The sequence below is a fragment of the Anticarsia gemmatalis genome, chromosome 24 (assembly GCF_050436995.1).
Source record: "Anticarsia gemmatalis isolate Benzon Research Colony breed Stoneville strain chromosome 24, ilAntGemm2 primary, whole genome shotgun sequence".
In the NCBI taxonomy this organism is placed as follows: domain Eukaryota; kingdom Metazoa; phylum Arthropoda; class Insecta; order Lepidoptera; family Erebidae; genus Anticarsia; species Anticarsia gemmatalis.
In genome coordinates, this window is record NC_134768.1 from 6,884,490 (window position 1) to 7,135,715 (window position 251,226).

A 251,226-nucleotide genomic window follows, 5' to 3' on the forward strand; every position below is an offset into this window, starting at 1 on the left:
AGTTTCTTTCGGAATTTTTATTTTTTTACTGTATTATTGTTATGACAACACAACGACTTTATCTTAAAGCGTGTTAAAAGACAAACAAAATTATATCGCTGTTTTGTATAGATAGTACTAGGTCGAAATGCCGGGTAATAAATAAGATATTGTTACTTTTAAAATATACAACGCATACGACTAAGTATGTGTACGAGCTACGATAGTTTAAAATCTTTAACAAAATCGTAATAAAAATAAATTTCAAATAATCTTCATTTTTTTTAAGATAACTCCCGCACTAAGATTTCCTCTTGCGTCGCGGGGATTTTATCAAACAGACACAACCAGACACGAACCAATTATTTATAGCTCCCACAAATAATTGTTCCGTGTTCGAATCAAACCCACGACTTCCCGACGCAATGGTAGCGTGGCGACCTAAACCACTGCGGCACGGAGGCAGTCCATTACATAATACTTCTTTATCATAATACTCATTTAAATAGGCCTAACAGTAGTTAAAAGCAGTTGAAAAAACACACAAAGCGAAACGCATAAAGCAATCTCACTAATCAAATACAGATAGACGAACAAACATTGCTTTTATGTAGACACGAGAAGCTAAACAAAGTTTTTCAATTAAATTAATTTGTAGTAACGTGAATAAAGGCTTGTGTTGATTGGCTAGACAGTCGGTGATTTTACTTAACTGAAGAATGGTACAATCCATTTTCACAATAAATTCTTAAAAACGCAATAATTTGTAAGCAACGCGTAAAGCACATCACACAATTACTAAAAGGTATTATTAACAATGCTTATTACCTTACAAATATTTAAATGCAATTAGTTGGACGTTTGTCACTCAACCACTTCTAAACTAATTAACACATTTCAACATTTTTTAAATTTGACACAGAGATATATAGCTTATAGCTTAGAGATTTATAGCTTAGACTTTATTAAAAAAAAATGTTTTGATTACATGAAATCTTTTCCATTTAGTCGAAGGCAGAAGCTAGTTTTTTAATAAAATTACAAAACATAATAATAAGTGATAGAACATTGTTGGATTCATAATTAATAAAAGTACCATCAAATGAAACACAATTGGACGTAGTTATGAAAGAACGTTCCAATCCACACGCAGGTCAAAATGAGTAAATCGCGTTTTTGTAATTTTGTGGTACGCTTTTTTTTGGTAGCGAGTACAGCTAAGTAGTATGTATCACTGCAACTATATAAATAAACTTTATTTTTAAATATACTTGTCACTAAAATTTATTCATATTTCTCATACAAATTATGAAAAAAATGCACTTGGAACGTTTTTGAAAAAAGGCTTAATGTATGGAAGTAGATTTTAACTTAATTTGCAAAAACGTTCCAAAATGTTACAATTGCTATATTTTGGTAATTAATATATATATTTTCTAAAACATAAGTAAAACAATGAAACATTATTAAAACATATTTTTTAAGAAATATTCATACATAGCTGGACCCACGCAACTTCGCTTGCGTCATATAAGAGAGAATGGGTCAAAATTTTCCCCGTTTTAGTAACATTTTTTACTGGTACTCTGCTTCTACTAGTCGTAGCGTGATGATATATAGCTTACAGCCTTCCTCGATAAATGGGCTATCTTACACTGAATGATTTTTTCAAATCGGACCTGTAGTTGCTGAGATTAGCGCGTTCAAACAAACAAACAAACTCTTCAGTTTTGTAATATTAGTATAGATAACATTTTTTATTGCTACTCTGCTCCTATTAGTAGTAGCGTAATGATATATAGCCTATAGCCTTCCTCGATAAATTAACTATCTAACACTGAAATAATTTTTCAAATCGGACCAGTAGATCCTGAGATTTGCTCGTACAAACAAACTCTTCTTTTCATTCAGCTTTATAATATTAATATAGATAACATGTGATGTATGTGAAATATGTGAATGTAAATTTTATTGTGATGATTTTCCACAAGACGAAAATAAATTGAGGCACTCCGGGACGGGGGCTTCGGGGATCGGGGTACTCAGAGACTAACCCACAGCGTTTGGGGTCATAGGTAGACTAAGGTTTACCGTAAAACGGGGTGAATAGAAACGATTTTCAACTTTGTCCTAAAAATTTGTTGCGAATAACTTGTTATTTTTATTGTCGGGTTCTTTTATATCATGTCCGGCGCCATGAAGAAAGAGCTAAAACCATATTTGTCCAAAAATATGCATAATTTTACGATTTTTCCTTAAAAAATGGTCATTTTCTATTCACCCAGCGATAGGGGTAAATCGAAACGACCAAAGGGGTGAATGGAAAAACTGTTAGGGCTGCCAAAGACGACTTATCCAACATACTGAAAAGGGAGGTTGTGTGTTTAAAAATTTAAATAACCGTTGATAATTACTTTAACTGAAAAAATAAAGCAAGATAACCTAACTAACTTTCATACTATATGCAGTAGTTTGCCGTTATAACTTTGATACAATGATAATTGTGAAGTTCAGAAGATTAATGACTATTAATTTTTCATTGTTTATGTTAATTTTGTTTACAGTTTTTGACAACCCTATTTATTTATCTCTATTGACCCCTCACTCGTTTCTATTCACCTCTTACGCGTTTCTATTGAACCCTGCTATGTTTCCATTTGCCCCATACTGTAGTTCTATTCACCCTTCAAACGATTCTATTCACCCCGTTTATACAAAAAAAATACTATTTCCATGATTTAAACATATTTTTTAGATTTAAAAACGTTTCTTCAATTAACAATATTGTATCTTTATAAATTAATATACACCTAAAGACATAAACACTCCAAACAACTCATTAGAAAAGAAATCCCACTTTAAATCCAAAGTTTTGAGGGTCGATATTAAGGTATTCAAGGACGGTAGACTTTGAAGCAATTTTTTGGGTATAAATATCAATTTAAACAATTATAACACCGCAGAGAAGTAATATCGCCGTGTAATCATTTAAAATTTGAACAAAATTCTTCAACGAGAAGTACTCAAATATTAAAAAAAACTTGAAAACTTTCCTGATTTTTTTTCTATTCACCCCGCGAATTCTATTCACCCCGTTTTACGGTACTTTTACCAATATGAATTTATTATCGTCACGTTATATATAAAGTACCTACATGGAATGTTTTGAAGAAATAGATAGTAAGAAGAAGAAAAACAAACAAGATGATTGGATCATTATTTTTATGTTATTCAGTCCAACACGTATTGAAACAGTACGATCCAAATGAATTTTCATTTATAATTGTTATTTTTAAAAACGTTCCAAGTTGATTGAGTCATTATTCTTATTTTATTCAGTCCAAAATGTAATAAAATATAACGATCCAAATGGAATGTCACTTTTTAAGATTTAAAATTATTATAAAAATATTTATTTTAAAACGTTTCAAGATGGATTGGATCGTTATTTCTATTGCATTCAGTCCAAAACAAATAAAAATAGTACGATCCATATGTAATGTCACGTTATACGATTACAATTTAGATCTTTTGGTACGTTTTATCATTTAGACCGTGTAATTATTTCAGTAGTTATTGTCGTAAAAGAGTCAGTGTCTTCACCACTAGATAGGACGATCCAAAATACCTAGCTTGGGCTCAAAAACTCAATTTTGACCACCTTGTGGATTGGAACGTTCTTTCATAACTACGTCCAATTCTCAGTAACAAAGCGTAATAAAGTATTTTAATTAGATCATTTCCTAGAACATGTGGACAGTGCTTTACACAAACGACTGAAATAGAGAATGGAGGCTGCATTCTAAACGATTGTATAGAGTTATAGTTCAACAACTTAGTCGAGAGCCTTGCGTGTAATATTCACGGCTGCCGGAGGTGTACAATAGCTCAATTCTCTACTACTATCGACTACCGACAACCGACAACCGACCTGTCATATATAAATTTTGTATGAAAATCTGATCAGCCCCTCTGACGGGTGTCGTAGGAAACATTTTGGCAGTACATTCTAAATGTCAAAATTTCGATAGCTAGCCGGTTGTCGGTAGTCGATAGAGAATCGAGGCACAGTACAGTCAGATCTAGTTTGTGGCCTTTCTTGAGACCTTTGCCCATTCCATGGTCGCCATTCGGTTATTGCTTTACTTCTAGCCAAATGTCCTGCCAAAATTCGAAGCATCAGTGACCTGCAAGCTTCTGCAGCTAACAGTAGCCTGTTCGGTACAGCCATTTTATTTTAGAATTACATAGAATTGTACATTATAATCAAGATTACTCGTAACACGATCTTGTTTGACAAGGTGTGGATGCGAATGAGGCAAGGGAAGTTTGTAAGGATCGTATTAGGTGGCGTTCTTTGGTATCTGCCTAGTCCTATGGGAGAAAGGCGTTATATTATGTATGTGTCTATGTATTAACCGTGCATGATGAGGCCCTAATTTAAACCGTAACATACTTTTTCCATCAATTGTAAGCAAAGGTTATTTAATAGGTTTTGTAATTTTACATTAAGTTGTCGGAGTATAGTTGCAGCTTCGAATAAAAAAAGTTGTATAGATGTTGTATCAAACAGTAAGTAAATTCTAATTGGAAAATACTGTGAAGTTTGTTTGCTAAGTTATCTGTTATATAGCTCCGCGCTTCGTAGTCTTCATTTCAATTTGTTTGAACTAAATCGATTGGAAGTTTCCATTGGATAGTCAATGTTATTGTTGTTTGTAGTGTTTATATTCTTGTATTATATCATTTATTTATTTAGGTCAACTGTTGACAGTTATATGTTCAGAGATACATAGAAGAGTGAATTTACCGCCATTTTGGAAGATAGCGTCAATTACCTTACATGGTAAGAAACTCTCAGCCACTAATTTTCAAATAAACAATATTAATTTAAATCAGAATTTTGCCTATGGGATTATGACGTTTGTAAAGAAATCTTCCAAAAGGTTTGATCACCATTAACATGCAAGTTACTTTTTTAAACCGTAGCTGTCCAACTGCTGAGCAAGTGTCTCCTCGCAAACGAGGCAGAAATAGTCTCGTGTCTGCCACGCTGGCCAACTGCGGGTTTGGAAATTGTTGCATGCTTCTTGAAAAGTGGTAACATTATTTTTGGCAAGGTTTCATCACGACGGTTTTCTTTATGTAGCCCAAAATAAAATAAAAATTTCATAACAAGTTTCAATAGCAAATCAGTACAAAAAGAAATTATGTACCAAATATTTTTATTCCTAACCTTTACAAAAAACGGCGAATCAAAATTCCTAACATGAAATCCATAACAATGCCGTCTAATATTAGCCAAGTCTAACAAAATATCTTCGTACCGCTAACGAGGCAAACAATAAAGGTAGTTTTTCAAATAAAATATCATGAACGGCATAAAAGGGAGATACGCCTATACATTCTGTATTCACTGAACAACTACACGGTTAGTTAGCTTGAAGCTCGTACGAGAATTCTGAATCAATCGTTTAAAATTATTTTTCTATATTTATGATGGCCTTATGCGAGTGTTTTATAATGTGAGTTCGCTTTGAGAGGTAAATACAGGTTCTGTATTCAGAGATTTAAATATGCTTTCGTTTCTAGTACCTTTGATATTTATATGATTTTATGCTTCAATATTTATGAGACTTGTCTCATAGTCAATTATGTCACCAAAAGATCTTCTTTTTTTCTTTGCGAAAGTAAAACATAATATTTGGTAACAACAATCAAAATTGTAGTGTTAAAACATCTTGATCTACGCCAACAGCCGACCTTTGAATACGTGAAAAGCTCTCAGTTTGTGCTCTCAAGTTTGCCAGAATGTACCTCACAATTTAAGATCTTAAATTACTATAAAATATCAATAAATGTCAAGGTAAAAATGAGTAATTATAGTACAAAGAAAGCACAGTTAACTAGTAAAGTCAAAATGCTAAGCGGAATGAAATGGATAAGAAAATTCACATACTTCCACATTTTCAATTTATTTTAAAGACCCTATTAAGACATTGACTTCCCTTAATCTATAATCGACTTTCCATGATCTTATAAAAATAAACATCGAAAATTTCGAATCGATATAAATTACATCTTGCGTCTCCCTCCCTCCTTCCGAGGGAGAGCTTATCTTTATTCCGAGACATTAACTCGAGTTGAGATAAAAATTTGAGACTTCGGATATAAGAGAAAGAGCACATTAGCGAATAAAATGTGGTGGAAAAATGCTTGGCTTGTAGTTCTGACGTTTTACTTTGTTTGCACTTTTTTAATGGAAGAATCGCAAACAAATAGGTAGCAGAATCGTATAGAATAGTGGTAATAGTAAAACCCCGGGTTTATTTCTAATTTTTCGTAGTTTTGCAGTATAAAATATAGTACGTATATAATAATAATTGTAAGTGCTTTCAAAGCTCGCTTTTTATCATCAATCTGTCGATGGTAAAATAACAATTAATTTGAATCAACAAAAAAATACAACACGTTTGACGGATAATTAGAAAAAAATGTAGAACAGAAAATTGTTTCGTAAATAAAACGAATGGACGAAAATCTTTGATTGTAACATTGAATACTTGTTAATTCTGTTACTTAAGAAAATAATGCAGTTTTTCAAGGTGAATATAGATATAAATAATATTTAAAGTTTTACTTTTTGATATACTTAAAAGACTTTGCATTTAAGATAAGAAGTGTGGGAAAATGTATTCTTTACATAGTAAATATTTTTAGACCGCGCCATCTATGTTGGCTTTGTAAAACTAAATATGCGTAAGGTTAACGTGTAACCTAAGGCAGAACTTTTAGCAATCTACTTCCATCTGTTGAATGAAAGCACAAAGCATATTCAGTATATAAAAATATTTTTAGTCACTGTGTTTTACATTTATCATAGAAGTTACTAGAAAAGTTTAGTTATGGTTTTTTCTTGAGAAATGCATCTATTTTTTATTCAAGTAGTCCCCGCATTCTTTTAAATGAACCACTTTCCAATCTGGAATAAGAGAAAATAATATATTATTATACCTTCAAAACTGCTTCTACAAATCGTAATTTTACAGTGCGGTGGCTGAGGTGATCATCATCCAACTACACGCAAGGACAACTACTAACAAGAACAATTACGTGTGATTCACAAATATAGTATATTAATAAATATTTAAAAGTAAATTAATATTAATAAAACTAAATAATAATCGACACGCTCCCTATTACACCACGGGTATAAAGTGCGTGATGTCATGTTATGTATACGGTAGTAGGTAAATAGGCACCTTCAATTTCCAAACAGTCAGCTGACTTCATAGCGCAGTAATTTTCAAATGTTTTGTATTCGTAGTCTTTGTTTCGAGCACATATTTTACCAAAACTGAAAATTAAAAAAAAATGTATTTATGTTAGTTCATGACGACCTCTTTTTAAGAGTTTTATTTCAAATGTTTCAAAAACCCGAAGGCTGATTTTCTTCTTCTACATATTTTATATGAAAAATTGATCAGCGCCTCTAGCGGACGTTAAAGCAACTATCTTTTCTGAACATTTTAAACGTCAAACTCTCGATGCTCGACCATACCGACTATATAATATTGGACTACTGATCATTCTAACATCTTTATTTTGTTCAGTTTTAAAGCTAACTAACCTCGAAAATACAGGTGCACATTGAGCTCCACAATTTAATGTTCCTGGAGTGCTCTGTGATACATTTTGCGTCGTTGATACAGTAGCAGCCCAATAACCCTCATAGGCGTAGTTCGGTATGTAGGGGTACCCACGTGCCCTGTTAGAAAAAAATACATTTGATCCAAGATTAAATGATATGCTAAAACTTATACGAAAGACTCACTGTTTCTTTGACTTTTTATCTATCTATCTATCTAAGTTCAAATTTCCTAGAAGTAGAAAAATGTTTAAAACACTTCACTATATCTATCGAATAGGTAATCCAGCACTTATCCCAAGTTTTATTTCTTTATATTAATATAATAATATAGCAAATTAATCAAAATATAGCATTATTTATTTCAATAGGTTTTCCACCTTTGTAAGGGCTTATAATCCCGTCGTCCGCTTTCTGCTCTCCGTGATTGGTGGAGAACGTGCTCAACCCAATGATCAGGAAATGATTTTCGTGTACGTTTCTTTACTATTTTGTTCTTAGTGTCGCCAATTTGAAGGTAAAACACTGTGAAAAAAATATCTGTTTTCGGCAATAGGCTCACTCAATATTACCTACAAGGGACTATAAAACGAAGCACAGATGTATTTCATACACCCTGTGCCTACACCTTCAGATAGAAACAGGGTGCTGACATTAATAAATATAGAAATGTATTTAAGGTGATGAACGTAGCTAGAGACTATCAACGTTATCAATTGAACTAAGAAGGAATGTGTAGCACACGCCAGATTAGCATCATTAGGTTTAAATACTGACATTATGATTCTCAAAGTTAGAGTTCGAGAATATCCCATTAATTTTGTACGTAGAACTTAGATTGAATATGGAAAATATACAGAATATGAATAGGTTACATATAAAAATAACACAAGATGCATAATACTTACTCATCAGTAAAATTGTGAAACAATAATGATAATTCATGTCTCTATTAAAAGTAAATAGACGCAACTCATTTGATTATCCCATAATATTCTCATGCTACATTTTCACTATAAAATATCACTTTTAACCGCACCGTCGCGATCATCAGAAACAATTTTCAAGTTGACTGAGATTACTGAACAAATCTTACATTTAATTTCACGTGTTATTAATCTGCCAAATTGCTACTTCCTTGCAGAGTTTGTTGCACTTGAATGTAAGTATTCATTTGTGCTGGCAGGGATCTACATATATATTTATGAATATCTTACCGTAGTATTTTTAATATTATCTGTTAACTAGTTATAATTAAATATTTTATAACTATCTCAAGAAATAATACATTGATTAAGAAGCTTTTCAAAGAAAGGATTTTGCTTATAATGTATGTAAAAATTGAGAAATTATTTTCTTCGCACAATCGGTGGTTTTAATAAGTAGAGGATAAAACGGTGAACGTCATTGAAACACTTTCGTTAAATAATAAATTTATTCCTTAACTCTATTTTTAATTGCAATAGTCCCTTTTGCTTTTAACAAGATGTCTACACTCAATTGCAGGTTATCTTCTGAAGAGAGAATTTTATATCTTCTCACAAAATGGGCTACAGCTATTTTCATTGCAATAACGGCGTAGGTTTTGCCTGAAAATAACAAAATAAAAATTATGAAACGGCGAATCGGGAGTGCTTTCATTAACTATTTTAATTTTACTCTTGGTTTGAATTCAATAATTATTTGAATACTATGAAACATAGAGCTATAGACCATATACTTGTATGGAGTTAAAATCACTGAAATGGTTTTTCCAATTTTAGCGTAAGTGTAATTTATGAAAAGAGACAATATACCTCTTACTCAGAATATATAAAACAAAACATACTTATTTTTAACAAATTTACCTATACAATTTCTTTTACCGATGCTGAAGCCTGCAAACGAGTTCTTTGGTAAAGTTGCTAAATCTAGCCATCGTTCTGGCCTAAATCGGAAGCGATCGCCCCAACAATAGTCGTAATGCATTCCTGTTGCAAATATAGCACAGGAGCTTCCTTTGCGAAGAGTGTAGTTTTCTGTAAGAACAAAAAAGGTATGCTTTGATTACGTAGAGTCCCATTCATGCCAACTTGCACAAAACTAACAACAAGCTTTCTCTTGTCTCTTTTATTTTTTCGTTCTTTTTTTTGTCTCGTTTCGTCTTTGTCGCTGCTTTTACCAAAACGATGGACTACCAGTAAGAAGCATTAATCAGAATATTTTCACAAATAACTAGCACAGGCTTGCGAATTTGACACTTGAATGTTTTTTAATAAATATTGTAACGGTCACCTTATAACGGGTCATCAACTACCTCAAAACAAAATTTCACGAAAATTCGTTTTTTTCAATAATCATCATGTTCTTTGGTCAAAAACATACAGCTAGGTTTATGTTTAGATACACTTACTCAATTTTACATCCTTATCCACAGATCTAAGAAACAGAGGTGCAGACGGAAACATTCTCATTGTTTCCATTAACACAGCTTCCAAGTACACTAATTTCTTTACATCGTCTTTCTCTACATCTCGATCTTTACCAATCGTTTGAATTATTCTGCAAAAGTAAATAGAATATTTTATTAGTAAAGTTGTATTTCGTCAACATTAATTCTTCCACTTGGTGGCAGGGAAGTTAAATTGTAAACAAAAACTAGGTACTTTGAACTTGAAACATAGTTCTACAGTAAAATGCTAGGCGCTGATCAATATTTAAAACAAAGCTCTTTATTAGCGACTCAGACCTCGGATGACCATCCAGATGGTAACTGGGTGTGATTTTACACCACTGTCAATCGATAGTGGTGTAAAAGCACACCTAGTTACCTGGGCTTCATAAATTACAACCCAAATTCGAGCTGGGTCTTCAAAAAAGATCTGCTTTTTACTGAAAAAATGGTTGAAATAAAACTTACTCATCATAAACACGTTGCTGCACTTCAGGATAAGCGCCAAGCATTATAAGCACACTGACTAATGTGTTTGAAGTGGTATCAAAACCTGCAAATATAGCCGTGTCTAGTTCCTCCCCTATTTCTTTGTCTGTCAAAGATCCATCTGCTGATTGTTCTAGTAAAAGATCTAAAAATGCTTTGTATTTTACACCTACGAAAAATAAGGTATTTTTTATTTTATTATGAGTACATATAGTTAGTTTGTTTGCTTGCTTTTTTGTCATTTTCTTAAAAACTAGCTAACAAATTCTGATTATTGTCTCTCTATTATGGTTAACTAGATTATTTCTCAGAGAGAAAGCGTTATTTATTGTTTTGACTTAGCCTTCACATATTTTACAGGTTTCAATTATTTGTCGGCATTTATTAAAAAAAAAACTTACCATCTTCTGATGTTCCATTTAATTGATTCTTCTTAGTTCTCATGGCAATCTTTTTCCTTTGTATGACCTAAAATTACTAAGAGCTTAAATCAACTGTACAAGAAAATAAAACTATCGATTATGGGCATACTCACCTCATCAGACATCTTTCTTAACGTCTTTACTAGTTCTTTTTCCTTCTTCTTATGTCCTAGCAGCCAGCCTATTACGTCATTCTGTAGCCAAGGTCGGTGGAACGTTATCATCACATGACGCATCATGGAATCAGCAGCCGTCATGTACTTACTAACAAAATCTTTGTCTTCCACACCATTTACTCCAAAAGATGTTACTAGAAAAGAACAGATACCACTTTGACTGATATTTTGTGAAAGTCATGACAACATAATTTCTCCTCTCTCAATCAACGTATCAAACGTGTGTTTTATTTTTATTTAATTGATTAAGTTATTAAAATATCTCGATTTTAATTTGATGGAACACAAGACATATGGCATAACCACAATGCCCGTTTTTAAAATAAAACAATCTACCTAGCGGATTAATACAAATGAATACTTACAACAAAATGTCTCCAAAGCATTATTCCTCAAATAATTCACATGCTCAAATTGTCCATTTTCAACGTGTTCTTCTACTCTGCTAACCAATTTCTTAGCCTGTTCGTTCAATATGTCCAAGAAGGAATGCACCACTGGTAAACTGAATGTTGGTAGCAGTAACTTTCTATGGTGTTTCCAAATATTAACTAGAAATTAGAAATAAGTTGTCAAAAACTTTAATTATAAAGCAGTCGAAATAATCTCATTAGATTGTAGATAAAGTGCTTATTGATAGTTTTTGCTGGTTCACTATACAAAACACAATTGAAATATATTATTGCGAAATAAGAATAGTACGCGTAATTTAAAGCTTAATGCTGTTGTTTAAAACTATAGTATAGTATATTATCTTTTAGGATTGGACGGTAAAAATATCCTGGGTTAGTTTTGATGTACATAATATGTGTATTAGGTCGTATTTCAAAAATCTATACATTTTTTTTTACTTGAGCAACTCATATGTTTTTTTATTCCTCGAATTAGTAACAAAAATGATAAAATTAATGAATAATTGAAATCTATATTCTTTCTGTGTGTATTTAAAGCATTTCGTAGGTTTACTTATAATCGTACCTGGCGCTGTAACTAATCCGTTTCCAAGCCATGAGCTGGACAAGTGGTATACATAATGCTTTTCTAAACACGCATTTGCAGCTGTTAAAGCATCTTCGGGGTCTGTAATAACTGTAAGTAGTGTTGGCATGTATATATTTAGCAAAAACCAAGGATTTATATCTTATGCACTAAAATGTGTGTAAAAACTGTGTTGTAGCAATTCTTCGATGGCATTTTTTAAAGCATATTTGTCTATAAATTATATTATTATTATACCTACAGTCACATAGAAATATATACATATTTTTTAAACTTAATATAACAGAATGGAGTAAACTTACAATAATATATTTCTGATCCAAATTTGCCATGGAAGATACCACCATGGTCTATGCAGTATTGGGCCATTTCCTTTGTTTTTGGCCATAGACCTGTAGAAAGTACTTACTATGTACGAATGCTTCAGATGTATAATTATTATAAGATAATGGTATGAATACGCGTACATAATTATGTATGTCTTTTTTAGTGCAGTGGTTAAGGATTTCGCCACGCCACTACGATTGCGTTGACAGGTGCTGAATTCGATTCCCATACGGAAGAAATGTTAATGCGTCGTGCGGTCCGAAAACTATACCTATAGACGTTAGTGTATGGTGTTACTTTGTGTCCATTGTTTCTAAAGGTTTTTGCGATACAAGAGTCACTCTTATTACGGGAGTTGTACTTTTATTCAAAAAAATGTTTTGAATACATACTTGACAGCTTTCCAAATAAAAGATGCCCATGTCCAATGATAGGCCATTCGCCAGGATAAGCGGGAGGCAGCTTATGAATACCACTATTACACACATAATATCTGCGCCAAATAAACACAACATATACACACCACAAAACACAAAATATTAATGCACTCAACATGACTCCAGATTTTACGTATTGCGCAAATATTTGATTTTGTGCAAATATTAGATTTTGCGCAAACCGAGCTAATTTCGTATGATTTGGCAACAATTGTAACTGTCCGTATTTCACTTCAATAATTCTATTTCGTGTATTATCTTAAGATATGAACATGTTATTACAGAACTGTAAAGCAATTATTCCTTTTATAGGCAAGTTTATTACTTTGAGAAAAAAAAAACATTTGCATGACAATTCATAAATCAGTGACATAAATTAAAATATTAATATTCTGTTAAAAAAGGGTATTTAGTTTTTGTTCTTTTTGTTGTTCCAGCCTCAATTTATCGTAAATATCTGCCTCCGTGGCGCAGTAGTTTAGGTCGCCACGCCAATACCATTGCGTCGGGAGGTCACGGGTTCGATTCCCACACGGAACAACTTTGTGTCCGTTGTTTGTATGTTTGTAAAAGTCCCCGGGACACAAGAGCAAATCTCAGTGCGGAAGTAGTCTTTAAAAAAAGAAAAAAATATATTGACAGCTTTTAGATGTTTCTGAATATTTTGGTCTTAACTTGTTGATTCTTTACTAGTGTAAAAAAGAAAGAAAATATTTTTTTATCAAATAAAAGTTATTTTATGTACAGTAAAAACAGCTTCAAGATATTTTTTTAATTCAAAGATAACATGTAGTTTAGCTTTAGAGTAACTGACAGACAGACTACCTTATTTATAATATTAATACGCGGAAATATAAACGTAGACCTTTGACCAATCGTTAAATTCAGATTCATTTATTTGATATGACAAGTTAATAATAAAGTGAGTTTACAATAAAAACACTTGTTTCAGATTCATAACTTACAGAACAACATTTTTTTTTAAATCTGAGTACTAATAAGTTCGTTTATCACATGATCATGGTTATGAGTATAAAAACATGAATATAGTTATATTACCTACTCTTATCTTTTGTATGTTAAAAAGATAACTCCCACACAAAGAATTGCTCTTGTGTCGCGGGGACTTTTACAAACATACAAACAACGGACACAAAGCTCAACCAGACCCGATACAATTATTTGTGGATTGCACAAATAAATTGTTCTGTCTGGGAATCAAACCCACGACCTCCCGACGTAATGGTAGCGGCGTGGCGACCTAAACCACTGCGCCACGGTGGTAGATTATTGGAGTGGACACAAGGCCTAACCCTTCCCTTGTTTGGGAGGAGATTCTTGCCCTAAAGTAGGACAGAAATTATAACAAAAAATGTATAAGAAAAGAAAGGAGATTTGTTCTAATAATTTATTATATTTTTCTATATCGAATAGGCAATGAACGGAAATGTAAATAATATTTTTTGCAGTTCAATATCGTTAAAATAGCTTTATTTTTTTACAAATAAAAAATAATCGAATTATCTTTAGCATATTAATAAGAAAATCACATTAAAATTTGAATATTTTTTGAGCTTTAATTTGCCTACTTTGTCTAAATAAAACAATGGTTAGGATCACACATAAATAAAAAGCTTATACTACAAATATTTTTATTTCATTCTATTTTCAATTGCAATTGTTCCAGTTGCTTTTAACATAGCATGTAGTCTTAATTTTAGGTTATCTTCCGAAGCGGTAACTTTAAATCTTCTTAAAAAATGCGCCACAGAAATTTTCATTGCCGTCATGGCGTACGTTTTACCTAAATTAAAAAGAAAATTACAATTATTTTATAATTTTCGAACTCTTAAATTTAACTTTGTGTATTTATTCACGCATATTAAATTATCTAATATTTAACGGGAATTAGTTTAGACTGGCCATTGTTACATGTTCCAAAATGAAAAGCAATGCAAAGTAAAACATTTAACAAAAATCGATATAAAATGTTCTGAAAGTATTTTTGAAGACTTTAAGTCAACTCCAGTCAATAACTTTTATTAATAAATTTCGTTTACAAACATTGAGTTATTTTAATTACTTATGATATTATGCTTTTTAATTTCATAAACTGAAATTAAAAAGCACTTAATTAAAGTCTTATTAGCATATTTTTTTATTGTTTTTACGATCGGTAAGTATTAAAATATTATCATCACTTAAAATCTCATTGTTTAAAGTTATCATACAAACCTATACAATTCCTTTTTCCAATACCAAAACCTGCGAATGAGTTCTTTGGTACAGTCGTAGGATCCAACCATCGCTCTGGTCTGAATTTGAACCGGTCACCCCAGCAAAAGTCGAAGTGCATTCCCGCTGGTATAAGAACGCAAGATGTTCCGGCACGAAGAGTGTAGTTTTCTGCAAGCATAGTAAAGCGTAAGTACAAAACAGTCCCATCATGATTTTATTAAACAACCGCATCATAGTAGAAATAAATATACTGTAAAATCAAGGACACAAAAAATAAATTTTGTCAGCAATCGTGTAATGGAATGATGATACAAGGTTTGTAGACTTATTTTGTGTAATAATTTTAATAGTTACAAAAAATACTTTACCATATTTGTAGGTGAACTATTACTATGTAACTTACTTAATTTCACATCTTTAAGCACAGCTCTCGGCATCAAAGGTCCAGCCGGGAACATTCTCATCGTTTCCATAAGCACAGCTCCTAAGTATTCTAGTTTATTTATGTCATCTTTTTCTACATCTCTATCAGCACCGACTACTTGCATAATTCTAAAACATAATAGGAATGAGTTAATTGTCACGACGCATACGTCATACACCGTGCGAAATTGTAACGTATGATGCATTATAACTATTGCATTTCAATGTATAATAGAATACGGGAATTAACGCGACGCGACCACGGCGAGCGCAACCTGCGCCGAAACGTTAGGCATTTTAAGGTAAAATGCGTGTACGCATTAATTCCCGTATTCTATTATACATTAAACATGCAACGCGAGAGTTTAAAAGTTATATTGCATTTTAGTTTATTTGAAGGGATTAAAGTATAGTTAAAAGAGCATTAGAGGGATTTCAAACTTTCAATGTGTCGTAAGGAAATATATTTGCTACTTTTTGACTCACTCCTCATAAGCTCGTTGCTGAACTTCAGGATATGCACCAAGCATGACTAAAACACTGACTAGCGTGTTGGAAGTCGTGTCAAAACCAGCAAATACTACAGTATCCAACTCGTCGCCTATCTCTCTATCTGTCATTGCTCCACCTGAGGATAATTCTAGCACAAGATCCAAGAACGGTTTGTACTTCTTCCCTAAAAATATAATAAAGAAGTTTTAAATTAATATTTTAAGGTCTTAAACGCGATTGAAAAATAAATAAAGTTCAAATTGCAGCGAAGTTTCCGGTAAACCAAAATAAAGTATCATAATCTTCGATTTTCAATCGCGTTTAAGTCTCGTTACATTATAATATATATAATTGATATTCTATATCAGAAAGTATGGCCAAATAGTGCCTTCTACGGCCACTGAAGAAAGGCAGATAAACACTTGGGTGATGACTAAGTACATTTTATAGATGATTGGGAGCAAATGGCTGGATATCTTAGCTCAACAGCGGAACAGTACAGGTTAAGAAGAAAAGCCCACTGGACCTTACCTGTTGTTGTCGTCATTATATCATTGTCCATAGTTTTCAATGCCAGTTTCTTACTCTGAATTATCTAAAAATACACATTTTATTATATTATAACTACTTTAAATTAATATTGCAGTAAAGTACAGAAATAAATAGTTTATGTCAAACCTCATCAGACATCTTATTCAGTGTTTTTGTGAGTTCATTGTCTCTTTTTTTATATCCTAACAGCCAGTAAATGATGTCACTGTGAAGCCACAGGTATTGAAATCTAGCCATTACATTTCGCATCATTAAGTCGGCAGAAACCATATATTTGTTAACTAAGTCTTTGTCTTCGAGACCGTTTATACCAAAGGATGTCACTGAAAAAATAATAAAATTGAATCAACTAGTTATCGAAAGTATGTACATTGTACATATATTATATTTACTAAGGAAGAAAGTTCCAAAGACATGTTACTGTTTTATTCACACTCATCTAGCCTAGCCTTTCTCCCAACTATGCTATGGTAAAGTCGGCTTCCAGTCTTTTTTCAGACATTTTTTATCGTGGAAAAATTGTCATTTTTATTTTATTTTCCACAATTCTCATTCATAAAATTTGCATTTTATTGATTGATTGATTGAGGAACCATGAACATGCTTAAAAAGTTCGGAAAGTTATTTTTGTTTCAGTGTTAAAATTCTTACTTACTACAGAAAGTCTCCAAAGCATTATTCCTCAAGTCGGCGATATGGTCAAATTGTCCTTTTCCAACGTGACATTCAACATTATTCACTAACTTCCTCGCTTGGCGATTGAATATGTCCAGAAATGTGTGTACTACTGGCGATGTGAATGCAGGGATTAGTAGCTTACGATGGCGTTTCCATGGTTCTGCTGAAATTTATAAAAAGTTGTCTCATCACCAAGTCTAAGAAGCCAAGATCTCGTTCCATCATTCCCGAAAAAACGATTAGCAAGAAGATTTTTTTTTATTAGTAAGAGCAAATAGAATATGTTTTCTAACATTTGCTTTTACTGTATCTATCGAATGGCTATCTGAAACGTAACCATAAGCCGTGAAGCTCTTAAACTACGAGTCTGTTTTATTTTTCTCAAGGCTTTAAAATTGTCGACATCGTCCGGGCCGGATTAATTAAGGAACCACTGAGCACAGGGATTAAGAGTTTGATTCCCTCGGGAAAGAAAAGTTAATTTTGTGTGATCTGATCGTACATTGTGTCCGTTGTTTGTATGATTGCATAAGCCTATACCTAACAAAATTAGTCAGGTTTTGGTTATCTTTTTAAAAAAAGATCGTAAGTCATTCATTAAACTCGCACTAACGGACTGGTATAAAATTGTAGGGACAGTTTTAAAATCCCATTTCATATACCAAAGTAGGTAGATATTATATGGGAGATATTGATACGAGTTTATTTGAATGGACCTGACTGTAATTAAAAAGCGTAAGTAAATTTTTACCTGGTGCAGTGAATAGTCCAGTACCAAGCCAAGGCTTTAAGAAGGTGTACGAAAAATGTTTTTGTAAACAAGTATTTGCTACTGTCAGTGCATCGTCAGGATCTGTAATAACTGCAAAAGAACATAGAACATTTAGTAGAAATATGAGTCGCTGTTATTCACTCGTCCAAACTTTTCAGATTTCTGTAAGGTTATCCGAATATTTTATGTCAAAGTAAAGGTATAATTTTGATGGAAGTGCCATTTTATTTTGCAGTTTTTTTCGTAAGTGACAATTTTTGAGTAAACAATACTTACAGTAATATATTTGAGATCCAAGTTTAGTATAAACGACGCCGCCGTTTTCAACGCAAAACTGTCCAACGTCTTTAGTTTTCGGCCAAATGTCTAAAAATTAAACTAATTAAAGTCAATGACAGAGCTCTGCAACATCATTTCAATTTTATATTCTTCTATTTGCATCTGTACTATTTGAACAGATTACTGATTGTGCCGTAAAGTTGGAAAATTAATGTTATTTTACAACGTTATATGTTTTTATACATGTCATGTGTTCAATGTATTAAGGTCGGGGAAAAAGTCTTTTCGCATTATAGTATGTATACTATGAACTTGTAATAAAATCTCTTTGACTTCAAGAATCACAAATAAGTACACAATTCATTAGGTTTCTTTCAGTGAGCTCGTGAGGTAACCAAATATCGAGCTTTTTGTGTAGAGAAAAGATTTTGTTACGAGTTCATGCATACTATAATGCGAAAAGACTTTTTCCCTAACCGAATATATTATTTTTGACGATATTGCACTGCATTCCACTGTCGTCGGCACTAATGTAGGCGTATAGATCTTTGTCAAATTAAAAAAAACATTTTAATAATTTATAAAGGTAGTTAAATCAAATAAGATACATACTAGACAAACTTCCTACTATTTCATACGCATGTCCTATAAACGGTAACATGCCCGGGTAAACTGGCGGTAGCTTATGAGCACGACTTTCTTCAACGTGATTCCTCCATACCAATACAGCAAACACACACCATAATACACAAAACAGTAACACACTTAACATTGTTTCACAAATTAACAATTTGCGCAAGTAATAAATTTGCGCAAAAATAAGTATTTATAACAATTTGCGCAAAAAATATCTGAATGTTTAGATTGTTTTGTATGCTCTGTGTTATTTTTAAACGATATCTGCGGAAATATAACACTGACAGTTATAATTATACCTAAAATACGGTGTTGAAATTTAAACCTTTTCTTCACCCGTTTCAAGTAAAACAATGAAAACCCATTAAGGTTGACATCTGAGTTGAACTTATTTCTAAAAAACGCGGAATACTTTTCAAAACTTTGTAGAACATTCCTTGAGGCTATTATTGTGTATTATTAGGTAAGTATTATATAATTATTCAGACGATGATAAATTTGTTGTTGTCGAAAATAACTTTAAATGAAGCAATTTTTTACTTGTTTTGTTTTATTATATTTAGAATGATTTATCGACCAAACCTAGACAAATTTAGCGACCCATCCCGATATTATTTTTGCTTAACCAGCAGTCCAGTTTCCCAATGATATATGGCCCAAATAAAGAGTATATAACTCTGTTTCCTAAAATTGAAGAGGTTGCAGTTAGTTTAAGGGTGCTCCCACACAGCAGTTATATTACGTTAGAAACTGACTTATAACATTGGTTTTTAAGCAAATTTGTTCTAAAATTGTATTATTATCACAATGTTACACAATGTTGTATAACGCTATATAACTGCTGTGTCTCCCACACAGCAGTTATATAGCACTATACCCTAAAGGATTTTAAAAGGTGTAACTGTAACAAAAAATACAAGACATCGAGATTATTTGAACCTTATTCTAATATTTTGCAGGATTAAGGATAAGTAATAAAACAAATATAAAAAACGTTATTTAATCTGATATATTTAACAAAAATATAAATACAATTATCTACAGTATAAAGTTACAAAAATAACCATGTTAATTTCTAATTAGAAACTTATTGAGCAATTTTATTTTTAGTTAGTAATTACTAATAATTAATAAGTTAAATAAATAAATACTAATGTCCTAGTGACTCGGTGTTCTAAAACTAGAAAAATAAATTATTAAAATTATCGTTCAGATGCATTAAGACCAAAACTATTTGCAATTGTTTTAACTGTAATCTTATAATTATTATTTTACAAAAGTTTACGGTCTTTATGCAAAAAAAGTATTTTAAATATTATTATGACCAACCTCAAGAGATTCATAGAGATTTAGTAATAAACCATTTCCAATGTTTTATATAAACAGAACATTTTATATATTGTTTACCGGTTATTGTCAGTTACAGTTGAATAAATAATATGGAGACTTAAAATTCACTCAATTTTAGCATCGATTGCGGTACTTCAAAACAAGTATCACTTTTATCCATCGGATAGGTTATACAAGACTCATGCACAAGCTGTGAACCTGGCCGAAAATTTTCGAAGTCTGATATTATTTCTCATATGAATCGAATCAAAGTCAGTCTTTAAATAAATTAGGTTCTTAAAAATAAGAATAAATATAATTTTGCTACTAATCTATGTTTTGGACGTAGCTGTCATCTAACTCCATAGTAAATGCAAAACGTAGGAAAATATATCTAAATACAAAAGACAAACATGGCTTGTTAACAAATAAATAAATAATTTTACAATTTCAAAAACTTACAAAAACGCATTTTATATTACCATTTTAAACATTACTTACTTTACACATTTTTTCCATTCCAATAAAACATTAAAGTGTGTACGGGATACATAATAATAATTATATTAACCAGCCTCAAATATTATAAGAAATCAGATCTTCAAAGTTCAGTAACACAAATCCCCTTAAATCCAATCAATTTATGTTTTCAGAAAATTGTAGATAATATAAACTATTTTGCAGAGAGATTTCGGAACACTGGTAGGTATATTATGTAGATATTTCATACACCTTTCCCTACACCGATTTTTTCATAATTAGTTAGGTATCATTCCAGTCTAATAACTGGAAATATAATATTTATTGCAAACATGCCAGTATTCTTTAATTCTGGCAAACGACAAGTTGTTCAATCAATTTAATTGGACGGATTTAAATAATTACAAGTAAAACAAATTATAGAGTGCTTTGTAGAAGTCACAATTACATAAAATAATTTAATTAAAGTCTTCACCAGTGAACGTACAAGGTGGGCTACAGGATTTACAAAAATAATCTGCCATTAAAAAACGCAGGGCAGTCATCAAACTGTCTTTTTTTATTCTTCTTCTCAAAAAATATCGTTTTAGTGTTTAGTTCACTTTCTATTGAAATCTATATCGCAGTTTGGATATGAAGCGACGCAGTCCTTCTGTTCTTGACCGTCGCGAGCGGCTTGCACGTATCTGTAGTAATGTAGTGCTGCTTTACTGTCACCGGCTGGTAAGAGTTCGTTGGAGTCCCTGGAAAAAGAATAAAATAAATAATTTAGAAAAACGGGAAATAGATTTTAGTTCTGGATTAAAATTAAAATAAAATTCAATAAGAAAATTCGCGTCAGAATCTATTATGTTATCATCTTGGAAAAGGGCTATAGTAGATTGTAACTTGGTAACTGTAACTTTTCTTATGTATCGTGGTTAATGTCACCACATCGCTACCACTGCGCATCTCCAAACATATAATTAGGTTCCCACCTGCAACATACATTTTTATATCGCACCAAAATAATGTGTTTTGACCATAGGAAAATCCCTGTGTTTTAAGGGTAATGAAAGCGAGAGCTCGAAAGTTAATCACAAGTTATAAAAGGAAAAATTGGGTCAGTAGACTAACAAATAACATTCAATATTTATTTGAAATGCTAATGCAATAGCCATAATAAACCTGATTTGACTTAGAAAAGTGTGGAATTTGTAAACCAAGGCGTTTGGAATGAAAGTTGTTGTGTTAATAAGAAATGAGCAGACTGCTTATCGGAAATGCTGCTGATATTCGTAAAACATTTGTATTTGAACTTTTTTGTGAACTTGTAAAGTGTCGGAAAGCGGGACATTGATATTTCTATTATTGATTCAGTATTGCGTCGCTTTGCGATTTACAACCACATTGATTGTTAGTGTGATATGATTCTTGAAGTCTCTTTCACTTAGTTAATAGCCATAGAGGTAGAAGTTTATTTAGCACTTCTCACACATATAAGTCTGTGCCAAATACAGTTATTAAATAGATTTAAAAGCTCTAAAAAGAGCCCGCAGAATGCAGTTTTTTTCGTCAGGAAAATGCATTATTGCATGTAATCGCTCCAGGGAGGTAGCGGGGGTCTGTCGGGCTCTCCCGCCAGCTAGGCGTTTCGGCTTTTAAATTTGGGCATATCGACTAAAAACCTGACGGTGTTCCTTCAACAGTCACTATAAAGTGGCCAGGACGCGGTACCTCCAATTGGATACTCCGCGTCCCACGCAGTCTGCTCCTACTCATCTTAAACGTAAGAGTTATTTTTAACCTCCTTAAGCAATCGGTGACTGAGCAGCAAGTGATGAGCCCACAAAATGACAGTAATCATCGCAGCACGTGTTATTATTGTCGACACAGAGTCATTACTGTCACGGAGAGTGAACACTGAACACGGTAATATTATGTCTACAGAAATGTCCCTTGATGCTAGTGTTTTGTTTGAAATAGCAGTTCTAAACTAGTGCAAAGGTAAATGAGATAGATAGAAAGATCTAGAACTAAATTTATGTCTTCAAATGCTTGGAGATCCTTTGCAATAATCCTTATTTCGGGAGAAACAGGTCCAGAACGTAGGTATACCAAAATTTTCATTAGTTTTTAAAGTTTCCCTTGTACTTCTGGGCATTGATTTCGCTATAGTCCGGCTTTATTTAATAGGAATGCCTATGTATAAATTAAGTACGGTCTATTTCTCAATCTCAGTATTAGACGTTACCTTGACCAATGCATGTTTTCTTTTTAAATATTATTGAAGAACGATCTTTTTATATTCGGTGCAACGGAGCTTGACCACCAAAGTAGGCTCACATAAATATATAGATACTACTGCCGTCTTATTTTTTGACATAAAAACACGAACACTTATAATACTATTGCTGTATTTTTTCTTTGACATCAAAACGCGAACATTTAGTTGATAACCATTCATTAAAATTATAATTACTAGTAATTTTGTTATTACTCAGCAGTGTAAGAGGTAATTATAAGCCTATCTTAATGACCTTATGATAAATTATTGCTTAAGACAAGGAAATACGCACATACATAGATCATGTCAACGTTTTTTACGCTCATTATGTTCAAAATGTAGGTAATGATTCAAAGCTTTAAAATGCCTTTCCAAAACATTCCAGACGGTAATTGTTTTATGAACAATTAAACAGTCATAGCTACGCATAGAGTAGTGGGTAATGATCTGAGTGCCGTGAAATTGATTATACGCCTCTACTGGTAATAACAGCGTGACAACAAAGTTTATGATGCCTTTGAGTAAAAAAATCTTTGGGAGTGGAAACTTCCGTCCACAAATATGCGTTCGTACTATAATTAGTTATAAGCAAAGGTATTTGAGGTCGTAGTTGGGGTCTGAAGCATAATTTAATTGAGGAAGATATAAACGACTTTCCTTTTCGAAACCTAGAAACTTAATATGAGTTCATGTCACAAATTTTAAAATCAGATCTGACTCTGCAAGGGAGTATAAACAAAATACATAATGAATGTATAGTATGGATCCACAAAAATATAAGGTACTGATAGAGAACGGAATGTTTTTGGCTTTAAGATTAAGAGACGCCCTAATCAAAATAACCAAAACAATAATGATGATAACTCACTTGCTAAGATGTCCAGACACCAGATTGCTGTACGGCGTGTGCTTGAAGGGATCTCCATACAACGCACACACGGCTCTCTCGCGACAACCGAGCTCATTGGCACCCATCTGACTTAACAGTACGTCGATGGTCTCCACTAATGTACCGTAGAATTTCTCTGCTGCTATTGTTTCCTGAAATAAGAAAATTGAATTTGATTAATTTTAAAATTAATAAACTAGATACCATGTTCCACAAATGAAGTGAATTAACGAAAACGAACCGAGTGGTATAAGTTGACACCTCCCACGCAAGTGGTCGCAGGTTCGAACCCGAGGCAACACACCAATGACTTTTCGAAGTTATGTGTGTATTAGAAATAATTATCACATGCTCCAACGGTGAAGGAAAACATCGTGAGGAAACCTTGCATGCCTAAAATTTGTTTAATACATTTATTGAGGGCATGCAAAGTCCCCAACCCGCACTTGGCCAGCGTGGTGGACTCAAGGCCTAACCCCTCCCTTATTACGGGAGGAGACCCTTGCCCAGCAGTGGGACATTAATGGGTTAAATTTATTTATTTTTTATTTTATTTTTAACCACAAAAAGTTATGTTTACTTTAGCTTTTGCAATATTAGATTACACCACACCACCTTCAATGATCTTTTTCTAGTGTTATTTTTATAATATCATTTGAATGTATGACTTGACTTACCGGATCCTGTGCAGCTAATATCTGTTGCTGCTGTTTCACCAACTCAGTTTCCGTCTTTATCCTATTGTTTTCTTTTAACTTGACAGCTGATACCCTCAGGATTTCATCTCTTACTGGAGACGGTGGCGCTCGAGCTGCTATTGATGCTGCTCTTATCTGAAAAACCGCATTCATGATTATAATATTGTTAATTTTATACGTGATAGTCTTATAAATATTAAACACTGGGGATGAAAGGATTAACTGCCTTTAAAAGAATACATCAGCGCAGATAAGATGCTGTACCGCTGTATCGTAATAAATTATTAATTACAACGCGAATTGTAAGTTAAGCTACATATATTATGTGTATTCACACTTGACTTCGGAAGAGCAAAATCTGCGTTTAACTAAAAAAATATTTTAAATTTTGGAATAAAAAGAATCCTTCATTGAATCATATAGTTCCTCCTTTTTGTGGAACCAGCAAGATTTGAAACTCTAGTGTCACTAATGATGAAAATCAATAAGCAATTTACAAGCAATAAACATGGTGTTGATATTACAAAACTGGTATAGATCGAGGGCGTCCTACAAAATACTAAAGAAACCTGTTCTATCGAGTCCACGTGTAGGAGAAAGAAGTTAAGGGCAAGGAATACCAATACATAACAATTATGTTCAGAGATAGTAAAGCATCACAGCTGTTTATTACAAGTTAAGATTTGTGGTAGTGAGGTGAGGATCATTGGATTGGAGGTCTTTGAGACACACCAAATAAAACCATTTTTATAATGTATACGAGTAATTGTATAATATATAATAATGAGGAACGGAATCAAGGTTCTGACAGAGATTCTGCGCCAAAAAGATCAGAGGAATGACGTGACAATTAAGTAAATAGTTCATAGGTTAGTAAGTAGGTTAGGAATGGTGAAGTAATTTGCACGTTTGTAATATGTGGGATACCTACTACATACTGTGTGTACTTGTATTACTTAAGGGCAGATAGTCGTAATTTTGTTTATTGATTTATTTAAAGAAAATATTTTGAAACTTACCAGTGCTTCTTTTTCAGCTTGGTACGCGTCTTTGGGATTTGCTTTCTTGTTCCGGTAGTATGGATTAATTGGTGGTCCCACAGGTCTGAAAAGATAAATAAAATTACACTTTCTACTATACATGCATAAAATCACACATTATTTCCATAGGAAGAGACCAGAAAACTCCACTTGGTACGATTTTTACAAACTTCCTTTGTTTTATTCAGATATAATACATACATTTTGTATTAACTCTAAGGAAGGAAACAACTATTAGGAGATACGCAAAAAAAAACTTTTAAGTAACTTTCATATGTTTGACAATGTAAGTGGGACTGATATTATTAGCTCATTCAATAAGTATTATTTTATTACTTTAAAAAATGTTCATTTATTTAAAGCATTTTAATGCCATTTTCTTTCAGTGAACTGGATTTTTTCTTCAATATTTTCTATAATAAATTACTCCAATATTTAATTTAGTCATATTTTTTCACACTTAATTTTAAGGAGACACTCTTAAGTATACGTTAAATAACATAAGTGTCAATAACTACTCATCACTTTTACTAACAAGAGCGTGAAGATAACAAAGATAAATCTTGTAAAAGCAAAAGTACCGCCCGTTAAATAACTGTTATTTTGTAAAATAACCAACTATTAACATTATAATTGCTACCGTATTTTACCGAACATTTTTTGCAAAATACAACTCTATGTTAAATTCGCTATAGTAAGTATTTTTCACTAATAAATAGAGAGATTCTCAATAAGGGTTTTAGTGTATAATTTCTAACTGTTAACTACGACTAATCCAGACAGTGTGTTGTTAACAAAACACGTAACTCAGGCGAAGCCGGGGCGTGCCGCTAGTAAAGTCTTAGAGCCAAAAATACTTCTAATGTTGCAAATCAATAAATCAAAGTTATTAATGGACTAGGAACCGAAATAAATAGAATCAAGATCACTGAACATTGAATACGAATACACTATAATTATGCGTGCACGCACTGACTGTAATGAATAAAATTACTATAAATAGATACCAAGCGAAGTTCTTGTCACGAAATCGGGCCAATCAATCAATGATCTGTATTCTTCTTTATAATTTCCTATATTTCAACCGAAGCACATTTTGCACGCACACACGTATAAGCTTCGCCACGCACACGTAACACAAACGCATCTGTCGTATATTTCTCTACGCACCCATATCGCACACAAAACGCGCAAGCCCTTTTTACTTCATAAATTTCTCACATTCGTTCCCATACACCCACCGTTCAGACCACGCGCACGTAACGCACGTGCAATGCATTTGCAACGCATCCGCAACGCACTCGTCGCGCATCAGTCAAGCCTGTCACGCGTACGCAACGCAACTGTCTCGCCCCTACAACGCACACGTGACTCAACCGCGTAAATTTCCAAAAGTATTCAGTTCTTACCTTCCAGTATTAGCTTGTACTGCTATTCGTTGTGGTAAATTATTCGCTGCTACGTTTTGTTGAACATTATTGCTTGCGGCGTATTCACCTGCGTACTGCTGTTGTTCGTCTGAATGTCCATCAGGTCCTGGAAATATATTTTCGTAGTTGTTAATTTCTACTATAAATGGTTTTCGCACTATCTCATCAAAAAACTAAATGTTTACTGATTTCAGTAACATTTGCCAGCCTTAAAAAAATACTTTCGGGTTTGGTTCAATCAGAAACAGCGAGTATTAATACGTGGGCCACTACTTATATTTTGAGCCTAACTATGAAAAACGGTAAACATGTGAGTGAAAACTACTTTATCGTGTTCTCGGGTATTCTTATGCATGATCTAGATAGATTTTTATCCGATCGAAATATTTTTTTAATATTTTTTTTTTCTTTCCCGAAGACCCCTCAAAAACAAGGTGTTTAAAAGCATGACCTGTTTCTTGAGGCGATGAAAAATCAATGTTTACGGTATTTATTTTTGACGTTTTGGATCTAAATAAAGTCATTTGATGTCATACTGTAACGGCATTACGAGAAACTCATTAATTAGTTTTTTCCGTGCACATAATAGCCGGCTGCTTAGGGAGATGCGTTACGGCCGGCATTGTTCTTATTGAGCTCGACCTGTAGGATTTTGTGATTTTTCCATATTTTAAACCAGTCTTTAGGTAAATTTTTGGTTGTAAATATATAAGAATTAACCATTCTGCATTTTTATAAAGACACTTTGTGCCGTTATAAAGTTTTTATAAAAAATCAAGGGACCATTTGTTCCGAAGTGCTTCAAGCGCGAATATTTTTTTCTGGATTTGGTTCATCTTAAAGCTTCCATAAAGTCGATTGGTGTTTATTTTTGGGCTCATGCGCATCATATCCTAGATCCCTGTTATATCACAATTTGATACACGTATTTTGAAGCCAAACGATGGACTTTTCAAGCATTTGTTTGCACTAATCGGCGGGAGGGCCTTCTCGAATTATTGTAAAAACAAAATTGGTTCATTTAGAAAAAATCTTCTAATCGGAAATGTTGTTACCTAATATTTTGTATCTAAGAATGGAAATAATGTTTAGGATTGTGTCATTCTTTTCTTGTATCAGGAAACTAAAATGCATAATAAATTTTCGCACAGCATCATTTTTCCGGAGACAACTGGTGACCTTGGACGACCTTCAGGAATTTCATTGGTGATGGAAAAATAATCATGATAGAACTCTATTTATAGGCGTTTTAAATTTTCAAAGGATCAGACATTATCACCAAAATAATAAATAAGTCGATATAGACACGACTGTTTCTATAAGTCACGTCGAAAGTCGTAAAAAATATTTGCACGAAAATGTTAACATCCTAATGCCATTTTCCCGCACACTTACAATTTTCGATCGACGATATTGAAAATATTTTCAGCGCAGATTTCAAAACTTTCTTAGAAATGTAGTAGTCAAAAAGACCAAACTTTACGATGAAAACGCCAAATGGGGTCTAAAACAATCAGATTCGTCAAGGCATAGAATATAAATAGTGACCTAAGTATTACAGCACTAAAACTTTCATTAGCTCCTTATCCTTCGTAAAATATAGCACAAATTATTTGTCTGATTAATTTCGTTTTACCTGGTGGTAATCCAAGTCCCCAAGCGTTGATGTCCTGAGCGTCGTTCAAAGTCGGTTTGAAGTTTGTTATCGCATTGCGGTGAATATCGCCAATGTAACTGAAATCAAGCATAAAAAATGTTTTAGATAAATATATCGATTTTTGCATATAATTATGTAACAAAAAATTTACTACTAAATAGTAAAAGTGACCACAGTCCGTTCGTGACCAAAACTCAGTCAAAACAAGAAAAGCAAACCTTGTAAACCTTTACTTGAAATAATTTTGACTAAAAATAAAGCAAATAAAATCTACAAACACATAAAATATGAAAAATAACGTAAGTGAGATGGAGATAAACCTTGCGATAAAGTAACGTCAATAGACTTTCTTAAAAGACTACATAAAATAAAAAGGATTTTCGTACTCACTCAGTGCCAACTCCACCACCGGATAAAGCCCAATTCTCTCCACCGCTGTAGTGGTCTGAGATGGTCGGTGGTGGTCCAAGACTGTGTGGTCTCACAACAATGGCGCCGTGTCCGGGAGGATGACCGTATGGTTGATGATGAGGACCCTGGAAAGAGATATAATTCGGCTAGAATTACAATCTAGTACTACGATAAACTCATTCTGGTAAGTGTTTGATGCGTCCCATATAAAAACAATAAGTAATTTCCTGTGAGATAAAGAACTATTTTTATATTATTAGAAATAATGAGAAACCAACTAAGGCTACACTAAAGAAAACCATGCACCACGCTTTCCAAAAAAAATTTATTAAATTATTATGTTGTATTTTCATAGAAATCAAGAAGTTATTGCTGATGAATAACAACCGGAAAACTAACAATAATAATTATTTTGAACCTGGAAGAGATGTCTATATTTATGAAAATGTATTGAGTCATTATTTAACAGTACCACGAAAGGTAAATGAAGTCGTAAAATATAATAAACTCTACACATGAAAGACTGCAGTAATTAAAGCTATTAGTGGGCTATGACCGCTAAATTGTTGCATGACTGCCGACTTGGACGTTTGAAATGTCCGTCGTTGTCATGATTGATCTTGTATGTTCGTGTATTATTTGAATGATGTGCATGTTTCACAACATAAACTATAACTTAGAAAACTGATTTTTGTAATATCAATATTTCATTTTCACGAACTAATTTACTTTCATTACTGTGACGAATAAAAATCAAAGTTTGATTCAAACATCTGCGTGTTGGATGTAAAACAAATCAATTAGGAATATAATAAAGTCATTCAAATATCAAAGTTATAGAATCGTCGCTTTCAATTCGACAAAAGAAGTGACAGATAATGTCATAATACTCGAAAAGTGAAACTAAAATGTTTTACGCACGCAACACTGTAATTGGAATGGCAAAAAAATTACACGATTTTGAATAAAACTGTTGGTGCGTGTTCAATATTTTTAACTTACAATCTTAATTATAATTATAAGTAGCAATAATTTCACTTATAATAAATAATACGGTCAATTATGAAAGTAGGGAAACCATTAATTATATTTTTCAGGAACGATCGAGCGGTACAATCAACTTATACATAACATGACATGAACTAAAATTAATTGGGTCCAGGAAATTGTCTAAATTTATTGACAGGATCGAAATCGTAAGCAAAAACTCATTATTACCTATTTTTGCTGCCTCTTTGTGTCTTAAAACAACTGATGAAATTTCCATCAGTTTACTGTATTGCCCTATTAAACCAAGATTTTACTGAACCAAATTTAACCAATATCTTACAAAACCTAGTAATAATCGCAACAAAATGTCAATTACAAAAAAATCTACAAACCTTATGATGATGTGTGATTAAATGATGATGATGATGATACTTCGTCGTGTGATAATTCTGGTGATACCAGGAGCATAGCTTGAAGATATGGCTCAACGCAGGGAACAGGAACAGGAGAAGTTTGAGGAACATCTTCTTCGCAGTCGTGATGCCCATGATAAGAGGTAGTACGAAGACCAACTTCAGTGCTATGAGCTTCACGACTAAGATTATGGCTATAGCTGCCGATACTAGTTTCTTTTTTATATATTTTTCTGCAACAAATCATCAAAATCATATCATTTATCCATTTAGGTCAAATATTGACACTTATTATAGTCGTTGAATGAATATAAAGTTTAAGAACTAATAAGAAAAGTCAGGTGCAGTTTTGCAGTGCCGACTTCTGGGTGTCAAACGTCAAAGTAAATAAAGTACATTTGTAATGTATTGGAAAAGTAAAATGATAATTTGATCAAATATGCTTATAAGAATTAAATTAGGTAAATATTATCATGACAATATGCATGTAACCAATAGATTGATGAGTAATTATATATTTTTTGTTACTACCTGTTTGACCAACATCGAACTGAACATAGTCTAATTATTTTAAGCTTATTTAAAATATTTAGTGGAATTAAATCTAAAATGAAGGCAACATTTTTGGCACTTGTTAGTTAAAGCTAAAACGAAGGGTGAATATCATAACTAAAACTTACTTATTTTATGGAAGAACAACCTTCCATTTTCTTGCCGCTCCTGTGGCTCCAATTCTATATGGACTAACGCTCCAGTCTTCGTCAGTGCTCTCGGGGAGACTCTGACAGTAGCTCCATGGAAGTAGGTCTGAGGTAACGTGAGCTTCATATCATGGGTCACGAGGAACTTTACACTCTTGTCGTAGAGAGCATCTGTAATTTCTTCTAGAGGAGATTCTGGAACCAAAAAAAATAACATTTTTCGTGAACAAAATGAAAATGGGTGCCTGAGGGACGTCACCGTTGGGGCAAGTCCTAGAAACGCTGGCGTAAACGTTTCGACTTGGATGCCTTTGCTAATAATTGGATATTTAAAGCAGATGATGGGACGGTTAAAAATGAGGGAGATATTTACCCAGCAGCGGGCAGGATGGGGTAAAACAAAACAATGAAAGTATTCCGAAGGCAACGTTCGTTTCGTTTGGTCATAATGAAATGTATGTTTGTGAGTCAGCGATGACTATATTTGTTATTTGGTCTGCAAAGTTATATACACCCTAAATGTGTGATTCTTTAAAAGGAAGGAAAGTGTGTATATTTTCGAATGAGTACAAACAAATAACATAATTATTATTATTTGTCTAGTTTCCTTTGTGGGCTATTTTTGTCATTTTACGTCATTTTAATACACAATATAATAATTAAGGCACAAGAGTCACTGAACAAATAACTTGATTAATATTAGCTTTGTTCAGTCTTTATATAATTGTATTAGTCAATATTACCGCTCGAACGCGGGACAAATCCTAAATGCATCGCCTAACTATCAAGTTAGAGCATGCATACGGAAAAAAAACAGTATATTAGAAACCTATTTAAATACCTGGATCCCATACTTGATGAATATGGTAATCTAAGAGAGAATTGACTTTCAATAAAACCATAAAAGCTATTCAAAAAAGTAAAATTCTAACAACAATACAGTCAAGTAATCACATAAAGTGATCACCTTCTCGTAGACTTCCGCAAAAAAAAAATCGATTACGAAGAATTACTTATTACAATGCAAGGGAAAAGAATGCTGTAACAGTGAACTTTCCACCTTTCTTTCAATATGTCACAAAACATTTCCCCGTAAGAATTAATTTCTAATACGTTGTGTAATTTCTCTTGTATTGTTCCGAGTCGATACTTTCTTCCGCTCACGGTCTAGTTTTGCAAACATTTAGGAATTACTGCAGTGTCGCTTGCTGGTCGCACGGGGGTACATTAAAAATGCAATTTTATTAAGCATGTAATCTGATTAATATTATAAATAAATGCAAAATTTTGCGATTGATAAACAATTTATTAGTCTAATGCCGAATATATAGGGTACAATTATTATAATAGGGCTGTACTGGGATAACCTTCGCTATCAAATAGTGATCGCTGGTCATTTATGGTTGAAAAAAAAAATGTTGTTTGGCTAAAAAGCTTGCGGGAAAAGCTTACATACCTAGCAAATATTGAAATTTGACGACAGAGCAGATTTCATGAATTTTATGCAGTGATATGAAAGTCATTATGCTTAGCAGGATAGACCTAGAGTCAGAGTAATATTATGCATCTACTTTCACATTAACTTGCATTTATAATGAAACACGTGTTATTTGGATGCAGCTTTAAATAATAAACAATAGATTTAAAACGTGACCAAGTATAGAATGCATAAAATAATATACTTAACTAATAACTTATGCATCAAAATATGATAACGATCGTAGCACTTGTTTACTTGCCAACCAATGTTGAAGATGATCGATAATTTACAATAATAATTGTTTCTTAGGTGTTTGAGTTGAACATTCTTATGCTATAGTAACCTTGCGAAAAGCTCGCAGATGGTTTTAATAGCAGTCGATAGGCAAGCCCAAAATTCTTCGGGCGGCTTGATCATCTTTGTCACAAGATTGACCACTAACCATACGAAAATAAATAATATAACGAGAAATTAAACATGTTTGTTTTAATTATAAAGATGTCGGTATATTTTGATCTTAATCCATAATTATATCTTGTCTTAGCTTTCAATTTATTATCTAAATGAAACTTTCTATTATTTGCCCCATGTTTTACCTTAATCGATAAAGTGAAATCACATATACGAGGCCACTCATCTAAAACGGATTATGGTAATATTGTAAGCAATTTCTGAAATGCACTAAGTCACTATATTTTATTGCAAAATAATGTAGATTATATTATACCCTCCATGATAAACTATGGTTAAAGTCAATGACATTGTAAGTCTATGATCGTCTCGGGTATGTTTGCTCATGTTATAATACTTGGATAATAATATAAAGGCATTTACTAGAAGATAAACTCAAAACTAAAATTTTCTTGTTGAATACAGCTGCCGCCGAAAACAATGTTTATTCGCATTTAACATAGCAAATGAAGAAAGCTTACACAAGAAAATATTTTAACAAGGCTACAATATGTATATTTTGTAGAACAGATTAATGTTTGATTCGTACAGAAAACCGTAAGTTATCACGTTTAACACACGCATCATTATAAAAATAATCCACCATCACATAGACAAATAAAATTACCTACTAAATTCTAACCTTTACTTCAAGAATATACGAGCACGTATACTTCAAGCACGCAACCAATTTCCTTATTATTCAGACCAAATGTTACAACAACATGTAATTTCTTCAAACCATTTCTCTAGCAGAAAACCTTCTAATAAATAGCTAGAGGCGTAAAACAATTTACTTAAAAAAAGGTACAATTTGTACAAATTACACCAATTTCGTTGGAATTGTAAATTAAAATGACATTACTTTGCTTTGTCACGCATGTCTGTAATTTAACGAATAAAATAAATATTATTTTTTCAAGCTATGTTTAAATTAATTTATACTGCTAGAGATTTTACAAACGATTATGTCTTATACATATATTGACATCATAAAATATGAGTATTACTGAAATGAAATCAATGTTTAGTAGCTTTATTCAGATTTATATCTAATTAACTATTGTCCGAAACATCGTACGCCTGGTTTAGTGGCTTAAGACAGAATTTTCATACAAATATTCATCCTCATTTTTAACCAGTTCCCATCCTTTTTCGAGATAAAACGCTTGTTGTGTTGTTCTTTCTCAGGGTCTCAAATTTCAACCAACAATCCTATATTTTGGACTACCAAAAAAACGTTTGTTGAAATCGCTTCATTAACTACAGTACTGATTAACTTGAGTATACTCTCAATGCTGTCGACTGGAAATTCGTCATTAAATATAAATACTGTTTACAAAACTTAACCACTCCTTAATCAAAATGTCTCTTCGCGCGGAAAGTTACTACAGAATATTATCTCCGTTCTTTTTGTCTTGATGGTGTTGGCCAACTCAGTGTTGAATGATCTGAAAGCCTTGCTTTAATATATATATGACGTTGTGTAATGTTTTGATAAGAACTCCCATATTGTAGAGTCATACATTCAACTCCGTTTTTGCAGAATCAAACAGAATTTTATAATTGATCTATCATTTTTACCTTACTTATATTGGAAACATACCCTTACATCACAAATATTGTGTGAAACATGGCTCAAGTAACTATGAATAAGATAGCGCAGATGTCTTTAAAATAGATCAATAAAGCAAAACACATACCACAACAACTTGTCCACAACCGACCACCTCTGCATAAAAAGAAATCACCCAAAAAAAACAAACTCAATCACATGCCCCAGACATAGCTTACTTTACATAATATTCCCATGTACATATTGACCACATGCGGCGATATTCGTGTATCGCATAATAAATGAGTTATTATCTGCTATATGACCATACACTTTCACCTTGAGGCATCGCAGTTCGAGGCCAATTTTCACTGGTCAAAAATCATTGGTTACCCAGAATGCTGGCACTCCCAGCGATGTAACGAGTTGTGAAAAGCTCTGGTTAAAATGGTTGTAACATGCAATGGTAAATGTAAACAAATCTTGCAAAATTTGCGGATGTTTTTGTACAGCTTGTGTCCAAATAAATTTTAATGCGTCTTGTACACGTAACGTACTCTCGGTTCCGGTTAAAAGTAGTAGTAAATGAGGTATGTATTAATAAAATATTGTATGTGTTAAAGTTGTTAGTCTACCTGTCTTTCATAGTCCGCTTTGGATCCGAAAAATAGAGGATACGAGGAACTTTTAGCAATCGCAGATCGAAGCAGACATTCTTTGTTTATTTTGTTTTTCATTCCTACTACCGTACGGCGGAGCTTAAAATGCGGTGACTAGCATAAAATGCGTTTTCTTGAATGGCATTTACAATAAAATAAACTCCGACAAAATAACCATTTTCAAAAAAGTAAAAGAATCTAAAAATAGGCATTTTCGCAACAACAATAACTGCTTTCCTATAGACTGAATGATTAATGATGTTTGCTTTTTAAAATCAATACGTAATTTTAACAATGAAGAAAATTAAGGCCACCGTTCAACTACTGTTCACTTTTGTAACGATTTATTATTTGTCGAACTCACAAGACATTGATTCTTTTCTTTTTCTCACTGTTTGACGCTATTTGTAACTGTCAGTTTGTTCAAAGAATATGTAGACCATTTAAATGTAGGGCCAATCTCTCTAAAATAAATATACCTTTTGAAAATTGACATACCCAGACAAATGACAACAGTGACCCTAATTAGTATCTTCTGTTTGAGTTAAAAAGATTCGACGAAGGTTAGGGCTTTTTCAAAAAAAAAAAAATACTTGTAGCATGTCAGAATAGTTCTGTGTTGATTGAAAAAGGGTAAGTATTAATTTTTTTTAAAGAAGGTTTATAAATAACAACGCTTAAAAAAATATAGCAGTTGCATCCTATAGTATATTTTTGTAGATGATGATAACTTTGCTAAGAGATGGAGAGTTGTAAATTTTCGCTATAGAATTAACAAAAAAAAATTACAAAATAAAAAAGAAAAAAAATTAACAACAAAGGCTTTTTATATACTCTGTAAAGCCTAAATTATCATTAAACTGATGAACTTCCCAAGATTTTTTTTTCACAATCAAAACAAGTGATCACCCTGTATAAATTCTTCATTGTAACAAACCACAAAATAAATCAATGTGTACATTGAGTACAATAACCATTGATTCCAGTCCCTTGGCGGCTAACCGCGAACACTGATGGCCTAGTAAGTTCTTTATAGTAATAATAGACGTTTTATGTAGATCATAAACCTTGTAAGGTGTTACAGTCAGGTGGATTATGACAAGTCTTTGGGGAACGTGAACCAATTGCAAAGGTCTGATGAAAAACGTCACGATACTTTAGTAATGATAGTATTATGTTAATGTTATGTTGTTGAATATTCATTTGTCCTTATTTGAGAAAGTGTCTTCATGTAGCAGGATTTTCATTTAAGGCGAAACTAAAAAACCATATATGCTACGACAAATCCTACTTTTTGAATGGGCACCTGTAGCAGGTCTGAAATGTCACAAATTTTAAAAAAGCTCTTGAACAATAAAACATATGGCAACCATTACAGGTACTTTTATTTAAAAGTAAATCTCTTAATTGACTTTAAAAAAGTCTGCAGGTCTCAATATCCAATCCAGAAAAAATACAAATAAACTTGACTTATCTAATTCGTCAAAGCTGAGTTCCAGCAAAAAATCATAAATCAGAAAAGACAACAAAGATTTTCCTTCGTTCCTAGATCATAGAAACTGTATCCACTAAAAAGATCATTATAACATAGCCAACTTTTTGCCGGCCGTCAGACGTTGTAACAACATTATAAATGACATTATGCAATGCAATGTAATCCTTACCACATTAAAAATAAGAGCTATTGCACCTGCAGTAGTATTGTCGACGGTCAGCAAAACTCGATTCGACCGCCTACATTCAATTTTGAACCTTGATACGTTCACAATAAGTGTGACAATAGTATGTCTTCTTTATAGTTTATTTTGCTTTCACTGAGGAATGCAAAATGCTTTCGAAATCACGTTCGCAATGAATTAATTCACAGATGGTCGATGTTAAAAAAAATGAAAGTGTTAAATATAACTGTGAAAATTTTCGTGTATTGGTTAACAATGATTTTGCAATGTTTATTCGATAAATGTTACGTGAACGAACTTTTTTATGGACACTTTTTTATCGACTTTTAATTATTAAGATAGTCACGTTTTTATACTGATGTAGTTTGTTTTGAGCAGATAAATTGTTTTATTAACTCTCTTTTACGGTTTTGGCGACGTGACTTTACCAAGGTGTGCGCCGAAACGTCAAGCAATCTAGGGTGAAATAATAATAAAAATATTATATTTGAGTTCACCTCCGTATATATCTTAGTTTCAGTTAGTTTAAAATTTTATCAAAACCAACTTTTGTATTTTATGACGCTTAATTAATACGGTATAACTACATAATAATATTATTAGACAGTTAAAGCATAATATAGTTATAACATAAGTCATACATTTTAATGAATTTTGAAAATTAGTTAAAAAAATAACCGTATTAAATTAACTGAAAAAGTAACAGTTAAAAATAACAATTGTTTACGTTTTGACGTCATTTTGAATGACGTTGGTCAAAAATTCAGTTAAATTTCTTGCTAATTAAAACTAAAATAATGACACCTTACAATTAAAGTTCACATACATACAGATAAAAGAACAGGGACAGAAACAATAACCGTTTGTTTAAACTTCCGTTCACTAAATGACAGCACAATGATTATATCCTGATTAATTAGACAATTTAAATTAATGTATTCACACATTGTTTAAAAATCCTTTTTATAACAATTGTAAAAAGAGTCCTTAAAATTCACAAGATTTGCAAAAAAATATATGCATATTTTAAGAAAATCATAATTGACAGGCCTTTCAAACTAAACTCTTATGAGCTTTGCGAATGCGGATTAAGCACTGTAGACGATACACAAAGAATAACGCTTGAAATATAATTGTTCGAGAGATACTTATTTTATATTGTGAATCAGTAAAGCTATGATTAGGTTCTTGAATGTGAAGCAATATTAAAGAGCAAGAGCATTTTGACTTGAGAGGATTTCAGTAAACTTAACAAGACGATGCAGTAAAGAGCTCGAAAAACATTTAAAGGAGTAACGATTTAATATACGGCTTATAAGCTAAATAGGCATACTATTGATTTTATTCCCTACACGATCTTTGAAATCTACGTACATATTTATTCTCACTTTCTACCAGCCAAACCTTAACTCTACCTATACACATTCATGTGAATTATTACTCAAAAGTCCTCAGAAACTTTCCCCATTTAACGATATTAACTTAATTTTACTTTTCACGTTTATTTTCCTTCATATTGTTCTTATTGACCTTGTACTCGAGAGCTTTAACTTTCAATGGCACGATGTTTTGATAAAGATGGGTGTGGAGTAGGCGAACAGTTTGCTGCTAACTGAAGTTGGTCTTAACATCAGTTCAGAGCAGTTTATTTCAATAAAAGTCTTTAAATTTGTAAACACGCCTTAACAGACAATGTGCAAACATGTTTACCTACATCCCAATAGGGTCACGATGTCAAAAATGTACCTACAAAACTCGAAGAGATATTTGAAGCCTGTTTCTTCTGCTTACCTTATTACAGAACTATTTATTTTTAACGAGGTTTTTGTGTGGGCTGGAAAATATATTTTACTTTGAACCCAATTGAATGGATCATCTACCGTATTGTATTTTGTCTTAAAGAATAGTTACTGAGTCAAATATAATTATATCGAATACAATACAAATAAAACCGTATTAGTACCTATTTTATTCGATATAATATAAGTAATCAGTAAATAATCATTTTCGACACCAATTCTTACAACACAAACCTTTCTGTTAAAAAAACATATTGCAAAGCAAACTCTCAGCCTAGTCCAATCACAGCCTAACACATTTGTGTCATAGTGTGTTAAGTATAATAATTTATATGGTTAACCATTAAGTTCATGGTCGGTGAACAAGCTTAACCATATGGCACACTTAACCACTCATATTGTTTAATTTACACTACAATAGCATTCATTGTGAAAAATGTACGAGATGACGACACTTCTAACATAGTAGAGTAGAATTTGAAGAAATTATAATATTATATGCGGGGAAATGAGTACTGTATCTGATTCTATGTTGCTGCATATTATTATGAAGAAATTAAAAGAATTGGGATTGAAATACTGCATTGAAATTGCTTCAAAAGTTCATGTAAATTGTCATCGTATTGAATTTTCTAATATAATGTCAATTTACATGAAGACGAGAATATAAGATTGTGAAGGTTACTTTTGATAATGTATAGTTACAAAGTTTATAAAAATATTGTCTTTTTCAATACAAAAGAAACGCCCTGATCATAATTCTACAATAATTCGCGACGCAAACCGTGAGATAACATATTGTTATATTTTTGTTCTTCAAATGACTTACAACTCTTTGAAAAGTGCTCTTATCACAACAACTTTTATTGATTAACAACTAAAAATAGAAAACCCAAATCTTCTGATCACCTAAAAATAGCCACATTGATTCTAAAGATTGCGAGAGAAAATTAACCGACTATCACCGATACAAAATTCACGATGAAGGTGCAAGAATCACGTCATCTCAAGTCATTGACACCGCTGATTCAGACGGAAACAGAAAGTTTATGGTTCACTAACTGGTCAGTCGGCATCTTAGAATGTGCAACTGTTGTTGATATTCAAGGACGTAGAAAGAGAGAGTCTTGGTCTAATTTAGTGGATTAATTTCATTGATTTAATTTGGTTTAAAATGGTTTGAAACTCATTGCCTGAAGCGATTACTCAGCTGCCAAATTTTTAAATGGTAATAGTTGTTATTCCTTAAAATTTATCTAGTGGTACACAGCATACGTATGCATATGCACAGCGTATGAGTTTATTCTATTCGGAATGTGTTTTGCTAGTCTGTGACGCAAGGAAAGAGGCTTTCTCATTTGCAATGATTTGACTGAGTAGAATGACTGAATTGACATCAGCTATGTTCTTTTGTTCAAAAGCTAATATTACTACAGCTCATACTCTCATTTTCTCAAACAAACGGCCCACACCCGAAATACTTCAAATATCAGAACTCTTTAGAAACGTATAGTAAACAAATAACAAAGTATGAATCATTTTTAACGCTAAGTAGAAGATAATTGACTGCACGTGTAGCGAATTGGGAAAGTAGTTATCTTACCACATACCGATATATTATTGCGTGTACCGGATATGAATTCCGTCTAGAATATCTAGGATGAATTATTTCAAATATTTTTGAAATGATGGATAATATTTTTTGATAAACTAATATTACTAAGTCGGGAAAAAAGTCTTTTCGCATTATAGTATGTATGTAAACTCGTAATAAAATCTTTTCTCTGCACAAAAAAGCTCGATATTTGGGTACCTCACGAGCTCACTAAAGAAACCTAAAGAACCGTGTACTCATTTGGGATTCTTGAAGCCAAAGAAATTTTATTACAAGTTCATTGTAATAAAATATCTTCAATAAGCTTCAAGAATCCATACTATAATGCAAAAAGACTTTTTCCCTGACCTAATAGTTATGTCCAAGTTATGACGGAGAAACTATTATACTGTCAATGACAAAAGGAATCAAGAACGGTAGACATAGGTGGCGCTGCTTCGTGCTTCTGAGATACAGTGAAGAGATGACAAATGACAATAGTTTTCAATTAACATAGTCCTAATTAAGCTAAGACAATAGTAATTTTACACTGAAACAGCTTTTACCCTAGGTTGACCACAGCTAACCACACGATGAAAACACTAAGAAAGTTAGCAGTGAAATCCTAAAGCCCATCAAGACGACCAACTTAATAACATCAAACAGTAGCGCAATTCTGTGCAGTCTGTGCTATCGAGTATCGAAAGGTTGACATTTAAAATGTACTGCCGCTGATCAGATTTACATACAAATTTCTGATAGTTACCCGGTTGACACTGGTCGATAGTGGTAGAAAATCAAGCTACAGAACATTGTGTTCAAAAAACAGACCTACACTAGACCTAACACTAGACTACCAGTCTAACCTTAAAATATAAAAAGTTCTAGTACAGAGCTCAAGATAAACTGGTCGCTTAACAAACCATACGACATGAATTGCTTATTGTTTATGTATGCAAATGTGCTTTTCTCTGTGGACGTGGATTTCCTGAAGAAATGTCTTGATATATATTTGTGGGTTAGAGAAATCTTTGTTTATCTGACGTCTTGTCTACTGTTGAGTTAAATGCTTTTGTTGTAGTGCAAAGTTAATTAATCGTTTTGGTTTTAGGTCATGGTGTTGCAAAAGTAGTTGTTGATGGAAATGAATCTTCGGATATAATGTTTTTACGAACTTTCTTTTGCTTGTCCTTATCCTAGAACGTATGTTGGTATATCGTTTAGTAGAGTCAGCACTATACACATGTATTAGTTCACAAAGACAATATACTGTAAAGAGAAAAATTCACTAAGGGAAAAATTTAAGGAGATAAATATATTGACGGTGGCAGGTCAATATATACAGGGTGTCCCAAAACTCAACGATAATCCGAGACAGGATGAAAGGCCAAGTCATACCGGTTCTAGGAAAAATAAAAAAATTCAATTTTCTGGCAAAGTTCTGATAGATTTTGTATTGATTTCGAATACACTTTTTCTTTTATGCATTCCCAGTAAAAAATATCTACTGGATTTAGATCGGGGGAACGAGGAGGCCATACAATTGTACCACTGCGTCCGATCCATTTTCGAGGATACTCGTCGTTCAAATAAAAATAACATTTTTAATGGCAAGAAAAGTGGCAAGTGTTGCACCATTTTGAAATCTTGATTAAATGCGCCAACTTTTGAAATAACTTGCCAAGGGTAGTATAGTACATTTTTTTTTCAATATGAAGCGTCAAAGTTAACTAACGATATTTTTGTGAACCATGACTCACTAAAACTTAATTTTTTTTATTAAATTGACAATGTTTTGTGCATTAATTTGTTTTACGATTAATAGCATATTTAATGAAGATCACGAAATTCTAAAAAACACAGCGAAATTGTGACATTGGTGATCACAGGACTTGAAAATGCGACCAAGGGTGTGGAATTCCAACTTTTTTGAAAAGTGTCTATTATTGCTGAACTAAGTGACATGGATTTTTTTTTTTATTTTTCCTAGAACCGGTATGACTTGGCCTTTCATCCTGTCTCGGATTATCGTTGAGTTTTGGGACACCCTGTATATGAAAACCTAATTTATGTACACAAAAATATAACACATTTCAAGAAAAAGAGCGATATACATAGCATTAATACACGAAACAAAAATAAACTTGTTATTCCAGCCACTAGGCTCCAAAAAATAAACAAATCCTTCAGAGGTCAATGTGTGCGATTCTACAATAAAATCCCTAGTGAAATCAAAAATTTAAGCTTCAATAAATTTAAATTAGTTATTAAACGCAACTTATGTTTAAAAGGCTATTATACTGTTAAAGATTATTTGGACGATAATAAAGCTTGGGACTGTGCTGCTTATACCAAGTCTGTTTCAAATAATGTACTAATGTTTTAATGTACAATGTTTTACTGTGTCCTACCAATAAGTTTCCTTTTGAAGATTATTACTATTTTTATTAGCTTAAATTTTAAATTAGATTTTTTCAGCTTTTTTTTGAGTGTACACAGTAAATCATCAAATCATCTTGTATCAAGCAAATTGACATTTTAAAAGAGCAAGCCGTGAGTTTCTTGCCGTTTCTTCTCACGAGCAACCAGCTTTCCCGAAACGGACAAAAGAAATACAAATACGTGACTATTTCAAATACTTTGTAAAAAGTTTACGAAATAAAGGATATTTTGAATTTGAGATTTGGCTGATGTGTTTACTACGTGCTGGATGCCTGACGTAAACCCTCCTTAGGATTCCTTCGTTACTTTGTTAGTAATTCGTTACTTAATTCCTAATAAAAATAAATCTATTTGTAGATTACGAAGAAATACTGCACTATATTAAAATTTAATCTTTATCTTTATATGATATTTAATTTTTATTTGCATGCCACATTATTGGATCAAGTGGCACATAGCAATTTTTTAACACGTCTTCAATCATCGCAAAACTAGTATTGAATTCGTCTACTCTAATAGAGTAATGATTAAGTTTTTTTGGTGCATTCGTACTCAATTTTGATCAGTCATTGCCATCACATGCATTAGATTTATCGCTTGATTGACCTAGATTTTTTCTCCTAATCTTTACTTTTGATAATCTAGTAGTCAGATGACTTGTTAGGAATATGAAAATGAAAGTTCTTTTTTGTCTGCATTTCATTATAATTTTACTTCATTTATGATGAGAGTCAAAACCCGATTTGGATATAATTCGACGATGTTTTCACTTCAAGAAAAAAATATGATAAAGCACTGTCTGAAATTTCTCATTAATAATCGCGTCTGGCTTTACAAACCCCCAGTTTAACTACTTCTGATTATGTACTGGTTAGCCTATCACGTGTAAAATCAGCAGTAGTTTTCGTATTTTTGCTGTTAATTTATCAATAGGATAAGTTATCCGACACTTTCCTATAAGCTGTGAAACTGGCCATTAGAGGTATTGTATTATTGACCTAATTTTAGCTTTCGTGACTGGCTTACACTAGTAGCTAGATATGAACCCTTTATTATGTGCCAAGTTTGATTGAATCTTGTATTCTAGACTTGCGGCGTAAGAAAAAGAGAAATTCGACCGCAAGGAGTGTGGAACCTTAGAATGTTGCATTGATTTTTGTTTGTCAGTCCTCTTCATAAATGTAAGAGATTCAAAATCGTGCTTTGTAGCCAAGCCAATTCTCTTGTCAAATCAAATATACATACATAGCTTACAAGGACATTAGCTAAAAATATTTAAGATAAAACTCACCTGGTTCTTCATCCTCTATTTCATTCTCTTCGTCAAGATACCGTTCTTTCTCTTCTTCCTTCTTGCTCCCGGTGAGGTAGATAGTATTAGCTTCCTTGCTATACTTATGAACATCCACATTGTTCTTCTTGAAGCACACACCACTCGTCACTTCAACATCATCATTCATACCTAGTTTATCATCAAGGAACGAATACACATTCTTCTGTAAACAACTCACTGACGGAGATACAGTACACTTGTTTAATATATTGTCCCACAACGCATTACCAGTTCTAAACGTACCATTTTGGTAAACGTCACTGAAAAATCTACCAGAAACTTTTTCTATTATCTTCACTTTATCAGATATATCGTCATTGTCACTACACTGTACTTGTTTAACACTAAGTAGAACTAAAACTATACACGTTAATACGTTTTTCATTGTCATTTTGGTACTTCTGTCTTCATTTCGTTCGGCCATTGTCATATCATTACTGGTTTCTTAATCTTCAATAGTTATTTCGTTATAAGCAGGCGTATGAGCTCTTGCTATGACAAGATGCGTCTACACGAAATAATTCCATTCTCTTGAAGTTGAATTGTAATTTTTGGAAAGTTACTGTATAATGTTGACAAGTTATGTGATGTGTTGTTCCGAATGTTGATCTGTCATCTGCGAACAAAAGTAAATTTTATTAGTAATCGGTGTGTGACTGACTTTTTGATCACGATAATTATGACGACAATCTTTACCTCGCAGAAGATTTGCAATACGATATAGTAATACGTAATGATAACAAATAACTAACTGATCACAAGTTGATAAACAGGGACGAAGAAAGAAGGAACATAACAATAGTTGCTTAAGACCTTATGTTATTGATGTCGATAATCTCGAAAAATCACAAACTAATATACTAGCTACCGATTAACCTACACTCGCGGAAGTTCAAAATCAAAATGAACAACGGAAGTAATTCGAAATGAACGTGCTTCTTATCAGATCTCACCTAAGAAACTGTACTTATAATGTCCATGATATATTAAAACCATCAGTCGACCCACTTACATCTAAAATCAAAAGTCATGCAAGAAACATTACAAATTAATGTTTGCAATTAAAAATCATAAGCCGTTTTGAGTTTTGGGTTTTGGAAAGTAATTTTTTATTTAAAATCTCTTTGCGTCGATGTTTGGGAAACCTATTTTTGTAGTTTTTTTTATATCTTTTAATATGCCATATATATTCAAGCGTTGTATTCGAAAGCAGGTTCAGATCTTAAAGTGAAAGTGGTGATAAGTCACAGAAAATTTATTATATGTTTTTCTTTCTTTCAAGTAAATTGGTCATGGTTTGTTAGCCAGATTCTGATGTGTCGCTAACGATATTCTGATTATCTTGTGGTTTCTATAAGATTATGGTTATTGATTCATTGGAGCGATTACAGGTTCTGTATATTCTTACATTACATATTTTTTATTTATTTGTATATTGATCTTTAACTATGCTTCTTAGGATATAAGTGTCAATTGGTTTTGCCACCATTTTTACCTTCTTTGCGTCTGCATTGCTTACAAAAGCGACTCGTATTTACAGAAAAGTAAACATCGACTAACAATTGATATTATTATATTTTCAAATAATATTCTTCAAGTATTTTACTTTCTTATGAACCCAATTGTAGTTCAAAAACATAATCTTAAGTCCCTAATTGATTTGCTGCAGAAATCAATATAAAATCCACACCATAACAAAACTATGAAATTAACATTTTTGCTTATCTAATTGCGCCGTGAGTAAGAGTTAATTGATTGATCTCACTGGCTTTGTCTGTGAAATAAGATAAATCCGAATTTCAATGTTTCTATTAACCTTTTAGTCTGAACAATATGCGAAGAGAATTCAAGTATTCATTTCTGAAGTTCCTTTTTAATTGTCATGTGGAGCAGTATCGACGATTGCTACAGAATATAAATTAATTTGTAACTCGTTTGTTTGCCAAAGAGTAGTATAGTAGTTTTACAGGTCGAATTTTCGATCATGTCGTTTTCAGTGTCATATTCATCCACTGTTCACTTACAAAAAGCAAAGCATTATCTACCACTGTATCACTTCCTTTGGTAACGGTGTCCATTCATATACAGTAATTTCTACCGGATCATTTTGACGTGGTTATTTAAGATAGTAATCCATCTGTAATCATTTACAGGACATTTACAGAGGTTAAAGTACCCACGTTATCGCTACCAATACCTCGAAAATCTCTAACTAATTCGAAAAAAAATCAACTCAACAACATAGAGTCAATATTGAGAAAAATTAACATACATCTTGTTTAGCAAACGATGTGTGCATGATATTAATCCACATAGACGGAATTATGTCCGGGTTATAATTCCATAACCCTTTAGCCGTCCAGACTAGTTAAACTCGTTTCACTAAGGCACTGGTTGTGAGACATGAATGAGATAAATGATAAAACATCGAACAGTTATATTTGGATGCGGCTTTCTATTAAATTGGATGTTGCATTTTGACCGTTTTAAAATGTATGATTGATTTATGATAAATTATTTCCTTCTCCCGACTTTTGTGTTCCAAATTTCATCGAAATCGGTTCAGTCATTTTTGTTTGAAAGTGTAACAAACATATTATGTACATACATTCCTCATAAACTTTTCAAATGATAATAGTTATAAGTACAATTTTGAATACACGATCAAAGAAATTTTTATTTTTATTTCTTATTCAAAATCATTAAAAAACTTCTTTGTACTGTCGCTAGGCACAGATGCGGTATTTAGGATTTACGCTTGAAGTAAATATTATTATATAATGTTTTAGAATGTCTTAATTAGTTCTAGTTAGTGATTCAGTGAGATAATTAAAAGAACACTTACCGGATTAAATAAGACAAAATTATGTAATAATGAACACAATATTAAACTAGAAAATCTTATTAAACTTAATACTGCTAAGATTCTTATTAAATTTCGTCTCATCATCAAACAAGTATTAGGAAAAGCGGAACCCTACAAACGCTTGCTTGTTAAAATCGTGACGTCATAGTTCGTTAGTGAAACATAATAATATAATAATTTTAAGTAAACAACCCACGTTATCATCATCTTATACGGAAAATATACATAAATGCATAGGGGTAGGCAGAGACCAGAGAACGCGACTTGGACGATCCTTACAAACTTCCATAGCTTCATTCACATACATAATTATCAAGATAGCAGTGAAAAGGTCTCCAAAAGAAATGTTTACCCACCATATATCTACCACACCCAGTAACATAACGAGATCTACATTTCACTATAATTGAATACACAAATCAAACATCAATAACTGGTTCGACCTAGATCATGGAATATTACAAGCCCTTCATACACTTTCTTTTGATAATCAAATATCAATATAACAAATTAAAATAGATATGTTTTGACCCGGAACTAGCCATCAAACCTTGTCACGTTCGGCCTCTCACACTATGTCGGTTGCATGCTGATTAATAAATTGTTCCATGGGTATGGACACTTGTATGGTCCACTTTTGGTAGGAAAATTAACTAGTACTAGCTTAGTGTTGCGAGAATTTGCAGCCGGTATTTTTTATGTACTTGAATACACTGTGAAATAAAACAATTCGATATGTCTTTTGCTGCTGTCTCAAATAACTAAAAATACAATCCCGCAACCTGCAAAAGAAGAATAAGTGGAAGTTTTAGGTGTGTATAGTATAAAAAATCTTCATCTTAGTCGTCACCTACCATCAGATGCCTAATTTTTTTGGAGCAAATCTATTTAACCTATAGCTACCACTGGTATAACATTAGTTTTAAAAGTGTTGCACAATGATTTACAGATAATTGAAGCTAAAGTGCACGCAGTATCGTGCGTCATAACTAGCTTAAATTGAACATACCGCAAACATAATATATGTCGATCTGAAACTAGAATGTCGTAAGTACCATTAAGTTGCGTGTAATCTAAAGCATTTAACTATTACAAATAAGGCGTTAGAACCAGAATGACAGATCATAATCAAGACAAAGGCACATTATGGATATACTTAGATGGAGATGAAATATGGTGAATTACTGTCACAGCGAAAGTTTGAAATTAGGTAAATTTTAAAGTTGTATCCCTTATTCTTTTAACATAAATCGTATAAGGTCGAGATGACTTTGGGTTGAAAACAATAATGTTGACATGTTTGGTATGCTAGACAATAAAACTATAATTGGAAGGGTCTATGAGATACAAAATATGATAGGATAGGACTCAAAACAATAATAAATTTCCTTGTATGGAAATTTTAATGGCAATAAAAAGTTACGAACGTGCAGGAATAGGAATTTCTATCAGATAGTAAATTTATAAGCATACAAGCATACCATAAAATCACGTTTTTTCCCATATGCAAAGACCAGTAAAAAACAAAATAGACAACTTATAAAAGTAACCAAAAAATATTTTCACGATTTACGACCGTTAAAGTCTGAAGAGAAAAAAAAACAAAAGATCTGCTAAAAATATGTTACGTTGATAGTAATCCTCTTAGAAAAAATCACAGTTTCTAATATTTGCTACACACTTAACTAAGTAACATAAATAACAGTGACATGAAAATTAAGGCGATTAGAATTCTGTACGCAAATTTTGAAAAAGAGAAACTTTGTGAATATTTTATGATTTTTATCTTTTTATGTAGGTTGAAATTACATATTTTTTTACATACAAATAAAACTATTTACTCTTTTGCAAGAAACAGATGTGATTTTCAAAACTTCACAGTCTGATGGAGGACATTTACATAAAAAAATTGTTCATTTAATTTTATCTTGAAGTAATTTTACGATGGCTATCTACGAAGTAATTTATAGGTACTAACTTAAATTCTACAAAAATGTTATACATATTTATTAGTTAAACAACTAGCCAGCGACCGCACTGCTACGAAAAAAAACCGTTCCGCTTTGTTTTGAAACACACTTATTAACAAAATATAGAAATAATTTAAAAAGAACAAAAGCTTGGACGAAAATTTTCAAAGGTCTTCACATCATTGTGTTTGATACATGGGAAATATTGGTAGTTAAAGCGGTTGCAGTCTTGATGCAACTATTGCAATCACTGTTTGACGTTAAACTTGGAAATATGGATGCATAATTATGCATGCAATTGCATATCAGAAATACATCTATACTATAATATTATAAAGCGAAGAGTTTGTTTGTTTGATTGTTTGTTTGTTTGTTTGTTTGTTTGAACGCGCTAATCTCAGGAACTCCGGGTCTGATTTGAAAAATTCTTTCAGTGTTAGATAGTCCATTTATCGAGGAAGGTTATAGGCTATATATCATCCGGCTACTACCAATAGGAGCAGAGTACCAGTGAAAAATGTTACTAAAACGGGGAAAATTTTGACCCATTCCCTCTTACGTGACGCAAGCGAAGTTGCGCGGGTCAGCTAGTATACCATATTTTTGAAACACAATAGCTTATTGCTTTATCAAGAAAAGAATTTTGCCAGCGTGGATAGAAAATTTGAATTATTTGACAATTATTTAGGTAAAATAAATTGTTGCGGTCTTGAGTCTACTACGCTCACCAATTGCAGATTGGAAACTTCGCATACTTACCTTTTAAGAACTGTGACAAAAAACTTTCAATCATACAAGGTTGCATCACGATGTTTAGAAGAAAATATAGTAATAATAAAATGTAGAAAATATTTAAGATCATCCATTTTCCAAGTTTTATACGTGCATGTAATATAAACAGGTTGTACGCGACCAACAGACACACTTTTATAAAAGAATTGCACCAGTCTTGTCTTTATCAATGAAATGTTCAACATTTTTGTTCTTGTGTCTACATCGTTTGAAGGTATAACGTCGAAGAGTTTATTTAGTTCTTTATGTTGCTTTACACATTTATTTAAAATATAAGTGCTACCTATATAATGCAAATACATCTAATGGAGTGCCTCCAGTATTTAATGCCTTTGCATTATTTTGATGTATTTTATCAAATTGAGAGACAACAAAAGAATTAAAGAGATACAAAATTATATAAATTATACGAATTCATTAGTTTCTACCAATGAAACCAAAACCACAGATCTATTGCTCTCAGAAATAAAACGCTAGATTGGACAAAATAGCGATTCGCATCATCCGTTACGCTTTCGCAGCACGTGCGCAGACAAAGACTTAAATAGTCGCTAGATAAGTCACACTATTCTAGACGTAAAGCTGCTTAAGCGTACTCAAACACGATTAGGTATATCAAATCAATATAATGCCAATATGAGAAGTATCAAGCATTTTATTTTGACAAAAGTCATCATACACTTCGACATATTCATATATTAAAAATTTTAGAACAACAATTTACCGCGCTAATTTCTTCCTACAAATTGCACGGTTGATTTTTTTTTCCGAAAGCTCTTTTCTTTCCTGAGTCCCTTTTAAATAGTATTACTAATTGAAAGTTAGTTGCATTGCTGATCATATTAACTCTATCAAGTTCTATAATATAACAATTTTGGCTTACAAAAATCACTTCTACATTTCTAACACAGACGTCATCCACCACGCTACTTACATCTTAAATGATCTATGGATTGACAATGTTCCACTCTGATTGTTCCAGACGTTTATTGTGCATATAATGATTTTCTGTTATGTTTATAATTACAGCCTTCGTAATTAACCAAGAATAAAATTATTACAAAGTCTCCAACCTTTGTGCACTTTCGTTTTTTTATGAGTGAGATGATTACTATTTACGCAGACATGCTCGGTTTCATAAATTTCGTAATTTCAGAATGAATATTTAGCAAGTTATTCAAAGATTTATTTCACTTGGTGAAAGGCATTAGCGAAGTTACGTTTGAAATTAATGAGAAATTCTTACAAGAAGTAGCATTAAGTTTGATTGATATGAATCAAGATATAGTTATTGAACTTGACAATGGCTATCTCGGGGCTATCTCTCCTATATTTGGTACTGTAGTATTTCTATGGTTTCGAGCAGTTGACATTTAAAAGTAGCGTGAGTAAATTACTTAATTTCGAAAGGGCCGGGTTTATCAGTTTTTCATACAAAACTTTTTAGTACTTACTTGATATTTGACAGTGGAAGATAATATACCTCTGGCCGCATGAAGAGACATAACGGCATTGATGATGATGAGAAAATACTATAAGTTGGTGAAGTTTCAGCCTAATTACTTAAGCTTATGAATAATTTAGCCTTGACGTCAATGCTTTTCTGTGAGAAATTCTGACAAAGAACCTATTAGTAACTTTACTGCTAAGCCTATAAAGATTTTGTGCGAAATACCAAAAATATCCACATAAAAGAAACACACGCTAATAGACGTTGTAAATAAGTTCACAATGAACACAAAAGGTGACGACTGTCCATAGAAGAGTAGTGACGATTTAGCAAAGACTTTCACTGGGAAAGTCCGGTTTTATGCAAACATTAAACAGTGTGTTCTGGTGGAGTACCTTTAAGGTAGATCCGGGTGGTCTTAAATTGACCAGAATATAATAGCTAGTGATGAAATAGTTTATTATACTTAATGGCTGACTGCTGTTTGAAAATGAATTTCATTTGATGGAAGTATTTTGCCATTTCTTTTTTCGGACTTTGAGAAAGATGAGATTTTGTTGTGTTTCTATCAGTCCCTCATCTCGATGATAGTGCCAGGAATAAACCATTTGTTTTTAACACAATTTTTAATATTATTATGTATGTAAACACAAAATGTTCGTTTCGTCAATCACAAAAATAATTTAGTTTGACTAACTTATTAAAAAGGGTAGTATTAAAGAAATTTAATATATCGAAAGTATAATAACTTGACGATTCCAAAACGAGTTCGTCACTTGACCAAAGGAGACGGAACAAAAAAGTGAAACAACGCGTGAAATAGTGTTACGCATTTTTTATTGTCACGTCCGCGTCGGCGGCGTTGTTTGAAGTTTCACATTGTTGCTAGCAGATGGTATTGTTGATGAGTACCGTACCGTTTATTGATGTTAAGTTTCTTCTGACGGAAACATTCGATGAAGTATGTAAGCACATTTAAGGCGCTTACATGATACGCAGTGTCTAGATTAAGTTATATGTTCGATTGACGAGTAGCCGTTTAGTGATAGCTAAGGACAATGTTTAAAAATAAAACAAAAGAATATTGGCTGGCAAACCAAAGCCAAAGGCTCAAAGGTGGCTTGTAAAACTGTGATACTAGATTGACCACAAATGATGCGATAAAAATAGCATTATATTGTTATTTGCAATAACCCAGTAGACTTGGACTTTAGAATTTATGAACGGAAATAAACCGTAGAAGTAAATAGAAAACATAACCAGTCTAATGATAATCTGAAAACAAGTTTAAATAACCTAATCTCACAAGGTGCATAAGACAGAAGATTCTAGTTTGAATGCATAATTTATTAGTTTGCGGTGTTAACATAGAAGACAAAAATTGTAATTTCATGTTAAAGAAAGCCTTTTATAATTATCATTGAATAACGGCGGAATGCAGTAAGATCGTTCAAGTTGATGTGAAAAGTATTTCTTTGACTATGTTACACGTCAATGTGACCAAAAAGTTGAGGGACTTTCTTCTGCATTCGGCCGTAAGAGTAAATATTGTAAGAAGATCTAAGCAAATGTGTTGATTGAGCTGTTTAATTAAGAGTTGACAAAGTAAAATAAAGTGATGAATGAAACAAAAACTGCTAAAAGAACAATTATAGTATTAATAATTGCTTTCTCCAAATTGTTTCACTACTTCAGAAGATAACTAATTAATGTTTTTTTGGGATCACTTTCTTTAAAATTACATTTCTCTACTACTATAACAAAAAACACAATTTTTACTTTTCAAACGTAATATCAGATGATTCTCAAAAGAATGTGGCATACTTTTATCTCACACTCCCATTAAAAAATACTATAAAAACGCCGCAGTCACTAAAAACTACGTAGTAATTAGACTTAGATTAAACTACTATAAAAAACCAAAATCTACTTTTCACGATTCATGCACCGAAAAAATAAGGCCATATTTTTTCAAAAACCTGTCAATCAAAATATAAAACCTTGATACTGCAAGTCATAAATCAAAGTTTTTCAAAATGAACTTGACCTGATGAGTGAGGAAGTAATATTAGTAAAAGTATTAAAAGTAAGTCATTTTGAAGGTCAAAGTTTTTGTGAATATCAATCGGATGTGATATTTTTTGTTATTGTTTTTTGATGTATGAGTCTCCAAAAAAAAATTTAATCTGTGGTTGATGTGTTATTTTTTTGTGAATTACACGTTTGTAATCAAAAGTTTTCATACAAAGTTTTTGTGACATATTTTCTTAAATTAGTGGTTTTTACTGAGTACCACCGTGGAGTTTATAATGTACCTCAAAAGCTCTCAAAAAACGTATCAATGTTTCTCCATTTTATAAAGCTTGTTCTTTCTTTATACGAAGTGCTAACGAATTCCTCCGAAAGCTGTAATAAAGGTATTTTTTTAAAACACCGTCATTACAGTTTTATGGGCTTCAAATCATCATTATTACATTATTAATCATTCTAAGAATGTAAAGCCTAACTAGAACCAAAAGCAAACAGTAAGCATCTGAATGGAGAACGATATATCACTCTTAGAAATTGTTCACCTATTTAAAATTACTCAAAGACAAAAAAAGCAAAAATTGCGAAAGCCAGAAGAAAGTTTCCAAGCCTCTACAAAGTGTCGTAAGGTCCGAAAATAACTGTCAAAGGTGAAAATACTTTAAGCATTGAAACTGGTGAAAAACGAGACGCGACTGACATTTAAAATGTCCTAAGGTATTGAAGATGACCTTAAGAATACACAAAACCTGCTTTCGAAGTATTTTTTGCTTTCCATAGGCTTTTTGAAAGTCCAACAATTAATCAAAGAAATGATGTTGGTCATAGTTTTTTGGTCAGAAGTCAATGTGGGTTAAAGATATGCTCATATTTCATACCTACTTATGTATTTAGTAATGACGTGAGAAAAAGGCAGACATGATTTTTCTCAGACAATTAAATAAAGTAGATGGTCAATATATTAGAAACTAGAAAGTATGGTCGGTGGTCATAATTCATTTTAAATGATTTCAAATATGGTACTTTGTTTTATGAGGTCTATAATTTAATTGGTCTTTCTAAAAAAATTGCATGTTATAAGTTGCTATGGAAACTAATCTATTTATAAAAAAATATAACACGCAATAAAATTCTAAATACACTGCTTTCGCTCGTGCAAAATTATGTTTTCGTAAAATAATGATCTGATTCTATCAGCAACTAATGTTTTGAACAGATGATCGACTATGATAATGCTGTCAACCAATCGAAAGTCAATAACATCTAAGTACATTCATTTCCTTTTCAAAAACAAATTTATGGGTGCCTTACGGCAATATTTCCATTCATTTTAACATAAAACGAAATGTACTCATAAACTTTAACATTAATGAGCGTGTAAAAGTGTAAGCGACATTATGGCAATTGGCCTTCACCTTGCTTCAGTTTACCTTCATAGAATTTATAAGTGGTACTTGAAAGTTGACAGATAGGTGTCGTTTCTTCATTGTCAATATTGTTTTTATTGTAATGCTATTTCTGGTTTTATTTCTCCCCTAACTGTTTAAAAATAACAGCGCTTTTTTTTCTGTTTTGGTATTGGTTTGTATAAGGTCAGATATTTCTGTTTATGTTCCTACCTTAGAGGCTTAATTTAGAATGTATAAGTATATTATTATAGAAATACGACTCAAAATTCTCTAAGATTATCAAGTTCACATAATGTATCATAACATGAATGACTTTTCTCACCTCAGCAGTAGACTCAATAAATTCTAAGGCATCACAGTCCTTTCTGATTTAAAAATACATAAGACCGATATCCACCTTATAACACGTGTGAAAGTTCAATCCATTTCGAAGTTATGACCATTAAAATTAATTAAATAAAAGTCATAAAATATGAAGATTCATATCTAACCAATAGAGTGGTCGTTTTCAATCATTAATTATATGAAATAAATCTTAAAGAGAAAGTACATAAAAATATTTCCTGGGAAAAAACACTACAAGTGTCTTAAAGCTCTGGTTTTCATTCTATTTTAAAGCCCTTAGAACTATATATATTATAATCACTAGAAATGGAGTATAGGAAAATATTAACACAAACCCTGTACCTCGATTTTCTACCACTATCGACAACCGACAACCGGCTAGCTATCGAAATTTTGACATTCAGAATGTACTGCCAAAATATTACCTACGAAGCCCGTCAGAGGCGCTGATCAGATTTTCATACAAAATTTCTCGATGACAGGTCGGTGGTCGGGAGTCGATAGTAGTAGAGAATCGAGCTACAGTAGCGTGATTTTATACCACCATCGACAACCGGCTAGCTGTCGACACATTTTATTTGAAAACCTGATCAGCGCTACCAGTACCGACTGTAGGGAATCGCTCTACACATAAGTAAAATTGTCCTATCCATTGTCAAAGGTAATGTATTTTTCATATATGCACTAATTATTTATGTGTACATGAGTCCTTCAACAATATGAGATTCTACAGCACCAAACTAGTTGACTAAATACAAATATCGTGTTACGGGTTACGCCACAGAGGTGAAAGTGCTCCGATTTGGTTCACCAGATCACAGCGCCAATGAAAATAAAAGTAATCTTGTTGAATTGGACACTTCGTATCGACACATTCCGGGTGATTTAGAGATAAGTAGATCGATATAGTAGTTAATTTCTTGTGATTTATATAAAGATTAGAGTAAGCTGGAGAAGCTTCATACAGCCAATTGTTACTGTCGGTATATAAATAGAAGGTAATTCTACTAACGCAGTAATACTTGGTCTTGTGCCGCAGAGACTTTTAAACAAACAAGCAACGGGTACAAAGAAGAGTGTGTATTCAGACAGATACTATAAATATTTTTACCGTGTGATAATTAGAATCAAATGCACTGGCAGTGGCCTGTTGTAGTCGTATGCCATTATTCATTCTTCTTTGATTTTAAAAGTCATCATACTATTATATGATGGCTCTTCAATCAAGCTTTGTCAAATAGGACAGCAGTGGTCAAAGTTAAGTGAAGTTAAAGTTTTGCTGTCCTTAATCAAAGTAGCCGCTAAGCTAGCCGTTGACCCAAATTAATATCTGTGAGAATAGGAAGAAATAAACGAAACGAGGAAACCAGTATATTTTTGCAGTGTCAAGATACGATTGTTAATTTTAATTGGCAAAAGCATTACTTGTCTTGACCCACACCTTCAGAGAAATTCACAGGAAGAATTATATTGTTACTTTAATCGTCATCATTAACTGTTTTAATTATCATTGCTGAATCTCTAGAGATATTCTTATGAGAATTGGCAAATAACATTATTTCATACGCAATTTCTACAACGGCACATGTCTTACGTCTTTGTGACGTCCGATTCTTTTTTGAAATTGTATTTTTGATTAAAGTCACAAGAGCGATCAAAGCAGTTATTTACTCCCTTTATTGTCAGTGGAAAACCGAATACCTATCAACGAAATGTTGCGTGAAACCCTGATTAGCGGACTTAGAGTATTTCGACTGCATTCTCAAGATAAATTTGATGTCAAACACTCGCTACTCAATAGTACAGAGTGTAAAAAATTACGCTAGAAATCTTTAAAGCCAATGATAAATTACTGAAACCTGATTTTTGAAAATCCTTGTCAGTCGTTACTTCACAGTCAGAAGCTTGAAATTTTATTTGCGACTGGAAGCCGACTCCAACATCGTGAAAGAAATACTACGTTCATCGATCGACTACGAGACCTGTAGAAAAGTCAAAGGTGAGACAACCATCACACCATATGCGGCGTAAAAAACCAGGTCGACAAAACAGGTGAACGATGCTAATGACGAACCCTCAAAACCTATTGTTACCAGTCTTTAGCAAGAAAAAAAAAACATTATTTGTATAGATACACTAACGAGATATTTTGAGTTTCACAGTTCACGATTTAGTATGCCAATGTACATTTGCAATGGTAATTAGGAAAAAACTTTGTAAGCACTTATTGTGTACTTTTTCTTTTGTATGATTTGTTTGTTTTAACCTTTGGTTGTCACGCTCTTTGCACTTACATTGCCTTTTAGGAATTACAAAAGCTTGGAAATTTAAGTGACGTCATGACGCTTATGAATAAATAAGCATTGATAGCCAAGTGGTAAAGTTGGCACCTCCCACGCAAGTGGCTGACGGTTTGAATCAGAGGGAAAACGCCAATGACTTTTCAAAGTTACCTATGTGTGTATCAGAAATAATTATCACTTGCCTAATGGTGCAGGAAAATATCGTGAAGAAAGCTTGCACACCTATTTGTTTAGTTTAATAATAAAACAGCCCCAACTCACATTTGGCGAGGCCAATGACCCTGTAGAAAACCTTGCCCAGCAGTGGGACAGTATTAAAAAACAGTTTATAAATTATTTTACTTCCGGTATTCTGTCAATATAAATAGGTAAATTCTAAGGAACTGCTATAGAGGAACTGGATAATATAATTTATGATTTAGAACTGGTCGTATCAGAGTTATGCGACAAGAAATAGAAACTACATCGTGTTATAAATTACACGACCTAAAGTCTAGTTAGTGGTGGACATTTATTTAGGTCGTTTAGTCTCGAAAGGGTATCTTATACTGGGATTATTATGATTAATTCTTGCGATATGTTAAACTATCAAATTATGATTAAAATTATTTGTAACTACGAGTTTATTTAAGGGCTACAAGTAAATTATAAGACATCATTGTCAATATAGCAACGCAACATTTCATCTGCATAATAAATACAAAAGGCATCATGCATTTTTAAAGACGTTAAAGTTTGCAATATGTTTTATGAATTCGAACGCGTGGCCGGGCGTGGCAGTAAACAGAATACGAAACCTCAAAGTGCAGTAAATTTCCGATCAATGTCCAACAAAACATCAAAACCAGTTTGACCAAAACACATGCATCAAACATCCAAATTCCGATGTCCCGTAATTTTTCCATAGATTTCACTTATTTCCTGTTAAGGGCGCATATTCGGCGCACTTTCTCTCCAACCGGCTGTGACGCAAAACTGGAACCAAATAATGTATGACGGTGAAGACAAGGCGAGCCTTTCGATTTTCGGTGGAAAACCTGTTTCTCAATTTCTAACTGATCGTACGATAATAGATTGGTAGTTTTCTATTGAAAGATGCTAATAGCATTTCGAGATAGAATGCGTTTTTGGTGTCCGAAAGAAAGGCGACATCTAAATCGATACAGAGTTAATAAAAAATCCTTATTTTATTTTCTTGATTTCGAAAAATACTAGAAACTAACTTAACTGTCCTAGTTGTTGTCGGAGACAAACACCACGCCCTTTAGTGCAAACTAAATATGGAAATCCTGGGTCAAAACAGGCATAGTCTGCAAGCTTAAAGTCTGCATGCAGATGTTAATCACTTTTACAATAAATAGAATTTGACTAAATTGACCGGTGTCAAAGTAATGGTTTATTAACAGACCCCGCTCCCTATTAAACCTTTATTAACAGGGAGCGTTTTTACCTACTCTTCGTACTGGCCCATATTTATTTCGTATATATGGCTAGATGCAGCTAGAATAAACCCAGCCAAAGATGTGTGCCATGTGTCAATACTTCGCCTAGAACATCAAAGTTGACAAACAGACATCAGTGGCATACAGATGCGGAGCTTAACAGTGTCACGCACATTAACACACTTTTACCGTGTATTCGAGTTTGGTTTCCGTATTTATGTATATTCATTGACCTTGACTGGAATATGTAATGAGTCTTCGTCTTGGGATAAATATAGATACATAGTTCACCTCTAAGGGTCAGACTGTGCACTTTCATTTGAATGATGAGATCTTTAGTCATCGTAGCTTGTAAAATCAAAAGTTAGTTTAATTGCGTAAATATACTCTGCTGTATCAGATTGCTCGGTATGTGTATACCGAAAGGCTTTTTATGGATCTTTAACAATATTCTTGAATTCTAGAATGATCATTCCCGGAGTGTATACTGATCGGAACACTAGTCTCGTGTCTTGGTCAATATTTTAGAAGATAATAATAAATTAGGGCAGCCAAAGAGGCCTATAACCTCTCCCCCTCGTGGGAGGAGACCCTTGCCTTGCAGTGGGACAGTAATGGGTTAAAAAAAAGAGAGTCCAAAATGTTCTCATAGTTCGTAGTTTTGGCAGTCAATAAATTGTATCGCGTGTCCGTTTTTTGTATTAATAAGAGGTCATCAAGGTTCCATCTTCCTTTACGTTCAATATAATATATCTTAATATAACACGTGGTACCACAGAACATAATTTGTACGCTCACCTGTGCAATCTAGGTTACAATGCTTTGTCAGGTGGCTCCGCGGCTATGTGGTTTAAAGTTTATGACCCGAACTAATTTTACGACTCGTAGTTTGAGTTGGTACATTTATAGAAGGCAAGCAAAATTCTTTATTTTCTTTGCAAAAAAATTACAAATAAAGCCAATATTTGTTAGAATCTTTGCGTCTACCTAATACCTTTGTATGTTTTTCTTTTTGTTAGGGAGGAGCTAGGCCTTGCGTCCACCACGTCGGCCAATCGTCGGTTGGGAAATATGGAGACTTAGCGTGTTACCTGGGGATCGAACCATCGACCGATTCCGTGGGAGGTGCCAACTTTTACCACTCGGCTATCACTACCTAAGTGCTTATGCTTCCGCGTCGGAATATTGTTTTTAATAGAACACAACTTATAAAATAGCTGGAACCAGAAGCATTGGAATAAATTCTAATAAAACATAGTTAAGAAAGCAGATATTTGACACATCTATGTTTTTAGGCAAATAGGTCACAAAACCAATCATTTTAAGTAAGGCCTGACTCCCACTGACCGCCTCGCCGATGACGAATGTCAACTTTCTTGTCAAAACAATAGAGAAACCGAATTTATTTCCTTCAGAAGACTAATACATATTCATTTTTATGGTCTACACAATGGCTGTATAGACATGTCCGTTGACTGGCCTATTAGTAATAAAAAATAGGCCGTAAATCAAAGACTTAAGATTGAAAACAATTAGTTTCGTCGACACTGTTGACAAGAATTAATTGCTGTTTATATCAATCATTAGTAATTGGTTAATAAAGCTAATTTATTTGGAATCAAGTGCTTTTGTTTTATGAGTTTAGGTTGACTCACACCGTGTCGCGACCGAGCCAAAAGTATACCTTTTGTGTGAAGTAGTTCGTGCTTAACTATGGCTAGAGCTTTTATTGGCCGTGCGCCGCCGGGACTCGGGCAGGGCACGGCGTTGAAATGTCGGTGTGTACTGTTTTCCGGCCGGGACATGGCCCGATCGCGACACAGTGTAGCGTGAAACATCCTTATCTAATTAAGTGATCGTGTTATATCGTCACGCAACTTTGAAAATATAAGTAATTATTAAATGTAAATAGACATCACGGAACCTTTCACGCATGTCTTTGTTTCCGAGGTTTTCTTTCCTTATTCGACTAATTAATCATATTTTTTTTAAGACAAATTGGTTCAATGTAAAAAAATATAATTTTCTTTGACTAATACTACCAACTCTCTTTCGACCAAAAAAGGAAAATAGAAAAAAACTTCGTTATATTTTGATCTATTGATCATTTTACTATAAATAAATTATTACGGTAACGACAACAATAAACTACATACAATAATGAAAATTGAAGTTTAGTGAGGTTTTTCTTTATTCAGCCGGAAGACGGGAACTAAAAGTGCAAACTTAGCGACAATGATTATATTAGGAGTAGGCATGCTTTAAAAATTCTATTCTCCAACAATATATAATAAAATAAAAAATAAATTTAACCCATTAATGTCCCACTGCTGGGCAAGGGTCTCCTCCCGTAATGAGGGAGGGGTTAGGCCTTGAGTCCAACAATATAAATAAATATATTTAATTTGGTCAGTGGGTAAAACGTCATATTTTTAATATATTATTGTTCTGATGGATTGAATGAATTTTCTCAGGCTACACAATTATCTTCATTAATTTTTAATTTTCTGACGCCGGTGTGGTCTCTGTAATTACCTTGTGGTTTTGTTGAATTAGAAATTGCTTTATAATTTCTAAAGATGCTTTACTTGATAATGGCAATTTAAAATAATGTGTGACTATCATGTAGAAGTAATCCTTGTTTAAGGATTAACTATAATAATATACATATAGTAGCCAGTTTTAGCTATAGAAATAATCACTACTAATGAAAAAGTCGATATTATGCGATACATGGGTACCTACTTGTTTACACTTGGAAGTTGGCTGTGCAAGTGAACTTCCTAGGACTCAAAAATTTTATTTCTAATGATCATATTTGTTCAAAAAGTTTTAATGTTACCCATCAAGGCTAACCTTACTTCTAACCTATCTCTACTTCCTTATTAACATAAGATAATCTCGTTCAAGTCCAAGCAGTTTTCCTCTTGAAACTAACGTACGTGCGTAATATGTAGGAATGTAAGTCACGCCGAGGAAAGTTAGTTCGATAGAGAAACTGTAGTAACAAAACCGATGATGCCTTGCGTTAAGGTATGCAGTCTTATTACAGTGTGTTTGACAGATGTAGTTGTTACTAATGGCAGAAGAAACGACAGTTAAGGAAGAAGGATGTGATGAGAATTCTCGGAGAAATGTCGTACTCGCTACTTTTACATGCCATACATAATAATAGGGGAATGCTAGTTCGTAGCTTAGTATTTGTTCAAGGTAGGAAGTCATAGTAACCTTAAATCTAATAGAGACATATTTTGTTTGATACCTCAATATGTGCTCATTAGGTAGTGCAATAGGGTTCTTATAGATTTTACAAGGGGATACTTTAGGAATAATGTATAGTGATGGTTTTGGTTCTTTCTTGACATCATTGTCAAAACACGTCATCAAAATCAACAATTAAAGTACTTGCAGACATCATCATTCAGACTTGATATGATAATAATACTTGGCTCATATGAGAATGTATAGGGTTTATCTTTTGGAAAGCACGGTCTTAACTATTTCTACTACGATTTTTTTGAGCACACGCCGCACCTTAAATATAAAACACTGATAACAATCGTCATGCTTAGCCTTTCATCCTAGAAAGATGCAATGTATATGATGCATACTAATAGGTATTTAAGAGGACACGTGTTTATACGCACGTAATCCTTAAGAAATGTAGAGAAAGTGACTGGTTGTGAAAGAAGTTGCTGACTGTGTAGACAATGATGAATCACTTCTATGGCTAGCTTGTCGGTCTAGCAGTAGGCACTTGGCACCCATTATTATTAGTCCTTTTGTCGATGGTGTCGACAAGGAATTCGTTAAAAATTTGACTTTAACTCGAGTTTAACATTTGTGTTTCTGATTGGATCAATATTTATCAGCTAAGTAGTCTAATTAAAAAGAATAGGTTCTGAATCATGTTAGAAAAGGTAAACAAGTATGAATATTAATAATATTGGCTCTATTAGAAGTTCCGTCATTTCTCTTTGATCAAAAACGTCTTGTGCATGAGCGATATTTTACCCTCTCTGCTAGTCTTTTTCGCTGTGTGTCTTTCACATCATTATTAACGATTTAGCCACCCAAAGTACTCTGGATTAGTTGACAGATGACAGCAACCTAAACTTTTATTTTGATAGGCAACAAAGTTTGATTGACAGGTCACACATAGGAACACCTTACCCTTAAGAAGCTAGTTACCTCACTTATCAATTAGTTGCACTAACTGATTAGTGGAAAGAAGTAAGTCAGCTGGGACAAAGGGAGACCGAATTTTAACCAAAGACTGATCATATTAATAATAATTTATATTTTTTCACGACTTACATTGACATCTTTAACAGCTGTAACCAAACGCTTATAATATGTCGTGCAAGTCAAATAATTAGTTAAAAGTGACAGTTAGAATGTTGAGATCTTGATCTGTTCATCAGGCATTCTGCCAAGCGGAAAGTGAGTGACGTCATAGATTTCAATCTACCTGCATTCAACATTTTCTTCGCTACTTAGACACACCTAGATTTTAAGTAAAACTGGTGCTGTTTTGGTCTCGCTAGTTGTAGTGCGACATTGATCTACTCTTATTGAACCTGAAAAAGATATAGGTACTCCGTATGCCTAAAGGGGGAATTCATGCTAAACACGCTTTTACCGGACCGAAGCACTTCAGAGACGATCCTGTAAAAAACCATAGAAGGCTGGAGCTTAACCTGGGATCAAAACCCGGAACTTTATGGCAAACCAGTTGATTTTTGATCTGTGCATCAATAGTTGTCCAAATACAATTAAATTCTTTGTTATTCTCTTTCCGGTCATTCCAAAATATCTGGTACATTCATCATGATTGTTTTATGTACACTTTTCCCAAAAAGGACCTGATAAAGCTTTCACCAATCCATGTACAAACATACGATATCCAAGACCAACTAAAAACGAAACACTCCAACCAAACCATCAAACCGAAAACAAACAAAACATCTAAAAGCTTTGTAAACTTTCAAAAAACAAAACGCGCGAAAACACGAAACTCTAAAAAACAAAACAAAAAATTCGACAAAAATAAATAAATAAATAAAAATATGTCAAATTATATTTACCTGTGTCCCATCACTAGGTATCCTTTATCACAACACACACGTATGTTTAAACAGGTCATATGTATCGGAGCCGCACGCGCGATTCGTTGGCTATCACTTGACTTACTAAATTCATCTCGGCTAAACGGCGAGCGGGAGAATGTTTGGCTCTCTTTCGCACTGTGGTGTAGTGAGGGGCGTTATGTGTATCGATATGCGAATTTTTGGATCGTTATGAAACAATATTTGAATCTTGCATCTTCTGAAAAGGACTTGGTGATTTTTTGTGAAAGAAAATCATATGAAACTTTTAACCCATTTATTTACACAAAACTTTATAATAACGTCTTCCAAGATGATTTCTGAAACACTTACGTGATTTTATATTTAATTATGCAACTCAAAAGATCCAGTAACATTGCTTAAAAATGACTCTTTACATAAAATATGGCAATGTTTATTATGTAAGTTTTTCAAATTAGTGAAACAATTAATTTGAGTTCAAAACCCACACCACTTTGTAAACAAACTACCATTATCAATACTTTTTTTTAATCAATCACAATAATTATTATTAAAATTTGTTGCACACTCTGTTGTATAGGCTCTTCGGAATAGTAAAATAACGAGTAATAGTTAAATAAAACCAAGAGGTTTTTCTTTCTTATTAATTTGACTTATGTTTACCTGACATATCGATATCGACAACGCACAACACTATCAATGTCAATTCGCGTCCCAAGAGCAAGGTGAAGATCTGGGTCTTTGACCGTGTGTAGTGGCCGACGGAAAGCGGTAGGTAACACCAACGTACTAACTATGAACTAACTTTTAGTTACAGCTGCTATTTTATTACATCACAGACAGAAGGACAGATACTTTTGAAAATATATTATTATGAAAGATATTTATTAGTTGACAGGATTTAATTTTTTATTTAGCACCTGTCATTGGTTAAAAATCTATATATTTATGCTTTTCAGGCTCAATAGAGTTTATAAAAATTTTTTACCATTTTTCATATATATAATTTTGCCATTTTACAGACGTGAGTTGCACGTTAAGATTTTGTCAGTAAGACCCGAAGACCAGTGACACTGATCAGGTAAGATTGGCGTAAAATTATGGAATGTTTAGGCCTTACAGTGGGTAGAAAAAACTGGGTATGATGATGATGATTTATTTTATTACCTCCTTCTGTAGTAGAAGGTTTTTTCTAATAATTACAATAACTACAATTTATAATCTGTGTGCCACAATTATATTAAAATTAAGCTATTTGTGTGTGACTATTTTCTTATTTATTTCCACAGATTAGTTCCTACTACTAACGACAGTTAAGACAGTGCAACTCTACCTTTTGCTTTCGAAAGCGACAGGCCGTAGGTGCCGGCAACTTAATCGCTAATTGAATACAAATTACTTACTAACTAATATAAATAGTAACAATGTAGAGACTTCATTGTTTATTGATTGGTATATCGTGGTAAGAATTTGTAACACATTGATCGTAGCATATAGAATAGAATGTATTGACTGCCATATAGGTGGCGTATACAAGCTTATTCAGTTGAAATTTCATGGGTAAGATTGATACTTTCAGTGTACCAATAAAACACTCACGTCAAGTAGTTTGACATAGGTACTGTTGTACGAGCAGACAATGGGTTGGCAGATACATAGGTAAAGGGTTTGGAGGGCTAATTGTATTTAAGTATATTTTGAGATTGTTATAAAATTAAATAATTTTTGATCTATTTTAAAAGTTATATATACCTACTTATGTATTAATTTGAAGAGCATTTAGTAGACTTCGATTTTCTGTTAAGGAATATTTTAATTTTTAGTTGAAAGATATTTACAATGGTCTAATATCCAATTAACCTTTCATACACAGTTTTTATGCTTTCTTATTAATATTTTCTATTCTGATAAAGCAGTACTAATGACATCATAATTCCTAAAGCATAAATCGACTCCAAAAGTTATTTTCCGAGCTCCACGTAACAAATAGTAACTTTGTACAAAATATCAATATCTTAAACATAATTACAAAGTTATGCATTTTCAAATTTATCTTTACACTAGCTGACGCCCGCAACTTCACTTGCGTCACTGAAGAAAAAATGGGTCATATTCCCCGTTTTTGTAACATTTTTCGTTGCAACTCCGCTCCTTATTTAGTTAAGTATTTAGCCTATAGCCTTTCTGAATAAATGGACTATTTAAAACTGTTTTTTTTTTCAAATCGGACCCATAGTTCCTGAGATTAGCGCGTTCAAACAAACAAACAAACAATCTCTTCAACTTTATAATATTAGTATAGATTTAAACACTACTAGTCAGATCGAGACTAAATAAAAATGGGAACACAAATAAAAAATAAAGCTGTCTATCCAGTAAAAAGTCTTGGGGTAACAAACGTAAAAATAACAAAAAGACACAGCGCAAACTAAATGAGAACCTTTTCCTTTTTCTGAAGCTTTATACAAATTTAATAGCAACAAGTACTACAGCTACATTGTTGTCACAACAACAACGTATTTAGTGTAGTAACACTTTCAGCCTAGGTAATGTTACGATACTTATCAAATTGTGACAGTTAACCCCGCGGCTGTATTGACTAAGCCTCCGTCACACCTGTCTGTTCTATGACTAAGCTACAACTTAGATATAAACAATGAAATACTTGACCTACTAACTATATAACCAACTGGAATTTTGTTTGGTGAATTGTATGTAACTGTATGTACTTGTATTTGGCTAATAAGGCTTTTAAGGCTTTCTTTAAAAGCTGTTTAGATAAGCCCAGGTCTTTACCTTAAACCCTTTGACTTGCATAGCAGCTTTACAAAAGAAAACACACTATTTTTCCTTTGAACAGTGCTTCAACATACAGGTTAAGAATATGCTGATATAGGTACAACTTTTAATTACAAAAATACCTTGAAAATAAGTTTTTTAATGTATTTTTACGTCAACTATCGCGTAAAATAATTATACACAGCGACTTACAATTTCGGTGAGAATTATTATGTATGTAATTAAGTCCATTCATAGTAACACTTTAATAAGAAGGCTAATCACTCATAGTACCACTTATTTTAATGTCGTAGTAGCCAATCTGGTTGTACATTTTTGTTTTAACATTAATTTCTATTTCATCACTGAAACTTGATTAAATTGTCCCAGCTTTATCCGTCACCCACTAAACTAGACAGACGGACAAACTAACAGTAATCATACATTACAAACTAAGGATATCCTATACTCATTATCGTTGCGATCCGACCGTCTGGACCACTTAGGTGTAACAGATTCTTACAATTTAGTATTACACGTTAATTTGTATAACATATATGAATTTTTCATGAAGATAACACATAACACACGTGCGTGAAGTGGAATTTAATCAGTTAATTGTATGGTCAAGTGAGAATTGGACCACTCTATGTAGAGATCTGTAAGAGTTCTTAAAGTATGAAAGGCGCAGTGTTACTACTATCGAATGTTTCCAATAGAGTTGCTATCTAGAGAGTTTTATGAAAATCTGAACAAAGCATGTATCAGATCAAGAATAATATGGACTTCTTAAATTATGTATTTCCGTACTTTTACTCATAACTTTGTCCGAGTAGTAAGATTTGACTAGGTAGATACTACATACCTCCTTTTATACCCTACATTATGTTAATCCAGGTTATAAAACATCTGAGTGCAAGTTCAGACAGATTTACATTACAATGTCTCGCAAAAAAATAAGTACATTGAAATCCAACGATATAAATATCAAATACTAATAATAATATAATGTAACTAAAAATGTAAAAATTAAAGGTTTAAATACCTTATTAGTTTATCCGACGTTTTGATCGAATTGAACTCTCAACTCAAAATTCTTATTCTAAAGCATTTTCTTCAGTGTTGATTACTTCGTATGGAATCCTAAAAGTAAACTAATAAATAACAAAAGATTAACAGCCATAAAGTTCACGTGATGAATTAAAACCGGCAAGGAAATCAGACCGTATCCACAGTTTACAATCCCGTCGAGCAAAGTTTTTACGAGTTTCTTATGGTGTTCATGTTTTATAAGAATTATTCTAGGCAAACAATGTTAAATCTTTAATTATATCGTTTATAGCTGAGCGATTTCATTATTCTGCCTCAAATGTAAGTGCTCTAAAATATAGGCCTCAGATGAAATTTGGAAGCAAGCTTAGAGTTGTTGAAAATTTAAGAGTATTAAAATAACCATATCATCCTTCTCATTTGAAAAAAAAAAGTGAGTGTACGAGCGGGGAAACTGTTTGGACATTGCGACAGGAATTTACAAAAGAAAATGCACAAATATTTTAGAGTAGATACACACTCATTCTGTGTCCATAAATAAATCTATAGGCAAAATTCTATACATTTTTTTATTATCAATCATAAAATTTATAGAGCGTTATCTAGTCTACATATTTTGTACTTCTAAAGCTGGCTGTTCATTCTCAGTGTAAGATATGTACAAGAACCGGAAGTAGTACCGTGAAAAACGTAGGTGGCGCTGTCATAAGCAAGTATCTGTAATTTACGATAGATGGCGCTGTAATAAGAAATTTACTAGGAAAAGCACGTTCATTTTGTTGCTCTTTTCTATAATCTTCCATTTAACATTCTAACATTTTGTTCAAGTTAATAGTACTCATTACAATTTTATATGATTCTTTTTGAAGTAAGAACTCAGATTGAGTAAATTATATTTTGTGTGCCGCACAAACTTACAGACAGAGAAGTAATGTATTATAGTAGAATACAGATGCGCAGTTAGTACGCTTGCCCACTGATTGCGGAACTTATTTGAAAAGGCGCATTTGATGTGCGACTGCAGTGCAGACCACTTGTAGTAGCGGAACGTAAATTTGTGGTTCAATCATCAACCTAATAAGGTGCTACAAAGTTTTCGAGTTTCTAATAAAGTTTGGCCACATGCGCGGCTATTGACAATAGTTTTCCTTTGAAAAAACGGCAAAAATTGGGTATATGAATACTGGCAATAGGCTATCCGTTAAACTCGGTGTACCATTAACGGTATAGACAAATAATTATAATTACTTGTCTTACCCACATTTTATTAGATTAGTCATAAACTAAAAAACTTACTTGGGTATTTAATTCTTTACTTCCCAGGTTTTTAGGAACCTACTCGCATTAGTCTATAACGGCTTTATTCTACCAATAAAGAAATAAAATAAATCAACGGATCAAACATCTGACTAATATATTTATTTAATAAATCAGTTCAGTTACGTACAATAGATACAACATAACTTGTTTAAAAACAAGACGCACATTTCAACGTTAAACTTTGGAATCTTCTACAACTTAACTTAATAAATATTAATCACTTTATTAACTACAAATAAATAGCACTTCGAACTACATTAGTATGTAAGTTCTCAAGTCCGGCTCTACAATACTATCAAGCACATATAATTTCATTATATAATATAGTCATTGCCACGGTGTTTCATCCAACATTTCATTCACCTCGTCTTTCATCTTCATCAATTTCTTTCTATTCATTCTTCTTTCAACAGCCCCTTCGACTATCTCCCCTTTGTTGAAATCTTCTGCAGTAATAATAGCAGGTTCTGGGCTTTTTATCTTTGTACTCTGTAATTCTTTAGGCGCTTTGAACTTCTGCTGCCGATATGGATAGTAGACGTATTTCACTCCATTAATGATTTTGTATTTCGGAAAGTTTGATGTTCTTCTATTCGTGTTTATGCCTAGTAATCTATTCATCCAGTATAAATAAGAATTCTGCAACATATCAATGATACTTCTCTTCCTTCTAGACTTGATGGTAGCTCCATTTTTATCTACTTTGATGATGTCGTTTCTTTTGTAAATCTTGTTTGGATTATTATAAGTTACTACAGGAGCGACATACGATATTATAGGTTTGTTGTCGATGATGTCTTTTTTGTTTTCAAGAATTGATCTGCTCTGCCATTGTCCGTTTGCGTCGTAACCGCCACCGCCGCCGAAGTCTTGTCCACCTGGATTTGAAAGAGTATGTTGATTCATTGTTTGTTGGTCTATAAAGCAATGTTATAATAGGTATATACCTGCAGGCATCCAGGCTCCACCACCGCCGCCGCCTGCTGCCCATCCCTGTGAAAGTAGAAACAGTCATTAGTCTGGCAAGTTTTTATTCATTTTCTTTGTAGAGTAATTTTATTATTATATATAAAAATGTTTTGTATTTGAAATTATAAAAGGCCCCAGTCTTGGCCACCGTAGTGAACTTAATGCCTAAGAACCTTACCCTGCAGTGGGACAGTGGAGGAATAAAAAAACTGAAGATTACGTTTAAGCCTAAAACGTATACTATAAACTATAGCAACGATTTTTTCATTAGGCGCTGGTGAAAGTAAAAACCAGATGTAAATGTTAAAATTGCTACTATAACTTTGTAGGCGCTCTACTCCAAAGATCCCATTTTTAATAGTATACTCACGCATTTCTCACTTTGTCCTATGTTGCCAACATAGTGTCTGTGTAAAAATTTATTTATTTTTTAATTAAAAATGTGTTCAAAACTAATTTTCATATATTTACCCCATCACCGCCTCCTCCCCCGCCGCCGCCACCTCCGCCCCCGCCTTTCTTTTCCAGTAGTTTCATCAACAACATCATCTAAAACGTAAACAGTAATATTACAATCAATACGATCGTTTCAGTTTAATAATATACTATGCTTGTCAGAGCTCTTCATTCTGGCTGGTCTACTTTATAAAAACTTTAAAATATACCGAGCATTTCAAACGCTTATTGTTTTACTCGTTCTGTGATTTGTTTGAACTACACAGCATTTTTTACTTTTCAATATTCATTTCAGTAAAAAAACTAATGAATCGAACTGGCGGAAATGAGTTACCTTTGATAACATAAACGACATCATGCTGAACATCATTCCTTTAAAAGACATCATACCCATCATTCCCATCATTGCTGGAACCATCTGTAATCAGAATGACACTGTTAGCCCCTATAGTAAATACATAGCAATTTGCTCAGTCAAATGTGAAGAAGCAGAAACGTCACTATTCAGATAGGTACTTACGTCAGTAAAACACATAAAAAGGTTTAAATCGGTCTTTATTTTCTTTACATTATAACTAAGTAGTTCTAATACCCAGAAAACTCAAAAGCAATTTCTAACAGTTAGGCATAAACTTCGGGTTTCATCTGAAAAATGTTTTCTTTGAATGTTTTTATCATAGCGCCTATCAGAAATGGCATTTACTATACTCTATATTCGCTTACCCTGTGCTCCAAACTATGTTGGAGTTGGCTTCCAGTCTGACCGGATGCAGCTGGATACCAGTGTTTTACATGGAGCGACTGCCTATCTGACCTCCACAACCCAGCTACTTAGGTATTAACACTGGTACCCTTCGGTAAGACTGGTTGTCAGACTTTCAAGCTTCTGACTACTGTTAGCGACTGTCAAAGATCTTCGAAAATGACAGCCGGGACCTACAATTTAACGTGTCTTCCGAAACACGGAGGAACTCGATATGTATAAGATGGTCACCCATTCACGGGAAAACCTCGGCAAGCGTAGCTTAACCTCAAAGATCGATCCGTGCGGCTTTTGTAAACAAAGCCAACTAGGCATTTACTATACTAATATACGATAAAGAACTGTACTTTATAGTTTTAATAACATACACAAGTAATTTATTATTCTTGGTATTTAAGCAATAAGTACTAAATTATACAAACCATCATCAATTTCATCTTCATACACATCATAGCCATCATCATCATTTTCTTATTGCCAAAGTGTCCACCGTCATGACCACCCATCATCATTCCACCTCCCCCACCGCCGCCGCCTCCCTTGTTCTTCTTTCTACCGACAAATTCTTCTACTGTAATCATTCAGGTTTCTTTTATTAATATGTTATGTACAATTCAAACACTTTTGTATGTAAAGGGTCCAACATAATTTTGTAATAAGCATACTCTTAAAAAAAATATTTGCTATTTTATTTGAAAATTATTTCATATTACTTTATTCTATAGTTTGCCTATTGCTAGAGCTTAAGTTCTTAGCAAAGTTATATTATAACTTACCATTATTTGGAATTGAAATATCCTTTCCCAACGCACTGAACCTGATGATGTGGTTATCAAAAAACCTGTCAATTGCTTTATCAATCATGTGCGATAGTTTTTCTGAGTTATTCTCCGTTGTATGTTCTTCTTTATCATTGCTTTCTTCCATTTTACTAGAGTTTAGTTTAACTAGAAACAAATTAAAAATCATGTGTGTAAATACGAAATAAGGTAGGTATGTGCTTCAAAATCAACTTGTATTTTTAGATTTGTAGAACTTCTATGCAGTAGCAATACCTACATAAAATATAACCATAATTGTACCAGAGATACCTATGTATATGTACGTACGTACCGCTATGGGATAGCGACAAATCTCTAGACGAAGAAAAGGAAATGGAATAACTGACACTTTTCCGCTTATGTGTAGGTCAGTATACTCAGTATGTCTATTTGCTTTTACTACACTTTCAAAGAATTTATTTATTAACAGTATCTTTGATTTCCTTTGAATTTGCCCTTTTGGAATCAAAAATATTGAGACACTTACCGAATTTCACATAATCACCAACAACAGCAACTTCACTCAAATTATTCAACTGCTTCAAATACATTAACGTTTTTCTTTGGACACACGGAAATGAGAACCTAACGAAACATTCAGCGTATACTCCATTGAAAACATTATCTACACTTCTTTTATCTTCTTGTACTACTTCTTCTACCTCATTATGGTTTAAGTTAATATTTTTAGCATTGACTTGTAATATAATAATGAGTTTTACAATAACTCTATGGAGTTCCATAGCGAATAATCAAATGGAAATCGGTGTGATAGGCCCATAATATTTATTTTCTCTGTTTATAGGACATAAGGTCATGGTTCTGTGAAAACATACAATTTTGTAGTTAAATATTCATTTAAATAACTTTGTGGTTTAGGGATTAGAGAAAAGATCTTGGATGCCGAGAATGTTCTTGAAAATAATCTAATAGCTTTTATGTATTTTACGTTAAGGTTCATTTTTAATTGGCATATATTTTGCAAGTATTAGCTTTGAGTTGTCGTGTTTGTGACAAGGCAAGTTTTACGGCTTTGCTTGTTATATTAAAACAACAATTGTTTTTATAATATTAAGTATAATTGTAGTCATCGTTTTTTGGTATCGTCTCAATGTTACGACATTTCTTTTGTGTTCATAATAAAAACTTTGAAAGTGTAGCAAACGCAATAATGACAGATGTTTTTCTAACAGTGTTCATTAGAAAATACATCTGTTGTACTCATAAGAAAGTGATATGTATTAGAAAATCAATTATTGATGTTCACACATACACATTTACACACACATGCCTACAGACTCACAGGCACATTATAGCCAAAACTTTATTTTGCATGATATGGTTCCAATTTAGTATCTTTATAATTATCTTGTATACTAACTAGTAGCGTTAAACAGCATAAATGTATATTGAGTCCTATCTGGTAATCAAATGCATTGATTCCACGATACAAACAATGCCTAGTGTTGCTATCATTGTTTTAAAAATATTGTTAACATGGGCAGAAATAATTGTTTTTATCTTTAAATATTCTATTTATCCAAAGATACATCAACTTTTAGGTATTTAATAAAAATGTGTATCTTATCTTATGTTTATTAAGGCTCCCTTTCAACAAGATATCTAGATGCCATCAAAAACATTCTGTAAAAACCTCAAGTCTCGCCGTAAAAAGTTGTGAGATCTATATAATACCAAGTCGATTAATCTATTTAGTCTCTACTTAAAGGACCTTCTGTCTTAAGTTATTACGTATGTTATTATCATGCCAATCTAAAAAAATACCTTTAAAACAAATAGACCGACCTGGCCATCGCATGATTTGATTATTAGTATGTATCACACTACACAGCACGACAAGAAGTTAATGCTCCTGAAATGTTAATGGCGAATTTGTGTTTTCTTGCGATGACCAAGTCGATCTATTTGTTTTAAGGTATTTTTTTTTAATTGGCATGATAATAACATACGTAATAACTTAAGACAGAAGGTCCTTTAAGTAGAGACTAAATAGATTAATCGACTTGGTATTATATAGATCTCACAACTTTTTACGGCGAGACTTGAGGTTTTTACAGAATGTTTTTGATGGCATCTCACTTCTTTTTGTAGAGCGAACATAAGTCCAATTCGTGTGGAAAGACGTTTTCTTTTTTCATAATTCAACATATTTTCCTATGGGAATGTTGTTCAGTTTCATGGGCTAAACACCCTTACCCACCCTATACCCCCTCCCGTTATGTCTCATATAGTAGATACATATTTACACCTATTTATTTTATTTTCTACAGTAATAATAATTCATTAACTGCAAATGTAACCTTGTAATCTTATACATTTATATGGGATTACAAAGTTATTGTTGCAGTTAGTGTATTTAGAAAACTGGACCGAAATTAGAAAATATTGAATTTTTCCCATGATTAAGACACTAAACCCTATTTGTATTCTAAATTTTAAGCTTCTAAGTCTGCTAGAAGTACCTTATACTTTTGATGATCGGTGAGTCAGTGAGTCAGTGAGTCAGTGAATCAGTGAGTGACAAAATTCAAAATTTTAACAAGTTGTCATTCTTAAACTACTGGTTCAAATTGACTGAAATTTTAAATATACCGTGTTTATACAATGACTGATTAGTTGCTGAACATCCAGGCTTCTTGTTTTATCCACAACGAAATTATAGGGGTGTCAAAAATAGCCCGAATTGCTTCGAGAAAAGGATGTTACGGCCGTGCCGCTTTTTTTTGCTCGACTTGCGGGGGCACTTCCGTGCCCCCAGATAAATGTCGAATAGTTTATCAGCCGGTATTTTGGCAGTTTTCCTCAAATATTAGCTGTCATTTTATCAATCGAATAGGGTTAAAAATCATATTGTAAGTTTAATAGTACTAGTCTAAAAGTAAAGGTGAAACACAAATGAACTACTAATACAAATTCAACAATTTTATTTTTTCATATACATATTATTAATATAACATTTCACCCATGCATAAAATAAAAAATAATAAATAAATACAATACAGAAACAGATGAGGTAAAGAAGTTATAAAATAAATAAATAACATAACATATTTTTGGTATAAGAGGAAGCGTAGTACTATTAAATAAGCATAAAATACTATTAAATAAATATCACAGTTAAATATACTGCTATATATAAACGTATATTTACATAAATCGATATTAATAATAAAATAAATGAATAAATAAATGCAACATAAAAAATAATAATATGAAAAAAATATATATAAAGCATTATTAAACGGTGGGAAGAAAATATTATCGATGATGGTAAATAATAAATAAATATTTAAATATGCTACATACATAAATAAATGTATATAAGCAAATATTATTAAAAGCATATCCATTTTCTTCTTGCAAATAAATAAATAAATAATAATAAAATTGTTTTACTTAACTAAATGAATAAATTATCTTAAAAACTATTTCGTTGTTACATTTTAATAAATTAGAATAAATAATCGCCGTATTATTTCTGTTCCATGTAGTATTACGTAAATCATTATTAATAATATTATTATAATGCCATTATACACCTTGATGATAATAATAACAATTATTATCACATAATAACATCACCATCCTAATATTATTAATAATGAAATCAAAACACTATACAAATTATAAGTCAGAACAATAAATAAATTATTATTCTCAATTAACTACTAGTAGTATCATAAGGCATATAGCTATTATAATCATACGCTCGTCTATATCCTCCATGATGGCCATGTTCATGTTCATGGTGTTCTTCATGGCTGTGGGAGTGGTGATGGGATATCTCTGGTTTGGTGATGATCTCGTAAGTAGTAGACTTATGTTCACCATGTCCTTTGAGCCCGACGAGGGCAGAAAGGAGGAGAGACATAAGGGCAGTCATGAGAGCTTTTCCGGCGAGGAGAGCTAAGGCACCCAGAGCTGCTGCGGCAAGTGTACCTGTAATATAATAAAAAAATGATATCGTAAAATTTGTAGTAATCAGAAAACGTAAATGTTATTATATTATATTATACACAAAAATATATTATTATATGTACACAAAAATTAAACTTATAGAATTCGGATATAGGTATAAATTGTATCTAAATAAGAAACCCTTTAAACAGAGTGTACAAAGAATGTTCGGAAAAGATCACGCTCATTGAATTTCTGTTGAAATATGCACAATGTACTATACCTACTTAATAGTGTGTAAAATAAATTTATGCTTAAACTGTGTTAAACTTTACTGTAGCTTTATGTAGCATGATAAAGTACCATCACACGCTCTAGACTGCTTATTATCGGACGAAAATTATAGTAATATTTGAAAGCAAGTATGTTATTACATCTTACATCAAAGCTATTGAATAATTGTATACGATCAAAGTCGTAATGCATTACAGCGATTACATTATTTAACATAACAACAAACAAAACATAATATTTAATAAAATTTGATATGAATCGTGCAGGGACTAGTTATCAAATGAAATTACCTTTCATCATCAAAGCAGCGGCAAGAAGGGCACCACCGCCGCCTCCTTTACCAAGTCCACCCTTTTTCCTAGCAGTAGACTCTTCACCTTTAGCAGCATCTAAAGCCTCCTTTGTTGTCTGGGGATCCAGCAATTTGTATCTCAAGGAATGACCGTCCAGATAGTCTTGAAGACGGTACAAAAGGAAACGGTTTAATTTCTCTTCTGGCTTTCCAGGAAATTGACGGGAGAGCTCAGCAGCCATTTCTTCAGGACTTGGAGTATTTGAAGTACCATTCTCCTTCACAATACTCAGTCCAGGGAGAAGATGAAGCTCATCGCGAGAGCTCAGATCCTCCAAAAAGGACAACACGTGGATCTTCAGACATTTAGAACTCAGCAAACTGTTGCACTCCTTGTGCAAAGTTCTTCCAATCCTTTCAGTGTTATTTGGCACATTTTTAACGACGTCAACTATAGTATTCGGATCCGATCCTTCTATAGATCCTTGAGATCCCACACACAACACAAGAACGGCAACACAAACACTCTTAAGAACCATTTTAACCACGGCACTTTGAAATCACTGGATCATTTCTATGGAGAGTCGCAATGGACTGATAGATCTAATCTGATCGCAATTTATTTTATACCGTTCAAGTTGACAAAAAGTATAAGAAAAATGTTAAAAAGAACAAAGTTGGTTTGGAGCGTATTGTGCGCAACTTTCGTTCGGTAAATAAAAGGTAGATCGTAATGGAAAAGGTGGAAAGTGGATCGATTTTTGGTTTCCAATCGATAATCTGTTAACTGAATTGGATTATTGTTTTGACCATAAAATTGGATAATGAGGTATCATAAAATTTAAAGGAGAAAAATATTAAACGCCAAGTTTTATGATTAGGTGCTTTGAGGCAGAAATTGTGATTTCATGCAGATTAGGTATAGTCGAATTTAAGTAAAGGTGACGATGAAAGAGTTAGCTCGTCAACAAATTGATGGATATTAACGATTTGTGAAAAATATTATGACTTAAAAATGTAATCATAACATTAAAAGCATTTTCACTTTTCATAAAGATTTAATATTTTAATAGGAACCAAAGAAATCGATGCTGCTAATATGACGATTTCATATAAAGTAAATCATACATTTTAATATGGTTTTAGAAAGTTTTATTTGTGATTAAAAGTACCGTAGATAAAATTGAACATTCAGTTTACATTCAGTTCTCCTGAATTCGACAATTATTTTACATACGACAATAAGAGTGACAACAAGTGACTGAGCTTGACGAGTAAAAATAAAAATGTAAATAATACTTAGTGTTACAATATAATTAAAGAAAAAAAAAAACATTTTCCTTCATTCATTCCTGTTTTACATTTCAGTGTGTTTGGCTGCCACTCACATGCCGCGCAGAGCCGTCAAATTCCCGAATCAATCGCTCGAATGTTAGGAACAAATATCGTCAGTAAGCCGTGTAACCCATCCGCACATGGCGCCGGCACAGTGTGTAGGAGCCCTTAGGTATTTTTTTAGCTAATAGCTTTTTTTGTGAATTAACTTTAGCTTTTAACAGTTCATGTCATTCACTTTAATGTCGATTTTCATCAACATTGTTACTGGGTTACAGGAAAACCTTTTAGTTATTTATCTTGTATTCTGTCACTTTCATGTATAGACTCTATTCTATACATATGCCAGCGACTTTGCAGTAAGTGTCTTCTAAGCCCCAAACCCTTTAACTCAAGTACTTGTCTCAAAATAATGTAGTCAAAAGCTATTTAGTTTCTCATTATGAATGACTTGACTGAAACTTAATGAACAATTAAAATCAAGATCAATACTTAATGAAGTCCCAACAATAGCGAAGAAAGTAGGTGCCGTAATATTACATGTCGATCATCAAATCAGATAGTTGTAACAAAAATAATTCCACGGCTTTCACCACAGTTTGTATTGTGAAAAATAAAAATAATAAATAAAATAAAACTCAGCGAGGTCTATCAGTGAATGAAAGTCGAGCACTGGAACTATTTGTGAAAAAACAAATACAATCTTTTGTGTGTCTTGTAAAATGAGAAAAGTAAATAAATGTGCGTGTCTTATGTAAAGTAGTAAAAATATCTGTTATGTAAATTACGTAATACTTAATGGTTAATCGAAAACTTAATTTAACTACAAGTCCATTTTCACGCAACGGAAAAATTTAATGTTTTTTAAAATTAAAATAGTTAAGTCCATTATAGGAATATGTTCCGGGCATTTTTTTTCTATATTTCTATGGCCTTCTAGCTATTATCTTTTACATTTGTAGACATGTTCAGTGGTTTAGGCATTTAGTTTATTCGAGCTAAAGCTTAATGATTGCAAACGCAGGTAAGAATATAATATTTGGATCTTCTTCTTCTTAGGATTCACTCTAGAAAAGTTTACTGATCGAAAATGTTTTTTTTTGGAAAAGATCTCATACAAAATGAAGAGATTTTTTTCTCAAGCTTTATTTATTTATAAATTTTCATAATTTAATTTATTTTCAATCGATTTCATTTAATTTATTTTCAATCGATTTTTCCGGTAGTATGGATCCACAATAAGAATAAAATTTTATTGTAAGCTTGTACGTCAGGTTTAAATAAAAGTAAGATATATTCCAACAAACACTTTATTTTCTCTTGGTGCTGAAGTATAACAGAATATAGTACAGAAAATATATTATTATAATAACAATATCGATAAAATACTCATTATATTGACTACACATATTTACACAAATTATGTCAGTTATAAATACAATATAATATTATATTATTATCTGCTATTACTTATATAATATATAAAATTATAATGGCAAATATAATAATAGTAATATATAACAAAAATAAAGTTATGTTACATAATACTATGAGGTAAAAATATAACAAAAATAAAGTTATGTTACATAATACTATGAGGTAAAAATATCATCATTGCTAGATACCCGTATGATAATATAAAAATAATGTAATATAATAATAATAGTAACTAATAATCACAGTACATACAATTATAAAAGCAATAAATAAATACACAAAAATAAATAATAGCATTATATAAATAAAAAAAGATATAAAATAAATAACAAAAAATACATATTTAAAATAAATAAACAAAAATAAAAAAGAAAATGAAAACAGTGTTGCCTTAACCTAATAATAAATAGTTCAATAAATAGCGGTTTTTTCGTTCGTTTACGTCATACAGACTTTGGTGATTCTTACTGTAAATGACATTTATTTACAACTACTCTTAGAAAGTTAAATATTCATCAAAGTTCAGTCAGCATTGAAAAAAAACAAAAATATAAAAATAAATAAGAAAAAAAACAAATCTAAAATAAAAAAGAGAAAACTAAAAAACACATAAGACTTTTCTTTTATCATCGTGTCTGATTTTACTGACTTTTCACTAGACGAATATCAACTTCCCAATTCTAAAAAGGCTTTAACGCCTCCTGACTTTCAGGTTTCTTCCGTAACCTGAGTGTCCGTACCCACCAACATCCTCATGAGCTGTTGAGTGTGAATGGGAGTGGGTGTAAACAGGCTTAGAGACGATCTCATATGTGGTGGACTTTTGACCTCCAGAAAGAGATTTGATGCCGATGATTGCAGAGAGAAGGAGGGACATCATGGCGGTGACTAAGGCTTTGCCGGCAAGGAGAGCGAGGGCACCAAGCGCGATGGAGATGAGAGTACCTGGAAAGAAGAATTTGGTTTAAAAACATCCAACATGCAAACAGATTCGCCTGTAAGTTAACTGAAAATGAAAACTTGTGATGCATGAAAAACTCTAGACTATTTGAGAATTTTGTTGATGATATTCTATGCTACTAATATGCAACTAAAGGAAATGGCGCTGGCTAAAAGGTTAAGTTAAGACATGAACATAGCATAACCGGAAAACATCCTAAAAGCACATAAGATTTTGATAATAATCGCATTACACAAATAACTTTCGAAATTTTTGAAAATATCTCAAAAATCAGGCTGTTTTATCAATCGCAATATACGAAAACCTATTTAAATTAGTAAAATTAATATTGACAATGCAAATTCTCTACAAACTATCTCTGGAACTAAGTACAAACTTATCGTCAAGTTCTACATGCGTAAATCACTTAGATCTTAGCGTCGTTTTCTTGGCAAAGTAAAAGTTAAGAATTAGTATGTTTTAAATGACAACCAGTGTTTTCCTAGTACGATATGCTCTGTTTCCTATGACAGTACAATTTGAGTTTGTAGTATTTTTTTCTTGACAACGCTGTCGTGTAATTATTATCAGATTGATTGAAGATAATATTAATCTCTCTTTTTATCTTTTTAAGTCGTCGTGGAGGAAAATGGGGTTGATAATATACTAGGGCACGTTTGTAGGTCCATATCCATGTAAGTTTATAAGAATAATCAAGAATTGAAGAAGCTTCTATAGATCTTTTCGTTCGATCGTTAATTTGTGAACCTTTTTGTACGTGGAGAGTAGATAATATTTTAATGCAACGGGTCTTAAACCCGTTTAAGACACATAATATTATAATGCATCGGGTCTTAAACGGGTTTAAGACCCGTTGCAGTATAATATTATGTGTAATAGTCGTGAGAGTTTAAAGAAGTGGAGAGTAGAGTATAGTAACTTAATGCACTTAAAGTTTTTTTTTATATCACGCATTTTATATACTGCTTAAATTAAATTACTTGTAGCTATGAATTCCGAAATGTGTTTTTTAATTTATTCCGTTTATGATGCTTGTAGTTTGAATAAATTAAGTTATTGTATCATTTGAAATTTGTTAAAGTTAAATCAGACAATTCCCGTCATAGTAATAAGATCGTTTAGGTAAACTGTTAGTCTGGGTTGTTGGTTGAATATATTTGCTAGATTTGATTAATTTTATTCAAAGCTTTAAGTAAATCGGCTTTTACTAAATAAACAATGAAATATAAATAACAGTAGAGCTAAATTCATTATCTTTAAATCTAGATTGTTTCAGCAGTTAAATTAAACTTTCACTTCGTCTGCCTAACTTTGGATCACGATATTAGAATCTAACTTCAAAATAAATATTATTACAATATTTTAAATATTAACTTTTTCATGATTTTAGTCGTTTGTAAAGTTATTATTGATATGAATTTAAAATGCGATGAAACCTTTTCGATGATACCCAATTCACGTGTCAACACATTGACCTTTTAAAATTACTAACTGTTCCTTTTCTCAATCAGATCCTATACACTATCCATTATCCTACACATACCTTTCATCAGCAAACCAGCGGCCATCAGACCTCCTAATCCACCTTTCTTTCCTCCAAGACCTCCTTTACCCCTCGCTTCACCAACCAAAGCCCTGGCTTCTTCAGCAGCTCCCTCATCAAGCAATTTCAACTTCACAGTATGTGTGTCCAAGTAATTCCCAAGCCGATACAGCAAATATTTGTCCAATCGTTCGTCAGGTTTCGAAGGAAACGACCTCGCCAGTTCCGCAGCGAACTCATCAACTTTACTTCCATTTTCATTAGCAGGCTCCTTTACTATACTAATACCAGGTAGTAATTGAAGTTCTTCTTTAACACTTAATTTCTCAAGCATCGAAATGGCCTCTATTTTTAAGCACGTAGGGCTGAAGATCCCATTAGTGCAATCCTTGCCAAAAGCTCTTGCTGCAGTTTCGGCTGTAGGTTCCACTTGGTTTTTTACCGTGTCACTTATTTCTGGACTAGGCAGTGCGAATACTGCTGTCGTCATGAACAATATTGATATGAAATACATTGTCGTACGTCTGTATCGAACGAATGCGACTAGTGTTTGATAAGCAATTGTTTCGTTCACCTTATATATGTCTCACATAGATGTATGATTAGTACGGAGTACTCTAAGATCCATTATATTTTCATAGAAGACTGACTGCAGTAGGCTGAGTTTTCTTTACAGGAAAATATACCTTATATTCGTATTCGTAGGGTTGGTTTTGGTTTAACATTTCCGTCGTGGTAAGGTTTTCGTTTATTATCGCATGCAGTCATTGGAGTAGCCGACTGATGTAAATGTATAGTGATTTTATGGGTTTTTAATATGCTAACTACTGTATCACAGGTTTTGTTTGCTTTAAGTCTCATTAACGACGAGGCTAATTGATTTTGAAACCTTAGTCAGCTTTTGGTGTAAGTTTATAAAAACTATGTATTAGTAAATTGTGCCTGCATCAGAGTCGATGATAGTTTTTTGAATGGTTGGTAACTTCTATAAGATATCTTTAAAAAATGTAAATACATATTTTGAAGCCTTACCTCGGCAGTGCATCTTAACGAAGAGCTTAATAAATTGCTTCAACAAGCAAATAATACCAACAGTAATTTGAGGATATAAAACATATAAATTGTTATGATGGAGCAACTCATAAAATTGTCAAGTCCTACGATTAAAGCCTTTCCCATCTCCTATTAACAATTTGTTCCCCATTAAATTACGAGTAGAAACGAAGAAAGCAGACGAGAGTGATCTTAATGAAGATATATCTTTTGTACTTAGTTTTCCATTTTCATAAAGTTAAGTATCATTACTTTAGTAAATTCTCAATACTTTTTCTCTTACTATAAATCATAGTTAGGGACTACCCCAGAATACTAAATTGAAGTCAAATTTTCTGGTAATTTTCATCTCGATCTGAACGTGAGTATGGTTTTAAATATACCTATTTAAAGCCCTTTATCAAGATTGCCATTTTCCTCAAAAACTCGGCTCAGGGCTCACGAACTAGACCGAATAAGATTAAAAAGATACAAAACATCTAGATCATGTTCTTGATGCAAATAAAGCTCAATTATAAAAATTGGACCAGTCCAATTTAATTTCGAGCCGTTATACAAAACAATGGAAAAAACATTTCATCTGTTGTCTTTGAATACGTTTTGGTTGACAAGGTAATGTAATAATAATGATGTTAGAATGGGACACTTGAATTGGCCAAAAATAATTGATGTCGTAAATTGACAGCATTTTACCAATTTTCTCTGAAGACTACCTTAGGTGGGTGTTAAAAGGCTAGACAACTTGGAAGCATGGTTTTAAGGACTTCGTTTGATATTCAAAAAAATTCAAGTTCTAGATTCTCATAGCCTAAGATTCTAATAGTTCCTTTCCCATTTCCTAGTCAGGAATGAAAAGTTCTGAATGTGTATATTATGTTTACTTTTTTACTAGCTGTGCATTGCAATCTTAAATATTCTAAACTAAATTCATGTTTAAATATTTCCTTGCGAGTTACTTCTTTGTAATTAAAACTGTAAAAAGTTGTCTAACATGAATTTCGTCTTCTTCTTAGTTTTCATAATTTAGTCTACATAAATAAGTAAATCTTTTTTATTGTTATCCTAGACGTATTCACTCTTACTAGTTATGATCTAATGCCTTGAATTTGAAAGTACCTGTGAGTTTTATAAATGCTGTGCACCAAAAAGAAATTAATGAAAAAGTAACTGTATGCGTAGATACGATTTTTTATCAAGCCACCGTACAGAATTACTATTATATAATTACATTTCGGACTCGAACCGTTTTTATCATATTACTTTTTATTACAGCGTAATATAAGAACGATTGCTTTGATTTCACTGTATCAGTTAGGCGAATGACTATGAATTGTACATACCTTTCATCATTGCAGCCATAGCGAAGAGTCCTCCCATGCCTCCCTTCTTCTTCCTGCCACGGCCTTCTTCGATGGCGGTCTTGGCTTCTTCCACGGCAGAGTCGTCCAGGAGCCTCAACTTCACGGAATGACTGTCCAGGAAGCTTCCGACATGGTACAGCAAGGACTTGTCCAGCTTGTCGTCAGGATCACTTGACAAGGATCTCGCAAGATCAGTAGCAACTCCTTCATAGTTAGATTTTCCACCTTCCTTCACGAGACTAACACCAGAAATCAAAGCCACTTCATCCTTGTTGTTCAGCTTCTCCAGCAGGGTAATAGCTCCAAGTTTTAAACACGCAGGATTCAAAATTCCATTTGCACAATCCTTTTTGATAGCTTGAACTTTTTCCACTTTTCCCTCATCGGGATTTGGGAGAGCCACCACACTAGCGACGATAACTAAGAAGAATAATTTGTACATTTTTGGAAGGAACACGTCCACTTTGGTCAGTCCACACTAAAACTGTGTTTCATTTACTATATTGTCACCCTTTTATATTCCACGCTTGTGGTCAGTCAGATGATTGCTCCCAGTTTAAGCGTGCTTCTGTTTCTGAATCTTACAAACTTAATTTTGCTATTCTAAAATTTACTACGATACTATTATCAACCTTAACATTGTACACATAAAGTACATTTTCAATTGCCATCTATTTTGCTTCTAGTTTCTGGGCGGCAAAATTAAGTTGGTTTTTCTGTACGTTTTCGTAGGGTCGTTAGCTAAATAAATTCGTACGTGAACACGTGTTCAAGCAATTCATAAGTTATGTCAGTGTATGATGGTCGAATTTCGCTTGTCCGAAAAACTCATACGCATTGTTTTATTTTGACAGACATGCGAGAGAATGCAACAAAATAAGTGTAAGTGAGTAGTTCTGTGTGGGTAATTTTCTATTTTGTTTTGTTTTTATTAGAATCGGTCTAGATAACTTGTAATTTCTAACAAGTATATGCTATTAATAATACATTTACTTATTCTATCTTAGGTTTATGAAAGTGTTAAAGGTGCCTCGTCATTACTTAATTATCTGAGATTGCTTGAAGATGAATTTTGTAGTAAGACTTCTTGTATGAACTTGTATTATACATGATGATTAAAGTAACATTATACGCATGGGCTGGTGGAGAAAATACGGAGGAGTCTTGGCTGAGCAAAACCTTCGAGTCTAGTCAGTTAAGTAATGTTTGATATTCTTTGAAACAAGCCACCCAGTCGGTACGGCAGTGTTTTGAGTAAATAAATTATTTTATAAAGTGAATTTTCTGTGACAGAAATTAAAATGGGTTTTTTTAGCATTTAATTGAGAGCTTTCAGTTAAATTATGCTTCGGTAGCTCTCACTGCTTATGTAAGGGTAAAATTTATCCGAATCTACGAGAGCAATACGCAAAATTATTTAATATTTATTATCCTTATCTAAAGGCAATAGCCTCGCTCCCCATATCATTGGAGTAACATCGTATATGGTTAAACGCGAGTTCTTAACTCGGGTTCAAACCTACATTGCGGGGTATGACAGGCGTAATATTATATGTGGATGTATTAAACTACTTTTTCCTAGAGGCTTTTTCCTCTCCTGTCTCACTCTTTTGTTACACATTATATCAATTAATATATCAGATTTATTTTTATTTGTAATTTATCAGTAGGTATCGTCGACAAATTTGAAATCATAATAATGTCCCTTTACTGTTTTGTTAATATTTACATTATGTGGAATAAGAAAATACCGCTGAAATAGATACTCATCTTTGAATAAAAACAGACTGTGTCTTAAATCTCGGTTTTCCTTAAAATTTTGGAAAATATTCTTTGGTACAAGTCAGTAGCAAATAGTAAAAAAAATTTAATTACAATCGAAAGTAAAGTTCTCCTATGGGTGATGGTGTTAAAATATCTGATAATCCATAATTGACTTTCACAGCAGCGCCAAAGATGAGAGGTAAATAATGTTTTAGTCTTTTTTTGTTATGAAGACATTTCACCATATCGTATCAAGGAAAAAGGTTCAAAATAATTCTAACATAGGTATGTGGATGTAAAAGTATTGACATGTAAAAAATTACATGTTTGCATTATATCTAAGGGCTCCTACACATAAGGCTGACAGTTGGGTCGCCGGGCATGGCCGCTGACTTGCCGGTGTCATTTGTTTCTAGCATTCAAGCGGTAATGCTGGGTGCTGACAGCTCTGCAAAGCATGTGAGTAGTCATTAGGCAACTTGTCGTTTCAAATGGTTTAGTACAAAATACAAAATTTTAAATTACTTAAAAATTAAGAAAGAAATTACCGTCACACGACTATTGTCATCCTTTTATCTACATAATTCTTCTTCGTAGCACCATGCTGTTAGGTAAGGATTAAAATTTTGGAACTAAAGTAATGGAATGGTTTAATGCATGCATATTACTAATCATTGCGCCTTGGACGTCGTCAATTTAACTCCGTTTCTGGCCCAATAAAATTTTAACTCAAGGACAAAATACTCATAAAAACTAAGCTAGCTTTGTCCAACTATTTGTCTTGTTGGTTTCATTTCAATCAAGCACGTCAATGTTTCATAGACTTAATAATAGACTTACTGAAATTTGTTATGGCTACAATCGATGGATATTGATGGCAACATAGGATATCAACACATAATACATGAAACAGCTAAACGTTTGCCAATCACAGCATAGTAACAGGTTCCTACGCGTACGAGCCACTTATTTATAATCCATTCACATTTTAGACTCCTTAACGTCAAAGTTTTTACATCATAAAACCTGAACTCTAAATCGAAGGTTCAAAGCTCATCTCTTTAATAAGGATTTAAATGTCGGCTGTGTTGATCTTGGAGTGTTCCGCACGGATGACACGTCGCGTTCTATTAGAATAAAGACTGACTGAAGCATTAATACAAACTGCGAGTCAAATAAGCCGGTTCTTTAGGTGTCGGACTTGCAATCGATGTTCTGGGTCTGGTCCTGCATAATACTATACCAAGTAATTTTTAGGTAGTATAATAATTTCAATGTAGATTTAGGTAGGTACATCAATTGCTTTATGGCGTTTCAGAAAGTAAATTATGAATTATTTATTTTGTAAGCATTAAATCTATTTTCCATAAAAGAAGAAATACACTATTTTTGCCAGTTACGGCGGTGATCTGGTGCAGTGCAATAGGCGAAGATTTTTGAAACAACTAAACTTTATCTATAACAAAAAGCGTGCTTCAAATACATTGAATACGTCTTGCATAGTTAACTGAAACTGAACAACAAACGTTTTAATGTATAAAGTATCGGAGTCCTAACTACAGAATATAAGACTTAACATCAGGTTGTTTTGTGATGACACATTTTGACAAATAATTGTCTTAAATTGATACTTGCCTGAACTAAAATTACCTAATTTACCAAAAGCCCTCAAAACCTACATATCGATGGTTTCAATATTACTTTTTGACCATCCTATAATCAACTTTCGCTAACAATGATTTGGTCTAAAAGGTTTTGTTTTAACCAGAAAGTGCGCAGTGCGGTGTGTCTAATGACGGCCTGTCAGACTCCTCCTAGCCGTCGAGCGTGAACTTTTGATAAATGAAATACATGGTTCAGTTTCAGTATGGTTAGTGGAATAGACCCTTGCTTATTTAGTAAGAAGATTTGTGTGGTTAATAAATTGCCTGAAGATAGTTTAAGGCCTAACGAATATCGGAGATGACAATTTTGTTAATAAGAAGATTAAGAAAGAAGGAATAAGGGTATACGATCTACTATCAACTGAAGTACGTAAAACTAAGTGGATTGAAGTTAGGCAGGTTGACGTAATTAAATTTAAGTTATACAAAAAAAAAAATACGTTTTAATTGTTCTGCAATATTTAAAACCTGCCAAAAATTCGTGATTCATTTTATCAAAATGCTGTAAAAATCCAATTTTAGACAAGTATTTCTATCAAACAAACTCAACATAAAGCTGGTTGATTAGCACGTTTTGCGGTATTCTCTCGATAATCATTCAAACATTTTCGACCGCAAATTACAAATGTGTGCAATAAACAATCGCCTCTAGTGAAGTGAAATTGCGTATAAAATATTATAATTTTCAAGAAATTATAGCAATAAAATAGAGATCAACAGCAAATAGTTATAGAAACTAGGTAATGAGATACACTCCTATATCAATAGGACTGTCCATAATATCTCTAATCTTCCAACCTCGGAGGTCAATAAACAAAACTTCGACACCTCAAACGACTACTGAGAGTAGTTCCACTATGGAAAAGCTTAGGAATAACTTTTAAACACGAAACGGCTTCAAAAATCTGTGAAGTTGCTTTATCAACTTTGGCTGTGTCACTAACGAAATTGAATTTCAAATAACATAGTACTTTACTACAAGTTTATTTTTGTGATCTTAACAAGTGGCGTTCTTAGATCTGTGCCTATGAGAAAAATACGTGATTTTAAGTGTACATATGTATTTAGTGATGTACTGTGTGGCAAATGCAACAACAGTAACGCGAATTGCTTCGTGTCCGAGTAATCCACGATATCAAAGTAACGATCAGTTTACTTTAAAAATAGTTTTGGTAGTACATATACTATCTCTGTAATTGCTTAGTAAAGTCAGGAAAATAATTGCTCATACGAAAGTGTAGGAGAAATGAGTTTCAAGTGACAGTTACAGTTAACGAATTTTACTACAAAATACATGAGTAAAAAATAAGTTGAGTTACCATGATGTCTTTATTTTCTCTACAATGAATATAGCATTGTTAATTATTTGTAGATTTTAAGTATAGTAAGTAGAGTTTTGTTACGCTTAGCTTGAGTAGAAACAAATGTCGTAATGGTAATATTATATAGTCTATCTCTAACTTAGGTGCTTGTGCTAACGACTTAATCCGTTTTAAATGATTTCCTACTTGATAGGTGAAAAGCTTTCGGTATTAATCCAAGTAATAAAGTTTCTGTGTATTGCATTTTATAAAAATCCGCCCTGTTTTTTAGGTTTATTACTAGCAAACGCAATCAAAATAGCTCAGTCTACATCCATTTAATTTAAGATGATTTCTACTTATAAATCCAAGGTATGACTACAAAAACTAAATAAAAGAGACTCAAGATGATGCAAATTCTTTAAAGGTTAACTTTTGAGTATATTCTTCATGATCCTCAACCAGAGTTTCGTAATATTATATTGTTTTTTATGCCGCGACTGTTTCGGTGGTTGAACACAAGCGAGCGTGCGTCATGCAGTGGTCATGCATATTAGTGCCGTTCAATACGACCAGGCGTTGAATATTTTTAAAACACTATTACTAATTTATTGTTTTTATCGTACTTTAATATACATTTTTTTTGGTACATTAAACTATATATACTTTTGTGCAAAACTTACTTAAATCATTCAATATAAATAGAATGACAGACCACAAAATGTAGTCATCAATGAGTTGCGGTTTTTTGCGTCTATCCTTTTCTAATGAAATTAAATGACTGTAACCATTCACGAGGATATATAAGTTTGTAAAATTTCAGTTTGATATTTTTGGTTACTTATTTCTGCTGAAGCTGGTGACAACACCATTTCATAACTGTTAAACTCTCGCGTTGCATGTTTAATGTATAATAGAATACGGGAATTAACGCGAACACGCATTTTACCTTAAAATGCCTAACGTTTCGGCGCAGGTTGCACTCGCCGTGGTCCCAGGCTTAGGCGTGGACCCAGGCTATTTCATTAATGTATCGCTAGTATATACAGAAGGTTATTGACTCTTCTAACAAATTATATTGGTTCTTGAAATTACATAAAAGTCGTTATTAAACCTCAATTAAAGTTTTATAATAACCTTAACTTAGGATAGGAGCAAGTGTATTGTAGTAAAATTCTATAGAAACTTAACCTATCGTGTATAAATAGAAAAGTAATTTAGTAGAGCTACAAGCACTACAAAGCGATTTTACGTTGCTATTGACGTAACCGACTCGGCATAATAATACAATCAAAGTCTACATTGCTTTTTCTATCAAAAGTCTTTGCAAATAAAATAAAAACATAAAACAACTCTCTCTAGCGACCAACAACGATTGTGAGTTTTTTTACTCTTTGCCGTGAAAACCTTCATCATAGTTCATTACTTTCACCAAGAGATGGCGGTAGCAGGCGAATGATGTAAAGTTGTTTGTATGTCGCCAGTAGATGGCATTATATGTTTAGATTTGTAACAAAAAGAACAATAAGTTTTGTAAAGATAATTATGTCGTTTTGTATGCTTGGCTTGGTTTAGTTTAAATAAAATAGTTATGTACTCAAATGGTAATAACGATTGTTTTCGGTGTAGCGAGGAAGATAATATACATATTTTGTGAATATAGATAGTTACTTGCAAATGGAATTGTTATGGTTATATTAAGTTATTTTATGTTCTGATTTAAGAATACCTACGGCATTTTTTTGTTTTCAAAACCAAAATAATTCAATCATTCAACATTATAGTTTTCTTTGATTTAAATTTTGTTTTCTCTTACCTACTTATAACTATAGCAGTCTGGTATTTCGTAGACTAAAAGAAACAATTGTGTTTAGTTTCGGGAACAGTTAATAAATTGAACAAAAACATAATATATGTATTACCTTGTTAGAAGTAATTGTATTAAAAATCTTAGGTTATAGATTAATTTACAAGTACTATTATTACCATTAAATATTGGCTCGCTGTAGTGGTTAAATTTAAACTTATAATATTACACATTAAAATTGACGTAAATACCTATAGCTTATTAAAGATATTATAATTAAAAGATAATTATCGTTGATTATAGTTCTATTTTCTAACAAAACTTGTAAACTTTGTTTAACGATACATAAGTATCAATATTAATCGTTGAAAATACTTAGAATTTGTATTGAAATAGGATTAAATGAGAGTATATTTTTATGCGTGTACTGCAATACTAAAAGTTTTATCACTTAGGTACAGTTATTCTAACATTTTGGTATCGTTACAGATAATGTACTACGTTCACTGCTGGACATAGGTCTCTTTCAAATATTGTTTCATTTATTTTGGTAAAAGATAATAATCGCACATGAAAAGTTTTCTTGATGTACAAATTACGTTGCTTTAACAACTGAAGTTTCTACTGAACAAAGTAATTTAGAAATAGAGATCGTAGTTCTTTAGTGTTTCTTTACCTTAACATACCTTTATAAGAAAATAATATATCATATAATTCCATAATTCAATACATCAATAATTCAGAAGATTATTTTACTCTTATAAGATTATATTGAACATACATCGTTCTGCTTAAGCCTTCAAGGCGTAGGCGTGGTGTTATTATCTCTACCTCCCAAACTCACGTGAATAACTCTCATAAAAATCCATATTAATATAACTTTCTTCATTTTTAAAGTTCAATGTCCTCAAACGAAATGGTTATGCAACTGAAACGAAAAAATTGCAAACAAATTTCGACTCTACATCAAAGTGAAGATGGTAGAGTTTTGTTTGTAAATGAGTAGAAAAATGAAAGTTTTGTGAAAGTTACCACCTGTGTGAGTTATATAATTTGTATGTTTGAAAGATTTATTATTTGTGTGTATGTGTGTGTGGTCAAGTGGGCGAGGTTTTGTCAACCGTTTCGGTAATAATAGTAAGCTGTAGAGTCTGCAGGTTCTAGTCTGTTCTTTTCTGAGAAGTTAAGCCTCTGATTTAATCGTAAATTGATTTTAGGCATTACTTGTAGAATTGTTCATCTCAATAAGTAATTTTCTATTTCTGTCGCTAAGGAAACCGTTCTATTGTTTAAATATAATATATATTTACATTAAAAATATTGCTTAAATCTTCTCCAAAAAATACTTTTCATATAAAGGTTTGCTAAATCATTGCGAAATACCAAATGAACGTATGGTATATTTTAAAGTTAAATGATGAAGTTTATCCCGTATTCTATTACATATTGTTCATGCAATGCAACAGTTTAAAAGTCATAAAGGTATTGTGAAATATTATTAGTGTGAGTATATTATTACTGTGTAGTCACATCCATGAAAAACATTTTTACTATTTTATAGTAACTTCAGTAGTGTCATCAGTAACGATTTTGTGCTCAAGTATACTGTCAAATACTTCTGTTAATTTTAAAATTAATTCCTATTTGAATTTGATAATTGCAACCAGGAGACTATAGAACCAAAAGTGAATAACACTACCTAAAAAGTCGTACATCGGTTTCGTAGTGTAAAAGACATCAACGCGTTAAATATTATGGATTTCGAAGTCTTTTGAATATCCGACACTATTATTGTTAAGTTTACTACTGATTTGCTTGATTATTAAGCTCTAATAGTACTCTATAGAGTATTTTATATTAATTTAACAACTAAATAGTTATCAGATATAAATCATTTTACTTCCTAAATACTGTATAATAATATCATAGTTAATTTGTAATTAAATAAAAGTTCCTAAAGTCCTTCCATTCTGTGATTTAGTAACAAAATATTCAGGTTCTCAGAAATTAAGTAAGTACAACATTTTTAACTAACAATAAATTCTTCATAAAGCATTTTCACTTTATACCTTTAAACACAATATTCCCACCCCGCCCATACCACAAACAACCAGACGTACATCATTTTACATACAAACAAACAAGAACCTGCATACCTAGCCTACATACATATACTTATACACCGGGATGGAAAACGGGGCCGAGTATACGGATGTTTACTTGTTTCTATACATGTGTGTTTGTAGAGTCGGTAGAGTCTGTGTGAATGCCAATGCCACGCACACGTGTGCAGTGTGAAAGTATACACCTGTTGATTGAATGGATGAGTCTTGAAGATTGTGAAGTAATATACTTGGTTTGATTGGACTTGGTAGAGGTTTAGTTGATAAAATGTATGAAAATTATAGTATAGACTCTATTTTATAAGTTGTAGAGCTCGGCTGGAGTATATAAGCTATAATGTTAATTAACATTTTCCGTAAAAAAGAAAACATTTATTAAGGAAACGTGAAACATTAATTAAAATTAAAAAAAATCTATGTACAGTTAGTTTAAGTAACTTAGTCACAGCTATTTTTTTTGACCTTTTATGAACTCTAGCTAACATACACTTTTAAAAGTATATGTAATATAAATATTATCCTTATTTCTAGATCAAGAAAAAAAATCGTCTTTTTTGCTAGAATAAGCGAACCCAGTGAAATAAATCGAACTGTACAAATAGTCTTAACTAATTATTACTAAGTCACACAAACAGCACTATAAAATGTCCTATTATTGTAAAAATATTTCAAAAACACCAATTTCATCTGCTAACAACTAAATTATTTCTAACCAAAAAAAAAAAACAAACTAACCACTTCATCAAGTAAGAAACTCAAAAAAGCCTCAAACGCTATTACAGTACCTAACTCGTAAATTATTCTAACCACTCACTGAAAATTGTGTTACATAAGTCTCATAAGAAAAAAAGGCCTGAACTAAAAACTTTCATCTCGGGTGACATCACAGCATCCTTGTTATATCACGAGGCTGTAGAAAGTCGGGCGTTGAACTCGGCGACTGGTAGATTGTAGGTGTTAAGTCGAAGTATGTATGTGTTGTATGTATTTTAGTTATAGAGGCTTTACATTGACGTATTTATATAATAATAATGGTAATATTTTTATTTCAGAATAAAATTCCATATTAAATACATCAAACACATAAGAAAAAAAAATATATATATATGACTGAAGTGAAAAGTATGGGATTTGGGAGCGGCTTTCTTATTCATTACATTTTTTTTATCTAGCTTGTTCCTGTGTTCCACTGCTGAACAAAGACCTTTAGACTTAAAAAATATTAAAAATTATTAAATTAATAATAGGATAAGGAAGTCTTTATTGTAGTGTTTACTTTAATCCCTAATTGGTAATATTAATTTGTGGTAAATTAACAATCAATATTTGTCGTCTTATTCTTCGAGTCGAGTTGAGTCGAAGTATGTATGAGTAGTATATATATTATACGGCGTAAATTGTAAGTATGGAAGTGATGAAAATGAATAAGAGGATTTTTGGGGATCATAGCGACTATTAGTTACTTCCTAGCTTGGTGGAAAGGCGTGATTTTATATATGTACACAAACTAACGAGAATGAAACAATAATTTATCAGTCGTTTTTTAAATATTTTCACGTCGATATGGAATAGTTAATTTGGGAATTTAATCTGAAGCGAGTGGGAAACACTCTACACTAAAACTAACTTTTGTAAAAAGCATGCGTTTAAATTTAAGTCAAAAAATAATGCAGCTTGCAATAATATTCTCTATCCTGAACATTTCTTGGCTCGAAACATTAGTTTTTCTGTTCTTTGTATTGATTCTCCTAGTAATTCATTTGCCATGTAAACTGTAGACAGGACTTCTGGTGTAAATAAAATAAATATTTGGCTCATACTTTTTACCATTACTTTTGCGTTTTATATTTTGCGATTATAATTTTTTATTTAAGTTATTTTCGAATTTCAATGTAATAAGCGATTAGGCTGTCTGCTACGAGAAAATTATAACAAAAATAATGGCTCGTTCTAAGCCATTCGCAAATTACAATTGTCTAAAATGACAAAGTAGTAATTACTTTAGAAAATTGTTAGAAATTAAACTGTCATTGTCTTGAACTCACGAGAACTTTTTTATACATTTCAATATGAAGAAACTACGTACACTTGAATCTAATTCACGTATAATATATGTGTGTTTTGGAAATAAACCAATTTATTTTCTTGGTTTATATTTCATTAAAATCTCTTAAAATAAAGTAATAACTATAAAACTTAAACCAAAAGAAAAAAAATGCATAAAACTATTTTATGATCCTGCTTCATTTACAAATTCAAAGCGTATTGGTTTCGTAATAATTTTGAAATCAGCATGATAGCTAAAACTTATTTCTAATATTTTTAAGAGTTTGGGGACATCTGTGCCTTGTAATTAGTATACATATTATAGTAGCACAGGTAGACGAAACTGATGAATTTACATCGGCTTTTAGTGGTTTCTTGTGTGTATTCTAGTAGTTAAATGCATAACATTTGCGCAATTTTTAAGGCTTAAGTTACAGATTTATTATTATAATTCTATTTTGTCATATTTATGCCTAACCTATGTTTGTTTCCCAAAAAATAAATAAATAAAAATATCAATTTTAAGTTTCCTTTCATAGCCGCGTGCCGACCGCCACTAAAACAATATTCGTACTACCACACATGATACCTCCTACCACGCTTTCTCACACATAAATTACCAAAACATCCACTTCACTTTCGACTTTCGACTACGCGTGCCACTTCGAACACTTTCACCTTCAAGAGAAAAATGCCTACATCCGGTTGCGAATGACGATTGCAAAACACCTGATTCGAGAGGCTTTGGTAGACGTAATGTTTTTTTTTTCAGGTGGCTTTTTTGGTCTGTAGTATAACTGTAGTACTTGAATCATCTGTACTGCTGTACTGATTGACTCCAGCCAATGATGATAAATGCGTGGATCAATGCATGGATTGGAAAAGCGCGTAGTAATCTAGACATGAGGTAGTTTAGTGAAGTAGGTACCAATTCATATTTCATTCTATTGGTAATTACAGAATCATCTTAGCTTTTTGGTTAGTTAGCAGTAGATATTTTATAATCAGTACTCTTCTGTGGAATATGCTGAAGACACACAATAATTATCTAGAACCGAATTGAGCCCGAACTAAATTGAGTTAATAGTTGTTAAGAAAATGAATGCTCAAAAGAATAAGGAACTAAGTATATTGATAGGGGCGCTTACCGTACCTACTTTGGACCGAAAATAACTCCTTTTAAACTTCAAACTAAATAAATAAATAATTATTTATTTAGTTTGAAGTTTAAAAGGATTTAAGTAATAATCAGTGCGCACTTTTATTTGAAAACACATGAATTGTAATATATCTAATTTTTTTTAGGACATCTTTAACTATAAACTAAACCATCAGACCAAGTTCTGTTAACATTTTTGAGTATCAATGATGTAAATGTTGTAGAAAATAGTGTTTAATTCAAGGTATGCAGGAGGTATTTTAGTAGTATGCAATAGGTAATAACAGCAAAACATGTGTCTTTATGTTTTGCTGTTATCAGCTATACTTATTCTGAGAAAAGCATATAACAAGGACTTATTGAAACTTGTCTCTCTAACTTAGAACATTTGACTACAGTAACTTAACCAGGTCCGCTTAAGAAAACTCTTATATTTTACTGTTCATACATCAACCTTCCAAAAAACAATAAATTATTAGGTTATCACATGGGTGGGCGCCTAATCTCACAATGAAATAAAAAAGTGGAATTGACTGGCACACCTGTTTTTACTATGACACACCTGACTTAGACTAAACAACTCACAACTATCTCTTATTGAAATGTGAACTTTATAACTATGAGCTAAGATAGATTTTTGAATAGGAGGTGTCTGGAGTTATGGGGTTATAGTTTAAGGTAAATAAGACCATTGAGGGCACTGTGTTTACCCGATCTCTCGGTGTGAAAGCGAAGAGAAAGGTGTAAGCAACTACTAAGCCCCAAATTCCTTAGCCGGTGAAAGACATTTTTTTTTCTTTTTAATAGCCCACGAGACAGGTTGATTTTTCTCGTTTTAGTAATTGATGGTAATGATTTTTATATCCGATTGGTTAGAGATCTGTTTATGTTTCGATGGGTAGTTTCTTTAAGAGAAATATAGTAAGGCTATTTTATATGAAGCTTGAAGATGAAACTTAGAGTTAGGTACTGAAATGTGTGATTTGATAATACTGCTGTGGAAATCAAGACCTTATAGTGTATGAAATTTTAAACCAACTCCAAAAACAAAACCAGCAGAATAGCAGGATTAGTATGTTGGAAAAAAATCCATTTGCCTAACTTTTGTTGTACCAATAATTACTGGAATTCATATCGAAGATTGCTTCTGTTCATTACAAGTAGTTTCTAACTAGATGGTATGAATAGGATAACATTAGTTCCTAACGAAGGAAATGTTGGTGCTATGCCAAAATACAACAAAGGAGATGAAAAATTATAAAACAAATGCTTTAGCAATGCAAGGATTAAAGGATTAAAAGTCTACTAATATAGGTTGTTGGACCTTTACATAACTATCAAGTGTAGTTTTATGCTACAAATATTTGATACCTCTAAATAGGGTACACAAGTGGTTAGATAATTATAAACATTTTTCCTAACCTATGCTGTGCAATATGATTAAACGTATCCAATGTTTTGTAAAAGTCTCGACCAAACCATTCTGTCGATCGCAATCCTCGGCCATAGACTATAGGTTTTTATTTTATCTAATTGTTTAACATGAAGACCTAAACCAAAGGTGATCCTACAAACTGAGTGTAGTAAACCCTAAATCCTAATACCTATAAATATAAGCTTATGATGTCAGTTGCAGGATTTCGATACCAAAATATAGATTTTTTGATTACCAAATAATTATAAGTGTAATTGTGTTGGGTGGCTATCGTAAAATTGGTATTATGAAGTTACTAATTCTGATTTCATCTTTATATCCATACAATCATTCCTTATTACGTCAAATTTTAAAGAAAATGAATTTGACTATAAGCATAGACTAAATATATATATTTTTCATTCCAGGGATAAAAAATATGCACATTTTTTTAAGAAATAGCAAACATAATGACAATTTCACAAAGTAGTATCAAATTACTATTGATTTATTAAAATTATTAGAATACAATACATTGAATAATTAAACGACAGTAATTTGCAAACATATATGGTATATATTTTCACCTAATACAAAATATACATTTTTAAAACCCAAATATACAAAATAATTTTAAAATTCAATGTCTTTAAAGAAATCCATTATAACTACAAATAAGAAAATATAAAGACTACACAACAAAAATGTTTAAGTGAAAGTGTCACGCACACATACAAATATTGTCTGTGTAGTGGTAGAGAAAGTTAGCTGTCTACATAATAAGGCTAGGAGATGGTGTAGAGTCGTTTAACGTTGATAACTTTCAAGTTTGTTCTGTTGGTATACTATTTGTATTACTAAATAATTAAACATTTGTAGGAGCAAATGAATAAAAATGACAACAAGTATAACTTTAACTTTTTTTAAATGGGTCGGTTGTTTCAAAAAATCTTTTCAGAATTTCTTTCAGAAAGTCTTTGCAAATAAAATTTTACTAATGATATCGATACATGTAACCAATGCCAAGAAATACATCAACCAGAAGTCGTTTTTATATATTCTTTCGTTCAATAGCATCAACTTCAGCAAAGCAGTGTCTATAAAAGAAATATCTCTATTTATTTTGATATTAACTTAATTTAGAGAAAACCAATTTTATCACTACTGGGTACTATTAAGAAGGTGGCAGTTATAATATAATGTTTTAAGTTTCTAGATGACACTATATTCTTCTATATTCGGCTAGATATTTTAATCATCAACTGAGCACCAAAACTATTTTACAAAGGCTACTCCATTCCTCCACCTGTTCCGACACTTCTTCACCTGTGTGTGTGAGTGAAAGGCGTATACATACACAATAATGTTCACGAGATGCTTTCAATGTGTGCGTGAAGATGGCATGTTATTTTTTTTCACATTCTATCTATATTGAAAACTAGTATAAAAGTAGGCTTGTCCGTATATACGGCTTAGTTTCTAAACGACTACTGGCGACAATGTTACGATTATGTTTTTCAGGAATTATGAAAGGAGATTTTTTGGTTACAGTCTCTTGAAATAGATATTTTCAGGAGCAGGGACTTAATATCGTTTTTAGAAATTTATATTATTATGATTTACAGATTTTGTAATATCATGACGCTTGATTAAAAAAAAGATGAATAATAACGTGGCTAAATTTACTTTCTACATTTCTTATAGTTTTTAAAAGTAGAAACTTAAAAATGATACGTTGATTAATTCTAAGAAAAGTATTTTTATTATTTACTAGTCAACTATTTCATTGTTTAAACATGGTTATAAATATCTTTCTGCATAAAATATATGAATTATTTAAAGATAGCAAAACGTGAAATATTATTTAGATATACTACAATAGTTACACAGTTTCTAAAAATAATATAACACGAGGCAGAGACTGTCCATAAATAGCATACTGTGATTATGATTCCTTAAGAAGTTATTTTATTCTTTATTCTTGGAATAACTTATTATTGTTAATGTTATTGTTTTTCATCATATCATTCACGACTCTTCTTATTTCACCTTATTAATATTTAACACGCCTTTTGCAATCCTTAAGAAGTATTTTTTATTACAAATATAAGATAATGAATTTCATCATTCATATCACACTTATTCTAAAATACGTTGTCACTTAATTATGCCGTAATTTGAAAACCCTAAGTACTTTATAATAAGACCATATTTTATTGCAACTACATTACGTATAAACTATGAAATAAGTTTTACTACTCATACTTTTGCAAAATTATACTGAACTTATTTTATACTCCACTTCACTTCATTCACCAAGAGATGGCGTTACTAGTATTCTCAAATCATCAAATAGTGAATGTTCGCTCGGCTTCACAACACGGTAAACGGTCGAATACCGCTATAATTGTTCAATGATTTAGAGCCAAGTTCAAGTATTATGCTATTGGTAGTTAAAAATATGTTAGTATTGTATAGTAAAGTATAGTATGTATATATAAATTTCGGAGGGTCAAACTCCAATTAATATTTTATAGATTTTATTTAAGATTCTTATCTACAATTTGTTCTCAAGGAGAGATAATGTCAGGCAGGTTGAAAATAAAAAAGTATTTTTCAACATGTTTTTGAGAACACATGTTGCGTCGACCCAACGTAACATGGAATAAGAACAAGGACAAGAAGCCTTCAATTTAAATTTGTTTGCACTAAAAGGAGAAAGAATAATCTAAGAGATGTTATAAGACTAAATATAGTGTGATGAAATGAGATAAAAAAGGATAATGATCAGCACCAATAAGTATTAATTTATCAAGGTTCAAGCAATCGTAATAAAACCAATCAATTTATTATAATACTTTATTTATCTTAACACTAATTGTACAGTCTTATAAATGATTACAATAATTTTAGTAAAAAACGTTTGGTTATATGACACATAAACCCGTAGCATTAAATAATTTAAACTTATAGTAAAAACCTCTAGAATCTTTATACAAAATTATTTCAGAAAGAAAAAAATACTTGGCGGACTTACACACCGTGCGTCCTTTTCAAAAATGTGATTCTACCCTGCACTATCCAAACTCTTTTTATTATTTGTACATTTTTTAAATAAAATATGAAAATTTTAATAATAATTTACTAACAATTCATGCACCATTATATTCAGCTTTTCATAAATAATATTTAATTTAAAGCTTAAAAACGCACCTTTAAATAAACTTACAATATAATAGTGAAATATAAATCTGAAAATTTCTTAAAATTATTAAGATCATTGGAAATCTGTAATCATTTTCAATTATTACAAAAATACCTTATGAATTTATTTTAGTTAATAATTTAGGAATTTACTAAATTTAAATAATAATAAGACTGATAATACAAAAATGTGAACCCAAACTAATTAAAATATTTAAAATTGCAAAATAAATAATATTTTTAATTCGTCAAAAATATTCAAGGACAACATAAGATTCGAATTGCATTCCTCAGTAAATAAAGGATGACTAAAGAAAGCAACCCATTTCGGGGCCAGATTCCAGTTTAGTGACCGTATATAGTAAAATTTTAACTAAGCCCCCATGCTATATCGGTCTGAATTTAATAAAAATTATAATTTGAAATTTATAATTATGTGCATTTTTTTCCCTCACAATGACATTAAAAGCTTCCTGTCTTTGTTGCTGTGAAATAATCTCAAACTTCATATTGGTCCATCAAATATTTCCAACGAATTCTTCTGCTTTATACTATGTATGCAAGTGTCCTTTTTTATGAAGCTATTTGCGCTTTGTAGGCTAAGTCGTTGGCGTCGTTTGCGATGTTTGATGATCTGGCGTAAGGGTAGGACGCTGCTGATGCTGTAGGAGACGACCATTGCTGGGATGATTGGAAGCCGGCGAGCTGGTGAAGAATAATATGGTTATTTTTATTGCACAGTATTTGGTTGCATTAATTCAGCAATGTATTTATGAGAATTGGACTAAAATGTATCTTGAGTAGTTTCAAACTACACCAGAAACATGCTGAGTATCTCAAAGAAAATCTTTATTTAGGTTTTTATACGTTTTGGTTCCTACATAAATGAAAATAAAAAAGTGTGAATAAACGAATCTCTAGATTCTATCAGACATTATTTGTAGATGCAAATTTTTCCTAGTATACTTAAGACAGCTAAATGTCCTCGTTTAGTACGGGCCCTCCTAAGCCCATGTCCTGACGTGAAAACTTAATCCCAGTTTCTCGGTTCGAACGTCACAACAAGATTATTACATGTTCTCACTTCTCTGTAAGAATCTGACTGAAGAAAAATCTTACCTTCCCACTAATATTATTCAAGCCACCGCCACTCAACAGTTTCTGGATACCCAAGGCAGCAGCTACCACGAAGGCAAGCTTGGCAACAACCAGAGCCTTGGTGACCATCAACGTGAGACCTCCGAACAACAGACCAGCCACTGCCAGAACCTTCACTCCAATACCAGCTAGCAGAGGCGTGTACTTCTTGATCTTACCACGTGCTAAAAGTAAAAAGAAGATAAGGAAATTAGGTTAACACAATGAATAAAAGATAAAAAGGGATTTAAGTCCGTGTTTAACAAATCCAATATTTCATAATGTAATTAATGGTATTAAGAGTATTTTTGTATATTGCGTTGCATTATAATGTCACGTTTATAAGTCGCGGGAGCTTAAAATTGTATTTCACCTAATTTGAGGTTGGTCAAAATTGTTTTGCAGTCAATATTGATAGTAATAATATATTATTCTTTGACGCATTCTAATTGCTTGCAGATACAAAGTTTCTACTGTCGACTAATAAACTATCTAATCTTTCATCGATGACCAGAATTTATAGGTGCCTACTCTTTCAATAAACAAAGTCAAAGCTGCATATAGCAATTAATATTATAATATGTTTCTGGCGGTATCAGACTCATAGTATTTATAAATTGTTATAAAACGAAATAACATATGAGGTATTTTGTAAACCGCGTGCCAGCGCGTGTTAACATAACATAAGAATAAAAAATAAAATAAATCAACACCGCACTACAAAGTCATATCTACGCAACTGGCTACTGGCTACTACAGTCCGCACGACGTAACCTTGACCGAGCGTACACGTAACAGTTCATTGACTTGAAACTTTCACATTTATTACATGACACCTGGATTCAATTGGAGTTCCTGCTTTTAATCAATTTGTGAAGGTGATTGTAAAATACTGTCTAAGGGTAACGTGTTTTATTCATTTTAGTGACTTAAAAAAAGGAGAGATTCATAAACTGATTTATTATTTACAAAGAAAGTACATTTAAGCACAGCCGTGATAGAAAATCATTTTTTTTTTTATTAATAACAAGTTCAATAACCATAAATGAATGATAAAATAATAAAGAATTTACTGTGTGTATGTCGACTGGATAAATGTTTATTATATGGATTTATTTAATTCTCCAAATATGTGAGTTTATGTTTTTCAATATTATTTAAAAATTTATCAAAAAAATATTAATGAAAATGTAAGAAACTAATACTATCAATTACCATTTTCTTGCTGCTACTACATAAGAGCACACGTAACCTTGACCGAGAGCAGTTCTGACATAACAGTTCAATGACCCACTGCCGACTACTTTCATTCAACCACTGATATTCTCCCACATATAACTCGTGGTACACCGCAGATAATATAAATTTATATTATTATAGTCGTGGATTTATGATATATTGAAGAAAGTACGGCAATAATTAAACTTAAAAATTAATTTAAAAAAAATATTAAACAGAAATAAAAATCTAATTTTCCGATTTTACGTCGAAATGGCAGAAATAATTAAAATAAAATCTTAAAGGGTGATAGAATTACGTAAACTTAAAGCAATTCATCAGTAGGGTGTTAAAGATTTCCATTATGTGTGAGAAAATTTGGTTTTAACGGTCATGATTGCACTGGCGGTAAGCTTTTCCGAAAGAATTCTGTCAGACTCAAATTAAAGTAACTTTTGATGATAAGGCATGATATGAGTAAATACTTTAAATAATTCTAATTATTTTATAGACGCTAGCTAAAAAAAAATTAAATCTAAAAAAGCTAAAACTCTTTTGTATACGAGATAAGATAAAAAATAGTAAAGCAGAAGATACGCACCTTCTTCAAATGTTCTAGCAGCCTCTCTCAGTTCACCAGGTTCAAACTTCACGTTGAGTTTCTCTTCGCCAGTAGCGTCTCTGAAAACAAAATAAAAACAATCAAATAAAGAATTTAAAGCAAAATCCTACACTGTAATAAGAATACATTTATTAAATCATTAAAAGGACCTATTAAGTATTTATTTTAAAGTTACGGTAGTTGAAAAGATAAAAAGTTCTGTTTCTATGTGTATTTTGTTAGCTCGTGGTCAAACTAACTGTTTTTAGAATTTAGTAATTACTGTATAGCTCTAGTTACAAAGTTCAAACAGTCTATTAGACACATTAATTTAAACTAAAGTAATATCTTAAGCGAAAGCACTAGTTTTTAGTAACTGTAAATGTCTGGTCCAATGCTTAGATTATATTCTACACCATAAAATTCACAGTGGTCAATTAGTCTTTGTGATTGATGCATAACGAGCTAGATTAACACCAGTATCAAAACATTGACTAATTCTGTGCCTGGAGCTAAATGATCAAAAATCGAAAATTTATATACTAATTAATTATAGTACCGTATGACGACGGTTGTAGTAAAATAACTTCGTAGTACGGAATTAGGCATCCGAATTGTAGACCATTGCATAGATACCAAGCCCTTCCGTGGGAACACAACATGTTCTAACGCCGTAAAATTCTCTTTAGCATGTCAAAGTAATGACAAAGACCTTTTAACCGAAACATTTTTCTTCATTGAAAACAATAGAACAATTATTACACGAACTCTCACTTAAAATGACACAACATAGTTACATCAACATACATTTTAAAAGTATTGGAAAACAGAATACCTTTCAGTAACATTTCATAACAACACGTCCGTAACTGGACATTTTCTACGCAATTTCACTTAGTTTGCATGACAATATAGATGTTATTCGAAGTGTTTCATGAATAACAGCTAGTTTCCTGGTTTGCATAACATCATGCTACTATTTTTATAAAGGACTAGACAGTGGTATGCGATTATCGTTTGAGTTTAATTAAACTGATTGACTAAATAGAGCTATACGATTTTTTTAAAGAGGTATCTTTTAGGTTATTGAAATGATCGGTAAAATTGTGACATTATGATGACAGATATACATTTCCGATTAGGAAAATCGTTTTCCGAAAACCCAAGTATTTTTTGTACACACTAGTAATCAAATCACCATTGTATATAATTCACTTTTATAAAACTGATTTTACATATTCTATTTATAATTTTCATTTATTGGCTTTTATAAGATTTCCTCATCCCATTTCCAAAACCAAAAAGCATCTCGTTTTTTCTCTCAACATATTCATTAAAAACTTTAGTTATGTTACATTAATATCATAAGACAAAAATACATAACAGTACCAAACGAAATCATGGGTAAATCCCGCCACGCCCCTACGACCTACATCTAAGCCTGATTTATCATCATACAATATATCAAAGGATTTAAAACTACTCTGAATACAGAACTATCAATTGTACTTCAGAGAAAGTATGTTTTATATGTAAATCATTTTGTATAGGAGGCTTAACTTTGATTAGCATTTATTCTATTGATTCATATCCTTTTGTTTTGAGATGAAAGTGGGTTTAATCTGTATCTAATAGTGACGACATCGCGTTAGTCATGGGTTATGAAATGGTGAGATTTGTTAGCAGTAGGTCAATCTATTTGGTTGCTTATTGTTTGAAAATGCGTGTTTGGGTTAATCCCTATATTCTATTAAATATTAGATAATAATAATTAGGCTATTTTTTCCAGGTAGATTGAAAATGTTAGACTAAGTGTACTGCTGTGTAGCACTTTGAGAAATGTATTTTATTTGGTTTTAAAGAAAATAAGTATATATGTGACGTTACTGGTCACTTGTAAAATAAATGCCAGTGCAGAAACTGCACTTTTCTTTTTTAATACAGCCCAAGATGCGCTCTACTTAATTTTATCCTTATCAATCGGGTAATGAATAGTAATTAACTCTGTACTTTACATATAGATAGACTCTATAGTACAGGACCAGGACACACTATTCATCGCCACAGCCTATTGGACACCTAAACTGTAACCGTGCTACTTTAAAGCCGGTTTTTGTGAAGAAATTTGTTATTTATAATTTTAAATCACTACTGGTAAAAAATATTACATTTTCTATAAAATTCAAGCTTCTTTATCACAAAGGCTTTGTTAAATAAACATTCAAGAGCATAGAAAGGTGAACCTTTGTGCAAATAGAGATTTGAAGTAAATTAGTGTAGTCCTATTGTGTGAGGTTGTCTGCTTTAAATATGTAGGCTTTGGAAAGTCGTAAATTTGGTATAAAGTTATAAACCTTTTAGGTTAAAGTAATAGGGTCAAGATTTAGAAGAATAAAATAAATATAAATGAAAGAGAAGGTAGTAGTAGAGTGCTTATAATTTCAATTGCAGTGGATGCGTGAAATTGAATGTTACTATATCCAAAAATGTACTACCGTAAGTTGATGATGACACACACAAATATGATAATTAGAACACAAAAATTATGATCACAAAAAAAATGGTACAAAAAGATTTAATCTGTGAAGAAATAAAATGTCTATAGTTTTTAAATAAGCTGTAAGTCGTTATGAGTTTTTTTTTAATCCTATCAAATAGTACACTTTGATTTAGGGTGACCTACTTATTAATATAATGGTTTTATCATACATTAGTATTAAAAGATGATATAAAACGATATGATTAGATTTCCAAATATTAACATTGAACTTGACCCCCTTAAAAAAAACATTAAATTTAAACCAATAACCTCAAAAACAAAAGAGACTCACTTCTCAATAGCGACTCCAGAAAACAGTTCGATTCTTCCATCATCTTCATTAGAGGCGCCTGGAGCAGCACTGCAGGCTACCACAGCCAAAGCAAGAATAAAACACAGTACACGCATGTTGATATTATTCCCAAAATATTACAAGTACTTTGAAGGCTTGCTTCAGTTATAAGGCTTGCGTCCTTAAAGAAGTTTAAAGAGTAAGTGAGATGCGTTCGGGAGTGCGTTTGGCTTTATATTGAGTTCCGTCTTAAGGACGGCTGTAACGAAATTTTGTGAAGTGAGTGCGTGGTTTTGGTACTTTAGATTTTGGTTGGTTAGTCGTGGTTGAGTATTGAGATGATTTCTTAGTTGTTCTTAGACTACTTTTAATTTGGACGAGGATTGTCTGTATGGCCTAGTTCTGTACTTAGGAAATTAAATAATATCATCAATTGTTAGGTCCCAAATTATTTTATTTTGAGTTACTATTTAGGCCATTTTTAAAGGACAAATGAGGTTGAGACAGTATTTACATCAATAGATTAAAGTATAGTTGGACACAAAATTAAAGTCAGAAATAATTTATGAAATGAAAATAAAATGTTAGTAATGTAAGTAGAAATAAAATATGTTTTAGCTCATTATTAGGCTCGTAATGACACTGAAGAAAGTATAAAAAGTCAAAGAATTTTATCATAAATTCTTAAAATAAGTATCAAGAATTCTTTTCACACTAACTTTAACTCCCATTCATACATTAGGTTGCGCGTACGCCGCTCCTTCGAACAAAAGTACATTGTAGTAGTAAATCGAAACAGAATCATTCAAATAACTGTGCTGTTCGAAAATAAACTCTAATGCAACCAAATAAGAGCAAAAGAGTCGGAAAACGGAAGGTTGTTTTATGAAAATTCAGTGGATTATGGAAATTGAAAATCAGTTCTTAAATTGAACTATTTGATAGTGGGAGAAGGAAATATTACTTCAATTTAGTTTGTGTCCTACTTAAGAAATAAATATTAAACGTAAAAAAATAAGTGTCTCAAATATTGAAAGAAAAATAAATAGAACTTTATAAATGATTCTGCTTTATATCTGGTATTCCTTGACTTACGTATCAACGAGAGATTTTTCAAACCCATTTTTACCAACAGTAATTTATGTCTTTGATACGTTTCGTATCCTTCAAATGAACTCATTTATCGCTGAAAATTGATATCTGATAATGTTCAAAATGTGCTATTAGTTTCAATAAGTCATTACATAACAATCTGTCTAAAAATAGACCAGCATCTAAGAATAAACTCGGATTTATTTATACACCAATATTATAAAACAGATTGCAATAAATTCCAATACAATACACCCATAATAAGTGAAATTGAAGCCCAAATCCTGTATATTTGTGTTCCTTGGCACATGTTATGTTATTGTTGAATTCTTTTACGATTTGCTGTCATTTACACTTTCACGGAACATCCGTATGATGTCAGAGCTTTTTGTTATATTGGCCTAGATAAGTGTTACAGAATTTGAGGTATGTTTAGTGACGAGATTCGGTTTGGACTTTCTTAGATGAGTAATACTCTGTAACTGTACGTGTAATTTATTATGCTATATTTTGACCATAATTAATAGACCTACCTACTAACCTCTGAGCTCTGGTAGTGTACGCGACTACTGTTTACCGATTCTTGGGTACGGCAAAGTGCGTTCGACCTTTTGTTTGAATAAAATGTTATCTATATTATGTCAATAGTGTATGCTTTGAATAGGAAAAGTCTCACCCCCTACATGGGACTTACATAGAAAATGGCAAAAGTGGTGTATTTTAATAACTATGCCTACATCTTTGGATATAACACACGTAAATAAATTTAACCGATTACTGTCCCAATGCTGGGCAAGGGTCTCCTCCCGTAATGAGGGAGGGGTTAGGCCTTGAGTCCCTCACGCTGGCCGAGTGCGGGAATTTGTTGAAATAACACACGTTATATTGTGAATAAATAAAAAAACTAGCTTTTTTATTACTGGTAAGTACCATTTACGATCATAAAAATGGTATTTCCAAAGCTCAATTGCGTGACTTCATCCTCTAAACGTTGGTTCAAATCGTTTACCATTAGAAATGCTATCTGTCTTCACATCTTGTAATGGGGTCAAGGCTGCTACTGGAGACTTTCTCTAATATCCTCTGGGAGAGCCTCTTAAGAGTATGAACACGCTGAGACACGAATAGTGGTGACTTTAAAAATATATTAACATATTGACATTTATAATCTTGGTGCCAAATATGATAGGGCTGAAATATAATACCCAGCCAAATTCCAAATTTCTAGTTGATACTGAAATTATTACAAAAAATATTTTTGTGAGATGAAAGGAATTCTATGTGGCTTTAATGCCATATATTACCTAATTTTATATTTTTATACAAATTTTGTAACAAATAAAAATTAATAAAATAACTTTTACCGTAAGATGAGCTATGAGTATTAAGATATGAAGACTCGGATTCACTACCGATACATAGTTATCTGATCCACTAATATCAGATATTTTTTCATACATTTGCATATAGAGGTATAAGCCGCATACTTTATCTAGCAAATTAGTTATCGGGCAATTATTTCTAAATAGTGAAACTGCCCTTAAGATCATAAGCCCTTTGCTAATGTTCATAATATTGTAAACGTTTGTATTTTTTATTTCATAAAAACCACATAGAAGTTTGCTACCTCATAGTTCCTAGTTCCAACCAAAATTGCCTGCATGTTGTAGAACGTGCGCTGTTTCTTAGGCAGTCAGTTGCAGCGCTGCGCTCAAGGTCGCGACAATGAACTTGTGCCGTCGCTTACTTTCTATTTGTACTCTATATAGTATACGCTATGTTGTGAGAACAATAAACATAGCTTTTCTGTATCATTATAAAGTATGAAAGTAAGGAAATCTTTTGTAGTAATTTAGTTACAAATTACGTAGTTTTTTAAACGATAACACAGACTTTTTCTGCCAAACTTGTTTCTAAGGTGCATTAAATTGAAACTACAAAGCTATACTAACCTAAATTAAAGCTGGTTGCTAAATAGATCTACGAAAAATTCTACCTAAAATTTTCATTTTAGAAGATAATCATCAGCTTACTGAAACCTAAGAATTATTTTGGAGCAACTCTCGCGTTACATGACTACTAATCTTATATTGTTATTACATTTTAATTATCATGATCATGGATATGACAGTTAAATGAGTAACAGTTTACACTACCTATCCAACATTTTAAGAAGCATTGTCTCACCAAGAAGAACACAATCTTGTATCTAAAAATCTAGCATATACTACGTACCGCGTGAGAAGCGTCGAGTTACGCAACTTGATGGGAGTGCGTCGGCACACATCGAGTTGTATAACTAGTATTTATAGCCGCGGTTACATATTATTATATTATACGCCTTTATATGGTACATGGCCCGTGGTAGATGATGATTTTAAGGCATGGGTGAAGTTATACCATCGTAGGGACTACCCTACGATGGTATAACTTAACAGCATTAAACCCCTTAATCACTAGATTAAGGGGTTTAATGCCTCGTTGAAACAGCATTTGGCCATTTTGTCGTCCCTCTAAGATGATTTTAAATTTCTCAGATCTACTTACTTATCTAAAGAATGTAGTAAAAGATCAGGCACAATATAGACTTGATATTTGCTTATTCAGTAACTAATAAATCCCAAAACATTTCTGTAAAACCAAAATGTTAGCGTCCCTTTTGATAATAATACTGTGTCGTAAATATACTACATCCGCTTTAGCCTATTCTGTATGGCTAAAGAGATACATGAGCTTATTATGATCGTAAAATACTTGGCAATTTACAGTGAGACTATTCTTTAAATAATTACGTTCCCTTCTAAAAATCAATATAGTGTTTACTCTGGAATCGACTCTGGAGCTATGGTCACATGATGAACTAATATATTTACATACTATCCAAGCTAAACTAAAAATGATAAGCATCAAAGATTTTCAAATATTTATTATACCAATTCTGAATGGAACATGAATAAGAACCGAAAAACTTGTAACACTCTGGATGTTTGTTCTACTGGATGTTGCACCTGTCTTCATAGAACTGAGCGCTGAACGGGTTATCCAGCGCCATCGTACTCTCTGCTATTTTATCCCGGACTTTATCAGACACTGTGTAAATCCGCCCTACAACTTTCCTCATGCCCCTTTCTATACAGCCTTTCGGATTATGCCTGTGGAAAAATGCCTTCACTTTTCGGTGCCTCAATGCCATTTTCCGTCTAATCGGGTGTGGTCTACTAAACACCGATTTTTTCTTCTTCGGAAACATACGTCTTCTTCTCTTACCCATGATTGATATTTTCACTTATATTCACTCGTATTTTCCATACATTTTCTTTAGATTATTTGAGATGTTTTGTAGGGCTTATTGAATTATTATTTCTTTAAATTTTTCACATTTTAGTTTTCTGCTGTTAGTTTTACTTAGGTGTCAGAATTGGTATTGTCATATTGGACGAGCTTTTGTTTTGTGGCCAGTCGATTTTGTTGATAGACTTTTTAGTTTGACATAAGGAATAATCTGAAAGAAGTTTGTAACTTAAAATTATGAGAGTAGATTTGTCACGAGATTTGCTATAGATTTACTGAATGTTTATTCTTTTTGTGTTTTTTTCTAACTCGCTAATGTTTAAGTTAATATTAAAGGGAGATTTTTTTATTTAATTTGATAAATTAAGTTTTAATATCTTGCTCATACTTTGAAAACATTGAGACTCGAACGAAAGTTCACGAATTTAAACTGAAACCACTTTAATCTCAGTGATGATGATGGTGATGAGATTTGAAGTTTTGGAACGTGTATAATTAAAAAAATATGCATTTAAGCCCTCATCAATTCTATGATATTTGAGGTCCCAGAAAGTAATATCCGGCTAATAACCAAAAAGAAAACTAGACTCAGCTTTCCCTAACACTAAAACCGACAATATGTAATTAGAAAAACGTAGAGTCATTAAAACGTGATGCTTGATAGGCCGTAATGGACTCATTTAACCTTATAAAAGCCTTTGACAACCTATGTGACCACCATTTCATATGTGCACTACCAAAGAGTCAGTCTAATCATGTATTTCAATGAAATTTGAACCTTAGTTCTTTGTGATAAGTGTCAATATGCTGCCGTATTCCCGTGGTTTGATATTGGATAATGCGAATAACTATGGTATAGTGAAAACTGAGACGGTGTTTGGCTTCGGCCCAACAAGCCATGATAGTTATGTGGATGAGAGCTTCAATTCCTCTGAGCCACTGGAGTGGATCATAGCTCGAGGAAATTTCGCTCCTAGGTCTTTGCAAGGTTGGTTTCATAATATTATACTCTTAAGCAATAACTAACTACATTCATCATTGGACAACTCACACACGGTCATCTGAATAGAAACTAAAGCTTGTACTGCAAATATCTGCTATTAAGATTTAAAAGTGATAAGCGATAGTATAGGCAGTGAACACAATTCGTAGCTGATAGAGGTTTTGTAAAATTTCCTTAGTCTGTTGCACCCGTTAATACTTTACTGACCAACTGCTTACCCACGAGTATAGTCAGCCAACCTGGACAAAAACTTTTGTGGTTTAGAACGATTGAAGTTACATACAGCTACCAAATGTAATTAGTTAAAGATCTGATCACAAATATTATTCCATAAAATAATTTGAAGTAGTAATAGTTCATCTAATACTTCTTCTTTATCTAATACTTTCTATAAATTCTGTTTCTACTCTCTGCCAAATATTGAACAAGCGCCTACAACAATACAATAGCAATCCACATTCAAATTTCAGACCAACCAACAATACAACCGCTGGAACTAAAGTCAGCACCAAAACCAACACCAAAGAAGGCTGCTCCCAAGAAAACTAAAAAGAAGCACACCAAAGATAAAAAGAAACGCAAAGGCAAAGGGAAATTAAACAAATGTATCTTCAAAGTGATAAGAAAGAATGGGAAGAAAAACAAAAGGAATCAGAATAAGTTTCCAAAAATGCATAAGAAGTATATGATGCCGTTGATTCTTGGCCTGTTGGCTGCGAAGAGTTTGCTGATACCAATAGCCTTGAAGGCTCTTGCTTTTCTGTCAGCTAAAGGTAAGCTGATGCTTTGAGTGTTTATACCTATATATCTAAAATATAATCTTCTCGCTAAGAGTTTCTTGCCAGCTCTTCTCATTGGTTCTACCTTCCGAACTGGCGGTAAATTCACTCTCTGTATCATTGACTATCATAAGTGTCAGCATTTGACCTAAATGAATAAAAGCTTTACTTTACTCACTCGTCAGTTTCATATCGGTTAGTTTAACATGTGAAAATCTGACGGATTTAATCATAGCTAAATTTTTTCTCATAAAAGATAATCGACTAGCAAATATTCTGAGTCTCTGAGTCTCAGATACTCTAAGTCTTAAAATGTTCAATTAGTTGCTTTAATAATTTAGTATGCCTTTTCTTGTAAGGTCGGTTTTACTTCTTATGACAATGTCTTACTAGTCTTATCATCACGACTGATGCTATATGAAATTGTTCTTCTTATTTCCAGGTCTGATGATGGGTTTCTTCTCCACCGTGATGGCATCAGTTCTCAGCCTCAAGGGCATGTTCGACCACAACCACAGCTATCAAAACAGGAAGGACGACACTAAGACCCAGGTTGAAATAATACAAGTACCAGCAAAGACTGAGGATCATGTTTACTATGATGAGCATTATAAGAGGGGTGATTTTATACCCGTGATTATGAATAGGTAGAAATTGTGAAGATTGTTTGTAATGAAGATTGATTGCTAATCTTTCTCTTGTTATTAGTTAAGTTCTGAGTAAATTACTAAATTTTTCACATAGACGTGTTTCGGATTGCATAGGAGCTCCTGTTTGTATACTCTAATGATTCACAAGGAATTATTGTACGGCAAAACTCTTTTGTCTTCCTTAAAACAAAAAGTTTCGTTTAAGAAAAAAATCTGTGGAATATTAATATTTTTCAGTTTTTTCGAAATTTACGCATTTTAGATTATATCTTCTAGATATAGGTGATAGTTACGAATACAAAATATACCTTGAATATTGGTTTAAATAGTTAGTACGTTGACACCAAATAAAGCTTGCATTTAATTAGTCAATTAAGTATTTACTGAATAGATTTAAACTGTATAAAAATCCGTAATATTTTGTATTAAAATATGATGTTATTTTAAATGTGTATTTATTTCCCGTATATTATAATAACTAATAAAAAAAACAAACTATTGTTGGAAAATGTTTCAATATCTGAAACTACAAATTATATATGCCATTTTATGTTTAGCATAATGTATCTTTCCTTCGATTGCTAATAATAAAAAGTCTTCATTTGATTTAAAGAATTATTTCACATCCTCGCTGCGTAATTATTTTTGGCTCTTTTGTTTTTTTGGTTGATCAACTTTTTGTTCATTACTTAGTAGTTTTTACCATATACAGACGCTTTCTACTATAATAATCTTGATCTCACTTACTACCTTTTTTATGGGAACAAATTGAGATTTAGTATCATTATCGATATTCATTCGATCTTTGTAAAAAATGTTATGAAATTCGCAAATTCTCGAATCTTTATTTCAATGTTTAACCGCAAAAGATGGCTTTAGAATATAATGGTGAATAAATGGAGCGTAACTTGATAGCCCTGTGGCTATTTGTGGTTAAACTTTAACTATTTATTTCATGTTTTTTTCCGTCTCGCTACTTTTTTGCCTATAAGAAATATAGAAATACTTCTTAAAGGGATAGTGAAGAAATGTTAGTATTTATTTAAGCAAAAATATAAGAGTCTATACCACTGCATCTTATTATTTGAATAGTTAGTCGCAGAATATAAACAGGCTTTGGGAGACACATTTAGAAGTTATTGCGTGAAATAATACCAGGAATAAAGGAGCTCAGGTCACTAAATCTAAAGTCGCACTAAGCGATTTAAACTGCAAGTAGGTATGTGCAAGAACTTAATATTTTTCAAAGTATCTAGGCATTGTATGATACAGTATTATTTCATGTTGTATAATTTTCTGCATATATATTATGATCAACACTGTCGGTAGCTAACTGTATGTTGGATGCTCAGCTCTATACACTCAGCGAAATGTAACTTTTTGTACGTAAGCTTTTTATAGCTACACATCTACTTTTTTCCACACCAAAAAACCTGTTACGTATATTTTTTTATTTGATTTGAAAGTCTCAGGATATATCTAAATGAATGACTGATGAATTTTATAATTGCGTTTCAGTTTTTACTGAACGTTTTTGTTCGATCTAGAAATCATTAAGATTTCACAGGCTCTATTAAAGAAGGTAGAAATTAAAGCATCAATCACGCCTAGCATAAACGTTATGTCTAATTTCAAATTATATTACGACGTGGCAATGCTGCCAGCATTCTGGGAGCATTCCCGGTAGACAGCGATGCGGAGGAGTACTTCGACGCATAGGGCACTCTCCCTGTCTTTTTCTTTCTTTTTATTTAGATTTTGTATTTATTATTTACTACAATTTAGTTTAAATATATTTGTAGCTTGTAAATATTCTTGTGTAAATAAAAAAATATATATAGTTTATGCTTAGATTTAGTACTGCCTGATACTCTGCTTGTAATCTCAACATCAAGCATGGAATAACTGATGTGGATAGAAGTGTATTAATCACGTTTATATTCCGCCAACTTTATTATTGGTTCGATATCACAGAGTGTGAGCTTATTATCGAATAATGGTCACATGATGAAACTTCTTATAAACCACAGAAGTTGGTACCTACTGAAGTTTGCTGCACATACTTTGTGTAACATTTAAATAAAAATACATAAAAATAAAAGCACTGTGTGTGTTTAATTGTAATTATCATTATTGTTAGCGGTACGATACATAATTTATCTAAGTTATACAATTGGTAACTACATTAACTATTCGTACTAACAATAAAATAAATAAATAAATACCTTACACTACCCTTAACTATATTTACAAGCGCGAACTAACGGAAACAATAAAATGGGGAAAATACAACCAAGTTTTATAGGAAAAGAAGTTTCTGCCAATCAGCTTCGGTGGATTCCTTTTGTTATTTGACAGACTAGCAGGACTCTGGATTCCGATGATGCTAACTTAGTTTGAATGGCAACTGCGAGTTGTCGACTTTATTTTAATTTTTTAAACCAACTATCAACCAGTGTTAAAATACTGACTTCGAAATTCGATTTTGTGTCAGTAATTTCGATGTCACTGGTCAAGTTGTTTTTTAATATCCCCCTTTCTGTAGTCCCATGACTGCTGCAAACAACGCGAAGAAGAATCCAGCTAGGCCTGTTGCGCCAATTAGCAGTACAAGTCCAGCTATCATCACAGGTACTAGAGCAAAGTACTTCATCTTATAGGCCAGTAGTAGAGGCATCATGTATTTCTTGAGTTTCTTTGGCTTAATTTTCTTTTTCTTGAGCTGTCCCTTTTTCCTTTCTTCATCTCTCACGTCTTCCTCTTCGAACTCACCGTCGTCGTCGAGATCGTCGTCATCGTCCTCAAGACCTCCTAAGATATCTGGAAAATAGAGAAAATTGTTTGTTAGTCAAGATATTCTAATGAAAACTTAATATTATGTATCTAAACTGGCGTTATTTAAAGTAAACAAAATAAGCAAATTAAGTGGATATCATCAATTTTAATCAAACGACTACAAAAATATTTCAAATTTTCTGCAGAAGAGTCTAGAGTTTCTCGAATGAAATACATATAATAAAATGAATAATATTTCAAATTCCCTTCAATCTTTGAAACTTCTCATTGTTTTGAAGATCACGTATTGCTATTTAGGATGTTTTTCCTTTTTTTTGGATCATCAACAGTAGACAATCACATAGACTTTCAATTGGCAGGTTTAATTAAGTTCTTAGACTATGATTAAGTTATTAGTACACCACCAAACAATATTTACGCAGACAATGTAATAAACACCATATTTTCATTGAAATCAGATAGTCTCACAAATTACATAATTATACAATTAACAAAGAAAACAGTTCGTTATCCTGTTAATAGCTGTACGATCTGCAGCGTGACGGACATTGCGTGTACATTACAATGATTAACAACGAATAATCTAAACGAATTAGGACTACACACTTTACTATCTATATCATAAATTATAGTCTCACATTCTTTTAAAGAAAGTTAGACAGGTTTAGTGTAATTTTATTGTTCGTTTTCAACAATGGTTTTGTGTAATTTGTTGATAATATTAGATTTGTATCATTGATTGTTTTGATATCATATTTTGTATTTTTATGTTTGAGTATGATTTTATTGTCTACTTTAAGGGTTAGTCTGGGTAGTTAAAATAATTTGTACTCAGTTATTGCTAATAGCTTGAACTTTTTCAGATTTAGATATTACTATAAAGTATCTTTGTTTAAAGCTAGCGTTGAGCAGGCCGCCAGAAGTAAAAAGTCAGCCAAATCACCATACAGCATGCATTTTTAATGTAATACATTGAAGCATAAGCTAAAGGAAATTATCATGATTCTAAAGCTGAATCAATGGCTTAAATTTTGGATTTATTCAAGATTTTGATAAAGTTAAAATGTAAAGGAATAATGACCTGGAAATTATGATGGAATCGATTAAAACGCTTTGATGACTATATAAGTAATTACTCTTTTTAATTATAATGTAAACAGCAAACGGAGCGAAAACTGTTTACGTTTTTCTGCTCATAAAATATTGTTTATTTGTCATTTACACGATACAAGTCTAGATTTTATGAGATGGCACTATTTTATAGCAAAAACAAATTTATAGGTACTTAAAAAACAGTACAACGAATATGAATGTTAGAGACAACTCACAAATACAGCTTCCGTTTAGTATTTTATCCCTCAACACCAATGTACATTGGTAATTACACTTAAGGCCGACTAAATAATCTAACGAACCTTTTGCCATAAAACACATTACACACAAAAACTTTCGAATTGAAAGACATGTTCAAAAACTCCAATCTATATTTTACTAATGTCGTTTTCATTTCTTCGAAACATTCGAACATTGTCATCAACAAAAACATAGTACGTTTCAATTCAACCACTTATGCACCAGCGGAAATGATTGCCAGTTACAATATTGATGAAATTCAGTCCAGCGAGAGTTTGTTATAAGCAGTGGACGGTGAATAACGGGGACTAATGATAGACTAGGTGTATTCAATCTGGCCCCTTATTGATGGGTCTTCAGAGATTCAAGTATAGGGCTGCAATAGACTGTTGACACTTTCTGCGTAAAGGTAGAATTGAATGGTTTTGGTTTGTGTGAAAGTGATGAAAATGTATTGCAGGTTGATGATACAATTTTATTGAAGACTTTAAGAATTAGAATAGTAAAGTACAATGCAGGAATAAACGAGTTAGATGTATGGTGAGGACTGAATATGAGAAAAAGAAAATACGTGAATCGGTTAACAAACTGTTTGTAAATGCGGATTACTTATTATTAACTCTAATTGTGTTTTGTGTGTAATTTCTATACTTAAATAAGTACTTAAATTGTCACCCTCTTTGACTTCCCTCTTATTTCATTCTGAGTAGATTTGTCTCCAGATCATCTCAGAATGAAATAAGAGATTCGAGGTCCAAAAAAACTCATTGAAAATAATTGAGATATTAGAACAATAAATAGAGCGTAAAAAGATGAATGCAAAGTGGCAATTTTTCAAGCAAAGATAAAAATTAATTGCTAGTACGTATTTATCCAGCAATTTGTTATCTATCTGTGCAAGTGTATGTAAAGTGATGCTTATTGTAGCTTATCTTAATAACCTGCATTTAACTGTATTTAAGTAATTAAGGAAAAGTTTAGTTTTCTTCGAAACCTTTGTCTGTCGAGTTAATAATAAAAAATGATGATGCAACTATTATCTTAGATAAATCCTAAGAGGCCTTTCTTCTTTGAAAATCGCAGCGTCATTTTTGTGTAATGAATGGAAATTCAATTCGTGAGTGGCACTAGTTTTTGTTGAAAACTTAATTATGTAATAATTAATTTTGTTAATGATAATAGCGTGTAATTTTAGCCTTAAATTATCTTTTCGATCTAGTTTCAGGATTTACTAATCTAAAGTTACTTTTTTTGTATTTTTGTTGTATCACCCATACTTAGATTAATTCGTAACTTTACTCGTGAACGTCCAAATGCTTAGCGCGTTACACAATTTATATACTTTGAGCTTTGCTTTGTATATCAAATATTGGTATAATTGTCTCAAAAATCTGACATAGTTAAAAATATAACGGGCCAAGAACTTGCCCAATAGTTTTTCAAAAGCATTCAGCACAAGAAACTTTGTCTTTTTTTGTTTGAACAATTAAACTGTCTAACTAATTATATTTTACTCAATTAGGCTTTGTTAGTTTTTCAAATGTCTTTTTTATGTTTGTGGACTTTTATTTAACTTTTTGAACTGCTTATATTTTCTAAATAATTTTTAGAGTTTTTGTTCATTATACAGATTGGTCAAAAGGTCCGTCCAAATGGCTTTCATCTCAGTTGTAGAATAGTTTTGCCTCACATTGTCTTATATGAGCTTTAATAGACTTAATTTTATCAAAATTAGGACAGAAAATAAATAGGTGCTAAATGATGGTCGAACCCCCCTCTGTCGCGAAGAATCCCTTGTTCAGTGGGATAGTTATGGGTTAAAAAAGATAAAAAAGTGGTGCTTTTAAATACAAATGATACCCATTTATTGATGTGAAACAGTTCGGCTCATTGTTTTAAAGATATTTTTATGAAAAACCTCTCAATTAACAAGCTAAATTCGATGCAAATTAATATTAAAATGATAATAAGTAACAATGTATTCAACACTTTTCTTTCATCGCTTGTGAAGTGATCACGCGATAACAGTTTAATATCTCATTTATAGTAATGATTTGATGGTTGGACACACACATGAATATCGTAGTAAGTTTCGAACATAAATCAAGTGTTTTTAGATCAGAAACGTGAAGTTTTTTCTTGAAAAAAATGATGTGAATGGACGAGGAATGTTCTAGACTGTATCGGTTGATAACCCGTGTTGTTTCAATATTTCATATGTGTTTATAGGTTGATATTGATTAATTTATTGTTTATCGTGCTATTAAATTGTTAATTTGTGAATGTTAATTTGTGAAAGAATGGTGTGAGCTTTCATTGTTGCCTCTATAAATTATTATTTTGAGATCATGATACAATTTAACTGTCATACTTCTTATATGATTGAGATCCTTCGTTATGTCGGAATAAAATTGGGTTTGTTTAAATTTAAATATTCTTATTATTGTGGATCATTATAAGTATATATTGAACTAATTAATCATTATGCCAGTTAAAAGTAAATTTTTGGACATAGGCCTATTAACATAGAGATTAATAAATTCAGAAATAAACAATATATTATTAAAATAGAGATTGCGAAAAAAAGTATTTATTTCAGAATACATAAACTTTTACGGTTAATTCAAAATTGTTTCATTCATTTACCGGTTGAGGGACAAAAGTAAACAGTAAAATTATTAAACAATTAAACGCATATGTGGACTGTAGCCGTTTGATTGAAGCCTCTCATGGCTCATTACCGCTAATACAACTACACTTCTAAGTACGTGAATGAACATTGTAATGATACCTTGAGAAACAAATGACATAATTTCTTTTATAATTATCGTTATGTACTTTTATCCAAGTATTTCGTATAGGCAGTACTGAATTGAGACCAATTTTTTATATGATGATGTTAATATCAATTGCATTATTTATTTATTTGCTTTAAAAATAGTCCACTCAGCATAGAATCTAATTTAAAACTCCTTAAATTTACGCTTGCGTTGCAAAAGGTATCATTGTAATGTTTTTAGCAATTTGTTTCATGCACGCATTAACATTTCGACCAGTTAAAATTAATTTTGAATTGAAAATTAATCAATGAAAAGTAATAATAATACTTACATGATATTGATCTTCTTGAAGCTTCTGAAAAACCTTCAGGCTTCTCAATAATAGGCTCTTCTACATCCAAGGACCTTCTCTGGTACTCGTCACTTCTGATCAAGGGTATAGCTTTAGCATGGAACCGGCCATCGCTACCTTTCTCTTTGGCAATTGGTAAATAATTACCAGGGAAAAGTATATCAGTCTTATTCTTCGCCTCTTCTGCATAATAGTTACTCCTCTCCACTTGAGGTTCCTCCCTTATAGGGATTGCGCGAGGCTTGAACGCGTACCTTCTGTAAGTGTAGGGAATTCTTGGTTCCCTCGCATATTGGTCAGAAAAACTCGAAGGCTGTATGACAATCGACGCACTGGTCACATCTATCACAGAATCACTGTCCTTGTTCCATAGTTTCTTCAAGGAGTCGTGATACTCCTCCGCGTTTGAGAGTACGATACAACAAATCACAAACAGAGTCTGGTAATGCATGTTGCTGGTTATAATTGTCACTTAACACTTCACTTTCTTTAATTATATCATCACCAGTACCATCATTTTGCATCAAGCGTTCGCGCAAAACTGAATAACAGTCGGTTCTAGTCGTTATATTTATACATGTGTTGTTTAAAGTTGCGTTTTCCCAGTCTATTCACGGTCGGGCGGGTTAGCGGGCTTCCTTTGGTTTCAATTCCGATATAACTAAAAGTTGTCGAAATGAAAAACTTGGTTGTGTTCGCGTGGCTTCTTCCGTTAATAGCAAGTGACAGTTTCTCCAATTGATAGCGGTGTAATTTGATATCGTTATGACTTTGTTGAAAAGATGTCTTGATGTTACAAATTGTGATGTTGTCTTATTTAGATGTTCGTTATTTGGACGTTTTTGTGTGACTCGTCATGTAAAGTGGACTTGTTGACGTGCAATTACATTGTATCAGGAAAAACTTTTACTGTTTTAGATTGACAGTGAAGATTAATTTTGATCAGCAATTATTTCTTTATAATTGGTCCGAGTTTAAAGTTGTTTATTTAGGCATGTTCGTAAATCATGGTGATTTGAAAACGTGATCGTGTTGACGCTTATGATTTATTTGAAACTGAGGAGTTATGCCTCGTGGATGGTCAGTGACCAACTGAGTACTAAAATTGCCTTCGTTGATAGATTTTCCGGCGAAGCGTGGCAACTGTGACATTACTAGACCCGCTTTGAGTAGCGGTTTACGAGTTAGTAGGGCTTATCGTATTACCTATAATAATTTGTTTGGTCAAAGCACAAACATTTAAACCATGCAAGCATTATACTTTATTTAAAAAAAAAACGAACCCAATGTCTGATTTCAATCATATTATTTCGGTTTGTTAAGGTAGATGTTTAGAAGCAACTACCTGCAACATGACCGGAATTTTAATTAAGTTAATAAGCATTTGAGATGTTAACAGTATTCAGTAAATACCAAACTGAAAAACTATTAGAAAAAAAAATTATTAATAAACTTTAACGTTGTCTTTACGTTGAAAATCATACCTACAGCAAAACCACATTCGCAAACTGGATTTGTTTTTTTTTTCAAACGCATTATAGCACCCCTCTCCCTACCCCTCCTCTTCTCATATCTGTCAATCATTACCCTCCTTTTGTTTGTCACAATCGGACAAATCGCAGATAATGAGCCGTGTGCTCTATTATTTACTACAGCACTGCTTATCTCCTATGATTACTGCGTCGTGATGATAGTTATTAAAACATCGGCATTTCTATAAAACATACCTGTATTAGTATCTTTGAAAGTTGCACTTTCGAAGATTTTTTTTCAAATGCATATTTTTAAGATTTTACGTAGGGTTTTATTATTTTCTTTTGTTTACCTTATAATTCTGGATTATATTTACAATTACAATAAGTTATTTGAACTGTTTCATATGCATCATAGCTACTAAAAGCAACAACGTTTAGGTTTAATGAAAAAAAATTAGGTGCTTGCAACTGCTTGCTTGGTAAGCGAGGGCTCACACCCTGTACAGACGGTTTTTCAGACATCCCGATACAAGAATATTTACAATGACTTCAAATACCATTATCACAGCAACTACAAAAAAAAATTAGAAGACCATTTTTTTGACTCGATCAGAAATTACACCCGTCAGATATTCCCGCATGACATACATAAATACATAATTGCGTAATCCAAAAATACTGTGTCGTTTTTAAAGAACAATCAAACCGAACAAGATCAATCCTATGCAGAAGTTGTATGAAAAATATTTTTTTAAGTTCAATAATAATTTCCATAATGTACGCAAACGAAGTAGCTTATTATATCAGAAATGTTCATAATAACTATAACCGTTCTACGCTTAGTGAACCAGTTGTGTCATTGCATTAATGACTGGAACTGTAGCACGATTCTGTACAGGTGGTACTGTCGAGTATCGAAAGTTTGACATTTAGAATGTACTGCCAAAATAGTTCTTACGACGCCCGCTAGAGGCGCTGATCAGATTTTCATACATAATTTTTCGACAGCTAGCCGGTTGCCGAAAGTCAATAATGGTAGAGAATCGAGCTACTGCTACTAAGTTATAACGAAACAAAGCAAAAGAAGTTCAAAGTCATTGCAATGAGTGGTATTTTCAAGTCTTCTTTTTAGTGGTCAACCTAGTGCCAAAGTTGTTCAAGCCGCCCGAAGGCCTTTGACTGGCTTAATGACTATTATCTTAATTGACAACAACCGGGACCAACTTTTTACGTGCCCTCCGAAGCACGGAGGTATCCTGTTCAAATACCAATATGCGGTCACTCATCTATGGAATGACCGCGCCAAGGTTTGCTTAACCCTAAGATCGTTTATCGACCGGTGAGCGCAATTTTTCAAGATATTATGTTAAGTTATATCAAAAGCTTTCTGTAGTTCTAGCATGAAAGAATATAGTATAGCAAACCTTGCATCTTGAACACGTTTTCTGTTAGTTAATTTTTACAAACTGCCTTTGTGTTATGGCCAGTAGTGTAAACTACAATACCGGTCTGCTAGTCTTCAATTCCTGAATTTAAAAAAAAGGGCCGTTGAACGTCAAGTCAAGTGGAATTGTCTCAAGATTAGTAACAAAAATATTAAGCGCGCCTTAGTAAGAAAATTGATTACGACAAATTTCTGAGTATCGAAATCGCTTCCTATTAGGTACAGACCTACATTTGAGATTTACATATTTACTTCCAAGGAAATGCATATTTACACTTCTACCGACAGCCTAATAACCTAAAGATATAAAAAAGTAATGAATCTATTACCACTCACACAAACAGAACCTGATTGATGCGTTCACTTAGCTGGAAAATACGGTGTAATCTAATTTGCGTGAATGATTACCGCTTAGGGTACGAACTGACTAAACGTACCGTTTTGATTGACTGTTTGCATTGAGACACTTGAGTAAACATCGTTACGGTTCGTGTTTTATGATTTTTTAATGAGGACGCTGTATATAATAATAGTAAGTGAATATTAATAATAATAGTGGCTGAATAGCTGAGCTACTCCAGCTGCCTATTTAGGGTAAATAAAAAAATATAATTTGATGCCTTACAAAAAAGTCAGGTGCGTAGTACTTTTAAACGGCGGTCCTGAAACACGAGATAGGATTTGAATGAAGATCGTACCAGATTTGTGTGAACGTGGGTGTATTTTGTACACCTCTGCCTATATATTCAGGTACAACAGGCGTTATGTTGTGAATATACTCGTCTGTAAAGGACTCAACTTCTTAAAAAATGTAACATAATCTGTTTAAACCCAACTCTTTTACTAACGGAGATAGCAAAGATTCTAATTATTTTTTTAAATTATTGTATCGAAGGGTAATGAACACATACTATACTATCCAACCTCATAATACTATGAATTTATAATATTGTCAGGATTAGGGCTTACTTAAGCTTAGTACGATTGAGCCCTTAGGATTCTGGTTGTTAGTTTTTGGCGTGATTGAGCAGCATTTATCTTGCAATTATTGAACCGAATCGTTGATAAGTAAATTGAAGTTGTCTTATTTATTAGGATTGCCCTCTATTGACTGCTTTAATAGGTATTGAGCTTAATTTGGTAACATAGTAAGTGAGACGATTCTTTAAGTCTTCTCTCTCAAGAATCAGAGATTGCAATGGGTAAAGGAAAATTGTGTGTTCGCCGCCTTTTATGTGTTGTAGTAAAGTTTGCCAAAATGTGTAAATTGTATTTCATTTTAATATGAAAATATACCAACCACATGTTGTCGCGTGGCTGTGGTACGTCTGAAATAGCCCTTACATTTATATCCCACGGCCTCACTATGTGTTCTGAAAAACCCAGACTCTTTAGTCCCGGCATCGGGAAAAATACATAACAATATGAACAGTTGCTGTAAATCACTGAAAGTGACTAAATATACGGATTGATAACACGAATGTCATAGTAGCTATTAGTAGTCTTCAGTCATTAAACCATTTAGAAACGATACTAATTAACTTCATTAGCTAGTTTCACTCGCAATGACAACTGTAAACAATAAATAACATTGTACGTCGGAAGGAAAAGAATAATAACACTTGCCGTGAAACTCGCACTGAAAGATACTAAATCATATCTATCGTTTACAGTGTTTGAACAAGCGTCATATATAATTACTGTACAATGTTAACGGCCCCAATGGCGCAGCGGGTAAAGTGGCCATCGCTCGATGGAAATCGATTCTTACATGGGAGAAATATTTTTGCAATTTACCAATAGTTGTTTCGGGTCTGGTTGTATTTATGTCAGCTGTTTGAATGTTTGTAATGTCCCTGCAAGACAAAAGCAATTCTAAGAAACAGCTCCTAAATAATTATACATATACGTACGTCGTACATAATATATAGCATCACGATTGTTATACTCGAAGGTTTAGCCAGAGGTGCATGTAATACATAGATGTTTTGCTGTTAACATAGTTAGTAGATTAATAGCGAGCCTATTGCCATATACCGGGCCTGTTACTAAGCTACTTACTTACTTACTTACTATACTATTAGTATTTACATATATTCTTATATAAATAAGAACAAACTAATAGCACTTTACTCGACTCGTAATCGAATTCAAAGCCATGTGATGGATCTTTGGAGCAGTCGGATATACTACTAACTGCACCATTGTTTTCGCAATACCAATAAAGAATAGGTTCGAAGAAGCGAGCTTTCTGTTTGAAGTCTTGAAACAAAATTGTCTTTTTATGGTCTACCTTACTATATTAATGTAACTATAAAAAAAATGTTTATGTATAGCTGTAGGAAGTAAATATAATATTTCAATTGAGAATAAATCATTATTTTATGATCGTTTGGTCGAAATAAATGATTATTGTTATTTAATTCACATTCACACTCGGTTGCATTTTATTGTACTTTTTTTTGCACAAAAACATACATAGAATGATAATAAATAAATATTAAAAGAAATGGTTTAATACGTTTAATGAATTAGAAAGATAAACAATCGAATAAAGAAGGAATCTGTCATTAAATTAAACGTGTCTATTTAACCCCCGACGTAAAAAGAGGGGTGTTATAAGTTAGACGTGCCTGTCTGTCTATCTGTGTGTCTGTCTGTCTGTCTGTGGCGTCATAACTCCCGAACAGATGCAGTGTAGTGTGCATTTCAATTTAGTTTTTAAGAGTATCATCATTATTTCAATCAAACTACGTACAAAAGTCAAATGTATGTAGGGTTATCAATTCTGTTTCGAACTAATAGGATTTTAATCATAATAGAATACTGGAATTTACTTCCTCTGTGGCGCGGTCGGCAGTGTATACGGTTGCCGTGCAAGAGGTCACGGGTTCGTATCCTGGGTCGAGCCTAAAAGTCTTTTTTGAGACTTTCTGTTAATGATTTCTTAGATATTGTCATTTGTTCTATTGAGTCAGGAAGTTGAGATCATAGACCTCCGCTCCTCGAAGAGCACGTAAAGTAGGTACGGTCATGCGCCTGACCCTTTACTGGTCGTGTCGATTTTGTCCCAATATAATACTAAAATTATCATCACAAATAATATAGTGAAACTGTAATATATCAGCATAATATTAAAAAGCCTATGCCATACTTTACTTAACTTAAACATACGTCACAGAGTTTACATGAAAAACTTCTACGACAAAATTTCATACCATCATATTCTTTGCCAAAACATCAACAAGCAACCCTACTCGTTCTAACAATTTAACAACGAACACAGCAAAATATTTCCACTCAACAATGGAAGTGGAAACGATTATAATCAACCAAACCGCGACGACAGTAACAAAAAAACCTCCTAATTAAATCGCCAACACTGGAAAATGCATTTTTTTCAACCACTGTCCATTTCCATACGGAAATTGCTTATAAATGCGCCACCATTTATATGTTAGCATATAGAAGTATGTTAGTATCGTGCGTAAACACATTTGTTCGTGCAAAACGTAGGCGGAAGGTACCGCTTCCATAGTTATTTGCTAATTGATCGTGCCGTAGGAAAGTGAGTGTGTTTTCTTGGAGTTATACGGGAATACGTTTTGTTTATAAACACAGTTTTATTTGTCATCTATACTAATATTATAAACTTTTAAACTCTCGCGTTGCATGTTTAATGTATAATAGAATACGGGAATTAACGCGAACACGCATTTTACCTTAAAATGCCTAACGTTTCGGCGCAGGTTGTTTCAGTCAGCCTGGGACCACGGCGAGTGCAACCTGTGCCGAAACGTTAGGCATTTAAAAGTAAAATGCGTGTTTGCGTTAATTCCCGTATTCTATTATACATTAATATTATAAAGCTGAAGAGTTTGTTTGCTTGTTTGTTTGTTTGAACGCGCTAATCTCAGGAACTACTGGTCCGATTTGAAAAATTCTTTCAGTGTTAGATAGCTTATTTATCGAGGAAAGCTATATCGTCACGCTAAAATCAATAGGAGCAGAGCAGCAGTAAAAATGTTACAAAAACAGGGAAGGTTTTGACACTTCTCTCTTATGTGACGCAAGCGAAGTTGCGCGGGTCAGCTAGTTGGTGATAATATTATAGGTTTCAAATACGTACTATTACCTACTTTTAATTGTCGCCCCAACACTATTTGACGGACGTGAGATTAAGGGTTGAACTTTTGTTTAATTCTCTACTACTATCGACTACTGACAACCGACCTGTCATCGAGAAAACTTTTGTATGAAAATCTGATAAGCGCCTCTGATAAGGGTGTCGTAGGAAATATTTCGGCAGTACATTCTAAATGTCAAAATTTCGATACGACAGACTTTCGAGTACGGACTGTACAGAATCGCGCTACTGGCCAACGTGACTAAGGAAACTTTATGGGGTGTTAATTTACCAAAAAGAATAATATTCGACATTGGAGTAAAGAAGGCTTTCATGTTAAATAAGTTGACTTTTTGTGGCAAAAATGTTTTAATTGGCATTCAGTCTCTAGCGACAGACACGTTTCGCTTTGAAAATACTATTGAAGTTGTATAAGATTTGCTTAAATATACTCAGGAATAAGTTTAAGAAAATCTTATAAAACTCTAGTGTAAAGTGTGATAGAATATCGTCACCTGCAATATTGTAATTTTCGGCCCAACGTGCCCGTACACAATAAAACCCCGTATTTTCCAAGTATCGTGACTAAATTGAACTCATAAGTGGCATAACTATTGGACGTTTGTCGTTTGGCTGACAATTGCCAGCGATACCTGATCGTAATAATAAATCTCTTTTATGAATTACCTTTAAATCATTAGTACAGTGACATTTCCGATATAATTAATTGGATATGGTTTTTGATTACTTTTTTATTCCTCCGTTGTAATGATTCTAGATGTTTCGTGATATGTTTTAAAAATAGCAATGCATAGTGTTTTTTGCTTGTTACTTTATTTATACCAATAAAACTAGAGGTCGCCCGCGACTTCGTCCGCGTAGAAACCCTTCCCGTGTAAATCCCAATCCCTTGGGAACTCCAGGATAAAAAGTATATTAGTAGGATGGATCACCGAGGTGTATGTATTTACGCGCATAACTTTTGATCAACTGAACCAAATTTGAATTTTTTTAACTAGGACTGTTTATATGGGATCAAAATTCCCACGGAAATGGAAATGGAATGGAAATGTTTTCCAAGCAACACTAAGAGCTACACGACTTATGGATAAGTGTTGAATAAACCTATCCAATAGATAAAGTATCAGCAAATGTATTATAACACCTGTGATTTAAAATTTGTGATTTTTGAGATTTTGTGATTTTAAAAAAGACAACTCCCGCGCTAAGAATTGTTCTTGTGTTGCGAGGCAGACCCGAAACAATTATTAGTGGATCGCACAAATAATTGTTTCGTGCGGGAATCGAACCTACGACCTCCCTACGCAATGTTAGCGGCGTGGTGACCTTAACCACTGCGCCACAGAGGCAGTCAAAGTGTCATTATTACATCTAATAAGCTAACAAGTACTTACTTATTTAATATTATGGAAATCTAGGTGATCTAAAGCCTAAACTTTAATTTTTAAAGTTAATGGCCTCATATGAGCAATTCTCAATTTTTTTTTCCACATCCACTATCACAATGTCCCATGTTTTTGTTTTTGATTATTTTTTTAATATGATATTACAACTAATATATTCGATTGTCATTACTTCATCAATATTATTAAATTATCAGACAAAATATCAAAATAGCGTACAAATTGATTAGTTAATTTTAAAATGTAAAAATCTAAAATATCAAAATTCTCGTAGTATGGAAAACAGTTTGTCCCATGGTGACCGCAGTGATTTCGAATTCATATAATTTCATAAAATTCTAAGAACCTAGATATATCGCTCCTTGAATACAAAAGGGCCACAAATCGAAAACTATCTGGGGGCACGGAAGTGCCCCCGCAAGTCGAGCAAAAAAAAAGCGGCACGGCCGTAACATCCTTTTCTCGAAGCAATTCGGGCTATTTTTGACACCCCTATAATTTCGTTGTGGAAAGAACAAGAAGCCTGGATTTTCAGCAACTAATCAGTCATTGTATAAACACGGTATATTTAAAATTTCAGTCAATTTGAACCAGTAGTTTAAGAATGACAACTTGTTAAAATTTTGAATTTTGTCACTCACTGATTCACTGACTCACTGACTCACCGATCATCAAAAGTCTAAGGTACTTCTAGCAGACTTAGAAGCTTAAAATTTAGAATACAAATAGGGTTTAGTGTCTTAATCATGGGAAAAATCTAATATTTTCTAATTTCGGTCCAGTTTTCTAAATACACCAACTGCAACAATAACTTTGTAATCCCATATAAATGTATAAAATTACAAGGTTACATTTGCAGTTAATGAATTATTATTACTGTAGAAAATAAAATAAATGGGTGTAAATAGGTACATACTATATGAGGCATAACGGAAGGGGGTATAGGGTGGGTAAGGGTGTTTAGCCCATGAAACTGAACAACATTCCCATAGGAAAATATGTTGAATTATGAAAAAATAACGTCTTTCCATACAAATTGGGCTTATGTTCGCTCTACAAAAAGAAGTGAGATGCCATCAAAAACATTCTGTAAAAACCTCAAGTCTCGCCGTAAAAAGTTGTGAGATCTATATAATACCAAGTCGATTAATCTATTTAGTCTCTACTTAAAGGACCTTCTGTCTTAAGTTATTACGTATGTTATTATCATGCCAATTTAAAAAAAAATACCTTAAAAACAAATAGATCGACTTGGTCATCGCAAGAAAACACAAATTCGCCATTAATATTTCAGGAGCATTAACTTCTCGTCGTGCTGTGTAGTGTGATACATACTAATAATCAAATCATGCGGTGGCCAGGTCGGTCTATTTGTTTTAAAGGTATTTTTTTTTAAATTGGCATGATAATAACATACGTAATAACTTAAGACAGAAGGTCCTTTAAGTAGAGACTAAATAGATTAATCGACTTGGTATTATATAGATCTCACAACTTTTTACGGCGAGACTTGAGGTTTTTACAGAATGTTTTTGATGGCATAAATTTTACAGGACAGCCAAAACAAATTTTTGAAACTGTTTTTTTATAATATTTTATATATTTATTAAGTAAATATAAGATGTTAATATATCATTAGATGCGTATTTTTTAGCTCTATCTATCTACAATATAAAATTTGTATTAGCTGTTACCTATTAAGAAAAAAAAGCATATAAGTCCGTTTTGCATTCAAAATTTGAACCAATATCATGAAAAATATGTCAAAAATTAAACACAGTTTTGCAAATAAAAATGGTTTATTGTACATTTTTTGGTAAAAAACCGTATCAAAAAGTTAAATCTTATTAGTATACCATAAGTGAATAGACACCAGGAAAACATTGTATTAAACAATCTTAATTAAAAAATCTTTACTTATTATTAAGTAAGTAATATAATAGAGATCAACTTTGTGCGTAACTTTCATTATTTAGTCAAATTAAACATCAATCATCATCATCAATCAATGGGTAACGTGACGAGTAGACTGAGTGCAGCAGGAGTATTAAAGAAATAAGATAAAAGAAAAGTTTTATGAGTTTAATAAACCTTTATATTTAGCATTCGTGGATTATTCCAAAGCTTTTGGCAGTATCAGTCATTCCGCCATAGAATCATCACTCCATAACCAAGACCTTCTTAAAGATACTATGAAGAATCGAAGCTACATACATCAAACTCATCAAAGCAATATACAACAATCTCTCTAAATCCAAAGAAGCGTGAAACAGGGAGACCCGCTATCTCCAAAATTACTTACCAGGACCCTCGAAAAATTTTCAGGAGCCTGGCGGCAAACAAAAGGCATTGTTGTTAGTGGCAAACAGTTAACAAACCTTCGTCTTGCAGACGACATTGTCCTCTTCTCTTCCTATGCATTGGAACTCGAATCAATGCTCAAAGATCTGAGCATGGCAAGCCTTCAGATTGGACTAAGTAAGAACCGTACAAAAACCCAGGTTATGACCAACAACACAAAACGTAGGGTCGAGGTAGGCTGACACGTCATACACTATGTCGACGAATACACTTACTTGAGCCAGATAACCTCTTTTAACAACCGACGGGACAAAGAGTTGGACAAACGTGTCACAAGTGCCTGGAAGAGCTCCTGGTCCATGAAAGAGCTAATGAAAGGTAACCTTCCACTGTCACTAAAGCGGAAGCTCGTCGAAATGTTTATACTACCCGTCCTAACCTACGGTGCCCAAACATCGTCCCTTACGGAAAACCAAAAGTAGAAACCGAAGGTTTGCCAGAGAGAAATGGAGCGTAGTATATCAGATGTAAGAAGAACAGATCACGTCCAAAATTCTATACTGCGCTCCCAAACTCGCATAGCCGATTTAAGGAAGAAGACCGCCAGGTTGAAATGAAACTGGGCCGGCTACATTATCCGCATGCATCCGGAAAGGTGGGCCCGCATATCTACCAACTGGATGCCAGAGGATAGTCATCGCAGACGCGGGAGATCTAAACGGAGATGGCGGGATGACCTAGACGCATTTGAAAAGGACTAGTCGGATCTTGCCGCTAAAAGGGCGATTTGAAAGGGGAGGGTCCCCCCTTGCCTTTCCCTGCATCAAAATGTAAAATTTTATTTCGAAAATTTTAACGCAAACTAAAATTATTATCATGCCAAACGGTCATATTTATGGCCTCCCCATTGAAGCATGCTAAAAATAATTATTTATTCCACAATAATTTATTGCAAAAAGGACGTATTTCAAAATATGCTACTGTTATATTACAAAATATAATAACAAATACTAGTGTTTGAATGCAAAACGGTCGTTTTCAGAAATATGGCATTTTTGTATTACAAAATATGGTAACAAATACTATAATTAGAATGCAAAAAGGACGTTTTCCAAAATATGGCAGTTTTGTATTGTGAAATATAATCACATGAACTTGAAATTTTGCACCCAACACAGACGTATTTTGGATTGTGGCACTTTTTCACGCAACTGACGAGCATTTGCGTTGAATCTCCGGGCGCAACTCACAAAGTGGCTGTTTTGCACTGACATGACCTGTCAAAGTGAGCTAATGCAAAAAGGGCAGTAAGTCAGTGCAGCCATAAAATAAGCAAAAATGATGGGGGTTTTTTTTTTACTATAAAATATAGTCGGTTCAGGTGTCATTTTTGCAATAAAACGATTTTCATTTTTTTTTGAGTTGTGGCCCTTTTGCATTGAAGGAGCGATATATTTTAATCCTAAAACACTGATTAATGTATTAAAATTCATGTAATATTGAGTTTATTGTAAAACATGCTATACTTGTTTATTTTATTTCAAAACTAATATTGTCCCATAAAAAGTTCCGAAACAAAATTCAGATTTTGTTACCGATTATCGTATCGATTTTTTTCAAAAGGTGTTAAATTATTTAGTGTTTTTACTCGTGGCACCACTTTAGATGACATTTAACTTCGCGATATTGTTGAAATTACATTTTGGAGTCAACAACAACCGCGACCAGACACTTCACACTGCACTGCCACAAATTCTTTCCAGGATTTGTTACGTTGTGTCAAGGTAAGTTCATAGTGATTTAATATTTTGTTAAAATTGGTTAAAAGTTAGTTTTATGCACTACATTTTGATGCAAAATACTTGTTTCAACTGTTAGAATTTAACGGAAATTTTATTTTTTGAATATCTAAAACCTTCATTTCGTTACTTCTGTGTTTGTTACTTTCGCGTGGTAACGTATAATCGGAACGCGGGGTAACAAAAAAGGATTTTATAAAGCCAAGTACACATCTCATAAAAATTTTGTTGTAGGTTTATTTTTAACTCCTATAGCATAATATTGCTTTCTCTTTCTAAAGTTACGTTGATATTGCTTAATTTGAAAATTGTTACATAGGATCTAACATCAATAGGGCATTATTTTCAAACGAGCACCAAACTTGATAATACCGATTACATACTACTACAATAAATGTATTGTACTAATATGTAATATATATATCTATATAAATATTACAAAATAAAAACGGTTGCTGTGTAGAATCGGCTGACCGTAGCACTAAAGTACCTACTTTATTTTTCGAATGGATTTTTAATTGATTGTAATGTATTGTTAAAAATAAGGTGATAAATAAGTAGGCACAAGTTTTTATTTGTTTCCTTTAGTTCATTTGATGAACCTTTTATTTTTGGAATGTTTAAAACATTCGTAATTTTTTTTAAAATTTTATATTGATTTTTACTACTTTTTATTTCCATTTTATGATAATGTCAAGTATGTGTATGCTAAGCCTAACATTTCCAATTTTGTTACCGAAGCTTCTAATTTTGTTACTGTCCCTAAATAAAGCTGATAATTATGTTAAATTTATATTGTTATTATTTTAAATTTAAAGACAATAAGTAATGGTTTAAAATTGACTTTATGACAGATATTTTATAATAAATAAGAAATATGGCATTCTTCCTTTTCAGTTTAATAGAAAAACAAAACTTTGTGAGTAGAAAGTGTTAATGGTAACAAAAAAGCAGATGTAGTGCCAATAAAAAATATTGTATTACATTATTCACAATTTTTCTTTTCTCAACATGTTATAATGTTATAATCTACATAGAAAAATATAAAAACATAAAACAATTTGAGTGAGTTTTTATGATTGTACACTGATTTCCAAGTAACAAAAAAGGAACTTTTATTTTACCCTTAACTAATATTTTACAGTTTTTTTATATAAAACATCTCTAAAACAGAAAATCAATCACAAATTCAGAATTTGAATAGTTTAAGCTACCTATATTTAGCGTAATATGTCCAATATATATGAATTTTATTTTTAGACTATTTTTGAGAGTATGGTCAAATATTTTGAGAAATGCTCATATAAAACTAGTATACTGAAATAACTACTTCTAGATGGCTCTAGTGTTATAGCACTTATGTACACGACGTACTATACAATCTAAGTACAAAACTAGGCGCGTACATGCAAGAAGTGTACGAGTGTTTGCATAGATGGCGTTGTTTAGAAAACTATTCAAAGCGGTTATTTATTATTTTTATGTATGTACTTACTAAATGATTTTGTTTATTTTACAATTATTTACTTGATTTCGTAAATATGCCTCTCTCCTCGATATGTATTGGAATTGTTTCTGACTGATGACATTAGGTCTCTAGTTCGATTCCTGGGTCGGCCAGAGTGATATTGGTAATTCTTATTTATGGATTTAAGAATGACTCCTAATAGTTGCCCGAAATTTGATGACGTGCCCTGAATATGGGGAAAGGCTCGCCTCCTATTACATCGGATTAACATTGTTAATAGCGAATCGGGGGTGTATCTCATACATAGCATAATAGGGTAGTGTTAGAATTAGAAAATCATTTGTCTCAAATATGTCAATATAATTAGATTTTGTATTTGGTTTAGTTTTTAAGAGGACGCAATTTTATTTTTTTATGTATAATGTCAATAGAAACTTAAGCTTAAGTTTGTGGGGTCACCACCCTTGTCGCCCGGCCGATATTTTGGAAGAAGGTAGTAGTGTAGGGAGCTTCTTCTTCTTAAAGTGTCTCTTCAACTAGCGAAGGTTGGCAATCAGCTCAGCATATTTCGTCTTATCCTTTGCCAGACGAAAGAGTTCAGCAGCAATCCCTATGCCCGTCCATTCTCTGATGTTTCGCTGCCAGGATTTTTTCCTCCGACCAGGTCTCTTTCTTCCAGATACATATTAAAAAAAAAAAATGCGTCCTCTAAAAACGCATTTCCCTTACATCTTTCACATACAATGTACTCTAATACAGTGAATATAAACCACGACGGTTTATTTGAGAGAAGGTTTGGAGTTCAGGAAATAATTATCTTACCTTGTAATTGATTGCCCTGAGTTTCAAATGATATTATATTTTCTTCAAAATCGTGTGAATATGGATATGCTCCGTGTAAGTAGTTTAAAAACAGTGTAAACTAATCAAATTACCTAATTTATTATGTACCCCTTGTTACTTTTAATCGCTCATGAATATTTTTACTTACAACCCACAGCAACATAGTACAGTTCTCACATAAAAAGTATGTCTGTAGTTGTTGTTTAGGGTTCCCTACCCAAAGGGTAAAACCCTATTATTAAGCCTCCGCTGTCTGTCTGTCTGCCCCAGGCTTTATCTCATAAGGTGTTATAGTAAAATTTTCACAAATGATGTATTTCTTGGCCGGTTTTTACTATTTCAAAGAAGGCTGAAAAAGCATTTATTATCAACCTTATCCTGTCCTACTTAATGTAATGTACTGTTTTATTTAGTTAGTATTACTTAATTAGTTTATTTTTTTACATGTCTTTTTTAGTTATATTTAGTTCGAGACGCCTACAATCAAACTTTAAAATGGTTTTGTAGGAATATGTAAACGTATGTACCAAAATTATACTTATAACCACTGAGCCGATTCCCTATCGAATCTGGAGTGTATTTTTTCCGATTACCGATCAATGTATTTGTATTATGTAAATACATATCACTGTGTTACTAAAATCTCTAATCTAAAGTGCTCTTCTATGTTTTGCCATGTTTGTCATCAGACACTACAAAGCTTTTAAAAGATTGCAGGAAAATGGCTTTATAATGTTCCTAATAGATAAACAGGCTATCTAAATAATTCAGTGACCTACTTAGTAGCTCATACAAAATACATGAACTCAACCCTTCAACCTTCGGTGTAAACATGTCTTGATCGTGTCGAAACTTTACAAACTGCAGCCAAGTTTCAAGGAAATTTCCCTTCAAGAAATGTTTAAAGAAAAATGCTTTTATTTTTTCCAACTTTTATTTTATTCTACCTATACCTGTATAAAAAAATGTACATAATTTTTCACCATTCGTATACTTTTCAAGAAACTTAAATTAATATAAATTAGTCAATTAGCGAGTATTTAGGCACAAATAATTAAATAAGTAACGCAAATAATTAAAATTATCAACAGTCACACCTTATAGTTAAAATAAATAAGCCTTTTAATAAAAAGTACTAAAAATCGTTTTTACAAAACGATTGAACAAGTCCCCTAAAAATTGTAAAATAAAAAATATAATTTTAAAAACTCGACAAAGGTTCTAAGAAGGTGGGCGAACAAATATCGTACTTTTATTTTTATTAATTAGAACTCCTTGTCGCGTTTAAAATTAAAAGAATAAAAAACTAGCCTACGTAATTGTTTCTAACTCAATAAGGTACAAAAATATTTCACGAGTCAACACCGCTTTGTTGTCAATCCATTGCTAGTTATGTTAGTCATGGTTTTCATGTTAAACTCTCGTAACAATAAAATAAGTCAATGTATTTCACTTCAAACTGAATAGCTAAGAAGTCATGTCAAACGTCACGATATATCGTGTGTTTTGTAGAACTCACTAAGTAATGAAAATATTTTTATCTTTTAATGATTGTGTACAGCCTATTTCACCGTGGAAGTAAGTAAGTGGATAACCTTGTAGATAATAACAGTAGCTGCCACTCTAGTTAACCAATATTAATCAGGGCACAGTAAAATGGTCCAATTACAAAAAACGTGTGAATTTTTTTTGTAGAACTGACCAAAAACTCATTTAAAAGAATTAAAAGTCAATTAAAGATAAAAAACAAATAATGAAAGGACCAAAGACCAAATACAAGAATCAAGAACTGCTTTAAAAGAATCAAGAATCCGATAAAAGAATCAAAAATCTCTTTTAAAACTGTCAAAAATGAAAACAAAGACTCAAATATCACATTGAATCGTGAATATTTTCAACCTGGCGTAACTTAAATCTATTCGTTTTTGTAAGCTGAATACGCGAGCTCGTCATAAGCACGTCTGTCCCAGCCTCCACTGCTGCCGCCTGACGACCAGCCATGCGAATCATGGCCGCCACCACCACCGCCTGAACCCTTCGCTGACATTAGTTTCTTCAGCAGCATTATTCCCGAGAGAAGAAGCGCGATCTGGAATTGAGAAAAATATTTTATTAGTTTAAAGATTTTAGCAGTTTCACGAGCTATAGATGAGGGAGCAAATGTATTAAAAATACTGTAAAAATTCCATAGTGCAAACTTTCTGGTAGATTTTTAGAATTGCTGAAACCGGGACTGTTTTAAATATTTTTAACGTTATCTGTGGGATTTGTTGAGCTCGATACAAATGAGTGATGGATATATAAAACTTTAAAACGTTGTTTTCGTACACACGCTCGGGGCGTAGAACAAATTTTCGCATTAAGTCCATAGTTGTAAAAAAATGGTTTTTCTTCCTTTGAATTTTGTTTAGTTTTACCCCTTTTATAATATTTTTTCCTAGACTCTTAGGACAGTCCTATCTAAAAAAATATTCAATATCAACTACCTAGCTAAAAATATGCCTATAAATAGCTGCACATTTCGTACTAAAGTAGCACATCTTATCAGTGAGTGACTATTTAATTACAATGGACTTTAAGTGGAACCCTTCCTTAAGTGGCGGAAGAAATTGATAGCACTCACATAGAAATTGATACACTAAACAGACAATACACACATAGAAGAATATGACGTAAGCCTTAGCTATGTAATAATACGAGCAGATGTGAATAGATGATGTTGTAATTTTAATATAATATTCCCAGACTTGTGTAGCCGAATTTTGTTTACGAAAACGCAGACTTTATGTCTGTCTCGGTTAGTACGTAAATACATGTACCTATGTATATTCTAAAGAAATTATTACTTCAATTAACATCAACAAGAAAAATCGGGAAATTACTATTTTGTTACTGACTTTCAGCCCTAATACGGTGGCTTCAGAAAGCAATAATAAACTCCCTTGCTACTCCCCATTGTTACAAAAACATACTAAAACGTAAAGACTTCTAGACTTTATTATAATTTCACCTCTACTAGCTGTATTCAAATTTTAATACACTAACACACAAAATTTATGCAGCAAAACTACAATCTTGATAAAACCTAAAAAGAGCACAAGGTAACCTAGTCAAGCGAACATCGTCGTTAAATTTTATCTGCTGCATAAATTTTTACCTGTAATTTTATGCAGTTTTATGTAACTGTAGAATAGAAAGGATGCTTTTATTAGTCGTAGTTTCAGACGTTTTTTGATAGTGAAAGGAAGCAAATTTGGATTTCCAGTTTCTAAGGCTTATTTCCTATATCGAAACTTATCCTTGGCCAAAGGAATTGTGGGGTACATCGCATTTTTTTTTGTCTAGACTGAGCTGCTTTTAAAATCGGTATTGATGAGGTTCATTATAATTCAACATTCTCTAAGATATCGTTTTGCATATGCTATGCTGTATCGTTATCTTTATTTGACAGAAAATTATTTATTATTTAGCATATTTATAGACTCAATCATCTTAGGAATTTAAATCACATACAATATTTACAAATATAGCAGAATTGTCAAATCGCGGATCGTCTGTCTTTTAATTTTTGATGCACGTTCGATGATACATACGATGATTTATTGAATAATGTAAAAGCAACACAAACCAACATGAGCTTTATTTTCACTAACAAAGGTAATATTTCGTTTTTGAAAAGGACCAAATTTAAACTGCAAATTCAATGATTATTATTGGTTCATCAAAGTCCACAAACAGTGATCTGAAGTAATTAAAAAACAGGTATTTAAATTGCTCAGTCAAGTGACTTACCCCCGGTTTCTGAACAAATTTAACGGTAGTTTATCTATTTAATAGCGTTTTTTTGTATCAGTTTTGACACTATTGAATATATAAACTACCGCTAATTGTACCTTAGAAACAGGGGGTTAAAAGACTGACATTTGAACACACCAAGGAAAAACTTATATAAATTAATATACACACAATGATTTAAAACTTGGCTGACATATAAATACTGAATATAATAAATGCTAGTTTCCTAGCTTGTGAATAAGTCTCAGATAACATAGCCAGTAGATAATGACAGCAAATGTATGAAATGGACAAACGAAACTTTTCTTGATAATTTATCCGCTACTAATGTAAAAGTAAACCTGGCGTAAACTATGGAAAGCGTTTTCATGAAAGAAAATGTGAAACATTCTACACATAATGTATATTACTTAATAACTAGTTCTACACAGAAAGGGATTAAAACAAACACAAATTCAAAGCATGCTTTCAACTTCCAAGGATACTAGACGTAGTAAAAAAGTTTGAATAACATTACCACGTGTCAAGCCGGTAACGCTGAACTTCGAGGCTTATTAACTATCGATAGAAATAAATCTCTTACGGCTGGATTAAAAACACAAGCCGCACGAGATTTACTTGAAACGACAGAAAAAAAATATTCGGCTTCCATTTACGAAACGACTTCCATTTGGAGTTTGAAATTGGAATAGAAGCGGGCGATACGGCCCGCTGCAATGAGATGACTGTTGTAAGCTGAATTGTGTTGCCAGGAGTGTGAATTTATTTTGCCTGAACACATTTGATTTTAGGGTAATAGAATATTTGTATGAAAGGAACCAAACTCTTTTGTAAGGCTAAGCTACTATAACTTACTAAAATGGAATGTATAAATTAAAAACATATTGTTTAAATGGCACTTTGGTGAACTATCTGTGGGTATGTATTTTAATAGACAGCTGATATTTATCTTTGACATAATTCAACGCATTTTAATAGTCTTCATTATCAGTTAGAATAGTTTTCATTCGTGTAACTATCATAAAATGAAAACAAACCGCTCTAACATTTTTCTACAGACTCGAAATTTACCTCGAAATCTAGCAATTTTCCCTAAACCAGCAACACTGGCTACATTACAATGCGTGCAGGCGAAGCAAATTGTTCCAGAATGGAACACCGAAGGTCGGTGACGTATGCCTTATTAAATTCCTTTCCTATTTTCTATACAAACGATATCAAACTTAATTGCCAGCGAATAAGGTCGAAATTTGTACAGAAGACTACTCTAGCATGCTTTTTTGAAGTGGAAGGAAAAGTGTGCTCTATTGGTGTGCTACTAAAGAACATAATTGCTTATATGGTAAGAAATAGGGTTGTGTATCAAAATGCTTGTGGCTGAATTAAAGAGTTTCAGTCATTTTAATTAGTGCGGGTAATAGGATTTTTGTAGTTTATCGGAGTAAATGAAAACATGTAAGAAATTATTGCCTAATAAGACGAAGTATACATTTAGGGATAATAAGAATACTATTTTTTCAGCAGTTTCGTATATTTGTTGATGTTTTACTGCTCATAAATTGGCTATTGTTTTGTCTTCTTTGTAACGAAATTGTTTATTTTTTATATTTATCTATGGTCATTTACTTCAATCATACTTAATTTAGATTCGATTAATTTTTCTAACGTCTTCATCTAAACTTTTCTCTTAACTTTTCTAAAACACAATATTGTTGCAACATTATAATCATCATACATGTATTTATGACGTGCTATGACTCCCGGAAGCTAGTGATTTAAAGGACCCACACGACAAAACAGATTCATTCCCATCGAACTGTTATGACAAGTTCTATCCTCTAATGCTCTATATCCTTTTTATTTCCTTTTTAATTACTTAATGTATAGAAGCATATTATTTTTTTTTTGTAGTAAAGTCAATTGTTATTGTTGTAAAGTCAACAGTGCACGCCATTTTCTCAGGCATTCCAATGATGATTCAATTTTTGGTCCCCCTGGGAGGTTATACGAAATATTGAAATTTTCTGGTAAGTATTTGAATAATTCATATTTAATTTTCAACGCCTGTCAACTTCTTTCTAGACAGTTGATGGAAATATAAAGGTCTTAAAATACTTCTTACGAAACAATAGCTTGGAACCAGCACCAGTTACCAAATTACGAAATAATATTCTGAAGAGAAGAGTACCAGTTACCGGAAGAAGCCAATATGATTATTTATTTCGTTCACCATAAACTATAAATACACAAATCCTATCGATTTGAATTGTAAATTCACAATCGGGGCTGAACACGCTACCATTCGTTCCGTTGTCTTCAAGGCTATGCACTAAGTTACGTCATGTTATATGAATAAAACCACGTGCAGGGACATTGACCCTAGTTTTTGGTCTATCAAAAACATTTTATGAGTTTTTGGGAATTGTTTTATAAGTACTGCAGTATAAGATGGTATGTGAATATTGTCTTATTTGAAATTTTGGTTCAACTATTGTTGGCCCAAGATTTCAGGTGAGTGGAGTGTATTCCCATAATTTTTGTTTTTGTATAGTTATTCAGATTATAAATTACCTATATGTTCAAGTTTATAAAAAAATATATTTTGTTTTTAAGCGATGTTACGTTTAGTTTTCAAAATCACTCAAACTTTCGCGTTTAATAAATTATCTTAATATTTGATGCAAAATAATTTAAATGTCTGTCTCAATTTAAAAAACAGACAGACAACGTAGTCTTAGTTTATGGCGGTATCTAATAATCTGCAGATGTGTATACTTCCACCCAATTCACAGTGGCAGTGTTATTATCGTTAATTATATTAGTCGTATATTTACCAAACAAATAAAGATTCCAGTGTTGCCAAACAATTTACAAACATACAAATCCCAATACAAATAATGATATTTATTTCACATGCCAGTGTAATAAAATACCAATAAATTTTCCGCGTGGGAATTGAATGCACGACAGCCGCATTGTTGTTCGCGTGGCGTTCATTCAATCACAATCGCTAGGTTGTACACGCATTTTCAAGATTTTAATAATGGCCGACCGAGTGTGATTTGAACTTGCATGTGAAGGATTCCGTACCGCTATTAAATACTTCTATTTACATGTTGGTGGTTATTATTTTGCCATAGGTTTGGAAACTACTTTGGCGTGCTTAAGGACTTCTAGACATCCCAAAGGTTGGTGAAGCATGCCCCGGAATAGCGAAGACAGTTTGTGCTTGCATGTGAGACACGGAAGAATTCTTTTAGGCCCTTGTCAGCTGCGTAAGCGGGTTTCGGAAGTTCTAAGTTTCTGCATACACAAGGCTCTCCACTGAGTTTTTGGCCTATAATAGCATCTTGTTTGAATCGTTTAGGATCAGCCTCCAATATTTACTTTTCCGTTAGTTACTATAGCACTTCGCTACTGCGGAACCATAAAAACAGCACCCTATACGAACACACAAAAAATAAACACCCCTTATCAAGCACGCACAATTTAATTCACAGTCAGATTTACAAACATCAAAGTGTAATGACCTACATAAAAAAATGTAAATACACTCGTTTATTGCACGCAAATGGTTTTTATTTAATACCGACCTACTTACTTATCAGTAACGTAATAGTTACTGCGATTAAAAGTGTGATTTATGAGTTTTTGCGTGAATGGTGTACATTTAGTTCATATTATAGTAATCAGGATTTATTTTGGTCATTTCCGTGGAATAGTGGTGTAGGTGATGACGATGGAAGATTTAGGCACGAGGGTCCAGTGTTCGATTTCCAGTTTCGGTTTTGAGATAAATATTTGATTGAATGGTATTAATAAATTTGAGTATCGTATCATGTGTCCGTTTTTTACACTTGTCGCAATATATAACTACAGTTCAATAATTTAGTGATCACTACTACAAGTTGCTCTTAACTGTAAGGCTCTTTACTAAGTTACTATAGTTAAGTACTACTGGTGAACTGTAGTAGGCGAGGTTTGCGGCCGGTGGAGATATATTTTAGAAAATACAGAATTTAGAACATCAGTGACCGCCTTTATGTAGTAAAAAGCTCCTTTATTTGGGAAATAAATATAATCTAGATACCTCGTGCATGCCAAGTCTCTCTTCGAAGTTGTTGAAGTACAGCTCAAATTTACGAATGGTAAAGTTATCAATAATATGAAAAAGCTATTCTTATGACCCATCTGGAAATAGAGTTGTATTTTCCACTAAGAAGGCCCTTCAAACACATCAAAACAATTTCCCAGCGAAGCACGTAAAAACATAATCACACATACTTATCATGACTTGATACTTTCCTCTAACGTGACCTGTGACTCCGAGCCTCGCAAATTGACTTTCTACCGACCTAAGTGATGAGAATGCTTGGGAAAGGGTAGAAGAAAGTTTTCATAAAAGGTTTATTTAATTTATTTAATTATACTAGAAGTTTTTTCGAAATGACATATATTCTATGATCTTTTAATCATGTTTGCGATGTAATATGAAGTATAATGTATTATATTCAGGTATAAGATAAACAAAACTACATTTAATGCAGTATTTTAGTGATTTCAAATTAACTAGATATTGAATCCCAAAACGCAATGTCCGTGGAATTATTTATTAGCTTATTAGCAATTATTTACATTGAGAAACAGTTGCAATTTGGAAGGATCTTAGTTAACCATATCTGTTTCTATCGAAAAAAAGCAAAAAAATGCTTGATTGAAAGCGAACAAAATAAACATACATTCAACGATCATAGAAAATTCTTTATGCTTTAAAAGCATTTAACAACCTTCAATGTGCACCTAAATTACTGCCCTTAAAATACCCTACTCATATAGAAAGTTTATTACTTGATTGCTTAGACATTCCGGTCTTTCTGTTGACCTAGACTGAATTCTAGGCTAAGAATACAGGAATATGTACGCTTAATATATCGTTGCCTTCGTATTAATAGCAAGTGAGTGGCAAGCCGTGTTTTAAAGTATAACAGACATAGAATCCCTTTTAGATAGCAACTTATAGTAGAGTGTGTTCCTGTTAAATAAAGTTTTTAGGCCGAAAATATATCTCATATTAGAGCTTTGAAACACATATGCCATTGAATGACACCCAAAATCCGTAATAGTTTGATTAGCCTTATCATTTGTTTCCCTTGAAAATCGAACTTACTATATCTGGGAAAGAAATAAAGCGGAAACAAAATTAATATTCTGCATCACTGGAATCAAAGTTTAACTTGGTAAGTAAATTTCGGTAGAGCTAGCTGAAAAACATATAATGAGAAGTTCATCAGCGCCTCTACCGTTTTTTTAAGGAACAATTTTTATCAAATATCCTTATTTCCCACTCGGTACTCGGTACAACAACAATACGATTATACAAATAGTTGGAAATCCCGCTACTGAGACGCTATTCACTAGGCAATCGACAACCGGCTAGCTAACGACAAATTTGGAAAAAAAAAAACACTGTTCATCGTTTCTAGAACTAGACAATTACTAGACGGTGCCGAACTAAAATATTGAGGTACATTTTAAGTGTCGAACTCTCAATACTCAATAGTACCGACTGTAGGAAATCGTGCTACTGATCTCATTAAAAGCAATATACTGAGATAGTAATGGGTTAGTGATGATACAATCATACAAAACCTAGGTCAGTACGCAGCATTCAATCAGCCACAAACAGTAAGTCTGATTATGATGACTGTAGTTAGAGAATCGTGTTAATGCGAATGTTATAGGTCATTGTATTTATATTATTGAAGTTATATTGAAATGAAATAATTTATTATAAATGATTCTAAAGGAGTTTTTTGTAAGCAAGATCTTTATCAAGAAAATCGTAAAAATTTGTAGAAAAAACGGGGATTCTTTTCTTGTAAGCAATTCACGAAATATAAAAAAGTAAATTGTATAACTAATTTCACTTTTAGAGCATTACGTAAGGAGTTTAGAAACGAATAATATTTTTAATATCCAAATTTTTACTTATTTATTTCGCTTCATTTCGCTCTCTATAATTGAAATGATTATTATTCATTTCCTTTTATCCCCTCACTTCTAATTTATTTCTTATCAAAAATATTTGGCGCACAAACTATTCTCTTACGCAGTACATTTTGTCTCAAAGCTTTACAGGTTCAAAATAAATTTACGTTTAACAAAACCTGTTCAGCAGTTAAGGTATATAATTGCAAAAGATAGCCAAACATCATAACATTTTATTTTATTAGAAGTATTATAGCCGTTATTCACTTCTATGCCTTTACAATTCTTGCGAACAAAAGTAGTTTTTACAACATTTATAGGCCTACACAAATCAATTTTCCACGGATATAATAGATTGTTAAAATCTTCAATTATCGTAACAATTTTATATGGCGAAAGTGGAAGTAATAGCCGTTGAATTCAGATATATTAATAATCAGTCGATGAAAGTTTGAAGGTAATCGAATTTTACGCGTTAACGCGTGTTTGTGGTTTATGAGACGAATATCGCAAATAGATAAATGTGCAAACATGACTTGAGTCTATGGTCGAGACTATGGTCGGAATTCAAACATAGCAAATTATGTGTACGCTACAAAATAACGTGTCTCAATATAGAATTCCTATATTTGTATAGCATAACTTAATATTTTTTTTCTTTAAGTGCAATGTTTCGCAAATCCTCAAATTATCTGTTTGATACTCAAAACTTAATATTATGTAATCTTGCAGTTAAAAATACGATCCTTAACGAGACATATTAATTTATAAAAAAAAAACAGTATAGAAAATCTTTCTATACACAAAAGTAAATGGCGTTTATAAAAGTCAAACTCTACAATCAACTTATTTATCTCATAAAGTCGAATTAACTAAACAAACATCATTAAGACATTATATTATTCTATTCAATTACAGTTATCTTATGCTTCGTTACTTAAATAAGACAGCTCGTATAACAAATATATTCATATAAACTTAATGTTAAATATTTCACGGCTTAAGCTCACATAAACGAACTATTAAATATAATGACGGAGGCAATTCAAATTTATTTCAATGAATACCCTTTCTTTTGATAATGAGATTATTTGAATAATATATGTTTTTTGCTCTAATACCTTCTTGGATTTCGTTTGGTTAATTAAACTGAGTACTTATTACTGTTATACTGAAAGTGGTTATATAAATAGAATACACTATTATATTGGATCTTGCTACATCAATAAAACAAAAAAGGCTAAAATCTTTAGATGACATCAATGGAATCATTCATAATTTAAAAGTCAAGGCGTGATAGCGAACATACTCAATAGATCTATTAAAAAAGCAGTGCGCTTCTAATCTGATCTGTCATTTATCGAAACTGCTCACTAGTATATAGGTATCTCTAGAAACAACAAAGATGATTTTTTTAATAAACTGAATCCAAATCCAATCCTCTGAATTCGACATCGACACATAGAGTCTGACAATAGTATTAATCAACATAGTAAGCTATCGTTTGCTTGAAAAGTTAATCAATGATTTTACTGCCCCAAAATGTAGTCTTCAAATACGTACAAATAGTTCGTATCTTTATCTCATTAACGTTTCACAGATGTCCAATATTATAACAGAATGTGAACAGCTAAGTATCTCTTCTACAACTTGACACAATTTTACTTCATACGACCTCAATATCATCACTTCACGCATTCTACAATTTGTAGCTGTTTATAAAACATCATTATCGCCGGTCAATTTGTGTTGACAGCTTCGACAGTTGGTAATGAACGTGGATATGGTTGATGAAGGATTGTGTGGATTTAACGGTCCCTTTTGATTATGTTTGACCGCTAATGGGAGATTGTTGTTCAAAATTCAATGAAATTAGTGTAAATTGTTTCTTTTTGGGCAATGTTTGGTATTGAGCTTATTATTAAATGTCTTGGAGAAAATCGTTGTAACTGCCAAATAAACAGAATCTTATTTTTGGCATTTTAATGAATACATGAGATATTTCACATATGAGATCAATAAAAGATGTTATAATTTATTTTCAGCATTTGTAGTACTGGATTCTGAGATACCAATACTTATGTACTTTTATAAAAAAAAAATCATTTAAATAACCATAAAGTTATTACATAATAGTCAATAACATTAGTTCTTACACATATCGACGCCCCCAAGGAATAAACCGGTATTATACTATTACCGACTTTTTATTGTTATTACATTTTCGGTATCTATGGGTGTGAATACACCTATACAATTTTTTTCAGATTTTTTCTCCCAAAATTTTCAATGATTTCCGTTATGACATGTTTGTTCCATGGATTCTTTTTTATTTTTATTTACGTGAAAAATACCGCTATACCTTATTACAAATTAAATTATATGCCCAAATTTCGGTAAAGAAATATTACTGTAAAATATTCCCTAAAATCTTCTGGCTAACGCGATTACGGGTTTATTCTCGTAAATTTTTAGGCCGACATTTTCGGTAATACTCTATTACAGTAATCATTTGAGACCTTAAGATATGTATTGGCGTTAACTGGCCCGCGCTCGACGAATCAAGAACATGTCGCTACATGTAATGCACATTACTCACACCGAGACAAATACAGGGCGTACGCGATAACTGTTACAATTATTTACACTTCTATGGTTATTAATTTTTCACCGTAATAAGTCGGTAACTGAATATTACAATCACCCTCTGTAATGTAAAAACACGTTCGATAATTCAGTAAACTTATATTATGTCTATGATTTTTAAGAAATTCACAAGAATAACTCTGTAAGTAAACATTGCTGGAATAATATTAATAAGTGAAGATCCTAATATATCATTACCTTTAAAAGTGTTTGAAACCATTTTCGGTATTATGTATTTTGGCGATTTACTAATCCTGTGTATATACAATAATTTCACAGGTTATGTTTAACTATTAGAAAAAAAATTAGCTTTCCCTCCATATGACAATGTTGTCATAATTACCTTTTATAGAAAAGTTATACCTGAAAAACACTAAAACATTTCTCCTGTAAAATTAGATTTTTGCGATTACCGGTTTATTCCTTGGGGGCGTCGATATTGAAATTTTGGATGGTGCACCATAATTGCATTGTACATTGTGGCAACTGACACGAACTTATAAATCAAACTGGTAGATTCAAAGTGCGAAGACGATTACATGACATAGCAAAAACCCTTTTGATACCACAAAAGCATCTAAATATAACTAGGCCACTACTCCTGTCCCCATTACGCATAACTCGTGATATTATCTCGTCTCAAGGTCAACGAAGCTTGAAAGTGACAAGTCAGTGAGTTGATGATGATGAGTATAATAATGATGATCGCAAACGAGACGTGTGGACTCAATTACTAGGATTTGTTCAGTGAGAACTTGTGGTAGGTGCTTCTAGAGGTGTAAGGAAGTGTGACTGTGAAGAAAATGCTGTGTTATTGGTTTCTTTGCAAGTGATATTATTACATACTGCAGAAACTATTTTTAAGATGAAGTTTGTTTAAAAAGCATTTGAAGCAAGCAATGGTTTATTTGTAAAGGGCCTTTATCAAAGAGTTCAGAATCATTGATGTAACAAAAACGATACAATTAATCATCAGTTTTCTACAAACCTAGTTGTTTTCGTAAAATCATGTTTAACTGTCATAAATCGGCAAACATAATTATGTTACGAAATACAGTACCAGCTATTCACTCTTTACCATGTCAATTCTATGTAATGGGCTGCGAACCTATTACCAGACATTAGACACGTAACTATACTTTGGGCAACATCCATTGAAAAAAAATAACAAGAAATTAATAAAAAACGGCAGCTACCTTCTTTTCTGAACCTTATGAGAACTACCAAAGTCATAAATGTCATCTGTATGTAAATTTCTACTAAACAGAATCACATGATTCCATGCAATCATTGAAGCACAATCTATGCCATCTACACTTCCGACCCAATAACAATTTGTTCCTCGCCCTCAATGACTCGACATTGATTCACGACACAGTTTACATGGCATGTGAACTTAATCGATCATGATCGTCGTTTTTGTAGGTAATATAATAGAAGACGACCTGAATGCTATGAGATAGTTGGTGTTTATGACTTGCTATCAATCGCTTTATGTGCAAGCAATACTGTTTTGAACTGTGCTTCAATTGAACTCTCTTATTGCCTTTTTGGTAGTGTGATAAGATGTGGATGAAGTTAATGCCTGAGCTCTATATAATATTTTTTCTGACATAGTGACTAACGAGAGATTATTGTTCAAAATCCAATGAAATTATTGAAATTGTATATTTTTAGCCATGTTTAGTATCATAGTATCAGGGATTTACGGTTTTTTTAGTCCTTTCCAATAAATTTAATGGGAAAAGTGGTTATGGTTGCCAAAGAGAAACCAAGCAAGCATCTCATTTCATATAGGAATAGGGCCCAGTTTACATGGCATGTGAACTTAATCGATCATGATCGTCGTTTTTGTAGGTAATATAATAGAAGACGACCTGAATGCTATGAGATAGTTGGTGTTTATGACTTGCTATCAGTCGCTTTATGTGCAAGCGGATGTATTTACTTAGGGTTAAGTAAGATTGATTTGTTGCGAGAATTGTTTTGAACAGTGTTAAAGGTTGTACTCTCTTATAGCCTTATTTGTTGAGTAATAAGATTCAAGAAGGGTTAAAAATTTGTGCGTGTAGAAGTTTCAGAAGCGGTGTAGTTTCAGAAAAAAATGGAGATTAAACTGTCTTTTCCAAAAAGCGAAGTAGTGTACAAGCAAACAGCTAGAGGTCCTTATTACATTTTTAAATTTGAAAATCTGTCACTATGTATAAGTATCAGAAAAGTGTACAATATTAGCAAAAAATACACTGGGTTTAATTTTATCTAGAAAATATAATTGAAGATAAAGGCTTCAATTTAAAACTCAGGTAGTCCATAAAACTTCGTCAACTAAGAAATACCTTCTATTTTGTACTACCCCATTCACACACTCGTCTTTATTAAACAGAAAGAACACATTATACTGAAAAAACAACATTTTAACAAAATTTCACTTCATTATTAACTTTTATAGAAGTAAATAAAGCAATGAATGAAATTTAAGTATCTTTTAAAGTCCCACACGGATATAATGGTCAAAATGATAATAATAGCGTACAAAATATTATGTGAGGTTAGTAAACATACTGAGGTCGTGACTCAGGTGTACTAGAATTATGACAATGTACCTTTCTAACTATCGCGGAATGTTGAAAGTAACGTTAGGAAGAAAATCGTACTTATACTGAAGTTTTGCGAAATACCTACATGTTTCTTCAATCTTTGGACAGCCTAAAGAAAATAATACCCCGGCTGTATTCTTAAAATCTTTCTTATAAGTCTAGAATAAATATTTGTTACAGGCATTAGATTAAAAAGCTTTGGTTGTCAAATTTCAATTGAGCTTTCTGCAGCCTGCACCATTTCAACCACATGTTTTCTGCATAGAGCCGAAATATTATTCTTTGCAAATATTCTTTAAAAACTATCCTTAGATTTAAGGCCTTTTTCACTAGGTGCCTACAGATGTTCGTCGGCTATTAAAAAAAAAAGACGTATATCTATGGACGGTAACCTGACAAAAATGATTTTGATTTTATTATTGTTTTTATTATTCTGCCCACGTTACTGAGCTACCATCTTGACAACCACACGACTATCATGGCGGGCTAAATAATAACGTTGCCTGCCCGCGGCCACAATGAGCTATCATTTTATATTTGTGTCATAGGGTCTATGGCAGCCGGGGAACTAAGCACTTGATGGTTTCTTAGAAGACAATACAAGAATCATTTTGTAAGCAAAGGGTTTGTTAGTGTGTTATAGTTATACGTCGAATGGTTTGAAGTTATATTTGAGATAAACTCGAGAACGGCTAGACCGATTTGGCTAATTTTTGGTCTTGAATTTTTTGTGGAAATCCAGAGAAGGTGTACGAACAGAAATTCATTTTTATAAATATAGATCTATGGCATTTTCACTTTACTAAATGACAACGAAATGTAACGTAAATTCATACTTGGAATGAGAATTCGTGCTGATCATTTTTAATTTCTAATATTCCTATTAATCCCCTTCAAAACTATACCCTAACTTCAACCAAAATTTTCTTGACTTAAAGCTTTTAAATTTTATTTGGCTTCGGAATGATAGTGAGCATCCATAATTTCTACATTATAAACGCTTGTCAAATTTCCATTCCCTTCACCATAGATTGTAGTACAATTTCCCTTTATACAACATCATTATTAACAGACCACAACTAATTAAAACTAATTACCACATGTCTGACCATAGCACCATTTTTAAAAAGACATTTAAATTGTTTCAAAGTAGGAGACCGTTCATTGACCCCACAAAATCTCATAGAAGACAAATACAAAGAAATTAAATGAGTACCTACCAATTTTAATTTGTTTTGAAAGGTGAAACACTTTTACTTGAAATTGGGACGCTAATGAAGTCATGTGAAAATAGTTTTCATCTCGATGAATGTAAATTGTTGAGGAGGAATTTCGTTTGTGTGAAGTAAACTTTTGACCTAATGATGATTAATGTATGGGAAAAGATAAATCTGCAATATTTATAGGTTACTCATCTTTTTATACCATCATTTGAAGTAACCGTTAGTCAGCATTTTCTTTATTTTCATTTCACTAATTACTTTATCAGACTCAAAACGATATTTGCACATAACTCTTTTCGTAGAAAATTTTCTTTTTTCATGGTTTTAGACCTCAAGCGTTATCCTCGTCTTATCCTATAATACGAGACCTTCTTTTGCGTATTGTTGGCGCCGTAAATTTTCTTTTATAATGTTCTTGCCCTATTATCTTTTTATCTACACTTTGGCTTCTGAGTTCCTTATCACCTTTTGTCTGCTTTTGACCTTCATTACTTTTTCTTTTAACTCATTACTGTCCCACTGCTGAGCAAAGGTCTCCTCCTTAGACCATTACTTAACCTTACAATATTATCTATTTATGTATTTAGCTCAGTCAGTTCAAATCACCATATTCTCAAGCAACCATATTGAATGAACGCAAATCTAATCAGCCATTCAACAATTTCCTTCCCTGCATCTCATCTTGGTTTTTGCTCAGAGAAAACGGTAGTGCAATTAGAACAATTAATCGTTTCTTTTCCCATACCATTGTTGGTTCAGTGTCGTGAGAATATATACATAGTATGAATACAGATGTTAGAACAGAACTATGAGAAATAGCTTCTTGGATTCATGTCGAGATTATTAATGACCTGGTTTGTGTTAACTAGATTATGTTATGTAGGGCCTTTGAGTGTAGAGAGGATTTAATTATAAGAAAGTTGTAAGGAGCTTTGGCAATGTTTGTATGTTATTAGTAATATGGTATCATCTTCAGCAACATAAAGTTAGTCAAGTGTTTAGATGTCAGTCAAAATTGTTATTATTATTATTTATTAATTTATTGGATTACCAACAGTAGACATATTATTACATTCTATTAATTATTGTTATATTACGTTCCTTATGCAGTTAGCAAACAGGCTGACTTTAATGCCAAAAATATATATTTTACTATTGCAAAAAAAATGTAAATCTATGTCAAATTTTGAGTATAAAAATTGCTTAGTAATTGGTAATTCTATAAGTCATCTTGATTCAATTTTTTTTAATTATCATCTAATAGAATATCTAAACGCGTCTTCTAATTAAATTCTACGTCCGTGAAAGAAAGCGTAACAATTCACAATATATTATTAAAAATCTCGTCAATTGAAGCAATTGCCCCTATTTCTCATGTAAATGAAATAAATGGCCATATACCAGACGCGGTTTGACTACTAATAGACCATTATAAAGTAAATTGGTTATATACAGTTCATTATAACATGCTTTCTCTTATGTATATGGATTATTTAATCGTCAGTTAAAATGTTAGTCTCAAAGTCTAGGTTTATTAAATTTTAGATCTGAATTTGGAAACCTAACGAAATTACTAATAAAAAATTTATTTTGAAAATCTTATCTCTTCTTCTTATCGTATGATTAGTGGTCAACCTAGTGTCAAAGTTGTTCAAGCCGCCCGAAGGCCCTTAACGTGGCTTAACGACTGTTATCTTAATCGACAACAACCGGGACCGACTTTTTACGTGCCCTCCGAAGCACGGAGACGCTCAGTTCAAATACCACTATGCGGTCACCCATCTATGGAATGACCGCGCCAACGGTTGCTTCACCCACAAAGACATCTAATAAAACGTATACTTGTATCATAGAAACAACTTGTCTAAAATTTTCACGCTTCTACAAGTCTTTAAGTTCTACACTTTATAGTCGCTCATCTTTTAACCCTAAAATATTAACGACTCTAGCTTATTACTATTATCAGTATTACCGTTCATGTCTCCAATAAGATCGGTTTCAAAGCTTACAGCCTTTTTATTGTTTGTTTGTCGTATGGTTAGTGGTCAACCTAGTGTCAAAGTTGTACAAGCCGCCCGAGAGGCCTTTGACATGGCTTAACGATTGTTATCTTAATAGACAACTCACCGAAGCACAGAGATGCCCTGCTCAAATACCACTATGCGGTCACCCATCTATGGAATGACCGCGCCAAGCGTAGCTTAACCCACAGATCGTTTACGGACCGGTGAGTGTTTTTCTTCAATCTTACCTTTGAAACAATGAGCGCCTTGCCAGCTAATATGAACAGTCCAGCTATCGCCAGTGGGATCATTGCTGCCATCTTCATCGCACCGCCCATCATCATCATTCCCATCATTTTCTTCATTTTACCTCGACCTGGAATATTTAGGGTGAAATATTAGGTTGGGTGCTTTGCTATGAATTTAAAATAATTTATTTTTGGTGATGTTGTGTCAATGCCTGCTACTTTGCTCGTGAGGGATGTTTATACAAAATATAAGTAGGTATTCTACAGCTCTTGTACAGCCCCAAGAGACTGTTGTGTTCTGAAACTTTCTTGAATTTTCGGGGTTACATTTGATTAGTTTGATTGATAAGAAATTAACTAAACAGTCGACATAATTTCGATTGATTTGAACGACAGAATGACAAGATACGTATCTACGTACTTGCCTACATGCAAGTATATTAATAGATCCTAGAAAACCATCTTCCGTATCAACATTAATCAAATTTGCAATCAATATGTACTACCGTATTTATGTAACGAGCTACTGTTCTTAGAAGCACCGACTTAACGGAATAAAACATACTAATAATTAATTAAGTGAATGCAACTACAAAAGAACTAAGCAATTTTCCGTTCATTTAACATCGGTACTAAATTAATCACTGTAAGCTTTTTTTTTTAGATTAATCCATGCTGTAAGAGCTATACGCGCTACTGACTTATCTATGAGCAACTAATCGCAACATTGCAGGCTACTATTTTTAGAAGACTTTTACACTTGGGAAGATACGTCAGTTCAAAACATTGAATGCTTAGCCATAAGGATTAACTGTAAAAGTAACTGATTACAGTTGACTTAGAAAGGTAACTAAACACAATTTAGTGTTGTTTAAAGAACTTAATAATGCTGAAAGCCAAACACTAGTTTACTAAAAGGATTGTCAAATAATTGTTCAACTATTACTATTTTTGCGTCATTCAGTAATCATAGTTAATACTAGAATACAATGCATGTATATTCTATAAGTATACTTAAATATTAATTACATAGGTGGCTATTGTACTCCAAATAAAATTACAATACGATATTAAATGTAAAGTCTAGTTTTCTTTTATTACCTATCCTTCCGATTTAAAATCATTGTCTCATCTACTAACTACTACCTCCTACTACTGAATGGGCGCAAGACCTAGGAATCTGGGGGCTATTTCGTATCTTAGTTGACAACTATTTGCTTTACATTGTTATTGTTTTCTCCCTTAGATTAAAGTGATTGACACGTTACGTCAAAGCAGTAATGTACTGAATAGTGACTATCAATTTGATGTACACTAGTTGTCGACTAAGATACGTGATAAGCCCGCTGGTGACTAAAGACAGTGTAAAGCTTCTTTATGGTAGACATCAAACGTACATTTTATGATTATCATGCGTCACAGATCATTAGTGACCGATAGAACTAAACGTTCATGTAATGCAGACTTCATATAAATACTTCCTTCTAACATTGTAAGTATAGGAAATAGACTTATAATTTACTAGTTTAATGGTATCACGCAATTGTAACGAGGAAAACTGATTGGACGTTTTAATAATAAAGACGAATCACGAATTTCCTTTTATTTGAAATGTTTGTTTTAGTTCTTGTTATTAATCAAAATTATATGAGTAATTGCTACCTTAATTTACGTCTGATTTCAAATAAATCATTCCGCAAAAACTTATTTATCTTTTATTCCTTCTTAATTATCCATTCACTGTATAATGCCTATTTTTTAATCACATGCCCTGTTTTTCGTTCAACCCGGAAAAAAAATAGTAATAGATACAACTACCAAAAACAATATGTAATTGAACATGACACTTTTTTCCTTAAATCCCGTTAATAACGTGCTATAAAAGCAGTTTCATAGATTTTTTTTTATCTGAAGTAACTGAAAACACAGTTTCCTTGTTCAAAAAATATAATTTACACCTCTAACGGTCTTGCTAATTAACTAAGAAAATACTATGATAAATTATCCCATTAAAAGCTGCTATACTGTTTCTGATGAGTCTAGAAAACACAAAACACATTGCGTTCCTCATTAATCAGTGTTTTATACGAAGACTTAATAAATCTTTAAAACTAGTCTATTTTTATCTGAAATGTTTTACAACAAAAGATGCTATCGTTAGGCATAAACAATGGCAAATTCAAGATCACGCGGAAAAAGAAAGTCTTTTTGATATAAACGAGTGAAAACTGCAGTTAAATCGTGGTTCCCATATTTATTGTAGAATTTCTACGATTGTAGATAATAAAACAATCTCGAGTAACAAAACGATTTGATTCATACCATTTGAGTAGTGATTATTATTTACACGATATATCGCCATTTGTCTTAAACAGTCTATATTTTTGTAGTAATGAGAAAAGACTGTTTGTTGGTTTAGGTAATCTGCAACACTGAAAAAACTTAGAATCAAAATTCTAAGAATACTCTCAGCTTTAGAAAGTTGTGGTCACTGAATGACATGAGATAATATTAGAAATATAAATATGGTAGAAAGGTCGCAGGTTTATATATTATCAAATAGACAAATGGGTGACTACTTTTGATTTGATTTTATTCACTGAGAGATATTTTAACCCCCTTCTTAAATCGAACTTCACTTCTTAAATTTTAATTACGTATATTCTTTAAACTACCGAATACCTTCCAAGTCTAGTAGTTACTTAGCAAATAAGCAAGAAATAATACTGGCTTTTTCTCGGTATTAAAACACTCCTACTCCATTATCAATGTCACAGAAGTAACGACTGCCTTATCCCTGACCTAGCTCAATATCACTAAAACAACCACACACATAAACGACCCATTAGAAATCAGTCGGCTATCAGATGACCACACTATTAACACGATCACCATACATTTTATACCATGAACAGTCGATTACAGCTCACACCGAACCCATTTATAATAACGACAATATCGTTATATTTATGGCAGAGTTTCCCTCCATTGTGAAAGACGCTTTTACTGTGAAATTGGTTGAGAATTATTTTGAAAAGGCGTATTAAAGATAGGCTTTATGGGAAAATTGATTTCTTTTGTGTTGGCTTTATAATGAGGTGTAAACGGATGATGTATTCGTTCATTTTGACATAAATAAGTAATGACTTCGACGGCTAATAGTGTGGCAAATACAGTTATGAATAGGATAAAAATCATCGAAAATGTAAGTGTGGCCAGAACCAAGAAGATACCAGGAAATCCAAACCTGAAACCTGAACCGGAATACATACAATTTGAGTAGGGAAAATTATCGCTGATAGTTAATAGGTTATACAAACATACTCGTACAAAGCATCGACAAGTGTGATATTTTTGAAGTATGTGTAGTGTACCCAAATATGAAAACACTAATGTATAAATTACTCCTGCAGTTTGCCATTTACCATGCCAGTCTCATATCTAAGAGCTATTGCCATGTAAGATCATTTTCCCAAAATTATACGAAGACTTCGATATTTTATTTCCTTCTCTATAACTCGAAAGAGTGTGTTACTAGCGCATGTACGAGTGGAATGATCTCGCAACTAAATGATATGTCCGAAGCAAGTGATGCATAACTTTATGCAAATGAAATTGATATGTAAATCCTATTGGAAGATGCACTTGTGTGATAAAGATATACGTATTGCGTTTCGTATCTAGCCAAGCGTGTGTGATAACATAATAATACCTTGATGAAAGTATTTTTATGTATAAATTGAAATAGTATATTTCAGTACAATGAGATCATTCAGATTGTGAGTAATTTATGCGAATATTTATTGAATATTTAATGTGTGTGTTGTGTATTAATTCAGAAATTCAGAAAACGTTCTTTTCGCGTTTCTGTTTATTTTGCCCTTAAGACCAACATTGATGCAAGAACATACGTCACGTATTTTGTTTATCTATTGTACTTTAGGCAAAATAATATTTTTCTTCCTAACGTTTTACCACCTTTATACGTAAATCACAAACGAGTTTTCTCATTGAAGTTATATTTACAGTTAGTTCAACCACAAGCCGTAACATAACGTTCTATGAAGCTTCAACATGTTTTTCAAAACAATTTTGCAACAGTTACATCATTTTGTTGTAAATTTCTAATGGGTTTTAAATGTTTGAGAAAAAATTGGTATGTTTCGTAAAAAGTACTTTGTAAACCTATTTTTTCTGAACTTATTAAGACGATAGGGAATATATTGTAACTATAGTGTAGAATTATATCGAAAATGTCTTGTAATCTTTAATGAAAACAAACAAAACGTTTGTTTAAATCTATAAGCTGTTTGCACCTAGATTAGGTAACATTTTAAGCTACCCTAGCTTTTATTGCACAAAAGTTTCACCCCTAACCCACAAACCAACGATTATCAAGTGACTATAAAGCAGTCTGCTTTTCTAATTTGAACTTTGACCGTTTACACAGTGACAGACCCAAAGTCAAATTATCCCTGTTTAGGCGACAATACATTTGTAATTTACTAAAAGACCACCCTGGCTTTGCCGGTGTTAAAAAACTCTAAAATATTTATCGGATATTACTTTTTCAATTATTGAAAACCACGTGAAAATCAGTTATCTACTAAAAATAGTAGATCCATGAACATATACATAAGTACGGTAAGGGGACTTTATTCACTAATATGTTGTGATGAACACAGTAAAGCACAATCACCATAAGACCATAACTACTACATGACAGACAAAACGAGAAGAGCCAATGATTTATGAGCAAAGGTCGCAATGTTGTGTTGCGACCCCGCTAACCTACTTTGAATAAACTTGAACTTGAAGTATGTTATTAGTAGGTAAAGTAGCAATATGTAAAATACATGCAGAAATTAACATTAAAACTTTTAATATTAAGATATTGCAAAAAGCTGCAAAACCGAGGTTTGAGTAAAAATCCAGTATTTTTGCAAATACGTTTCGTTTTACCCATTACTGTCCCACTGCTGGGGAAGCGTCTTCTCCCGAATTGAGAAAGGGGTAAGCGTTTGAGTCCACCACGCTCGCCAAGGGCCGGTTTGGGACTTTGCATGCCCTCAAGAAATACGTTACAATATTGTATTCATTTTACGTTTTTTATTTGTATGGGAGTCAAACCAACGATATTTTGGTCTCAGATTTTTACGATACGACTAATAGTTATTAAAATCATCCACATCTCATTGGAGTTTAACTGGATAACTATTGACCGAAATTCATGTTTTTTCATCTATGCGTAAGATTCCGTAATTTTATCTGCATGTCCTGTCTTTTAGTCGAACTTATCAACTATTTATGTGCCAAATTTCATCAATCTTGTTATCTAAATCTATTCCGAAGCTTTTATACGTAAAAGTAACGTGCAAACATCCAGACATCCTTTCAAAACTTTCGCGTTTGTAAAAGTAAGAAGCATAAAATAATCCTATCTTAACTTCACCTTAGTGAGCCATAACCAGTGACTATATATAAATCTTAAACTTAACTAGTATCACGTATTAATTCTAAATGTCGTTCTTTATTAAACTTTATAGTAAATAGCAAAATTATAACTGCACTTTATGCATATGAATGCAAATTACTTTTATAAATATCTCTCATTGGCCTTATAAATAAACCTAGAAACACTACATGACAGGTAATTGAACTCCGAAGCGCATAGTTTTATAAATAATTTAAAAATATGAAGTACTGTTTGCAAATTCATCAGACTCTTTCAGAACTAGATTTATGTTCACAAGTGGTACCAAATATTTAATTGTCGATAAACTACTATTCGTATTAATCAAACTTACTACAAAACAAAATACAACAAAACAATGCATTCCATACATAGAGTACGGACAAAAGTAGGACAAATGTAAAGCGGAAATGTTCCAATAGTGGAGGCTCTATTTCAGATCTGAGGACGTGGGTTTGAATCCCATTCATTACACTACTAAGAAACTCCGTCATATAACTCAAGCTTTTACGCTCAGAGACAACAAAACTTAAACTTGACCTCTTAACCTAGAGTCAAAAAATAGGTCAAATAAAAAAAATTACCTTCTTCCACGCCTTTGTTCAAATCCTGTCCCGAAATCCTTGGCAAAGACAGCTGCACCGTTCTGGAATTAGCAAACGACGCAATCCTGTCCCATAACATTTTTGACAAAGCTTCATCCTTATCCATACTCCTTGGCAATACAGCATCTATATCATTCTCAGAGATCGCTGGAACTTCACTTGGACCCGTCTTCACAACATCCACTCCATCAACTAAAGGTATCACTTCCATCCTAGCAGCTCGGTCGAAGAATAGAATAGCTTTTCTCTTCAGACAAGGGACTATTCCTTCCGTATGCTGGCAGTCATCGTATACCTTCATAATGTATCTGAATCCTAAGTCATCTTTCGCGAATGATGAACTGATGAACAACGTTAGTAATAGCACTTTGTACATGTTGGCTGTGCGCGGTACGGCTGAGGTAAAATGACTGTAGTTGAATCGGTGAGGCCGACCGTTTTATAGTCTTTATTACGGGGGCATAATAGTAGATATGAATGTGGCTTAGATTATAAACGGAAGTTTAAATGCAAGGGTGGAAAGAATAAGTTTATGTATTTCCTTGTTTTATATAAAATAGAATAGACTATAACCACTTTTACTGGTTTTATTACAGAATAAAATATTGCACTGCGTGTTCGATCATAACAAATGCTGGTGTGTAATATTCTCAATAATATGTAAGATTTATAACTTAATTATGCATTTGTGATTAACATCCCGTTTCGGAGCATAAGAAACTAGAATGAATGGTGCAAGTAAAAAAATATTTGAGACATGACAAAATCTAATTTAAATTTACACAGAGTAGGGTTAACACTGACTGGAATGAAATGATAGATCTGAACATAGAAAGGAGATGACCCAGTTTCCTTTGAACAAACCTCGCTAGAAGACAGGGTCGTTCTTAAAATCAAGGAGTAAAGCTTTGGCCCAGCAGCGAGACGTATATATAAAGACAGTTGCTAACAAATTAATTACGAGTAAGTACGTGGGTCAATTAGATTTTAGAATTTTAATGGCAGTTTTTCTTTTAACTAAGCGCTATTAACATAAATGAAAGTGAAATGTAATGTATATTAAGATTAGCTTGTAGGTATCATTAATGTATTAAATACAAACAATTAAAACAAATTAACAGTTCAAGGTTTCGTAAATTGGGATTAGAGATTTGTCATTTCAGTGACAGAAGCCGTCATTGTTACATTTCTGACATATTTGCTCCGGTGGGACTATAATTGTACTAAAATGCATTGATAGCTGTTGCTTCTGTTGAGCAAGGACTCCGAGAGAGTGGCTAGGCTTTGAGTTCACCACGTACGAGCTGGAAACTATATATCCTTACTTGTTAAAAGTTTATGAAATAAAACATATTTGAATTGACTTTGACTTGACTTGTGGGAGGTTTAAACAGTTATTTTACGAAAAAACCTTTAAAACTTTTACACACAAACCGCCTCTTGAATCACTTTATCTAAATAAAAACGAATCATAATCTATAATAAAATACGGGAATTACCGCGTTCCTGTTATTAATTCCCTATTCTATTATACATTAAACATGCAACGCGAGAGTTTAAAAGTTATAAGCATAATCTGTAGCGTAGTTTTAAAGATCTAAGCATACATACATACAAACAAACAGACCTAAGAACTTTTTAGGAATTACTTGTTTTGTAGTATGTAGCGAAGGTTACAGAGCTTTCTGACATGCTAGGTCTCATCACGATGTTTTCTTTGACTGATAAAAGAAGTGACAATTATTTATTTGTTATACAATACAACTTCAAAAATCAGTATATTGCAATGGAATCCGTACTCTAATGAGTCGAATGCTCACTCGGCTATTACTGCTCCCGTTAATGAGTAAGTAAATAAATTACTTGCAGTTGATTTGTAAGCTGTTTGAAACTGCCGGGATTTACAAGCCAGTTGATATACGACTGAATCATATCTTGTCTAGACGTTGAACTAAATTTACTAGAGGGGCTCGTTTCTTGGCACCATTTCTATAAATCGTTTAAAAACCTTAAAAAACCTTGACATGACTGTCTTCAGTCCGACAAATAACGTATTTATTGTTAAGGATATCTAAAAAATACTCGTTGAATCAGGTTTCAATTTTAATGTGACAGCGTGAAAAGCATAACCTTTAAAAAAATAAAAACAGAAAAATGTTGAGATCCTCTTCCTTTCTTTAAAATCTGCTAATAATTCGAAGTTATTCCTTTGTTGAAAAATATTCCCAAACTATACATGAGCGCTGTTTACGAACATCTCTAAAGAATGCAGTAGTAAGGGACCCAAGAATGTTGAAAACCTTATATTTGAGTCCCTTAAAGTATCTTTCTATTGGCACTTATCGCACTTGACTCCATGACACCATAAGGCACCATCATCTATCGAACAGTGAAAGCTTTTCACCAATCGGTTGAGCCGTTTTTGTATATATCCCTAACAAGCAATACTTTCTCTTTATAATAATATCAGTATAATTGTTCTGTTTACTTACTGTTTCTTCTATTGTGAAACGCCGACCTTATAGACGGCTGTTCGATTGACAGGTCGTGGGTTTGAATCCCGTCATAAGACATACCAACGTGAAGGCACTCTTAATTAGCTTATCTGGGAGGGGTTAGTATTCTGTTAGTAATATTTAAATACTGTACAAAGTTTGAATACACTATGTTAACGGTTAAAACATATCAATACTTAGAATTTTTTACTAAGACAGATAACTGAAGCAGCGCTACTTTAACCATTAACTTCCAAAACGCACTATAGACAACGTAGATTCCTCGGGCTAAAATGTTTTTCAATTTCGGATCATTTTCTCACATCAGCGTCTCTAAACAATGAAACATTTTTTATTGCCATTTATACTAATATTAGTTTGACCTTTAGCCGGTTGAACTAAATTACTTTTTTAACAAACGCTTGAGGCGATATACATTTTCCCATACAGATATCTTCTCGATGACAGGCGACAGATACTAAGGCACAGTGGTCCACGCCGTTAGCATTGAATCAATGGGTCGTTAGTTCAAGTTCCATTAAAAACTAAAATTGAACATTGTCCATAGTTAGTGACTACCTAACACTTTATATATGCAAGTGTAGTCTTGCTTACGCGGAGTATCCGATTGGAGGTACCGCGTCCTGGTCGGTTTATGGTGATTGTTGAAGGAACACCGTCAGGTTTTGAGTCGGCATGCCCATATTTAAAGCTGGAACGCCTAGCCGGTGGGAGAGCCCGTCAGACCCTTGCTTCCTCCCTGGAGCGGGACATGCAGTAATGCATTTTCCTGACGAAAAAACCGCTCCTGAATCATGTGAGTAGGTTCACCTCACATAATATATCATCAATTTGTTCGAAATGAGATTTTCTACCACTATTGATAGTCAATAGTAAAAATGCTGCGTGAAAAACTAATAAGCGTACAAGCTACAGGCACTACTTTTCTCAAAAATATTTTAAAGCACATATTATTATTTTGACTTCGTCTATAACTCATTTGAAACAAATCGTCTAGTAGTACCAATTATGGGAAATAGCGCTACCAATCACACCTTATGGTCGAATGGTCGATTTCCTAATTCCCATCCCAAATTATATAATTTCGCGATAATGGTACAAACTTTCCGTCAAACACATTCACTACGGTACAACCAAATGTCGAAGTGCTTGAAATCACTTTTGGCGTAAAGAAGTACATGATGACCCTTTCACCTTTCACGGTTCACTTTCACGATGTGCTTTATATGTTTTCCTTATAAGTACTTTAGTTTGTTTAGTAAATAAATGTTGTATAGTACTGGAGTGGTAGATTAACTTAAGCTGTTTTTCTTTTAGGATGAATACCTTTATTCTTCTCCTTACTATTCATTCAAATTTTTCACAGTTACTATCTGACACATAACGATACGAAAAATACTCCTTCAATGTGTAATTTTCATCATAGGCGAGATCAAAAAATAACGGTAATAAACAAAGCTGAAAATAAGTTACTATTTAAAAATACTAAAAAAATCATGGCTGACTGTTTAATTTGAATTTTTGAAAATTAAGTTTCCTACTATATTTACTTTACTTTTTTTCTTTTAGTTTAAATAACTGTATATCTTAATTGGGTGCCAAAGGCTGCTCATCGTAGACGCGGGAGACGTAAACGGAGATGACCTAGACGCATTTGAAAAGGACTGGTAGGATCTTGCCGCCGATAGGGGGATTTGGAAGGGAAGGGGGAAGGCCCTTGCCCAGCAGTAGGACACTCGAACAGGCTAAGAAATAAAAAAGTTTCCTAGATCTGCTAACGATGAATGGAATTTTTTTTGACGTCTTCTGTTAAGGAATTAGACTAGAGCCTCTTTAAAATCGATAGACACAAAGTACAACCATAAATAAAGAATCGAATTCATTACATTTTTCAACTTCACCCATGCCTACTATACCACAGACACCATAATTAAAAGGTTACTATAACCTCTTCATAATTCACTTACAAATATCTAAAAATAGAGAACACATCTCTACAAAGCAATTTAACTGTCATTCACATGAAAGAAAAGTATAAAAATTAACATAATTTCAAAGAGATCTTACTCAGTTTTAATTGTATGTGTAGTTGTTGATGTATCATGAATGTTAATTCATAAGATTTTGTAATTAGAAAAAGTATGGTTAGGTTACGCTGTTACATTAAAACAATAAAAAAATGTAGAATTTGTATGAATAGTCGAGAGCTTTATTTAGATTAAGAGAATAGTTTGAAAATCTAAAATTTAAAACTGCAGTGACCCCCAGTCCTATGCAGCTGATGGTGTATATTAAGTTATTCGTGTACAATATGTCTAAATCCTTATTTTCTATACGAAAACATAAAAGTATCTACATGCAAAATATTTTATTTTAAACGTAGACAGGAAATAAATTTTAAGAACTCTAGTCTAAAATATTCTTGTATTCAATTTGGTTATATACTATTATGTAATATTATTTATCATAATCATACATATAACTTCATGTTTTTATTTTTATTTTATAACGTAAGCTACGTATAAACTACTTATTCAATGTTACAGTACTAATTTTGATACTACGGTGCATATAGATTAGAGCGGTTATTTGTTACGTTGGAGAATCCGAATATATTGCACTCTGTTTATTTAATTTTTTTGTTACTAATTAATTCTTTATCTGATATTGGACATGAATCGATTTAATTTATTAGTTAAGTAATAAGAAATGCGTTGTAAGTTGCAAAAATAAGTGTTCTATTAATTGGACTATATTATTATTATAGTATTTCTGTTTTTTCTGTAGTTGACATCTCACTAAGTAACTGGCAAGATAGCCTATCTATACCTTATAAATTATTGTATATTATGACATATTTGATGAAAAGTAAAGAGTAATACACATACAAGTGTCAACGTAGAACAGAAAAAAGATAGACATAGCTTGAAATAAATAACTTGAAATGTTCGCACTGACAATGCCTTGTGAACGTTACATTGTAACACTCTAATGAGTATGCACCTTCATGTTAGTAAAAGTTACTAAAACGTGATGTCTAGTTTTAGTACGTACTATTATTTGCTTTCACTAGTATTTATATAACAAAATAGTATTAACGAGTTTACAGTATGTTATTAGTTAACTACAATTAGTTCTAGACAATAATTCAGTAATTTTCAGCTGGCTCTCGAATTAACGAAAATTACACTATTTTGATAAAACCTTTTACCTGCTTAATTTAGACAGTTGAATTTTTTTTTTAATATTTTATTCTGGTTTTTAGAATTTGAAAATTTCAAATAAATAAAACTATCACTGTACCTCGATTCTCTACCACTATCGACTACCGACAACCGGCTAGCTATCGACATTTGACATTTAGAATGTACTGCCAAAATGTTTCCTACGACACCCGTCAGAGGCGCTGATCAGATTTTCATACAAAATTTCTCGATGACAGGTCGGTTATCGGTAGTCGATAGTAGTAGTAGAGAATCGAAATGAGATACAGACAGATAGCGAAGTCTATGTAACAGGTTTCCGTTTGTACCCTTTGGCATTTATTAGCGCAATTCTCTACCACTATCGATTAACGACAACTTACTGGCAAGCTATCGAGAAATTTTGTAAGAAAATTAGATCAGCGCCTCTAGCGAGCGCCGTTAAAACTATTTTTGCGGTACATTTGCAATATCAAATTCTTGATAGTTCGTTAGAACCGACTGTAGAGAATCGCGTTACAGGTATGGAAGCGAAAAGTGGTTCGGTCACAAAATCTTCAGTGAGTTCCTCTAGTATGGATGTTAAGAATAAATCTCTTACCAGTCCTGTTCGTGTATCGTCTATAAAAATATGAGAGGAAAGGGAATAACAAATATTAATGGCACATTTTGTCTCAGTATCACCCTAAATATATGAAATCATGCCTTATTTATCTCAAAAACTTTGTACCCAATTACAAGAGGCCTATAACCGGCGAAATCTGTACCGTACCTCTACATGCGTGGAACTAAAAAGTAATTAACAAACATTTGTTAATTACTTTTTAGTTCCAGTTTGTTTTTAGTTCCTATTGTTCACACGCAATATACATATATTGCGTGTGAACAATAGGAAACGAGTAACATGTCAAAAGAAGATGGACGATGTATCATGACGAATAATGTTCTGTACCCGTTGTAAATAGCAACACTGTAATTAGTTATTTGTTTGTACAAACATTGTACATAGTTGTGTAGGGCTAGCAACTTTTATTGCAGTTAGGGTTGTTAGAAAGACTACCTGACTAGAAAAAGCTCAGGTTTTTACTATGCAAGCCTACTACCGTATATGAAATGCTGCCTACATACAACATTATGTATATATTGATAGACTACACATTACTAAAGAATTTGAAAAAATAACTTGGTTCGTTAAGTCCCCACCCGCACTTGGTCAGCGTGGTGGACTCAAGACCTAACCCCTTCCCCTCGTTTGGGAGGAGGCCCTAGCCCTGCAGTGGAACGGTAATGGGTTAACTCTTTGTTTGACCCAGGAATCCAACCTGAGACTTCATGATCAGCAGTCGTATACACTTCCAAGCCGACCCATTAACTATTTAAACATATTTTCTGACAGTAGATATTTTATTTAACTGGCTGTCTTCAAAGCAATTAATAAAACAATTATTAAATTTATATAGTGACAAGCTATTACTGCTATATTTATAATAATAACTTCTTGTTTTAAAAAACTGTTAGCGAAAGGGAATCTCCAATATTTTTACTTTCATAGATTCAAAATTGTACTAGTTTCCGCATCGAATATGAGTTTGAAAATTAATGTCTTACCCGAACGTTTAGGAATGTATGAAATATTTCCTAAAGCGTTTCGTTTACATTGCTAGTAATGTCAAAGTGGGTAATCCTATTGCCATATCACCAACAAACTCGAGGCTCTGTTGAATATATTTTTATATAAATTAGAGAAAAAGACCCAGAAATCGAACCCAAGATCTCGTGATCAGCGATCATTTGTAAACACCTAGACAACAGTGGCTGTTCATAATAATTATCTATTAAAATAATACATATTTTATTAAAGCAACAACAAGGAGACCCAAAAATAGATGGCGGACGATACCTTGACCGCATTTGAGGTAGGACTGGCCGCCGAAAGGGTGATTTGGAAGAAAAAGGACTGACTCTTGCATAGCAGTGAAACACTCAAACAGGCTAAAGAAAAAAAGTTCGTGTTAGCAAATGATAAGGGTCTTCAAATTTCTACGGCACCTTCAACAATATATAACAGCATAGCCTTTCTTCCAAACTATGTTGGAGTCAGCTTCCAGTCTCACCAGATGCACCTGAATTTAATTTGCCTTCCGAAACACGGAGGAACTCGATATGTATCAGATGGTCACCCATCCACAGAATAACCTCGGCAAGCGTGGCTTAACCTCAGAGATCGATCTGCGCGGCTGTTGTTAATTAAGCCACGAGCACAACAGCACTTTCAGCAATACACCTAAATAAAGACTTTCTTGTCCAAATATAACGTACATCATCACTTTAGTCACGGATCATGACAGTTTGTTGTAATTTGTTGACATGCACTTTCACTGTGTAGATGATGACCTTTGAACACGATCGTGAACTTTAGGTAGAGAAATTGATTATAGTGTGCATTGGTATCGGTAATGAGTTTGATTGTGTATGGATACAATTCTGTTTTGGTATCAGATGCGAGTCCAACGCGCAAATTGATAGTAGGGTAGAGGCCACTACAACAACTGCGTCTAAACATAAAGTAGTTAGAAGCTTTCCGAATATAGCGGCAACTAAAAAGATTTACTATGAATAGTTCATACTATCTCTCTCTCTCTCTCTCTCTCTGTCTCTTCCCTGCTATGAATCCCTTATTCTAGTGGGGTCAGGGTCTTTTTACTCCACTTCGCTTTGTTCTGAACATCGTCTTCGGAAACCTCACACTCACTCATATATTTGCACTACAGTTTCCCATCTAGTTATTGGCCGTCCTTCGGATCTACGACCAGGGAGAAAAGCTGTAGTACCTTGTTTCCTACACAGTCTGCTGGCCTCCTCTTGAATAGGAATGCGAATAGTTTATTCATATAGATAAAATAGTATTTTTTTAAACAGATTTATTTGATCTGTCAAATCTTTAGTTTCTACTTCTTATCACCATAAGATAAAACTAACAATTTGGTAGTACCAAAAAAGACAGTCATTTAGAACAACAAAACACCTATATGATATTGTTTGAAATACCCTCCACAATACCCAAATTAACACGCACTTACTGAAAGTGAAAACTAGCTAAACTAAACGCAAAAAGTCGAAATCTTGTTCAACTTATGACTATAAAACACCAGTTTCGTATAATAGTATGAATTTAATGAAGTTTCCACACAATAAACTTCTTTATTATAATCCCTAAGCTATTCAATTATACCGTATCACCCGCTTTCATGGGAACTACGTGGTACACGCGCTGGTGGTATTGGATTCTAGAGAAAATAATATTTCTGTTTTTTCTATCATTGTGTAGCATGAAAATAAATCTGAGATAAGTACCTGGTGATATTTTGTGTAGTTTCTATTACTTGTGATATTTTATTATAATTATGTGAGTATAAGGAATAAGGTTTAGTGTCGTTCTTTAAAACATTTTTTTTTAGCAGTACGTGCTTGTAAGGTTTGAATATCAAAATATTATAAAAACTATACAAATAATTTATTTTATTTTATTTTATTATCATAATGAGAATTAAATTATTACCATAAAAGTACTTTTTAGATTTTAAACGCGTGTTGACAATAGGTAGATTGCTTACAAGAGCTTCTTCCAAACTTTACCTTTTTTACTGATATACAAAAATATTTTTTACACCATTGTAATTTTAAACTAAGTCTTAATGGCGGGATAATCTGGACTCATTTGAGAAGGGCTGATTTCAGTTTGCCGTGTTGATTTTAAAAAAAGGATGGGAAGCTATAGTTCTTATGAATATATTATTATATATAGTGGGACACTTAACAACACTTAACTTACACACTAAAGAAAAACATAAATCATAGATTTTAATCACAATCCAACACCACCAGTACTTGTACACCATTATTTTATATGACGTGCATACGCATCATATACAGCAGTACGGTCATATACCATTCACTCTCATATCACAGAATATCGCTGGCCTAGTGACACCGTGCTGAAAGATGTTTTGTCTTACCAATAATGACGTAGGTTCGATTTAAGCAATGAAAATGGAGTCATAATTGATAATAATAAGTTTTATTTATTTATAAAAGTAGAACAATGATTATAGAACAATGCTTTCTTAAACTATACAAGTTTTAGATCTTACAATCTATCACATTAAGGTTTTATAGGTACTTTGAGTTTTTCAGTTAGATTGTAAACAGTGGATATAAATGTGGGATATTTATGAAATACAGGTGTAAAAGAAAAGTAAAGAAGTCGCAGGCAGAAGCTAGAATTTTTATATAATAATATGTTCTGTTTATTTTTTTAATTAACTAGCAAATTATTACAAATTCTGCGTTTTTTGATTTGTGGAATCCTGAAATGTTAGAGCGCTTGTATCGCCATTCTATGATGAGACAGTTGCTGAGCCTTTCATTGCCAATGTTAAGTTTCAACATTCACCTGACTTACAAGTTCTCGCATCGCTGCAGAGATGGCGCTGTATTTCGTAACGAGAAAATTAGTTTTGCAGTCCGAAAATGTTCAAATAATTGTTGTTAAGAACTTGAATATTTTAAGTAAGAATTATCAGAAATGGCCGCTGCTATTATTTTTACATAAACAGAACACTAAAATCAATATCTTCTTATAAGATTATATACTTAAATACATATTTCTAAGTTAAAGATAAGTAATGAGAAACAACCGACTACTCTATAAAAAAATCTAAGCGATCAGTTACTTTTGGCTTATTTCGATATAACACAAAGAGTAATTTTAACACACTTTGTACACTTAGACATACTTATTTATATTCTCGACCTATTGTCTCTATACTGGGCACGTTGGCGAACTCCGAACCACTCTCATAAATTATCGGCTACAGACTAGATACTACTAATAAAAAATTGTCGTCCCAGGAACCAAATCCGAGACCTTATGGTCAGCAGTCGCATACACTACCGCTACTGCACTACCACAGAGACATACCTACAAATAAGATATAATAAAAAATAAAAAAATAAATTTAACCCATTAACGTCCCACTGCTGGGCAAGGGTCTCCTCCCGTAATGAGGGAGGGATTAGGCCTTGAGTCCACCACGCTGGCCAAGTGCGGGTTGGGGACTTTGCATGCCCTCAATAAATGTTCACCGTTGGAGCATGTGATAATTATTTCTAATACACACATAACTTCGAAAAGTCATTGGTGTGTTGCCTCGAACCTGCGACCACTCACGTGGGAGGTGTCAACTTTTACCACTCGGCTATCTCTGCTCTTCAAATAAGATAGTAATGACATTGTAAATTGCGTTTAAAAGTCAATCACTCTAAGGTTATTCGTCTCAGACAGATTGTTCTGAATCAACGTGTTTGCGTGCATACTATTATGTAATTAATTCGATAATAACATCGTCATATCGCATCATTTTACCATTAATTATTACTCAAGATTAGTAATAAGTAAGACTTAAACGGAATTCTAATGAACAATTAGAAAAGCCTCTAACAGCATCGACACTCATAGATTGACCCGCAAACTTTAATTTGAATAAATAAATATGTACGTTAATAGAAAGTACTACCGTCTGTTAGTTAGCACGGTAGACTTATTGCCAAATCCTGACCTTTTTCGAAGGGACCCTAGTAAAATATTAATGGCAGAGGGCAGCAATGGTTCAAAATGCACCCACAACTTTCAGGACAATTAGTTCAGCAGTCAGGCCTTAAAAGAAATATAAAAATCTTTTATTTTATTTTTGTTGATAGCTTTGATAAGGGTGTGCACCAGGCCGATATCTCTGAAGGTAGAAAACGTGAGCTCGATTCCCATACAAAGCCCGCATAATAAAAAAAAAAACACCTATTTACACATAAAATATTATAATGTATGCGCATAACTTTTGAACAACTGAACTAAATTGGATAATTCTTCTTTTATTACCTCTATGTGTATCTGTCGGGACAATGTTTATATGGGATTAATGGGATCACAAATCCCACGGAAATGAAATCAACAGGATAAAATTTTACTACATCCTGACAAAGTCGAGCCAGTCCGCTAGTACTTGATATTTTTTTGAGTGCCCCAACGACGTAACTACTAATCTTGGTGCAAAAATCTTCTTTACAAGTTATATTTAGCTGTAACTACTGAAAACTGAAAAGATAATCCAAGCTGATGATGTAAAGATATCGGTTAAAATGGTAGGCGTTATCGAACAGAACACCGATTACTAGTAATTGAGAGCAAAATTATGTTGCGTCCCGTTCGTGTTGTAGGCAGACTTAAATAGTAAATTATTGCAGAAGATACCAGTAGCGCGATTTAATATTACTGTCGACTAAAGGCACCCCACTACCAATCGAAAAAAAAAATGAAAATCTGATTAGCGCTTCTAACTGTTGCCGTAAGAACTATTTTAGTCAGTACATTTTAAACGTCTCGTAGACTTTAAGCTCATTCAAAATTGAAAGAGTGTAGGAAATTTTAATTTTCTCGTTTTAGTTTTAAGTTTATTAACACCTTGGATTTTCGGTAAGCTGATTTGTGGCTCCAGCTTTAAAATAAAATAATACCATCTTGACTCGCCCTATAATATTTGTAGACATTGAAGCGTCAAATACTACTTCATGATCATATCGCACTGTAAATTATTTAGTTTCTGATACAAAAGGTAAAAGACATATAGTAGATTTTATGTTTCGAAGATGTATAAAAAACCTTTATAAAAGACAGTGGTTAGCACTCTAGCAATTGCGAAAAACTTTAAAGCTCTTGTTGTAAACCAACGTTAGGCAGCCGGCATACTGCAGTCTGGTCCATTGATCTCAGAAGCTGTTGAATTTACAGCATTTATTATATTCTTAGGTTTTCCTTCAAAATCCTTAAACTGAGACAGTGACCTTGACTTTGAGAATCCGCTTCGTCAGCATGAGATCGATGACTGCCACACACACAATCAAATTGGAAATCACACAAGCGTGGCTCGGACGTGCACATGCATGGCTCAGTGCACGGCCATACGATGCAACGATTGCACGCTCTAAAAGATTTATAGATAAATGTAGTTCCCGGTGAAAATAGATAAATGCCAGTGCACATTTACACAGTGCACATTTCTATAGACGCAACCGCATACGTCGGACAACGTCCACATCGTCCACATTGAGGGGACACCCGCGGTTTTCCAACAAGATGCAGTGCCGCGGTATTGTCCTGTTGTGTTTTTGTGTGCTCTCTGCTTCGGCTGACACCTTCGGAGCCAGCCTGAGGCTTTTGGGCAGGGTGTACGACAACTGCGAGAAATCACAAGAGATTGTTAAGTGCTTGAAGATTCAGGCGGTGAAATTAGCTGATAGGGCTGCTCGGATGGACACGTTGCCGGTCTTCGATGGAATTTCACTTGTGAAGAAACCAGATGCGGGAAGGGCATCTCCTAATGCTCTTCCAGAAGATGAAGACCTTGAGTCACTGTCATCCGACAAAATTGACAAGTACTTGCAACTAGCAACAACGAAATTGATGCAGACGCATCGCGTGTTTATATCTCCAATGGAAGTGGGTGAGGATATAGGACGGTCTATGGATGAAGCAAGAGGCAAGCTGAAGAAGATGATAGGACCAATACTTGCTGGTGTGGCGATCAAAGGTGGGTTCTTGGCGATGGCATTCCAAGCGATCGCGATGATTGCGGGCAAGGCTTTGCTGATTGGTAAGATAGCTCTGTTGTTATCGGCGATCATTGGATTGAAGAAGCTGGTGTCTGGTGGAGAATCGCATGAGAAGACTACTTATGAAATCGTGAAGCATCCTCAGGTTTCCCAGAGTCATACGTATTCGTCGTCACATTACGGCAGCGACTTCGATGCGACGGGTCCCGGCGGTCACTACAGGAGGAGTGTAGAGGATGAGGCGGCTGCTCAAGACAGGGCTTACAAAGCCTACGCTAAGAAGCAGTAGGCATCAAACAATTAAGGCTTACGACTCCATACATTTACAAAATTTACAACGACACGGCATTTTATTATAGCACTTATATTACCAGAACTGTGTTTTGGACCTTTTGCTAGGGCAAACAGGAATAATGTTTAATCAAAAAAAAGTTATTTATTATGCTTATTCAACGACACTAGGTAGTTCAGTACATAAGATATTTTATTTAAGTCCAGTATTTATTAGTATTTAATCGATGCATAATTATGATGATAAAAGGTATTGTATAATTTAAGAATTGCGTACGCGATTTTATGCATGTGTGTGTATTAGTACATTAATTAGGTAAGTCTATTTATTCGAAAGCACCAAATAATAATGCTAAATAATAATATTATAATTATACAAATAATAAATTCTTTGATAATCAATAATAGTAATAATATTAGGCTAGTCGACGGGTACTGTGCATTTCTGTATTTCATTCGTTTGTCCAATTTTGTAAAAATAGGCATTAAGGTTATTTAAGAATATATGTTATTTTATTTGTACGGTGCTGTTTAGAATAAGTAGTTAATTTATTTATTCTTTACTCTATTATTATAACATCTTCAGGTCGTTAATCGACGAGGTGGTTACGCGAGTACCTTTTATTTATTTTATTATAATCAGAAATAATAATTGCGTACTTATAACCCTATAATTTAGAATAATAATATAATTAATCATAAGTTTTTGTATGATGATGAAAAATATTCATTTAATGAAACAACGAATGACAATCGAAAGAAAATGATAGAAACTGAATGCTTGTTTTATTTTTAGTTTTGATTGAGGATGACAGGTAAATAATAAATTATTTGAAACTTTGTCTCGTTATTTTAATTTTATCCTAAACTATTTCATTTTTCTAAAAGTCTATGAAAAAAGAATAGGTACACCTTCGAGACAGTATGTATTAAGAAAAGACAAACATGATCTTAATTCCAGCCAAAATTTTACGTTTAAATCCGACAATGTAATGAAACTAACTAATTTACTTCAAAAGACGGGTCAATGATTTCAGATAGACATAATATCGGATTCAATTACATCAATTTTATAAAACAAGGCTAACTCAAATAATCCTCATTTTCCTTACAAAAAAAAAACATCAATGATTGCATATTCATATGTAAGAAAAAACTCAATTACCCTGCATTAATACTGTTTCTAAGCAAAAAAAAAACGTAAGTATGTAAAACATGAATTACTCCGCATAGTAACGGAAATAATCTAAATAACAAGCAATGTAATTGTCAAGAATATCGTGAAAGACATTATTTATTTATACGTAAATTGACGCGAACATGCATTGCAACTTACCGCCCCTGGCCAAATTATTAGACGCACTGTAGTTTTTTAAATAATTAAGTATTTTATACTAGTTTTTGTGTAGTATTTTTATATTTTCACATAAATAAAAAGGTTAGTTATTAAAGAGATTTATTTTATACTACGTATTTGTATTTATATTAAGCTATGGCAATACTACATTAAACTCTTGAAAAACGAACGTAAGTAAGTACACTAAGTATAAACTTGTTCTAGTCGCGTTTGCGCGCGTTTTTGAGTTGCGGATATATTTTTGTGACTTTATGTGCTGTGTTTACTTCTTTCGTAGTTTTATGTTTTGCAGTTATTTGTTAATTTCGTGTGCACAGTTTAAATAATCATTTTCAACATGGCTAAAAAAGGCGATCTTTCACCGCGTAAAAGAGCGGAAGTAAAAGGCCTCGTGAATGCAAAAATATTCATAAACCGAGAAATATCACGAAGACTGATGGTTTCTGAGCTAGTGTACGTCGCATAAAGAAGAGAATTGAGTCAGGGGAGGAATTGAGCCCAAAACGAAAGAAGAGATGCGGCAGAAAGCCTATTTTCACCGAAAAGGTTAGAAAGATGTTTAAAGAAAATATGCCTGGAAAACCGATTTGCCACCACGAAACTAATAACATCGCAACTTCAAGAAGCTAATGTGAATGCTTCTGAGCGCAGTGTTAGAAGGAAATTAAATGATTTAGGTTTTAAGGCCTGCCGCCCCGCCAGGAAACCCAAGTTAACAGCTGCAATGAAGGCAAAGCGGCTGAAATAGGCCAAACAGTGGTGTGATAAAGATGTGGACTTCTGGAGATCGGTAAGATCTTATAATTTCATCACAAATGGTACTTTTCATAATTTTCTATGAAATTAGCAAGACCATGTGCTACTCTTGATGTTTATGTTATTTTTTTTCTATTGTTTCCGGACTGCTTTAGTGATGAAATTACATTTGAAATTTTACAATACATAACTCAATTTGTGCGGCGTCGTCATGGAGAAAAGTTTCATCCTGACTGTGTCCTACAGACTGTAAAGCATCCTACGAAAGTTACAATTTGGTCAGTCATCAGTGGCAAGGGTACTGGACGTCTGTACGTGGTAAATGGCATGATGAGACAGGATCAGTACAAAGAAGTCTTACAAAATCAATTGATTTCACAGCTTCAAGAGTGGTTTCCAAATGGAGAAACCTTCATTTTTATGCAAGACGGAGCTCACTGTCACACAGCTTGGTCTGTTAAAGCATATTTAGCGGAAAAATACATCCCTCTGTTGGACTGGCCGGGCAATAGCTCCGATATGAACCCAATTGAAAACGTGTGTGAGCTCATGAAAAAAGAAGTTGCTAAAGATGTGATCATTAACAAAACCCAGCTCTTAGAAAAGATCATACATGTGTGGAATCATCATCCTCAAATGCAGGAGATGGTACAGTCATGCATTGATAGTATGCCACGCAGAATTTAAGCTCTGATAGCGGCTAAAGGTGGCTCAACAAAATATTAAAATTGAATCACATTCATACCATTTTTTTTCAATGGCTCAAAAATACATTTTTATTCTATAGTATGATGTTTTATTTATCTTGAAAATTGAGATAAATAGGTGAATAATAAAATAAATTTACATTACATTTAGCAAAAACCATAGATCTGTATAGTATGACCTGATAATTAACATTAAACATAAAATTTTATAGTGCGTCTAATAATTTGGCCAGGGACTGTACATGCATTAAACATTACATTTTGATATTTCGGCGCAAGTTACACCGGTAGTCACAAACTGACCACCTGCGCTGTTTAATTCCGACTTATTCCTGTACAGACTTTGTACTCAACATGCAACGAAAATTTCAAAAATAGCGAAGATGCATCACTAAATCCACCAGTGAACCCTGCTACCACGGCTAGTATAAACTGCACCTAAATATCAAGTATTCCATAATAATAATTATTCCTAATTCCCATATTATATTATCTAACAAACATGCAACGCAAAAGTTTAAAGTGATGAAGAAACATTATCAAATATTTGGTAACCATTAAAAATGTTATACAACAGAAAATGCTTTACATGCAAGATAATTTCCAAAATCACACTCGTTTAAATGACCAATTACTTGAACCGGGCGATATGGTACTTAACTATTTTCTATTTTCATGGTCGAGTGGTCACGTCGCGAAATGACTACAAAGTTTATAATTTCCGTGAAACGTCACTTTCTTAGATGGACATAGGTTTCATTATCGATGTTAGTTGATTCATGGGATGTGATGAATGACAATTTGATAAGAATGGTTGTCTAAAGTGATTTTTATGTGGTTCCACTAGTAATTTTCCTTCATAGCCCGATGAAAGTCATTTTCATGGCCACATTTTGGACTTCCGAATAATTTTTCTAGGACAAAAGCTAACAGAATTTGTAAAAAAAAATATATTTGAAATGCAGAGAAAAGTTTCAATAATAAAGACACTTACTTAGTAATAATATAACTCAGTGAAAAGTATCATATTTTAAAATCTTAGTCAGTTAAGGCTTGGTCCAAAGTTGTAATGCTCTTGAGGTAAATACTTACTCTCTGCGTAATTAAGAATTCGTTGAAGCTTAACTGCTAACACTGATATTTGTACAACTTACAACCCCATGTCGCATTCAAATATTTTGTAAAGCATAACTGAAAATCAAATCGTCCCTAAAATGCCTCTTGCAACTACGGCGAATTATGTATGATATCCAAAAAAATACTCCCAATAAATTTGATAATCCTCTTTATCGAAATTCTTTTACACCTTTTCAAATCTTAAAACATTAAATAAAAATATATATTGAATCAAAACTGTGTCAGTTGATTCTAAAAATAGTTAAGAATTTACTCCATCTTGTACGCAGCTATAAAAACAGTATGTGAGTATAACGGAAGCTATGATAAATCAATTATATTCCTAGATGTAGCTGGAGCAAGACTGGACCGCTATCTAACAGTATAATAAATGTAATAGAAGAAAATGAGATTGTTTGATTGTTTTGTGATAAGCTCCAATACAGTAAAAAAAAAATTGTGAAGAAATGAAACAAATGTTTAGTCTGGTTCAATTTAAGTTAACACTAGCAAGGGTTGAAGCGCTTAAATTTGCCTTTGGTGTTATTCAAGATATCTTCAATTCCTTTAGAGGTCAAATACGTAGTTAAGTAAAATCGTAACACAATAATTTATCAATCTCTTGATACTAGTCAACAAATTAAAGCAAAAAAACAAATATTTTCTTAGACATCTAAAAAATATTCTGAACTTTACTAAAAAGCAATCTTACTTAACTCTGATAAAGTATAATAAAAAAGGTACTAGCAATGTATTGCTACAAGTAAGTACATCAAAAGTAGCAAACACCTGCAATAATAAACTACGCATTAAGAAACTCAAGTAGATCCGCTTGTAAAACCTAGTGCTGAGTAAGATAAAACAGACAAAGAATTCTATCAAAGAAAACCGAGAAAGCCTGGGGTGTTCACGCAAAACTGCAACTCACGCGATACCTAAGCATGGCTCAGTGGCATTCGTATAAAAACTGATGAAAGTATCCAGTATGCTGCAGTTGTGCTTTATAAATTAGCACACGGCTAGATTTGTTTTATTAAAGGCAAAGGAGATGAAGTGGTAAGAATACGAGACGATTTAGTATGAAGAAATGTTAGGTGTTTGGGAAATTATTTTATGAGCGATCTTTGTTGCTCGTTGGGGTAATTAATCCCTTTATACGAAAATGTACTTATATTTTGAATCGTCAAAATGTTTAACAATTAATAGAGCACCGACATAGTCTGTAATAAGGTATATTGTACAATGCATTAAGAACTTTGTTTGGCTCATCAAGTTTTAAGAAAAATACTGCCAAATTCTCAGTTAAGCTTAAGCAAGAAGCAATTAATGAAAATGCAAAAGAGAGCTTTGGCAGTTTTGTTTGGCATCAAATCTTGTGTACTTCAATACTCAGTACAAGCTAAGCCAAAACAAGCATCCAAGTATTCTAACATAGTGCTTTTGTCAATTTCAGTTCGACTTTCTTTGCTTTATATTACCAACATTGTACTAACCACTAGTTTCATAATTAATTGTTTTTCACACAAAGCTACGGTCTACAAACTCTAGCATGTAGTTAAGTACATATATGAGCTATTTACTAAGAAGAATATGCGTGCTTCGTCCCATTAAATAGTGTATCATTGTCACGTAAATGTTTTAGAAAAAATTGTACTCGTAAATAACAATTTTGTTTCAAGCCATACTTAGCTGTTATTACACTATTGCCTTTTCCACAAAATATAAAAAAAAAACGTGATGAAAGCGACAGATTAGGTAATAGTTCAGAAATTAAATTGTATATAAGAGTATAGTAAAAAATCTTCAAAGATAAAATTCATTGATAAGATATTATAATTTTTTTGAGACTTCTTATGACTATTGTATTCAAGACTTTTTCAATACGAAATGATTTGAAAGATTAAGTAATAGAGATTTGTAAAATTACTGGTTATGAATTATTCACGTTTCGAATATTAGTTCCTAAAAATTATGATTCTCAAAAAATTCTGAAGCTAAGTCGCCGATTAACTAAAAACACTCGACTGCGATTTACGACTGTTGTATGCATGCACATATTTAGTTAAAACATAGGAATGTGTAAAGGTGATAAATAAGCAAAGTAATGAACCAGTTAAAGACTATAAACCTTTTAAAATTATAGCACAAAGTATTAAACTATGTCAACAAGCAAAAAGACTTCCAATTATGCTAAACTGATGCATGAATAAACTTTTTTTACACGTACATAGTCTTAACTATGTAAATTAAAGCAACACGCTACCTACTTCAATAAATACATTGAATCGCACATGTTAAACCCGAAGTCCTAGAGAGAGGTGTATGAAATACACTCACGTTACACCATTAATAATGTTAGTCCCATGTAATATGGGACGAGCCTTTTGCCAAATAGGTACTCGACACAATCTCCAAGCTACGATTCTTATAATCAATCCGGGAATCAAACCAAAGACCTCATAAATAAATGATCAGCACTCGGTTACACTACAGACTGCACCATAGAGGCACTACTACTTTAATATCGATAAATATCCAATGAATAATTGCAAGCATCAAACTAATTTCTTCCGATGACAGTATCATGTTTTTAACCAATTATAAGTCATAATTTCAAAGTTTATTCGTGTATAAAATAGATATATTTCCCAATTCTCAATAGGAAACAAGTTCCTTGTCTTAACGACCATTTACTTGGGATTTAGACCGTGAAATCGTGTAGACAGGATGTGCGTTTCTTTTGTCGAAGAAATGTGTTAGTGCTGTTATAATTAAATGTAGTTAGTGGGTTAATTAGATGAATATGAGCTCGTATGATGGTTATTGCGAGTGCGTTACGGAGCAGGCCGTAAATTTTATTTTAATTGATATGCCTTCTTTGTTGTTAATTGAAGTAAAACGTGAAATTATTTTAAATCTATTCTGTGACTTTTTATGTTAAAATGTTTAATGATGCAATGTTTTCAAGCCCATGTTAAATCATTTTGCAATGTAAAAAATAATATTCGTCAGTCCTTATACCTAATATTGCAGGAGAATACTGTACAATTGCAAGAAAACTTGCCATTTCAAATTCTGTTTTACTATCGACGAGTATTATATTGGGATGTATGGGTTGGAAGAAATTATTTTTTTAGAAATAAAATCGTGTAAATTTTATTGTTATAAAATTTTAAAAATTAAATTAAATATTGCAAGAAAGTTAGCTGTTGACTAGTACTAATAATTTAAATAACAAAGAATTCAATTAAAGCTATTGCTACTGAGTTAAGTAAAGTGGTTTTTCCTTTACCATGACAAACATATGTAAAAATAATCAGAACTATATAACACGGTAATTCTTTCGAACAATTTTTTTTACATATTTGTAATAAAAGTCAGAAAAATAATACTGAATCGATTAACTTACTAAAATTTCGACTGTTTAGTAACTTGGTGAAAACATTTTCATTATAAATTAGTTACCAATTTACAATATCTTATAATAAAATTATACATTTCTGTGTACAAAATCATTACCTACTTCCATTAAATCAATCTAATGGCTTTTATTCTTAAATTAACTACCTTATAACCTACATTATTCTACCCAGTACTTATAGGTGTCCACTGAAAATTTCTCGCGTTTCTCATTCCTATTTCTTCTCTAGGGTCGGTAATGGCATCTTTTTTGGTAACGAAGAGTCTCTCCAGCCTGTCTCGAAGTTCTTCAGGAGTTATTGGAGACGCAGTCGAAGGTTCTGCTGATTTTTCTTTGTAGTAGTACTCTGGAGGTGGCTGACGTCGGTAGTAACCTGGAAGTAGGGAACAATATGTAACGACTGTTTCAATATGATTGAACTTACATGAAAATAATAGATGCAACAAAAAATATTCTGAAATCCGTAAAGTTATCATGCATCTATAATAATATGTTGTCAATGTTAAAATTGTTTAAGCTCGCTAAATGATAATAGTCGTAAAAAGTATGAATAAAAAATACATAGATTCTATATAGTAATGAGTAAATCACAAATATTTTTAGTACTGGTCAGCATTTAATTAGCCAGGCTAGGTCATTTTCGTATCATAAATACCTACTATAGAAGGAAAAATGCAAAATCCACGCCAAATAGGTCTAGTCTACAAGTACCTAGTACACGGAAATACAAAGAAGAAAAGATGCGAGGCAAATATAAGCTTATTTCTGAATTTGGAACAAAAGCGTAAGATATTAAAACGGAAGAAACACAGCTGCGTTATTTTTTATTTATATCAGAACAGAAGATTCGACTCCAATTTTATCTTAAGCTTGGAAACCTGCCCAAACCACATCTAAGCACAGATCAAAGATCCATTTTCCACTTCAAGCATGGAACTTCAAAATACTCACAGAATCCCATCGGAGGCATTTTCAACTTTAAATACCTTATGTTAAGGTCCAGAATAGTTAAATGTGAATATGTCATGCGAAGGTTTTGTTACAGTGCACCGGCAAGAGTTCATTGTACCTACCGGAAACGGAAACGTTGTAAATGTCTCCGAAAGTTGACCATAGATGGCGTTAACATTAACGATAGATTTTTTTTTAGTTATTTGTGTTCTACGGTATGAAACGAAATCAGAATACTAAAACATAACTGTGGGCCAGTTTCGAAATTTATGGATAAGTGTCGTATAACATATTTGATAGATAAATAAACAGCAAATGTATAAAAAAATAAATGCTCCATTTGATAAAAAATAGTTATACTCATTCAAAACTGTGAAACCGGCCGTACATAAATATCTTAAGCAAATTATAAATCTATTATACTAACCTGAACCATGATGATCGTGATGATCATGGTAGTGAGTAGCAGGCTCATATGCTGAGGTATACGAAGAGAGAGACGGACCTCCTCCGAAGTAAGACCCTTGACTGCCAAACCCAGAACTGAATACTGTCACGGCTAGTAACGCTAGCTTAGCTAATAAGAAGGCTTTCTTACTAGCTATCAATAGTAGACCTAATACCAAAGGTAGGAGAGTTGAAAGTTGGAATTTGAAGCCGAGAAGGAACGGTACTAGAAGGTTTCGAGCTAAAAGACGACCTGAAAATATAAAAACGAGTTTGGATAAGAAGGTAATGAATATTTTTATATTGGTCAATTTTTTATTTACTAGGGCAAATTAGAATACAGTTTTCAAAACAACAGACCTAAATGGTCAACATCAATAAAGTAAATTAGTCAGGTATATATTAAACTTGACAAATCATATTGCAATCAATTTGCTTTCCGAATGACTACATATTTCGGTGTTAAAAATATATTCCAAAGATCTATTAACGCGATCATTAAGTTTCGGATTTCATCGATAGATAGCGCGCTTTCAAGTTCAATGTCAAACGTCCTCGAGTGCTGCAATAGTTGTTAGTTATAGAGTGAACAGAAAGATGGCGTTATAAACAGTTTATGCGCAGTAAAGCAGAATAAAAGTTTATCATTTCAGTACACTTATTTCCGAATAAACGAATATTATATCATGGAAGAAGACTCTAGTGCAGTAGTGGGAAAGTAAAAGAATATAAAAAAATCGAAATAGTTATGAATATCAATAAGTAACACAACAATTTGAACTACAGTAAAAGTCTCAGGATGTCTTATAATGTTAATGATAGAAACATTTAAAATATTTTATATGGTTACAAAAATAAATATTACTAGGCTCTAGTTAGGTAACACTAAGTTGCCAATAAAAAATAAATTGTCTTGGTGTATTGTTAGTGTATACCTGTAGATATTTCATTAGGATGCTGTTGATAAGTCCGATCTTTGATCCTGGGATCCATAACAAATTCGAGCACTCCATTAGCTAACGTAGGACCGATCCTCATGACCAGCCCAGGGTAGAGTCCACTAAGATCCCAGTGCAATGACCTCTTGGAAATTAAGTGGCTGGCATCTTCTATTATGGAGCTGAAAATAGAATAAATTACTTATTTAATCCATGATGCTATAAACAGTGCCAATTAAAAAACAGATTACTTGTGAATTAGTGCGCTTTGCAGGTTTCTGAGGTACATTTAGCGGCAGTTTATCTATTTAATGGCGTTAAAACTCAAAAAAAAAAACGCAATTTAATAGATTAACTACCGCTAAATGTACTCAGAAACCAGGGGTTAATCAAATAGCAATTATGTAATCCTGTGGAATTATAATCAGGTTAAAACAGTTTTGTGCTTGTGCCAATGTTTATTACTGTATGAACACAATTTTTTACAATCGTGTACCCCATTGTTTGGTTCCATAATTAAATTTGAGTTATAGCTCTTTATGCTGTTATATAATTTAATAACGGTGCTTTTTGTTCTTTTAAATTGAATAAAGCAGTTTTAAAGTGAGCAATGTCATCAAAATTGTGCTTGAATTATCTAATTGGATGCAAATACCGAAAATCCATAGGATCCTTATCCAAAAAGCTTCCAATATCTCTCGGAGTCTTCTCATCTCTGACAAAAGACACTCCTGTAGCCAAACTGAAGGTATCAGCTTCGTCAAAATTGTTCAATTTGTTCAGCAACTCCTTTCCAAAACACACGCCAACCTCATTACTTCTTCTTACACTTAGACATTCATTCAACTGGGAACTTTCAAGATTATTTCCTTTCAACTCTTCTCCTTCTTGAAGATCAATTTCAATAGGAATCACTTCAATAATAAGAATCAATAAAACAACAATAACAAAACTATTCTTGGCACTCATTTTTCCTTTTCAATCATTGATACAATTTTCACCAACACAACTATCCTGTTCACCTCAAATGCAAGTTTTAACAGAACAATATCAGTCCTCAGTACTTTATAGACTTTCTGCGTTATGTTCCGGTGAACTTTGCCATTGTTTCGGCTGTTACAACGACTTCTCATACAAGACAATAGGGTGAAAATTCGCTGAGGATAATTTGCGAACGTATCTTTTGGAACAATCTCTAATTCTGTTACGCTTATTGTGTAATACGTGTAATTTTGGATGTAAGTGAAATTGCGTGACTTGGATGATGGTAATACAATTTGTATGGGATCGTAAAGTTGTTAAATAACAAGTTCATTTCATGGGACATGTAATAAACTTGTAGAGTTCCAGCATGAATACAGTTGTTGAATGTTATTATCCACTGTAAACGACGATATGGTTTCAAAAGTCGGTATAAATTGGTATTGAAAAATTAGGCATACGAATAGCTGCATAAAAGCTTACCAACATACTGTTCAATTGAATTTATACAAAAAAATACCCAGTCTCAAAAATATTCCTCACTTTTACTTTTCAAATGACATTACATTAGATTTCATACTACACTATAAGCTGTAAGAAGCCTTTGACCCCACATTGTCTTATAAACTCAGATGCATGCTAGATATAACTAAACAATACACGATTTTAATTCTTGCATTCCAAAACATAAGGGTTATAATTCTCAGAATAAAATATTGCCGTTACATCGTTTCGAAATTTATCACGCCCAAGGAGAGAAAGTGTTTTTTTCTTTTACGTTCGACTCTCTGAGTAAAAGTGTCTGATGTAATATTCTCTGGTTTTAAATGACAATACGGATGGATTTCACATATTATTTTAATTTTATTAGCGAGTATTTTGTTGTGCTGTTACTGTGGCTATTAATTGGTTAAAGTGCAGTTTCCTCTAGTAGTCTAGACGTTTGGTTTCTATTCAGTTTTAACTAGCTCTTTTACTTGTATTTTTTTAATCGCAAATATTAAAAACTATCGCCTATAATATTAATGAATTTGGACGACCAATGATAGAAATTATGCAATTTCAGCGTGGAATCCGCAAAAGCTTTGTTCATGAAACCTTGAAGTGTATTTTAAAATTATCTTCTGTATTCATCTTTGTAAAGTTGTTTTAGTAACAACATATTTAAATTATGAATAAAAACATTATATTAAACTAAACTGAAGCAAATTAACACCAAATTCTCGATTATGCATTGGATACTAAAAAACTTAGTACGATTGAGCCTACATTTTAGTATGCGTAGTAATTTTATTCAACATTTTTTGTAGACCTACAGGTTTAAAATCAGTGTCATCATGTACCTAATAACATAGGAATTTTAAGGTAAGACACTAAACGGTCAGGTGTTTTAGGGTTACGCATATTTTCGTGTCTGCGACCTCATTCATGACCTATGAGAGTTCCGTACATTAGTCATCGACGAGTTGCTTTCGCTGCCGTCGCCCGAGGCCCATCGGCTTTCTGTATCTCATGTATTTTATGTAACCTCCCCCTCTTTATTCTCCCACATTTATTTACCAACTTATTTCTACTACTCATTATCAAAATTATCATTCTTTTCGACAACTACATAAGGTTCATTATCGTTTGGTTTTATTTCTGTCATATACGAGTTAAGTTTGTCAGAGTAAACCTCGTCTAGAGTTCACACACCTTTACGAACATGCTCATATTAAGCTTTGTCTCGATACCTTATTCCAGAGCATTAATGCTCAATTTTGTTTGACAAATAATACAGAAAACTGGTTATCGTCTTGCTACTTCTATAACCTGTATTGCAATAAACTTAAGGTTGATTTTTGTGTGATTACTATTTTCGTGAGCGTTATTTTAAATTGGTAATTTGCTTTAAAGGAAAAGCGTTGGATGTAAACCGGACACAGGAACGCGTGTGAAGTGAAATTTCTTTTTTTCTCTCTCTTTTCGAAAAAGGATGTTGTTGGTCCGTCTGACACAAATATTTGGACGTTTATATACGTAAGAACATGTAATTGTGGAATGTGGTTTTCTAAGTTCACTTTGTAGGTTATGTTTGAGGTCTTTTTATTTGACAAGGGTTAGGTTATAAACGTAACTGGTTTCAAAACTGGTATGGTTTCCGGTTTTAGAACATGTAGACTTTCGAATACGTTAACTAAGGCTTTGTAACAGGCGCAATGAGGCTTGTAATCGTTATTCTAATACCTGCTCTATCATCAGTTGTTAGTAGAATCTTTGCCGTTCCTATTTATTCAGGTTGTTTTATTTTTCACATTTCCTAAATATACGTTAACATACCCTAAATGTACCAAAGTGATAATATTTTACGGCTCCAAAGTACTGAGGTCTGACTAATAATGCTTAGGTATTCTTTATTGATAAGTTAATTTCGAAAAACGAGAGTTCCAGATATTGAGATGCAAAGGTATATGCAAAAATGTATGACATCAATTTATCGTCGTGTTTTATAGGTTGCCTTGTACTATTCTTATATTTAGTACCAAACTAGTACTATGAAGTATTCAATCACGGGATACAAGACCTGTCACGGTTTGTGAACATCTGTTTCACTTTTTCTTCTGTGTCTTTTGAATAAAGGGTAAATGTTTTTCGGTCGATTAGTTATTGGTTCGACTATTGATTTGAAGTTATTCAGAAGTATTTGCATATAATAGTGTACGACTACGACTAAGACGGCATCAATCAATGTAGTAAGAGGCGACCCCAATGGGTATTTTTGGATTGTTTGATTAGTTTTTTTATAGTATTCTAGCGTTGCGGTCTCATAACACACAGAATTTATTGAACTCCTAATACTAAGACCAAAGGCTCAATTTAGTAGCGCAGGCAGTGATAAATGAGGTTCAAGATTCCACCTCTTAAACGTTACTGTAGTTCTACGATTTCTAAATCGATGGAAACAGCTTACCGGACCTTAGAATGGAATTCTTGAAAATTTTGATATCTCGTAAAATGTATTGAATAAATAGATACAAATAAAGGCCAATGACTGACTCACTAACCACAGTCTTTCCTTATAAAATAGAAAAACAGATTAAACATTCTTCATCAATAAATAAAACGTAACGGTCATATCGATAAACTTGAAACTTTCGCTATCCATTACCGCTGCACGAAACAGTTATACAAACATTATAATTATATTACACAAAGACATCCGTGTTCGAGCCGTCAATGTACTGCAAATTGGTAGTGAAATGTCGTCATCCATTCATGCTTTGTAGTATTTGTGGTGTTACGTTTTTATGTGGCCTTTTTACAAGCTTTTTTTGATTTTTACAACTTCAGTAGTATTTTGATTCAGCTGTACAAGATACCGTTTCCGTTACGTAATTCCCGTAATTCCCGCTGACAACTATTAATTTGTGTGATTTGCAAACAAATGCATGTTTTTACGCTCAATTAGAAGCACGAAATGGGATAAATGATCATGTGGATATTTTTAATTTGGCTTGTAGAATTTCCCCATAGCACAGAATATGTATGTATGTTTTTACATCAAATATCACCTTGCAAATAAGTACATGTATTAGAAAGATTAAGTAATTTTTTATGTTTTTTTCACAAATTCTTCAGCTGTTGATCTACTGAAATTCAAAAGGCTCTCTTCGTTAAACTGTACAATGCTATCGATACATATTGCTAAAGGCATTCTTAACACTAGGTATAAAATAAAAAGTACTTTAAAAAAATCTTTAGTCCGGAAGCCTACATTACAAAAACTTTCAACGTAACAAAATAAACAAAATCCAAGTAAAATAAACAATAAAATTAAATAACCTCAAACAAAGCATTACGGCATTAACCATTGTACACCTGAGTCTAATACTTATCCTCTCAAGCGCCCGGCCACCGTGTCACGGTTAAATGTTCTACCCCCGTCAAGCGCCCCGCCACCGTGGTACGGCAAAACGATCTTACATTTAAAAAACGTAGAAACGAAATGCTAAAACTATGTTTATCCCTTTCAAACATATTTGACATTGAAGCTGATGAAATGAGACGACGATCTAATGCACACACTTGAATAAGTGGTTGATATAGGCCAGAGAGCACCTTAAACAACATCTGACCCAACGACATGTTCCTTTATGACCAATATTGTAAATCCTTTTTTTAACTAATTTTAAAGATTTGAGTATATTTTACAGTTGGATTTTAATGTCATTATTCATTAACTGCACGATAAGACCTTTCGTCATATTATTTTTTTTGCCTAAAAATATTTTTTAGTCTTTCTTCAAACACATGCCTAAAGCACAAAATATTCAGATTAAACCGACTATTGTACTACCACTATCAAATATTATTTGTGGTTTATTTTTTTAATCTATAGCAAATTTTATGTAGATTTCAAATATATAAGGTATGACTAGGGTGTTAGTATTAAAATATGACGGAATCGGCGCTTAAACGCCAACCGCCAATTCAATTTCGCGCGCCATTTTTGGCCTGGACGCTTAACGGTATATTCGAATTTTGACGTTGGGGCGCTCGAGAGGATATGCAAATCGAGAAAGTGTACAGCTATATAATATACAGGATGTTGTTACGTGAACGACTCTAATCGCTAATTTTATTGCCTCATGGCTATTCGGAAGTATGGGAAAGGAAGTGGGCCACTTTGAGGTTGTTGAGATCTTGTACTGGTTGAAAGTTTTCTTCAGAAGATGCAGATGGTTATTTAACCATTAGTTAATTATGGTGACTATCGTTAACATAAAATATTTCTATAAGATCATTTGTAGACTATAAATTCCGCATGGAGGACTAATTGGGACTAATAAGCCCTTGACAGGAAATAGTCTCAGTTTGTATATCAGTTAGCACGATTTTCTCCATCTGGTCATAACTTTAGAATATCGAAAGTTTATCACTTAAAGTGTGCCTTAAATTTAGTTCCTACGGCGCCCGTTGGAGGCGCTGATCAGTTTTACATATGAATTTTGTCAATAGCGAGAAACTTTTCGATAGTCCATAGTATACAAAATAGTGACACTGATTAAATCATTTACTAAAAGAATCATTTAATGCCTTAAATGTAAATAAAAAGAAACGGTTCGTTGTAGCAGAAATAGCAGTTTCTTATGGTAAAGCATGAAGACATTTGTATTCATTCTCCTTACAGCTCAATTCATTTACAACTAAGACCTAATACGTCCGTTTTTACACTAAGGACCATTTAAACTCGTTAAACACCAGTAACTGAAATTCCTGCATCATGTATCATAACTGCACTAGCGTTGCTAACATAAAGGGTCGTTTTCACTTGGGCTGTTTTGTCCGTCTGTCTTTAAAGCAACTTAATAAGATATATAATTGCGGCATTGCGGCTACTAATATCGACATCAAGGAACGTCCGTGTCTTGGAAGACAATTTAGGCAGCTTTAGCTGACGATGAAAAAATGGTGACAATTTTCAGGCAAGGTTCAGAAGAGTAGTAAAAATGCTATAAAATAATATGACACAGTTATATGTAGTTTGAGATCACATAGTGGGTATACACATCGGGATTGTTTTAAGATTTCAACTATGGTTAGGAGAGTTCCATTTGGTCAGATAACGAATAAACCTTGTAGAAAAAGGAAATATCTTACTCCTGACGTATTTAAGTTTAGTATTTTAAAGTTCTGAAACAGCATTTAAGGTGAATATTGAAGGAATCTATGCTCAACATTTGCCATGCCTAAATTTATCTAGGGGCACGGAAGTGCCCCCGCAAGTCGAGCAAAAAAAAGCGGCACGGCCGTAACATCCTTTTCTCGAAGCAATTCCGGCTATTTTTGACACCCCTATAATTTCGTTGTGGATAAAACAAGAAGCCTGGATTTTCAGCAACTAATCAGTCATTGTATAAACACGGTATATTTAAAATTTCAGTCAATTTGAACCAGTAGTTTAAGAATGACAATTTGTTAAAATTTTGAATTTTGTCACTCACTGATTCACTGACTCACTGACTCACCGATCATCAAAAGTCTAAGGTACTTCTAGCAGACTTAGAAGCTTAAAATTTAGAATACAAATAGGGTTTAGTGTTTTAATCATGGGAAAAATTTAATATTGTCTAATTTCGGTCCAGTTTTCCAAATACACAAATTGCAACAATAACTTTGTAATCCCATATAAATGTATAAGATTACAAGGTTATATTTGCAGTTAATGAATTAGACTGTAGAAAATAAAATAAATAGGTGTAAATAGGTGGCCAGGTCGGTCTATTGGTTTTAAAGGTATTTTTTTTTAAATTGGCATTATAATAACATACGTAATAACTTAAGACAGAAGGTCCTTTAATTAGAGACTAAATAGATTAATCGACTTGGTATTATATAGATCTCACAACTTTTTACGGCGAGACTTGAGGTTTTTACAGAATGTTTTTGATGGCCTATAAATTAATCTTTAAATTTTCTTGTATACAATTTTGAGATTTCTCAATTTTTCACTCAGCCTAAGGCAACTCAAGTGAATACAGCACTTAACACACTGCAGCTACACGCGATTCGCCTGTTTCATCTCATCTCACTTGATAATGACCGGCCTACATACGCGCAACGGGTGTGTTGCATGTAGCAACTCCAGACTCGTTCTCCATTCATGCCACTATGGATTTATGGAACTTTTTGTTTGTTACGGTCCGGTCTAGTTTGGTAATGAAGCAAGGAAGGGGAGTGTCTAAGTCTTAGAAGCGTTAGATGTATGTACAATAATGTACATACATAGTATCATGCCTGTTAAACTTTGTAGTAGAGGTGTATGAAATACACCCACGTTTTGCAATTAACAATCTCACTCAATGAAATTTGAATAGCCTAATGTCATTTATTGGGCGCGTACCAAACTCCAGGCTACTGTTTGGACATATACTGATGATGAATAAGGAAATACCAATAAAAGTGATTAATGTTTTGACAACGAGGTTCGATTCCCGGGTTAGACAAAGTACTATTCTGATTTAAAATAAGATATTTATCAATAATTAAGTATGCAGTTTGATAGTGCCCCGTAATGGCAATAGGCTTGCCCTCTATAACATGGGACTGAGATTGTTAATAACGAAACGTAGGTGTATTTCACCTTTGCCTACACCTTCAGGTATAACAAGCATGATATCATACATGTCATGTTATTATTAAAACGTAAATCTTTATTCCCAGGAAAGGATTTGTCTTCACAATATATATAGTAATGATTGATATATTTCGAGTTATTATATGCTAACTACATATGAATACATGTAACAATGTAGAGGTGAAATCATCAAGAGTGCACTGACTCGTCAATACTCGTCATGCTCGACAGACGGTCATGTTAGATGTTATTTCATTAGATTGATTTCAATTACGTAGACGTATCATTTGACTGAAGGAAAAGATGTAATGATGAAGTAGATCTCAAAGATATAGTGAATGATAAAGACATAAAGGAATGTTTGAAATAGTTGTGAAGGTCATGAATAAAATTATAACAAAGCAAACATCAATTCTAAATAAAATTGTATCTAATAGTAGAGGTGCAAATAAAACAGCATTTGCAAATCTTATTTGGACTCCCGACGAAACTTCGAAAACGTTAGCCTCTGTATCTTATTTAAATTTATTAGTCAACTGCGCTCAAGTTTTTTTAAAGTTACCAAGTTCATGCATGATGCTACACTTCCTAATCCACTTTCATAATTTAGTCGGTCGGTAGACTACGTTAACCGGCGAGAGGTGAGAAGCAGGTCTTTCCGTAATCCTCGGTGCTGCGGTTCTTGACCTTATATCTTATGCAGTCAATGCAGAATTGGTCCTAGCCAAAATTTATTATCGTCATTTAATTTTGTCAATGGCCCGTGTCCATCTTTTGCGTTATTAAGGTAACGTCAAATAGAAGGGATATTTGTTTAAAATACGGTCCTTTCAGCTTTTCATTCACGATCGAAGACGCCATAATATAGCAGTAAATAAAAAGTGTGATAACCAATTTATGCTGTGAAAAAGACTAACTTGAAAATGGTTATGATAAAATAAGACCAAGTTATACAACTCCTATAATTTCTTAACAAACCATCGTGATGATAATACCACGTTACAATATAACGTGCAGACGGTTGATGTTCAATTGTCAGTTCAATGAACATTTCGCGCGTTCAAACGCACTGAAATTATTGCGAGCAGACTGTTAGCAAAAAACTAATGTCATGTTTCATACTAAACTGAGAAGGTAGTCATTTTCACGATATTACATACGGTTGTATAGTGTTTGTTGTTATGAGTTTGTTTGTATCTTGTATTTTAAGTATTATTCTATAGAAAAACCATAACTATGACTTTGCTATATTCCGGATTTTAAGCTACAGGCTACTAAGCTACCCTGTAGCTGTACAGGACCTTGACTGTTTTTTTAGATATAATGTTTTAGTTAGAAATAGTATAATGAAATATTTTAGACACATTATTTTTTAATTAAAAAAATACTAAGTTAAAAAGCATTTAAGTTTCGACGGCGACGACGAGGACGACTATTCAATTCAATGTGTGATACATAGAATTTAATAGTCGTACGTAAGTAATAATTTGATTATAGAATAAAATCAAAAATACATGCACAATCTTTTTCACAATCTTCTAGACGCAGTTAAAGATTAATGAACTTCCTAATAGCAGTTACGAGAAGCCACTTGCAAAAAATATTCAATTTGAACTGGGCTGTCTTAAACATCAACTAAACTTAAATCTGCGATACGTAATATTTTTTACCAGACAAGTAAACCCATAGACGGAAGATAGTTTACATCATTTGCGTGCGCACGAATATACATGCAATTAACAACAAACGTATTAAAATTAAGAGTTTTTGTTAACTATTCGCATGTTATCATTGTTACATAAGTGCTACTTTGTACGTCAATTTGTATACTAATTGTACAGCGAAACGATTAGTTAAAAGGAACGATATGATTGATTGATTTATTAGTGTTCGTTGACTTTTATTCTCATGTTTTTTATAGCTTACTTGACAACAGTCAAATCAGCACGTTATGAAATGTCAAAAACACATTTTAGTATAGAAATACGGCGTGGTGACGTCACAGATTCGTATTTTCGTTGGCACCAAATGAGTGCCTAATCAAATGTTATAATTACAATTTCATAGCCTGAGTATTTTGGAAGGTTTTTTTCGATTAAAATCTAAGTCTAATAATATAATTTTTCGTGAACCCAGTCAACTACCCCATTACCACTTCTGTAGTGTCAATATCATCACTGATTACGACAGCCGCAGAAGTTTTGGGCCCGAATCTTGGGTTAGTAAGTATTAAACTTACAACTATACAACTTAGACCATGTTCACGGACCTCTCTGCGATAGTGCAACTATATTATAATTCTATTAGGTATATGGAATCCAAAATATAAATGGCGTATTGTAGACATCTCTATATCCACACTCGAATTTAATAAACGTAACGTTCTACATGGTTAATAGCTGCCCCGCAAACGTTGTTTTGCAATATAAATTATAAAAAAATGTTATGGGTGAACAGTTATTATTCTATTCACTACGAAGAAGGAAAAATAGATGTCAGCCGATTCTCAGACCTACTCAATATGCTCATAGAATTTCATGAGAATCGGTCAAGCCGTTTCGGAAGAGTACGGGAACGAACACTGTGGCGCGAGAATTTTATTGTATACTAGCTTACCAGCGCAACTTCGCTTGCGTCACATAAGAGAAACATAATTTTCCCCGTTTTTGTAACATTTTTCACTGGTACTCTGCTCATATTGGTTGTAGCGTGATGATATATAGCCTATAGCCTTCCTCGATAAATGGGCTATCTAACACTGAAAATTTTTTTCAAATCGGACCAGTAGTTCCTGAGATTAGCGCGTTCAAACAAACACACAAACTCTTCAGCTTTATAATATTAGTATAGATAAAATATACGGATTTAAAAGATGTACCTATGTATATATTGCTAATCGCACAAGAAGAATTTTTGTATTAATTTACAGTATGATTTATTGCACGTTTTGAGTCAAAATAATACGCATCTAGCGTGATCAGAAGTATTTCTCAATTGTAGAGCAATTATTGCAAATAATCACTGTTGAAAAGTCCTCCCGTATTATATTCCGTGTTTTTATGAAACTGGCCACACAGTTTCATAAAATTGCAGCTGTTTTTTTGCTATACAATAAATACTTACACGAATTCAGATTTGTCTCCTGTCAATGTAAATGTGAAACGCAAAGAAATCATCAGAATTTTAAGTTAGAATTTGTTAAAATGCTTAGTTTGCAACGTAGAGAACAGAAGCTTCAGGTTAAAAAATTGGGTTGGGCCAAAAAGCTGTTTATGAGTTAACTGTTGAGAATTTCTAAGTGAATGCCCAGAGTTGGGGAGGTGAAGATCTTCAAGCCCCGGAAACCAAATAAACCCGTCCTGCATTTGACATCTCACTGATCGTCTTCATTGTCCCTTCCACCTGACTAAAAGAGCAATGGAATATAGTATACCTGTGTATTGCGCACACATTAGGATACCATAAACCAACTCCTGTTCAGTTAGACGTTTTCAATTATCTCAGTTGACAACTGCTCGAAAGCCACTAGCTCTACTTTGTTTTCTCCCCTTTGAATTATAATTATATTATGGTATTTAACACATTAACTCAAGGAAGCAATATCCTGAATAGTGACTATCAATTTGAAGTACACTACTTGTCTACTGAGATACATAATACACATGCTGGTCGTCAGTGCTACATTTATAAAAGTAGATTGTGTGCCAAATGTTTCAATCCGTTTAAACAGTTTTCGCTCGAAAAACGTTACAAACATCCATCTATTCTCACGAACTTGTGTGTTTATAACTGGTAGTAGGATAATGAACGCGTAACATCGAAAGTGCGTGATGCGTTCGAATCCGAACTTCCTGAGGCAAAGTTATATCAAAGATTTAACATTATAATTACGGATGTGATAGGTTTGCTACAAACATTGCCAGCCGACATAGACGGTTCGGCAGTATTTTTTAAACAACATTTTTACCATTTGTTCGGCTTGTGCCGATGGGGTTGCTCCTTCGGGTCTTATTGTCCCAAATCGTTCATTCCGGCGCAGCGATGTCAAGTGGCATTCTTTCAAACATAAATCGCAAACGATTATATCGCCGGCTGGGCCGAATAACCGCCCCACGTATTATATAAAATATGGACTTTTTTTTTATCTTGCCTATTTCTGTGTCCCACTGCTGAGCAAAGGCCTCTCCCCTAGACTTCCAGTCCCCTCGGTCGCTTGCTGCTTCCGGCCGAACTTCCAGGAACGAAATATGGACTACGTCTGAAATAAAAAAATATTATTAATGTATCATATTATTATTGTGTGTGTAGCAATCCTTACAAATTTTATTGCTGAGTGAAACTAATTACCAATTACTTATTGGCCGGTATAAAATATGATACATGCGACGCGACGTATCAATAACAGTGATGTATAGATATAGTTGATTAATTCGGTGATGATAATTGACTCTACTTGACTGCTTTTGTGGCGCGGTTGGTAGTAAATCCGACTGCTGATCATGAGGTCTCGGGTTCGATTCCCAGATAGACCTTAAGCAATTCGAGAAGTCTTTGGGTGGTTAAAAAATCCCACTAGATTGACCGCTCACTATTTTTTTATTTTCATTTGAGTCCCATTGCTGGGCAAAGGCCTCCCCTTTTCCTTCCAAACCTCTCTTTCTTGTGCCATATTTCACTAGAATTGACCCACAAATGCATATAAATACCGATAGTATAATCAGTTAAGGTTTGAGTGGAGGTATCTAATTGTCTAATGCATAAAGAACACATCAAAACATAATATTTTACATGACATATAAAATAGAATATATCGGTTTAAAACACCAAGTTATACAATATAATAGTGCAATAATTCCTTCAAAATGTGTCCAATCAGTCAGCTCGCATTCAAGTAATATGATAAATAATTATTCTTTATTTATCTCATAAAGACAAATATTTAATTAGTTCTGAGTCTAGTAAGAATATAATATCTATTTAATCAGAGCCGGACATCCGTGATCAGCTGTGAAATACGTTACAATCTGCAGTAGCGGTGATTCAAATTGTAGGAAACAAAAAATACAAATCGGAAACTCGTTATTTCATTATTATTTCCAATCTAGGATAGTAAAGCTAGATATTTGTGATAAATTACTATATTTTAACTTTATCTAATTCTAAACAATAATAATTAAAACTATACATTAAATTAATACATTAAATAATAATTTTATATGTTGCCAATCTTATGGGTATTCCCGTACTACTTGACAAAATAGGTCAAAAAATCTATATTCGGAGTTACAGTAAAACTCCAATTATAGAGTTATTGAAATTAGCTGGAAACAAATTGACACTTGATTAAAAAAACTCTCTGGTAAGATGGTAACACGAGGTTTTTTCTTTCCAGTTAGAACAAGTGACTTTTATTACTTACTATCCCTTAACGTAAAAAAGTCATAGTGCATTGACTTGAACCCTCAACCGATTTCATGGGAAATATTAGACCACTTGGTACTGGTATAGGCGACAAAACTGTATGTTGTTGACTTGCTTTTCTATTAAAAAGCTACGTATGATCGTATTATTTCGCCCCATATTTTTCAAATCTATCAATAATATGAAATAAGATGAAGCGGCAAGATGATCTGTAACAGTTAAGTCATGATATCAAACTGTTTTAAATTGAACCAGTCTGTACAAGTACAGTTGGGGAGGAAAATGTGTGGTTGATTTATGACTAAACTATAGTTTTTGTTCTGTGACTATCCTACAAGTAAAAAATATCCTTATGATGTAAATAATTTTATATTGAAATGCTCCTATTTTTATGAAATAAGTTGAATTTTCAGAAATTTGTGAAGTGACAGTCTGCAATCATATTTATAAGATGATCCGATGCTTGTCGTAAAAATGATGACGTAGAATATGCTCCCTAAGTATACATCCCTTGAACATAAATGAACTATCTAAAATAATCTTCCAATTGCAAACCGTGTCGTTTTCTATTTTAGATGTTTTTCATACTGAAGTTCTTGTAAAAGTTTATCGTAACTTTATACTTTAGTTGGGAAAGAAAAGTTGCTTTGGTCGTACCAAATGCAACAGATTAATCAAAACGAAACGTTTGTCTCACTTCATAATATATTTATTGATTTCCATCAATAGCAAAATACGTTCCCGACAGTACCCAACAGCATAAATGCATCAGCGCATCCCTCTCGGTACCCAGTCTACCGTGAAAATAAGCGCATATAAGCGAAACAGTGCTCCAGTTAACCACAGTGCCCATATAGCTCACGGAGTGCAAACATCAAAATGGTAAAATACCTACTGATATTAACCCTGGCGGCGGTGGCCACGGCCAGAACAGCTACCACATCACAGAACAAACTGGAGGGAAGGAGTTCAGATGACACGTTACTAGGAGACCTGAAACTAGCGTACGAGACTTATAAAGACTGCAGTGAGTCAGACATCTCACATTGCTTGAAGAGGAAACTGGCGAAGACCTTGACGAGGTTGACGAAAGCTGATGAAGTGAACTTGATAAGCGGGGTGACGATAACCAAGGACAAAGATGTGAAGATTGTGGAGAAAGAGGAAGCGATTCCTAGAGGGATGGACGATGGGTCGTTGAACAACCTGATACTTGATAAGATCGTCAATTTTATGAGGTCCCACACATTCCAGGTGAGGCGATAGTGTTATGTTTCAGTGGTGGTATTACTTTTCTGTCCCTTACTCTATTTTTTATCTTATACATTATTGTAGTTAGAACACAATGCAATAGTATTTGTTATATAAAATTTCGATATAAAATATAAGTTTAATAGGCTCAATTCCAAAGTGTTGTTCAAAACACATTTATTCACTTGTCATCTATCCATGACATAGTGGAAATATTTAAAAACACAAATATACATTTCTTTCTAAAACCAACAATCAATAATAATATAATCTGGTTTCAAGTTACAAAAACATTTCCTCACACGTTTCCGTTTCCTTACCACCACACTACAAATTTTGACACGACTGCATATAAATAAAAACAGAAGTTTCCTGAAACAATCAAAAGCTTTTCTATCTACCCTGGTCAGTGGACACCTCTGTAAAGTTTTTTTTCTATCTAATAAATATGAAAATACAAATAACAAGAACTTATTTTCACTCAGGAACTAAATACAATAAAATTGGTGTTGGTCACTGAATTTATACTATTCAATCATAAATCTTGCAAGATGTGTTTTCTACAAATTAAACGATTTAGTACGTTACATTTAACAAAAACTCTTACACATTAGCACTATCAATTGCCATCATAAAACATAACATATGTCTATTTTTTGGCTATTTCTTAGAACACTTTATCAGATATCATGCACATTGCAAATCACACTTTGTCTAATTATCTTGCTAACACACAGCTTCATTATTAAATAAAATATCGACCGCTGTCAGTAAGCTAACTAAAACAACCAGGTGGGTGATATTCGTGGTGACAGCTTTTCTATTTTTTATCTAATTTAACAAGAATCATAATATTTTTATGTAACAACAGGATATAAAACTAAGTTATGATCGGAATCGGCAATCACAATTTCATTTAACACGCATATTACTTACATAGAGTTCAATGACTCGCAATCATTCATTGGTATATTTTGTGAAGTTGTATAGACAAATGATTCTAGCACGAGAATCATTTCACATGAGATGATTATTACTCAATTAATTTTAGAAAAACTTATGCTAGTGATTACTCAATTATTTTTCAATGATTTCATGTAAACTGATAAACAAAAATCGAGAATGTTGACAATTTAAGTCACTACTACTAATTCAACTCTAAGATAAAACTAATTGTTTAAAATAATAGCTCGTTACGTTTATTATATTATTCTTATGTATAATTATTCGTCGTATAAAATAATGTTCCTGAAGCATTACGGGCAAAAAACCTTCAATCAACCAATCAATCTATGGATAAAAGGATAAAAGTCTATCAAGACTATCAGGAAATAAAAGACATGTCTTTTAGTAGGAGAAAATTTAAGTTATAAATTTTTATCTTCAAACCTTTAACACAGTAAGTCTTTAATCAAGCACGTGACTAAATTCTAAGCCAACAAGTCCAAAACAGAAAAATGACCCAGACCAATAAATCATGACCTTACGTAACTGTCTAATGGCTTCCTTGACAATATAACGTTATGTTATAACAATTCATAACGCGTTTAATAGTCGTTTGTAATCAGACGGCTTTCTTAACGTCATAATGATCGCCAAACAAAGTTGTTCCGTTACAGAAATAGTAACACTAAATTGAGCAGGTCAAGTTCGTGTATTATTGTTATTTTGATCCATATTCGTGGTCCGTGACAAGGTAATGACTGTGGCGTTATTTCGTTTGCCCTACTCCAGAAATAGCATCGCACTATGAGTCGGTGCAATATGGGTAGGAAAACAAGTTTAAAAGCCCTAAAAATTCATTCACTTCTTTGAATCGAGCAACCATACATAAATAACTATAATAAAAACCTTTTTAAATCGAATAGATTTTTTAAAACGAATCGTTACTTAACTACGATGATTTTGCAAGAATGGGTATTTTTATTTTATTTTTTATTACAATTACGCGTAAATGTTTTCATAAATATAATTATTTATTCTGAAAATTGCAATGTTGTTAATTAAGATAATAGCCGTTAAGCTATATCAAAGGCCTTTCGGGCCATTTGAACTACTTAAACACTAGGTTGACCATTAACCATACGATAGATAGACAGAGTTTTTATGCTGGTAGGAGAGCTTTACAAGCAGTATCTTAAAGGAGGAAAATCGATGAAAGCTAACAATTGCTCGTTCAATGATGCATAACATCAATCACTAAGTTTAGTTTTGTAAAAGATCAGATGGATCGTTTTCTAAATTATTCCTCATGTTGATGGAAATTATACACTGCGATCTTTCAATGTGCGTGATTCTGCCGTATAAATCAAAGCATTGTTATTTTGATGCATAAATCAGTGCGTTGTTAGGAAATAACTCACTCTGTTTATAATCGTTTAAGTCCAATCGACACGTAAATAATTTCTTTGCTGATAAGACATCATGATAGCTCCGCTAAAAAAACAAATGCGTTATTTTGTCCAATCGGAATCAAGGTACTAATTAAAACTTTTAAAATGACGTAGAAACAGCACGGAAGCAATAAGACCTATTTAATGGAAACAATACGTAAACCACTTTGTTAGTTCCATGCGGATTTTTGACTCTCCATAATAATGACTTTAATGACTTACACGGTACTGAAATGGCTTGCTATAGCATTTTTTTTTAAATTGGAATACAAACAGTATTACTGCAATTTTAAAATTCTAACTTTTTCGTTTGATTTTACTTGTTAAGGATGTAAATTAAATATTAGGTATATAAGTAAAAAAAAACTGTAATGTAAATTAATAGCACAAATCAGACAGTAACTGTGTATATTTCATGCTAATTAATACATTGTACAGAGCCCCAAAAGTCGCCGAACTTATTAAATTTTTCGCAACTTTATATTCTACAACATGTATGAAATTGATTGAAATGTTTAATTCCAACTAATTCTATCCAATTTTGTATAAAACATCCGTAAAAGAATCAAGAGAGAGAATAAGATATTTTGAAAATATATATCTATAAGTACAGTTATTAAGCAAATTTTGTGGCTGACTGTACATGTAATAAAGCTGACTAATTTGACTGGAACAATTATTTTTTATAAATCAACTGTTTTACTAAGTAACATAAATTATACTTATTGTCAACAATATGACAAATTGATACATTGATATCTTAATCGAATGTACCAATTTGTAAATGTCAAAATTTCTCAATGGCAAAATATGACACATCGGTTTCTACAAAAATTTACAATTTATCAACAATAATTAGTGGTACCTACTTAAAATAAGTAATATTTACTAAACAATTATTGCCAATAAAAAACTAAAAGTCTTTTTTGTTAAGTACCTACCATCAATTCTGGTAAAATTTCATGCTTCATAAAACGTCATGCTAGTTATTAGCTACAATAAATTGCAATCATTTTTTTTTACTAAATCCTTATTTATTTACACGTATTTCTGTCTTAATTGTTTCTTAAGTCATGAGGTTCACCTCATCGTTGATGGGAAATAGATTATTTCTGTCCTTAATTTTATTCATCTGCGGCAAATTAATCATATTATTCCTAAGTACACTATTTCATTTTGGTCCTATTTATATCCATCAGAGTAGACATTACTGTAACCATATTGATTGATAATTCTTTCTTAAATATTATTGCCTTTTATTTATATACGAGTACTATACTATTATCAGAATGTCATCATCCTTTATCAAGTATCACTGCTATTTATTTCTTACCAAATTATTCCTATTTTTCTATCTATCTATTCAGCTTACTTCTACCTACTGTTGAGTATAGGCCTCCCCCTCAGTAGGTATTTTATAACTATCCTGCGCTTGTCTCATCTATTGCAGTCTTACACATGTTAACACGTCTTCTAACCGTCCAGTTTCTTTTTTTTATCTATCTATCTATCTAATTAGCCCCTTTCTACTCACTTTTGTTGGGTAAAGGTTACAAGGAAGGCCCCCAACTATATGATCGCACGTCATCGTTAAATGTGTAGAGCTGCAATGGATGACACAAGCGTTAATCCTATAAGAAACACACTAAGCGGGAGGCCTATACTCAACAGTTTCTTTTTAAAAACTATTATTTACAAAATTGTCACAAACTGGATATAAAAGAGCAATTCAGTACATCTCCAATCCATATCTATATCCCGTAAAGCGTGACGCGAATTGCGTCCGTAAAAACAGCCAACCACATACCACCAAACAACGCACCGTGTCAGCTTTCCCGCGTGCATCTTATAATTGCATTCAATTAACATCTTCACTTTTTGCGCGATATGCTCTATTAAGCTTTGTTTTCTTTTAATTGGTGTGTGCGTGATAATTGAGATGCGTAGGTGAAAATCGTACGTTACACTTTACCATATTTATGATTTCAATTGCATTTGTAATTATGTTTCTGGTAGAAATTGTGGTTTCTATTGTATGCTGTTGCATGTTTTTTTTTTCTTTGGTTAGCGATCGTTTTACAGCTTTTTAACTTTAGTTTAAGTTTTATGCTTTACTTTAGAGCACTTCTTAAATCAAATAAACTTATATACGGTTGCTAGATCGTCGAGATACCTGGCGTTAAGTCACTTAAAAGCAGACGAATGATTCATATCAATAAGAAAAGTATTGGCTTTTTTTTAATTGTATGCTTATAAAGAAAATTAATTATAATATAACTGATTCGAATGGATGTATGTATTTAGTCGATAAATAAATAATAATTTATTAGGTTTCTAACCCAAAATAATAAACGTATCCATAACGCGAAAATAAATTTAAACGAGACAATGACTGAGGATCCATCGAGAACTGATCTGACTATTACTGTCCATCCGTAAAGCGACATAACAAAAAGATTTGATTGAAAAAAAAAATTGATCAATAATTTTACTTCAAATTCCAACATCGATAAAATTACATAAAACATTTTCCTGTCAATGTTTCATCATCCGTGTTGCTATTTGACCATCTTCCGCACTTTCTCTTGTATTTAGGGAAGCAATAGTGCGCTGCATTTAATTATGCATTTAAACCGTTACTTTGTAATCACGCGTTCTTACATGGAATAATACAAGTTTTTTGCTACCGTAAATTATTTTAGCTACACGTAATGCCTTATTCGGCGGTTATAAATAAAGATATTAGCAGGAATTATAGTAATACAGCGTGTTAATAAATGAATAATTATATACTTACACATTAGAGATGGGTTTTTTTGGTACTTTGATCATTTCTTGGTTTGCAACATTGTTCCAAAAATAACAAACTTTACAATTCTGATTTCAATTATGATTGATGAACTTACTAATCTGATTATTGGATTTTCTGGAGTAAGATGGATTTGTGTAAGTGGTTCATAGGTTGGTATTAGAATAGTACTTTGGTAACATTTAAAGGTTTGGGTGGTTGTTTCTGTACAGACTATGATTATATTATATCACTGTCGGCTATAATAAAATGTTAATGTAATAAAAATGAGCCTCTAATTCGCATTTAGGTCGGGAAGGGGTCTTCAATAATACTTGGATTATGACTAAAATTTAATTAAGTAACTCAAACCTTCCCTTCTCAAATTCCAGATCAAATTCCCAGCTGAAGATGTCAACGAGATCCAAGAAGAAGAAGGTCGCAGCAGGAGGAAGAAGCTAGCTCCCCTCTTAGCCATTCCTCTCCTTATCGGTGGTATGATGGTACCACTTGCCTTCGGAGCGCTCGCACTGCTGGCTGGTAAAGCACTCATCGTGTCCAAGCTAGCGTTGGTCCTGGCTGGTATTATTGGGCTGAAGAAACTGTTGTCGCCAAGTGGAGGTGGTGAAGCCCATGAGGTTGTTGTGTCTGCTGGACATGGTGGCCCTGGGTGGAGCAGGTGAGATCATGGATTTTAGTTTTTAATGAATTTAATGCTTTGCAGTCTGTTGTCAATATTACTGGCTAGATGGACCTGAAGATGAAATGAAATAGGGGTTCGAAACCCGCTTAGTATAGTTTTTTCTTTATTGATGTTCTTCATCTAACTGCAATATAGTTCTTTTGTTTTGCACATGGTCTTGTAAATCCATGAAAAAAATAAAGTTTCTTTAACAACAAATGAGTCCCACGATATGGAGTTCCTCATAAATACTTAGTAGATAAGGCAACCTGATAAGCAGATAGTCTTGCACTTGTTTATGAGAAATCATTTACAGGTATTCATATTCTGGAAGTAAAACATAATCATGATTTAGTTTTGTATGCATCAATCAAGTAACCAAGTTATTCATACGAATATTAGTATACTTCAACCAATGTCACTTGATCGTTTTCTTAGAATTTCCCCGACTACTGATTACCCGTAGCAATTTCATTGTCAAGCCATTGGTCATCATTTGACAACCGTGTCTAACGTTTTAACAAGTTCCACATCACGTTATCTTGATAAAGTGAGCTATGGTATACGATATAATGGTTCAATACACTTTCGATCTCGTTTCGATAACAATAACAGTGAAAACGTTGTTATGTAGAGTTTATTATAGTTCGCAGACATGTCAGACTTACGATGAACTTTGCTTCATAACAGTAAAACGTAGTTTTTGATCCTTTAAGACGAAGTATTTAGACCAAGATTTGATGAGAATTGGCCATTTGGGTAGTTAACTTGCGTACCCAAAATTATTAAATTTGTACTCGTATGGGGTTCATCTAAAATGCTCAGACTATGTAACGTTTTTCATAAATAATGTTAAAATTGTAATTATTACAGACTGAAACATATTATTAGACACCCATGAAAATATGCAACTATGACGTCACTACACCGAATTTCTTTACTAAACTGTGTTTTTGTTTTTATAAAAAGTAGCTGATTTCAAATTGAGTGAGAAACCATTTCACGGTTTCAATTTTAATGTTCGGGAAATATTCTGAGTGATTGGGATAATACCCACTCAAGCAAACATTTAATTAAACATTTATCATGTAATTCTTGTTTATACTACAGATTAGGAATTTCTGCTTTAGGTATTATATTTAGCGAAGAAATATTTATGTTTTGTTAAAAATATTCATTTAAAACAACTTTTTTTAAAGCGAGCAGTGATTAGACCGTTGGACTGCCAAATCCGAGGTCCCGAGTTCATGCAAGGCACAACTTTTCGAAATCATGTGCGTATTAGAATTAATTGCTACTCGCTTTAAGGTATCAACGTGAAACATGGTAACGCTTGCATGCCTGATTTTCACAAATGTTCTTAAAGACGAATCTTATAGAAGCTAAAACCCCTCTCGTTTTGCGAGGTGGCCTATTGCATAGAACAGTAATACTTTTTATTTATTATTTGACTCTTATGATATTTATTTATTATATTTTTATCTAGAACGGCATGTGATTTATTTATTCCTTTTCATTATGCATTTACTATTTTTCGTAAATTATAATTTCTATAATAATAATTTATTATTATTTCGTGCGTTTATTTCAGGTCGCTCGAGAAGTCGCACGATTTAGCGTACAATGCCTACACCCAATAGCCACGGAACCCACCACTTAACGTTAATTTTACGCGAATCAATGGAACAATCGGTTTCAGATGAATATATAAAATAGAAAACATATAATTTAATTTATTACAAGTTATGGAGTACATAATTATTTAACATTTGAAGGGAGTCTCTCGTTTAATTATTATTTTTCTAACCAATACTTTAATTTGTTATTATTATTTTTTTATTTATAAAAAATCATTTTTCATTCCGACTAGATAAATATATTATTGAATCACATAAATAAATATTGTTCCGTAATAACAAGTTCCAAAATTATATTCCTATCCATTTATATGTGTCATATTATTATTTATTTATTTATTGTATTCGATAAAACATTATTATTTTTATAAAATAACACACCATATAAATTATGAATGAAAAATGATTTCACTAACTTTAAGGGTCAGTATAAATAATAACCGTTTCTAATGGAAAATATAAAAATAATTTGGTAATATATAATAATATTATTATTGAAAAAATGAGTAAGGGAAAATTCTCTTAGCATTTAATGTTTGTAAAAGTACCTCGAATACTCTAAAAGACTAAATATTACGTGTAGTCCTACAATATAAACATAGGTAATAACCAGAAATATGTTTAGTATATTTATATTTATTTTTGTATATAAATTATATGCATACATTATTTATATACAAGACTTTGGGGTTTGCTTTAATTAATAATTATATAAGCACAGCGCCGTTATATAACTTTTCTTATATTTTTTACGTATATATGTATTATGTGTATTTAATGAGCATAAACTTTGTACGTATATATTCAAATATAAAATATAATATCACATTTGATATGAAGACTGAAAATAATATGTATATAATTATAAATATATAATATCCACATGTACATATGTAAATAAATATTGCATTTATTTAATATTTTATATATTTATATAAATTAAAGTATTATTGATTGCCAAATGTTATATTTTATACAAATGTTATTTATTTATACTTAGGTTACAGATCTCAATATTTATTTTCTATAAAATGGTGCTCATTTATTTAAAATGCATTGTAAATATCAAAATGTTATGATTATATTTATTTTCATTTATTAATTTAACGTTCCAGTGAGTTTATTATTTATTGAATTAATCTAAAGATTTATTATCATCAAATGTTTTTTAATAAAACTGTTAGTACTCAAGTATGAAGTTTTATTTTAATTTTTGTATATTTATTTAACAAATCAACAAGTTAGGTTTGAGACCTGTGTGTAACGGAAATTATTCTCTGATGCGTAACCATTGGTATTTAGTTAAGTATACTGTCTTATAAAAATACTAGCAGCTTATCCCGGCTTTGCACAGTTTAAAATGTTTTTTTACAAAAATCCCTTACATTTTTACACATTAACTTTCCACTCGAGTTATTATATTTATTAAAAAAGCGGACATAAGGGCGAGATATTGGAAATTGACGTTGTTTTATACGCTGAGTATTAAGCTAAATAAAAAATCAAATAGGAAATGAAGATTCACATACCTGAACTACGCAAATTACATTCTTAGGAGTAAAAAGACGTAAGTATGAATAGAATTGTCTCTTAATCAAACCTTTTAAGTACGTCCCCATTTCTTTCAAACGGAAAGAGTAATTATGATTCATCATAGTTTTCTCTACTTTATAAGGAATTAATCATTATCGTAATGACAAAATGGCCTATGTGGTCAAAGTGAAAATGCCTATAAATTCTGGGTCAAAGTAAATATTTTTGTATTTACAAAAAGAATATTAAGTACGTATTTATCCATAAGTTTCTTAAGTATCTGGTAAAATATTAAGACGCGTACCGAGTTAAGTTAGAACTTAAGCTGCTGCATTTAAGTTAAAACAATACATTGTTACCATAAAAAAATATATGAAGTTTTTCTTTTCGATGGGTTTATATAATTATGATTTTGTCCGAATACATACCAATAGTACCTACCATTACTACTACCTTATTTAATTAATCTTAATTACAAATCATTTCTCATTTTTCTCCAAATTAAACAAACTCGGCCAAAAGTAAAAAAAAATGACAAAGCTTTTGTTTCGCAAAAACAAACAAGCATCATTCTCACGTATTGGCACAATTCCTTTGACCATTTATAAAATTTGGCGACCGCGCCTTTCTGCATTATGTATGAAGGCTATTGTTCTGTACGCAGTAAGGACGCGTTCTCACTATATTGTAACGTTTAATTTATCGTTGGACGACCGTCGTCTCTAGCTGTTCCCATTATAACAATTGTTTGTCGTCAAATTTTTTTATTGTTTAGTGACTGTCGTATCTAGCCATCCCCACTGTCACGATAATCTGTTGTCATTGGAAAACATGTCGTAGACGACAGTAAGTCGTGTCGTTCTATATGTGAACATCTCCACTTAAATATACAAGCCACGACACTTAAAACTACACGATTTTCTGTCGTCACGACATAGTGGGAACGCGCCCTTAGTCGCGGAACTGCATTGAGTAACTGTATTTGCATGGAGGCGAAAGTGAACATGAGTTCAGAGTTCGAGTTGTAAGGTATTGTATGGCTACTTAGTACTAAAGGCGATTTTATTTTTCGCTACAGGAGCTCGTCGCCGTTTATTTGGATATTGTATAATTTGGTTTGTTTGGCTACTTGGTAATAAAGGTGAATTTTCATGCTGCATGCCCATTGCCAATTGATTTTATTTACGGGTGGGTAATTTTTTGCAGGGTCTTGAAAATTTCATGGCTGAGTTATACACCTAGATGGGTAGCCTTTTAGTTGAAAGTGTATGGGTTAAGTTATTTATATTTTAAAATACAAGTAAATATAACCGTTATTGTAATGGTTTACTAAAAATATATGCACTTGAGTATGTAAAACTATCAAATTAATACAAAAAAGAGTAGAGTTGCACTTATATAAAGTAAGTCATAGTTAATAATACAATGCATAGCTTCAATTTAAACTTTTAGCAATGCTACGATCTATTTTCATAGGTACTTCAGACATAGCTAAGAATAGCACCCATAATCATTATCTTCGTAGTTATTTGTGTCATTTCTCATACAAAGCATCGCTTCCAGCCATACAAATTATTCACACGCCCCATCCGTACTATGATGAAATAAGGACCAGTAACACGTTACGTAATTAAAGATTTCTCCAGACTCCAAACTGGAATAAAAGTGCCTGATCACTTAATTGGAATTCCAGTCCTATTCCAATTGAATCGTGGACATAATTACTTACGATGATGGATGCTGGGCAACTTTCTCTAGAGGTGAATGCCCTTCAAGGCTACGGTTTATTGTCTTGGGTATATTCTTAGTATGTAGATGTAAGGTAATGTGTACAATTTTTTTTTTTTTTTTGAGATCTAAGATAGACAGATGAATCAGTGTCATGGTTATAATAACATTAACCGTTTTTAAATCTTTAAGAACTGTACAATTCAATTCAAATAATCCATACAAAATAGTATAAGTGTGTGTTTGTCTATTCTTTGTTCACTTGAAAAGAGCATACTAAAATTATAGCTGAATAGTAAGATAGCTAATTGAAAATTGGAAGGATGATGATAATATTAATGATGTCTTAAAGACGGATAAAGATGAATAAATTTTAACAATCAAAAATTGGTGGTGGTGCCCAGTGGTTCAATGTTGAATAGCATTTTTTTATTATAATCAAATTATAACTTTTGATAACTATTGAGAAAATAATTATTTGAATTTGAGCGTAAATATAAGAAGAAAATAAGTTCAAAGAACCGACCTTTCTAAATGATCAATAAAATAAAATAATGAACGAAAGAGAAAACAAGAGTTATTCCTTGTCACACGCTGAAGTAGGGAAAGTGCTATATATTATGTACAGTTAAGTGTTAAGTAAATTAGTTGGAATAAGTGCTGGAGATTTTCTTGCAAGTAATTGTATTGAAAGGCAAACGTATGAAGATATTAACAAATATATAAACTTACATTGTATTCTATTACAGATTGTAAAAGTTATAGAAGTGTAATGTTTTTTCTCATACTATTTTCTATTTTAATAATCGCCTTGAGATAGCATTAACACTTAGTTCTTAATTACTATATCTAGATTTAAAAAAAATCTTTTGCTAAGCTCTCCTCCTGCTGTGACGTGATACACAGAGTATTGGTTAACTGTACAAATTGTGTTCATATTTAGTGTAAGGCCTTTATGATCGACCTTATTCGGGAGATTTTTTTATTATAAAGTGATTCTCCTTTTTTTCATTCAAGTAATGAATTATATTATCTATTTTATGACAATACAACATTCCTGACTTTCTTTTCGCTAATAATATTTTTATCACTCTTTCCATCTTTGCATAATCTACATTCATAAACAAAAATATCTAGAAATCGATTTAATGCAAAACTTTCCTTCAACTTTCGATAGCACAGATCTAGTGCCACCCATAGTTGTTTATCTTCGGCGGTTGAGCATAAAATCAAAATATTACGCCATTGACCGCGACCATTACGTTGTTTAAAACGATTTGTTTTTTGTCTGAACTTCGACTTTGAACTTGATGTTACATGAGTTTTTAATAGCATGATATCAATCTTTAAATATGTTGGAGAAAGTGATGATTATAACTCGAAGCATATAGATAGAAACGCATTCATGTCCCACTGTTTGGTTAGGGTCTCTTCCCGTTATAGGGGAGAGGTTAGGCCTTGAGTTCACCACGCAGGCCAACTGCGGGTTGGGGACTTTCCATACCTTGAAAAACAGTTTTTTTTTAGGGAACTCTCAGACCTGACAGGTTCACGATGTTTTCCGTCGCCGTTGAAACAACGACCCACCAACTAAAACCACTTGCGTGGAACGTACCAACTTATACCACTCAACTTTAAGTGCTCAAAAACTACTTGTGTAAAATATCATTAACTAACTAGGACACTGATAAACACAGGAAAAGAACAATACGAGTCTAAAAAATGCTTGATATGGAAAGATAAATACGTTCGTATTGCTATACAATAATTGCTGCAAGACGATCGGTTGCTCTACACTAATGTAAGGCTTAAACGGGTATGGTGAGATTTTGTTAATTCATTATTTGTGCTGCTTGTTTGAGCGTAGTTAACGCACAAAAAAAACATACGTTGATCATAGAATTATACTATCTTCTGGAGAGCCGCATCTTGTGACTAATAAATAAAGTAGCTACCTAATTGCTTCAGTATAATTTAAAAGAAATGTGTTTCACTAGTACGTAAAGCTAGACTACTTCTATTTCACCTGACCTTCAATTTTTACGCTGAAAATCTAGCACAGGAAGGAACAAACAACTACACACGTTACAAAACAAACGCGAACCGCGCGTAACACTCAAACATCCGTAATATCAGCACAAAGCCTTTACAGCCTTACGTAAGTATACAAAGAAAAAAGACTTCTACACAAATAGTCGACTAAGCTGCTATTGACCTACTAAACATTACACAATACTAAAATGAAAACTAGAAAGAAAGAACCGGGTTACATCACGAAAGTAATTCGGTATTTTTTTCTTTCTTTTGGAAGGAAAAGAAAGCGAAGACTGACCGGTTGCGATGTAGGCGTGTTTTTGACATCGCATTCTCGGGAACTGTGCGACCGATTTGGGAAATCCTTTCACTTTTGGAAAAGCTTTGCTGCTAATTAGGTTTGTTTGTTGATGAATATGGCTGGTTTAACGCTACTAAATATGGGCTACTTTACACGGCTTCTGAACAAAGAGGATTATAAGTTTGACGGCCTCCGAAGCCCAGTGGTTGAGGTGGCCACCGGTGCGCCGAGAGGTCGTGGGTTTGAATACCACACGGAACAAACATTTGTGCGATCAACAAATAATTATTTCGGGTCTGTTTGTATTTTGTGTCTGTTGATTGTATGTTTGCAAAAGCCCCGCGACACAAGAGCAATTCTTAGTGCAGGAGTCGCCTTTTAAAAAGAAAAAAAATGAGACAGATGTAAGCAATACAGCTTAATCTCATTATTTAGAGATTATACTTTCTTGTACATAAATCTGACAACAAAAGCATATTAATATTTTAATGTTACCTTACTCAACCAGCAGATATGTCTTAATCATACTAAATAAGTTATTATAACATTCCACATTCACTTTATTTCCAAAACAGCCTAAGCGTCTTTAACTTAATTAAGAATGTTGCTATTTCATTTCTAGCAGGATTTGTGTCATGGAATCTAACAGTGACTGATATTGTGACTCATATTGTGCAATAATATCATTCCGGACATCCTTACTGATTTCTCTTTGTTACTTCATACAATTTTCTCCAAAAGGGTAGGCTTCTACTAACCTACTAGTTAGTGTGTATTCTACAAACGTTTACATAACAAATATTATATTTTAGTTACATTCAAGTTTTACTTTTTATCAAACTTTACCTGGAAATTAAAAGAACAACACACTTATATTATTATAGAGAAGAAATCGATCTCAGACCACATAATAATATGAAGTTAGCTTAATCGTTGCGCTATAGACATCTGTAGCAGATTAACCTTAAAAAATCAATTACACTTTGAGTTGCCCACAGCCAGTTGCGCTCACTGGTCGGTAAACCATCTGTGGGTTAAGCAAACATAGGCGCGATCTTTCTATAGATGGGTGACCGTAAAGTGGTATTTGAACTCGGCGTTTCCGTGCTTCGTTGTCAATTAAGTTAACAGTCATTAAGCCACGTCAAAGGCCTTCGGGTGGCTTGAATGTCTTTGACTCTAGGTTGACCACTAACCATACGACAAGAAGAAGAAGATCAATAACACTCAACAACACTTTGGAACTTGTCGTTTCCAGAGATTTTAACCTGGCACTAAATTTGATTGATTCATAATCCATTGATACATGCTCTGAATTCGATACTTCGAAGTCCATTGATACATGCTGATTGTTACTTCGACTAAAAAGGCGGAAAACTACAATAATCGTGTTCCGTTTACATCAAAATTTCCCATAATTTATTACCCACTTTTAGTCCCGTTACCGGTTAGCATATTTGATTAGAATACTACTTTTTAGCATTCACGAACATTGCATGTTTAACCCTAGTATATCAGCACAAGTCTTTCTTTTATTCCGCTGCTTTGATAAAGAAAACTAGTTACGGATAGACAAATAACGGCTTTCTTTTAACGAATGAAGATACGAGTACTTTAATGATATGTTTTATATTTTTCTTTAACAAACTTATTCCTCTCCATAACATACTTTAGCTCAGTTAGAGACTTAAAGATCCTTTTTTTTTTAAATCTTTGTTTATTGAGGGCTTTTAACTCTATGAGCTACTTAAAGATCCTGGAAGCTAAATATAGAAGCACAATTTTCAAAGCAATTAATTAGAATAAATTTTACTTATTTAGTACTTTGTTACTCTTAAGATTAACAAACTTTATATAGCTGAATTAAAAAGAAGACCTAGCGATAAAAAACGACATCAGTGAACTTAAAACAAACTTTAAAAAAAAATTAAAACAATTCCGTGTGAGCAGTATTCACTCATTACGGGAGAAGACTCTTGCCTAACATTAGGACATTAATGGGTTACATTTATTTATTTATGTTATAAAACATTTTTTTTTTCGACAAGTATTTACATAAGTACATGTGCGTGCCATAAGTAACTTAGGACTACCACACCATAGTAACTGCATGGCGACAACCCGAACCACTGCGCCTCAGACGACTTTATCGAGAATGTCAATCCCCACGTCTGAACTACTAAATTTAAGTGAAAGAGAAACTAAGTCAATGTTTCAAAGTTATCTATTAAAGGTAGTTACAATTTCAAAGCACACATCGTCCATTGTTATTCAGGCTAAATCTAAGATCTACTTTCTATTTATTTACTATTTTACGAATGACATACTTTGAAAATACCTCGGTATTATTAACTGCACTTAAATTGTAATTGAAATAAATTATGTTTATTACTTTTCGTTTGTATGGCTACATACCCAGGTTTCAACAGTTGAAGTCTTTCCAAAGAAAAACGAATTGATCTGTGTGTTTTGAAATAAAACACGCATCTTCCCTTTGCATTCAATCTTTATCTGCTTTGCCAAAACTATAAATGAATTAAATAAATATGAATTATACACAATTGTTTTAAATAGTTCTCAAACCAGAGACTCAATTTTGCAACTAAAAGGACACGTTATGCAGCAAATAAACTTCTTGATCAACAAAATCAAAACATCATCTAGAACTATCATTTAATTCGTAAAGCACTACAAGAAAGGTTCTAATCAATAAAAAATGTACTAAATGCTTCTCTAATCACTCTAAATTAAATCTAATACATCTATTAGTCGTCAAACAGTCTACATAAATTCACAATCAGTACATACATTACCTCTATTTTATTCATAGGTCCTACTATCAAACAATTAAGACCCAGGGCACATAGTCGAAGTATAGCAATGTCATTGCCAAACCTTGCACGTAGATGGCACATACGCATACCTGCTGTGTGTACTGGCCGTTATTTTGGCTTATTGAAAGGTGTTTTCGTTTTCTCTGCTACGTTTTGGAGAGGGTAATAAGCCTGTATATAATCCTCTTATATATTCAGGTAAATGATCGTCAATAATGACAACCTGCCGTTCAATGGAATGTTATAATAAAAGCCTTTTATTAGGCTACCTCATGCAATCTAATCAAGCTTTCAAAATATTTTAATCAATAGCATAAGGAAATGTAGATTTGCTAGCTGGAAGTTTACAAAAGAGGTTCTTGCTAAACGGGAGGATACAAGGTACTGAATAATATAATAAAAAAAAATCAAGACTTTTCTTTTGTTTCCAAATCAGTTTTTAGGAAAATCATGACAACCTTATGTCACGTAAAAACGTCTAAAACTGTAAAATATCTAGAAATCACATCGACTGCGTAAAATTTCCTCACGATACGCTCATATATTATCATCATATCATTAACACCTTGAAACAAAACAATAGTAAAATAATTTACAAGATAGCTGTATGAGAAGCTTCATATCGGGTGCATCTTTCCGCAAAGTTCACGTTCATTGATGAAAATAGGACAGTAGCATTACCATTCTCATAGCTAGATGTAAAATCTATTGTGTATTTTAATCTTTTAATTTAAAAGGGAGATCTTGAAATCAAATTTCACCCATCGTTATGGGAATTATAGAATAATTAATGTGGTTCCAAAATTAAGTGAAGATTAGATGTTGCTGTCTCCAAAGCGTCAGTAGTTTAGCTAATTCAGACCTTTTAGTTATTAAAATATGATTACCAACAAGGTTGAAATAATCGATGGCTGTCTACCTTTATCAAAATTAGAATTTGATAACTAATTGAAGTCTAAAATATATTAAAGAGACTTATAAAGTTACATGCGAAGGACAATGTTGGGCACAAAATACGAGTACTTCTAGTTTTTAGTACAGGATAATATCTATCTTAAGCTATTTCTACAGTCAATCTATTACTCCTTCTTTTTCTAGTCCTTATTCAACGTTACAAGGATATTGCTTTATGTCTAAAGTCAGCCCATCTAGTAATGGACAATATTAAACGTCCTTTTATACGTGGTTAATATTTTGGCATACATAATCGTAAATTTGTGTGCGACGAGTGTTATTGTTGGTAGACAGTTTGAAGTTAAATTAGATTATATCATTATGTTTCTTGTTTGCAAGAAACGAGCATTTTAAAGCATTCTTAAGCTTTTAAAGGCTCAAACATTATCAAAAAGAACGTAAAAACACTGCCCAAATGACCAAAACTTACGTCCATTGCGACAGAAAAAATATTTCATAACTTTCTTCAAATTACTCTCAATTTATCAAAAATAACGAGACTATTCATACAAGATTTTATAAAATAAAAGTAAATGATTACTTATCGTTACCTTTGTTGATTCTGAGAACTTTGGGCTAATGCTGGCTTTGTTTACATCTATACTATAATATTATATAGCTGAAGAGTTTGTTTGTTTGTTTGTTTGTTTGTTTGTTTGTTTGTTTGTTTGTTTGTTTGTTTGTTTGTTTGTTTGTTTGTTTGTTTGTTTGAACGCGCTAATCTCAGGAACTACTGATCCGATTTGAAAAATTATTTCAGTGTTAGATAGCCTATTTATTGAGGAAGGCTATAGGCTATATATCATCACGCTACGACCAATAGGAGCGGAGTAGCAACGAGAAAAATTACAAAAACGGGCAAAATTATGACGCATTCTCTCTTATGTGACGCAAGCGAAGTTGCGCGGGTCAGCTAGTTTAATAATATTGTATTATGTTGTACCAGGTGTCTTGATAAATTGAGATGATTTTTGTCAGATTGTGGGAACAGAAGTTCCTATTGAAATTGTTATAAAATTGCCGGTTAGGCCTACGGAATGCTCGAGTCATTGTTTTCGTAAATTAATGATTTCTTGTGGGAAGTAAAATGTAATTTGGAGTACGTTGTAGAGTATGTAGTTTCTAATGTTTTTATGTTTCAGGGAAGTACACAGTTGTACTAAATTAGGGTATTTGAGATGCTTGTCTAAGCTTGAATATACAAAGTTAATACAATGTTTTAATTAAGTTTCTTAATATTATTTATATTTATTTGTAAAATATTTAAATTTCTTTTGTTTTTTAAAAATAGGTCAGCAGTCAATGTAGTTCCGAGTATTGTTAATTTAAATCATATCACTAAAAAAAGTATATTTTCAAATAAATCTACTAAAACCACGAATTTATTTAAAAATCAAACAAAATCGTAATGACCTATTTACAAACTAAAGAACACCATTTCAAGTAATGATACAGCTAAAACTTTAACACAATCTTAAAAGACTTTTAGCTTTATAAACAACTGACACAAACAAATAAAAAATGCACCGATAGATTTGATACCATTTCTATAACAAAAGTCACACTGTAAATTCCTATTTTATCCAAACGAAACATAACATGAGTATCTAAAATATATTTTTTTAATTCAGACCACGAAATATGTACAAACTGTCACCATGACACCCACACCCATACAATCCACGTGCTACCAAAAAAGTGGTCGTATTTACAACAAAATAATTCGTCGTCACCACTTTAATCGCAACCTATTGAGTTCACTTTTCTTGACCGTCCAGCGAGTAGTGGGGTAAGATGCTTAAAACAGGCCGACTTATACACCGACGCTACACTTTGCGCTAAGCTTTCCGTAGGGGTGATTTGATTCCTCGCCATGATACGATACATTGCAGTCCTAGTTCTTTTCGCGACGGCGCGGGCGATGCCTGCTCTGGACAAGGAGTCCAATGAACTCGGAGTTTTCGGCTCTATCTTAGGTGTCGTCAAAGAATGTGTTGATGGAGATACTTCCCTGTGCATAAAGGTCGGGATCAGTGATGTGATGTGAAGTGTTGTGTCGTGTTATAAGATCAATGATCTATATCGATATCTTTTGGTTGCAGGAGAAGACGTTGAAATATGTGGAGGCAGTGAACACGGCGAGGGAGTTGAACGTAGCTGATGGTGTGGCTATTTTGAGTAATGGCTCTCCGAGGTCAGCGAGGGCTCTGGAGCCTCTGTCTGAGGAGCCCAAGGCGAGAGAAGCCCAGGTCGAGTCCAGACTAGTTGATTCTGCTGCTGACTTCCTGGAGAACCATGTCATCCAATTCAAACTGCCCTCATCAGCTGTCGAAGGCATGAAGAGGTCTCTCGAGGAAGGTAAGTCGAGCATTCATAATGTCGCTATTACATGACTCATGAATGGAAGTTGCGTTCAAATGACGGCAAAAACGACTTAATAACTGTATTACGTTTTACAAACGTGATTTAATAATTAAAGCGTGTCTAAGCTGTTAAAGATCTAAACATATTTCCAAAATCCATAAAGTTTGATGATACCGTTAGAATGTTTTTTAAATGGCGATCAATTACATAAATTTTATGTGCATTCAAGTGATTTCAAATAATATGTTAATTAATATAAATTTATTACCAAGACAGAAAAAACGGAAATAATAAAAATTATAGCGTTCAACAATCCGTGTCTAAATAACATTTATAAGAGTAATAAATAGAGCAAAACAATTTGTGGTCATCCATTTGGAGTTTCGATTTTCTAGGAAATTAATTATTTCGATTTCGCCGGTATAATGAGACAAATCGATTTTATTACGTCTGAGGACGTTGAATAACTTTCGGAAATTATCAAACAGGATAATATATGATAGTAAATATTTGTTAGAAACAGTATGAGAGGAACACAATTACCATAATTTATGTAAAGCTATGTTAATTCGTTGATTTGCAAATATTTCTCTGTATTTATTCGGAATAGAAAGAGAGAGTCTATTATTTTCGTCTTATGTTTATTTAAGAAACTATCAATAATAATGTGACGACATTTTTGCAATATTCTTTTCGCGTAAGTTAAAGGTATTTTTGTTAAAACTACTTTTACTGTATATTACATAGTTTCTGGTTGTTTAAACGGTTGTATTTAACATAATACCGTGAAATTTTCCTTTGCGTTAGCTAATGCATGCATGCATGCATGTTTTGGAGCGAATAACTGGCAAAAGGAAGTAGTCATATAATATGCCAAATTGTATTTAATGGATATTACTTCTTCGGAAGTAGTTGTTACTACCGATAGTCATGTTTTGCATACGATTCTTAAGTACCGTAAAAATACTAGATTCGAAAACTATTAAAAAAGCCTTTTGGAGTCACACAATGTGCATGTAAGTATAGTTTGATTATGCTCTCGGCTCCGCCCTTTTTATATGAAGACTATAATTACTGTTGCTAAAAAAACCTGCCAATTATTTGAATCTTAAGCCTACAGGCGTGTTGCTAAAAAATTAGAACACTTTCTATAAATTATAGCTAATTAAATTCAAATATATTCAAATCATGTCAGTAAACTTTTTGTCAAAGTTCTTGCCCTGAATTTTTAACACGACCTGTTAAGGCTACCTACGCTTATTCAATATTTTCGTTTCTTTGAAGACTAAATAAATTGTCTATCTCGATGAAAACTAATTAAGTAGCACGTTACTAGAGTCCGAGGTGCAGGCTATTAGTAGTCGTCTATTAATTTAATAGTTTGATTTAGGAAAAGATACAGAACCAAATTTATAATTTGCAAGCTCAAACACTAAAACCCAAACGTTTTACCCGAGCAAAACCAAAAAAATTGTATATTTACATGTAACTTCAAAATTTCGTCTCTACTTAAACCACTATTTATAGAAACATAATTATCTTCTGCTCTAAATTCTAAATTATACCAATCACTGCACTTAAAATAGTACGCTTGCATTCCTGACCAAAGTAAACCATCTCAAACAAGTGAGACACCTGATTATAATGAACTTGTTCAAACAAACACCGTGGCCGAGTATTTATTTTATTTTGGCTGGTAGTAATGATAAAATGAAAGATAAGGTTGGAGATGGCTTTAGAAATTTTGATGATGATGATTTTGAAAATGTGACTGTAACTTAATAACGTAATTCAGGTGAAAAGGTTTATTTTTATTTTATTTTGTTAAATTTATTTAATACAGTAGTCATCAATTTGATATTAATAGATGATAATTGTTAAGTATAATTCCACTTGAATCACATAATTGCAACAAGGACTTCAACTGACTGAACTGACTCGTGAAAGATTCATCATATCAGCCGAAAGCCGAAACTGCTGGACAGGAACATCTTGCAGCAGATAAAATATTCTCAATTTAAAGAAAGAAGGATAAATGACTGGCCCATCTTATCCAATTATTTCCTATAGTAGCAGCCCTATTAATCTTCAACGCAACAGTGAAATCTATAGAGCATTCAGTTAATCTAAGTTATTGATATAAATAGAAAGTTTCCATTGCACCATTGGTTACAGATGTGAAATTTTCATGCTCTGGATTCGATGCCCGCTTTATACATAATTATGCACGTAAACATGCAATGCGGTAGATCTTGTTATTTCTTTTACGATTAATATCGTTTCATTAATTATATGTCAGTACACATCCGCTATCTTCCTCCGTTTGTTCGTAAACACTTCATCATCATGCTATAAATTCTTCTCGCCGCGTCAGTCTGTCTGTTTGCGAAAAACGTAAAATTTACAAAACGGATTTGATGAAAATTTTCTCTAATGGATAGGATAGATTGATTTTTAAGGAAGCAATTAGTATAAATTGTTAAAGTTACCTTGTTACTTGGGCAAAGCTGGGTGGACCACTAGCAAATGTGTATATTCCACTAGAACTCTTCTACAAATTCAATAATAAATCGTAAGTTTTCAACACACATTAATTTTGAATTACAACTAGTAACATCTTGAGTACGCAAATGATGTGGTCCAGATTACAAGCATCGTAACTCCTCTTAATTGCTTAGAAAGACATTACGCAACCTCATGTTTCATTCTCAAGATCAGGAGCAAGTTATGTAATGGAACAATTTGCATGCTTTTCGAATCAGTCTTTTGAATTCCACTTTAGATTTTATGCTTCATTAGTGTCTGAATACCTTTGTGGTCTTGAGTACGAATCTTGGGTTGGACAAAGCGGTTTTTTTTTTCTAATTTCTGTTGTAGTACTTGTAGTCTATTTATTGTGGTAATGCATTCATTCGCTATTACATGGAATCGACTTTATTGGTTAAGAAAAAGTGGGGATGTATTTCACGATCTAAAACGGGAGTGATGTTCTAAATAAACAAGTGATGTTTTAGTCAAATAAGGTCGTCTAGCCAATGACAAGTAGAATCTTCTAGAAAAACTTTAACCTTCACATTGTCAATGTCGTCGGAAGACGTGGAAAGCGGGCCACTCCCGCAAAGGCGATTCAGTCGTCCTGCATGGAACCAGTTGGGCGACTCATCGAGAAATCTTGCCACTCCTAGCCAGATGAAAGTCGCCTTTCTATGTTACGAGATGTTCATGTTACGACTGCCGTTATGGGTGATCATAAAAATTTAATATGGTGGTATTAATAATTGTTGTTATTGATACGTGGGTGGCTGAGAGAAAATGTTTTGAACAATTACAATTTTTGTTAAGATAACTCAGTAACTACACTTGTATCCGTTCCGTGTATACACCTGCTGATGAGGTTACGATCTAAGCATTAGAGATGAATAGTTACGTAGATCCGCAAGCGTGCTTATAAGGTGTAGCAGAAAATTAATTACTATTTTAGATTTTTACGGCGGTAGGTCTTCTTCTCAAATATCGTAGCGTCATTTATGTTTCGTTGAATTATCGTTCGAAAGATTTTTTTTATTTCACACCAATTAACGACTGTCAAAATCATTTTACTAACGTTTTATGACTCGAATTTTATTCTTCTATAAATTATTCTATATAAAAATATCTTCTTGATAAGAAATGTTTTGATATTATTATAAAAGCAACGGGAATACATCAAGACGATAGTTCTGTATGTGTTAAACCGTTAATGTTAGACCTTTGTGCCTCGATGGCGGATGTCGATGATAATGGTGACACAACAGGGAAAGTTGCGAATAACATTAACATTAATCATGTTATACGTTTCCTTTGCGCTGATGACCTGACTATACACCTAGACTAGGACAAGGCACAATACAGAAATAATGATGTCAAGTATAAATGATTTGAATAGAATCTGATTTGAAATTATTAAGAGGAGGCTATGTTAGTTAGTAGCGTATCTTGGAAAATTATATTATTAAATCTATATATAAACACATAAAATATTAGCTAAATTAGGCATTATTTAATAGTAAAAATGATATATGTGCGAGCAGAACATAATCTGATAAGTAGTACAATTAATACTTTTGCCTAGTATTACTCGTTTTTTAAACACCTTTTACTCATAGAAACTTGTCATCCGTTAACCTAAAGGTTTATAAAACGGTTAGCAAATTATTTGGTTAAAATAATTTTTAATACATACTGCCTTCTAAATCATCTATGTTAAACGAATAGATATTATCTATGTTAAGGTCACACTGTAATTAGGATTGAATTGAAATAGAGAACAGGTGTTCAAATGCCATCGATCACTTTTTTTTTCATTAGAAAATCATAGTATCAGTATTTTATTCAATGAATCCGCTAATCGTATAGTAAAGTTTACCTTGACTTGCCGTAGTAAACACAGTTGCCCTTGTGTCTCATGAATGAATCTACGCTTGTAGTAGTTCAACCGCAAACAGATAGATGGCGTTCTTACGCTTCTGACTAATTTTAAGGCAGCCTTTGATCTACTGTTACTTTTGACAAATATATTTTATTTCATCAATAGTTTAATTTGCAGCTTTTTGTGTACATATGGAATTGTAACCATTTTCTTATTATAACTGATAATTTTTTACGCATATCTGTGCGTATTTAATTGATTATTTTGTTTCGTTCAGCTGTCTGTGTGACTACATTCTTGTCTAACTTGCAAAATTGATTTTGAAATCGATTAGAATTCTATTTATTTTTTAGAAAGATGTTTATTGTTTGTATAGATCTTATCTGCAATACGTAACTGAAATTGGTTTGTTGAACTAAAGAAATAATAATCTGACCAAGTTTAATTTAAGTATAATCTTACAATGACATTTAGCCTTCGTCTTACGTTAGCCTTTTTGCTGAGCTCAACTTTTTTCGACACCATTTTTTAGCGTCCCTTCTTTTGGGTTACATAAATTACTGCAAACTTAGTAATTAGTCATTTGAAGTTACTCTCATTTGCCTATACCTCCAATAAATAGTTTCCGAAATGCTTAGACAACATAAAATCTGAACAAATCGTAAAACTGATCTAAAGTACAATCACTATGAAAAACTAGTCCACATTAACCATACATCACAAGATAAGTGGGTTGTCAAAACAGATGTCGAAAAGGTAATGAATCTTGACAATCATGTCGACGAATTTGTTCGGAATGTTCTTAAAACGATGTGAAAGTTGAGATGAATGTCTAAATGGCAGCTCTATGGTGTTGTTATGGGACGGATAATTTGTAATTTTATGGGAGTTATGTTAAACGAGTTCTTACTCATGTTTTTGTGTTTAGAGATCGTATGGGAAAATAATGGTTTTAATGAAATGAGGGCTTGGCTTTTGATTAATTTGAAATGCTTCTCTCTTTCTGTTTATTTGGTGAGACTGTTTTTATTAGACTGAAGTGTGTTTATTGATTTTAAAATGCTGTTTTTTGTCTTATGAATTTTATTCTAATTCAATCAATTTAAATAAAATTAATTGATTATTTAAATGTTGATAATAAAATTGAAAGTAAAAAACTTATTCAAAGATTGACTTTTACTACTTCTTTTGCATTTGATTCCAGAATATCTGATTAACATTAAGGTGAAACTATAAAGTAGGTTTTATAGCTTGATCGTTTTTGCATTTGATCATTATATAAATGCAATTTTTAATGCTTACTGTAAAACAAACAATTCGTTATTGCCGTCTATTTTGAATAAAACTACGAATATAACCCACCATTGTTGTCTTTAAAATATTAGCATTATATTCTACCAACATACTTATGAATTATTTATCTCATTCCAGCTCGTGGCAAGAAGAAGAAGATCAAGCAGCTCCTCCCCCTCCTCGCTCTCGCCAAGTTGAAGATCACCGCTTTGATCCCTCTGTTCCTTGGTATCATCGCCTTCGCCGCGGCCAAGGCCGTCCTCCTTGCCAAGATCTCCCTCCTTGTAGCCGGTATCATTGCCCTGAAGAAGCTTTTGGCCAGCAAACACCATGAAACTAGCTACGAGGTTGTTGCCCACCCTCATCATGAGGAACATTACGCCAGCAGCGGACACGGCTGGGGCAGGTCCATCGACGACAGCCAAGACCTAGCCTACTCCGCTCACGTTAAAACTGATTAAGTGTTAGGCGTAACGCAAGGAGCTATTCTAAGTCCAACCCTGAATGTAACATAGTAAAACGGCATGTACTGAGTTTATTTATTGTAGTTCGTAAGAAATATTTATTAATTATTTAATGACGAATTTCCCTTTGTAAGGGATTTTTACCGACGCGAGATTGTTGTTACTGTTTTACCTAAAATTGTTGTTCTAAGTTTGTATGGTCTTCTTGTTGTACTACTAAGCTGTTTTAGTAGTTTCCCATCCTATACGGTATCCGTATATGTGTATTTTATTTTTAAAATATCTCTTTATATTTTTATTTTTACTTTTAATCCTTAATTTGTCTAGTCTTTTTCATACTAAGTCCTCATTTTATTTGTAATTAGTGTGTATTATGTATATGTTATATTCATGCATATATGTATATACGTATTTGTTGTGATATAAGCTATGTGATAGCTTTTTTATTTTCATATTATCTATATATTTATTTTATTTACTATATTTTCATATCTCTAACACATATAATGTCACTTTATTAAACACAGCCCTACATTTTATACGCACCTACATATTTTACATATTCGTTACATAATATTATGTATTATGGCTCGCTTTTTAGTACAAATATGATAGTATATTTCATTATTCTCATACTTATATAGTATTCAAATATAACACATTCATTTATGCTTTTAGCTATATACTTAACGATTCGTACAAATAAAGAACTGAAAAATAAAATTTATTTATTTACCCTAAGACAATCTAACTCCTAAACCTTACCCACGGACCATACCGTCCTAATACAAACTATATTAAACTGAGATTTAAACAATGACAATATAATGACTAAAGAATCAAGTGTGCATCCTACAAAAATAACTGATGAAAAATCTGTCAAGAAAAGCACAGCTTTGCCCTACATAAAAACACGCCTAATCACAATCAAAAACAATTCACCTAATTTCAATGCACCATCCATCCACCCCTGAAAGAATTCATCATTCATGTATTACACTCTTATGGAAATGATGACGTCATTATTGCCTCATTCGTACATTTAACAACCTTCAGTAACAAGTCAAGTTCATTGAAAATAACATAATTACTCACTTTCCCGTTTACTTTTACAAATATAATTATAATAATATCATCATCACCTGTTTTCACTTTCTAAACCTGATCTAGACCTAGGCTAGTCCTGTCAATTGTGTAATAACTGGTTATTAGTTCACAAGTGTGTTTAGAAACTTGTAATGGTAGTGCTGATCAATCTTCATTATTTTGTTGTGAACTTGTTTTACCACTTCGTGCTTAAAATGGCTTTGAAGTTTTCTTATATTCACGAGCCTTATTTCTTCTATAGGTGTTTTGCGTTAGTGTATTAAGTTATAATTTTTTGGTTTAATCTAGTCTTAGATGTACATATTTGATGCAGGCTGATATTGATACTGCCTGTTTCATCCTTATGCTGAGTAAAAGCCGACTAAAAAAGATCTTTTGCTTTTGTAGTCCCACTTATTTTAGGCCTATCTGATTTGTCTTGCCATCACTACTAAACATCAAAAAATTCGAATAAAGTCTCACTCACGAGAATTTATTTATTTTAAACAGTCCTAGAGATTTTTACATTCCGTCCACCTTTTTTTTTGTCAGGTAAATGTATTACTGCATGTCCCGCTCTAAGGAGGAAGCGGGGGTCTGCCGGATTTTCCCGGCGGCCAGGCGTTCTGGCTTTAAATTTGGGCATCCCGACTAAAAACCTGACGGTGTTCCTTCAACAGCCACCATTAAGTGGCTTCAATTGGATACTCCGTCCCTTCCGTCCCTTCCGTCCACCCTCAAGATTTTATTTCAACATCATCATCACCATCGTCAAGATAACGGTCACCATTTCATGGTAGCCGTTTTGTTTAAAGATATTTAAACCACAAACTCCTGCGTATTAATTCTTCTCACTTCTAATCATAGTATTCAACACGTGCTTCAAATCTTCCATCATCATTATTACAATGACACTTACCATTTGCGAAAACAAAACATTTTCTACATCCATTATCATCAAAATTGATTTGATCATTGAGTTGAAGATGATTTCAACTATATTATTATAGCCCACGCCATGATAATACGTTTCTTGTAACAAATTACCTAATAAATAAACTTTCACTCTTGTGCAAGTTTTGTAACGAAAGTAAGGGTTCATGGCCGAGTTTTTAGTGATTATTTTTGAAAATAAAAATGATCTGTCTGTAGTGTCTTGAAAGATAATAATATTTATTTTGTACTTTATTAGATTATTCACTTTTTTTCCGTTATAAAAACGCACACTATTTTAACAGTATATTATGCTAACTTTTGCTTACTGCTGCTGCTACGGTTAGTACATCTGTTTCGTTGACTTTTTGGAATACGCTCACCAGAGTTTTCGTTTCTTTACTTATGTATTCTTATCTAATGCCTTCATTTTTACCTACCTAATGTTGTGAAATATTGCCTACGCGGAAATAGTGTGAATAATTACAATATTATATCATTTGCGATCTTATAAGGTGCTGCTTACATCCAAAACTTTAAGACCACCGCCTTTAGACTTTAGGGTATCAGAGATATTCATCAGAACCGGTCCAGCGGCGAACTCTTGAAGAAATAATAAATTTACTTTCGCGTGTTATTAGTATGTACCTATACAGAAGTATGTGTAATTTTGTTCACTTTCAAAGGTCAACGTATTTTGTATAAATAACTTACTTTTTTAATTTTGTTACTATCAATTCTGGATTTTATGTGCCAGTTGATAAAAAGTATTTGAGCAAAAATTTTAGTCGATCGTGACAAAATTAAGTAAAATAAAAATAAGGTTCTTAAAGAAGAGAAAAAAAGAACTACGCAAATTAATTTTATAAAACATCAAATGTTAAAGGAAAGCCCAGCAATATTACAGAAATTGAAGACTACTATAAAAAAATAAACAAAAGTCGCTTCGTATGTTATCATACTAATATTAAGACGCGAAAGTTTGTGAGTATGTATGTATCTATGTATGGATTTGTTACTCTTTCACGCAAATACTACTGAATCGATTACGATGAAATTTATACATGGTATTGTTGGATGGATTTATATGTATTTAGGTATGTAGGTAGCTGAAGACCCAGAATAGCACATAGGCTGCTTTTTATCCCGGAGTTCCCGAGGGATCGGGATTTACACGGGAAGAGTTTCCACGCGGAAGAAGTCGCGGGCGGCCTCTAGTTAATAACACTTCTGTAAAATATTTAACGCTAAGCCTAAACAACACATTGACAAATTTTGTTGTGTCAGACTTGCAACAATAGATTATGACAAAAACGAAACCACTGGTCAAACAAAGCTTAGTTGAACCATTTTAGGCTTTTGATTGTTTACTGATTATCGTATTTGCATCACAAACTTCAAAATAGGTCTTCTAGTATCTCACAAAGTGTGTTACGTTATTTAGACTCCGTTACATGAAGTCATGTAACTAACAAAAGTACTTTGAGTCATAAAAGAACCCGTATGTGTTCTCGAGGAAGTATTTCCTCGAAACCTCACGTAGGGTTATTTCACTCGCGTTCCATTTCTTTTGTTTGGTATTAATGGTGCAAGTTTATTGCTACTGAGCTTACAAGTTCTATTATTTCGTATAAATTTGGACCAAGTACCTACATACGACGATGACATGTTAACGTCTTTTGTGGTTAATAGTGCTTAAATAAAACTTAATATCTAACTTAATATTCAGTTTTATATAAGATTGAAATCTTATTCACACTTCTGTGTTTCTGAGAGTATCAAATTGTCAGTCCGGTCCCCAACTCTCCCTGGTCTTGTTAAAATATTGAACTATGACAAAGGACTTGTGAATTGGGTCACTATAAATAAACTCTTGTACAATTAATTTCATAGATTTTTTTTTATGTCTGCTTAACAGCTGCAATGGCCGAATATCTAGCATGATTAATAAAATCTATATCAGGTTTATCTCTCACTCAAGATATTTTACTTATCCAACATACATAAGTAACCTAAACATTTTTTTTTAATAATCATCGAAAATTTCTAAAATTCAATACAGTAATTGAATGTTAATGTGCAATTACTTGCCATATTCAAATAACTGCTCATAATGGTAGTTTCTAAAATACTACTCACAGCTACGCAAGTCGTAATATGTAAATTTTGTTACATCATAATATACCGGGTCTATGAGTTTAAATTTAATTTATGCTTTTATATGAGGAAAGAAAGCGAAATACGTGGAGTGGTTATTATACAGGTTTTTGACCTAATTATTATAGTTAACACGTGCCGCGAATGAAACCAGAGTAACTGCAGCAGTTATGTTTGAATAATTTAGCCATTTATCTTTCTTAGGGTAATTTTTAGATTTAAAACACAGATTTATGAAGAAGGGTTTGCTTGATATAATTATTTAAAGCATTTCTTGCAGCCATCTTAACTCTGTTGTATAGTTATTGTCCAAGCTGAATCTGAATTCAAATGGAAAGAAGACCCTTGCCCAGTAGCGAGATAAAGTTAAGATAAGTATAATTGTTACGGTATCTATCCAACAGTAAGGTTTTTAAAATGTTAGGTAAAGTTATTGGCATCTGAAAGTAGATAAACTCTTTTATTATAAAAAGGAAAAGCCTATGACCAGACGTGTTTTAAATGTATGCTAATATTGTCCAAGTAAGTTTCTCTATACTTTCATATTTATTGAAGTATCCGAATTAGGTAATAAATCTACATACATATTTTAGAATTTTAAATCACTAACGATTAAGGCTAATGAATTTATGAAGTCATAAGCGGTAGAGCTTCTTAACATTCTTTTGGTTCATCTTTGAAAATTACTTTTCCTTAGAGAAATTATATTCGTGACCCACGCGTCTACTGATCACCTGGTCTTGGGATCAATATTCAGGTCATGTAAAGATTTTTTTTTCCTATATCAATTTTTTCTTTAGCAACGCACAGCTATACTATACGACAATGTAATCTAGGAGCTACCTTACTACAAGAGGTAGAACTATTTGATTGACCATTGTATTACTTTCTCTGGGTAAAGCAAACTGATAAATATGAACAAAATATTTACTAAAAAAGACAATTTGAATGTTTTTTTCTTTATATAGTCCTCTTATTTTCATCTAGAACTCTGCCACAAAAATCCGGAAACGAATCCATCAGTTTCACCGACATAAAATTAACTATGAATCTCACGATCAGCCGGCGACTAGACCAATCGCATTTATATAATCGATCAAAATCTCTTTACGGCAGACACCTCGGCGTCTTACTTACGTTCTCACAAAACTGGTCCTATACCAGCCTATAATTATCAAATATTCGATATAAGGCATCGTCCACACTGTTAACATTCAAGCGGTCAGAATTTTAAGTTCTGCGTTCACTCTAACAATAGAAAGGATCATTTAGGCCTACAACCTTAAGGCACAATAGCTTAAGTTAAGAACACAGAACGCAAATTGTTGGAACAAAGGCCGCTTAGCGTTAGAGTTCATAGTTCGGCTCAACGTGTTCCGTTCTTAAGTCTGCATTAATAGTCATCAACTTGGAAGCCTGGTTTGAGAAACTATTCTATCGTCCAGAGTATTGTAAGTTTGAAGCATTCTTAAAACCATGCTCCCATCAGGCATCATAAGGCATCTATTTCACTTACAACTGGGAATTTAGACCACGAGACCGTCCACCGTGTGGTCACAACCTAACCGAGTTACGAGTAGAAAATGCCCGCGGCATCCTTACGCACAAATATTATTTATTACTATTTATTAGAATGAAAGTTTTTGGACGTGATTCTCGACACGTGATGGGCTTGGCTTGCGTAAAAAGCGTTGTGACTCATTCTTTTTGTATGCAGTTAAAGTGATATACAGCAAAATAATTTTGTTGTTCATGCAACGTTTTTTTGTTAAAGTTTTTGCTTTCTTTTGGTGAGCTACCTCGTTACGAAGTGGTTAGATCACAACAGATATAATAGAAAGATTATTATGAGTTCAATTGAATTCAAACATTGCAGTTTTTTTTATAAAAGATTTGCCTGAACTTTTTATGTAAGTTAACTCAATATGTTATTTAATTACAAAATTCATAAGTTTCTTTTGGAATATTTAAAAAGGATCTTATTAATAAAACGCTTTCAGTAGTATATACTGTACAGACTTTGTCGAAAATTTAAGCTATTGCTGATACGTAAGACAGACATAATATGTTTAACATATTATTGAGTGCAGACGCCAACCCGCACTTTGCTAGCGTGGTAGGCTCAAAATCTAACCCCTTCTTCGTCTGGGAAGAGACCCTTCAGCTTTGGATCAGCCACGGGTAAGAATAAACAATACAAAATATAATGTAAGAAATAAAACAGGTCCAAAAAAAGATGTCCGTTGAGACAACTACCGCATCAATAAAATAATGATGCAACCATATAACACATTAAGAATAAATTAATAAAACATAATTCGACACTTGATACCAGACTTCCTCAGACTGCAATCTAGAGCAGTGAAATAACTAACACAAAAATCAATTCAAATCAATACATAGTTATGGCATTCGGCTATGAGGAAACAAACGTGTGCATAATATTGAAGCACTCGTAATGTCCTTAGAATTACAATATAGAGGGCGCCACTTAGTATGTGGGCCATGACTTTTGCCGACTGATGTTCAATTTTAATCGATAGTTTTACTTTCTTCTGAACGCGGTACGTTTTGTGTGGTCTTTTTGTAAATATAAGAACATACATAGTATCACGCATTGTAGACCTGAAGGTACAAACAGAGATGTATAAAATACACCCATGTTTTGCTGTCCACCGAATTGCCATAAACCGAGCACATTACCTATCTCAGGGCTACAATTGAGAAAATTTCATACAAATTAGAAAAAATCAATACTTTTTATTCTTCGGCCGACCCAGGAATCGAACCTGGTACAATACAGATCAGCAGGCAGATACACTCCCAATAGTGCAGAGTCAGTGTTAAAACATATGTACATTTATAAAGAGCTAGGGCATACAAGTAATAAAAATACATTTTTATAGCTTATTGTTCACTTTTCTTTGATATGGGATAGACGTAAAATATCAGTATCGTCTTAATCAGTGTGTTTTCATTGTCTTGTGGCAGTTTAATGTCGTATTAGGAACAAGTATAATTTATTAGCTTCGGTATAAGAAAACAGCATTTGTTTTAACTACCACCGCTAGTTTTATTTAGGGTTATTGATAAAAAAATTGTACAAACATTCTGAAACGTGAACAAATATTTAAAGAACTTATACTTAAAAACGGGTAGAAGTAAGACGACTTTGATAAATATAACAGACAGGCTTTTTGTATTTTGATAGATTTGCTATTAACATTGTTAAAGATAAATACGTGGGTGTATTTCATACACCTATGCCTCAAATTTAGATGTAACTGGCAACACGCCATCTTGCATCTACATATGTGTGTGCTATATTATCAATGATCAAGCTGTAGCTGTAGAGATTTTTTTATAGGCACCAAAATTAGACTTTTGTACTGCCTTAATTTCACTAATTTTGGCATTTAATTTCGGAGTCAAAGCTTGCATATTTGCCGGCCGAAATCAAGAATGAATTTAATAAATAAATAAAATAAAGAAAGCGGTAGGCTATTATCTATTTTATTGACTTAATACAATGATAGCAAGCCACTTTCCTCTATTCCGTTATTGGCAGGCCGGAACCTCAATAGCTGCTTATCACGGTGAACAATGGTCGTGAACAAGTAAAAAGTTTGAGAGAAAACGTTTTTATAACGTGTGAAACTAAACACTAGACTAGTAGATTCACGGTTTTCACATAAACTGCTTTTTAGAGTACCGCGGGTATGATATTAACTCCACATCATTGCACTTACGTTCAAGTGACGCTAAAACGGTACTCAGTCTGAACCTACACGTTTGTCTTATTTTGTCACTGTTATTTTGACGTACCATAGATATAAATGATATAAATTTTTTAAGCATAATTTCAAGGTTCTATCTCTCTCTATTGTTTCGCAACGATGGTCTTAACACTTATATATCCAAGGCCATATATGTAAGGCCCATAAAAGAAATGAATTAATGAAGATCTTTCTTATGTACGGTTATTTGTGTTTTGAGTTGTGTTTTGAAGTTTTTAATTGATAGATCAACTTAATGTAGTTATACTGATAGAGCACTAAAGCGTTAGTTGAGGTTGATATTCAAGCAATATAAACGAATTATATTGACTATTTTACAGTGAGCATAATATATAAGGAACATAAGGTACTACTGGCCTTATTAGATAAAAAGTAAAAATATCAAGCTACGGAACCAAAATGCACTGTGCCTAACAAACTTAACGTAAGTTTTTATCCGCACAGTCTAGTTCAGTTCTCACAAACGCGATAAACTTTGCAAAAGCATTGAATTTATTTTTAATTCTACTTCTACAACGGTGCATTTTGAGAGAAAACTGATGACGTACTTCAAATGATGATGATGATGAACTGTGAAATCTTTTGTTTGAACAAACTTTAAGAATGGTAAAGTTACAAAATACGATGTAGTTTTTCCATATACTGTGTTATACATACATACATAAAATCATGCCTTTTTGCCATTCGCTATCGTATTATACTAACGAAATATATGGAAATGCTTTAAAATTAAAAATAATGTTCTACGCTGCCCTGTAAAAAATTACCATATAAAACTTTATTATACATTTATGTGCTTAAAGGAATATAGTATTGAACTATTCATAAGAATGTATTTAAGTATTCCTAATCGTTATTTTGTGTTGACGTTTAATATAAAACTTGTTATCCTTTAATGAATATTCAGTTTTATTTAGTACACCAGTAGTTTTGTTTAAATGGGAACATATTGTATTATTATCTGTATTTTAAAGAACAGGTCATTGTCCCAAACAATTGTTGATAATCCATGCTGCATATCCACTACTTACTCAATAGTATCAAAACTCATATAAAAAACGCTATTTAATAGATAAACGACCACTAAATATACTCAGAAACCGGGGGTTAATCCATTAATTTCTCAGATCTCACAAAGCCTACACAATGACTTTTATTCTTAACATCGTCTTCACCACAAATGTCATGCTTAAATGCAACATAGTATTTTGAAAGTTCGCACTTAACGAACAAGTGGCGACAGGTTGGTATATGCATGTCAGCACTGGTAAATATTTTGTGGTCATTCTGACAACCATCGAATGACATGCAGAAAGTCTACGTTTCTTTTTTTACACTAGCGTTCTAGTATTTTGTAAATAAATGACAGCTGCATTTGCTGCTACCAATTTCGTAGAGACTGTAGATTTTTCACCAAATTTATCAGTAGTTTGTATTATACGGAGCTTGATGGTAATATACTTGCTTCGTTTCCTCATCAAAGTGAGATCATTTCTAACAAATTAGTAGTCAAAGGAATACTTAACCGTAGATGGAATATCAACTAGAAAAGAACGCTTGGACAAAAGCTCATAAATCATTAACATCACCAACATCTGCGTCAGAGAAATTTCCCTTAGCGTTTACACATTCAGTGGACGACGAGAAGTGATTAACTAATTCGTCCTCAGAGCCAACACTGTATCTAGATAACGATCTTTGTATAGAAAAACGGTTGACATCAATTTCAAATTTAACATTGTTAGAATAAAGTCGGATTTTGAATGAATTAAGTGAGATGTCCGCGACAATGGACTCTCTCCGATTTGAATGCGATTGAACAGTTTTGTCAATGGGACCTTTTGAGTCTGTAATAGATGAATAATTATCTGAGTTCGTTGTGTGCAGGTAGTAGGTATAATTGTACATAATTGTTGTACTAATTTGAAATAAAAGAAAGTTGTTTGTTGTTATATTATATCGGCTAAATTTGTAAATATCACTCTAGAAAAAAAAATACGACACTCAATTCATCATCATCATCTCAGCCGGGAATCGTCCACTGCTGGACAAAGGCCTCCCCCATCGAGCGCCAATAGGACCGGTCCTGGGCCGCCCTAATCCATCGGACTCCGGCAACCCTTACCCTTGACACTCAATAAATCGATGTAAAATAAAATAATACGATTTTAATATCATAACTTAAGCAACAAAAAAAAAATATTAATAATTTCATTGAACAGCGTAACTCTTATTGAATATTTGAAACATCAATTTACTAGCACAGTTTATTACCAAATCATAATTGCTACTGACTATAAAAAGCCCACTTCCAAAATTTTTTTCAAAAATCGCACCAGAACTAAAGATTTATTAAAATTTAAACCACATCGTTAAGCACACAGCTATGTTTACTTTATACTGAAAAATAAAAAAACCGAAACACTAAACGACCGCAGCAAATCAATTCTAACTTTTCTCTTTTTTTCGAATAAAACAACTAGAAGTTGACTTGTACGCGTCTCAACATGATATGAGCAAAATGAAAGGAAGACCGAATTTGTAATGAATTAAAAAAAATATCAATGACGTAATTATTCATGAATCAAAGAAAGTCTACGTTACGCAACACGAAGTTCAACCTCTTTAACGAAATTAAAAGTATTGCCTACCGACATAAAAGGTGTTGGCAACAACTATACATAAACAACATAATTCTGCACTTTATATTCCAAATAGACATATCACTTTTGTCTCTTAGTACGAAGAACTTTCGCTCGGTGCAACAACTGTGCCTATAAATGGACTATTAAACAATTTACTTGAGAATACAAATGGTCAAAAATATAGAAATTCAGACGATGATATAAGTGTATTGATGGGTTTTAGAAAGCGATTTTGCGAAACCCTCGGACGAAACCGGAAATAAGCTTGGTATTCCAAATATTTCGGACGAAGTAATTATTTCTTAAGGATTTCCTTTATGATTTAAGTTACTGAATAAAACCAGAATATAAAACTTCAGCCACTATTTGTATACCTAGACTACGAAAAGCTAGAATATTAAATCAAAATTTTATTTTGCTGTAAAATCTGTCACAATATTCGTTAATATCCTTTACAGTTAATTAATAAACCAAAAGAAAATTACAAACTATGATAAAGCTGAATTATTTGTAAATCAATAAGTGACAATTTATTTGCATCTAATCTGCTAAGATTCATAATCGAATTAAAAAACTAAAACCTCTCACTACCAAAAAAAAAGGAAAGTCAAAAATACATAATCAAAAAACCAGTCTACCAAAAAAGTAAAACTACTAATCTGACCCTAAAAATATCACTATAACATACATTTTCATTAAAAACCTGTCAAATATCTGCTAAACACACTGAGGGGCTGCGCGTAGCGTATTTGTATTTCGTCATAGGCCTCACGCTCACAGCCAAGCTCAGTGCGTGACATATGGAAATATAGGGAGGGGGAACACAAAATAAAACTCACGGTCATACACTGATCTTCAACAATTTGAGTTTAGCCATCGTGAAAGATGAAAGCTTTTGTGCTATTGTGTGCTGTGGCGTTCGCCGGGGCTTTGCCCATGGCCAAAGAAGATGGTGCTGCAGAGAGATTCATCTCAGCTCTTAAGGATTGTCTGGATACAGATACATCGTTGTGCCTAAAGGTGTGTGGTGAAGTGAAGTGAACAGTGCTAGTGTTTGTGATGGGTCTAGGGACGGTGATAAGTTTTGAAGCTAATTGAGGACTTTGAAAAATAAATGCGGTTTTATTAGTGGATTTATTGCAAAAAAATATATATTTTTGCGACAAGTGGCAATTGGTTGCAAATTATATTGCCAGAACTGATTAAATTTTTCAAAACTTCAACTATTCAAAATTTAGCACTTGTTTTAATCCAATTTAATTATGAAAAAAAAAATCACATCCGAATAACATCTACAAAAAGCTATAAATCTTTTCAAAATTTAAATCATTAAAACAATAGAGCACCATTGACAGTTGATTATAAATATTCCCTATTTCTTTCGCAGGAAAAGGCAATGAAATTCACAGACAAACTGGCCTCATCTTCAAGCCTGGAAATCCTTGATGGAGTGACATTCAAGAACACTGGCAACACACGATCAGCTCGCAGCTACGAAGCCCTCCCTGAGGAACCCAAAGCCAGGGAACTGAAGGTTGAAGAAAGAATCATGGAGAACGTAGTCGATTTCCTGGACAGCCACGTCCTTCAGCTAAGAATGCCTAAAGCTTTGGAAGACGACAACTCTGTAGAAGAGGAAGGTATGTAGAAACTTATATTTTTTTATATAATCCCAATTATTCAGAAAATTAAAACTACTAGCAACAATCTTTAGTACAATACGTGCCGTACAATATGTGCAATTTTTACTTCAACTTAAATAAAAACCAATTCTCAACTAATTTTGAACTTATCGTATGAAACAAGCCCAGCTTCAAATAAATCTTTACAGTTAAACTTCGATGCTAAAAATAGAAACATCATTCTTTTCAACATCCAATCAGATTCAAGTGAGCAAAATTGCACTTGCAATAGAATACAAAATCGTCTATCAAACAACAATCAATTCAAACAAAACTGCGACGTAAAAGCTTATATTGATACTGCAATTATTCATGCCGGCAATAAAATGATTAGTTACGCTATTAGCCACACACAATTTGTCGTGTACCGTCCAAATGTATGTATCTTTCCCACGACTCAAAATAAAATCTCAACCAATAAAGTCTCTATTCGACACGGTACTTTAAATGCACTTTCTTGGGCCACAATTGACATTCCTTGAACATGTTAACAAAACAAGACATTTCAAACTGTACTTCACGCATTTGATTTGCAACGATTTGCGATTTAATTAGAGAAATTAGTCCTGAATGCTAAATAGTGACGATATGCAAAGCTTGATTACTTATATCCTGCTGGACACCTAATTAAAGCTTATTCCATTTACAGTACTGTACAGAAAGAACAAATACACTCTTAAAAGCTCAGCTTTAAATAATAATTCTCGCAGTCTAGTCTGTCAATAGCATTGTGTCAATAAGTACCATTCATTAGCACTAAAAGATGGTCATGCAACATCGTTCACACTTTCATAAAGTAATGCTAAAAGCCGGAACTTTATTCGAGGTATGAATACATTACGACTTTTCGAAAAATTAAAAAGTTCTGCTCTGTATATTAAAAAATCCTTTCTGATTTCGCATTAACATTTTAAATTTGACGAAATCGACTTCCGAAATTTTCGTTTTAATATACAACAGGCTTATTTATTGGTGTATTTAAATTCTAAGCGGCCTTTAATCGCGATTGAATTTTTTAGACAGGCTCAAAACTTTCACTTGAGATTTCCAGTTTATGTTTCAGTATTAATTCACATTCGGGTGGCTTACATAAGCCGAGAATTTGCGGACACACCCAAATGACCTAGCAGTTCGCAGTTAATGCTTACTTCTTAATTTTATCATCAAACATAGCTGTTACTGGACATTCTTTAACGGTTTTATACTTCGAAGCGTTTCGTTCTACTTTTTTATTTGAAATATCATCCGTGTGTGAATTTTTATCGTTCACATTATTACAACATCATGCAAATAGTTTCATAATATTATTATCATTCTTCAGTGTTAAATCATCACATAATTTATTACTAATATAATAAGCTCGTTTAGATAGTATCAGTGACATAACAACATTATCACCGAGATTTCGTTTTCACTGTTTTACGTAACAATCTTGATATACTAGTTTCTTAAGTTCAGTGTCTTTTGACAAATCTGTTTATAAGCTGACAAGTGGATCAGTGTTTAATTCTTTAACCTGTTCTAATTATATAATGATAAAATCATATCATGTGGTTAGCTTTCAAATAAGAATGATGTGACTAATAATAAACTGCAAATCTTTCAATTTGTTACTTCAATGGCTGTAATAAATTCTTCTGCCAAAATATGCCCAATGCAAATTTCATTCACAACTTTAAATAAAAACATTAAATATTGCGACATAGTTAAATGAATGGCCAAAAATTCCAACATTTGCGAATCATCGGAAATATGGAAATAAATCTCACACTTGACCTTTTCTTGACACACATACAAGCACTTTCTCAAATAAATTATAATTTTATTCAACTATGAACGCCAAAAGTTCAAGTGGCTTTCTTTTAATTGTCAGAACTACGTTTACAAAGAGTTTATATGAGTACTTACATTGTACTGCGTGAGAAGTGTTTTTGTGAACAAGATTGTTCAGATGACTATGTGAGAGATTAAACGAATCATATACTTCTTTGTTAGATATTTGTTTTGGTGTTGTTTGTGAGAAATTAACGGGATTAAGGCTGTTATTGTTCATTTCTTGGATGGTTCGAAAGCTGGTATTAAATTCTCTGTACTAGATGTTTGTTCTTGATATGAGTTGTTGAATATTTATGATTACGTTCCACTTTTATTAAGTGCACTTGACGGACTACCAAAAAGACTTCAAAAACAATTTCATGAGATGACAATTGATTTTAAGAAATGTTTGTCATTTACTTGCATAACTCATAACTGTCTTTTTAATTCCAGGCCGTGGCAAGAAGAAGAAGAAGCTGAAGAAGCTCCTCCCCATCCTCGCCCTCATCAAGCTGAAGCTCGCTGCCCTCATCCCTCTGTTCCTTGGTATCATCGCTTTCGCCGTCTTCAAGGCCTACATCCTCGGTAAAATCGCCTTCATCGCCGCTGCCTTCGGCGCTCTCAAGAAACTCCTTGAATCCAAAAAGAGCAGCGGTTGGTCTGAGCCTGCTCACGAAGAACACCACGGTTGGGAAAGCAGTGGTGGCTGGGGAAGATCCCAGGATGCCCAAGACCTAGCGTACGGCGCCCATGTTAAACAGGCGTAAAGTTAAATTATTTATTTATTTATTCTAGGTAATTTAACTTATTAATTTCTATCTTCTTCCTTGTATATACACCGTGCGATACACATGCTATTTTTTATATTTTTTTCTGTATATATTTTATTCTTTTAAGTTCCACTGACTGATATTATTAGTCTTCTCTATATTTGTATATAAGTATTTATATGTAGTTTATATTTAGTATTTTATCTCGTCTTTCTTTAAAAAGATCGCGGGTATTATAGTACGTTTTATTATTTTAAGTTTTCAGTCCCAAAGATATATTATTTTTATTTACTTATATTATTTTATGATTTTGGGTATTTATTTTTTTCTTAGTCATTTTTTTGTTTGTATGTGTATGGGTGTTTCGAGTCATATTTATTACAAAGCAAATGTATTTAATGCGAAGAATGTTAACAGTTTGTTAGGTGAGTTTAACTTAATTTATTTTACGATGGATCCACGTAAAAAATAATAAACGACATATTTAAAAATATACCTTATTTTATTTTTCTACTTCCTAAAAAACTATTTAATCATTCGCTACTATATGAGATCTACAAAAACGATACCAAAATATCGTAATAAATTTACACCACTTTCGATTTTTTCAAGAAACATCAGGCGTAAGTTCGTGTATTATTTTCCTTTAAATCATTTCTCGGAATACAATGTGTGAATGTAAATTACGTAAGTTTACACTTACACAAGTTGTTGACGCATAAGGCTTCAGGAAAGAGTGAAAGTTTATGTCAATTGGATAAGACTTTTTCGTCGTGACCCGAAACAGTTACAGCCTTTCGTGACTTCTTACTTAATTACTATTGAATAGCAGTACTTGGAAATTAAATGAAATATTTTTAATACATTCATAACAAGTTATGAAGACATTTTTTGTTCGATCAATGAAATAGAAATGAATATTTAAATTACTTTTAACAGCAGTTAGAAGTACTGTTGCAAGTAATAAACTTTATTGTAGCTTTATTAGACTCGGTATACAACCCGTTACTTTAAACAGGGCTAAGGTACAAATATAAGCAACAAAATAAACTATTTAGAGTATGATAATGTTACAATCTAGTAAATTCATTTTATATTTTTTCTAGACCTAAATTTTAAATTGCTAGTCGGAAAATTATGTAGACATTATACACAATTTTGCTTTTATTGTCTTTATTTAGCAAAAAGTCTCTACGTATAAACTAAAAATAAATACAGTACTCTTAAACACGGATTGCGGGTGATGAAACGAAAAGATATCATCGTTAAAACTACATCATCCAAACTCCTTGGCTATTAAAGCATACAGGTACATGGTGTTATGTACTAAACAAATGGATAGATAAATAAATAGATTATGGCCTGAAAGCAAGTGAACAATGCATGTAGCCTAGCTATTTTTTCTTAAAAAAGTAATAAGTTATAATATAGTTAGGTCATTTAAAAAGTTATTTCCTTAACATTTCATCAATCAATTTACAACGCACTAATTATTTGATCACGAAAAAAAAATAGAAAGTCGATAAAAATATACAATCAATGTTCATAAAACTATAATAATTGGTAACTTTCACGCGATTCGCTAATGAACAGTATACATATATAATTATTATTTGTATGTGAATTAATAGCATAATGGTGGGAACGTTGGTTCTTACGAAGAATATTGACCTTCTTGCATTCTATATCAAACTTAGTTTACTTTATTAGTGAACATCTTTGTTTAACCCCCGATTTCTGAGTACATTTAGCGGTAGTTTATCTATTCAATAGCGTTTTTTTGTATGAGTTTTGACGTTATTGAATAGATAAACTTCCGCTAAATAAACCTCAGAAACCGGGGGTTAGTCAATAAATTTCTTTGTCAATTATTTTTATTTAAGCTTATTTATTTTTGTTAGGTATATTATTCAAGCTATGACATTATCGGAAACACAGGAGCTAGCTTAGAGGGGCTATCACGTATCTCAGCTGACAACTACTTGAAAGCCACTGCTGTACATTGTTTTCTCCCTTAGATTATACCAATTACAGCGTAACATTAAAGCAGCAATGTATTGCATAGTGGCCATCAATACTTTAAAATATTTATTATTTTAGGTCGTCAGAGCAGTATTCAATTAATTCGTTAATTGTTGATTGAATATCAATAATAATTTTAGCGTTCTTTGAAAGATTGATATTAACAATTACTTGGCCAATGGTTAATAGCGTCTAGCGAAAATCTATCAATCGCTTTGATCTATTATTGGGTCCCCCAATAAAAATAGTCTCAATTACTAAAATATTTAGGTATGAATTGCAAAAATATATATTTTTTTAAATAAACCATTATTGAAGAAATGCTACACAGAGACGGGTAAAATTTAAATGAAAGGATAGTTTAAGTATTTTGTATTACTGTGAATATGGTTACAATTGATAATGAGACATTATTTTCGATCAATAACAAAAATAAAAGTTCGTAAAAAAAGCCAACGTACGAAAAGTGCCTTGTGTTTTTCTATCATGGTGTTGAATCATGGGTGACGACGTCTAACTTCACAAATACATTGCTATTAAAGAATCAATAGGAGGTTCTAACGCCGTTGCTTTTACTCACTTTCACATATTGACCGGTAAATGTTTATTTGAAGAAGGCACTATGGCTTTTGACAGTATTTCTTTCACACCAAAAAAAAACTTATATATTTTTATTGCTACGCTAATTTATATTGTTGGATATGATAAAGATGAATGTTTTTTAATTTATTGTTACTTCCTGTTTAGCAGTATTTGAGCAGTAGCATTGAATTCGACAATATCTTCATAAATTATATGTCTAACAAAGCACTTTTAAGAAATCTGGCCGGAAATATTTTTTTGTAATCATATTTTTTTTTTACCTGAAAAAAAATAATAATTTGAAATTGACGGTAATTAGGACATTGTATTCAATCTAAGAATGAGCCATATTCGTAACGCTTATCTTTGGCAAAACCACTTGTCACCAATTGCACGAAGTTTTTAAATACGTACCTACCTAAAATTAAGTATTTTTGAAAGACCAAAGTCTAAAATCTTTTTCTACGACCAGCGGGCTTATCACGTATCTTACTTGACAGCTAGTTTATGTCAAATCGATGGTCACTATTCAATACATTGCTGCTTTGAAGTAACATGTTAATCACTATGATCTAAGGGAGAAAACAATGTACAGCGTGGTGGCTTTCAAATAGTTGTCAAATGAGATACGTGATAGCCCCCCAGTAGCGAGATTCTTTACAATTGGTACTGCCGAGCATTGAAAGTTTGACATTTAGAATGTACTGCCAAATTTGTTCCTACGACGTCCGTCAGAGGCACTGATCAGATTTTCATACAAAATTTCTCGACGACAACCCAGTTGTCGATAGTCCATAGTAGTAGAGAATCGAGCTACAGTTTTTGCTAATTGACCACCACTAGTCCTTTACCACAAAACTCTCCATTCCCTTTTACTTTTTCATATTTACACAATCATTAGAATATCCTCGATACGGACCAACCCATGGCACATAACTAGTATGTATTTAGACAGCATTTATCATGTCAATGTCGCGACGTACGGTATGGGGCTAGTATGTCGGTATGCCGTTTAAAGGCTAATAGCAAGGCGTTCAGTCGAACGGTTAAACTGGTGTTTATGGGAAATCGATTTGGTATTGGATCAATTTGACTTGTGAGTTAATTTTTCGTGGACTGTAGCTCGATTCTCTTCTACTATCTACTACCGACAACTGGCTTGTGATCGAGAAATTTTGTATAAAAATCTGATCAGCGCCTCTAACTGGCGTCTTAGGAACTATTTTTGCAGTACATTCTAAATGTCAAATTTTCGATACTCAACAGTACAGATGATATAGAATTGCGCTATTATTTTCGTGGTTCGAGCAGTGAATGACTTAGCATAGAATATATTAATTTAAAAGTTTCTGAAAGGGAATGTGTCTTTGAAAATTTTCGTAATGATAATTGTTCGTCGTCGAAGTAATTAAAATTGTTCGTCTGTTTGGAAACTTAAATTAAAATGAGCTTATTGTAATAATATTATGCTTTATTTGATTTTATAATTTATACTTTACTTTAATAAATTTTATAATATTTATATCATTGAGATTGGCAGTGTCTTTTTAGTAACCATTTAAAATCCGTTATTCTAGTTGCCATTTTGTTGAGCTCATCAGCTTCCTTAGCACCGATCCCAAATACAAAGAAAAATCTCTTTGAAGAAGCGCCCTGTTTACTGTTTAGTTAACACCAAACACTAATTCAGTCCAACTGTACCTAGAACCGGATATGAACTGCCTACCAACAACTTATTTACCTTCCACGGCTATTCTGGATAAAGTTTACGATATTAGAAAGATAGAACCACGATATAGGTATCGTAGTATTATAGTTTTTTCTTTTGCGGGACACAATTTACGACATTGATCGTATGGAGTTTTACCACTAACATTGGTTATTATTACATTGATTAAGAAAACAAAAATAATTCGAAATTCAATTGGATGAAAAGCCTACGTACTGGCTTAATTCTGATATTTTTGACTGTAGTATTTAGAAGATTATTTACCTGCCTCCTGGTTCATCGTGTCATCATATCCATAATATCACCATGCTAACTCCTCCGAGGCGCAGTGATTTAGGTCACCACGCTGCTACGCACGTCGTGGGTTCGATTACCACACGGAAGAATTATTTGTGGGATTCACAAATAACTGTTTCAGGTCTGGTTGTACTTTGTATCTGTTGTTTGTATGTTTGTGAAAACCCGCGACACAAGAGCAATTAGTAGAGTGGTCGTAGTTGTCTTTTAAAAATAAATAAATTAAAGAATATAAGACTATGAATCGGATTCTTTACTGCCAATGTTTGCTCTCTGTTAAGAAATACTCCACTACGTGATACATAAATTTCTATATTATTATAACAAGCTCATACAAAACAGTAGCAGAATAAGTCCGCGTCACACGTTCGTTTAGGATGTTTGCGTGGAAAGCCACGCGGATGTGTTCACGTGTAGAAATCCTTAGCTTTTCACAGCCGGTGCATCGCATAAACTGTCTACTTGTTTGTCTTTTAGTCAGCTTGACGTTTCTGGGCTTGTTTTTAGGTCAGACTTAAGTGCTTCGGTTTGAGTCCTTCTTTGATAGTTTCGTTTTTAGTTTTAAGTTCGCGTTTGAAATTTTCTTGCTTATTTTTAAACCTCTTTAACTCTTCTTTTAAATTTGAAAATTTTATTTGTCCGATTGTTTGTTAAGAGAATTGTTTATCGCGTCTTTGGAGAAAACAATGATACTCGAAAAAAATCTTCCTAACGTAAAACCTAATGATTTTTTGCTGATTTCAATCAGTATTTTTGTATGACAAACCAGATATTAATATTATATGCTGGCTCATACTTTAAGTTCATAGATAATTAATTTTATGCATTATTTGGAGCATACGTTTACGTTTTACTGGTAATCATAATTATCTGAAATAATAATATTAATGAATAATAATAATATAATGCCTTAACAATCTGAAATTGAAGTTTCATATCTAAAGCCCATTATAAAAAAGTACCACCTTTATTATATTTTAACTGTATCTTTTGAACGGCACTATAAAGTATCAGATAATACTCACCAACTATATAATTCTTATCTTCACACTCAATACGATCATCATTAAAAGCACGGCTTTGTTTAATACACATTTATTTGAACTCAGACCCTTAAGCTTGTCAATCATTTTTATAACTCTTTTGTATCTTAACGAGCCTTACAATATGAATAGGTATAAAATGATTATGAACAAGAGGCCACCCGTGACTTCGTCGGCGTGGAAACCCTTCCAGTGTAAATCCCAATTCCTCGGGAACTACGGATAAAAAGTAGCCTATGTGTTATTCTGGGTCTTCAGCAACCTATATGCCAAATTTCATGTTAATCGTTTCAGTAGTATTTGCGTGAAAGAGTAACAAACAACTATACATACATACATTCTCACAAACTTTCGCATTTATGATATTAGTAGGATAGCTACGCATGTGGCTACACTTGCGTAAAAACTATCACCAACTATTTTATCCTGTTTGAGGTTTATTTTAATAATGGCCAATGTTCGAAGTCTTAAATAATGCCACAAACACAACATAAAACAGACAGACAGAATGTTGTGTATTATAATATTAGTAAAGTATGAATAATATATTGCTATCAATGAATCACAAAGCTAAATATGATGATGTTGTACAAATTGAAGGCCTATTGAAGAAGAATAAGTATGTATAATTTGTAAGACATCACCAGTAACCTAGTTAGTCAGATAAAAATGTGGTACAAAATGTTACTGAGCTACTTTTATGATTCAGATGTGATTTAGAAAAGGTCAAGTGGAAGATCGAGGAATCTTGACAGCTGTACTGTACCTTATAGATGATCTGGATATATTTTACGTTTACCAGCCTTGTTGTTTGTTTTACACATGGTTAGTGGTCAACCTAGTGTCAAAGTTGTTCAAGCCGGAGTCGAAAGTCAGAAAGAGTCGAAGATCTTTGACAGTCGTTAACAGTAGTCAGAAGCTTGAAAATCTGACAACCAGTCTCACCGAAGGGTGTCGTGTTATATCCTAGGTAACTGGGTTGTGGAGTTCAGGTAGGCGGTCGCTCCATGTGAAATACTGATATTCAGCTGCATCCGGTGAGGCTGGTAGCCGACTCCAACATAGCTTGGAAGTTGATATATAATTCAATTTCTATTCCATCTAGTTAATTATTAATGTTATCTTTGTAATGCGTAACAAGATTTTAATAACTAGGCTTTCGAGTTCAAATTCCTTCAAGAACTATTTTAATCATCTCAAAACTTTCACCAAAAATATAATTTACGACTCAAAAATGTAACGTAATTATACAATATACATATTAATTACTGTAGTATTAGAAACTTAATGCGAAAGTGATATAGGATGTGATATGATGTAATGATGATGTGATAATGATGAAATTAACCGGATGAAATGATAATGTTTCATTCATTTTATAGTATGTAGGCCATACATATTTATGTCTTTGACATTGTTTGAATATTGAATACGAGATACGGATGTATGAATGAAAATTAATTATAATGTTACATCTGTTATAAAATCAGTAATATCCGGTCAGTGGAAATAGGCTTGAATTTAGAAAGACACAATAATATGGTGAACACAGATCGCAACTTCGTTATTAATGCTTTATTAATACTGTGTTTTTAATCCAGAAAATTAGGATGAGAGAATAAAATCCATCTATGTAAAGTTACACTGATGGGGACGGGAGAGAAAAAATGGTTTAAGAAAAATATTACAGAAATCCAAGACTTTGAGACCATTTTGATTGTTAAACTATATTTGAAACACTTGACTGTACCAATAATACAATACAATTTTGTAACAAATATTTTACGCAACAAATCATCAACATTATAAAACTTCAAGTGGTTTTACACAAAACTTTCGTTTAAGATTAGTGATTACCAGTACCGTGTCATCGTTACAACATACCACAGGTATACAAGTTCATTTCCGGTACGTGTCGTTGTAGGTGCGCCCGCGAAAGTGCCTGCCTCGCCCACTGTTGATACACACGGGGCGAAAGTTCCAAAACGTTTTTATGCGAAGAATTTTTGGTGCCTACATAATTATGGTGTTTGCTTTTAATGTGCTCGTTTTATATGTTCATTAAAGTTAAGTAGTAGGTTGTAATTTGATTTTCCTTGTTTAATGTTTGAAATTAAGTTCAAGCGAATGGTTTCTTGTATTGTGTATCGATATCAGAATGTTTAGTTCCTTGACGAATCTCCTAGATTCTGTGATGGAAGAAAATAACAGAATATACTAAAACTAAAATAAAATTATTTACTTACAGATTTAAAAAAAATGGTATTATCGAGGTTGGTTAGATGCTGCCGATTATTTCAATCTTAGAATCACTTTCGAACTTAAAAAGTCTTTTATCGAAAAACAGTTGCAGTAGGTATAAAACTGCGACTGTTTTTCGTTATAAGACTTTTTTAAATGATCTGTTCAAAATATTCTTGTTACCCCGTTTAACAATCTACCTAAGTATCGCATAATATTTCACCTATGTTTCCTTTAGAAATAAATAATACCTTCCCTTTCTTACTTACATAAATTATTCAGAATCGAAAATCAGATGTTCTTAAAACGGTGAAAAAACAAATATTTATGAACTCTTTTTTATAAAAGGTAGGTCTTCCATTGTTAAACGTTCTTTAAATATTTATTTTTAATATACAAGTAAACAATACTAACCTACTACAAGAACATACTTCGAATAATTCACATAACCGGTTTATTCGAACACTCGTGAGATATTCGACCAGTGTGTCGCGACGCAGTACCGTTAGCTCAAGGTCGCATGTTCCCAATCGCAAGTGCCACTGACTCATCCGGCACTTTCTTCTGATGGTACTTTTGGTACCAAATTGGTACCTTTTTGTGCCATGTGAAGATTTTTGACTTTGGTTTCTTGTAAAAGCCCTTGTTTTTAAAGACCAGTATCTATAGAATTTCTATGCCAATTAAAATGATTGCTACGCATATTAATCTAATATATAAAATTCCCGCGTCAATTTTTTACGTTACCGTACTCTTCCGAAACGGCTTGACTGATTCTCATGAAATTTTGGGAGCATATTGAGTAGGACTGAGAATCGGCCAACATCTATTTTTCATGCCCCTAAGTGACACTTTTTTTTTAATTTGTATGGCAAAACAACGTTTGCCGTGTCAGCTAGTAATCATATAAATGTAAAAACACTGAGAATCCTGGAATTCAAAAATAAACAGCTGACGGGAGTCAATTTAATCATCATTCAATATCAAAAAGATTTTATTTACGAGAGTTACCACTTTTATTGGACATAATTGTCTAGGCTTCTGAATAATATTCGGTAAATTATTGTATTAAATCTTTTCTCTACACAAAAAACCTCGATATCTGAGTACTTCACGAGCTCACTGAAAAAAATCTAATGAACCCTCATTTGTGATTGTTAAATCCAAAAGAGATTTTATAACAAGTTCATACATACTATAATGCGAAAAGACTTTTTCCACGACCTAATATTACTAAATTTCAGTTGTTATTCTAGCAGACATCTTCCGCACCTGCCATAACCGCATCTGGCCGTCTCTCCATGAACAGAATTTTAAACACAAAATGTCGTTTGAATGCTTACCGTCACTTCAATAGAATGCCTAAGTGTAGGAAGGCAAATAAAATTTTAAGTTCCTTATGTCATCAGTTATGTGATGAGTTGACAAAACTTAACAGAAGTTATCTAACGCAGGCTTGATCGTGTTAGAAATTAGCACAGTATTGGCAGAGAAGGTGATGAAACTGTCATGACAGTTTTTGATTTTCGCGAAGATACGAAAAGATTCGCAGAAGCTATCGAAAATGGCAAAATTGTTCTGTGATAACATTGTAAAATACATACATACGTACATACATAAAACGACTATAAAGACTTAGGAATGCTACTTGCAATTATCTACAGAAACTTACTTTGCTTCTGTCCTCTGCTGCTTCTTTATTTATCGTCTATAAAAAATATGACGATTAGATAATATCTTTTTCAATATCGTTTCTTACTGAGGAAAAAAAATCAGCTTAAAAATTGTTCCAGTATAGCTTTAATACTATGTAGGCATTTATGAAAAAAATGTAGAACCAGATGTATATCTGATATCAGATGATAATATACAGTTACAGAAAGTAAATCATGAATATAGTGATATTTATCTACAAATTAATACGTGAAGCAAGCACTTTGGACCCCTTTTTTTGGACAACGTGCGGACACAGAAGTATGAAACTTGGTACACTTACAGTTAATGTATAGGAGGATTGAATAGGTAGATAGACATAGGATATTTTTTAATAATAATACTTATATAGTTATTACATTAAATCAATAAAAATAACATAACACTGCGCATTTGACATTTGTCTATACACATAGACATAGAGTACCGTCTTATTATGTTTACTAAGGTCTTACTGAATGTCATAAATTGTAATATTTTTCAACTTATAATTTAAATTGATTAAAGTCGAATTTCGACTACTAGAGTACTTATAAATTGATAATATCCTTACGAGAAGGAAGTAAGAGTGAAATCGATCAGGCATGATGTTAACAATTAATTAATTGCGTCAGACTGAAAAAACGTTGATACGTAATATTAACAAATGTACTGGATGTAGTAAGTTTTAATGAGGGAATGTTATATTAAATTATATTTATACTAGAGGCCGCCCGTGACTTCGTCCGTGTGGAAACCTTTCGCGTGTAAATCCCGATCCCTCGGGAACTCCGGGATAAAAAGCCTATGTGTTATTCTGGGTCTTCAGCTACCTATATACCAAATTTCATAGTTACCGGTTTAGTAGTATTTGCGTGAGAGAGTAACAAACATACGTTCTCATATACTTTCGCATTTATAATATTAGTAGGATTTAGGCCTAGAACACCCAGCAAACTCCAATTTATAAACAAATTGAAACACCTTATCACATCAAGTAATTCTCTCATCGCAAATGAAAACAGTCGTAAAGGAAAAACGGAAGCTTATTAAGCGTTCGCAACGCATGGCATGGTAATTGCTAATCGCAGATAAATGACAGCAAATGAGACAAGTAGTTGCGTGTGCTTATGCAATGAATATTAGCATTTATGACATTAGGGAAAGTTAGGAGATTTAACGTAGGGTAATTGAAGAGGATTCAAAATTTAAAACGAGAAAGAAAAAAAAATATGGGCAGAAGACGATTTTAAGGCAGCTTAACTTATTAAATACTTGGGACTTGATACAGTTGATTAAAGAAAAGCAATATCTTGTTAGGAAAATGTGACTTAGAGCATGAAGATTAATAAATATTTTTTTCTAAGCATCAAAGATTTGATCACTGTAGAGTCACACTATGAAATTATTCAGTGGAACTGAATGCATCTGCCGTAACAAACTTGTAAATTTTACGAACATTTAATGCTATTTAATCTTTGACACCATCTCTAAATAAGATGTTATCTTATAAACACTATAAATTATGAGTGTAATATGGTTAGTATCGACAGTGATAAGTTCTATCAAATTGAAATTCACGCAGTCAATACTTCAGTACATATATGATTATGAAGTCAAATAGTGACAAGAAGAGAAGAGAGAAGACCTGCATCAAGGGAATGTTATACAAACCTGTAAAAACCGCAAAAATATAGAAAACGAACAGAATATTTACGAATTTGTAGTAAAAAATATAGAACAACATTTTGATCCTGACACACAAACACTTACGATTTCTAACCAAACACCTACGCATGTAGACGGACAACAAAATCCGTTCCAACGGCGGTCATAGTTCCGAGAATAATCTTGTCTTCACCCATAACTGTCCCACGAAAACCACGGCGACAATGAGGTCGCAGAATCTATGTCAACGCATGGGCATATGGGCCCTTGCTTTCTACATAATTACTTGTTTAGATGTCTCTTGCGCAAGTTTGTAGGTGACGAATTTGTCGAAAAATAGCTTTTACCCGCGACTTCGCCCGCCACCTGAATTTTCCCACGGGAATGCCTAAAAAGTAGCCTATGTCCTTTCTCGGATAGCAAAATATCTCCATACCAAAGTTCATGCAAATTAGTTCAGTAGTTTAGCCGTGATTGAGTTACTTTCGCATTTATAATATTAGCATGGATTTTTAAGACAATCTGAAGATTGTGAAACTTGTATCCTTGCGGAAGATAAAGAATTGGATCGTTATTAACTTCCTCTGTGCTGTATCTAAGTTTATTTTGCTCAAAGCCTTATGAACGCACAAAAGGTGTCTTAGCAAGTAGCATTTTGAACATCAAAATAAGGGATTTTTATTGCTTTGAAAACATCTACAACATAAGCCTTTGCCTTTCCTATGTAGGGAAAGTTGCATATATAGAGTAAGTATCTTAAAAAAATGCATATTTGTAATAATAATATTATTGACTGGACTCAAGGCCTTAACCCAGACTTGCCTCTTTCGAGGTCCTTGCCTAGCAATGGGACAGCCATTGTTAAAAAATGCAATCAGCTCTTTAACAATAACATAATCGTTCGACACTTAAATAAGAATTATTATTTATTAGCCGTATGAATAAATAGTAGCCTAAAAGTACTGGCATTTACATGAGAACTTATTTCATTCCGTTTGATAGATGTACAAAAATCTATCCATCCAAATACGACATAGTATTTAAATCAATCAAACAACTTCCTGACTAATACAAAGGGAAAGTATTATTTCGATGTTTAACAAGAAGAAGTACATAAAATATATTTATTGACGTATCAAGCAAGTTAATCCGCGTAAAGCTCAAGTTATTTGACACTTCGTCACAATTTAACTGTAAATCGGCTTAAAAACGAGAGGCTTTACACCTGATACTTTTTATTGACTTACGACAAAAGTTTATACACAATATTAAGAAACTTATGATTATGCCAACTTCCACTCGCAGCATTACGTACTTATGTGATATTTTCTCATGAAATTTTTATTTTGTCTTCAAATTATTTCCTATTATAAA

The 251,226-nt window shown here is 32.7% G+C and overlaps 13 protein-coding genes across 15 annotated transcripts; 4 read left to right on the top strand and 9 right to left on the bottom strand.

Annotated features, from left to right (window-relative positions):
- Positions 1-5,609: 5,609 nt before the first annotated feature.
- Positions 5,610-8,708, bottom strand: LOC142983663 (uncharacterized). The gene is made up of 5 exons (XM_076130647.1): positions 8,536-8,708; positions 8,008-8,152; positions 7,610-7,747; positions 7,242-7,336; positions 5,610-6,961 (listed from the first exon to the last, which is right to left on the bottom strand). The coding sequence occupies exons 1-5, from the start codon at positions 8,570-8,572 to the stop codon at positions 6,909-6,911; spliced, it is 468 nt and encodes a 155-aa protein (XP_075986762.1). The 5' UTR covers positions 8,573-8,708; the 3' UTR covers positions 5,610-6,908.
- A 353-nt stretch (positions 8,709-9,061) lies between these two features.
- Positions 9,062-19,057, bottom strand: LOC142983401 (uncharacterized). Its single transcript, XM_076130237.1, has 19 exons — positions 18,955-19,057; positions 18,340-18,429; positions 18,043-18,153; positions 17,269-17,454; positions 16,740-16,936; positions 16,593-16,656; positions 16,056-16,245; positions 15,550-15,698; positions 15,144-15,314; positions 14,585-14,712; positions 12,447-12,516; positions 12,124-12,234; positions 11,511-11,696; positions 11,083-11,279; positions 10,949-11,015; positions 10,527-10,716; positions 10,020-10,168; positions 9,475-9,645; positions 9,062-9,216 (listed from the first exon to the last, which is right to left on the bottom strand). The coding sequence occupies exons 1-19, from the start codon at positions 19,001-19,003 to the stop codon at positions 9,062-9,064; spliced, it is 2,631 nt and encodes an 876-aa protein (XP_075986352.1). The 5' UTR covers positions 19,004-19,057.
- A 907-nt stretch (positions 19,058-19,964) lies between these two features.
- Positions 19,965-64,100, bottom strand: Osi17 (DUF1676 domain-containing protein Osi17). Its single transcript, XM_076130608.1, has 11 exons — positions 63,966-64,100; positions 44,232-44,889; positions 31,262-31,477; positions 30,561-30,814; positions 29,158-29,303; positions 28,747-28,844; positions 27,090-27,216; positions 25,660-25,744; positions 24,620-24,775; positions 23,922-24,094; positions 19,965-21,530 (listed from the first exon to the last, which is right to left on the bottom strand). Exons 2-11 carry the CDS (start codon positions 44,701-44,703, stop codon positions 21,386-21,388), a joined length of 1,872 nt encoding a protein of 623 aa, XP_075986723.1. The 5' UTR covers positions 44,704-44,889; positions 63,966-64,100; the 3' UTR covers positions 19,965-21,385.
- An 11,671-nt stretch (positions 64,101-75,771) lies between these two features.
- Positions 75,772-77,213, bottom strand: LOC142983588 (uncharacterized). Its single transcript, XM_076130548.1, has 2 exons — positions 76,628-77,213; positions 75,772-76,085 (listed from the first exon to the last, which is right to left on the bottom strand). The coding sequence occupies exons 1-2, from the start codon at positions 77,166-77,168 to the stop codon at positions 75,808-75,810; spliced, it is 819 nt and encodes a 272-aa protein (XP_075986663.1). The 5' UTR covers positions 77,169-77,213; the 3' UTR covers positions 75,772-75,807.
- A 2,055-nt stretch (positions 77,214-79,268) lies between these two features.
- On the bottom strand, positions 79,269-84,791 carry LOC142983726 (uncharacterized). Of its 2 annotated transcripts, none has more exons than XM_076130743.1 (2): positions 81,906-82,587; positions 79,269-80,346 (listed from the first exon to the last, which is right to left on the bottom strand). In XM_076130743.1, exons 1-2 carry the CDS (start codon positions 82,417-82,419, stop codon positions 80,093-80,095), a joined length of 768 nt encoding a protein of 255 aa, XP_075986858.1. In that variant the 5' UTR covers positions 82,420-82,587; the 3' UTR covers positions 79,269-80,092. The 2 variants fall into 2 exon arrangements, with proteins under 2 accessions (XP_075986858.1, XP_075986859.1); XM_076130744.1 differs by lacking the exon at positions 81,906-82,587 and adding an exon at positions 84,299-84,791 and having other exon boundaries at positions 79,723-80,346.
- Positions 84,792-100,442: 15,651 nt separating this feature from the next.
- Positions 100,443-106,801, bottom strand: LOC142983721 (uncharacterized). Its single transcript, XM_076130736.1, has 4 exons — positions 106,589-106,801; positions 103,758-103,837; positions 101,921-102,123; positions 100,443-101,506 (listed from the first exon to the last, which is right to left on the bottom strand). The coding sequence occupies exons 1-4, from the start codon at positions 106,702-106,704 to the stop codon at positions 101,375-101,377; spliced, it is 531 nt and encodes a 176-aa protein (XP_075986851.1). The 5' UTR covers positions 106,705-106,801; the 3' UTR covers positions 100,443-101,374.
- Positions 106,802-115,499: 8,698 nt separating this feature from the next.
- LOC142983727 (uncharacterized) lies at positions 115,500-121,242 on the bottom strand. Its single transcript, XM_076130745.1, has 2 exons — positions 120,664-121,242; positions 115,500-116,223 (listed from the first exon to the last, which is right to left on the bottom strand). Exons 1-2 carry the CDS (start codon positions 121,133-121,135, stop codon positions 115,928-115,930), a joined length of 768 nt encoding a protein of 255 aa, XP_075986860.1. The 5' UTR covers positions 121,136-121,242; the 3' UTR covers positions 115,500-115,927.
- Positions 121,243-136,485: 15,243 nt separating this feature from the next.
- Positions 136,486-160,567, bottom strand: Osi12 (DUF1676 domain-containing protein Osi12). Its single transcript, XM_076130637.1, has 3 exons — positions 160,122-160,567; positions 154,065-154,192; positions 136,486-137,653 (listed from the first exon to the last, which is right to left on the bottom strand). Exons 1-3 carry the CDS (start codon positions 160,516-160,518, stop codon positions 137,480-137,482), a joined length of 699 nt encoding a protein of 232 aa, XP_075986752.1. The 5' UTR covers positions 160,519-160,567; the 3' UTR covers positions 136,486-137,479.
- Positions 160,568-172,864: 12,297 nt separating this feature from the next.
- On the top strand, positions 172,865-174,658 carry LOC142983684 (uncharacterized). Its single transcript, XM_076130676.1, has one exon. The coding sequence runs from the start codon at positions 173,051-173,053 to the stop codon at positions 173,813-173,815; it is 765 nt and encodes a 254-aa protein (XP_075986791.1). The 5' UTR covers positions 172,865-173,050; the 3' UTR covers positions 173,816-174,658.
- Positions 174,659-180,925: 6,267 nt separating this feature from the next.
- Positions 180,926-184,532, bottom strand: Osi10a (Osiris 10a). Its single transcript, XM_076130618.1, has 4 exons — positions 184,166-184,532; positions 183,508-183,692; positions 182,553-182,825; positions 180,926-181,547 (listed from the first exon to the last, which is right to left on the bottom strand). Exons 1-4 carry the CDS (start codon positions 184,477-184,479, stop codon positions 181,339-181,341), a joined length of 981 nt encoding a protein of 326 aa, XP_075986733.1. The 5' UTR covers positions 184,480-184,532; the 3' UTR covers positions 180,926-181,338.
- Positions 184,533-197,852: 13,320 nt separating this feature from the next.
- Osi8 (Osiris 8) lies at positions 197,853-206,971 on the top strand. Of its 2 annotated transcripts, XR_012960100.1 has the most exons (4): positions 197,853-198,283; positions 203,854-204,140; positions 205,343-205,417; positions 205,735-206,971. XR_012960100.1 is itself a non-coding variant. In XM_076130499.1 (3 exons), exons 1-3 carry the CDS (start codon positions 197,909-197,911, stop codon positions 205,781-205,783), a joined length of 711 nt encoding a protein of 236 aa, XP_075986614.1. In that variant the 5' UTR covers positions 197,853-197,908; the 3' UTR covers positions 205,784-206,971. The 2 variants fall into 2 exon arrangements, 1 of the variants encoding a protein (XP_075986614.1); XM_076130499.1 differs by lacking the exon at positions 205,343-205,417.
- Positions 206,972-216,978: 10,007 nt separating this feature from the next.
- On the top strand, positions 216,979-224,416 carry LOC142983578 (uncharacterized). The gene is made up of 3 exons (XM_076130530.1): positions 216,979-217,187; positions 217,267-217,522; positions 223,368-224,416. The coding sequence occupies exons 1-3, from the start codon at positions 217,038-217,040 to the stop codon at positions 223,688-223,690; spliced, it is 729 nt and encodes a 242-aa protein (XP_075986645.1). The 5' UTR covers positions 216,979-217,037; the 3' UTR covers positions 223,691-224,416.
- A 10,739-nt stretch (positions 224,417-235,155) lies between these two features.
- On the top strand, positions 235,156-239,071 carry LOC142983648 (uncharacterized). Its single transcript, XM_076130631.1, has 3 exons — positions 235,156-235,331; positions 235,699-235,951; positions 238,262-239,071. Exons 1-3 carry the CDS (start codon positions 235,197-235,199, stop codon positions 238,573-238,575), a joined length of 702 nt encoding a protein of 233 aa, XP_075986746.1. The 5' UTR covers positions 235,156-235,196; the 3' UTR covers positions 238,576-239,071.
- Positions 239,072-251,226: the final 12,155 nt, after the last annotated feature.

Bases quoted from the DNA above. Each gene is read 5' to 3' on its own strand.
- LOC142983648 (XM_076130631.1), top strand. From the start codon at position 235,197: ATGAAAGCTTTTGTGCTATTGTGTGCTGTGGCGTTCGCCGGGGCTTTG. The intron at 235,332-235,698 runs GTGTGTGGTGAA...TTTCTTTCGCAG, and splicing joins ATACATCGTTGTGCCTAAAG to GAAAAGGCAATGAAATTCAC. The intron at 235,952-238,261 runs GTATGTAGAAAC...TTTTAATTCCAG, and splicing joins CAACTCTGTAGAAGAGGAAG to GCCGTGGCAAGAAGAAGAAG.
- LOC142983727 (XM_076130745.1), bottom strand. From the start codon at position 121,135: ATGCATTACCAGACTCTGTTTGTGATTTGTTGTATCGTACTCTCAAAC. The intron at 116,224-120,663 runs GTAAGTATTATT...TCTATTTTCCAG, and splicing joins TTCAAGAAGATCAATATCAT to ATATCTTAGGAGGTCTTGAG.
- LOC142983588 (XM_076130548.1), bottom strand. From the start codon at position 77,168: ATGGTTCTTAAGAGTGTTTGTGTTGCCGTTCTTGTGTTGTGTGTGGGA. The intron at 76,086-76,627 runs GTAATTTCATTT...ATTATATTACAG, and splicing joins CGCTGCTTTGATGATGAAAG to GTACACTTGCCGCAGCAGCT.
- Osi12 (XM_076130637.1), bottom strand. From the start codon at position 160,518: ATGTACAAAGTGCTATTACTAACGTTGTTCATCAGTTCATCATTCGCG. The intron at 154,193-160,121 runs GTAATTTTTTTT...TAAATATTCCAG, and splicing joins GAACAAAGGCGTGGAAGAAG to GTCGAGGTAAAATGAAGAAA. The intron at 137,654-154,064 runs GTAAGATTGAAG...TCTCAATTCCAG, and splicing joins AGGCGCTCATTGTTTCAAAG to ATCGCGCTTCTTCTCTCGGG.
- LOC142983726 (XM_076130743.1), bottom strand. From the start codon at position 82,419: ATGTATTTCATATCAATATTGTTCATGACGACAGCAGTATTCGCACTG. The intron at 80,347-81,905 runs GTATGTGTAGGA...TCTTCTTTCCAG, and splicing joins CGCTGGTTTGCTGATGAAAG to GTACTCTCATCTCCATCGCG.
- LOC142983721 (XM_076130736.1), bottom strand. From the start codon at position 106,704: ATGCGTGTACTGTGTTTTATTCTTGCTTTGGCTGTGGTAGCCTGCAGT. The intron at 103,838-106,588 runs GTGAGTCTCTTT...TTTTGTTTTCAG, and splicing joins TCTGGAGTCGCTATTGAGAA to AGACGCTACTGGCGAAGAGA. The intron at 102,124-103,757 runs GTGCGTATCTTC...TTTTACTTTTAG, and splicing joins TGCTAGAACATTTGAAGAAG to CACGTGGTAAGATCAAGAAG.
- Osi8 (XM_076130499.1), top strand. From the start codon at position 197,909: ATGGTAAAATACCTACTGATATTAACCCTGGCGGCGGTGGCCACGGCC. The intron at 198,284-203,853 runs GTGAGGCGATAG...CTCAAATTCCAG, and splicing joins TGAGGTCCCACACATTCCAG to ATCAAATTCCCAGCTGAAGA. The intron at 204,141-205,734 runs GTGAGATCATGG...CGTTTATTTCAG, and splicing joins GGTGGCCCTGGGTGGAGCAG to GTCGCTCGAGAAGTCGCACG.
- Osi17 (XM_076130608.1), bottom strand. From the start codon at position 44,703: ATGACAATGGCCGAACGAAATGAAGACAGAAGTACCAAAATGACAATG. The intron at 27,217-28,746 runs GTAAAACGAAAT...ATATATTTCCAG, and splicing joins GGGACTTGGATTACCACCAG to GACCTGATGGACATTCAGAC. The intron at 21,531-23,921 runs GTGAGTTATCAT...TTCTTTTTCCAG, and splicing joins GTGTCTGGACATCTTAGCAA to GGACTCCAACGAACTCTTAC.
- Osi10a (XM_076130618.1), bottom strand. From the start codon at position 184,479: ATGAGTGCCAAGAATAGTTTTGTTATTGTTGTTTTATTGATTCTTATT. The intron at 182,826-183,507 runs GTATACACTAAC...TTATATTTTCAG, and splicing joins TCCTAATGAAATATCTACAG to GTCGTCTTTTAGCTCGAAAC. The intron at 181,548-182,552 runs GTTAGTATAATA...CCCTACTTCCAG, and splicing joins TCACGATCATCATGGTTCAG to GTTACTACCGACGTCAGCCA.
- LOC142983684 (XM_076130676.1), top strand. From the start codon at position 173,051: ATGCAGTGCCGCGGTATTGTCCTGTTGTGTTTTTGTGTGCTCTCTGCT.
- LOC142983578 (XM_076130530.1), top strand. From the start codon at position 217,038: ATGATACGATACATTGCAGTCCTAGTTCTTTTCGCGACGGCGCGGGCG. The intron at 217,188-217,266 runs GTCGGGATCAGT...TTTTGGTTGCAG, and splicing joins ATACTTCCCTGTGCATAAAG to GAGAAGACGTTGAAATATGT. The intron at 217,523-223,367 runs GTAAGTCGAGCA...ATCTCATTCCAG, and splicing joins GAAGAGGTCTCTCGAGGAAG to CTCGTGGCAAGAAGAAGAAG.
- LOC142983401 (XM_076130237.1), bottom strand. From the start codon at position 19,003: ATGTTACCGTTTATAGGACATGCGTATGAAATAGTAGGAAGTTTGTCT. The intron at 18,430-18,954 runs GTATGTATCTTA...TTTAATTTTTAG, and splicing joins AATAGTAGGAAGTTTGTCTA to ACATTTGGCCGAAAACTAAA. The intron at 18,154-18,339 runs GTAAGTATTGTT...GTTCTTTTGCAG, and splicing joins TGGATCTCAAATATATTACT to TTATTACAGATCCTGACGAT.
- LOC142983663 (XM_076130647.1), bottom strand. From the start codon at position 8,572: ATGAATTATCATTATTGTTTCACAATTTTACTGATGA. The intron at 8,153-8,535 runs GTAAGTATTATG...TTTTTTTCACAG, and splicing joins TTTCACAATTTTACTGATGA to TGTTTTACCTTCAAATTGGC. The intron at 7,748-8,007 runs GTGGAAAACCTA...TTTTTCTAACAG, and splicing joins GATTATAAGCCCTTACAAAG to GGCACGTGGGTACCCCTACA.